We start from the raw sequence: 284,194 nt of genomic DNA, 5'->3' as shown, positions 1-284,194 counted from the left end.
TCTCAGTTACACATAGTTGTCGTTTTCAAAGTGCTCCAAAACCTGCTGAAGCTTTTCATATCTGTCGAAAATCAAGTTTGTTTTATAACATGATCACATTTGTTGTTTTCTATTTTTGAACGTGTAATGTTTAACAGAAATTAACGTATGTACATGTAATAAAATGAGTGGAGTTCTCCGAATTTAACTGACCAGGAAGGCAAGGCGAAGATTAAAAGGTTATTGACATGTAGCCACAAAAATCATGTGTGCATAAATAGTTCTTTAAACAATATATTTCATATCATCTTGATTAAAATTCCGAAATAGGACCGGCAAAATAGCAAAACTCTAAGAGGCAAAATAGCCACTGCCTTTTTTTTTCTCCATAAAGTTTTTGTATACAAATTATTAAATAGTGCGAGAGTATATTAGTGAATGCAATATATCAAAATGAAAGGCCAATACTCCGTATATATTTATTACAGTAGCATAAATAGGTGCAATTAGGAATTACATGTAATTACTAAAAGTTTAAGAATTACATGTAATTACTAATATAATTACCGATGGAAGGAGAAAGACTTTTTGTGTAACCTGCCTTTGTGTTAAATTTTTTATTATTGATCAAGTCGATAATGCTATCTAAAACACATACCACTCATGCAAAAGGAGGTGTCAGACAATTTTTTTTTTTATCATACTGCTTTAATTACATTAAAGATGTCTGTTTCCTTTTTTTCCGTTAAATACCAATTCCTCAGAGCAATTGGTACTTTGCGGAACGGAACGGAACGGAAAAATAAATTAAAAAGTTTACATCAGATTCAACTTGATCACTGTCTCTAATCATCGTCGGAACGGGCTGTTGAAGGCCTCTTTTTTAAAATATAATTACCGATGGAAGGAGAAAGACTTTTTGTGTAACCTGCCTTTGTGTTAAATTTTTTTATTATTGATCAAGTCGAAAATGCTATCTAAAACACATACCACTCATGCAAAAAGAGGTGTCAGACAATTTTTTTTTATCATACTGCTTTAATTACATTAAAGATGTCTGTTTCCGTTTTTTCCGTTAAATACCAATTCCTCAGAGCAATTGGTACTTTGCGGAACGGAACGGAACGGAAAAATAAATTAAAAAGTTTACATCAGATTCAACTGGATCACTGTCTCTAATCATCGTCGGAACGGGCTGTTGAAGGCCCCTTTTTTAAAATATAATTACCGATGGAAGGAGAAAGACTTTTTGTGTAACCTGCCTTTGTGTTAAATTTTTTATTATTGATCAAGTCGATAATGCTATCTAAAACACATACCACTCATGCAAAAAGAGGTGTCAAACAATTTTTTTTTATCATACTGCTTTAATTACATTAAAGATGTCTGTTTCCGTTTTTTCCGTTAAATACCAATTCCTCAGAGCAATTGGTACTTTGCGGAACGGAACGGAACGGAAAAATAAATTAAAAAGTTTACATCAGATTCAACTTGATCACTGTCTCTAATCATCGTCGGAACGGGCTGTTGAAGGCCTCTTTTTTAAAATATAATTACCGATGGAAGGAGAAAGACTTTTTGTGTAACCTGCCTTTGTGTTAAATTTTTTATTATTGATCAAGTCGAAAATGCTATCTAAAACACATACCACTCATGCAAAAAGAGGTGTCAGACAATTTTTTTTTATCATACTGCTTTAATTACATTAAAGATGTCTGTTTCCGTTTTTTCCGTTAAATACCAATTCCTCAGAGCAATTGGTACTTTGCGGAACGGAACGGAACGGAACGGAAAAATAAATTAAAAAGTTTAAATCAGATTCATTTTGATCACTGTCTCTAATCAAGGACGACGTGAGGTCAGTCTAGATATAATAATGCATGACTTGCAAATGCGTTAATTTCATGATAATTTATCAGGACAATCCGACATATTCATCTACAGAATATTTTCCGATGTTATACATTATTACACATTAATTTCACCTGTGAAGATGAGATTAAGTATACATTTGTGTTATTTGTATATGGAAAACCGTAAAACACAGAAATTTTAAAGTTTGTTTTGTTTTAAAGATTTTTCGAAATTTTGATAAATGCCCCCTTTGGATACCTTAAATGAAATTCCTTTCCGTTCCGTTCCGTTCCGTAAAGTACCAATAGCCATTACTAAAAGTTTAAGAATTACATGTAATTACTAAAAGTTTAAGAATTACATGTAATTACTAAAAGTTTAATAATTACATGTAATTACTAAAAGTTTAAGAATTACATGTAATTACTAAAAGTTTAATAATTACATGTAATTACTAAAAGTTTAAGAATTACGTCATGTAATTACTAAAAGTTTAAGAATTACATGTAATTACTTAAAGTTTAAGATTTGATATTCTATTATTGTAATACTTTAAAGTTGCAGCATGGCAATTATTAGTCATAAATATGATGTGAACTTAAAAATCAGTATATCCCAACGAAGGGTTTGAACCAGATTTAGATTTCTCAGTTCACCGAAAATATATATATATATATATTCTTTATTGCCTCCAGGAGGTGAGTGAAAAATAATAAACATGATAAACACAAAAATTAAACAATTGAACAACATAGGCAAATTAAATCAGAAAATGTCATGATCAGTTGAAGTGAGTAATTGTCAGTAACGGATATTACAGTTATATTAATCTTGAAGTAAAGTTCCAAATTTATGGATATATCGAACGCATATAGCTTGGAATGTCTCTAATTGGTCGGTTTCAAGTGGGAAATTGTCCGAATTGCAAGAAAGTAAGTAATAAAATAGTTCTTCATCAGACATGTTTGCTAGGAAGATACTAAAAGTAATTGGGTTGATGTTTATAATTTCACACCAAAAGTTATCACGTGTTTCGTCAAGATAGTCACATGAAGCGATAGCGTGCACTAAAGGATCCAAAAACATTTTACCACATCTGTCACAGAGAATGTTTTGCCCATTGTCATAGTCTTTTACTAAACAGCAAACAGAAGTTAAATATTGTGCTTGTTTCCGTATATTTGGATGCTTCAATGCTATAGTCCATGCAGGGTGAGGTGCATATTCTTTTTTGATCATTTTAAAAGCAACAAAATCATCATCAATGTTAATACGTCTTTTCCAATTAACAATCTCGAAAGCAGCCACTGTTGTTTTCACAGTACGCTTCCATATTAGAGGTGTTGGAAAAAGTCCTGTTTCACAGAAATCGTTAAAATAGGTTGATAACTCATACTTCCTCAAAATGTTTATAATGTCAACAGTGAATCCCAAATTTGAATGGCTTCCGTCGTTGTATTTAAAATCGTTAACTCTACGAATTAATATACGTCAAGATACACTTTCGCACGGAAGATTACATATCCGTCCTAGGAATAGAAGTTTCTTCTCGTCCACATAACTTTCAATGCTAAACCAACCGATCATCGGAAGGCACATATCACTTCGTGTGCGCCGTGGTAATCCTTGAATATTTTTGCAAATGTAGTGCTGAGTTCTTTCCAACATTAACCATTCAGTTGAAGTAAGTTTGCCCCATAGTTTACATCCGTACAACGCTTTCGGATAACAAACTTGTTTTACGAATTTTGAACAAACAATAGGGTTTAAAATAGCTGGATGAACACCTAGACGGATTAAAGATATAACGGTTGCACGCAGTGTTCTACAAACGTCTATTGTACGATCCATCGACTTAAGGCACGTATAAAGATTAATTCCACAATGTTTTGCTATCTTAACTGTCGATATTGGTTCATTATATAGAAGAACATCGGTTCCAGTTGTAGGTTTACCAAAATGTAAGAGCTGACTTTTACCTGCAGAGAACGCAAAGCTCCAATGGATGCTGTACTCTTCGCAAATTTTGACCATAACTTGTGAAGATTGGCGATCAGTTGCGATTATTGAAATATCGTCAGCTTGAACAGGTGTACTAGCGTTGAGGTCATGTATAAAAGCACCTTGTTGGCTGGACTCTAATTTGTCAATGAGGTCGTTGATAAAAATTAAGTACAGTTTTTGCTGAAAGTACACTTCCTTGCCTAACACCACGATGCAACTTGAACCAATTTGACAGCTTTCCACCAGAGAATACCGCACTCGTAAGATCAGAATACATATTATCAAGAAGACACCATAATTTTGCGGGAAGGCCATATTCGTATAATTTGATGCGCAAACCGTCGTGTGGGACAGTGTCAAACGCCTTAGTACTGTCTAATAGAACGATTTTGACGGGTCCACCTTTTTCAATGTGATGAAATTTAACTTCTTGTAGATTGTATGATGCATTCATGCTACTTAATTGTTTTTGGTAAGCAACTTGCTGGTGATTCGGAAAGTCGGGTCTCAATTTTGTAAGTTCGTTCTCAAGCAGTTTTTCAAATATTTTAGCGATACTTGGCACTAGAGATATCCCACGGTATGAGTTAGTATCAGTGCGAGGTTTTTTTCCACCTTTAAAAAGAAGAAAAATAATTCTTTTTCGCCACTCACCCGGTATATATCCGCATTGTATTACCATGTTGAACAAGTGATGTAGATGTCTCAAAAGTAGTTTTCCTCCGTATTTGATGTGCTCATAAGTGATTTGATCATGGCCGCACGCTTTGTTGTTTTTCAAATGCGAACAAATGTTAATGACATCAGAGTAACTAAATTGTAAAACATCCTTCTCGTTGAGAGTTCTATTTACTTCACGAATGGTTGATACGCGGTCTGATATGTAGGTTTCACGGTCTGGTTCACTGTACACAGATTGCGAAAAAACGTTTTGAAAATGGTCATACCATATACTCATTAGATCATTACTATCCGTAAACAAAGTGCCATCTTTCTTTAAAGCTGTACAGGTGTGTGGCTTCTGTTTCCGCTTATTAAGAATGATCCATACGGACTTTTGGTCAACGTCAATGTCATTTTCAATTTTCTGCGCAATAGCACTTTCATATTCGTCAATTGCGGATCTTTGAGCGTCACGAAAAGCCCTTTTCGCCTGCTTGTAATGATTGAACGCATCGCATTTTAAATCATGGCAGTTACAGTTGTTTAACCATTCGATTCTGTTCAGACGCATCATGTCGCGCAAATGAGTGAGACTTTTATTCCAATATGGCTTTTGATAAGGTTTGAATATAGAGTACGGCAATGTCTCTTGTTCGGCTTGCTTAATTGCAGACACTATCTTGTTGTAGTAATCCTCAATAGTTAGTTTATTAATTTCGTGTCTTGGAAATTCGGCCGTCCACAAGTGTTGTGAAAGTGCGAACGAATAATCATTTATGTAACCATACTTGCATGCACGATCCCACGAAACGGAACGAGTTGATTGTTCACTTTCAGTATGAGTGAAAACTGAGTTTTCTAATGTTATTGGACATAATATTGGTCGATGGTCAGATACTGAAAAAGGTTGACTGTCTATAACTTTTGCATTTGACACCTTTTCAATTTCTGATAGTGGCATAAGAATATGATCGATACCAGTAGACGGACCATTATCGTATGATTGAAACGTTGTTACTGGTCCATGGCAAAACATCTGCGTATTTACTGAAAACAATTCGTACTCTTGTATTAAGGAATACATAAGCCTACTTCTTTCATCGGGATTAAATTTATAACGCGGGCCTTGAATCTTTGTATTGAAGTCACCCATTAGTATGACAGATCCCATATCTTTATATATAGAACAAATTTCATGCAAAAGTTCAACATTATACTGGTACAATTGATGTGGTTGAGTTGTAGCTGGTAAATAAATTGATAGAATAATAAAAGTTTGTACGTTAGGTAAGTTAACTTGGATGCCTATGATTCTGTCACTGTCAATGTCTATTTCAGTAACAAATGAAACAATGTCTTTTGACACTAAGAAGGCTACCCCACACCGACTGTTGCATGTCAGACATTGATTCAGGATTATGTATGTCCACACCTTTTGATATGGAGACAAAGTTATTATCTATAGTGTTAAGTACATGAAGCTGGTATGTACGTAACCAATGTTCAGAAATAGCACAAATGTTAACTTTGTATTCAGCTAATAAATCGGAGAGACATGATATACTAGAAAAAAGTCCCCTACAGTTTCAGCACATCAAATTTAGATTGTTATATGCCATTGCGTCTGTAAGATGCTGTCGAATGTTCACTCACAAATTGTTGCCAAGAAAGCCATGGTTTCGTAAAAATTCCACTTGGCCAGAAATGTGGAGCACAAATATACGGTTCGTCATCTGATATGATGTTTAGCTGTGCGGAGGCTGTTCTTTTATTAGGTCTGTCAAAATAGCGAATGAAAGTCACTTTTACTTTTCGATCTTCTAAATACTTCTAATACTTTAAAGTTGCAGCATGGCAATTATTAGTCATAAATATGATGTGAACTTAAAAATCAGTATATCCCAACGAAGGGTTTGAACCAGATTTAGATTTCTCAGTTCACCGAAAATGTAATGTGCTGATGTGACGTGAAATGAACGGAAAAGGGTGTTTATGAACACATGATATTCTAGTTTTCAATTAAAAAAAAATATATTTTCTTTTTGTATGGTACTCCATATTGCTAACCATAATTTCAATTTTAGCTTTGACAGGATTCGCTGGTGATTTTATAGTTACTTCTCATTATAGTTATAAAAGTTTTCTAATTTTGTTGCTATTGATAATCATACTGTATTGAATGATAACCCCTTGATTCATAATATATAAACCATTCGCTTTGGGACGGAAATATTCAACTGATTTACCTTCCGTTTTATCGTAAACTATACTCGCCTGCTACCACTTCATTTTAATTCTGGTGGATAGTTGTTTCATTTGCAATAATACCAAATCTTCTAATTAATATATGAATGAATGGAGTTATCAAACAGACATATATTATCTTTTTTAAATGTAGGTGTAATATATATCTGTATATAAAGATCCAATACTATAAAACGTTTTATGCACATGCAATTTACAATGCAAGAGATCTTTCAATGACCATGTTAGGCATTTAAACAAATAAAAGAGATCTGAAGTTATTCTGAGAGAGAAAAAAATGATCTTAAATTGACAATGTTTACAGCTCGGGAATACGATGAGATTCTTAGTTTAAAGGCAAAACTTTGGAAATCTCCCCAACCCGTAAACACTTTACAAATGATGGACGAATTCAGATTGTTCGATGTCATGTGACAAATATTACATTCTTAGGATGAGAACATGTTAATTTAAAGTGAAATGAATATGAACGATGTACGACACGTTATTATAATGCGTATCGACCAGTTTTAACTATAACCTCTAAATGTTGCCGGATTGGCAGAGAATCAGCAAACACGTACCGACATGTGATATAAGCAAAATCGTTTGTTCAGTTTTACAATGAGTATATTTTTTTATGAAATAAACGGAACCAAATATCTGGCTTATGTTTAACTTTTCGTGTCATAATTGAATTCAAGATTTAATGAAGAACACCGTCACCCTTGCAAACGGTTCATGATGTACCCTTAGATATGACAAAAGTGAGCAACTATAACGTGGTACTTTGTTCGGTGTGCATGTAAAGGGATGTTGCTCAGAAGAAAGTTATTAAACCATGAATTCCAAGTGGTGAAGTTGAAATAATTCCGTCGTAAATTTTACAGACGCCATTTCGAGAATGTTGACCATTATGAAATATCTGTTTCACAGATGACGACTGATATGTTGCGCAATCCAGTCTTCTTTCTCGAGAATGTGAGTGACCTACCGAATAAGACTCATCACCGGGTGACTAACGGGTGCCACATGTGGAGAAGTTTCTGCTTACCCTTTAGGAGCACATGAGATCAACTCCGGTTTTTTTGTGCCGTCACAGTGGGGTTCGTGCTGCTCAGTCTGTAGTTTTCTATGTTGTCTTTTGATTCTTTTCTCTTTTTTTTTGCAATGACGTTGTCAGTTTATTTTTCGACATATATATATGTGTTTGAATGTCCCTTTGGTATCTTTCGCCTCTGGTTTGATTCTTTATCAATATAATTCTGTTTAACTCCGAGACTCCAGTTCAAATTCATACTCAGTCTCGAAATCATGGAATAGTTGTATAGTCTTTCACAGTTCTGGATCTGTAATTTTAGCTTCTTGAAACATTAACTCAAATTAAAATAAACTCGAATTCATACCTAGGCAATGGTATAGTTTTTAAGTTCTGGATCCGCAATTAAAATTTATTAAAATATAAACTGGGTGGGGGAAGGTGTTATGGCTCAAACCGTTAAGGGATTAGAGGCAAAAAAGAGGGAAAAACAAGGGTTTCTTGGTTAATTGCCAATTAAGACAACTTGAAACCAGTGTGAGGAAGGTAATCCAAATATATTAAGGTAATCCAAACATGTTTGATTACCTCCCTTACACTGCTTTAAAATGATGTGTAAAGAATTTTTTTTCTTATATCAGAAATTAAAAAAAAAGAGGGGGATACATTTTTCTTTTCTTTTTCAGGTTGGGGTCAATATGCAACAGCATAGTGTATTGCACAAAATCAACCAAAAAAGGTTTTTTTTTTTTTCATTTTTGGAAGGGGGGAGGGCAGTTCGCAACAGCGTAGTGCAAAAGCAAAAAAATAAGTATAAAATCAAATTATATAACCAATTTTAAGTTCTTTGACTACAGTTATTCTGTGTCAGAAACATATTATGTGTCAAATATTTAATTACAATCCAAATTCAGACATTCAAATATCACGCGTGAATAGTGTCCATTTTTGTCCAAACGGTTCAGGGTTGGACCTCTGCGGTCGTATCCAGCTGCATTGGACGAAGCAATTCATAAAACACTTAAAAGTATGTGAATATGATGAAAGTGATCATCAAAATAAGTTTAAGATGCCCTGGTGTGGAATAAATTTGCAGTTAATTGATCATACTTCTTAATTTCCTTATTTTAATCAGTTTTAAATACTGTATACTGCCTTAATGATAACATGACTTTAATAACTGTTTAAATTTTAATTTTCGCTCAAATAAACGAAGTTTATCGAATCTGAACCACAGGCGCTTGGGTCTATGATACAGTTTTTTTTTGTTTTTTTTTTTTATTAAAATATTCAATTTTCTACATTTATAATACATATCTATCACTTCTGTGCATGTCTCACCTAGTTTCGAGTGATTTAAACGACCCAGAGAAAATACCCAATTTTACTATCCATACTAAGAAACAAATTCTTAGTATGGATAGTAAAATTGGGTATTTTCTCTAATTCTTAGTATGGATAGTAAAATTGGGTATTTTCTCTGGGTCGTTTAAATCACTCGAAACTAGGTGAGACATGCACAGAAGTGATAGATATGTATTATAAATGTAGAAAATTGAATATTTTAATAAAAAAAAAAAAACAAAAAAAAACTGTATCATAGACCCAAGCGCCTGTGATCTGAACCACCACCATCTCATCATACATCAATCTCATTATACATCAATCTCATCATATATCAAACATCATCATCACCATCAAATTGATCATCACCTTCATCAACAAAAACGTATAATGTTGTGACCACTTCATATTATGTTGTGACCACTTCATATAATGTTGTGACCACTACATATAATGTTGTGACCACTGCATATAATGTTTGGACCACTGCGTATAATGTTGTGAGCACTGCATATAATGTTGTGAGCACTGCATATAATGGTGTGAGCAGTGCATATAATGTTGTGAGCACTGCATATAATGCTGATCATTAACATAAGGCAGTCATGGCGTTCCATACATTTGTATTCTTCTTGAGACTGAATAGCAGTAGTGGATCAAGGGGGTATAAACCCCCTTTTGTAAGGATCAATGTTTTAAACTATCCCTTAATCATGGGATTAGTACCCCTATTAAAAATGGATCTGCCTTTGGAAATGTGAGGATGCATGTAGTTGCACCTAAAGCCAAACTGACCTGCCTGCTTATAGGCAGATAGGCGGGTAGCAAAAAGCATATTGCACAGTTCTTTTTAGAATATCTAAAAACTGATATACTTTGTGTCAGTTTGTGACGTCATGTAATGAATTTGATGATATTGTTTAAAGTTTTGAAAAAATACATTTATGATTAATTATTTGAAGAAAAAAATCTTCAAATACATAAGATGTACCAAAAAAAAACAAACATAAAAATAAATGAATAAATTGCTTCGTTGAGCACAGTTGGATACGACCGCAGAGGTCCAACCCTGAACAGTAAGGGCAAAAATGGACAGAATATTCTCGCTTGATCCAGGTCTGAATTTGGATTGTTATTAAATATTTGACACATAATAGGTTTTTATTTTTTTTTAACTCCCCTTTTTTTTTTATTGCTATTGTGCAATAACACTATGCTGTTGCAAAAAAAAATAATATTCAAAGAAATGTTCTTTTAAATTTTTTAAATTGAAATGAGAAAAAAATGCCCCCCCCCCTCCCATTTTTTCACCTCCCCCTTTAAAAAATCTTTCCCTCAAGATATGGTCATAATCTCAATTCAAATTCCGAATGGAGTTTGCAACAATAATAACCCATTAAAATACATCATAAATGTATTTGAATTACCTCCCTTACACTGCTTTTAAATTGTCTTAAATATGTCAATTCACCAGGAAACCCTGGTGTTCCCCCATTTTTTGCTCCTAATTTCTAAATGATTTGAGCCATAACCCCCCAAAGCCAATCCTAACCATCCCTTAGTGGTATGGAAACTTGTATAATTTCATTGATATTCATACACTTAAACACAAGTAATTGCCTGGAAACTAGAAAAATGCTGATATTGGTCCCTTTATGGCCCCTAATTCCTTAACTGTTAGTACCATAACTCCCAAAATCAATCCTTGTTATAAACCTTGTGTTTAAAATTTCATAGATTTCTATATACTTATACTAAAGTAATTATCTGGTAACAAAATCTTTTTCAACTACGATGATTTTTTTTATTGTAAATGTACATTCCTAGTATGATAAGTTCCTCCCTCATTGTACTATAAATAGCTTCCTTAAATGATGAATGTGTCTAAGCAACACATATACCCCTGCATGGAAATATACTGCAAATTCTTCAATCTTTCAATTTACAAGTTTTATCTTGATCAGTTTGGGGGGATAGGACCTTTATGGGGACTCCGGGATCGGGTGTTTTTAAGCTTGGGATTTCCCGATTGACCCTTTCAGGTACCAGGAATTCTATTTTTGAGTTTCGGGATGTCGGGATTTTAATTTATTTAAATTCGGGAACTCTGGATTTTTGTGTTTATAAGCCCAGAATTTCGGGATCAGGACCCCTCCTACCCTCCCTCATCAGTGTTTCGGTATTAATAAGCATTGAGTATGTATGATAACATTTTTTCAGGCAAACTAAGGAAAATTGCAGAAATGGCAAATTTAGCAATTTTTCCATTTCTAAAAGGACATAAATCCAGGTCAATAAAAGTGAAGTCAACCAAATTCCCAACTATGTATTGGCTTCCGAAGCTACACAAAACCCCTTACAAATATAGATTTATTTCGTCTTCAAGCCATTGTTCAACTACTAAATTGTCTATTCTTCTTACCAGCACACTTGGTACAATTAAAAACCTGATAATAAATTGTTCAAATAAGGCCTTGGAAAATAGTGGAATAAATTACTTTTGGAGTGTCAAGAACTCGTTGGAAGTACTTGATAAATTGCATGCTTATATTGGTGATTTTGAATCTGTTCAAAGTTTTGATTTTTCTACCCTGTATACCACATTGCCTCACATTCTCATTAAGAAAAAAATCACACACCTAATTAAATGGACATTCAAAAAATCAGAATGTGAATATATATGTTCAAACTCTTTTAGGTCATTTTTTAGTAGCAATAAACAAAAAAACTATGTTAATTAAACATGCTTTGATACTATATATGCCCTTGAATTTTTACTAGATAACATTTTTGTTCGCTTTGGGGATTCCGTATATCGTCAGATTATCGGAATTCCAATGGGGACTAACTGTGCACCACTTATTGCGGACCTGTTTTTGTATTGTTATGAGTTACAATTTATGACAAAAATAAGCAAAGACCCATCGAAACAACATCTGATAAACAAATTTAATAATACTTTTAGATATTTGGATGATATTTTGGCTCTCAATAATGACGACTTCAGTATGTATATTAATGAAATTTATCCTGTTGAACTTACTTTAAATAAAGCTAATACTAACAATGACCACTGCCCTTTTCTCGATCTTGATATCTATATCACTAATGGAAAACTGAATACTAAAATTTATGATAAAAGGGATGATTTTTCATTTCCTATCGTTAATTATCCGTTTTTAGATCTCACAAACATGTTTAACCCCGCCGCATTTTTGCGCCTGTCCCAAGTCAGGAGCCTCTGGCCTTTGTTAGTCTTGTATTATTTTAATTTTAGTTTCTTGTGTACAATTTGGAAATTAGTATGGCATTCATTATCACTGGGCTAGTATATATTTGTTTAGGGGCCAGCTGAAGGACGCCTCCGGGTGCGGAAATTTCTCGCTACAATGAAGACCTGTTGGTGACCCTCTGCTGTTGTTTTTTTTTTTTTGTTTTTTTTTTTGTTTTTATTTGGTCGGGTTGTTGTCTCTTTGACACATTCCCCATTTCCATTCTCAATTTTATCAATCTAGAACTTGGTAAATTCCAAATTTCAAGGGTATTGATTTCAATATTAGGAATAAACTGAAGATACGTCACTAATGTTTTATGTATAAATCGGCTGATCATTTGTGACCTGTCAGATGTTTTTAGCTATAAAAGTTTAAAAGATAATATTTGCAATTTATACTTATGTTGTACTATAGTATCAGGCCCATAGCCAGGAATTTCCAAAGGGGGGTTATTTGGCCTCAAAAACTTGACTTTAACAGTCACAATTCGAACAGAACGTTGACTTTAACAGTAATTATTTGTTTTTAAGGGGGGGTTCGGACGAACCCCCTGAACCCCCCTGGCTACGGGAATGAGTATTGGTGACATGGGAGAGGAATTTCTCCAGACTATATGCCCTAAAGGATGATTGTAAACAATAACTAGAGGCTCTAAAGAGCCTGTGTCGCTCACCTTGGTCTATGTGCATATTAAACAAAGGACACAAATGGATTCATGACAAAATTGTATTTTGGTGATGGTGATGTGTTTGAAGTTCTTACTTTACTGAACGATTTTGCTTCTTACAATTATATCTATCATGAACTTTGCCCATTAGTAACAGAGAACTATATTTGGTAAAAATTTACATAAATTTACCAAATTAATGAAAATTGTAAAAAATTGACTATAAAGGGCAATAACTCCTTAAGGGGTCAATTGACCATTTAGGTCATGTTGACTTATTTGTAGATCTTACTTTGCTGAACATTATTGCTGTTTACAGTTTATCTCTAACTATAATAATATTCAAGATAATAACCAAAAACAGCAAAATTTCTTCAAAATTACCAATTCAGGGGCAGCAACCCAACAACCGATTGACCGATTCATCTGAAAATTTCAGGGCAGATAGTTCTTGACCTGATAAACATTTCTATCCCCTGTCAGATTTCCTCAAAATGCTTTGGTTTTTGAGTTATAAGCCAAAAACTGCATTTTACCCCTATGTTCTATTTTTAGCGGTGGCGGCCATCTTGGTTGGTTGACCAGGTCACGCCACACATTTTTTAAACTAGATACCCCAAAGATGATTGTGGCCAAGTTTGGATTAATTTGGCCAAGTAGTTTCAGAGGATAAGATTTTTGTAAAAGATTACTTTAATTTACGAAAAATGGTTAAAAATTGACTATAAAGGGCAATAACTCCTAAACGGGTCAACTGACCATTTTGGTCATGTTGACTTATTTGTAGATCTTACTTTGCTGAACATTATTGCTGTTTACAGTTTATCTCTATCTATAATAATATTCAAGATAATAACCAAAAACAGCAAAATTTCCTCAAAATTATCAATTCAGGGGCAGCAACCCAACAACCGATTGACCGATTCATCTGAAAATTTTAGGGCAGATAGATCTTGACCTGATAAACATTTTTATCCCATGTCAGATTTCCTCAAAATGCTTTGGTTTTTGAGTTATAAGCCAAAAACTGCATTTTACCCCTTTGTTCTATTTTTAGCCGTGGCGGCCATCTTGGTTGGTTGACCAGGTCACGCCACACATTTATAAACTAGATACCCCAAAGATGATTGTGGCCAAGTTTGGATTAATTTGGCCAAGTAGTTTCAGAGGAGAAGATTTTTGTAAAAGATTACTTTAATTAACGAAAAATGGTTAAAAATTGACTATAAAGGGCAATAACTCCTAAACGGGTCAACTGACCATTTTGGTCATGTTGACTTATTTGTAGATCTTACTTTGCTGAACATTATTGCTGTTTACAGTTTATCTCTAACTATAATAATATTCAAGATAATAACCAAAAACAGCAAAATTTCTTCAAAATTACCAATTCAGGGGCAGCAACCCAACCACCGATTGACCGATTCATCTGAAAATTTCAGGGCAGATAGATCTTGACCTGATAAACATTTTTACCCCATGTCAGATTTGCTCTAAATGCTTTGGTTTTTGAGTTATAAGCCAAAAACTGCATTTTACCCCTATGTTCTATTTTTAGCCGTGGCGGCCATCTTGGTTGGTTGACCGGGTCACGCCACACATTTTTTAAACTAGATACCCCAAAGATGATTGTGGCCAAGTTTGGTTTGATTTGGCCCAGTAGTTTCAGAGGAGAAGATTTTTGTAAAAGTTAACGACGACGGACGACGACGACGGACGACGGACGCCAAGTGATGAGAAAAGCTCACTTGGCCCTTCGGGCCAGGTGAGCTAAAAATATAGGATATATACCAATACACATAATTAACAGCGCCTGGTGATGTTTCATAGCCTGACCAGTTTCGGTCCCAAAAAAAAAAACATTATTGTAAACAAGTTTTGTCCCATTTTTCCTAGAAGTTTCAGAGGACAAGTTTTTTTTTTAAAGTAAACAGACGACAACAATGTCAAATATAAGTTCAATCTATTTAAAACTAAATCTCTGCACTCCCTCAGTTTTTATGCTTGGTCTGTGAGTTATAATAAGTGTTTCAGACTGTTTCAGCCAATAACAAGTCAAATGAATTCATGCATAATACAAAAAACCACTATAACTAGTGATAAAGATACAATATTTTAATTACTTAGTAAGTTTATTTTATGCTGGCATATCATGTTAATATAAAAAAAAATATGACTTTCCAAAGATTTTTTACATTATTTATTACTACAAAATTCTCAGCAGTTCATAATACCAGTTATGTATATATTTTTAATAATGAAATAAATTGGTAGCCTACAGAAAAACAGACATACATACAGGACATATGTACATATTGAATGTTACAGCTGGCACTGGAACAACTTGATTTCCTTTTTTTTTGCAAATATCAGTCATAACATAAGTATTTGTAATAAAATTGTTTATATTTATAAAATATATCAGAGTTTCTGCGCTCATATAAAAAATTTAGAATGTACTTTGTCATGTTATCATACACACTTCCTGTCTGTTAAAACTCTCATAACTGTTCCTAAACCACCTGAAGCAAAAGCCTGAAAAAGAGGGAAAATTTGTTTATCTTTAGTCTATGCATCCACAATTTTTAGGTTTAATATATGTACAATAAAACTAGAGGCTCTAAAGAGCCTGTCTCTCACCTTGGTCTATGTGCATATTAATCAAAGGACACAGATGGATTCATGACAAAATTGTGTTTTGGTGATGGTGATGTGTTCGTACTAAGGTAGATATTGGCCCACCCTTGTAACGTCATATTACTTTACTGAACACTCTTGCTGTTAACATAATATCTATCTATAATGCACTTTGCCCAGTAATTACAGAGAAAAACATTTTGTAAAAATTTACCGAAATTTTTTTAAATTGTTACATTTTACCCTTATGTTCTACTTTTAGCCATGGCAGCCATCTTGGTTGGCTGGCCAGGTCACCAGACAAAGTTTTTAAACAAGATACCCCAATGATGAAATTTTGAAAAATTTGGTTAAATTTGGCCCAGTAGTTCAGAGGAGAAGATTTTTGTAAAAGATAATAAAAATTGAAGAAAAATGGTAAAATTGACTATAAAGGGCAATAACTCCTTAAGGGGTTAACTGACCATTTTGGTCATGCTGACTTATTTATAGATCTTACTTTGCTGAACATTATCGCTGTTTACATTTTATCTCTATAATAATATTCAAGATAATAACCAAAAACAGCAAAATTTCCTTAAAATTACCAATTCAGGAGCAGTAACCCAACAATGGGTTGTCCGATTCATTTGAAAATTTCAGGGCAAATAGATCTTGATTTAATAAACAATTTTACCCCCTTGTCAGATTTGCTCTTAATGCTTTTGTTTCAGAGTTATAAGCCAAAATCTACATTTTACCCCCTTTGTTCTATTTTTAGCCATGGCAGCCATCTTGGTTGTCTGGCCGGATCACCAAACACATGTTTGAAATAGATACACCAATGATGATTGTAGCCAAGTTTGGTTAAATTTGGCCCAGTAGTTTCAGAGGAGAAGATTTTTGTAAAAGTAAACAGACGGACTATGGACGCCAAGTGATGAGAAAAGCTCACTTGGCCATTGGGGCCAGGTGAGCTACAAAGACTATATATATGAATCACTGGTTTCATCACTGATCCAAACTTAATTATATTCAAATTTAATGGAAAATTTTGAATCGTATTTGCAAACTGCAGCCTAATTGATGACTAGCACACACACATTTACAATAAATGGTATGTGAAGCTTATCAGAGAAAAGAACACAACATTTAAATGTAATATTTGATTAATTGTTGATAATTTGTTTTTAAATTTCTCCGTGTTGAAAGCTGTACTTCTGACAAGTTAAGTTTTGTGATACTGATTTCTGAATATAGCTATACTTTATTAATAATTAAGGCTGATTATGACCCTTTATTCTCTTTCTTTTTCCTTTATAAAATTGTCAATTACATAGGGGGAACATGTTCAACAAATAAAGCATGTGACAAGTTCAAACTTGTTAAAAGACATTTATCTTTTTTTTTTGTAGAACAAAGGTATAGTGTATATATATATCATATCTAAGCTTGAACAACACTAGTACTGTATTTCCAATTAAACTAAAGAAAACTTTACACAGAGAAATTTAGGTAAATAAATTTCCACCTTTGCCATTTTTATTTTTATTGAATATTAAATAGGTGTTTTGGTATTTCATGGCGGCCAGTTTATATTGGTGGAGGAAGCCCAAGTGAACCATTAACCTCAGTAGAAAAAATTGACAGCCATCTAGTCAATTAAGATTGGAGTCGACCGCCTCCTATATTGTGGGATTAGAACTCATAAATTCAGTGTTGACAGGCTAGAGATATAGTAGGTACATGTAGTTTGATAACTCAGACCAAAAAGTCACTAGGGCCTCCCTTGTTTTTTATTTTTAAAATTCTAATGTTAAAATCGTGTTTATCCTTATCCTTTTTTTCTTGGTGAATATATTTTGATTAAGCATTGGATAATCATAATAATCATACAACATCACATTAATTTTATATTTCTATTAACAAACCTTTTCATGCCAAGTTAAAAGTGCACCACTGCTTCCCTCTGATGGGTTTTCAAATCCTTTATATATATATTTCATAAGTAAATCTAATGTCACTGTATCTAAAGATTTCACACACGAGTCAATTTCATTTGACTTAAAAGATGTGAGGACTCTTGTCACTAATTGCACAGCTTTATTCTGAAAAAAAATTATATGTAAATTGATATAACAAAACGTTGCACATGCTTTATGCATTCCCAACAGTTTAACCTTATTTAGTGATTTTCCACTTGTTTTTATGATATCAAAATAAAAATATATATACTTTAAAAAATATTCATTGTTGTTTGATTTACTCCCAGTGGCATATATTGCATGCATATTTAGGACATGTATTGGAAATAAAAATAATTTTATATATATATATTATATAATTACATTAGATGTATGTTTCATTATAATACATTATTCTGATTGGCTAACTGCACATCACATGTTATTCCGTAAGCAATTGCATCACACAATAAAATGTATCATTCATGATGACACAAGGTCCCACAATAAAGTGAACAAGTGAATAAAATAAAAACTTGATAAATTTTTTATGATTCTAGCTAAAAAATGTAATTATAAGTATTGAATGCTTCTTTTTGTAACTTTATAGGGTTGTAAAAGCCTTGACCGTGCGCACATTTTTAGAATGAAGCGCTTTGGCGCTTCATACAAAATGTACTTCGGTCAACCGTTTACACCCCAATAAATTTACAAAAAGAAGCATTCAATTCTTAAATATGTAAGTGTAAATGGCCTTCAATATAAAAAGATAACTTTTAGATTGCCATCTCTGCAAATTTCACTAGTAATCGAAACAGATATCCCAGTGAAAATATTTAACCATAATACAGTACAATTGTGTATACTTCATTTAAAGCAGGGCAACATAAAATTGAATATTTCTTATTATCTTTAATTCAAAATACTTACTTTTAACTTTTGATCTTTACTTCCAACTGGTGCATTTTTCAGTGCACTTTTTAAGGCATCACTGTTCTTTCCTGTTCTACAGTTAAGGCAGATAATAGTTTAAATCAACAGATCTTTAGAATATATGTAAGTCATGTATCAATTAGAATTATCAGTATTGAACAGTAACGTTACAAATTTTTCACTAAAATCACACATCTGCTAAAAATTAAATTCCCTTACAATTTGACATTGTATATACATTGTTTTTACCAATTCCAAGGTTGCTACCAGTAGTTTATTTTATTGATTGTTTTTTTCTTCAATTTTTTACTAGTCCTATAAAATAAGCCTTCAAACATGTAGGTACATATTGTGGTTTTGGCATTGATCGTAAAAAAGAAATCTGTTAAAAGACGTTGAAAGTAAGCAATAAGAACCAACAAAGGCTATGCTTGTGTTACTAATACTTTATAGGACTATTGTTTTACCATTCAAGAGTATATAACAATGTGAGATCAAATACATTATACATGTAAATATATCATGTCATTAGCAGAATAATAAACACTTTAACACAGTCATTAAAAACAAATATACATGTATACATAACAATGAAGACATTGAACAAAATCAATTAAATTTAAAATATTTCCATGTTATTTCATGGATATTAAGATACATAGATTGCGATCTCAAAAAACATGTTTAACCTTGATGCATTTTTGCGCCTGTTCGAAGTCAGGAGCCTCTGGCCTTTGTTAGTCTTGTATGATTTTTAATTTTAGTTTCTTGTGTATAATTCTGAGTTTAGTATCACGTCCATTATCACTGAACTAGTATACATGTACATATTTGTTTAGGGGCCAGCTGAAGGATGCGTCAGGGTGCAGGAGTTTCTCGCTGCATTGAAGACCCATTGTTGTCTTTTTGACACATTCCCCATTTCCATTCTCATTTTATTTTTATATGTGTTGTCTTTCTTATTTTTCAAAATAAATATTAACATTGGTATATCAAACCTAAATACCACTAACATGACTAAACCTTATACATATTTTTTAATTGGGCACACGAACCCAGGCACACTACATTGTATGTAATGAGGGGGTATCTGGATGATTGTTTCAACTCTGATCATTAATACCAAAAAACTCATCCAAAACTGCTTGGTCAATTTGTTTCATCTTTATATAGAAGCTATTTGACCATACAACTATCTGCATCTCACGGCCATGGGTTTGTGTGCTTTTAAAAATGTGTTGTGACCTCAAAATTTCCATTGAAAAAGCATGCATAGTACAAATCAATATAATGTATGAAAAAATAAGATCTGACAATAATCATGATAACAATAAGGTTATTGTCTTTATTTTTAGTGCTGAGCCTATGTAATTTATAAATGCCTTTTTATAATGTAAACAAATATTTAATCAAAATTTAGTTCTATGGTTTATTCTTAAGAAATGATATTTTGACAGACACTAAGTTATGATCATGATGATTATTCATTCACAGTAATATTATGAAATAATTAACAAAATCAGATGGAACAAATTGACCATTAACTTTGATAAAAAATAAATGACTTAATGAGAGGAACAATTTAATAATTTAGGGTATTGAATACTATTGTCACATGTAATCATGGTAATTCACTAATTCAAATTATTCACTAATACAATTTAGTATTTGTATATATATATCATACTAGAAAACACCTGCAAAATTGCGGGCAAATAGAGGGTTGTTGAAAGTATGTAAACTGTTGTAGGATAAATTTTTGTAAAAGATTTAAGACTGGCAAATTTCAGGAAATTAAGGTATAAAAAGTCATAAGTACTTGGTGATAGGACAATTTGTTTTAGCCCACAAAGTCATTTATTTTTTTGTTTTTTTCTGTTTTTAAATTTCTGTACACTTTTAACATATATAATAATTAAAATTGACAACAACACTTCAAAAGATCTGCAATTTTATTATCTATGTCTACATGTCTAACTATGGCCAGGTTGGAAGAGAAGCCTTGCGAAGTGGTAGGAACCATGGGAAGTTCGTCCTATTAGATGCCAAGCCTTTAGAACAATTTCATGTATCATATAATAGTAAAACGAACTCAAGTTACATTGTATACAAACTTTAATTTTCTATATTTATCTTATCTATTTATAACTCTGTATTGCTACTTTCACTTTTCATTGTTTCTCTCACCATGACGACGTCAAATTCAATGCACCACTTTGAGTACTTCAGGGGCTCAATTTCTGTATAAAAATTGTCCTGATGAAGCCTGCCTTGCAGGCGAAACATGTAGACATAGATAATAAAATTGCAGATCTTTTGAAGTGTTGTTGTCAATTTTAATTATTATTTAAGGATTGCATTCATTTGCATGATTTGACAACCCGGCATACCAAGGTATCCACTTCAGGGACTCTACCAAAACGATTTCACAGGCGTTGGTTCACCTCGCGGAATTTAATTTTAACATATATATATATTATATATATATATAAAAGTCTATAAAAAGGACCAACCAGCAAATTTACTACGTACCGGATCGTCTAGAATAGGCGATACTATGCAGATAAGGAAAAAATTATATCAGTCTAAAAATTTGCACAACTGTACTGATATAAGATGTTATTATACGAAAATGTTGTTATTAAATCGTGTTGACAAACACATCCAAGTATCAAATTTACTCATGAGAAGTCTAAATCCAAAATCGCCTTCCACGATACATTTTTTTGTACTTCACAGAGGGCATCATATCTACAGATTTATATTCTAAACCTACTGACACTCATCAATATTTGTCCCCTAAAAGTTGCCATCCTGCTCATCTTACCCAGAGCATCCCATACAGTCACTCAGTCAGGCACTTAGAGTCAAGCGAATATGTTCCATTACAGAAACAACTAAAAGACAACTAAGTCAACTTGAAACTTGCTTGAAGAAAAGGGGCTACAAACACAGAAATATCAAAAAAACCTTTCAGAAAGCGAATTCAATTCCGAGGAGTGAACTATTGGAATACAAAGTTAAAAATAAAAATAAAAGGACTCCATGTGTTCTAACTTACCACCCATCTCTCAAAAACAGCTTTGGTGTCATTCATGAACATTTTTTAAACTACATACCCTAATGATGATTGTGGACCAGTTTGATATACAGGCAGTGTCTGCGCGTACCCGCATGTGGGTACGAATAGTCAAATTGCCGTTCTAGGCTGCGCGTACCCACATCTGGTTTTATAATAAAATGCCGTCGGATCGGGAATGAAACGTGAAATATATACGGAATTTGTTGCAATTAGTGAATAAATTGATTAAAACTACTCAGAATTTTCATAAATATACACATATATATTTCATACAATTGTATATAAGAATTTATAGAAGCCGCAGAGAAAAGAAAGAAGAACCGGGAGCACAAAAATTAAAGAAGATTTAAAGTACAACAGAATAAATTTTTCCTGCATTCATGGTGGGAAGCAATTCCAAACAAATTCGACAAGAAAAAGGCCTAATACAAGGTATTTGTTTTAAATTGTAGTTTTTAATCGAATTTGCCACGCGTTTCATTTAAGTTTTTTTTATATTTATTAAATGTCGATTGCTTATAGTTTTTGTATTGTAAATCGTTCGTGATATTAAGGATATGTCTAATTTCAGTACTTTCCAAATGGAATGTCCTTCAGTTCCACATTAAACTTGGCGTAACTAAAAAAGATGGACAAAACCTTAATTAGTTACATGAATCTTTTACAATTGGTTTAAATTGATATCATTACTTGCTTCTTTAATTCTTATAAACTCAAGCTTAAATTTTAGAATTTTTATATATTTTAAAATTTCAGTTTCTGTTTTACATTTTACTAAAAGATTATTTTAAAATATCATATGGGTATTTTTTTAAATTATTAAAATTTTATTCTTAAAATTTTGATTTAAATTTTATAATAGTATTAATTTCTATCATGTTTTCTTTTACAGGGAATGTACAGTTTCATTTTCCATCATTGTGCATTTAATTTTTGCAATGTTTATTATGTATCATTATTTAATAAATACAATTTGAAAATATTATTTTTCCTACTCTTCACTCGTTCTACACGAAATCCCTATATTATCGATAATTTCCGTATATATTCGATGTTTCATTCCCGATCCGATGGCATTTTAATAGAAAATCGGATGTGGGTACCCGCAGCCAAGACTGGCAATATGACTATTCGTACCCACATGCGGGTACGCGCAGACACTGCCTTGATTTAATTTGTCTTAGTAGTTTCAGAGGAGAAGATTTTTGTAAAAGTTAACAATGATGGACGACGACGGACGCCAAGTGATGAGAAAAGCTCACTTGGCCCTTTGGGCCAGGTGAGCTAAAAACAGTCCTAAATGGAAGTCTTTTCCATAACTTAAATTCTGTCTGATGACAGAACCAATCTTCAGACGCCTTTATTTTTGTTTTTCTCCCAAAATAACACAAACTAAATTATCACAAGTGAGGATGACAAATGCGACTATGCATGGTACCTATATGACATAAAGTGTGATGATTAGTTTATCAGAAAGGAAGAGAAGCAACAAACAAAATGAGGTCTTCTCATTTAATAAATGCTGATAAATATTTAAATAAGTTGGGATGTCCAAGTCAGGATGCATCGTATAAATCTCATGTGATAATGTTATTTTGTATGCCAAGGTGTGTTGGTATCTTCTGCAAAGGGCGCATAAAATATTGTTTTGTTTCCGTCTTTATCAACTACAATGTACATGCTACATTTTTGTATATCAATGTTATAAAAAAGGATATTGAGCCAAGAGAGCGTTAACATCAGACTCATTCGGGCCAGAAATCTGCTCGTTCTCATCATCTTGTTCTTCGTATTTATCTTCGTCAAACTGGTCCACGTCAACTTTACGAAAAGCTCTAGAATTGCCTGACTTGGACATCTTTCAGTCTTTGGTGAAACAAGGAAGTAAACTCACACCCCGGAAATTTACAGTCAATATTTCCGGTTTTATAAAAGACAAATTCGCCCCTTTAAATAGCTGGTAGAAAATTGCTGTCGAAAATTCATTTTGACGCTGTTTGTAATTCGTCTACTATTTTTGTGACAATAAATGTAGTTTAATGATATGTTATTGTTGGGAGTATTAAAGTTATTAAAAATATCGTATTTAATATTACTGGACCGAAATATCATAATTGGGACGAATCTGTATTTGGATAGATTACCAGCTCGTTATTCCACTTCCGCCTTTTCCAATCGCACTCTCATCTAACATGGTAGAAATTTTAATGCAAAATAATCCAACGGAATCTTTTACACTGATATCAGATTAATTGATAAATATATGTCGTTGGGACAAAACATAATCTATTCTAGGCCATTTCACTTATATTTCTTTTATCCTTATTTTAAAAGATGCATGATTCCTTCCTTTTCTGAAGGTTGTGAACTGAAATGGGAATGTCTATATGTATTTCGGCTACATTTAACAATGTTAATACAATCTTGTAGGACCTTTTGATCGAAACTGGTCTTGTCATTGTTATCCCATCGTATCATTATACCTTCCAACCTCATAAAATCTGTTTATTTCAAGGGGTGCATATTACTAGTTCGAATTCTGCATCTCAGCAATCTGTTCTATTTATAAACTACTGATTTATACTAAATGGCATATGCGTGAATAAAGCCTAATATTAGATTAAACATTCGAGATGAATATATAATGGTATATGAAAAAAGAAATGCAGGGTCAACATACATGTACATCTGTTTTAAACAAGTTTTTCAGTGGCACTCAGTTCAGAAAAGCCACATAGAGGGGGGATAGGACCTTTATCGGGACTCCGGGATCGGGTCTTTTTAAGCTCGGGATTTCGGGATTGACCCTTTCGTGATCTGGGAATCCTTTTTTTCCGATTTCGGGACGTCGGGATTAACTTTATTTAAATTCGGGACCTCTGGATTTCGTTTTTTTAAGTCCGGGATTTCGGGATCAGGACCCCTCCTATCCCCCCTCCACATACACAACTATATTTATATTAATCCATACACGTAACACAGGGTTCGACACTAACTCTAGTAAATGTCCTTGGCGCATTAGCCCTAGGGGCTAGTAAATTTATTTGTCATTGAACATCAATCTGTTGTCCAAATGCTGGTCATATCTAACAGCTTCGTCAAATATTGTTTACACTGGTTCCACAATCTATTTGGTACTGGAGGGTATAATTTCTACCGTAAACCAGTCACCATATACAGTCAACTCTGCCTAAGACTACTCGTCCCATAAAGTAAGAATGCACGAAGTTACATGATAACCCGTTTTGAAATAAATATTAATTACAAAAATGTAGACTGCATATACATTTTGGTTTTATTTTATTTAATATTTATCACATCAGAGCTCCAGATAAATCTATGCCTGGTTTACCCTCATCTATTTCATAGTCATCGTGTAAATATTTGAAGTTGGAAATGTCCTTTCGTTCTTAAAATAGCGCATTGAAAGGTTTTCTGTTGAATTTTTCTGTTACTCCAAAGGAACACAGGGTGATGTAAACTTTTCGATCTTCTCTAGATCTGTCTTTATCGAATTACCGTTTGTCATGTCGTCATCATTCTTTTCGTATTGCTCAGGATTTATCATTACAGTATGCAATGGATTGAAACGAAAGTAAATTTCCGGTAAACATATTGAATAAAAGCATGTGTTTAGCTTCTTTTTAAGACTTGAGGGATGATGGGGATAACAAGACTAATCTATTGGTATCAGAAAGCGTCCATTGCGCGTACCAGGGTGGTTGCTTGTCCTAATGCATTAACGAGAACAGGGTTAAAACTTGTCATGAACCAAATCAGTTGGAACATAAAACATCTTGCTGATCAGATCTACATGTAGCCTTTTCATTAAAGCAGGCTTAGACCTTTTTATGGCTGGAAGATCCAATCAACATCACTATTGTAAAATATGCATTCATCTCATTGTATGGCTTGAAATAAGTAATATACTCATTCATTTCTTAAACACATCTATTTAAAACTTGTAGGCCAAAGTTAAAGCAAAGGAATTGAGGGGTAAAAAGAAAGATGAACTTGTGAAGCAGCTTGATGAACTGAAAAATGTAAGTATGAGAAAAGTGATGATGTATTACTTCAAGGCCTTTCCGGCTTAAACTTAAAAAGTACCTGTAATAGTTGAACCAAAAACAGGTTGAATAGTGATTGAAGAACTTAATTAAGTGCATGAAAAACTCAACCTTTCTAGGTTGTTAACAACAAATTATTGGCTTTGACCTAAACTTACATACACCAATGCAATTATGATAGATATATATAAAAAAATAAGATGTGGTATGTTTGCCAATGAGACGACTTTTCACAAGACACCAAATGACACTGAAATTAACAGCTACAGGTCACCATATGGCTTTCAACAATGAGCAAAGCCCATATAGCATAGTCAGCTATAAAATCACAAATATTAAACAATTCAAAAGTGAAAACTAAACCCTAATTAATGTACGAAAACAAATAGTATTTTTTTTTATTTTACTGTGTTTCTTTCACCTGGTTTAAAAGTTGGTAGAAGAAACAATTTTTTATATTCTATTTGACAGGGTTGGATAACAGAATCGTGTGTTTGGCTGTCAATTCATATAATTCTCTTGATCATGATATCTTCTTTCTCAGTATCCTGTGTCAAACCCTGCTTTAGGACAATTTATTTAAAATGAGTAGAAAAATTCTTAATTAAAATCAGGATTGTACGGTTCATCCTAACTTTCAAATTTCTCTATATTTTAGGAGCTTGCTACACTTAGAGTTGCTAAAGTAACAGGTGGAGCAGCATCAAAGTTGTCAAAGATGTAAGTGATATAAGAATAAAAAAATACAAATTATGTATAATGTGTCAAGGTTTTAGTTGTGGGAAGTCTGTAATATTTGAGGATAAATTTATAGACTGAAACTAGCGAGGATCTGTGTCAGACTATCATCAGTAGTACATCACTGTGTGTCAGAACTAGTTCCATGTTTAATAAGTTAACTCAATTAACTTTATTCTGAACTTAATTGCAGAATAAAACCAAATTGAAAATTTTAAGTCTTCATAAAGATTTTAGTTTAAAGTCATAAGAAACGAGTGACCGGTGAAAAATAATGTTCTTCCAATTCTTGAACCAATGCATACAAACATCATAAACTTAGTCTTCTGTGCACGAATTTATCATTTTTTTCCTGTAAATATCGTATAATCGTCAATTTTTTTTTCTCAATCAGTCAGTGTTGTTGTCAAAATATGAAAGGTAATTAAAGTTCATGTTTTGAAGCCGAAGTTTAACGATTGTCACCGGTTTGTCAACAATCGACAAAAATTAACAAAATAGCATGGAAATTGAGCATGTGTTAAACATGTAAATTCAGATAATAGTCTATTTTATGGACATCCATGCGTATTGTGATCACTGTATTTTTACGAGATGGGTCACACTGAGGTCACTTTGCATACGGAAAATATTTCCGGGGAATTCCTGGAAGGAAGCAATCAAAATAAAGTAAACTTCTTCTAAATATGAATAAATTAAAGAATTTTCTTCAGAAAAAAGTATATGTACATAAGTTTTATAATGAAAACTATCCATTGAGTTAAAAAAAAAACATATGCATTATTTTTTTTGATTTGGGGTTTCTTATGACTTTAAGATTGAGAAAATAAACTGTATATGATGAAATGTTTTTATCTGAACAAATATGTTGAATAATAAAACATTGGATCGATAGGCCTGATTCAGTTTATTAAGCTTTTGTATACAGTAATTTCTGAATTTAAGACTACTACTATATGGATGTTGCTTTTCTTTGTAACCCAGGAAATGGTACTTAAGTAGATAGTTCATGTGTAAGCTGTAAACAATACTTTTAATCATACAAGTGATGAAACAGTCAAGAGGTGCCTGTTTCATTTAATGAATGTACAACACCTTAAAGGCTTGATAGGATTGGTATTTTGAAATATCAATTGAAGAAATACATGTATCTTAATGAGACTGAGACAGCAACCCAATCCGACAACAAAATTATTCAAGAGACATCTTAGGTGGTGAAGGTCTAAATAAAAGACGTCACTTGTCTATAAAAAAAATATGCCAACCATTAAGTCACTCCAAATCTGTTATAGTCAGTGTATCCCAAACTCTGTCTCACCAACAAAATGTCAGATAAAAAATCATTCGGACAGACAGAAATTTTAAAATGTTTTTGTTGAATATATAGTAGAAAAGTCCAAATTTCTCTTTCGGTCAGACAAACTCTAAAACAGTTTGGCACAGACTGAATAGTGAGAATAAACTAAACAGAAACTAGCAAATAGCAAATAGCTGACCAATGGTAGAATTCTACCATGATGCTATAATTTTTAACCGGATTTTTGTGACAAAAATGTCGGTTATTGATTTGGGGATGTATGGCTATCGGTCAGGCGGGCGGAAACACAAATGTTGTCCGTGCATTTACTCATGAACCGTTCAACCAAAGCTTGTAAAATTTTGATATGTTGTTACTGACAAAAAATAAAGGTCAAGTTTGATAATGACAATTTTGACTTTTACCGTTCAGGAGTTATGGTTCTTGAAAGATTGAAAAATGGTGTTTCCAGTCGTGTCCATGCATTTACACATGAACTGTTCAACCAAAGCTTTTCAAATTTTAATATGTTGTTACTGATGACAAAATGGAGGTCAAGTTCAATAATGTCGATTTTGACTTTTACTGTTCAGGAGTTATGGTTCTTGAAAGATTGAAAAATGGTGTTTCCAGTCATGTCCGTGCATTTACTCATGAACTGTTCAACCAAAGCTTTTCAAATTTTAATATGTTGTTACTGATGAGGAATTGGAGGTCAAGTTCAATAATGTCAATTTTGACTTTTACCGTTCCAGTCTGTGCCAAAAACTTTTACATCTACTAGTCTAGAATCTAAATATGAAAATTTGTCCCTTAATGACTATATAAAATTTGAAATTTTTCACTCGTCCAAATCAATATTTACTAGTCTGGGGCATTGGACTAGTGGCTAACGGTGCAGACTACCGTTCAGGGTTTTTAGAAGATCAAAAATGGTGTTTCCAGTCATGTCCGTGCATTTACTCATGAACTGTTCAACCAAAGCTTTTCAAATTTTAATATGTTGTTACTGATGACAAAAGGGAGGTGAAGTTTAGTAATGTTGATTTTGACTTTTACCGTTCAGGAGTTATGGTTCTTGAAATATCGAAAAATGGCGTTTCCATTCATGTTGTTGCATTTACTCATGAGCCATTTAACCTAAGCTTTTCAAATTTTGATATGTTGATACTGATGACAAAATGAAGGTCAACTTTGATATTGACGATTTTCACTTTCACTGTTTATCAGTTGTGGTTCTTGTGATATTGCCAGGAATCAAATAAATGTTAATAAATCCGGTTTACTGTCATTGTGACAGCCTCTTGTTTAAGTTGTTGCCATACCAAATATATTGAGAATAGAGAGAAAATAAACTGTATATGATGAAATGTTTCTATCTGAACAAAAATGTTGAATAATAAAACATTGGATCGATAGGCCTGATTCAGTTTATTAAGCTTTTGTCTTAATTTGCAATTTTTAGGGCCTTTACAAATGGATACTGCTTTTCTTTAAATTCGACTGAAGGTACCAAAGATCTGTGGCCAACATCTATCTTTCAGAAACTATTTTACAATTGACTTTTGTCATTTTAATCAATTTTCTTTGTTCTAATCTTTAAAGGATTGAAAAGAAATTCTTACATAAAACTATTCGAGCACCGTTTACAATTATTGATCTTATAGCATCCCACACCAAACATGCTTAACCCTTTCAACGCTATAAACAGCATATGCCGCGATGACAACGGATTTTTCATAAGGACTCTTTAAACCATTCGGTTTTCATTCGGGTCCTCTCTAATTTTTCTTTGTATGAATCGAGGATATGCAAGATCTCATTTGCGCTTGAAATCCCGGCAATTTTTATTGTAAAATCATGTAGTAGAAGGAAAATTGAAGGAAAATAAAAACAAATATTTTGACAAATGCAAATGGCGGAAATCGGAAACGAAGCTGTAAATATGGAAATATTTCAGCATTTCTATGGCGAAACTGACGACGAGGATTAGTTAAAAGGTTTCTTGCTATCTCAATGTGTTTATTACATTCAATTCGTGTGGGAAATATGATTTGATCGATCATTACGAGACGTAGAAAAAGGGGGGAAAACGAAGGTTGACTGAAAATTTTGAGGACGGAGCCAAAGATTTGTGCCATGATTACATAATACGTTGTGTATGGTGCAATACGCTACGGAATCGAGCAATTGGTGTCTTCTTTATTATATGGCAGATAAAAAAACAAAATAGATGAAGACTAAAAGTAGTTTTTATTCAAAATTCAACACAAATGTAATAAATAACACCTTTTACCTGTTAATTACCTGAAAATGCAGGTAACCTGATAAAAATTTTACTGAAATAACTGCCTTACATTACAGTTCATACTCTCCTGAGCATTTTTCATGCAATAACTTTTTCTTTATCTCTTATAATAAAAAAGATACAGCAGTCTGAAAAGGAATATACTGTTCTAATGAATGAACACAAAAAAAATGCAGCAGCAGCAGCCATTTTTCTATTTTTTTGTGTAGCGTTGAAAGGGTTAAGGGCAGATTTTTACCATGATGCTATCATTATTGATTATATTGCCTCATCTGATATCTAGTAAATACAGAGAGATATGAACTGTATATGATGAAATGTTTCTATCTGAACAATAATGTTGAATAATAAAACATTGGATCGATAGGCCTGATTCAGTTTATTTAGCTCTTGTCTGTCTGGACTTCCCGCTTTTAATCCTTTATAAATTGATGTTACTTTTTAAATTAAAACAGAAGCAAACACCCAGTCTGCACTAAAAACATTTCAAACTTCTAGTCCAAATTACCATATGTGCCAAACAAACAAAGTTTTTCAAATACTTTCTACTTCAATTTAAATTATACTAGTCTGCAGAATTGGACTAGTGACTAAAGGTGCAGACTGAATACTTGTCACCATTTATAGTACATTTCTGTTATATTAAAAATTTATATATAAACTGTATATGATGAAATGTTTCTATCTGAACAAACATGTTGAATAATAAAACATTGGATCGATAGGCCTGATTCAGTTTATTTCGCTTTTTGTCTAAACTTCCAATTTTTTAGTTCTTCATAAAAGGGATGCTGCACTGTCAGAAACTCTTTTAATTTGTTCTGATCCTTAAATGGTAGAAATTCCAACTTTGAAGTTTAATTTTTTAAGATGACACAGTTAAGTATTGAACCAGTGACATCCCACAGGCCAGAATTTTACCATGATGCTATCATTATTGAATCGATTGCCTCATCCTATATCTTGTGAATAGAAAGAAAAATAAACTGTACATGATGAAATGTTTCTATCTGAACAAAAAATGTTGAATAATAAAACATTGGATCGATAGGCCTGATTCAGTTTATTTAGCTTTTGTCTAAACTTCCAATTTGAAGATCTATATATAAATGGATGCTGCATTTCTAGAATTCTTACCATGATGCTATCATTATTGATTGCATTATTATATAGTCGAGAAAAGAGAGAAAATAAACTGTAGATGATGAAATGTTTCTATCTGAACAAACATGTTGAATAATCAAACATTGGATCGATAGGCCTGATTCAGTTTATTTAGCTTTTGTCAAAACTTCCAATTTTTAAGTTCTTCATTAATGGATGCTGCATTTCTTTATATTAGAAACTGGCAAAGATTTGTGGCTAATGCCTATCAATTAGTACATATCTGTTATAAACTATTTACAGTTAACTCTCTTCATTTTGAGGAATTTACTTGTTCTGATCTATAAATCTTAATGGTATGTCTTTAGTGTGACTTAGATTAGAATTGAAGCATTAACATGTCCCACTGAAGGCCAGAATTCTTCCTTGAAGCTATCATCATTGATCGTATTGCCCTATCTTATATCTTGAGAAAAGAGAGAAAATAAACTGTACATGATGAAATGTTTCTATCTGAACAAACATGTTGAATAATCAAACATTGGATCGATAGGCCTGATTCAGTTTATTTAGCTTTTGTCAAAACTTCCAATCTTTAAGTTCTTCATTAATGGATGCTGCATTTCTTTATATTAGAAACTGGCAAAGATTTGTGGCTAATGCCTATCAATTAGTACATATCTGTTATAAACTATTTACAGTTAACTCTCTTCATTTTGAGGAATTTACTTGTTCTGATCTATAAATCTTAATGGTATGTCTTTAGTGTGACTTAGATTAGAATTGAAGCATTAACATGTCCCACTGAAGGCCAGAATTCTTCCTTGAAGCTATCATCATTGATCGTATTGCCCTATCTTATATCTTGAGAAAAGAGAGAAAATAAACTGTAGATGATGAAATGTTTCTATCTGAACAAACATGTTGAATAATCAAACATTGGATCGATAGGCCTGATTCAGTTTATTTAGCTTTTGTCAAAACTTCCAATTTTTAAGTTCTTCATTAATGGATGCTGCATTTCTTTATATTAGAAACTGGCAAAGATTTGTGGCTAATGCCTATCAATTAGTACATATCTGTTATAAACTATTTACAGTTAACTCTCTTCATTTTGAGGAATTTACTTGTTCTGATCTATAAATCTTAATGGTATGTCTTTAGTGTGACTTAGATTAGAATTGAAGCATTAACATGTCCCACTGAAGGCCAGAATTCTTCCTTGAAGCTATCATCATTGATCGTATTGCCCTATCTTATATCTTGAGAAAAGAGAGAAAATAAACTGTACATGATGAAATGTTTCTATCTGAACAAACATGTTGAATAATCAAACATTGGATCGATAGGCCTGATTCAGTTTATTTAGCTTTTGTCAAAACTTCCAATCTTTAAGTTCTTCATTAATGGATGCTGCATTTCTTTATATTAGAAACTGGCAAAGATTTGTGGCTAATGCCTATCAATTAGTACATATCTGTTATAAACTATTTACAGTTAACTCTCTTCATTTTGAGGAATTTACTTGTTCTGATCTATAAATCTTAATGGTATGTCTTTAGTGTGACTTAGATTAGAATTGAAGCATTAACATGTCCCACTGAAGGCCAGAATTCTTCCTTGAAGCTATCATCATTGATCGTATTGCCCTATCTTATATCTTGAGAAAAGAGAGAAAATAAACTGTACATGATGAAATGTTTCTATCTGAACAAACATGTTGAATAATCAAACATTGGATCGATAGGCCTGATTCAGTTTATTTAGCTTTTGTCAAAACTTCCAATCTTTAAGTTCTTCATTGATGGATGCTGCATTTCTTTATATTAGAAACTGGCAAAGATTTGTGGCTAATGCCTATCAATTAGTACATATCTGTTATAAACTATTTACAGTTAACTCTCTTCATTTTGAGGAATTTACTTGTTCTGATCTATAAATCTTAATGGTATGTCTTTAGTGTGACTTAGATTAGAATTGAAGCATTAACATGTCCCACTGAAGGCCAGAATTCTTCCTTGAAGCTATCATCATTGATCGTATTGCCCTGTCTTATATCTTGAGAAAAGAGAGATAAATAAACTGTATATGATGAAATGTTTCTATCTGAACAGAAATGTTGAATAATAAAACATTGGATCGATAGGCCTGATTCAGTTTATTAGCCCTTTTTCTAATAACTTACAATTTTGTTAGATTTTTACAAAGGAATGCTGCTTTTATTTGAATTAAGTCAGAAGAAAGAAAAAATCTGTGGCTAACACCTGTCACCATAATAGTACATCTCTGTTATAAACTATTCTGATATGACATGCTATTTTGCTTTGTAAACAACACTGTGTGAAAATTCTCGATATATCTATACTTCGCGCAGACTCGGAGATATACATAAAATGGATGTTACATATACCTCCCACGTAAATCTACATATATTTGAACCTTCTTTGCAAACGCTTTGCCAATTTTATTGTATTCGAAATTGTAACAAAACAAAAGACAAAAGAATTAATTTATTGCAACTACATGTAGTTTTGTCTATTTCCTAAATGTAGTAACACAGCTATATTTTGTGCAATATCAATTTCATCATGGAACACTTTCTCCACAATCAGGGGTTCATTAAGGGATGAAAATAAGCTTGATATTTATGTTACAATTTTAAAAGCTATCAATATACTAATTTTAAGTTGCAGTATAAAAACAATAATAAGTTAAATGTAACAAAAATATAAACTTTTTTGTAACCATCGAAGTTTGTATAATATTGTATTAAAATGGAATTCTGAGGTAGGTTTTGTTTTGTTTTCTATTCTATTGCCTTTGATTTCAGCGAGTCAACATGGCAACTCCTCCGTTACGAAATGTCAATTTTGAATTTTACGGTAGCTTACGAGAAAACATGTAAATTAAAAATCAGAAATATTGGGTTTGAAAATAAAACATATTTTTTCTAGCAGTTATTAACGAAATAATCAATGCAATGGGCCGTGTGTAAATTTCCAACAAATCTATGGCTTCCATGAATTATTTCTTAAATAACAGTTAACTTTCGTCATTTTGAGAAATTAACTGTGTTCTGATCTGACATTGAATTCCAAATTTTAAGTCTTTAGTGTGGCTTAGTTTATGATAGAACTAATAACATCCCACACTGAAGGCCATAATTCTTCAATGATGCTACCATCTGACATTGATGTTATTATTGCCCTATTTTATATCTTGAGAAAAGAGAGATAAATAAACTGTATATGATGAAATGTTTCTATCTGAACAGAAATGTTGAATAATAAAACATTGGATCGATAGGCCTGATTCAGTTTATTAGCTCTTGTTCTAATAACTTACAATTTGTAAGCCCGTTAATTTGACAAATGAATGCTGCTTTTATTTGAAGAAGACAGAAACTAGCAAAGATATGTGGCTAACACCTGTCACCATAATAGTACATTTCTGTTATTAACCATTTACATTAACTCTATTCATTTTGAAGAAGTTACTGTGTTCTGATAATTAAATTCAGAATTTTAAGTCTTTACTTCTAGTTTGACCTAGTTTACGATAGAACCAATATATATAACATCCCACACTGAAGGCCAGAATTCTTCCATGATGCTACCATCTTGACATTGATGTTATTGCCCTATCTTATATCTTTAGACTAGAGAGAAAAATAAACTGTATATGATGAAATGTTTCTATCTGAACAGAAATGTTGAATAATAAAACATTGGATCGATAGGCCTGATTCAGTTTATAAGCTCTTGTTCTAATAACTTACAATTTGTAAGCCCAGAAACTAGCAAAGATTTGTGGCTTACACCGTTCACCATAATAGTACATTTCTGTTATTAACTAAGTACTAACAGTTAACTTTTGTCATTTTGAGGATTTTACTGTGTTCTGATCTTTAAATTCTAAATTTTATGTCTTTAGTATGACTTAGTTTAGGATTGATACATAGACATCTCCCAATGAAGGCCAGAAGTCTTCCTTGATGCTATCATCTGACATCATTGATGTTGTCTCATCTTATATCTTGAGAATAGAGAGAAAAATAAACTGTATATGATGAAATGTTTCTATCTGAACAGAAATGTTGAATAATAAAACATTGGATCGATAGGCCTGATTCAGTTTATAAGCTCTTGTTCTAATAACTTCCAATTTTTAAGTTCTTCATAAATTGATGCTAATTTTAAGTCTTAAGTGTGACCTAATTTAGGATGGAACCAATGCAATATCATTTCCAATTGAAGGTCGGAAATCTTCAATGATGCTATCATCATTGATATTATCGCCTCATCTCATAATAACAGTTTTTCTGAGCTTTTATATTATGATTATAGTATTTATTTTCCTGGTTTGGTTGGTAATAATCTTATGTTGTTGCAAGAAATCGTGCAAATTGACCAAGTTAAGGAATCTTGATTAGTTTTCAGTTGGTTGAGATAAATTAAAGGCTATAGAATGCATAAATACAATGTGAATAATATTAATGAGCTTTAGTTTGATAAAAAGTATAATTTAATATAGAAACTATTTGAAATTCTAACAGTAAAGTAATGAAACCATTTTATTCTGAGTTTATAATAAATATGTGTTGGTTTTTTTTCAGTCGAGTTGTGCGTAAATCAATTGCCCGTGTCTTGACAGTGATGCACCAGACTCAAAAAGAAAATCTGAGAAAGTTCTACAAGACAAAACGCCACAAGCCAAAGGACTTACGTCCAAAAAAGACAAGAGCCATGAGGAGAGCCCTCAACAGTTATGAACTTTCCATAAAAACAGCTAAACAACAGCGCAAGGAACGTCTGTACCCTGTCCGAAAGTATGCTGTCAAGGAATAAATTAATAAACTAAGAGAGTAATTTCTTGTGTTATTAGTGATATTGCCTACAAAAAAATCATTATTATCTTGTGAGGTTTGTAATTTTCCATATTTGCTGGTATTAATTCAAGGGGTACAATCAAAATCACGTGATGGATATACACACACCGGAAGTTACAGTCGAACTCGTCGCTTGAAAGGTTTGTAGTTGCATTTTCTTGTTTATATCAATTAAATTTTGATTAATAAGTTGGCACACCGAATGTCGGATAGTATGTAGTTTTAAAATACACAATTATTTTTGCTAGAAAGCGTGCAGTTATTGCAAACACTTCGACACAGTTATCTGGTGAAATTTTGGAACTGTGTCGAAGTGTTAGCATTAACTGCACGTTTTCCAGCTAGGATAATTGTGTATTTCAAAACAAGATAGTATCCGACATTCGGTGCCCTACCTTATTTATTAAATTTTATTGATATAAACAAGTAAATAATGTAAATACGACTAATTACCTTTCAAGCGGTCTGCTCGACTGTTACTTCTGGTGTGTGTATATCCATCACGTGATTTTGATTGTACCCCTTGTAATTGGCCCAAATATACATAGATTTACCCGATAAATATTCAAAACATGAACATTCTGATTTACAATGAAGAGGATTTGTAATTATGTTATGTTCTTGTCTTCATGTCTGGAAGAGAATTTAAATATCTGTCTGGCAATAAAATAGGTGCATATAAAAATATTAAAGAAGATGTGGTATGACTTCCAAATGACACGAACTAACAACTATAGGTCACTGTACGGCCTTCATTTATAAGTAAAACCAATACATCATAGTCTCCTTTAAAAGGCTGTGAAACAACAAATGTAAAACAATTCAAACCAAATAACAGCCTAATTTACGTGCAAAATAATGGAACAAAAAATAAATATGATATCCAGAAACAACAACCACTGAAATACAGGCACACACAGAATGTGACAGAGTTAAAAATGAAACTTGCACATTATAAATTTCATGTAATCTTTGTGCTTTTCTAGATAAACTTTCAGCAGGAAAGTACCGACCAGTGCTGTTAAAAATGAAAACAATGTTATAAATTTTACGCATCCAGAGTGCTTCTCAGAATTTACCTTTAACACGCACACTCACAGCCAAATACTCAAAAACTAGTTTGGTGCATTGGCACAAACTTAGAAAAACATTATCATACATGAGAACCAACAAAAAATTACCACGGCTCCTGACTTTTGACAGGCACATATAGTGTGTAGTGGGGTTAAACTAGTTTGAAGGTGCAAACCCTACCCTCACCTAGGAGTCTAGGACAATGGTGTAATAGTACATTATATAACATAGAACAATCTTAAAAAATCAGTTGAAAAGGGCTCAACATCAGATGGATACAAAGCAATGATTCATCTTAACAAGCACGAGTGGACCTGGCAGGGTACTTATTCACCCCCACAACAAGAAGACACTCGGAACAGACCTGAGAGTACTAGCAGTTACTGACATCTGATTCAAAATCCAATAACAACAAAGAGTACACATGCTGAAATGTCATGCCTTCTTAACTAATCAATGATATTAATATATGTTGATAGTCCTAAATATGAAGCTTTATTGCAACTCACATAAATTTAACATTAACCAAGAAAACTAAACATTGACCAATGAACATTAAAAATGAGGTCAAGGTCAAATGAACCATACCAGGCAGACATGTACAGCTAACATTTTTTCCATACAACAGTTATAGTTGACCTAAAATATTACAAACACAAAAACAACACTGAGCACTGATCCATGAAATGAGGTCAAGTGAAAACTGTCTGATGGTCACGAGGACCTTGCAAGGTACGCACATACCTTATACTGTATAGTTATCCTATTACTTATAATAAGAGAGAATTTAACATTACAAAAAATATTTTTTTCAAGTAGCCACAGAACCATGCAAAGGAGGTTAAGGACATTGGACATATGACTGACTGAAACTGCATAACATGTGGCATCTATATACAAAGTATGAAGCAACCAGGTTCCGCCTTCTAAAGCTTTTAAGAAGTAAAATAACGCCGCTGTGGGATCACTATCCCTATGTCAAGCTTTCTGCGACAAAAGTCGCAGGCTCAGAAAAAAAAAGGCATCTTGAACTATTAAAATTACCAATCTGTACACATCCTACATCTAATTGATATTAAAAAAGAGAAAAATATTATTTACAGCCAAGAGAAAAACATGACCTTGTGAAATACCATTATACAGATATCGACAGACTGTAGAGCCACGAATAGTCTGAATCGCAATGTATCCTGCAGTACAAAAAAGTATCTCAGAGATTTTATTGAATTTGAATTTGCCAAAGTATTATCTGACACTTTCCCTGCTTTTTACCTAGGTTTTGCAAGACATGGTAAACAGTCTAGGACATGAATGAAATTTATTTCTTGGCTCTCAATGTAACAAGTAAATGCATAGGTGGTATACTTTAAGTAAAAACAAAATACATGGTTCCAGTGACTGTTCGAGATTGAGAAAACCCTATTTATAATGATTTTAACAGATAATCTTTAGAAACCAAATGCAAATGTATCAAGATTAGGTTAGAAAGAAACGAAACCCATATACATTTTTAGGATCAGTAAATATAAATCCTAGTCAATGCTACTACAAGAAAAGTTTCATTCCACTGATCTAAGATGATGACCCAATTTGAGTTTCAGATTCCTCCCCCCTTTTTTCTTGGAAAATTTTTGATATATAGGAATCACTGAAGCATGACCGGAGCGGGCCCCCTTTTAGGCAGTCAGTGAGCCCCTCTTATAAAAATTTCTGGTTCTGCCACTGAGGTGTAAACATCCACCTGAATATGACACCCTAACCAGATACAGAGAATAACAACATTGAACTATGAGTTGATTTGGTACACCTAGCATTTTGCATAAAATCATTAATATGCAACAACAAAATTTACCAATTCTGGCAAACAAACAAAAAATCATTCAAGGGCTGATCATTGAGTCTCCTCATGGGTTTATATTTTAAATACGACTGCTAAAATTGCGGTCTTATATTGGTATCAGGTCGTTGTTGTCCAAAACATTTTTTTCAGACAAAAACTTTATTATAAGTAAATAGAAATATATGAAATTGTAACACAAGGATTATGACCACAAAAGGAAGGTTGGGATTTATTTTGGGGTATATAGTTCCAAGAGTTTAGGAATTAAGGGCCCAGAAGAGGCATTTTTCTTATTTTCAGAAAATAACTTGTAGAATGGTATATGGATCTCTCTGAAATTATACCAACAGTTTCTACCCCACAAAGGGATGGTAAGAATTAGCTTTTGGGGATAATGTCTCAAATTGTCTAGGAATTAGGGGGAAAATAAGGGTGTACTGGTTAATGGACAACAAAACATAATTAAAGGGAGGTAATTCAAAAACATTCTCAATTACCTCCCTTACACTGTTATTAAATTATGTATAAAGAAATGTTGTATTGTCTTGAGGTGATTAGCTGTCAATTTATTTTTAGAAGTTACTATTTTAAAAATTCTGATGAAGGTACCTATAAATTGCTTTGCCGCACACAGCTGGATACAACTACAAAGGTTCAACCCTGAACAGTTAAGGCAAAAATGAACACAATAACCACACTTGATACAGTTCTGAATTTGGATTGTAATTAAATATTTGACACACATTAGGTTTCTGACACAGAATAACTGTAGTACAAATGTACAAGAACTTGAACTGGTTATGTGATTTTAATTCATATTCATTTTTTTGCTTTTTAGCTACACACGATGCTGTTGCAAATTGACCCCCCCCCCCCCAAAAAAAAATATCTAAAATTGTTCCCACTCCACCCCATTTTTTTTGCAACTTGCACCCCACTGCCTCCTATTTTCTATTTGACACATTCCCTATTTCCATTCTCTCCTCTTTATAGGAGGTTACTTAAGAATTGAATGCTGCTTTTTGTAAATTTATTGGGGTATAAAAGCGTTGACCGAAGTACATTTTGTATGAAGCGCGGAAGCGCTTCATACTAAAAATGTGCGCACGGTCAACGCTTTTACAACCCTATAAAGTTACAAAAAGACGCATTCAATACTTATAATTACATTTTTTTTAGCTAGAATCATGAAAACACGATTTTTATCAAGTTTTCATTTAATTTACCTGTGCACTTTATTGTGGGACCTCGTGTCATCATGAATGATAAATGTTATTGTCAAATACAATTGTTTCAGGAATAGCACGAGATGTGCAGTTGGCCAATCAGAATAACGTATTATAATGAAACATACATCTAATGTAATTATTGTAAAATAAAGATAATATATCCTCTTGAAATAAGATCTTTACAAGTACAGCCTGTAATTGAATGCATTTAGTTGAATTTAAACTCATATATTCACATGCTATTCAGTCAAAAATCTGAAGTCACAACATTTTAGTGTGTCTTCTCTTGTAGGTTTTGACCACTGCCAACTAAGGCAGAAAAAATTAATACAATACAGATTTCAATTTAATATTTATTAATAGACACAAATCTGTTCTTATGAATACATTAATTTATGAAAAAAACTTCTGATTTGATCAGACATAACTATAATCTAAACAATACAATGAAGGTAGCATAATAATAAATTGGTCGCAACAGGAAATATACAAATTATTTGAAATAATGTTATACAAAAAGTCATTGATGCAATTATATTTTAAACTGGTATAGTCCAAAGCAAGATGTTAAAGGTGTAAATAAAACATTTATTATTGTCCTAACATTCTTGGTTAAGACTGTTCACATGCTATTTCTTAGAGGCGAAAGAAAAGTTGATCTAAGATATAGACTGTGATAATTTAGTTTTAAAATTTCTTCAACCAAGAAGATTTTGAAATATTTTCAGATGATAATCAAACAGCACTTGTTTTTTAAGTATATGTCTTTCCATCACTTAAGTTTGCCAACATAAAATCTCCTAAAGTTTGCTTAGCACTAGAACAAACTTGGGAGAATTACTTCACAAAGGTTGTACAATTTTCCTCTTTCAATTTAATTTTATTTTGTTGTACTGCAAATGTTTTTCTGTTGTACTGCAAATGGGCAATGTTTAATATGTACAATGTTAAATCTTGTGAACTTTTTTTTTAAGGATCAATTCTCATAGTTTAATTTGTAAAGGATCTTAATTGAAGGAAGAAGAGAGAAAAAAAGCCAGATACAAATATTTACAGAAGACATACTTTAATGATCATAACTTCAAGAAAACATTGAACATATAAATATTTAGCACTCTATGATATATATAATGATTTAAAAGGAATAATTTTTAAGGAAAGTTAATATCACATTTATAGCCTACATACTACATAATAGTAAATTTATAGCTATTAAAAATACAATAGGATCATCATTATAATAACTTAAAATTGCATATTAAGTTTTGATAGTATATACAACTTAAAAAAATATCATTCATATAATAATATAAAACTTAAGGAGATGTGATTCAACTGCCATAAAAGGACAATGATTTGAACAAATTTAGTTTAGTTGCCTAAATAGTTTCAATGAAACCGCATTGCAAAACATGTCAAACCAAATCCACACCAAAACTAAACTGATTTTGTTCGACAATTAAGACCATTGAATCCGTCCAAACTAATTATAGTGTTCAAATCAACTGATTCAACTATTGTTCATCTTTGAATCAGTCAAACAAGCCAATACAAATTTAAGGGCATAAAATACAGTTACAGGGGAGATAATCACATTGCTAATGTAAATTTTAGTTCTCTCACAAATCCTTTTAAACAAAAAAGTTAGGTATGTTTGTCCAAAGAATAGAAATTTCTAAGAAACTGAAAGGTTTAGCAAATGTCTAAAATTTCAACCCCATTTATCTATAAAAGTAGCATACGAAGCTGTATTTTTTATTACTTATTTGAATTGAATAGGTAAATAATAGCTTGTTTACAAATTGCAGTCAAAGATCATCAAGGTTTCAAAACTATATTGTATGCCCTTAACACAAAATAAATTATACATCACAGATTTGCACTAACAAAAGCCTGAATTATATATATCAATTACTGAATTTACCATACTACAAAGAATGCTGATACATGTATTGATAGCAAAGTGGTGACTTTTCTATCATAAAAAAAACAATCCTTATATAAATTATCTGAAGTGTACTAAACTGTTTAATTCATTAAATGAAATAAACTTAAACCCTAAACAGCATATAATAAGGGCTATTCCATAAAATGTATGTGGAAGGGAAGGGTAGGAAGGGACTTTCAAGATATCCCTAAAACCAAAAACCCTTTTTGCAGATAATTTTGCATAACAGTAATAGACGTCTAGCATACTGAAAAAGACCCATGACCCACATTTAATAATTAAACTTCCCTTCCTACCCTCCCCCACACATTTTAATGGAATAGTCCTAAGTTTTACATTTACATTTGTCTCTTATCATTTGTTCATTTAATTTATCAAAAGAAAATTATAGCCTAATAAATTATAAATATCATACATACATATGTTATAATGCCCAATAATGATATAAAACAAATAAGACAACAAAAAAACTATGAGACAGCAACAAGTAACCATAACTTGACACAAATATCCAGTTAAGCTTGTTGAAATATAATCCGTTAAACAATCTTGATACATACTTTTTGAATGAAAAAATTAAATAAATAGCTGTGCCACAAGCACATAATACACCCTTATTGTACTTATCAAAATAGTTGCAAAATAATAATATTTTTTTTTAGAAGGAATCTTAATTTGCTCTGTAGAAAAACAGAAGAAAATTAGTTTTAGTGTTCAGTTGCCCCTAGTTGATCTGAAACTTAAATGTTGAGTGCAGAAGAAATCTCCTAATTAAAATTCTTATTGGATATTGGTAAAAAATATTTCTCTCTATTGTTAGACAGCATATTTCTTTCAAAAGAAAACACTATATTTTGATAAAAATAATTTATTGGCATAGAGTAATGTCCCATCTGTATGTTATTTTGATGTACAATTTACTTGTAAATACAGTATAATGCAAATTGGACACACTGTATGACTACCTGTGTTCATGATGTAGTCTTTTTTGTAGATCTTGTCCAGCTGATCACTTTGCAAGTTTAAAGTTTCTATTTATCTATTATAGTTTTCAAGTCAATAAGTAAACACACACAAAAACATGGTAAAAAAAATATCAATTGACATTTACCGTGTACAATGGATTCTTTTAAACTGACCTAAATGAAAATTGAAACAAAAACAAAACAAACAACTTCATTGGAGCCTGAAAAAAATACTTAACAATTGGTGTATTCATGCAAGTTAGAATGAGGAATATAGGGAAAATAGTATATGCATCATACACTCTGTGACAGGTATTTGAAATTTAATATGCAATATATTTAAATATTTACCTCAAGCATATTAATACATTAAAAAAGATAAAAACAATACTCTCAATCTTAAAGAATGTTAGAACATTAATCCCAAAAAAAACCAATGTATGAAAATTCCTGTTTAATTAACAGGATGCATGTGGTAAAATAACAAAATGCAAAATGTCTAGTAGTATCCTAAGACTTCTTAAAGAATGTCAGTATGGTTAAAATACAAAATCACAAATATTTTAGAATTAATTCAAATAAATGCAATTTAATATAAATGTGGCACCAATAAACTAAATATACAATGAAGGGTTTTTTCTCTATCAGATAAAACTTTCTACTGTGTGATGAAGGTCTGTAAATTTTTTTATGCTTCGCATCACCATAAATGAGATTCATTCTGTGGCATTCTGACCACACCTACACCTCCTCCAAGCCGTCGGTAGTTCATTCCACCACATAATTTCCAGCTGTTTGTTTCAGGATCATAAACTTCAATTGTTTTTAAGTATGTTGTACCATCAAATCCTCCAATAGCCATAAGCTGCCCATTTACTACTGCTAAACCAACCTGTATAACCCATAGATTAGTTATAAATAAAGAACTTAATATCAATTCTCTGTAAATATAAAAATGAGCTGGCCATGACATGATACAGAATTCCACCAAATTTCGCCTCAATACATTTAATGTCTTAATTTTCAAAAAAAAAATATTTGCCACTCCATAATTATAATGTGTCACCCTGTTGTTGCCATGGAAACATGACTTTTCAGGTAAAAATAAAGGTAATTAAAATATTGTTAAATTTTTGTTTGAAGACTGCTTAATGTCATGAAAAATGTTCTCCAAGCTTATTTTAATGTTTTCAAAAGTTTTGATAGGCCAATATGCAGATTTATCAAGGTTTTCTACATTTTAAAGAATTTAGTGGTTCTACAGTGTTCCATAGATCCTTAAAATCTGTAGATGTTTTCATTCCTTTCCACACTGATTTCAAAGTACTATCTGACCTAAATATAATCTATATTATATAAATAACCAAGTAAACTTGTAAATTGAATGGGATATTCAAGCATGTCCTTAAAAAAGTATTAAGAAAATCTTCATTATTCATTATTGATAATATAGAGTTATCTCCCCTGGTAGAACTCTTCTGATCTAAAGCACACATGTACACACAAATGGGAGAAACTTTGCAGACGATATCAGTGATCAACAGTCAGTGTTAAAACAATAGTTATGGTCTGTAAATAACCATGTCCTTCTGTAGCTTTAAAAGCTCACAGATATGTGAATGTGTAGGTGAAAATTCCCCACTGACTTCTTTGTCATCAGAATTGCAGTCCATTGTTCTTACTGAGGCTGGTCTACTGCCAAGTGATATTACACAGAAGTTTCAAGTGTGCAGTGAACATTTTCACAGGTTTTTGAATAAAAACAAAGCAGGTTGCAAATCAAAGATATGTGGAATACCTGATATAATTTCCTCTCACAACAAAGACAACAAAATATATGGAGGATGGTATGGGGTAAAGGCAGACAGAAATGTATCTTTGGAAAAAGTGAAAGAGATTCATGCTAGAACAGGAATCATAGTTCCAGTTGGAACTCGTAAGTAAAATAATTAAAATGATTTCTTTTTTTATAATTTAGTATCATAATTTGTTATTTATATTTATTAACCAGCATGGGGATAACATCAAAAGTTCAATGTAGGATAAAAAACTTAATTCACATAGTGTTTTTTTTTCACTGACCCCCAACCCCCCTCTTAACTTGATTTGGGCAAAATTGATTGAACAATAGGGATATATATGTAAAAATTGATTTTAGATATACTAAATTTGCAGAAGTTTACCCCCCTCCACATAAAAAACCTACAAAGCAGGCGCGGATCCAGAAAAAGGGGGGGGGGGGGTTCCAGGGGTTGGAACCCTTTTTTTTTGACAATCAATGCATTTGAATGGGGACATGTAATTGGAACCCCCCTTTGTCCTGGGTTTGGAACCCCCCCCCCCCTTTTAAAATGGCTGGAACCGACCCTGCAAAGGGTATTTGATTTAAGTTTTTTCTAAATTATATGAAAAGGGTAGGGTAACAGAACCCCAGCGGCACCCCCTATCAATTAAGTATTGAAGTGGACCCCAACCCACCTCCCAGGCAATACTGGACCATTATAAATTAAATCAAAATGTCTTTTATTTCCAAAATAAGAGACCTATTATTAAATTTACAAGGAACAGTCAGGATATTGCATAAATAGCTGAAATCTTTCAGTTTCTAAAGTTATTAAAGAAGGAAAAACACCTTTAAATTGCATGATTTTATCCATTTCTTTCCCCTACCCAAAATATTACCGATGTTTGAAGAAAGTAAACAAGAAACAGAATTTCTCTCCAAAAACATGTAGCTTAACCTGTCAACAACAAAGGTACAGAATAAGTTCAGCAAAAACTGACAGGTTTTATTTCGAAATATTTAAATTTGTCACAATCAGTAGTGTACTATAAACTTAATAAGGAATTTATAAGAATCCATTTCTTCTAAATTCATTTTTTTTCTCTTATGGGACAAACATCTATTTAATTTGCATATACTAAAAATGTATCTTTATTTATAAAAAAAAATAATTTGAACTGTATGTTTCAACAATATGTCCAAGATGCAGAAAGACCCTTTATTGTGGGCAATCCACTTCATGTAGCGTGGCTGAAATTTGTGCAAATACAAATGTAAGTTATAATGCTAGTACATGCTATTATTTTATTCAGAGTCAATGTACATGTATGTATGGTATCTCTATCTGTTAATGGGCTTAATTGTATCAGTCCGACTGTCATACATGTCATATAAAGGGGTATATCAAACATCATGATACATTAAAATAGTTTACCCCTAGCACTGAAAGTCTGAATACCAAAATAATTTATAACGATTCTCCCAATTTATTTTTATTAAAAAGATATTAAAATATTTGTTGAATATTAAATTAAAGTTAAACAGAAATTTGGTTGGGTTAATTTTTCTATCAATTTTGAACTGAGAAAAATGACAGATACAGGCGAATTTTGTTAGAAGATCTGACAGTGAATTTTTATTCAATGCAACATACATGTACATGTAGGTGTTGTGTTTCTATTGACATTCAGTATACTTCAGCATTTTTAATATATATATTGAGAAAAAAAAATATACTTCAAGTTTTATGTGTGTTATTTTAAAGTGCATAGTACATGTAGTATTAATTTCTTCTACAGTTCATAGTTTTATTGAAAACTTGAACTATGTACAAATTACAATCAATATTAGTGCAATAAGCAACGGCAGAATATTAACATTATTATTATTGAATATGTGGGTTCATTCAGTACTTTAAAACCTCTAGTCATATATATATTGCATATATATCATTATGCAAATTGTGTTATCCCATTTTTTCAGTACAAATAAACTCATCAAAATGTTTTGTTGAATTTGCACATGAGGGTTGAACACATACATGACATATGATGGAACAAAAACAAACGTAAAATTAACAGAGTCCTGATAGCCTGTTAATGGATAAGCTTACTGTGGTTTATGTTTTTAAAGACTCAGTTATCATCTGATATAAGTAAACATTTTTTTTATGCAGTGTTTGATGAACAGTGACAACATTGGTGATACATGTAGCTATCAATATGAAGAACAGTATAATCTCAGACCTCATCGACTTAATAGTGGATATAATGTAAGTATCATTGAAAATTTCATTTATATCAAAATTTGCAGTATTAAAGCTAGATACAATAAAGTAGGCCCACTCACAGCCTTACGCTGGTTGGGTCCACGTTAACGGAATGACATCATGTTTTCAATAAATGATGTTTGAATTGATTCTATTGAATAGGAAGTTATATAAAAAATTGTCTATATGTTGAATGTTACTCTGAATTTATTTTGCTACATAACGAGACCACAGACCGTATCTTAGCCCTATACAACAAGATGAAGCATCTCCTTTTCGTCATGACTAAAGACTAAAAGATTTCAAGAACTTTCAATGTACTAACTGCATATTTGATAATTTGGTTCATTTGAGATCACTCTGATCGTAAAGGCTGTTTATTCAATCTGACTTTTGTTCCTGGCACATTTAAGAAATGACTGTAATATTTTGTCTGTCTTTGAAGAAATAACATAAAAAATTTGGTGCACACTGAATAACACGTGTGGCAGGTTATTTAACAGTGTGCACCAAATTTTTCTGTTATTTGAATAGACAGAAAAAATATTACAGTCATTTCTTATAATTCCATTCAGATTCCATTTTAAACATTGAAAACCATGAAAAAACGTTGATGACGTCACGGTCAAATGACTAAATTATGTCTATAGGCTCATAACAAAATTATGCCAGCCAATCAGAAGACACTTTACATCCAAAATTAAATTATTGTGCAATGTAGAGGATATATATGGAAATGTGGGTTCTGTTTGCCTGAATTTGTAAGCACTCAAGAATTTTTATTTCTTAACTGATTGACTTTAAACTTACAAACAAGCGTTTAAGTGAAAATCTCTTGGCCAAGTTCAAATTTGGGAAATTCCTATTTTATAGGGGTTATTGCCCTTTGATTGTTTTTTTTAATGAATTTCATTTGTAAACATTCTAGCTTTTTTATTTGTTAATTAATTGACTTCCAATTTATATACAAGCTTCATAGTAAGAAAAGCATGCATTTGTTATTTCAGCAGTAATTTTTCAAATCCCATTAAGGGAGCTACCATTTGATTTTTATGGGGGGGCTAGGATGAAATTTGAAAAAAATAGGCAGGACAGGAGTTTTGAGTAAAAAAAAAGGCAGGATGTGACACTTGCAAAAAAAAAAAAAGTCAGGACGACAATTTAGGTAAAAAAAGTCCAGATAATCTTTAAAAAAAAAGGCAGGACCGATTAGAGTGAAAAATAAAAAGGCAGGACAGAGATTACAGCTAAAAAAAAATGCAGGACAAAATTTTTCATCCTAGCCCCCCCATAAAAATCAAATGGTAGCTCCCTAAACACATGACATGTTAAATAAATATAGCATTAAAATTATTTTGTCTGTATTAATCAAAGGCACACATTTAATAAAATTTGTGAATTTTTATTTATATTTTTAAAATAACATTTATTTTCAGTTTGCTGTACATGCTTCCACATCATCAAGTCAGGAAACAACCAGTTATGTTGAAACTGAAAGTTACTGCAATACTGATAGTCAGGGTACAGAAGCATCTGTTATCAGAATTGATAGACTTGGAAAATTCAATGAATTCTTGGAAACATGTGACATAAGCCCTGTAAAGTGTCTAACTGAATCTTTAGAGAAGTCAAGTGAGAGAACAAAAAGAAGATATTTATCAAAAGCTAATACTTGTATAACTGCTCTACTGAACACTATTTGTCCTGATGATTCTGAGTTCATCAAAAAATCTCTTTTTGGAGAGCAAGAAAATGACAAAAATAAAACCACAAGCTCTTTGTTGGATGCTATTGTCAGCTCATACATGGTTGCAAACACCCCAACGTTGAGGAGACAGTTATTATCAATAGCAACAAATGATTACAGTTTTGCAGAAGTCAGTGCCAGTATACCAGGATTATCTCACTACAAGTTTTATTCTGCTAAGAAACATGCACAAAATATTGGTTTAGGTGTTCCTGCACAAACATCAAAGATTCCTCGTTCAAAAATAAATGATGGACAGCTTGACCATTTTTTAGACTTCATTACTTCAAACCACTTGATCAAAGATTTACCAATTGGAGAAAAAACATTACAGCTTTCAACTGGAGAACTCATTCAAACACCAAATGTAATCAGAAGTATTGCCCCTGCAACAATCATCAGGCAGTATGCACAGCTCTGTGAGGATGAAAACATTCAGCGTTTAGGTATTTATTTCATTTGGATTACAATTCTGCATTAACAGTTTGAATTTTATGAATTTAGTATGTTTGCTGATGACGTCAGCCATTTTGTTAACAAAATTTAAGGTTTTCTGGCTAATCCCATTTCATTGGATTACCTTAAAATATAATGTCCAAAAACATTTTATTTTTAACCGCCCTTTTTGGTGGTAGCATGCTCGCCTTGGGGTGGCATGTCTTCCTGTAGACTGTTACCTTGTGTGGTAGCATTAAGTTAAAGATCAGGTTCAGCTTGTCCGACTAGTACAAAGCAGGCTTCATTTCATATTTATGTTCATTACATACATACACTTCATGTGAAATAATGTCAAAGATTGGTGTTCTTTTTTTTCTTCTTAAACTATTTTAATTCCATTTGCAGGCACAAGTACTATGTACAAGATTTTGACCGACTGCAGTGCTTCAGTCAGACAGTCTATGGAGGGTCTTGACTACTATATTTCTGAGGGAAGTCGAGCATTTACAGATCTCACAGAAACTGTAGAACAGTTAGATTTAACCTTGGATGAAAAGAAGAAAACACTGGATAATTTGGTGGTAGCAAAGCATTACCTAAAAACAGATTATAAGGTTTTTATTAGTTTTTATATTCCCTTTTTCATACGACTTCAAAATATTTTGTGGTTGTACATTGTTATAAGGTTATGGGTCTGTTATCCATCCATAAAAATTATGGTTTTGTGTCTAATTTGGCTAATTAATAGAGCCTTATGAAATGTTTACACATTTTATTGGCATATTACTTTGGTTATATGCCAAGGTCTGATATAGTACTTTTGTCCCCCTTCCCCTCAATACAAAGTTTTTGGGGTGTATAGGAATATGACTTTCAAAGCAACCATTATCAGGGCCTTTTATAGCTGACTATATGCGGTATGGGCTTTGCTCATTGTTGAAGGCCGTATGGTGACCTATAATTGTTAATGTTTGTGTCATTTTGGTCTTTTGTGGATAGTTGTCTCATTGGCAATCATACCACATCTTCTTTTTTATATTATTCTTTATATTTATATATATAGAGAGAGAAAGGGTATATATATATATATATCTTTAAAGAAACTAATCCAAAGATTGAATCAACTAATTTTTTTTTCAGCTACATGTAAATACATCATCATCCATAGCAGACCATTGTTGTTCGTATGCTTTGAGTGAAGAAAAAGGACCCTTCTGCCAAAAATGTGATAACCATTCACATACTGATGAATGCCAACAGTGTAGTTTTGTTGATGAAACACTATCTTTTATTTCAAAGAGTGCAATTGAAAGACACTGGGATAATCCTGAAGCTGTGCTCTTTAAGGTATTTTTAAATTCTGGTAAAATGTTATGTCCTATAGATATAGGAAGATGTGGTGTGAGTGCCAATGAGACAACTCTCCATCCAAATAACAATTTAAAAAGTAAACCATTATAGGTTAAAGTACGGCCTTCAACACGGAGCCTTGGCTCACACCGAACAACAAGCTATAAAGGGCCCCAAAATTACTAGTGTAAAACCATTCAAACGGGAAAACCAATGGTCTAATCTATATAAACAAAACGAGAAACGAGAAACACGTATATTACATAAACAAACGACAACTACTGTACATCAGATTCCTGACTTAGGACAGGTGCAAACATTTGCAGCGGGATTAAACGTTTTAATGGATCCAAACCTTCTCCCTTTTTCTGAAACAATAGCATAACATCACAACATAGAAAAACATACGATAAAATATCAACTTCTTCATTACTAAGTTACTGTGTGACTAATACAGATGCGAGACAACATCTTATCAAATTTTATTCCTCATGATAGTTTTTATACGCCCGTCGTCTTTTAGACGGGACGTATTATGGTATACCGTTGTCCGTCCGTCCGTCTGTCCGTCCGTCCGTCCGTCCGTCGTCCACACTTCGGACAATAACTCAAAAACGGTTTCACCAATTTCCATGAAACTTTAGTGAATTGTTTATATCTATTGACGTAAGCTCCCTTTCGTTTTTTTTTAATTTCAGAATTTAAGTTTTGGATTTATGGGGCTTTATTCATAAAAAAGGGGGGATTTTCAACACTTCGGACAATAACTCAAAAAGGCTTTCACCAATGTCCATGAAACTTTGGTGAATTGTTTATATCTATTGATGTAAGCTCCCTTTCAATTTTTATAAATTTCAGATTTTAAGTTTTGGATTTATGGGGCTTTATTCATAAAAAAAGGGGGATTTTCAACACTTCGGACAATAACTCAAAAAGGCTTTCACCAATGTCCATGAAACTTTGGTGAATTGTTTATATCTATTGATGTAAGCTCCCTTTCAATTTTTATAAATTTCAGATTTTAAGTTTTGGATTTATGGGGCTTTATTCATAAAAAAAGGGGGATTTTCAACACTTCGGCCAATAACTCAAAAAGGCTTTCACCAATGTCCATGAAACTTTGGTGAATTGTTTATATCTATTGATATAAGCTCCCTTTCAATTTTTATAAATTTCAGATTTTAAGTTTTGGATTTATGGGGCTTTATTCATAAACAAAAGGGGGATTTTCAACACTTCGGACAATAACTCAAAAAGGCTTTCACCAATGTCCATGAAACTTTGGTGAATTGTTTATATCTATTGATGTAAGCTCCCTTTCAATTTTTATAAATTTCAGATTTTACATTTCCGTGTTATGAATTTTTATGCTTAAAAAAGGGGGGATTTTCCAATTTTGGGACAATAACTAACACTTTCACAAAATTTTATGCAACTTTAATAAATTGTTTATATCTATTGACATAAACTCCCTTTCCATTTTTATAAATTTTAGATTTTACGTTCTTAAGTAATGAATTTTTATACTTTAAAAAGGGGGATTTTATGAAACTTTGGTGAATATATTAATGTAACATCCCTTTTGATTTGTATATATATTTCTAGTTGATCATATAAATTCATTTAAAGCATAAAAGACAAGTTAAAAGAGCAACGGGCGTATCATGCGCTAAAGCGCAGCCCTTTATTGGTTTTAGTGTAGATAGATCCAATCTTTTCTCAAGTACTAAATATAGAAAAAAGTTACATGTATGCGACTTGGTATAGGAGATGCAGCACCGCAAGTCTGAGACCATCCTTCCAAAACATGTAAATTTGACCTACATTACACATTTCTCTGGTTTTTAGATCACCTGGCCTAAAGGACGAAGTGAGCTTTTTTCATTATTTGGCGTCCTGTGTCCGTGGTCCGCAAACGTTTACAAAAATCTGTTCCAAAACTACTGAGCCAAATTAAATCACACTTGGTCACAATCATCATTGGGTATCTAGTATAGAAATTGTGTCCAATGACCCAGCCCACCAACCAAGCTGACCAACTTAGCAAAAAAAATTACATAAGGTGTAAAATGCAGTTTTTGGCTAGTATATATATCTGAGACCAAAGCATTTAGAGCAAATTTGATATTAGTAAAATTATTCATTAAGTAAAGATCTAACCGCCCTGAAATTTTTAGACAAATCAGGCAACCAGTTGAATTAGTAATTTTAAGAAAATTTTGCATTTTTTTGTTATTATCATCACCAAAACAAAATTTGATCATGAATTCTACATTTCTATTCTCCTCTATATTATGTGTCCTTTGTTTAATATGCTACTTGCACACAGGCCAAGGATGAGCGACAGGCTCTTTAGAGCCTTTACTGTAAATTCTAGATATAATTGTGAGAATGAGGTGAATATGAACTTGAACATAAGCACAAGTGTTATTGTATTTTGTTCTTATAAATTTACAAAAACAAGTTCAAAATTGTTTTTGTTTTAGGTTGAAAAAGCAATAGCTGATATCTATGAATGGAAGAGTCATATCCTTCGATCAAAAAATCAAGAAAAGGCAAGACAAGCTGTTGTGAACTGTCTTGGGGAAAATGAGGCTTTCATGGTAGCTGACTGGGCTATGAAATTTTTACCGCGAAAGTTTAGAGAGGGCCAGACAGATTGGTTTGGAAAGAGAGGCATTAATTGGCACATCACTGTTACTATGTTAAAATCAGAGGGAAGTGTGAAATTTCTTACACATGTGCATATATTTGAACAACCAATCCCTCAAGATGCAGCTACAACTGGAGCTATTCTTGTCGATGTGGTTCAAAATATTCCATCTGTCAAAAAGGTCAACATATGGTCAGATAATGCCGGTTGCTACAAAAGTACATTGACCATTGCTACTTTACATCAAGAGCTAGACAAGAAAATAAAATCCTACAATTTTTGTGAGGCTCAGGATGGGAAGGGCGCATGTGACAGGAAGGCATCCCATATCAAGTCGGCTATAAAAAGATATGTAAACGAGGGCAATAATGTGACAACTGCACACCAAATGAAACTGGTATGTTAATTATAGTAATGAGTTTAAGAATATTTGATATACAATTAAAGTCAAAGTATAACCCTAGAAAGCTTGAATGAGGTCTGTCAGTCCAGCAAACCAGCTTTCCACACGTTTCATGCTTGAAGATATTGGTTTGATATTTGGTATATAGTATAACCATGACAAGTTACAGTCTGATGATTTTTTTTGCAGAGTTATTGTCCTTGGACTTGTAAAATTCACTCAAAATGTATTTAACCTATCAAGTGCATGTCAAATTCTAATGCAATTATTTTGTATCAATGGATCTGATTGGATGACAGTTAGCGTAAAATTCTCTGTCTCCTTGTCTGTAACTTAGAAAGCCGACATTTTGAATTGCTGAATGTATTGACATGTAATTTCTACTATAATAAGCAAAACAAAACCTCACATGTTGCACCTCAAAATCTTCTGTTTATAAAATTTTATTACATTCTGAAGCTGCACAGAAGCCAGAAAACGCCTGGTGTTTATGTTTGACGTCGGAAGCATACATATGATGTCACCTAGTGTAGGGACCAAAGAAGATAACTTCTTTTCGCGAAATTTTATTTCTTTTATTATTTTTTTTCAGGCAATTGATTCGCAACAAAGAGGCCAGTACATGGTGAAAGTGATAAGTCCTGTTATTAATGCTGATGATGATAAGGTCTCACTTAGAAGTATTCCATTGATTTCTATGCTCCATAATTTTAAGTTTACTGATAATGGATTGCAAGTTTGGAGAGCTTATGATATTGGTCAAGGTAATATAATTTTATGATTTACTTATCAGCTCAACTGTAGCTTGAAGAGCCATTTTATTCACTTTGGATATCAATGTTAACATTTCTCAAGAATATTTCATTACTCCAGAGAATGGAAGAAAGTTTCCTTCTATTATGATTTTCAACTGTATCAATTTCTGCTACCCACATAATTGTTTCTAGATAAATAGTTTAAGTGAACGACAATATGTTGCCTCTCATAATGTTATTTTGTTAATCAATAATGGTACCTCTATCTTGTTACACAATGTGATATCTCTTAACCAAATTGACAAAATCATAACTAAAATGGCTTGCATAGATAATAAAGGGAAGAAATAATGTCTATTTTTGATACTACAGGTGACCAGTTAAAAAAAAAACAAACCTAGGGGTTATGTCATTTGACCTTCAGCATGTATCTGTTATAAATTCACAACTAAAGAAATTTTGCTCTATACATGAATCTTCATGTTTCATACAATATTGCGTTGTAATTGACAGTCCTAAAAATCAACCCAACAATATTAGATCTGTAAATTTGCTTTCAGAATTTTTTTGTTCTTCCCTCACTGGGATTTGAACCCATACTACTGAGATATCGTGACACCAAATCGCCTGCACTGTAGCTGTCCTGCTTGACCACACGACCACCTGAGCTATATGTACTTCAGTATATTGATATTAGCATCCATACAAGATCCCTTTTGATTAATTTATATAAAATAATTTATTTGCTTATATTTTGCATTTTAGGAAAGTTGATATCATGGAACAGCATTATTGATAAGAAAATTCCTGTGATACAGCTTTTTGTTCATCATGATTGGTCGTATACCCAGTTTGCTACCGTGGGTTCAGTAGTTGTTGACAGAGGTAGTTATGTTTTATTGAAAAAACTGTGTATATGTAACAATTTGTGTTTCTTTGTGAAATTATTTCAAAAGATACAATAAAAAAGTTTTAACATATAAATTCATGATACAGAATCCTTGTACATACATGACAAAAAAAAACAAAAAGTGTTTTTATTATTGTTTTTGTAATAAAGTTAGGCCTTCAACATGGAACAAAAGCTCACACCTTCACAACCATTTAATGGCACAACACTTACAAGGTCACGTATAGACAACTTTTATGTTATATTATGATGGATTTTTTTATATATTTTGCATGATGTCTTTCCATGAAAATTATGATTTGTTTAGTATAACAAAACACTTAATTTTCTATTAATGTTTTTGTAGAGGATGATGATGGTGATGATGATGAGGAGGATGATAATGAAGATGAAGATACACAAAATGAGAGTAATGATGAAGATAAAATTACAGAGCCAGTTCCTAAGAAGAGACGGACAATATCAAAAATCTTTACTTGTCCTGAGGAAGGATGTACACGTTCTTTTAAACATTCATCTTCACTATATCAACACATCATGGTGGGGAACTGTAATGTGAAGGAAGAAAAACTTAGCCTGGCAGATAGAACAAAGGTTTTATATGCTCAGAAGTTGGAAGATGGGAATTTAGGAGTGTCATTTACCAAACAATCTGACAACAACAACAATGCTGCTACTGACAAACTAAACAAAGGATGGGCATTAAAAGTGAACAAACCAAAAACCATTTTTACATTAGACCAAAAGGCTTACTTGCATGAAAAATTTATGATTGGGAAAACAACTGGAAGAAAAGAGGACCCATCAAAAGTAGCTGAGGAGATGCGATATGTCTTAAAAAATGGAGAAAACAGGTTCACTAGATCTCAATATCTAACCTCACAACAAATAGCTAGCTATTTCTCAAGACTTGTGCAAAAAGAAAAGAAGATCGATGAAACAGATTTAATAGCTGCAACTGCAGACAGTAAATGTTCTGTTTTGAAAAGGAAGGTTTTGAAAGAATGTTCTCTATAATTTTAGATTAAGATGTTTATCAGTGAAATATCTGTATTTTATAAGTCTTTTTAAAATACTTGTTTGTTTTAATATTTATATTAACTGTAAATTCAAAAAGTAATGAATGTATTTATTATTGCAAATCTCTGACCAGTGACAAACTTTTTTGTATAGGAAAATCGCCACTAAAAATGTCAATGCCAATTTAGGTTATTGCAAACCTGATTCTTACATTTTTCACATTTTTCGCATTAATAAAAACATTACAATATTTTTTTAATTTTCAGTATACCTTTTATAAGGCCACGGTTTTTTAATTTGTTGGTTTACGGATTTTCCCCATGAAAAAGTCGGGTCGGTCGGTCGGGAAAAAAAAAAGAAAAAAAATCATCTTTGAAGACAAAAAAATATGCAAAATCAATATATATTTCACCTTTCTAGCAATATGTTAACAGTTTGTTATGCTATTTTATCATCATTTCTAAAATTTTAGTTCGATGAAATATTATTGCTCAGCTGTTAGTAATTTACAGTAAAAAAAAAGGGGATGCACGGACAAAGACGAAATTAAATCATCATTTCAGAAACAAGAAAAATAGATTCGCGTAGCTCTTAATCAATTCCAGAAAACTTGGTAAATAATGATCTTCAAGCACGAAAACTGATAAAGAAAAAATGCATAAACGTCGTACGAAAATAAGTTTCAACATACGTGTCAAAAACCTAATAGAATCGTCCACTGGAAAAACGATATCGGGTTAATCTGTTGTCTTGCATTCCCGTTTTTTTATCCAAATGAACCACATTTTTTTTATTACCTATAAAAACAAGAAAATTCCTAATGATTTGTTAATATTCAGTGCTTTAATTTGATGCCTTCACCCTGTCCACATTTGGACAAGTCTATTTCTATGAGATGATGCATCTTACGGACTGATGACAAATAAGGTAAACGAACTTATTGTGTAATTGGTTTTAAACACAAGTTTCGTTCCGCAAAATTATTTGCGCAAACGACATTTCAAGGTCAGTTATAATTGATTTGTCTATATTTAGAAATGTAAACTGGAAGGTTTTTTTTTCACACCAGAAAGTGTTGTCAATTTTGTTAGTGATTAATGCATTTCATTTCAGGAAAAAAAATATTTTAATTATTTTTCAGGGATAATGCATTTGTTAAGGTCGGCGGGAATAAAAGCGTGAAAAGTGAATTTTATTTTTATTCTGGAAATCAGCAAAATCGGGTCGGCGGATCCGTAAACCAATAAATTAAAAAATCCTGGCCTAACACCTATGCATAAAAACACAACCCTGATCATGACATTTTCCCTGATTTTTGGCAGGGAAAGGGCACTGAAAGATAAAAAAAACTATTAACCCGAAAATTTATATATTTTTTCTCCCCACTACCACAAATTTAATGGAGAGACATATTGTTTTGGCTTATTTGTCTGTCCGTCTCACAGTTTATCAGTGCAACTCCTGTTGAACTAAAGAACTGAATTTTATGATGAAACTTGGTATGTAGTTGTGCATGTTAACAGGAAATTTTGATCAGCTAAATTTGTTGAAGTTATGCCCTTTTGAACTTACTTTACCTCTGAAACTACTAAACGGAAGGAGACATGTTTTTAGACGAAGACAAACTTTAATTGAAGTTATGTTTGTCAGTCCCTGATGAATCCAGATGATAACTTGAGAACCAATCAAAAAATGTGTAACAATCTTAACACAGTGTTTTAATCCTATAAACAACAGATCAAGTTCAGTTTTCATCTAAATCCAACAAAAAGTTTTATGATTTATGCTATTTTTAAGTTTTGCATCTGACCCCCCCCCCCCTCCCCCTTTTTTGGAAGGGTCCAGATGACAAATTGAAAACAGATAAACCTTTAATTTAAAACTTTACACAGTGTTTCAGTACTAAAAAACAAAAGTCTCCTTCAATTTTCATTTAAATTGAACAAAAAATGTGAGAATTATGCTATTTTCAAGTTTTCAAGTTTTGCACCCCCTTCTCCCCCACCCCCACCCTTTTAAAAGTTTCTTAATGAAAACCTAAAAAAAATAATTAACCTTTATAAAATGTGGCTGAGTATCATTATTTTTGTTGATTGTTTAGTGAAATATTTTGCCAAGAGACAATATATTGCAATTTGAAATGAACTACCATTTCCATGGAAATATGCATATTTTGCAATTTTTTGTCATTTTTTAGGATTTATGTACAGAAAGGTCTTGAAATTTCCCACAATTTTTTTGGGGGGTTTAAATCCAACTATATATCATCTACGTATATTACCATTAGTTTAATTTCAAATCAGTGTGCAAAGGTAAAAAAAATCTATTCAAAATAGGCTCCCAAAGGGAATTTTCTTGATTTGGTAAAATGCCAAAATTTGTATATATAAAGTGCCGTTTTGAATTATGCAAAATTATTTTTAGGAATATTTTTTTATATGATAAGAAACTTGAAATACAGTAGTTTAAGATAAATAAAGCATATTCCACTGTATTGTAAATATTATACTATATTATGTCAATTAAATTGGTCAGAATTGCAGTTTTTGTGTTTTTTCACAGGAGGCCATTGTATGAAAAATAGGTAACACCGTTTCCATAGCAACCCATCATTTTGGTAATTTTTTTTTATTGAAAACATTAATGGTAATGTAGTGTGACTACACACAATAAGTTTAAAGAAATTTGAAAAGGTAGTGTGGCCAGCCAGTATTGACATTGTTTGATAATTACAGAGAATTGATATTAAAGCGCAGAATCACATCTGGGAAAATATTCTAATTTATATAACTGTGCATATTTTAAAGGTATTGATGATCCTTTAATAAAACCAATTAATCTAAATAACAAATCATATAAAATTGGCTCTGTTCTTCTAAGATTTATATGAGCCAAAAATTTCATTCAGGTTCTAGAGTGAATTTAGATCTTCTTTTCAATGGGTAAAGGAAATAAAATGGTTGATCTTCACATGACCAAAATTGTCTCCCATTTATATTATGCATCAAACATTTCTCACAAGACCTTTCACTGACTATACAAATATATTTCACTATTTTTTTACATAAAAATGCCAAAATTAGTTTGACTTTTTTTAACACGAGTTTGTGAATTTAATGTGTTTGGATTTTCAAATTTTCAGATGAAGACCATTGAATCCGTCCAAACTAATTATAGTGTTCAAATCAACTGATTCAACTATTGTTCATCTTTGAATCAGTCAAACAAGCCAATACAAATTTAAGGGCATAAAATACAGTTACAGGGGAGATAATCACATTGCTAATGTAAATTTTAGTTCTCTCACAAATCCTTTTAAACAAAAAAGTTAGGTATGTTTGTCCAAAGAATAGAAATTTCTAAGAAACTGAAAGGTTTAGCAAATGTCTAAAATTTCAACCCCATTTATCTATAAAAGTAGCATACGAAGCTGTATTTTTTATTACTTATTTGAATTGAATAGGTAAATAATAGCTTGTTTACAAATTGCAGTCAAAGATCATCAAGGTTTCAAAACTATATTGTATGCCCTTAACACAAAATAAATTATACATCACAGATTTGCACTAACAAAAGCCTGAATTATATATATCAATTACTGAATTTACCATACTACAAAGAATGCTGATACATGTATTGATAGCAAAGTGGTGACTTTTCTATCATAAAAAAAACAATCCTTATATAAATTATCTGAAGTGTACTAAACTGTTTAATTCATTAAATGAAATAAACTTAAACCCTAAACAGCATATAATAAGGGCTATTCCATAAAATGTATGTGGAAGGGAAGGGTAGGAAGGGACTTTCAAGATATCCCTAAAACCAAAAACCCTTTTTGCAGATAATTTTGCATAACAGTAATAGACGTCTAGCATACTGAAAAAGACCCATGACCCACATTTAATAATTAAACTTCCCTTCCTACCCTCCCCCACACATTTTAATGGAATAGTCCTAAGTTTTACATTTACATTTGTCTCTTATCATTTGTTCATTTAATTTATCAAAAGAAAATTATAGCCTAATAAATTATAAATATCATACATACATATGTTATAATGCCCAATAATGATATAAAACAAATAAGACAACAAAAAAACTATGAGACAGCAACAAGTAACCATAACTTGACACAAATATCCAGTTAAGCTTGTTGAAATATAATCCGTTAAACAATCTTGATACATACTTTTTGAATGAAAAAATTAAATAAATAGCTGTGCCACAAGCACATAATACACCCTTATTGTACTTATCAAAATAGTTGCAAAATAATAATATTTTTTTTTAGAAGGAATCTTAATTTGCTCTGTAGAAAAACAGAAGAAAATTAGTTTTAGTGTTCAGTTGCCCCTAGTTGATCTGAAACTTAAATGTTGAGTGCAGAAGAAATCTCCTAATTAAAATTCTTATTGGATATTGGTAAAAAATATTTCTCTCTATTGTTAGACAGCATATTTCTTTCAAAAGAAAACACTATATTTTGATAAAAATAATTTATTGGCATAGAGTAATGTCCCATCTGTATGTTATTTTGATGTACAATTTACTTGTAAATACAGTATAATGCAAATTGGACACACTGTATGACTACCTGTGTTCATGATGTAGTCTTTTTTGTAGATCTTGTCCAGCTGATCACTTTGCAAGTTTAAAGTTTCTATTTATCTATTATAGTTTTCATGTCAATAAGTAAACACACACAAAAACATGGTAAAAAAAATATCAATTGACATTTACCGTGTACAATGGATTCTTTTAAACTGACCTAAATGAAAATTGAAACAAAAACAAAACAAACAACTTCATTGGAGCCTGAAAAAAATACTTAACAATTGGTGTATTCATGCAAGTTAGAATGAGGAATATAGGGAAAATAGTATATGCATCATACACTCTGTGACAGGTATTTGAAATTTAATATGCAATATATTTAAATATTTACCTCAAGCATATTAATACATTAAAAAAGATAAAAACAATACTCTCAATCTTAAAGAATGTTAGAACATTAATCCCAAAAAAAACCAATGTATGAAAATTCCTGTTTAATTAACAGGATGCATGTGGTAAAATAACAAAATGCAAAATGTCTAGTAGTATCCTAAGACTTCTTAAAGAATGTCAGTATGGTTAAAATACAAAATCACAAATATTTTAGAATTAATTCAAATAAATGCAATTTAATATAAATGTGGCACCAATAAACTAAATATACAATGAAGGGTTTTTTCTCTATCAGATAAAACTTTCTACTGTGTGATGAAGGTCTGTAAATTTTTTTATGCTTCGCATCACCATAAATGAGATTCATTCTGTGGCATTCTGACCACACCTACACCTCCTCCAAGCCGTCGGTAGTTCATTCCACCACATAATTTCCAGCTGTTTGTTTCAGGATCATAAACTTCAATTGTTTTTAAGTATGTTGTACCATCAAATCCTCCAATAGCCATAAGCTGCCCATTTACTACTGCTAAACCAACCTGTATAACCCATAGATTAGTTATAAATAAAGAACTTAAAGCGCAGAATCACATCTGGGAAAATATTCTAATTTATATAACTGTGCATATTTTAAAGGTATTGATGATCCTTTAATAAAACCAATTAATCTAAATAACAAATCATATAAAATTGGCTCTGTTCTTCTAAGATTTATATGAGCCAAAAATTTCATTCAGGTTCTAGAGTGAATTTAGATCTTCTTTTCAATGGGTAAAGGAAATAAAATGGTTGATCTTCACATGACCAAAATTGTCTCCCATTTATATTATGCATCAAACATTTCTCACAAGACCTTTCACTGACTATACAAATATATTTCACTATTTTTTTACATAAAAATGCCAAAATTAGTTTGACTTTTTTTAACACGAGTTTGTGAATTTAATGTGTTTGGATTTTCAAATTTTCAGATGAAGCCGAAAGTCATAATAAAATAATAGCATATTTTCATAACACAGTGCTTGTAAAATGCGCTGAAATTTTAAAATAAGTTGATCAGTTCAAATAATTCATTTCAAGCTGCATCTTGAAAAAGTGTTAAGCACTTTAGTATTAAGAAAGGCAAAGTCTCTAGCATAAAGATTGTTTTTATGAAATGAGAATGATAGCTTGTCCTTGTCCTTTATAACATATGGAAACATCTATTTTCCTTAATTTTCTTAACACTGTAACTTGTGTGTTACTGTCTTGAAGTTATATTTTATAATAAAATTTATCCTAAATATCTTTTATTCCTTTTTAAATATTAACCTACCCCACTTCTTCTAGAGGTCATAGCAACAACAGGTTGCCATGTATTAGAATGTGGATTATATCTTTCAGCACTGCTCAATTCTGTGGTATCATCCCTGCCTCCAACAGCATATATCATGTTATTATACACTGCTACACCTAGGTGTTTACGTCTTGTTCCCATGGGAGCAACAGGTGTCCAACGATTGGTTCTTGGATCATAACGTTCAACTGTAAAATATCGATAAACTTTTGTTATATATTTTAAATGATGTTAACTTTTTTACTACAGCATTGCTTTTAAAAACAAAAAACAAAGTCTTTATAACTGGTACCAAGATATAAGTAGTTTAAATTTATTGGTTTCATTAAATCTCAGATTCTATTGTTTTTATCATAAATAATTTATGACGGGTTCCATTGAACCCTGTGTCTCTGAAATCATTTTTGGAAGTCCAGGGTGCTTAATTATATACAAGAATAAATGCTATCTAAACTTAATGGCAACCAAAGCCACACATGTACTAAAATATATGTATGTATTTGATAACAAACCTGTATTTAGAGGTGATGTACCATCACTTCCTCCTACAGCATAAAGGTAGCCCATCAATACAGCTACACCTACTCCTAATCTTCTCGTACTCATTGAGGCTACCTTAGCCCATTTATTTAATTGAGGGTCATATCTGCAAGAAAAGCCATAAAATTATGTTACACAATGCTTAATTTTTTAGACAAAACGTAAATCAAACTATTCCACATTACCTTCCTACAAGAGGTGCATTACGTTTGCACGCATTACCATTACATTTGCGCTCAAAAATCATTACGTTTGCGTGCAGCTTTTGGTTACATTTGAGCGCATTTATTTGACAGGTAAACTCAGGTAAATACCGGTAATATCACTTATTTATTTATAAATTTGTTCAGTTATTTTATAAAGTACAAGTACCCCTTCCTTCAGTCAAAGTCCTCTGCGCACCAACGAGGAGATGGAACTGGGATTTCGAACAGGATAAGTCCGTTTTATTATGCACAAGCACTTAAAAATGTACAATTGAAAATTTTGAAATGTTAAAACAGCTAATCTAAAAAGTAAAAGTAAAAGCACTGATAGTACATGGCGTTTCATATTGGTAGGTGTAGAAAATTTGAAGCCAATTGCTTTGAGAAATGAAAGTCTATTAATTTCTTAAACCTAATATTTTCTGAATTGCTCCATCAAATATTCTGAAATATTCACAATAAAGTTACATGTATGTCTTAGTCTCAAACCGGATTTATCATGAGCATGTTTTATTTTGATTTAGAATTTAATATGAACAATATGGAAAGTAAAATATTTTCAAAATTAATAATCTATAGTCTTTTGTTATGAAAATTACAAATTAAAGTATAATTTAAATTTTTATATATTTGTTTTTATATTACCTTTTTTACCTGTAAAATAAATGTGTGCAAATGTAATCAAAAGCTGCGCGCAAATGTAAAAACATTTTAATCCCCAAATGAGTGCAAATGTAATGTTCCCCCTACAAGCAGCTCTGTCTTTGGTGCTTTTCATACAATAGTTCTATCAAATGTGTAATTCAATTTGTTTATGGCAGTTTATCATTTGGATTGTATTTACACACAAAATGATTTTTATAAAAGAGCATAATCAGTAAGCACATATTTGATTTGACTTTAGCATTCATTTATTTAACAAGAATTGTAACAATGTTCCATAAATGAAATATATTGACTTATTTTTTTGCGAAAACTTTGTACTTTATTAGAAAATATGTTTCTATATCTTTTTTTTGGATTGAAAAGTATTTAATGCACTGTATATTGTTTTTATGAGTAACAGAACTTAGTTTCACTGTTGAATATGATTTATAATTTATGTATTTGCAGAAAATTGTATTGTATACGTTGTATTAAATGTAATTAAAGAAATTGATCTGATACTCATACTTGACTTTGTTTATTTATTTACTCTGTGGACCAAACAGACACTGACATATATTGCATATTCTAATTGTAAACTTTACTGAATTCATAATGTGTAAATGGTATAGTCAATATACCTTTCAACAAAATTGAGACATGATACCCCATCCTGACCCCCAACAGCATACATATATCCATCTAACACTGCCACACCCACACTTGTTCTACAGGAACTGGTAGGAGCTACCTCACCACTCCACTGATTTGTCTGGGGATCAAATCTGAAAGAAGAATAAACATATACTGCTATTGAAAGTGACTAAATATTATAATCTATTAGTTTATAACCCAACCTACAAATGTATAGACAGATATAACCAATATGATAGAATGCAGTGCTTATTCAACTAAAATTCTTGAAGATAAGATGTAAATTAATATTGATACCCCCCCCTTCCCACCAATGTTAATGGACAATCAATTATTTTGCTGATTCCTGTCCACCCACCACTAGCTCCACACCTGAACTGATCAAACATGTGATCCCCTATAGAATCATTATACATCAGCATCAGGGTGTAGCTCATTTACAAATAAAAGAGAAGTAGACATTTGCATACCAGCTGTTTCTTTGCTTTGATTGACAGTGTGGCAATTACCTTTCAATGCTATTTAAATATGACTGGCCATCATGTCCTCCAACTGCATACAATAGATCATTTAGAACAGTTACTCCCACTCCACATCTCCGTTTACTCATTGGTGCAACCATCCGCCATTCATTTGTTTGAGGATCATAACGTTCAACACTTGAAATTGCATCACCACTGCACCAACCTCCAACTAAAAATGCATCAAGAATTGTTTTAGAAAAAAGTAAGTGACTGTCAAATTATTAAACATAGAATTATCAAAATGTATGAATATACAAAAGGAGAATTTTCTAAAAAATTGCAATAAATCCATACTGTCATGTACCGGGTATTTTACATTTAAGAGTGCTACAACTCTGTACAGTTGTGAATAAATTCAATTAATTATATAATACATTGCCCCTTACATTTTTTAATATGTACTGTAAAGAACAAATACAAATCTTTCAAGAAATGACTGTCAAATTGACAGCAAACAGGATTTTCTGTTTTTTTAAGTCACTTTCAGGCTTGTTCATCCTGCCATGGTCTGAACCAATTTTTCAATCTTCCAAGGACCATAACTCATTAACTGTTAAAGCGAAAATGTTTACCACAAACCAAATTATACCTGCAAAGAGTACTTCTCCACATCTAATTGGTTTTCTTGGTCTTGTTCTTGGTCCTTGCATCAATGGCCTTTCTTGTGGTAATAACAGATAATTTTTGGCTTCATCAACAAGATCTCGACAGGATTCATCACTCTTTATTAAAATGTCTGAACCAACTGTTCCAACTAAAAACTTTGGGCTCATAAGGGGTAATCTAACATGTTGTGTGACCTGTAAGACAAATGTTAGTTTAAATCATGGAATTCTGACATTTCACCTTATTAGTAATTAGTTATCTTATAGTGGGCAATTTTCGCGGGGTATAAATTTTCATGGATAGAAAAAAATCGCCAAAATAAATTCCACCAATTTAAAAGTGCACATGCAAAGGTATTGATAAAAAATTTTGAATTTGCCAAAATGTTAACCGCATAAATATTTTGTATACCTTATTCAATTAATACTCATTATTATACTTTGTAAAAAAAATCACGAAATTTACACTCAACAAAATAACCAGCTATAGGATACTAGTAACAATAAATGTACACATTAATTTATTAATTTACATATACAGTTCTCTTATGATATAGTGTAATTTGCCAAACTGCAAGAACTTACAGTGGGTAGGTGACATCTTCGTTCCTGTGTGTTGTATTTTACCCAGGACATGACAGCATTAAACACTTGTTCCTCTGATCCAACATTTAATTCATCACTAGATATTATATCCACTAACTGGTTCACTGGTAAAAGCATGAATTCTTCACTTTCCATTACCTGTAATCAAGCAGATATACATCACAAAATTATATGTACATATACATTTATCTGAGGTATTTTTAATCAAATAAAAACTTGATATCTAGAGTTAAAACTATTAGTCCATGAAAAAAAAACATACATGTTTTGCTTGTGTCAGCTCTTAACACTAAAAATTTGAGACCAGTCCTTTATCATCTATAACTACATGTATCGTCACAAGTTGCCTTCATATAAGAACAGTGGAGGATTACTTATATATTTAATGCTACATGTAGTTTAATCCTAATGTTTTCAGGATATTTATAAACAATTTTGAATCGAATTGATCACATAGTCCTGTTGGTTAGAAAATTTGTTTTAATACAGAGTAGTACTTTACCTCTTGAAAATTATGTTGGGTAAATTTATCCGCTATCCGTAACAAATCTCTACATGCATGTGTATCAGCAAATGCTCTTATACCAAGACAATTTGATGGATCTAATTGTCTCTTAAGAAATTCACAACAAACATCTTGTATTTCAGCAAGCTGTAATAAACAAGCTGCTGGCAATAGTGTTTGTACATTACTTTCTTCCACTGTTATGTTGGATGTGTAACAAAAGTCAATGAGGAGTTCCATAGCTGCCTCATCAATGTCTCTAATTGTCACTTCAGTTTGTCTACTCTCTGCCAGTTCACCTGTAAACATGGCATGAAAATATGGACTGCATGCAGAAAGTATCACACGATGAGCAAAAATTTTCCTTTGACCAACAATAAGGACAACATCACATAGTTCTCTGTGTTTCCTTAAGACATTGATTGATTCTAATGTATGTCTTGGATGTTTATCTGATGTGTAGGCAAGTCTGGCAGGAGAAGCAGCTCTCTCCATTTTGTTGTTCATCTGATTAATGATGCTAGTCCTACTTTACAGAAAATAATTGTTTGGCATTCCTTTCTGAAATGAAAATGTTGCAAAAGTAAAATACAATATCAGACTTGTAAGTCTAATTTGAAAAAAATGTTCAAACCTATGGTTGTGTTGGCTAAAAACAACTACATAAATTTGGAATATATGAGCCAAATAGCATAGTCTTTCGCTCACATATTTCAAATTGATGTAGGCAATAACCAGGTGCTCCGCAGGGCGCAGCTTTATACAACCGCAGAGGTCGAACCCTGAACAGTTGGGGCAAGTATGGACAAAACATTCAAGCGTGATACAGCTCTGAATTTGGATTGTGATCAAATTTTTGACATTACATGGGTTTTTTTTACACAAAACAAATGTCAAGATTTTACAAATCAATTAAAGATTTCTTCTTCAAACTTTTAAATCTAAAATTAAATAGTTGACACAGCATAGGTTTCTGACACAGAATGAATGTGGTCTAATGAACTTAAAAGGTTTTTTTTGCCTTTGAGCAATTCAATATGCTGTTGAATATTAATCCTCTCAAAAAAATATTTGAAGAAATTTCTTTTTATTTATGAAATCTGAAATGATAAAAAATTTAACCCCCCCCCCCCCCCCCTTTTTTTCACATCCCCGTTTCCCTTTTTCCAAAACTGATATCAATTCAAATTTCTAATGGAGTTTGCAACAATAACTACTCTTTTAAATACATCATAAAATATTAAAATGTAAAATAAAGTGCTTGTTATCACTGAATGGTAAAGATTGGTTGGTAGTAAAAGTGAATATACATTGTTTATTGTATAAAACAATAAAAACCAGGTGCTCCACAGGGTGCAGCTTTATACGACCGCAGAGGTCGAACCCTGAACAGTTGGGGCAAGTATGGACAAAACATTCAAGCGTGATACAGCTCTGAATTTGGATTGTGATCAAATTTTTGACATTACATGTTTTTTTTTTTACACAAAACAAATGTCAAGATTTTACAAATCAATTAAAGATTTCTTCTTCAAACTTTTTAAATCTAAAATTAAATAGTTGACACAGCATAGGTTTCTGACACAGAATGAATGTGGTCTAATGAACTTAAAATATTTTTTTGCCTTTGAGCAATTCACTATGCTGTTGAATATTAATCCTCTCAAAAAAATGTTTGAAGAAATTTTCTTTTTATTTATGAAATCTGAAATGAGAAAAATTTAACCCCCCCCCCTTTTTTTTTCACATCCCCGTTTCCCTTTTTCCAAAACTGATATCAAGTCAAATTTCTAATGGAGTTTGCAACAATAACTACTCTTTTAAATACATCATAAAATATTAAAATGTAAAATAAAGTGCTTGTTATCACTGAATGGTAAAGATTGGTTGGTAGTAAAAGTGAATATACATTGTTTATTGTATAAAACAATAAAAACCAGGTGCTCCGCAGGGCACAGCTTTATACGACCGCAGAGGTCGAACCCTGAACAGTTGGGGCAAGTATGGACAAAACATTCAAGCGTGATACAGCTCTGAATTTGGATTGTGATCAAATTTTTGACATTACATGTTTTTTTTTTACACAAAACAAATGTCAAGATTTTACAAATCAATTAAAGATTTCTTCTTCAAACTTTTTAAATCTAAAATTAAATAGTTGACACAGCATAGGTTTCTGACACAGAATGAATGTGGTCTAATGAACTTAAAATATTTTTTTTGCCTTTGAGCAATTCACTATGCTGTTGAATATTAATCCTCTCAAAAAAATGTTTGAAGAAATTTTCTTTTTATTTATGAAATCTGAAATGAGAAAAATTTAAACCCCCCCCCTTTTTTTTTCACATCCCCGTTTCCCTTTTTCCAAAACTGATATCAATTCAAATTTCTAATGGAGTTTGCAACAATAACTACTCTTTTAAATACATCATAAAATATTAAAATGTAAAATAAAGTGCTTGTTATCACTGAATGGTAAAGATTGGTTGGTAGTAAAAGTGAATATACATTGTTTATTGTATAAAACAATAAAAAAAACTTCATCAGCAACATTTTATATTGGCAAATTTCCAATGAAGTTATTTACATAAAGTTATTGGCAAATAAAAATAGAAAATGACATCATAGTCATGTCTGGCAAATTTCCAACATACATTATCTAAAAACATTTTAGATAAGATAAGGAAAAAAAGCTTCATCAGCAACATTTTATATTGGCAAATTTCCAATGAAGTTATTTACATAAAGTTATTGGCAAATAAAAATAGAAAATGACATCATAGTCATGTCTGGCAAATTTCCAACATATATTATCAACTACTATTCTATACAAAGAAAGATAACTCCAATTGAAAATTAATTGCTATTGCACAATATTGTGCAATTAGATATTTCTTGCTATTGTGCAATACTGTGCAATTGAAAATTTCTTGCTATTGCACAATACTTGATATGGAATCCTGATTTGGACCAACTTGAAAACTGGGCCCATAATCAAAAATCAAAGTACATATTTAGATAAAGCATATCAAATAAGCCCAAGAATTTAATTTTTGTTAAAATCAAACTTAGTTTAATTTGGACCCTTTGGACCTTAATGTAGACCAATTTGAAAACTGGACCAAAAATTAAGAATCTACATACACAGTTAGATTTGGCATATCAAAGAACCCATTTATTCAATTTTTGAAGAAATCAAACAAAGTTTAATTTTGGACCCCCATTTGGACCAACTTGAAAACTAGGCCAATAATTAAAAATCTAAGTACATTTTTAAATTCAGCAGGTCCGAGACCACAATTGTCGTCCCTTGATTTTCGTTGTTCACGAATATAGTCCCTAGTGTTAACAGTGGGTTACTTGCCAATAATTTTTATACCCCTTCCAAATTTATTTCTCCGAGTTTAATGCCTCAAATTGTAAGTAGGGGGTGAAATTACACTGTAAAAAAATTTGGGTCCAGAATTTTACAGGAAAGTAGTGATTTGGTCCAGCTGAAAAAGGTTAAAAATTAGCACTTCGGAAGCTGTCAAAAGATTTCAAGACACCCTAAACACAAAATTGTCCATATTTTGAGTTAGAGGCGATGAAGTTTTCTATAATTTTGATATAATTTGTCCCAAAAGTAGTACAACACACTGTAAAAGTTTCATTGGGAAAGCGCAGGTGGGATTTTTTTTATTTTCATTTATGTTCTAAAAGAAATGCACTACGAATTAATTGTGTTCTCGGACCTAAGAGGTGAAGTCTGTAAATAAAGAATCTGAACTTTGGCAACTTCCCTAAATGATTTGGTGGTGTCACTTTGTCAAATAGCATGAAACTAAAGGATTTAAACTTTTATTTTATAGAATTTCTGCAAAAATGACCAATTTTGGCATTTTATGGTCAAAATAGGCATTTCAAGGCTTTTTCAATATTGATGCATTCATGGCATCCTGACTTTCTATCTGACAGGTTTTCATGTGTGAATACTTGTGTTTATGTGCCTTCATCTAGTACTTTTACTTGTTTATGAACTCAGAATCTACAGAAAAGAAGGTTATTTCAGATAATATGTACAAAATGTGTTGTATAAATGACCCTTGTCTAACACCCTGTTTGGATGAAGTCAAAAGTGGGGTTCTTGGTATATAAAATTTGAAGTCTACAATAAAGACCTCACTAAATTTGTATCAAAAGCACTTTACAATGTCTAATGTACCTGTTCCATTTCACATAATATCTTTCTTTTCTTCTGTAGGATAGCAAGTGGTTTAAATATAAGCCTGTTGAGACTAAAATTGCATTCAAGTTTTTATTAAAAAGGCAAAAATCTTTGTATCAGACCATACTGTCTGTAAGAAAAGTTAATTGCAAGAGCCTTTTTGTGCTCAGATTTGTTGTATCATGTCACATGAGTATAGAAATGATAAAAAGGACACAATTTTTTTATTTCTTATAGCCTCAATATGCATTTTTTAATGTAAATATGTGGCACGGCTTAAATTGACCCTTATTTTTTTCCAGTCTTGCTTGGCTTAAGACCCTTTTAAAGTAATATGATATGCTATTTGTAACTTTTCTTTCTATTTAAAGTACATTCAATACATATGTAAGGATTATTTATAACCAAAAAGCTTCACAAATTTAAAATTGCTGGAATATATTACATCTTCATGTAAGGCCCCCTTTCATTGAAAAACCTCAATTTTTAGGCCCAGGCTGATATAAATTTGACTTTTGAATAATTATGCTAAGTCTGATAAATCAAATGAGTACTCTATTGCTTTTAGTACATAATAAATGATATATTAGGGCATTTGAAAAGTATTTTTTTGCAACATTTTAATTTTCAAAGCCCAAAATGTTGATAGTTGAAATTTTTCAATTTTAACGTCAAAATTTAACACGCAAAGATGAGTATAGAATTTAACATAGTGTCTATAATATATATCCTATTGTTATGAAACTTTGCAAGCAGTGTTATAATTTATTAAGCTTTGGTCATACCAAGTTTTTTTAAGATTTGTCAACTCTTTCTATCCTATTAGGTCTGAGACCACAATTGTCGTCCCTTGATTTTCGTTGTTCACGAATATAGTCCCTAGTGTTAACAGTGGGTTACTTGCCAATAATTTTTATACCCCTTCCAAATTTATTTCTCCGAGTTTAATGCCTCAAATTGTAAGTAGGGGGTGAAATTACACTGTAAAAAAATTTGGGTCCAGAATTTTACAGGAAAGTAGTGATTTGGTCCAGCTGAAAAAGGTTAAAAATTAGCACTTCGGAAGCTGTCAAAAGATTTCAAGACACCCTAAACACAAAATTGTCCATATTTTGAGTTAGAGGCGATGAAGTTTTCTATAATTTTGATATAATTTGTCCCAAAAGTAGTACAACACACTGTAAAAGTTTCATTGGGAAAGCGCAGGTGGGATTTTTTTTATTTTCATTTATGTTCTAAAAGAAATGCACTACGAATTAATTGTGTTCTCGGACCAGCATATCAAAGAACCCCAAGGATTCAATTTTTGTTAAAATCAAACTCAGTTTAATTTTGGACCCTTTGGACCTTAATGTAGACCAATTTGAAAACGGGACCAAAAATTAAAAATCTACATACATAGTTAGATTCGGCATATCAAAGAACCCCAATTATTCAATTTTTGATGAAATCACACAAAGTTCAATTTTGGACCCTTTGGGCCCCTTATTCCTAAACTGTTAGGACCAAAACTCCCAAAATCAAACCCAACCTTCCTTTTATGGTCATAAACCTTGTGTTTAAATTTCATAGATTTCTATTTACTTATACTAAAGTAAGGTGCAAAAACCAAAAATAATGCTTAATAGGGCCCCTTTTTGGCCCCGAATTCATAAACTGTTGTGACCTCAACTCCAAAAATCAATCCCAACCTTCCTTTTGTGGTCATAAACCTTGTGCTAAAATTTCATTGATTTCTATTTACTTATACTAAAGTTATTGTGCGAAAACCAAGAATAATGCTTATTTGGGCCCTTTTTTGGCCCTTAATTCCTAAACTGTTGGAACCAAAACCCCCAAAATCAATCCCAACCTTCCTTTTGTGGTCATAAACCTTGTGTCAAAAATTCATAAATTTCTATTCACTTAAACTAAAGTTATAGTGCGAAAACCAAGAAAATGCTTATTTGGGCCCTTTTTGGCCCCTAATTCCTAAAATGTTGGGACCAAAACTCCCAAAATCAATAACAACCTTCCTTTTGTGGTCATAAACCTTGTGTTAAAATTTCATAGATTTCCATTCACTTTTACTAAAGTTAGAGTGCGAAAACTAAAAGTATTCGGACGCCGGACAACGACGACGACGCCAACGTGATAGCAATATACGACGAAAAATTTTTCAAATTTTGCGGTCGTATAAAAACTTCATCAGCAACATTTTATATTGGCAAATTTCCAATGAAGTTATTTACATAAAGTTATTGGCAAATAAAAATAGAAAATGACATCATAGTCATGTCTGGCAAATGTCCAACATACATTATCTAAAAACATTTTAGATAAGATAAGGAAAAAAAGCTTCATCAGCAACATTTTATATTGGCAAATTTCCAATGAAGTTATTTACATAAAGTTATTGGCAAATAAAAATAGAAAATGACATCATAGTCATGTCTGGCAAATTTCCAACATTTATTATCAACTACTATTCTATACAAAGAAAGATAACTCCAATTGAAAATTAATTGCTATTGCACAATATTGTGCAATTAGATATTTCTTGCTTTTGTGCAATACTGTGCAATTGAAAATTTCTTGCTATTGCACAATACTTGATATGGAATCCTGATTTGGACCAACTTGAAAACTGGGCCCATTATCAAAAATCAAAGTACATATTTAGATAAAGCATATCAAATAAGTCCAAGAATTTAATTTTTGTTAAAATCAAACTTAGTTTAATTTTGGACCCTTTGGACCTTAATATAGACCAATTTGAAAACAGGACCAAAAATTAAGAATCTACATACACAGTTAGATTTGGCATATCAAAGAACCCATTTATTCAATTTTTGATGAAATCAAACAAAGTTTAATTTTGGACCCCCATTTGGACCAACTTGAAAACTAGGGCAATAATTAAAAATCTAAGTACATTTTTAAATTCAGCATATCAAAGAACCCCAAGGATTCAATTTTTGTTAAAATCAAACTAAGTTTAATTTTGGACCCTTTGGACCTTAATGTAGACCAATTTGAAAACGGGACCAAAAATTAAGAATCTACATACATAGTTAGATTCGGCATATCAAAGAACCCCAATTATTCAATTTTTGATGAAATCACACAAAGTTCAATTTTGGACCCTTTGGGCCCCTTATTCCTAAACTGTTAGGACCAAAACTCCCAAAATCAAACCCAACCTTGTTTTTATGGTCATAAATCTTGTGTTTAAATTTCATAGATTTCTATTTACTTATACTAAAGTTATGGTGCAAAAACCAAAAATAATGCTTATTTGGGCCCCTTTTTGGCCCTTAATTCATAAACTGTTGTGACCTCAACTCCAAAAATCAATCCCAACCTTCCTTTTGTGGTCATAAACCTTGTGTTAAAATGTCATATATTTCTATTAACTTATACTAAAGTTATTGTGCGAAAACCAAGAATAATGCTTATTTGGGCCCTTTTTTGGCCCTTAATTCCTAAACTGTTGGAACCAAAACTCCCAAAATCAATCCCAACCTCTCTTTTGTGGTCATAAACCTTGTGTCAAAATTTCATAGATTTCTATTCACTTAAACTAAAGTTATAGTGTGAAAACCAAGAAAATGCTTATTTGGGCCCTTTTTGGTCCCTAATTCCTAAAATGTTGGGACCAAAACTCCCGAAATCAATCCCAACCTTCCTTTTGTGTTCATAAACCTTGTGTTAAAATTTCATTGATTTCTATTCACTGTTACTAAAGTTAGAGTGCGAAAACTAAAAGTATTCGGACGACGACGACGACGACGACGACGACGACGCCAACGTGATAGCAATATACGACCAAAAAATTAAAATTTTTGCGGTCGTATAAAAAATCATACATACATGTATCATTTAAGTTTTTGATTGCAATATTTGATAACATACATTTGTACATTAATAATTAAGATATGCATAGACAGGAAATACAAATAATCTGTTATTTTAAGAGGCATGAAAATTTCACCTTTAAAAAATAGCTTAAATTAAAATTTCTTGCACAAGCAGCATATAGACAAACAAGCAAATTTCTTTCAGTTAAAACAGCACCAACAGTTGTTTCCCGCAAAAAAAATTCCTTAAAAATATAAATCTGTAAGATTTGCTTTTTTCCATGTAGCTGTAAATATACAAATGGTTACAAATGTATCTAGATTAATATATTGCAATCTAATAGACCCCTTTTGAGTTTGTCCATCACTGGAAAAAATTCGTCAATTATGCACGCCTTATGACATCATTAACCATAATGAGGGGATCACCTGTATCCCTGCCAGTGTTTTCCTTAGAAATTTTGGATAGCATCATATTTGACGTACAAAAATAAATTGTATTTTTTCAATGTAATTTATGGCGTCGTTGCAATGCTCTATTTCCTTTATGTTATATACGTTATTGTTTATTACAAAATGTATAATATTGTTTGTATGCTATGGGCCCTTATTTGGTGAATAAAATATTTTATTCCACCCTATTCTTTGTGTCTATATTGTTGAATTCATGACTGAGAATACAATTAAACTATAACCATGATAACAGTATTTTCAGTTTATGTTTTCTATATTCATTTATAGTTCCAGAATTATTTATTTCCTCTTGTGCCAAATAAAAATATATATGTGGTTCCAGTTACCCTACAAAAATGTACCTACTCAGCTAAATGATGAATGGTTTATTATAGTGCAACTTGTATAGGTACAATTGCACTAAAAACGTAGGAAAAAACACTGTTCCTTATAAAAAAAAAAAAAAAAAAGAGAGAAGAGAAAGTATCATTTAGCAATAAAATTTAAATTAAAAAACTTTTTCTTTATCATGTCTATGAAATATATTGGTTCATCGTACTCAATGAATTAGTCCCAGTTGTTTCTTTTTATCAAAATGATATATATTTTAAACAAAGTTATCTAACAAATAGTCTCTTATTGCTTAGTTTTTTTGTTAGGTATCATTGTTTTCTGTCTACTGTGCCAATTGTGCATATGTAGTTATTATCATAAATACGGATTTTTGTCATATCTGGTCAGGTTCCAATCAGTAGTTTACACTAAAATATCTAATGGCCACTGAAAGCAATGAAAAATATGAAAATAAACAATGTTTGACAAGAGATTGGGAATGAATTTGGCTTTTTTAATGCATAAAATGGATGAAACATAAACTAAAGCCAATTATAATCACTTTCTAAAGAAAGTACAAAACTTATTAAGCTCAAAATCAAAATTTTCACTCTCGATTTACAAAAAATAATAGGAAGAGATAGAAAGTAATACTTATCTTTTGAAAGTCATAAAAAGTTTGTCACCTCTTTTTAAAAGAGAACCAGGTGCTCCGCAGGGTGCAGCTTTATACAACCGCAGAAGTCGAACCCAGAACAGTACGGACAAGTATGGACACAACATTCAAGCTTGATACAGCTTTGAATTTGGATTGCGATCAAGTTTTTGACATAATATGAGTTTCTGACACAAAGCAAATGTCAAGATCTTACAAATCTATTGCGCAATATTGTGCAATTAAAGATTTCTTCTTTTAACTTTTCAAAAATTTGAAATTTGAGAAATTTGAAGAAGAAAAAAATTGAGAACAACTACCACCCCCCTTTTTTTTGCAATTAGTCTAAAACCTGACATTTCTTTATACATAATAAATAAATAATGTAAGGGAGGTAAATCCGAACATACATGTACCCAACATTGTATGTTAAATGTTTTAGAATTACCTCCCATACACTGCTTTTAAATTGTCTTAATTGTCCATTGACCAGAAATACTTATTTTTTCCCTTTTTTTGCCCCTAATTCTGAAACATTTTGAGCCATTACCTCCCAAAGTCAATACTAATCATCCCTCTATGGTATGGAAACTTGTGGTTAAATTTCAGAGAGATTCATACACTTAAACATAAGTAATTGTTTGAAAACTACAAAAATGATTATTTTGGGCCCCCTTTTTGGCCCCCAATTCCTAACTATTGGAACCATAACCCCTAAAATCAATCCCAACCTTCAGTCAGTGGTATGGAACCTTCATGTAAAAATTTATAGAGATCCATACACTTAAACACAAGTTATTGTCTGTAAACTAGAAAAATGCTTCTTTTTGGCCACTTAATTCCTACATATTAGGGAAAATAAACCCCAAACTGTATTCCAGCCTTCTTTGTGTTATAGGGAAAATTGTGGCACAATGTCAGAGAGATCCATACAGTTACACACAAGTTATTGTCTTGAAACTAGAAAAATGCTTGTTTTTGGCCCCTTCTTTGCCCTCAATTCCAAGACTGTTTGCCCAATTACCCCTTAAAATAAATCCCAACCTTCTACTTATGGTATTAAACATTGTGATACAATTTCAAAACAATTGAAATACTAATACACAACCATTTGTCCTGAAACTAGATAAATGCTGTTTTTGGCCCCTTTGGGCCCCTAATTCCTAAACCTTTGGGACAATAACCACCAAAATCAATCCCATGCATCCTTTTGTGGTTATAAACATTGTGTTAAAATTTTATCAATTTCTTTTCACTTATTCAAAAGTTATTATCCGGAAACAATCCGTCTTTGGATGACGCTGACAAAGACGACGACGACGTGATACCAATATACGACCAATTTTTTTTTGATTTTTTGCAGTTGTATACAAATTGTTTGTTTCTTTGAATTTTCATTTTGCAAACATAAATTTTTTTTTTTTTTTTTTTATTTTCTGATTACATTTTCTCCTTGTCGAAATTTGTGATTGCAGACCATGTGGTATTAATCATGTCACAAGTGACAGCTTGGGGTATTCGTATCCAAACAGTTATTACCCAAAGGGCAATAAACACCTATTTAATCACTCTGAATTGCCTCTATTGTCCGACTTGAAGGGATTACAATAAAAGGTGATATATTTTTTTATGATCATTTTTAAGCGGTAATTAGATGAAAGTTCAAAATTTAGAGCATGGCTTTGCCCTGTACATTTAGAAACGATAAAATAACATCCTGAAAATAATCATATCATCGCGGAAATTATTATAGGGTCACGGGAAGAAAATATAGCATCGTGGTACTGCCTTGGGAGAACACTGCTTGCACTATTAACGTTCATCAAGCGTCTTAGTAATCGTCATTGAGCAGGACAAACTAGCAATAATATTTGTTCTGACAGTACTTAATCACAATTCCCTAATGACATAAGTGCTAATTATCAATTATTAGAATAAAATTTGCCGAATAATTCCTGCACTACAGCATTATAGTTTTTTCAACCACTTGATCAACATGGGAATGGTAGTGACAACTCGAAGCCCCTAAACACACATGTGATGTTCACTAAAACCAAGTTTGTTTTTTTTTGTTTTTTTTACAGAAATGCATCGACTCGAAAGTGGTCTATTTCATACCCTTTTTTGTATTAATTAAGAATGACAAATTAAAGATATCATACAAATTAGGATTTGTAAGAACAAGTTAGAAAATATTATAACTCTGTCCATATTTACTCTGCAAAATCATCATGTGTCAAATGGGAGAAGTTTATGTTGTGTATATAGACCCCCCCTATATATGTCTCTGATGTACCCATTCTATGCCCCTTGTCAAGTAAGTAAACTGGTCTAATCCTCAATATTCATAATGTTTATGTTTAAAGTTTAAATATTTGTTTATGTTGCTTCCATTCTGCTTTTATTCAGTTTCGGTTTCATCAAGCTGATTAATTAACTAACACAATTTAGCTGATCAACTACAACTTACAAATATAAAATTTATCCTGGAGTTTTTAAGAATCTTCCTGTCTTTTTAAATATTATTTTGATTAATATTTGTTTAAACTTCCTCTGTAAAAATTATCCCGACCCAAATAAATAAGATTTCACGATTCTACTGATGAATTTGAAGAAGACGTGTAGTAATCATCATCTGGGTTCGACAAATATTGAACTTAAACAAACCATTTGACTTTTCAGTTTACAATGGAGTTAAAGTAAATCATTTTGTAGGTAAAATATGTGACCATTTGTTGACATTCTTCTGAGCCAAATTTGGAAATAGGAAGTTACGAAATCGTGATATGACACGAACCGACTTCGGTCTATTCGATAGCATCCGGGTTTCTATCGGGATCGATCAACATTAACCAACCAGTTTATGGTGTATTTCTAATAAAACATGGGCAATACAGTACTACTATGTCCAACAAGGAAGTGCAAATACATTTTCTTAGTTCCATTATAAAACTGAAATTTTAGTGACTATAATGTTTTTTTCATACCCAGGAAAGGGTGGCTAACCATTACTTCCCTATTTAAAAGCATTGATGGCAAAAAAGGGGGTTCCAACCCCCGGATACCCCCCTGACAAATTTTCTTATTCAAAACCTATCTCATTCTCAAAACTCACAAGACCAAGCAATGGCAGTGTAGTTAATGATGGTAACAGTCAGTCGATTTAGATCTGCCTTTGTGTGTTCAGAGGCTGAACAGTCTGGATGTGCAGATTTTGCTTGCAAGTCGGACATCCTTTTCGGGAAAATCTTTATTTAGAGGATAAAACCAGTGAGACTTTATTGCTTTTGAGCATATGAAAGCTAAAAATCTTTCCCGGAATTTGAGCCTCTCATGCAAATAGCGTCCGTCCGTCCGTCTATGCTTGTTAGTTTGTTTTAGTTCGCACTCTCATGTGTATGATTCTTGCCAAATTTTTATGAAATTAATATCATCAGCAATGTCTTTGACACATTCGAAATTAAGTCCTGATCAAATATTTTAACCAGTTATACCCCTTGGAAATATAAATTATAATGGAAATCCCGTTGCATTAGCTCTGAAGATTTTTTTTTCTCTCAAGAAATTAATAAAAAAATGTTAGAGAAAAAGTGCCTTTTTTTAGTAATTGCCCCTGTTGTTCCTTGGATTGATAAATTATGTGCAATGCGGGGGACATTGGAACTAATTTTTTTATTGAAAATGAAATTAATATTTGTACCTAGAAGGATATTTATAAGACCAAGAGCGACCACACTCTTTTACAATGTGAGTGTTTATCACATCGTCTTCCATGTCACAGTACAACCAAATGATATGAGGATATGGTGGTTTAGTTGTTTGTATATAACGTTGATGCGCCAGATGAAGAAGCCATCGCTCCTTAATTCGTTTTCACATGAAACATGTCCGGGGTGTGCGTATCATCATCCACGGCGCTTGCGGTAGCCGTAATGGCATAAGATAGTTATTTCATATGTGAAACAGTTTTATTAAATCATTACTTTTAAGGCAATTTTGTCCAAACACACTGCTTCTGAAATAATTGGACGTCATCCTCATATCCTAACCCTTCTTACATTCGGATACCTCCGAGTTATGATATCTGCTACGAACACATAATTGTTCATTTTAAAAAAAATTGTCAATATGACGTGGATTCTTCAGCATCTGGGCATACATGCAAGCTACGCCACACGATTACTAGAGTTGTTTTTAGTTTTCCTTATAATGTTAAATGCCTGTCTTTCTTTCTACTTATTTTTTTTTATTTTCTCTAATATTTTTTTACGACTGAATCTATTCACGAGAGTATGCTATGCAATCGACTATAGTTTAAGTTGCAGACTACATGTTAGTACATTCAGGGATTGTTATGCGGAGTACATTATTTTCAAATGACATTCATATAAAGCAGGTGTTTTTATGCGGTCTTCTCACGTAAAGAAAATCAATTGAAAACTTTGAGGGTGATAATTTAGCAAATCATTAACACATTTTCTTTTTAAATATTAGCTACAAATTTAAAGAATCATTCTTTATCTTTACGTAGACATGGACAAAAGTGGATCTGTATGTAGAATGAATACAACACGAGGAACAAAAAGTCTACAGGACGAATGTCCGCACAATAGCCAAAATCGAAAAGAATGTCATCTGGTAAAAAACTATCCGCAAACAGGAATGGCATCAAACCGACCATTATATGAACATTTCAAACATGGTTCTCATCTTGAAGACGGTAGAAATAACTCTATCACAACATCCGCACATTCTTTGGACCAGGAAGATCCACTCCCTCGTAACAGTCGGGATGCAGCAGTAGTGCAGTTTTTCCGAGAAACTCTTAAACTTCAAAGGAAATGGATTATTGGAACCATGGAAACTTCAGTAAAAACTGCCACTGAAGATTTCGAGGTTTGTCAATAACATTAAGTGCCATTCGTAATGTTCGCATTAACACTAAGGCTAGCATTCCTTCCACTTAATAAAGAAAGACACACATAGAACAGATACATATTGATGGGCGACTTCAATTTTCCTGAATATTATTAAAACTGGAAAAACGAAACACTAGAATCATCAACCTTAATAATATCGTACAAATATCTATCATAACGAGCGAGCACAACATCAAAAAAGTTGTAACCGAAATCATAAAAGAAAACAACATTCTAGATTTGTACTACCAGCAACTAAAATCTAATATTATGCCATTACAGAAAATAGAAGTGAAACCAGAACTAAATATACGAGGTTCTGGATAGGGGGGTCCTTCATTTCTTTATTCTTTAGTTTGAAAATAAATAAATTCGGAATTATTTCCATTACGTCAGACCAATTCCAAGATTATAAATCATATTATCTTTAGATGTGTTATAAACTATCTGGATGGAAATAACTCCTTCCATCAAACCAGTATTGATCAAGTGATAAACACTCCCGTATACAACTTGTGAACATCACTGAAAACTTAGCAAAAGTAAGAAATCAGATATTGGATTTCAGTTATGAAATTGAGAGCGTGTCTGACCGCTATCTAACATACATGTAACGATATTGAAAAATACAGCTCCAAACAGAAAATAGTCAGTACTACTAGATGAGTGTAAATCTCAATCTGCAACAGTACAATCAGGCAAATGTCAGTTCACCTTGACCTAATTTGTTTTTGTTCATTTGTTTTTATTTTGTTCACTATTTTATCAGACACTTTGTTTTAGGTAGGGTAGTTTTAATTTGCAAAATTGAATGCACACGATGAAGGTATGTCGAGAATTTGATTTAAGTAAAGGAGTAGATTCAGTAAGACCCCTTTTTGGCCCCAAAATGTAGCAGTTTTACAAAACTGTGAAATTCAAAATGTAAACGTTTAGCTATTTATTGGAAAGTAGAATACTTCTGTTACATACATAAGGGCTGATTTTGACACTACAATGCATATTTGACGGGTTCTAGCATCATTAAGTCATGCTAAATTACTGAAATCTTCATAGTTTTAGCATTTGAGCTAAATTTTAGACGGTTTCCGCCTTAAATGGATGTGGCCGCATTTGTGTTCATTCTTTTATACTTAAAAGTAAGTTGTATTTGATGATAATACCTAATATATATAAAGATTGAGGATGAACACGGATGCGGCCACTTTCATTTTTGACAAAAACTATGTGAAAAGTGACATATTATGGCATATTTGATAGATTTATAACATTTAAAAGCTTGAATGTGAGCGTCCTTAATGACTAAATCAGTTCAAATCTTTCACATAAATTAATTGAATCAACTAAAGTAGACACTTAAGTGTTTAAAAAGTGTCAAAAATTTTCATCAGATGAACCTGAAATTTGGGGCCAAAATTGGCCCTTACTGGACCTACTCCTTTTCAACAAATTTATGAATACTGCTGCAAGTCCATTTTTTGCCATATTTATGAATGAATGACTTATTCTCCGAAAAGGATGCGGTCCGTTAGAACATTCGTTTGATCGACCTTTAAATGTACTAATAGTTCTTAATGCCTGGAGGTTTGGCTAGCTATTAATGCCTGCATGGAGGTTTGGCTAGCTATTAATGCCTGCATGGAGGTTTGGCTAGCTATTAATGCCTGCATGGAGGTTTGGCTAGCCATTAAATGCATGAGGTTTGGCTTGCCATTTAACCAGGTTCAACCCACCATTTTTTTTCTTAAAATGTCCTTTATCAAGCCAGGAATATGGCAGTTGTAATCGAATAGTTCGTTTATATGTGTGTTGGCGTTTGTTTTTTTTTTTTGCACTTCTGTGTCTCTGTGTTATAGTTTATGTGTTTCTCTCCGTTTTGGTTTGTAACCCGTTTTTTTTTTAAATGTATTTATGACTTTTGAACTCCAGAATACTACTGTTGCCTTTATCTAATACTAGTGTTTTTAAGACCTGCTATAATTTTCTTCATTCTTATAATGAAGTAATGTGTCCATATTTTCTGATTATCTTCTCTTGTAGAGAATGTTAAAAGTGGTGAACAGAAATGACAATGCTATTAATCACATGCGGTCGTCTTACACACACTTGGAAAAATCGTTAAGCCAAGCAGTCCAATGTATGTCAGCAAAGTTAAGTGATTGCAACGGACGCTACATCCAAGCAACCTATGAGACCAAGCAGACTAAACAAAGAGTAGAACAGCTGATGATACTAAACAGCGAAAAGGCCTTGATCACAGACGACAGACTAACGAGATACAATACAGAGGTGATAATTTTAGGGAAATTTTGCAGTTTTTGTTATTCTCTTGAATATTATCATAGATAGAGATAAACTGTAAACAGCAATAATGTTCAGCAAAGTAAGATCTACAAAAAAGTTAAAATGACCAAAATTGTCAATTGTCCCTTAAGGAGTTATTAAAGACAATTTTACACAAAATGATCATATTTGCCACATTTGAAAATCTTCTCCAATTTAAGCAAACAAATACAGGTTAGTGAATCAAGCTCTTGAGGGCCTCTAGTTATTTTTTTAAATAAAAAGTTACCTTTGTTGAAGATACAATGAGCGACACAGGCCTTTTATAGCCGCTGGCTTATGGGTTAATCTGAATAATGATTGGGGCTAAGAATAAGACGATATAAATGCTTATTTTTTCTAAAAAGTACTGATATTCTTCTATGGATAAGGTTTTTGAACTTTGAACTTGAAAAAATAGGAAAATGGAACTTCATATAGGTACATTATAAGATTATATAAAACTGCATCTCCTCCTTAGACCCTTTAATATCATGATTTAATGAAACTGTTTCAAAATGTTTTCCATATAAAATACAATTTCCTCCTCCGATGATTTTTTTTTGGTCAGAAGTATTTTTTATTTAATGAATGGCTATTATCTATTTGAATTTATCGAACCATAAAACTAATTTTTGACTCTTCACATTGAATATTCCGCGAAGCGGATTATTTAAATGTGAAGAGTCAAAAAATAGTTTTATGGTTCAATAAAATCAAAATAAATTATTGCCATTCATTATAAATAAATTTCTATCAAAAATAAGGCTCAAAGAACTTTTTATATTATTTATATAACAATAACAACGTACACACATGTTGGCGTATGAATACACAACGTCAGAGTGGGCGTGTCGCCATCAAAATTGACAACATTGAAAATAAAACTAATAATTTTAACTAATCAGAAGACAGTAAAAACACCAAATTTTATTTATTTACATTTCCTTTACCCACACATGGATTTTGCAAATTACATTATTTTAATGGTTCACATTTTGTATCCGCAACTCCTCGCAAATAAACTCATCATAGATACCAGGATTAACAAGCCAATTATAACTTTTATTGAATCTTTCTCATAATCTCAAACACACTATGTCTTCATGCGTCCCTATTTAGTTTTTTATGCGAATTATTCAAAATTTGAATTTCCTTACCAAAACATTTTCGTTACATTGCTTTATACCTCTTAAGTCCAAAAGCTAGTTTTCAAAAGCGCTCTAGTTAAGGAGTTTGTGTTACACCCCAGAGTACCGCGATTTTTTTGATAGAATTCAACTTCATTATCTTATTGATAAAATACAAGGTGTTATACTAAAAAAAAAAGTGCACAAAAGAGGTTTGAAAACGTCCCTTTCATTGGTCCTCTCATTAATCAATAACGAGTAAGTAATTTGTATATAAATTTTTTAATATAAAACGATTATAAAAAACAAAAGACTTAAGTATGAGTATAAACATCCCAAAACAGATATTAAACTATCATATTTAATGTACATGTAACACTAGATTTTATTTTTTTTACATTACAAACAATCCGATTTTTTTGGTTTAAAATTAAGGTATATTTTCTCATTTCATAAAGAAATTCGTTATACAATTACCCGTTTTTGTAAATTAAACTTTAGAATTGATCATTATGCAATGTTTAAACCATTTGCAGTATTTAAATATCGTCTAAAATGTGAATTATTTAATAAAACATATGTACGTGCGGAAATCATCACATTACCATCTTCGATTCAGTATACAACATTTACAATGTATTCACACATAAGCATTAACAATTTGCAACTGAAAACAAACATTTAATTGTCTATTAATGTTGTTTTTGTGAGACAATTTTTTTTATAAAGTGAATGTGTAACGAAATATTTATGAAAAAATTACAAATTAATGTTAAATTTTTGCGTTCAAAAAAGGTACACTCTATCGAACTCAATAAAAGTGTGCCTGATAATATTTTGTGTTTTAGATATGTAGTGATTGACTTGAGATTGTTAAGTCATTCAATCGACAAACATCGCTTTGAACGAACGTCAAATAGTCAGTTTTGGGATTTGGCTAGACTTTTTACTTTCTCAGGTTTCTTAGAGATACAAAAAAAATTGGCATTGTTGTTTTCAGTTAAAAAAAAAAGATTCTGTTAAACGTTGGTTGTTAAATGCACATGAAAGAGCTTCAATATCCTTAAAACTCGAATGAATCGAGACGAAGCTGATGTTTTGAAATTGTTTCAGATACTGCAAAAGTGGCCAAATCCATTTGAAACATCTGAGCAGTTATATGGCTTGTTCTCGGGTTCTGTTGCTTCTTCGGAATTAATGTGTGACCTTCTAAACGCTTATGAAAAGGGAAAATTTGCTTCAGATATTTTCTTTACTGAACGGCTTATTCAAAAGTCAACCGATATCTTCAAACCGATCAAAAGAAAATCCTTACTTACATTTTCAAAAAAGGAAATAAAAGTCTCCTGCTTGTCATAGCCCAGACAAGACAGTTGGATATGAGAGAGGTTCTCCAGTTTGAATTAGGTCCCATTCCATGGTCTCTTGCAAATTTTGATGGTACACATGTAAAGAATAATAAATCTGTCCTGTGTGGTCTTTTAGAAAAGGGCCATTCCTTAGGAAAGCATGTGGATATTTGATGGCATGGCAGTTATTCAATCCATTACTAGGATACCAAGCACTTTTTCTAATTCGGCAATTGTTATTTCAAAAACCATCCGTTTAGTTTCGAAAAGAGATCCCGCATTGATTTTGTCACTGATTAGTATCCCACAATATCCATAGAAAATTAGAACGGCAGGTCCTTGGGAGGACAAATCATTACGATAAGTTCTAGACCATCACAATCGTGTTCTTTGCAATGGAAGAAATGTTTGTCAGTTGGGAGAAACAAAGTTGCTCTTTTTTGAATTCTTTGTTTCGGAATAGAGTAAACAATCCTATAGATTTACACTTGCGTGTATTGATTTATTTGTATCACATGGAAGTATGTGCCACAAAATATATGTTGAAAATGAAATAGCGTAGAATGGTATGAGCTTATAATCAAACAGGAAGAAGCCGATACAAAAACTTTTCTTCATGCAAAAATATGCAACTGACAAAGGTTACGATTCCATTGTTATAATAGTTATCAAAGGTACCAGGATAATAATTTAGTACGCCAGACGCGCGTTTCGTCTACATAAGACTCATCAGTGACGCTCATAATAAAATATTTATAAAGCCAAACAAGTACAAAGTTGAAGAGCATTGAGCATCCAAAATTCCAAAAAAGTTGTGCCAAATACGGCTAAGGTAATCTATGCCTGGGATAAGAAAATCCTTAGTTTTTCAAAAATTCAAAGTTTGGTAAACAGGAAATTTATAAAACTGACCACATTATTGATATTCATGTCAACACCGAAGTGTTAACTACTGGGCTGGTGATACCCTCGGGGACGAAACGTCCACCAGCAGTGGCATCGACCCAGTGGTGTAAATAGTTATCAAAGGTACCAGGATTATAATTTACGCCAGACGCGCGTTTCGTCTACATAAGACTCATCAGTGACGCTCATATCAAAATATTTATAAAGCCAAACAAGTACAAAGTTGAAGAGCATTGAGGATCCAAAATTCCAAAAAGTTATAAAATCTTCTGACACTGATTTGGAAGTATTGGCCTGCTATTTTCATAGTTGCATATCAATTCGTAAATCATGTTAACACTACAAAACAAATGTATATACCCATATACCTCTGCTCCGAATTGCTCATCCGTATAATGCCATTGTTCACCTTCTATTTTTTTCCCAAGTATTTAGATATGTGACTATAAAAACGATTGCAGGATTGATATGGTTTTTTTTTATATGCGAAAAGAAATCAAACATAAGTAACACATTTTCATGGAAAATGAGCATATCCAATTTAATTTAGCAGGTGTACGTCAAATACGTTTTTAATCTTAATATATATTCTTTCCTAATTTATCTACAGAATATATTGGAGCTATGTAAACTGAACGATGAGATCGAGTCATTGATTAATTGTATCAAGAAAGAATTATACGCATCGGATGAGAAGAGGAGAATTTACATGGACAGTATAAGAGGTAGAGTTCATACCTCTAACATGTTCACCAGAAATGCCTTACAAGTGTGGAAAAAAGCAGCATTGAAGTCCTTAGCGAGAACAAACCACAGCATCACTACTAAACTGAAGGAAGAGAGAATCACATGGAAGAATGATATGGTAATAAAATACTAAATCAATAGAAATTTCCAATGAAATGACATTACTCTATACATAACCAACGTATCTGAATGTATCGCGGCCGATTTCGTTTAATAGTACGAATAAAGGGGGCAAGGATTGTTCGCTCAATACATATTATGTTGGAATATATGTAATTTCAAAATTAGCTCAATCTGCTACTTTCTATCTTTCCATCTTTTATTATTAAATTCTGTAAGATTTTATTGACAACAACCCTTTCATAAGAGAATAATTAGTTCAGTAAATGAATCAAATGTACCGATCATTACTTTGTTATTTTACTCACATATATTTAGTTTTGAAATGAGGAATATTTCAAACCACTAATGGTATGCAAATGAGACAACTTTCCACCCGAGATCAAATTACGAAGAAGTAAGCTACTATATAGGTCTATGTTTGCATTATTAAAGGAAAGGGTTATTTCAAAAGATAAATATACTTTTTTTAACCATACAACTTAGACCAATAACACCATTTGTTTATAAAATAAAAGCAAACGCATTTGAGGAAAAAGAGAATAAGAAAAACGATATTTTCCTTGTCTTATTCTATTATGATTTTAATCATAGGTCTGTTCAATTTTCCTTTGGTCTTTTAACCAAAGATGAATATATGAACTAGTCCATTACTTCATTCGATACATCAACTACATAAGTTTCCTGAGGTTTCCTTACAAACAACGGTATATTGCCGGGTCTTTCAAGTGCTGCACGAAACCTCTCTAAATTATTAACATTATTTTTTATCAGCAATCTAAGTCGTGAATTAAAGTTATTGTGAAACTAACTATTCTAGAAATGACGTGAATCAGATGTGGATACTAAACAATTCCAAAGATCTTTTTGAGTACATACATTCTAAGACTCTTTCATCTTGCAGTAGTATTACAACAGTTGTCCTTTCTACTCTGTACACTAGTATTCCCCATTCCAAACTAAATGACAAATTAGAAGAGTTAGTCCTTCTTTGTTTCATAAAAAGAATGACTAACGTAGACAAAAGTATCTTGTTTTAGAGATTGAAAAATCCTACTTTGTAAAAAATCACTCTGATATAAAAAAAAAAAAAAAAAAAAAAAAAAAAAAAAAAATCTGAAACAAACATGGTCAAGATGCTTGATTTTTTTATTGACAACATATTAGTAACGTTTGGAGGATGTGTTTGTCTACAAATATTCGACATTCTCATGGGAAAACCAACTGGCCTCTCTTTGTGACGACTTGTTCCTGTATCCACATGGGATTGACTTCATAAAGGAACTACAAAGAAAGTTTAACTTAACTTTTCGCTATCTGCAGATGATGTTCTCTCACTAAATATTTCAAAATGTAATGACTATGTTGAACGCTTCTATCCCATCGAACTTGAGATAAAGGATACAACAGATACAATTAACAATTAAGTCTGCCTCTTATATTGACTTGCATCTAGAAATTAACTATGCAGATTGGTTGAAAAACAAAACTTTACGACAAAAGAAATGAATACAGCTTTCCAATGGTTAACTTTCCAATTTAATAAACAACATGCAAGCAGTGTCTTCATACGGAGTATATATCGCCCAGTTGATACGATATTCCTGGACTTGTATTTCCTAATATGATTTTTCAAATATCGTTACTACAATCCGTCCCCTTTTCGACAAATGAGATCTTCCCAATTAGACTTGTTCCCAGGTTTGTATTAACATGAGCAAAAACGACGGTGTCACATATGGAGCCGGATCTGCTTACCCCGCCGGAGCATCTAAGATTTTTTGTTTGGTTCGTGTCGCTCAGTCTTAAGTTTTCTATGTTGGTCTTTTTCGTCATGGCTTTGTCAGTTTATTTTCGATTTATGAGTTTGAATGTCCCTTTGGTGTTTTTCGCCTCTCTCTTATTCCAATAAGTCAAATAAATGAACACAATATACAATCACAGATTCAATCTGTATTTTACATAGACAATTATGTAACATGTGTAATGCACACTCGTCTATTGGAAATCAATTGATTTGTATAATCTGTACAAACTGATGTTCACCAAGTTTTTCTCCTGTTTCGATTCATATAGCAAGTTCAAATAATCTGTATATTTACTATCAATCTATGTCATGTATGAACTTCTTTTGTATTCTTGTATCTAACTTTGAAACTTTTAACTCTTATATACCGAACAGGTTTCTTAGATATTCTTGTAGAAATCGACATGTTTAAAAAGTGAACACTGGGTGCTCAATATAGAGGTAGGACACCACACAAAGAGCAAATAATAAGTATTATTGTTTGCTGCTTGCAGGATTAAAATAAAAAATCACATACTCATATTATAATACTTTGTTTTTGTTTATTTCGTCAAGGATTTTTTAATTCATAATGATATGTACCAAAAATCTATGATTATATTTCCAAACAATTTCTGATATTACTAGTAATTATTCCTCTGTGCAGTATCAACTGCTAAATGGAGAATAAAATGTATTGATTAAAATTATTATGTAATATGTGATTTTAGTCTTCAAACGGAATCAATTAATGTTTTAGTCACAGTATTAATCAATGAAAATGTCTGGCCTGCCCTTTTACGATTTTTAAAAATCAATTATGAATGTTTTATTGAACTTTAGAAAATTCGCCTGGACAAAATTTAAGTTCACTTGTTTACTAGTTTCCTTTATTTCAGACCAGGAGCAAAACAGCTTATAGGTATATCATAAATATATACATGTATATCATAAATATATACATGTATAGCATAAATATATACATGTATATCATAAATATATACATGTATATCATAAATATATACATGTATATCATAAATATACAACGAAATTTGTTTTACATGCACACGTATAAAAATTGCGGTTTTTATCCAACGCAATCATAGGTTTGAACGTAGTTTTCAAATTAGACTCGTTAATATTTTTTCGTTTGGGCTTGTATCATATTTTCCCTCCGGTTTATATGATCCGTTCATCCTATATTGGCTCTTAAAATTCAAGAGTCTATCTAAAAATGAGGATACTTTTTATATGGCCTTCCAAATACCGTTTCGATCCCTAACATCACTGAAGAGACATTTATTGTCGAAATCCGGATCTGGTGTACTAAAAAAATATTGTCACTTTATGTTTGTGGCATAACATCGTGGCCACAAGTAAAAAAAATTCTGTTTAGTATTAAATTTAAATTAAGATCCATTTTGTTACATCTTGTGATCAATTTTATTTGGCAATCGCCAATGGCAGTCAGCAGGGTTAAAGAACATCAGTTGTTCGACCTGTTAGTCAAATGTGTTTTGTTTAAATATACTTCTTCACTTTTTTGGTCTTTTGGAAAATGTTGTTTGTGCTGTTTTTAGACCCTTCTACAACTAAATTTGTTTTACATGCACACGTATAAAAATTGCGGTTTTTATCCAACGCAATCATAGGTTTGAACGTAGTTTTCAATTTAGACTCGTTTATAAATATATAATGGCGTACTGGGGTACTTCAGGGTGTTAAAATATCCATATCTACGGATATGAACGTAGATAACGAATTTATCCCCGGTCTTAGTCCGAATCGGGCGAGTTTTATGGAAATTCGGATACAAAGTGTAACGTGAAAACAACGTTTTTTTCATTATCTAAAAAAGTTTTATTGAAATTTGGATATTTTACATATTTTTTACGGGGTGTAGGGTACTACCTTTGGTAGAACCCTACAGGTAGTCAAATATAAGACGTTTTTAATACGGAGACAGAGTAACTGGATTGAGTCAAATTTGGCGCTCTATGTTGTGAGAGTTACGTCATAGATGGTGTGACGTCAACGTGGGTCATTTGCAAAGCTAGGTCAGCAGTCCCATTCCTTGAAAATGAGGCAGTTAAGTGATGAGTGTAAATGATCGGCATAATAGGACAAAATCGTTAATGAATTAAATATTTAATAACAAACGTCATGGATAATCTACAGAATTCAATATTTCACAAGGAGCAATCATGGAACTAAGGGAAACTTGCGTGAAGTTCCCCGGGATAATGGTTAGCAACGTCCGGGGATATGGGTTAGCAACACCCAGGGGCTATGGGTTTTGTAACGACGTGCGTTAACCAATCGAAATCCTAGAAATATACTAAGCCGGGGATAAACCCATATCCCCGGACGTTGCTAACCATTATCCCGGGGAACTTCACGCAAGTTTTCCTTAGTTCCATGATTGCTCCTTGTGAAATATTGAATTCTGTAGATTATCCATGATGTTTGTAATTAAATATTTAATTCATTAACGATTTTGTCCTATTATGCCGATCATCTACACTCATTTCATTAAATGCATCACTTGACTGCCACATTTTCAAGGAATGGGACTACTGACCTAGCTATGCAAAGAACCCACGTTGACGTCATACCATCTATGACGTAACTCTCACAACATTGAGCGCCAAATTTGACTCAATCCAGTTTCTCTGTCTCCGTATTAAAAACGTCTTAAATTTGACTACCTGTAGGGTTCTACCAAAGGTAGTACCCTACACCCCGTAAAAAATATGTAAAATTTCCAAATTACAATAAAACTTTTTTAGATAATGAAAAAAACGTTGTTTTCACGATACACTTTGTACCCGAATTTTCATAAAACTCGCCCGATTCGGACTAAGACCGGGGATAAATTCGTTATCTACGTTCATATCCGTAGATATGGATATTTTAACACCCTTCAGTACCCTGTACACCCTTCGGCTACGACTCATGGTGTACTGAGGTACTTCAGGGTGTTAAAATATCCATATCTACGGATATGAACGTAGATAACTTATAATATCATAAAAGCATTTTACACATGTAAACGATGGCTTTCAAAAATATTGGGAAGAAATATTTATTATGTATATACACTCCAGCGTTATTAATTGGATGTGGATTCTTGAAAATTCTAAAGATCTACTCCGAACGCTTCGATCACAATCTATACAATTTTCAGTTCAATATATCAAAACATTTGATTTTTCTATTCTTTCATACTATAATCTATGCTCTATCACATTAAACAGAGTGTGTTCTGCAAAATATGGGAAAGGAAGATGAAATTATTAGCTAGTAAGGTCATGAAAAATGTAACTACTAGTAAATGAAAACCACACTGAAAATTTGCTTTGTAGTTCGGTATTTTTATTAAACTTTTTTTTTTCACAAACACACCGAAGATGATATCATCAAAATGTTAGACATTTTGATCGACAACAATTTTTTTGAGTTTGGTGGATTGATATTTCAGCAAACAGTCAGTATTTTAATGGGTACTTATTTACTCTTCATGCTGACTTGTTTGTACACATTTGAAGCAGAATTCACACAGAATTTTCCCAAAGACAAAAAGAAAACCAATCTTCCAAATATTAACTATACAATCAGATGTAGTGATGTACCTTGGTTTTTTTTCGTCCTAATCGATTGGCAAGATTTGAACACATCTAAACTACTGTTTCTGCCGCTTTTACCTCAGTTGATATTTCTTGCAATACACAGTGGTGGATGCATCAGGTCACTTTGCTTTGGTAGCATTATGAATTTTTTGTAGCAGTTTGTAATATATCGATTCCGCATTCTTGCAATTAGTTTCTGCTATTTTCATTACTTGATTTGCTTTCTGGCTTTTGGTATATCTAGAGAATTTTCGTATTTTGTTTGATATCACCAATAAGTCTATTTAAAGAGCTGTCGTTTTCTTATTTTACCTTATTTATGGTATTCTAAATAATTTTCAATTTTGCAGCTACCTCGTTTTCTAGTTATGATAATTAGCATGGTTTCTTTACAGTTTGATTAGTCGATTTATCTGTTGTTAATCAGGGAAATGACTGGTTTTCTCCTTTTGTTTTGTTTCTTCTTTGCTGTCTTTCTTTATTCTCTCGTCTAGTTTCCCTTTGAATATTGGAAACTATTCTTTACTGTCTCGATTGCCTTGAACAAATACATCTTCCACGGTTGCCGCATGGCTCAAGTAGTGAAACTACTGTATCACTAGCCTGTCAACACTGATATTGTGAGTCCGAATCCATCACATGGCAGGTGCACTCGAGTCCAATCTTTATTGACTAAGATTGTCAGTTGTCTTGTCGAAGGTTGGTGGGTACTTGGCTTCTCTTTAAGTAAAAATTGAAATAGCAGAATAATGATAAAAGTGGCGCTTAACACAAATCGATAAAATCAATTAAATCAATCATTAAATGATCCTTTCATAAATCATAGTAAGTAGATTTATTAGGAGTGTGTCTGTTGTTCAATTTACCTGTGCTTTTTTTTAATTATTATTTTGTAGTATATTCGAACGATTTTGAAAATATGCTTGTGCTCTACAACATTTTGATACTGAACAAACGGTTCAAGTGCGGTCTTGCACAATTGTTTTCTCACTCCAGGACTTGATTAAAGATCAGAACACAAAGGAAATGGACCAACTGGACCGAACGATAAGTCTCTTAGAAGCAGAAGCTAAAAACCTCATTCAAACTGTTGTTAAAAAACTGGAAAGCCTGGAGAAAAATGTTCATATAGATGGGTTCAGTAATGAAGATTTCAGAAAAGTAAAATATTAACTTAACAAATTGAATAAGGGCTATACATATTTATGATAGTTATCTATAACTTTTCGATGTCTGATTAAAAGAACGAACATTGCTAAACATAAAAAAAAACAATAGAAAAAACACATACAAAATATATAATAAGAACTGTCCTTTTTTCTTTTCTTTTCTTACTTGTATTTGCATTTTTGAGAAGTTTCCACTTGGTTTTTTTTCTTAAATTCGTACCGTGTAGAAATCAAAATTATGATATGACGACATTAATAATAATTATTATTATTGATAAAGTTAACATTTTTAACTTATAGCAAAAACAATTTCCATTACATAAAATGTCATTGTATAACGCAGTGTTGGTCATGATTTCTAGAAATATAGCCCCAAGCTTCATGCCAGGTAGTATCGCTACATAAAACTGTTAGAAATCTTCGAAGAAACAATTTATTTCGACATTGAAACGAAATTTGTACCAATGATATTAAGAAAATTCATAACTAATTAACAGTTTTTGTGGATAAACCCAATTAAGGAATGACCAACACAAAGGAGTATAAATAGAACTATACAATTATTTCATTGATGCAGGTTCTCTGAAGTCATCTCACATACTAGTATTAAATCCACATCATTCAGAAATGTACCCAATGTATTCCTCTCTTATTCATGTTAATTTTTAGTTTTTGCTGCTATTTAAGATCAAAGATGTGGTACATATTTTATCAGAATCATTTGTTAATCCATGCAATTAGTGTCTCTACCACACAGACTTGAACTAAAACTAAACATTCAATAAAAGATACTGCTTATATTTTGGTGTTTGGTACAAATGTCATGTTGGCGGTCATTGTGCACAACAGCTTAACATAAAAACCTATGGGAAAAAAAACAGACAACTCTTTTTGACATAACACACTGTCAAACATCCAAAAATACTATCCACACTGATCTATGTCAACCCTTGTTTTTAGAAATAAGATGTTAACCAAGATGCTAGGAATATGTAATTGGTGATAACCATAGAACGCTGTGTAGTTATATCTGAGAGTTATATACAACTAGTCCTTAGCATACTTTGACTCTTTTTTTTTTATAGATGGTGAGAAGCCATATATCTACAAACAAAGGCTCATCAGAGAGGTTTGAAGAGGAAATAACAGAGGTTAAGGAAGGTCTTGTGAAAAATATCAAAGAAACCGAAACAAGATTACAGACATTCAAATCTGACATTGAAACTAATATGGACTCTAAGATTGAAGACATCAAAATTGATAGTGATATCCTCGATAAACAAATCAAATATCTCTCTAGATTAGTCAGAATTCTACTCAATCACGTCTCAAAAAGCACAAAATAATCAAACATCTTTTCAATCTTATAAGGATTGAAAAACTTTGTACTTTGTGCTTTATTTGATTGCGTTTAGCTCGATCAAGTAGATATGTTTGTACTTATTAATAACATATGGTCCAACCACTTCTTTCTTCCAGAAGAATTCACGACATTTTGGAGTCAATATCGTAAATAACAACGGTTGCATTTATTTTCTTTATTAAAAATATTCAGAAGATACCAAGGGTACGTTCAAATATATGGGTTTTTTTTTATTTTGAGAAAGAAGTTTTGAAAGGTGGTTTTGAAAAAGTGTGACACACATTTTATTCAGCCTATATGTATGAAAATAAGCTGTTTAAGGATGTACACCTCTGAGGAGCCAAACAATTCTAGAATTAAACTTTTTTTCTTAACCCGATTTTTGGGTTTATAAGACTGTAACAAAATAATTGGTGAAGAAAAAATTATATGGTGGTGCACTTCTTTTTTTGCTACGGCCCTTTGAAAATGCCCAATTTTGATGATTTTCCAATTTTTCATCGATTTTAACCTATTTTTGGGCTATTATCGTGAAAAAAAATCACAGTTCCACAATTAAACTTTTTTTCATACTCTCTATAAAGATGAAGTGGACAAATCTGAATAAATTTGACTTAAAAAAACTATAGGCAGGTGTTAATATAAGAAAGTTTTATCTTATTTTTAGGCTTTTTTGTGTAAAATTTACTATGCTTTCAATTTTGTATTTTTGTGATTTTTCTCAATTTTAAGAACAAAATGCATATTATTTAGTTTTTTTGTTATAAATGATTGAAAAAATACATATCTAAGAAATTTGAAAAGACAAAAATGATATGGGATGTACATAGTTCTTGTAAAATCAGTTTTTGTACCCCTCACCCATTTTCTCAAAATTTTGGCTAAAAATACAGACTTGATTGCTGGTAAAATTTGAAAACTGGATTACTCAAAAACCATTCATTGTAAATACACAATTTTTTCACAGAATTATGTTTGATTATAATATTTTTAAAATTCATTGATATTTTCAACTTGTATCACATGTTTTGGGAATTGTCAAGAACGAGATTTCAACGAGACTGAACGAGACTGAAAAGTCAGAAGAATACATCCTTAATAGGAAGTTGTAACAATTTATATAGTCTAGTAATACAAACTTGGATGACATTTGTATTGTTATTATTGTTTAAAATCTGTTAATCAATATGGTGCAAATAAATGAGTATATTCTTTTCTTATATCATTTCACATTCATGAATACATACAGTGGCAGACCAGGGAGTGTATTTCAATTCTCTTTAGAAGATAACTGAAACTTTTTCATACATGTTTCGCTAAAACTTTTCAGTTCATTAATTTCGCCCTAAGATAAGAAAATACTCTCTTCATCATTGTAGAAGAATTGTTCTATTAGCAGGAATTTAACAGATATTGGTTATTCGCATGCATGAGAGTATGTTTAAAATATCTCATTGTCACCTTAAAACTGAAATTAGTTAAAGTAGGGTGTTTTAATTCATCTTTTTTGTTATTTTTTATAAGATACCAAAGTGAAATATAAACTTATAGGTCAAAAATATAGTGACAATGACAGGGTTTAAAGAAAAAGAACATCAGAAAAATAACAGTGCATAACACACAACATAAAAAAACTAAAGACTATAAGCAACATTAATCCAACCAAAAACAGGGTTGATCACTGATGCTCCAAAATGGTAAGTGATCATGCTCAATATGCAAAACCCCTTAGCATATGTAGACCATATCAAACTAAAACACACAATAAATTTTGTTTGGTCTTACTACCAACAGGATCACCAAAGTTTTTAGAAATTGTTCATAAAGTCTAGCCCTCCCATTGACTTAATAGACTCATTAATACATGTTATGGTTAAACTGTAATTTTTCAATCATTACATTTCGTATATTTTTTGAAACATATCAATTGGCAAACATATATAGAGAAAAAGGAAAAAGAAAAAATTGTGAACTCCAAGGAAAATTCAAAACGGAAAGTCTTTTATCAAAAGGGAAAATCAAAAGCTCAACCACATCAAACGGGTGGAAAACAACTGTCATATTCCTGACTTGGTATGGCCATTTTTTAAATACAGAAAATAGGTGGAAGAAATACTAAACCGTTTCTTTTGTTTTGGGATTTGCACAAGACTTCGTGAAGTTGATGTATGAATTTTGTTATGAAGTGCTGTAAGTGTATATAACATTTCTTATCATCAAATCTAGGTCGCTTTCGGTAGCTGCTAGTATATTTGATACGATGCAATTTGTCATTTATTTTCTTTTGTTTGTAATCTTTTATATTGTCTTCGGAATTAAAAGATTTTCATGCACTGGTTTTAATAGTATGTTACTTTGTGTGGGTTTTGTCAGTTTATTTACTGATCGGAATTAAAAAAGGGTGAAGATTGTGTTGGGTTTTTTTTTTAAAACTGATTTAGCAAAACCACATTTTCAAGTCAGGATTTTCGTTAAATTTTTCGGATGATTTGGGTCGAGAGGTGAATTTAAATGCAGATCTTTGATTGTTTTTGCTACATTTATTTACGGGGCTATTTAGAGCTTGGCCTATTGCAATGATATTTGTCTATTGTTGTTTGTATTCTATATGTCTTGTGCATGGTTATCATTTTCGTTTGTTGATATCTATGATTAAAGTTTTGGTCCAGATCATACAATACGACTGTTACGTATTTACTGACACGGAAATAACTATCATATTTTTATATGATTAAAAGTTGTTGCGTTGTATACATCTAATACTTCAAGAGACAACAATCATACGGTCAACCGAAGACGTATAAACCAATGATATCTATAGAAGTCAACAAACGATCTTCACTTGAGAGTTCCATATGTCATAATAGAATCCCACGGAATAAACGGTAATTTGTTAGTTTGTTCTTTCAGTATACTGAGAGTGACATATGGAACTCTTGCAAAGCACACAATTCAACTACACAAAACATCATACTCTCAGTTGCTCAGAATCTTAAAAGTTGTGATGAAATATAACACAGACTATCTTCGATTAACCATAAATATTCCAGAAATGACAAAGGCATAAAGATATAACCAGACAATCACTACAGAAACATACTGCGTTGACAGGCATGTGAACATGTCATTGACTAGAGGAAATCTGGGTTTATTTGCTAGCATGTGGTTGCCCATATCCATCATACCCTTACTTCAGTGACAGTCCAGATATCCTGTCGGTCAATCACCGCGTCGATCTACTTTGCAGAGCATGTTGTGTATAAATTGTTAGTTTTTCCTCGTCCTGAAGCTGAATGAAATAGTTGCAACTGGACGTTAAGCAATCGCGCAATTTCAAATCCCTTAATCTCTTGCCTTTACAGCTTTTTATTTCAAATTTTACTTTTCGTTTAAATTATAAGCACGTACTCTAAAAAGTAAGTTTGACATTTTTGCTAGTTGAGGTAGTTGACTGAATGATGCGGTGTTTCTTTTGTGAATTCTGTCAATGGACAACATAATTACACTTGCTAATATTTATATTACGAAAGTAAACAAATTATGAACAAAGAAAGAAGTGCCAAAGTATTCCGTAATTATAGGTTAATAATAGCCGGATAAACTGCATAATATTACCATTATTGAATATGTAGTTATCGTTATCCGGTCGGTTTAAAATATTTGATTCCAACCAGGCTTTAGACGTCCAAAGTAGCAATTATTCACTTTCGTATCGATTTAGTTAAACGTTCTGATGAATTTTACTTTGGTAATAAAACATGCAACTACCTTAAATACGACACTTTTAAAAAGCCCAGACGACAAGCCTGCGTGCAATGTAAGTACTTATACATTTGTATACTTATAGTTTTAATATTTTCTTTTGTGTGACAGGAATGTCTAAAAATAACATCCTTAACAGTAAGATACATGTCACTTGATTTGTGACATAATTTGATTTGGAACCATTTAAATATTCATTTGTTTTTTTTCCTTTTTCCGTCGACTCGTATGTTGTGCATAACTAAGAAAAATATCTTTCCCAAATTGTCTCTGTTTAAAAAAGAATTTTAAAGAATTTCTTGGGTAAGCATTTTTAAAGGGCGCAAATGTCGTCCGAAACATGGAGATAAGGCCAAATTCGATAGTTGAGAGATAATTGGTCGGAAAGTGGGTGTCCCCATGCGTATTTTATCAAATTTGACTTTTTTCCGTGTAACGGACGAAATGTTCGGCCTTTGAGAATACTTACCCCAGAAATTCTCTACCCTCATGTTGTATTACTATTCAATAGACATACGTTAGGGTAGAGTTAATAATCCCTAGCCATAAAAAAACTACAGAGACAGTGGGTCGGAAAGTGGGTGTTCTAAATGCTCACCCCAAAAATTCTTCATCCTCCCGCTGTAGTTCTATTCGTTAGCTTTTATGAAAGCAAAGCCTATAATCCCTAGCCATGCACAACTTCCGGACAATGGGTTAAAGTGGGTGACCCCAATGCGTAATTGATTAAATTTGACTTTTTTCCCGTGTTACGGGCGAAATGTTCGGCCTTTAAGAAAGCCTACTCCAGAAATTCTTGTGGGTGACCCCAATGCGTATTTTATCAAATTTGACATTTTCCCCGTGTATGGAACAATATTTCGGCCTTCAAGAATACTAGCCACAGAAATTATTTGCCCTTTCGTTGTAGTACTACCCAATTGCTATTTATTAGAGCAGAGCCTATAACCCCTAGCCATACAGAACTGCCGAGGCAATGGGTTAAACATGTTGGTAGCCCCAACGCGTATTTTATCAATTTTGACCTTTTTTTTCGTGTTACGGACGAAATGTTCGGCCTTTAAAAATGCTAACCCAAGAAATTCTTTATCCTCTTGTTGAAGGACTATCCAATTGATATACGTAAGTGCAGCCTTTATAATCCATAGCCTTACAGAACTAAAGAGACAATGGTTCGGAAAGTGGGTTGCCCCAATGCGTATATTATCGAATATGGCTTTATTTTTATGTTTCTGACGACATTTTCGGCCGTTAGGAATGATTATCCTAGAAATTATGTACCCTCATGTTGTAGTACCATCCGATAGCTATACATTAGAGCACCAGTTATAATCCCTTATCATAAGGAACTACAGAGACAATGGGTCGGGAAGTGGGTGCCCTCAATGCGTATTTTATCGCATTTGGCTTTACTTTCATGTTTCGGACGAAATTTTCTATTGCTAACTATAGAAATTCTTTGCCTTTTCGTTATATAACTATTAAATTGCTATTCATTAGATCAGAACTGCCGGATAATTGGTTTTAACAAGTAGGTGACCCCAATGCGTATTTTATCAAATTTTAACTTTTGTTACGGACGACATTTTCGGCCTTTAAGAATGTTTACCCCAGAAAGTCTATGCCCTCACGTTGTAATACTATCCAAGAGCTATGCAAAAGGATAGCGTCTATAATCCCTAACCATAAAGAACTAGCGAGACAATGGGTCGGAGGTGGGTGCCCCCAATGCGTATTTTATCGAATTGGCTTTATTTCCATGTTTCGGACTAAATGTTCGGCCGTTAGCAATGCTTACCCCACAAATTATGTGCCCTTTCTTTGTAGTACTACCCAATTGCTATTTATTTTAGCAGAGTCTATAATCTCTAGCCATACAGAACTGCCGAGGTAATGGGTTTCAACTTGTGGATAACCCCAATGCGTATTTTATCAAATTATACTTTTTTTTCCGTAATACGGCCTTTAAGAATGCTCACCCAAGAAATTCTTTACCCTCCCGTTGTAGTGCTATCCAAAAGATATACGTAAGTACAGTCAACGGTTTATAATCCCTAGCCATAAAGAACTAAAGAGAGAATGGTTCGGAAACCTTTTTTCCGGAAGAAATTTTCTGTTGTACTATCCACATGATTACTATTTATTGGAGCAGAGTCTATAGTCCCTAGCGGCTAGTCATAAAGAACAATGTAGGACTGGTTTGAAAGTGGGTGACTTAGTTTCAAAAAGAAGTTGTATTTGTCGGGTACCAGTATACTATGAAAAAAATAATTTACATCAAAATTCATTAATTTTAGTCGTTAATATGTTTTTCGAAAATTGCAAATGTGGCTTAAACATGCATTTAAACTAATCACAACAGATAATACTTAGTTTGTATCGTCATCATGAATTTTTTTTAGTTGTAAATGCTAATTACAAAACAGTAAAAATGAGTTAGAATTTTGTTAATGGGATATTAAAATCTTGAATCCGACATTCTCTACATAAGAAAAAACCTGTGCCAAGTTAGGAATATGTCAATTGCTATCCATTCCGAATTTCGTCTGATGTGTTTCAGCATTTGATTTTGCCTTTTGCCTTCGGATAAGATTAGAGACTTTCCTTTTTGAATTTTCCTCAAAGTTCAGTATTTTTGTGATTTTACCAGTTTGTATCCTTATTAGATTTTTTGTCACAAATCTTATAAAAAAAATATTGATTTGTTGAAATAGTCATTGTATATGTAGTCATAGTGTATTTTCATTATTTTTTTTTTAATTCCTAAGTCAGGAGTCCAAGCACTGGGTGACCGGTAACGGTTTTATACTTTATTATCACTTTTCATAAATATAGAAATCCTCTGAGCGTTTAATTTTGTGTTGTTTACCTTGACGCTATCCCAAAAATATGTAGGGGCGATTGTTAGATTTAACACATATAACGCATAGTATATTTGATATAATCTCACTAATCACATAAACATGTAACATTTGAAATTGTTAACCCTAACACAGTGGTGTGGTGTGGTGTTTGCTTTCATGAGTGCATTGGTTAAAGTCAAACATCTATTGGATAGAGATCCATTTCCATATCAACGTGAAATTGTTTACATTTCTGTAGGGAAAACCGGAAAAAGCAGACAACAAAATCAGCCAAGTGTGGCGGATGTAAAAGTGGCAGAAGAAGAAAAAAGATGACACCTGACGGAGAACAAGAGGAAAAAGAAGTTGAAATTCTGCTTCCAAACACCACAATCGTTACACACTGTATTTTGAAAAATGATTCACAAAGATTTGTGAAGTGTTTTGAAGATGAGGAGGATGCTTACAAAGATACAGTTGCTGAGTTGATAAATCAACGTGGAGAAGATGGAAAATCGCCACTTGATCTAGCAGCTACTTTAGGACGTGGTGATATATCGAAGGAATTGATTCAGCGAGGTGCTGATGTTTTGGCAGTTAACTGTCAAGGTAATACTACATGGCACATGTACATTGTACTACTAAATACAAACAATACTGGATGCTAACCTTGCATTCTAGTTCAATTTATTTTTTAAGCCCCATCAGTAGCAGAGGGGGCATACATGTACACCTTATTGCTATTAAAATTGAAATCTGTGCTGCTTGACCCATGAATCTGTGCTGCTTGACCCATGAATCTGTGCCTCTTGAACTATTGACATCATACAACAATAACTGTTTCATTGCGGTGTCAGATACTATCTATTATGACATCAAAATTATAAAGGAACCTTTGGAATGTCCAGTATTAATTTGGACAAAATGAAATACCAATGAGGTGTATTTTTAAAAGGGTTTACCCTTGTCTGTACGTTCTTACTTTAATTTGTTTCAGTTCTCTAACTGAAGTTTGCCTGAACCAAATATTATGAAACATGTACACAATGCTTATTACCATCATAGATCAAAACTACTAATTAATTCAAAGTACAAATGTATGAAGTTTAAATCTAGAAAATATTGCTTAACTTTCACAAAAGGTTAATAATATGTCGATTATTTTAAATTTTATTTTAGGTTACTGCGCAATGCATCATGCAGCTGCCTGGGGAAAGTTAGGTGTATTGAAAGTTTTGGTAGAAGCACTATCAGATTTACAACAGAAGAACATTCACGGAGAAAGACCAAGAGAAACAGCCCTCCGATATAACAAGACTGAATGTGTTGACTTTTTAGACTGGGCCGGTTTGTGTTTTTAAAAATCTTTCTGATAATGAGATTCTCATAGAAATTGTCCTGTAAAGATAATTGCTTGCTTTATCTTTTAAAAAACATATTTATCTGACATGTATTTATACTAATATTTGCAATGCATAAAACAATTTAATTGTTTAGTCATCTTTATTTTTGAGTGTAATGCTTGTTGGCATAAAAGAGTGATTGTTCTTACACTAGTCTAGAATCTTCTCATGAGCTTTGACGTTGATATTTTTGTAGAAGCTAAAGTTGATCTGCAAAACTTCATTAAAACAACACAAGAAACTCTGGCAGATGGAGAGAAAGTCCAAGGGAGGTTAACCAAAGATGACAAAGTAAGTGGAGACAGCAATTTAATTACGTAACAATCAAATAGCATTGGCAAGTCAAGATATAATCTTCTATAATAAGCTAGACAAGTTTTTGGGCGCCCTTTATGGGTTTAAGCACGTGGTTTAAGGCTCTGTGTTGAAGACCAATAATGGTTTACTTTTACAAATTGTGACTTGGGTGGAGATCGAGTTGTCACATTGGCACTCGTACCATATCTTCTTATATCTATTAAAAATCACAGGGGTTTAGCTTTTGAATCTAATGGGTTTACAACTTTACATGTACATGTACATTTTTTCTTGTAAACATTTTATCTTAATGAAATTAATAAATTAATCAATTAAATTGTATATATCGGAGTTCAGGTCTCATACTAAATAGTCCACAATCATACATTGTATCATCTACATTCAAGATAAGGGTGCATAAATGGCAGGCTTTCATATTCTTAAGCACATTGTAACAAAAAGTTCCTTCTAACAAAACAAAAAAAAGGTTCATCCAATGGCATGCCTGTTGCTAATGTTGTCTGAAGCAAAAAACAGTCAATTGAAGGCAACATAAGCCCCTTATGAATTTACATGTCAGTGCCAATATTGAACCACTTTGAAACCTACATTTGTACTTCTTTGCCTTATTATCTTTCATTATAAATACTAGATAGTAATGTTTTTTAGAAAACAATAAGTTTACTTATTTATGGTGTTGTCAAATATCCCATAAACGTGGTATATACATGTATTATGTTGGTTTTTTTCAGAACATTATTACAAATACATGTAAAGAGAAAGCTGAATGGGTAGAGAGGACAACTGATGCTACAACTAAAGATTTTATCACACAGAAAATGGCACTAGAGGAAGTAATCAATCCTATCATGCAAAAACTTAATGAACCTCGTATGTACACATTTATATTTATTTATTTCTTGTACATGTATTTGTTGGGCAGGTTTGTGTAACTTTTTGGTTTTGGCAATTGGTATAGGTTATTTTGTGAATTTCAGGGTTAAAAAGTTTTTAACAAATTGTGACTTGGGTGGAGATCGAGTTGTCACATTGGCACTCGTACCACATTTTCTTATATCTATTTAAAAGTAGACCATTTTGATTGTACGTGTCTAATGGATGATAGTGTTTGCCAGTTAAAAAGCAAAGCAAGTCTTCAAATATGCACTGGCTATAATTTCTCAGACCAGCAGGTTAACATTTATTCTTCGACATGTATTCATAAACACTTGAACATATTTTGGTAGATCATGGAATTGCATATAAATATAATTTTATTAGACTTATTTCCGTTGTTTATTTTATCCTATACCATTGATTTTCTTAAACTTGAAGTAAATGTATGCATACAGAAAATTTAAATGACCTAAATTAAGCATAGGCGATTTTTTTAACTTACCTTTTTTAAATTAAAATTTGCTGTTGTAAAAAAATGTTGATGAAAATGTACATGCCATACTAGATTTAAAAATTTGTTCACATTGGTAATATTTTAAATTGATAATTTAGTAGAAATAAGTGCTCTGTCATTGGGTAAGTTTATGATTAAAATCCTTGATATTGTTTATGTTGATTTGTTACTTTGTTCCATCTTTTTAGCAATATCTGTAACTCCATTCCATTAAAGGCCTATGAGATGAGATACAGAGTTGTCCCCCTTCAGCTTCCACCATTTTCAATTTTTTTATGTTAACCAATATACTAAGTAACCTTCTCTTTCGCATCAGTGGTCAGCTGTTTGTAATAGTGAAATCCTTCTAAAGTGATCTCTAGTTAAACAGAAACTTGTTCAAACTGAATGTCTGTGTCTTAGGACTCACTGCCTTATATACATCTAACCTAATTATATAGTCTAGTAAAGCCTGAATACGTCATGTATGCACAAAATTATTTGTAATTTCAACCAAATTGAGATAAGAAAAGAATGTACATGAATACTAACTAAAAGCATCAAATGACAGATTATGTAATACATGTATCACAGCTGTATCACAATCAGTTTGTTTTGCCTTAAAATTTAAATCGTACCGTTAAAAGGATTTTTTGTATTTATTTTTATGTTTTTTGCATGTGTTGGCTCTTGAAATGTTATGTTTGTATAATTTCATTTTAATCACAGTTGAATCAGTAAGTACTAGACTAATGTGTGTATGTCAATTTGAATCCTGTGTGTTTGTAAACTTGACTTTACATTGAAATCGTTCTGTGAATTAGAATGAATTTTGAGTGTGCTCATTCTCGTTGCCCAGAGTTTCTGACTATACTGTGCATACTATTAATTATCTTTCCTCAAATCTGAGACAAGACCTTTAGTGTACTACATGGTTCATCTCAAATTATAAAAGTTCATTCAGTTAATTTAGATGTCAGAAAAGTTACTTTTGCAGTATTCTTTATCATTATACTGATTTTTAAATTAGAGTTATTTAAAGACAAATTTATATTTTTTTTCTTAAAACATGTGCTCTGTAATTTTCCTGAAAAGTTCAAAGAACAACACATAAGATGTTTGATTTTGTGTATAAAGTTAAATCTGACAGTATGAAGCTAAAATGTAAGTTAATATTCTGGCTATTGCTTTTCTACATTAAAGTATGAACTTCTAACTAATTGAAAAATATTAATTTGATAAACCTCAGTACAGAATTGCAGACAAACTTAACCAGATGTTCATGATTTAGACCAATATGTGGACATGGAACTCTGGTTTCACGAGAATGTTACGTAGTGTTGATTTCACCATCTGTTTTTGTAACATTCTGTAAGCAGATTTAATCATTGCAGTGCACATTTTTTCTGACAGTAGTTGAACATTTTGATTAAAACAATTTAAAGCTTTTTAATAGACTTGAATTTTCATCTTTAGTGCATTTGAAAATGACAGAATAGAAAATTGAATATAGAAAAAAACAATACACATGCAAATGCATGTGAGAATTGACCACTTTTGAATTAGTCATTCACCGGAAAAAACTCGTCAATTATGCGCACCTTTATAACATTAATTTACCAGATGGAGGGATTGCCTGTATGCCTGCACTATTAACGTTCTTCAAGCGTCTTAGTGATCGTCATTGTGCAGAATAAACTAGAAATTATGTTTGTTCTGTAGGTAGTTAATCACAATTTCCTAATGACAGCAGTGCTGATTGTCAATTATGGGAATTTAATTTGCAGAATAATTCGTGCAATATAGCATCATAGTTTTACAACCACTTACTCAACATGGGAACAGAAGTGAAGAGCAGTGGCGGATCCAGGGGGGGGGTTCCGGGGGTGCGCACCCCCCTTTATTTTTGCCGATCAATGCATTTGTATCGGGACATATGTTTTGTACCCCCCTGCACCCCCCCTTTGCCCTGGGTTAGCACCCCCCCTTTCGAAAATTCCTGCATCCGCCCCTGAAGAGGCCCCTTAACGCACGATTGATATTCACTAAAACCAAATTTTTGACGGAAATGCATCACACTTGAAACTTGTCTATTATTCTATAACTGTTCAGTCATTTTGCTCATGCTGCCCCTATAATGTATGGGATAACAGAAATTAAATTTTTGTAACATTTCAGAGAGATTTTGAAAAAGAAAAATAATCTAAATACTTGATCAATATGATTTTTGTGCTATTGAAGCTATAGCAGACAAACATGGGTCTTTTTTTGGTATTGGAATGCAGCTAGTGAGTTTGACTCTAATTTTCCTTAAAAGGGTCTGGGGTTTCTATTATCTGAGTTCAGTGATTTATTGACACAGATAGAAATAACTAAATGTATTGTAAATATTTTATCTGGTACAAGAAATTTAAATTGTCTTAAAAGTGTGAGTCTAACCAGAAGTAAACCAAACCTGGCATATAAGTTATGCTTCATCGATTTTGGTTAAGTTAACATATCCAAATTCAATTCTTGGCTGCCTAGTGTAAAACAATTTTTGTTACCTGCAACTTAGGTGCAACTTAGGTCTTTTTTCTTAGCTGTCAACTTCAATATACGTATGATGATTATATGTAATATTTGAAACATATCAGAAAATTTTCTCCAGATAAGTAGGGCAGCAATGCTTATAGAAAACTCTGCCAGTGCATGTTTTACTGGACTGAATTCAGGTGGTAAATGTGTGAATTGTTTCTGTTCATGAAGAAAGAACTTTATGCTATAATTTGACAATATTTGATTCATATACTGAGCCAAAAAAGTTTAGCAACACTTTTTTTTTTTAATTTTTTTTTGGTTGTTTCTGGAATTATTTTTTTTAAACATCATTGATATAATTACCTGTAATTTAAAACTGTCGTATTTTTTCCCCTGGTGATTGATTTGGCGCCATTTCAGCTTTGCAAGTGTAATTGATGTTTTACCTTCTGTACCTGTACTTTTAAAACAATATTAAAAATTTCTTTTTCACTAATGTTCAGAAACACACCATTGGTAAGAAAAACACATACACCTTTGAAAAAATTGTGTGTGGCGTCAACCAGGCCACCTCGAAAATGATCTCCAGAAAGCTCTTGGAATGGTTGATGCCAGAATGAGTGTTGCTGACATCTTGGCTCGATTTAATTTGCATAAGGCATCAGTTTAAAGACTAACAAACAGACATCAACAAATTGCAACTGCACAGGATAGGTCGATATCTCATAGACCAAAAAAAAACTATCGTCAGGGGAGGAGCGCTACCTTTGCTTTACGTCAACACGTGACAAGTGTTTTTCCGGCCACAATAGTAATGCATTACTAAGGGCAGCTGCTGGTGTGCCTGCCAATCCTTCATTGGTGCACTTAGGGCATGGCTCGGAAATTGATTTTGAATAACACTATACTCATTTCTGCAATTTGACCTTCCCACGCTCCATACAAAGAAAATCCAAATGAATTTGAATGATAAACATTCATGTTGCTTCTGACATGTCTTAATTCCATTTTGTTATTATTCAAATTATATGTTGTTATGATTTTGTAATAAAATAAAATTTCACATTTTTGTTGCTAAACTTTTTTGGCTCAGTATATTTTAATATTATAACTCTTACAGGATCTTTGTAAATGCATGTATTTGATTTTAATCTTATCTTGTATATTAATCTTTTCCAAACAATATAAAACTGACAAGACTCATCAACCTGAAATCTTTTTATCACTTGGGAATTCTAAGTTTTGTAATTTTTTGTAATGCTTGTAAGACAAATTAAAGAATTTATGAAAAATATATACATTTTTGTACTTTTCTTTCTGAATTTGTGTGCATATAGAGAAAAAGAGAAGAGGTGTCTCCCATATCATTGATAAATGACTTAAAGGCTATAGCTATGTAATTTTGAAATGATTTATACTGCAGTAAAATTTTGATTATGGGCACATTTCATAGTTTAAGCAAATTTCTAACAGCAACTCCATAATTGCATAGTGAAAAACTCCAAAATAATTAAATGCAAATATAGCTACTTTATGATAATCAGGGATTTTAGCCTCTTCAAGTTTACTTTGGTATTTGATTTATTTACATTTGATTTATTTCAAAGTTGATTTTTTGATATTTTTGTTGATTGCATCTGGGCATATTCACCATACATATATAAGAAAAATGCATTATTTTTTTCTACTTTTAGCCACAGAAAGGAGCGAAAAAAGGTAAATAAAAGCCAGAGCAGTACAGACCATTCAGAAGGAGGAGTTTAGTGTGTTAAAAGACTTAAATGATACATCATGTGTATTTCGTTATTATTTTTATTTAAAAAAAATGTTTTGAATAAATTGTTGAAATAACATATTCATTAAATTTACTATTAGTAAAGAAAATAATGGTTAATGACCCCAAACTGCCTTCAAACATGGTTGCCACCAGAAGTGAAAACTTGAAAGTTGCAAGATTGATTGCTTAGTGTTTAACATCTCTTTCAGCACTGTTGGCTGATTTTTGGTGGCCATTTTTATTTTGGTTGAGAAAGCCGCCAGATTGTACCACACTCCTTTGGTACAAAAACTGACAATTCTAGTCAATTAAGATTGGAGTCATAACACAACTGCCATATGGGGGACTTAAACTCACACACATATTGTTGATATGCAGGTGATACAGTGGCTGAACTATTTAGACCACTCTGCCACAGAGCCCCCACCCCCTTCTGTAGCTTAAATGTGATTGAAAGAATGATACTTCCATAATCTTTTATATTGGAAGAATGGTTGATATCCCAAACAACTACTGTATAGTGGGTTATTTTCGCGGAGTGTACATTTATTTTTGTGGATTCAAAAAAAATCTTAACTAGAGGCTCTAAAGAGCTTGTGTCGCTCACCTTGGTCTATGTGAAAATTAAACAATGGACACAGATGGATTCATGACAAAATTGTGTTTTGGTGATGGTGATGTGTTTGTAGATCTTACTTTACTAAACATTCTTGCTGCTTACAATTATCTCTATCTATAACAGTACTTTCTGTGGAAAATGTTATTGAAAATCTTCAAATTTTAAGAAAATTGTTAAAAATTGACTATGAAGGGCAATAACTCCTTAGGGGGTCAATTGACTATTTTGGTCATACTTACTTATTTTAAGTTCTTACTTTGCTGTACATTATTGCTGTTTACAGTTTATCTCTATCTATAATAATATTCAAGATAATAACAAAAAAACAGTAAAATTTCCTCAAAATTACCAATTCAGGGGCATCAACCTAACAACCGATTATCTGATTCATCTGAAAATTCTATGGCAGATAGATCGTGACCTGATCAACAATTTTACTTCCTGTCAGATTTGCTCTTAATGCTTTGGTTTTTGAGTTATAAGCCAAAAACTGCATTTTACCCAATGTTCTAATTTTAGCCAAGGAGGCCATCTTGGTTTGTTGGCCAAGTTACCGGACACATTTTTTTAACTAGATACCCCAATGATGATTATGGCTAAGTTTGGTTAAATTTGGCCCAGTAGTTTCAGAGAAGAAGATTTTTCTAAAAGATTACTAAGATTTACGAAAAATGGTTAAAAATTGACTATAAAGGGCAATAACTCCTAAAGTGGTTAACTGACCATTTTGGTCATGTTGACTTATTTGTAGATTTTACTTTGCTGGAAATTATTGCTGTTTACAGTTTATCTCTATCTATAATAATATTCAAGATAATAACCAAAAACAGCAAAATTTTCTTAAAATTACCATTTCAGGGGTAGCAACCCAACAACGGAATGTCCGATTCATCTGAAAATTTCAGGGCAGATAGATCTTGACCTGATGAACAATTTTACTCCTGTCAGATTTGCTCTAAATGCTTTGGTTTCTGAGTTATAAGCCAAAAACTGCATTTTACCCCTATGTTCTATTTTTAGCCATGGCGGCCATCTTGGTTGGTTGACCGGGTCACCGGACACATTTTTTTAACTAAATACCCCAATGATCATTATGGACAAGTTTGGTTAAATTTGGCCCAGCAGTTTCAATGGAGAAGATTTTTCTAAAAGATTACTAAGATTTACGAAAAATGGTTAAAAATTGACTATAAAGGGCAATAACTCCTAAAGTGGTCAACTGACCATTTTGGTCATGTTGACTGATTTGTAGATCTTACTTTGCTGAACATTATTGCTGTTTACAGTTTATCTCTATCTATAATAATATTCAAGATAATAACCAAAAACAGCAAAATTTTATTAAAATTACCGATTCAGGGGCAGCAACCCAACAACAAGTTGTCCGATTCATCTGAAAATTTCAGGGCAGATAGATCTTGACCTGATAAACATTTTTACCCCATGTCAGATTTGCTCTAAATGCTTTGGTTTTTGAGTTATAAGCCAAAAACTGCATTTTACCCCTATGTTCTATTTTTAGCCATGGCGGTCATCTTGGTTGGTTTGCCGGGTCACCGGATACATTTTTTAAACTAGATACCCCAATGATGATTGTGGCCAAGTTTGGTTAAATTTGGCCCAGTAGTTTCAGAGGAGAAGATTTTTGTAAAAGTTAACGCAGGACGACGACGGACGCCGGACGCCAAGTGATGAGAAAAGCTCACTTGGCCTTTTGGGCCAGGTGAGCTAAAAATAAATTCCGCCAATTTTAAAGTGCATATGCAAAGGAATTAATGAAGGTTTTGAAACCACCATAATAGTAACCGCCAAATATTTTGTATACCTAATTCAATGAAAATCGCGATTAACCCACTAAGCGGTATCAAAAAAGTTGCAACCATTAATGAAAAGGACTAAAATATTTTTTAGGAAGTCTCAGTCCTAGTCTTGGAAAACATGGTTTATTTATAAGATGAATTTCGCTTTAAACTTGCTTTCTGTACTCTAAGATTATACTTTGTGTTTTAGCTTTTAATATTTCTTTTGTTCTTCATGCAATAAGATGATTCAAGCCTTTTCCAACAGATATTTACTTTTCAGCTCACCTGGCCTGAAGGGCCAAGTGAGAAGTGAGCTTTTCTCATCACTTGTCGTCCGTCGTCCGTTGATGTCTGTTAATTTTTACAAAAACCTTCTCCTCGAAAACTACTGGGACAAATTTAACTATACTTGGCCGCAATCATTATTAGAGTATCTAGTTTTAAAAATGTGTCTGATGACCCTGCCCATAAACCAAGATTGCCATCATTGCTAAAAGTAGAACATAGCAGTAAAATGCAGTTTTTGGATTATAACTCTGAAACCAAAACATTTAGAGAAAATCTGACATAGGGTGAATTGGTAATCAGGTCAAAATCTATCTGCCCTAAAATTTTCAAATTTAGTATAGAAAGTCAGTTTCAAGGTAGAAATAAATTCCTCTGATCTTGACCTCATTTATGGATCAGTGATCAAAGTTTCCATATCTCAGATTCATAATGAATATTAATTGTTTCTGGTGTATTAAATTTATAAGTTACAAATGCCCAACTGACCTTGACCTAATTTTCCTGGTTTGTTGGTTATTACGTTTTCCTGGGTTGTTGGTTATTACTTTTTGCTGGTTTGATCTGTTTTTCAAATATTAACAGCAATAGGTCAGCACTATTTGAAATTGAGTATGGAAACGGGGAATGTGCCAAAGAGACAAACAACCTGACCAAAGGGCATGAAAACAGCCCAAGGCCACCAATGAGCCTTCAATGCAGCAAGACAATAATTAATCAGATACGGATTCCATTAGGCCCCTAAACACAAATGTATACTAGCTCAGCTTAATGACACTACATTAAACTCCAAAACATGTGAAAGAACCAAAATTTAAAAAACACACAGTCAAGACAAACAGAGTCTAGTAGTTCCCGACTTGGGACAGACGCAAGCATGCGCCGGAGTTGCAAAATTTTGTGACGGATCCCAACACACCCCATTTACATTACAATTATTCCATTGAAGTGGATTCATCTGATATTGACCTAATTTTTAATTTTTTTTTTGGTCAACTGTAAGTTTTTATGAATAGGAGTATTTTTCCAAAACTGTAAGCAAGTCAGTGTATTTGGTGTATGTAATGCCAAATTGTGAGGTGTTCATGTGTCTGATTGGATTCTTTTGTCAAATTGATCTTGATCTAATTTTCCTGGTTCATTGGTTAACGTAAGATTTTTCGTGATTCTTTTTTTTTCTTTCAGATATTGCATGTAAAAAATAAGTCAACTTTATTTTGTGTATGTAAAGATTGTCATGTGTTCATGCCTGTCTGACGGGACTCACGGCCTTACTTCGACCTCATTTTTCTGCTTCACTGGTCATATTTTTAGTTTTTGTGATAAGATTCGTTTCTCGGATACTATAATCAATATGTCAACTTTACTTAGTTTAAAGATTTATTATAAGATTTACATCTCGATCTGTCAGGTTTCGACCAGATTTTCATGGTTCACTGACAATATGTAGTTTATATATCACCTTTAGGAAATCTCTTGATCTCAACATAAGATTAACCATGACCAGGAGAGCATGCAACAAATATCAGCGTGTGCAGTCTTATTGGTGAAAATTCGAAATGCGAGATAAGGTTGGGAATAGTTTGCATAAAATTAACAAAACATCTTGCTTAATCAGGCGAATATCCAGTTGAAATGGAACCGTCTTAATTATAAAAGATAAAAAATAAAAAAGATGACACATAATGTTTTGGCTGTTTCATATGTGCGTGGGTTCAGTATTTAGGATTTTTTTTTTAAATTGATAAATATTTCTTATTCTATTTTTTTACCACATTTGTTTTGACTGAATTTATCAGTCAACTCTGAGATCATCCAAAGTTTTTGTTGGGGTTCATGTTGCTTAGTTTTGACGTTTTTTAGGTTATATTTTGTTTGCTATAATTGTTTGTTTGTTGTTCGTCTTCTTTTTTTAGACTAAAACGTTTTACGTTTATATATTCGACATACGAATTTGAATGTGAGAGGTATTTGTAAAAGGGAAAATTCAATTCTTTTCAAATCCTAATAAAACTGTCATAATTGTAATGTTTCAAAATAAAATATTGTTTACTCTTTTGCCCCTCTGGTATCTTTCGACCCTCTTTTAAAGCGACGGTGACCAATTTCCATGACTATTTAAAGTTATTGCAGACGCTTAATTAAGGTCATTTTTTTTCTATATTTTACACTTATATATACACATATTATTAGTCGCGGATACATATCTATAATACTAAAATTACGAGGTCCAATTTGTCAGCCGTCATCACGTAAAAACGACGAATCAAAGAATTCAACTTTATATATAACTAATATAGTACAAAGGTGTAGATTAAAAATTACAGTAAGACTTTCTAAGATAACAATACGAATACTAAACATCTGGACTAAATATACAAATACAAATACAAATACAAATATTTTATTGGCACAAACTCAATTACAATAATTGGCAACGGCCCATACAACTAGTATACTAATAGTAATGATGCAGCAATTAAACAATAAATACTACATAGCATATCATTGGGCACATTTCGAACAATGAAATGTGCAGTTATAAATATCAATATATATAGGTTAATTTGTAAGAATAGACTACTGACATAAGTATATTGTATGTTATAGCTTCAAATTGTTCATATTACTCATTTATAAGGAAATTTTTCCTTGATTCAAATGAATGATTAATAAAAGATGATATTAATCTAAGTGTTTTTCTACACTTGTTATTAAGTAATAGTTTAATATATTCATCCTCAGTTTTAAATTGTTTGTAATATATAAGGCGTATAGGTACAGTTTTCAATTTGTTAGCGGGCATGACGTAAAACAGCGAATCAAAGAATTCAACTTTATTTATAACTAAATATATAGGACAATGCTGTTGAAGTTAAAAAATACTCCATTCTAGGACCTTTTGTTTTCCAAATAATTAATATTACCAAGGATTTGTATAGTACAAATCCTTGATATTACCAATAATTGATAAGTTCCAGTTCGACGGGTTCAAACAGAGAAGATTTGAAAACAGAGAAAACTGTGTATCTTATAATCGGCATGACTTTATCAGATGACAATACTAATACTAAAATAAGGCTTGCGCAAAGTTATATACTTTAATTCAGTCACGGACCCGAAATATCACGGGTGTGTTCTAGTATGATGTATACTTCTTTGATTGCAAAGATTCACCTTTTGTTATATAGCAAAATCCAATTAAAGAATATCCGAATTGTTATGCCAGTATCAAAGTACTGGCTTCTGGGATGGTGATGCTCTCGGAAAATAACATTCCACCAGCAGCGGCATCGACCTAGTGACGGGCAATTTTTTCAAAGGGGCACTTGCTGTCAAATTCATGTTCACCGATTTGACTCAAATTCTCATGTTTGATTTATAACCATGTAAAACATTTATCCAAATTATAAAAAAGTCTTAAATAAACAATTTACAGGGCATGGGTTCAATAATATGAAGCTTCGTTTCGTGTGTATTGTAGTCTAGACGCCATCTAATCAACTATCGAGTTGACATCCAAAGGCCTCCGATGGTTAAATAAGCGATATAAACATAACTACAGATGGAAAAAGAAAGAGAAACTCTTGCAATTGGACTTTTCTAGATCTGTTTAATTTCATATTATTGATTAAGAATATATGTTTATCATCATATTTACCTGCATTAGAATGGTTTTTTTTTTTGTGGATCGAAACAGTCAATCAAATGATTAACCTTTGTTTCACGTTCAATGTTGAACACTTTTCCTTTGAATAAACGTACACGCATTCCTCATGCATTATTCATCTCTAGGTAAGGGGTTGAATTGAAGTTCACCTGAATACGGATTGAATAAGATAGAATTATTGACTTGCAATTGAATAATTCATCATCAATGTTTCTTATCTTAATTTGGCAAAATTGAACCATACTGGCTGTTAAAAGCGAATTATTATTTTACCATTTCACTTTCATTAATGATCGAACAAAAAAAAAACATACTTTAGATCTTTTATATATCTCGGAGCTAGTGTCCCTTTAACAACATAAATGTGATCAACTTTACTTCACCAGAGATGCGCGTGGTTACAATGAATGCCTCTTTAGTGATGCTCGAATCAAAAATATTTCTAAAAATGTAATTGAATATGGGAAATTCAGAGTTATATATAAATGCAACAGTAGTATACCTCTGTTCAAAAGTTATAAATCGATTGAGAGAAAACAAATCCGGGTTACAAAATAAAACCGAGGGAAACACATCAACTATAAGTGGAAAAACGAAACAATAGAAACACTGAAGTGCAACAATAAACAAACGACAATGCAACACACACAGAAACGAACTATAAGATAACAATAACTATTTTCCTGACTTGGTACAGGACATTTTAAGAAAAGAAAATGATGGTTGGACCTGGTTTTTTGGCTAGCCAAACCTCGTGTTTTATGGCAATGTTAAATACAATCAATACAATACAAATATGTCTATAGAAAAAATAAACACAAACGAAAAAGCACTAAAATGACTTCATGCTTTTCACATTGGTAACTTGTAATGCAAGAAAACGGAACAGTTGCTTTTTTCTGAATCATGTGTTACATTTATTTGATGAATGTAATTTAAGGATAGGCCTTAGTCAAATTTTGATCTTGTATGTATGTGTGTTTGGTTGTCGTAAGGCTACGGAAAATTCAATAATTATTTTCATAATCTCATTTTACATTCTTTGTTGCTTCTTTTGCTCTTTTTTTTTAAACCATCTGATTCGATCGCTCGCACTTGAGAGGCACACACGATTTATTTCTGATTTAATTAAATTAAAGCATTTCCTTTGGCTACTTCAAAAGTATTTTCTTCTTCTTCTTCAAATCTGACTTCACCAAGAGAAGGGGACCAATGGGGTTGAGATATGACTATATGAATATTTAAGTATAACATTATTAACACTCAAAGGTCAAATTTTATTTTTTGGGTCAACTCTAAACCTGTTTCAGTTTTTAAATGATTTACTCTAAAGGATTGGTGAATGCCAATATTTTGTAATGATTTCACCCCTTCGATAGTTTTGTCAATTAAGCCAATAAACTAACAGGCATGTACATAAAATAGAGCCGACAAAAGTGAATTAAAAAGATAACCATCAAGGAATTTATATATAAGACTCTTAAAAAGTGCAAAAAAGTGAGATAGTGGTCAATAAATGAATCTGGTAAAATCTATTTTCGTTGTTCGCACACACACACTAAATTTCTAACATTCCATAAAAAAAAATTGAAGGTGTATCTAACCTGTATTTATATGAAAATTCTAAATGATTAGCTCAAATTAATTAAAAACATAAGAATATAATATGATATGGTGGCCAGATGCGGCCGTTTCGCCTTTTCGCGTTTTCGTGTTGTTCCTTCACTTTGCAAACGCGAAATCGGGAAATCGGGAAATCGAGAAATCGAGAAATTGAGAAATTGGGAAATAGGGAAATCGAGAAAAAGGGAAATCGGGAAATCGAGAAATCGAGAAAGCAAAAACGCGAAAAAACGAAAGCGAAAACGCGAAATGAATTTCTCGATTTCGCGTTTTTTGCTTTCTCGATTTCCCGATTTCTCAATTTCTCGATTTTTCTTTCTCGATTTCCCGATTCCCGATTTCCCAATTTCTCAATTTCTCGATTTTGCTTTCTCGATTTCTCGATTTCCCGATTTCGCGTTGGAAAAGTGAGAGGAGAAAACGCGAAAACACGAAAAGGGGAAATGGCCGCATCCGGCCACCATAGTATAAGGATCTCTAGTTTGCAAGTTAGAAGTTGTGTGAAAAGAATAATTTATGTTAAACATTGCTTCTAGCTGGTGTATGTTCGTTTTTCAAATGTATGTGTGTTTACTGGAAGCTCAATTCAAGGCAAAAGCAAATTAGAAACAGGCTAGGCATTGTTACTTTTTTTAAAAAGAGGATAACAAAAGAGTACGGTCAAAAACTGAAAACGTGGGACAACATAAGAAGTCGTAGAGAACATGAATTATTTATTAGTTGGTTATTGGCTCGTAACTAGCTCGAGGTAACTAGCTTTCGGTGAGTGTAAGTACTCTTAGGTCGATTATTCATGTCTTTTGTCACTTTGTTTGTGTGTTTTTTTTTCTCTCACTCCGTGGCAATCTGATGAGTCAAGCCATGCGTTTGCAACAGACTTTTTCAGTGTGTTCTTATGGTGTACTGTTACACAACTGTCCAAGGTTTGGAGGAGTTGTTCGCTCACAAACATGTTTAATCTCGCCACATTGTATATATGTGATTGTCCCAAGTCAGGAGCCTGTACTTCAGTGGTAGTCGTCGGTTGTTGTCTGTTTTTACGTGTTTTTGTGTTGTCATTTAATTGGATTGTTTTTATTTCAAATTTTGTCAGGTTGGGGACTTTTCTTGCTGACTACATATGATGGATTTTGCTTATTGTTGAATGTCTTACGGTGAGCTATACCTGCTTAGATCTGCTTTTAAAATCGACGTCGTTTTGGATTCAGCTGGATATTTGTCCCATGGGCAACCACATTACATCTCCTTATTTCAAAAAGACAAAAACAAGTAGGCAATCAACCATACAGATATGAATGCATGCCAACAAAGCGTAGGGTAGGGTAAAATCTTACTACTGACTATACCTAGCATAATTATACTGCTCTGCATATATACCCACAAAAGGATACATACATTGAACCTATTTTACTATAAATTGTTTCCATTGTATGGTGTACGATGAATGAAAAAACGCTCGAAAACACTAAGCTAAATCCGAATTGTTGCAACAGCAGCAAAACATATGTTCCAGTTTTGATATGAATAACTTGTTAATAACGTTTACACAACCCGGGGAGAATAAACATGAAACAAAAGCTTGATTGTCTTATTCATGCAGGTGTCATCGCCTACTAAACCAGATCGATTATGACATTTTCGCCCTTCTGGTGTTTATAAAGCCCCTTATTAAATATGCTTCATCATTCACTGCATGCATGAAGCAAGGTTAGTTCTCTGAAGGTGCACATGTTTAATACTTCGTTTTACTTACTTTTGGTAGGAATTTGAGACGATATATATAGCAGATAATCGATTTTCAAAAAAAGATATTAAGATAAGTTGATACACCGCACTTAGCTTTCCTTTTTTACGATGATGAATTCCTTGTAAAGGGTCATGAACAAATCTTTACCTTGCGAATACCACAACAGATTCCAATAACAAATACTCGAACGATTATATTAAAATGCCGGACTTTTTCATTGACATCATTAAGTTTGGTTGATTGATATTTTAGCGACAGTTGGTTTTCAAATGGGTACTAATATGTGCACCGCTTCTGGTCGACTTGTTTTTGCACGCAAACGAAGCATAATTCATACAGATTCTTAACGACAAAAAGAAAAAATAAGGAACTTGCAAAATTCTTTAGTTTCACTTTCAGATATATTGATGATGATCACTCATTTGATTCACAAATTGCAATGAGTCCTGACATCTAATATATCTTAGAAAACTTGAGATAAAGGATACTACAAAAAATAGATTATCTGTTTCATACCATGAAGCTGGGCTTCTAAAAGGAATTATCAACAACAAAATATCTAACCACCAGGCTTTGAAAGTTTAGCTGAAATGTGTGCTTCCAAAATGTTTAATCTAATTACATGTATAATAATAAAACTCAGTTGTATGTGCATGAACTTGAATAATTTTTTGAATGGCTGTGAAATAAAAACTTGGACAATTTTGGATAACACAAAAACTAATATAATTTTCACAGAAATATAAATCTGTAGAACCTTTTTTTTTTTTTTTTTTTTTATTCCCGAGGCCATTTTACACCAATTTCAAGTTTACATACAACATTTTGGAAGCAAACTTTACAAACAATTGAGATTGACCATTTTGTAACATGTCATATTTCATATATTGATTGGTCTTAATGAATGGTATTTTGGAATATCAACGATTTTCTCTCTCCAAGCCGATTTGTGTTAAAAAGTAGTTTTAGTAAAACAATAGTATACGACTCTCTAAAACCAAAATGCAGTGACGATATGCCACCCAACTCTGAGCCACGGTGACTCAAACGTCACTACTATACCTATATGAAAGAAATTCAAAATGTAATCTGAAAAATTATATTAAAAACTAGAATGATTTAATGTGAAAGAACTTTTTAATTATAGTCCAGTTAATGGCTCGTTCACACGAATATTTAATTCGAATTAAATTCGAATTGATTGCGAATCGAATTCGCTTATCGAGTTCACACACCCTTCTTTTTTCATTCGAATTGATCTTATTCGCATTAGAAATACGCTTTTGTTAATACGAATTTAAAAAAAGTTAACGTCGATTTAGAAATATGTACGCTTTTGTTAATACGAATTAAAAGTGAACGTCGATTGGACAGTAAAGTGAATTTGAAGCGCATTGCAATTCGAATTAGAATTGGCGTTAGGACGAATTCGAATTAGTTAATGCGAATCGAATTCGAATTACGTGTGAACTCAGCATAGTTTTACACTCCTCGTTCAACCAAGGATTTTTATTGTAAAATGTACGCGTCTTTGGTAAGTCGATGCTTGAAGTCCATCAACAAATATTACATACCAGTAGTAATTCAGGATAATCGCAATATATGAATACATAAATATATATACCTTGCGTACACATTGGAAACATTAGTAAGCCTTTTTTTTTATGTAACTCTAAAATTTCGTGAGCCTAGCGCGGATCTAAGCCACGACCTCCCACAGCCGATGCCAGCAGTTAGTATGCTACAAGGAGACACCTCAATTACACGCCTTTGATAAATTGTGCTACGAAGAGACACCCCGAAGACACATCTGATAAATTAAGTGATTGTGTATGACGGTAGTTTCTCATAGGTTAAAACCGTTTAATTTTTAATGACACGTTTGCGATTTTCGAGCCACCGCAACCATATCATATCTTGTGTTTTCTTAGTCATAAGTGCTAAAGTTGTCCTAGAGTGTCAAAATAAAATAAAATTCCTTGATTTTTGCGTTTTTCTTAAATTTAGATTGCACATGACTATAGAATGTATTCACTTTCAAAGACCTTTTTTTGCTAAAACACAATCTCCCATAAAGACAGCACTTCAATAAACTGTCGAAACTTGTGATATAATCCCAAATTATGTTTGTAATTTTCTCGACATACATTTATATACTTTTACTTTACAATGCGCGCAATTATAAGTAATCTGAAGAAATTTATTATGTAGTAGAAACAGGGCAGTAATCGAGATGCTTTACAAGAAAAACGATACTTCACGGTGTCTGCAAATCATACAGAAAGGGTCAAAGTTCGATAAAGATCTCGCAGACTGTAGTGTTTTATCTTTTTTCTCAGCTACCTAATTCCTCGCTTACTCTCTCTGTTACAGAAAACTGTTGCAGTTAGAGAGCTACGTCATCAAAAAATTTTAAACGTGTCAAGTAGTCTGCAATTCAAACCTTCCGCCATTTTGAGGCACTACTGCTAGCTCGCTCCTGCTTTTTTTAAACAGGGGAAGAGAGTCGGTAGTCGCTTAAAAGCGGCAGAAAGCAGGAACGGACACTGGACAAGCCTTTCACAGGCTTTACGCTGAATGGAAAGATCCTGAAATGATTTAAGACGAAGAAAAAGGCAAAAGTTTTATTCCTGAAAATCATATGACAGGGATTGTGTCCAGGACTATGCGAAAACCTTTACATTCATATAGTTTTTCCGCTTCCAATTTCTTAAAGCGGAGTTCATTGATATTATCGCCAAACATGGAACTAGTTTTTATTTCAATTCTTTGTATAATTCCATCGGTTTTAGGAGCTGTTGTACCGTTTCCATCTGGTAAGTTTTCGTGCATACTTTATTTTGCATTTCTTTCTTTTGGTGACAACTTTTTTTAAAAACTTTTACGTTTTCCGTTTGTGTTAATGGCGTCATATAGTATTTCATGAAATTGATTATGCAAATTATGAAAGTTGTATATACTCAAGTTCTTTTTATTAGTTACTGTATTGCCCATTTTTTGCGTCGTTCTAAGTATTGCCTTTAAAACATTCATTTATATAAGACTGGAATGCTACCCAAAGAAAAAACTGTAACAAAGAAAAAAAAAACCAACACCTTTAATATTTAGCGCAATTTATTCCATCACAGCCAACTCAAGCCAAACAGCCTGCCTCATTTTCGTCTTATGTTTTTGCCGTTATAATAAAAAGTTATCTCAGACAAACGTACATTTTGTTCGGTGATAGGTTAAAAAAAACACAAAAAAAAACTATATATCTTAAAGCTATCCCTGAAAACTTAGCATGTGGAGTGCCAATAACCAGCAGTACAATGACCTCGTTACAAAACATTTTTCTTTAAACACTGAATGTGTATTATCTGGTCAATCTCCTAGGTCAATCAATGTAACTGAAGATCGACTCTAAGAGAAAAGCTGAAAAAAAATGTTGTGTGTGCCACGTATGCTTACATCATGAGAGAAATCTTATAAAATGATATATAAAATATAAGTGTGAAGTTTAAAACATATATGTGCACAGCATGCGTGGAAACATGTGAAGCATAGGATGTCTCGCCTAGTTTATTATAACATAAATTGATTTACGAGTGCTTGCGTTTGTTCACACAGTTGAACTGCTTATACAGCACTTTTGGAAATGTAACGTGGTATCAATTAACTTGTGAAACATTTGTTCACTAGTAGATACATCAAATTCAACAGACAGTGGCAAATTGTACATTTTTAGAATTTTGTGGTTTTTGCAGAAGTCACGATAGTTGTGATTAATAACCACAATTACATAACATAATTTTTAGATCAAAGTGGAGTCAGTACCCGGCATGTTTTAAAATGATGTGTACAATTTGATGAGCTTTTACAGAAACAGTTTAGATGAATGACATCAATAAAAGCACAGTTCATTTGTAACTTTAATTTTTTTTTTCATTGGGATTTTGTCTAATGGATATCCACCATAACTTCTGGTCCCATATCAGGAAACTGCTTAAGGGCTTTTAGAATTGGGAATATTTTTTAAAATATAGAAAAACATTTTCCTTTTTTTCAGGACAGTAACTTGTAATAACATATATCATGGGATCTCTATAGAATTGTACCACAAGGTTTCAAACCTGAAAAGGAAGAGTGGGCTTGATTTTTTTGGGGTTGTCATGATTATTACCAAAACAGTTTAGGCAAAACGGGCTAGATATACGTTGTATAAAGTGTTAATTTTTGAACCAGTTTCAATGTGGTCTAATCCAAAGTCTTGTCGACTGAAACAAACTGTGTCATTAGATTTTGGATTTTGGGCGTTGATTTTGAAATGGTCCGTATTAAGGTCCCAAGGGTATAAGATTAAACTTTGTTTAATTTTATAAAAAAAAATGAATTATTGTGATTCTTTCATATGCCGTGTTATTGGATTTTTTTAAAATGAGTGGTCCATTTTCAAATTGATCCACATTTAGGTCCAAATGGTTCAAAATTAAACTTTCCCTGATATTAAAATAACAATATTTTTTTCGGGATGTAATTTTGGGACTGGTTTATGATTCTATAGTAAGGTCCAAAGGGTCCAACACTAAACTAAGTAGGATTTATACGAAATCTGAGTTCAAATGGTTCTTTAATACCAGTAGGATAAATCTTAACTAAAATTTAGATTTCCGATGTTGGGCCTATTTTCATAATGACTCAAATCGGGGTCCAAAATTAAACTTTGTTTGATTTCAACACGAATTAAATATATGGGGTTATTTGATATGCTGACGGGCCAAGTGAGCTTTTCTTATCACTTGGCGTCCGTCGTCTGTCGTCGTTAACTTTTACAAAAAATTTCTCTGAACCTACTGGGCCAAAGTTAACTAAACTTGGCCACAATTATAATTGGGGTATCTAGTTTAAAAAATGTGTCCAATGACCCGGCCAACCAACCAAGATGGCCGCCATGGCTAAAAATAGAACATAGGGGTTAAATGCAGATTTTTGCTTATATCTTTGTAATCAAAGCAAAAAAATTAAAAACACGAAAGGGATCTCACGTCAATAAATATGAACAATTCATCAAAGTTTATGCACATTTTTTTAAAAACGTTTTTAAATTAATGTCCGACATGTTGAAAACGGAAGTCTAGCGGACAGACGGACAGCGGTATACCATAATACGTCCGTCTGTTCGTCCGTCCGTCTGTCCCACTCCAGGTTAAAGTTTTTGGTCAAGGTAGTTTTTGATGAAGTTGAAGTCCAATCGACTTCAAACTTAGTACACATGTTCCCTATGATATGATCTTTATAATTTTAATGCCAAATTAGAGTTTTTACCCCAATTTCACGGTCCACTGAACATGGAAAATGATAGTGCGAGTGGGGCATTCGTGTACTGAGGACACATTCTTGTTCAATTTATGAATGAGGAATGATATAATTTTGGATACTTTTGTATTTCCGTAGCGGAGGGGGCATTACGTTTTACCCTTTGTTTCCCATTCTCTTATTTTTCCTCAACTAAATGTTTTGAAACTTATACACAATTTTTTTGTTGAAAACACTAACCACAGATCAAGTTTGAATTTTGGTAGTGCTAGTTTACTTTTCTATAATTCACCTTTCTAGTGTAATGCCCCTTTAAAAATTAATTTTTCGTTTCCATTCTCTAACTTAAGTTTGCCTCAACCAAATGTTATATACAATGCTTATTACCACGAAATATAGATCAAGTATTAATTTTGGAGTTGTCATTTTTACTGTTCTGGAGTTGTGTCCCTTTACACATTGAAAAATTGCTGACGATTTTTCGTTTCCGTTCTCTAACGTAGGTTTGCCTCAACCAAATTTCATGAAACTTATACACAATACTTATTACCACAAAATACAGATCAAGTACAAATTTGGGTAGCGTCACTTTTACCAATCTTCATTAATGTCTCTTTATAACTTTTTATGCCTTTATAATATGATATGTAAAAGGGGGCCCGGGCCATTGGCGGATTTAGGGGGGGTAGTGGTTGGAACCCGCCTTTTTGGGGGGCTGATCAATGCATTTGAATGGGGACATGTGGTTGGAACCCCCTTTTTAAAATGACTGGATCCGCCCCTGCGGCCACGGCTGTGTCCCATCATGGACACATTCCCCTCCCGATTTCTTTCTTTATAACAATACTGGCATTGTTAGCGGCGGATTGAACATTACATCACGTTATTTTTAAAATTGTGATGAACATTTTTTTTAATATATCCAAATCGCCATATGTACATTGGAAAAAATATTATACCGTGACTGAAGAACTGCCATGCATAGATTTGTGATTTGTTTAACGTTTGTAATGTCATTATTTATCTAAGATGATATCTGGCATCCTTTAAACAAACCTGAATATTATTGAAGAGATCAGTATTTGAGTGTCACGGTGAGTGTTGTCAAACCGGATTTTCACGATTAGCCGTAACCGACTTTCTTGTTAGAAAATAGATTTCCGGTTTTAACCGTGCGTCTCGTACTGAAAATTACGAAAGTGACATGTGTGTGGGAAATGATTGCACTTCTACTTCAAATACATATTAATTAATGCACTAAGCTTTAAAACTATAATCCCTGATGCCCTCGTAAGGGTCGGTATATACATAAAGCTTTTGAAAGGGCCTTCACCATCATTACCCTATAAAATCGGTTTCACAAAAAATTTGAAATATCCGTTCAACATGTTCAAGATGTCCTTTCTATTTAGAACAGCTTGGTAGGATATTTTTTCACCAAGATATTTAGGAAACATCCAAAGACAAAATCAAAACAGAACTGTAAATGATTTTTCTCGTGTATTTCAGTCTGCACCAAAAACTTTTTCAACTACTAGTCCGAAGAATAATATTCTGACATTTTTCTTATTAGTCCAAACAAAGTTTTGAAAAAACTTACTAGTCTGAAAGAAATTTTACCAGTCTGGGGCATCGGACTAGTTGCTAACCGTGCAGACTGGTATTTTCGTTGATCCTGCGACAAAAAATTCAAGACATAGCAATTCCACAATGTGTCTTCGTCGTCACCACCCACAAATATTCACTCTGGGGTTAAAGTTTTTGAAATTTTAATAATCATATCATGGATTTGATTTTCTACCAAAGCAGACCTTCCAACTATCCCGATGTTGGCGACATATTTATGGCAACTTAATGTCATTAACAACACTAAGCTAATCAAGGATAACAACAGTTGTCATAAATTAATGAGTTGTTACATGTAATCGTCCTTTCTGATGAGTCACAACTATCCTCAAATTCAATTAATTTGTAAACAGAATGGGTCGGACTGCATTTCAATTTTAACCAATTTATTATACAATCACAATTTGCAATGTTTTTTCATACATGTAACAATATAGTCATAAACTGAAAGACAAATACTGTAATGACATAAATGAACTCATTAGAAAGTAGGGTTTATTGTGAAATCCATTAAAATTTTTGAAATCAGACGTGTTTCTGTCCAGTTCTGAATTAAGGTTCATGTTGACCCTTTTGCTAAAATTGCTGTTTTATCACCTCAAAATTTACTCTGACTGAGTACAGACAAACCTGTGCATCTGGAAAAGTTTGTAGGCATAGCATCAAATAGACAACAACCTAAACATAGAACAGATAAAAAATGAAGGCCACAAATAGTTCTTCAATGCAGTGAGAATATCTTGCACTGGGAGGGAAGCTGCAACTGACTCCTAATCAATAATGCATACTAGTTCAGGGAAATGGACGTCACACTAAATTTTGAAACATATAAATTTACCAAAATAATAAAACACACAAGACAAACAAAGGCTAGAAGTTCCTGAATTGGGACCAATGCATAAATGCAGCCTGGTTAATCACCTATTGCAGGTAACATGAGAAACAAAGCAATTGACAATGATAAACATAAATTAGTAAAGAACTGCTATCAGTTTAATACTGACATGCCAGCTCCAGAGTCATGCAGACATCAAGTAAACTGATCAAAAGATAATGAAAATCAAGCATAATCCCTCCCGTTAGCTATGAAGTACATGTATCATGTCATCATAAACACAACTCTTATCACACCAACAACTGTTTTTAGAGTAAATGTGTTTATTTCAGTTGCAAAGATCAATATTAATTCCAAAAAATACATCTGTAATGACTTGACAATGGTATGGTAAATATATCTGATTCTCCCTACTTAAGAATAAGTATGTTTTTAAAAGGTTTGGTTAGCTTTTGAGGAGAATGATGACATTTTTGTGCTTTCTAAAGTATACTTTCATGTAAATTGGTACTGGTGACTCCACATGTTTCTTCCCATACTTACACATTAATTATCATATTTACATTCTAATTAGAGTACTTACATGCTAATTATAGTGTACTTATACTTACTTATTAATAAGTATACTTATAAGCTAAGAAGCATACTTACATCATGTACTTGCAAATGAGTCTATTTACAAGTTAATTAGTATACTTGTAATACTACTAACATGCCTTAGATCATTCATTACAGCAGAATGACTTGAGTGTGTAGGTAAAGGTAATATATTTGGCAAGCTTGCATATTACCGGTAGCTGAACCGTGAGATCATTATAGGTTAGGACCATTAGGTATACTTACCTCCTTTCAGAGAAGTCTAGTCCTACAAACTGATAGATTGGCTATCTGTGGGACTAGTCAGTCTGTCTACTCTCAAATGAGGGCAGTACATGTATACCTAACCTAATAATTACTTCATTGTTCAGCTAGCAAGCTAGCTAACCAAAGATGTAACATTTACCTAAACATACAAGTCATTTAGCTGTAAAACTGATTACAATTCAGCTTTTGTGCCTAATTCATGAGTTATGGTTCTTGAAAGATTGAAAAATGGAGTTTCCAGTCATGTCCATGCATTTACGCATGAACTGTTCTACCTAAGCTTCCCAAATTTTAATATGTTGTTACTGATGACAAAATGGAGGTCAAGTTCAATAATGACGATTTTGACTTTTACCGTTCAGGAGTTATGGTTCTTGAAAGATTGAAAAATGGTGTTTCCAGTCAAGTCTGTGCATTTACGCATGAACTGTTTTACCAAAGCTTCCCAAATTTTAATATGTTGTTACTGATGACAAAATAGATGTCAAGTTCAATAATGACGATTTTGAATTTTACCGTTCAGGAGTTATGGTTCTTGAAAGATAGAAAAATGGTGTTTCCAGTCGTGTCCGTGCATTTTCTCATGAACCATTCAACCAAAGCTTTTGAAATTTTTATATGTTGTTACTGATGGCAAACTAGAGGTCAAGTTCAATAATGACGATTTTGACTTTTACCGTTCAGGAGTTATGGTTCTTGAAAGATTGTGAAATGGCGTTTCCATTCACATTGTTGCATTTACTCATTCAATCTAAGCTTTTCAAATTTTAAGATGTTGATACTGATGACAAAATGGAGGTCAAATTTGATATTGACGATTTTCACTTTCACCATTCATCAGTAATGGTTCTTGTGATATTGCCAGGACACAAATAAATATTAATAAATCCGGTTTGCTGTCGTTGTTACAGCCTCTTGTTAACAAATTACTTCCCTTTGTCAATTGTAGACTGGTTCAATGCCAAACACAATTGCTGAATTGGCTTTTAATTTCGCATAGCATGCAAAGTTAAGAGGGATAAATCAGGGTTTTTTACAATTTTTTAGTGAAAAATAACTTCTGTTATCAAAAGTATTCACCTTATCAACAGATTAAAAGATTTGAAACATTAGTACAGACAAATTTGTACTTTCCGCTAGCTCTACATTGGCCAGAGATGGGTCCGATTACTTTCAATGTAATTGATTAAATTACAATTACTTTGTCATTTGTACGATTAAATTAAATTAATGATTACATCATTTCTAAAAGTGTCTGATTAAATTAATGATTACATTTGCAAAGTAATCATGATTACATCTGATTACAATGAATTTAAAAAAAAATACATTTTGTATGATGTGAATGAAGAAACGTTTAATATAACTATAGCATTTTTAGCTCACCTGGCCTAAAAGGCCATGTGAGCTTTTCTCATCACTTGGCGTCCGTCGTCGTCGTCGACGTCGTCGTCGTCGACGTCGTCGTCGTCGTTAACAATTTTTCAAACATCTTCTCCTCTGAAACTACTGAATGGATTTGAATGAAACTTAACATGATTGTTCCTTAGTATATCCTGCACAAAATGTGCGCTTCGATTTTTGATCCGTCAAAAAACATGGCCGCCGTTACTTAAAATAGAACATAGGGGTCAAATGCAGTTTTTGGCTTATATCTCAAAAACGAAAGCATTTAGAGCAAATCTGACATGGGGTAAAAATATTCATTAGGTCAAGATCTATCAGCCCTGAAATTTTCAGATGAATCAAACAAACCATTGTTGGGTTGCTGCCACTTAATTGGTAATTTTAAGGAAATTTTGCAGTTTTTGGTCATTATCTTGAATATTATTATAGATAAAGATAAACTGTAAACAGCAAAAAAGATCAGCAAAGTAAGATCTACAAATAAGTTAATATGACCAAAATTGTCAATTGACCCCTTAAGGGGTTATTGTCCTTTAATGACAATTTTTCACAATTTGTTCATCATATTTGCTAACTTTAAAAAATCTTCTCCTCTGAAACTACTGAATGGATTTGGTTAAAACTTAGCATGGTTGTTTCTTAGATTATCCTGCACAAAGTGTGTGCTTTGATTTTTGATCCGTCAAAAAACATGGCCGCCGTTACTTAAAATAGAACATAGGGGTCAAATGCAGTTTTTGGCTTATATCTCAAAAACGAAAGCATTTAGAGCAAATCTGACATGGAGTAAAAATGTTCATTAGGTCAATATCTATCAGCCCTGAAAATTTCAGATGAATCAAACATCCAATTGTTGGGTTGCTGCCACTTAATTGGTAATTTTAAGGAAATTTTGCAGATTTTGGTCATTATCTTGAATATTATTATAGATAAAGATAAACTGTAAACAGCAAAAAAGATCAGCAAAGTAAGATCTACAAATAAGTTAATATGACCAAAATTGTCAATTGACCCCTTAAGGGGTTATTGTCCTTTAATGACAATTTTTCACAATTTGTTCATCATATTTGCTAACTTTAAAAAATCTTCTCCTCTGAAACTACTGAATGGATTTGGTTAAAACTTAGCATGGTTGTTCCTTAGATTATCCTGCACAAAGTGTGTGCTTTGATTTTTGATCCGTCAAAAAACATGGCCGCCGTTACTTAAAATAGAACATAGGGGTCAAATGCAGTTTTTGGCTTATATCTCAAAAACGAAAGCATTAAGAGCAAATCTGACAAGGAGTAAAAATGTTCATTAGGTCAATATCTATCAGCCCTGAAATTTTCAGATGAATCAAACATCCAATTGTTGGGTTGCTGCCACTTAATTGGTAATTTTAAGGAAATTTTGCAGTTTTTGGTCATTATCTTGAATATTATTATAGATAAAGATAAACTGTAAACAGCAAATATGATCAGCAAAGTAAGATCTACAAATAAGTCAATTTGACCAAAATTGTCAATTGACCTCTTTAGGAGTTATTGCCCTTTAAAGACTTTTTTCACAATTTGTTCATCATGTTGACTTACTTTAAAAAATCTTCTCTTATGAAACTGCTGTATCAATTTCAGCCAAACTTAGGCTAAATGAGTTTCAGAGTTTCAGAGTTTCAGAGTATCTAGTATAAATTTTATATTTCATTTCCTTGTATGTCAAGAAACATAGCTCCTATGGCTAAAATAGAACATAGGAGAAAATGATTTTTTTTTGCTTTTGAAGAAAATAGGACGATTCAAAGAACATTTAAATAAATTGAAAAGCTCAAATAATCATTGATGAGAGATTAAACCAAAAAAATTCAGGTGAGCGATTCAGGCTCTTGAGAGCCTCTTGTTTAGAAAGTATTTTGTTTGCTATATTATAAAATGATAACTTAAAACTTCATCTATTTAATTAACCACAAAAGTTCACTTCACTCATCCATGAACATTGTGTCACTGGTTATGACCCATTGCACTTTATCATCATTGATCTCTGAATTATTTTGACTTCAAATGAATATAGCTTTATAAAAAGAGTTTGCTGTTTGTCTTCTGACCTATTCTAGACTTTAATTTATATTTGTTTCAAGGTGCAGTTTAGGGACGTTAAAACATGGATGAAATAAAGTTACCAGTTTAATCAAATTGTAAACAAAATACAAGTACTAAAAATCATTGCATTTTACATGTCCAGTCCAAATACATACAAATAAAAATTTGCTAATTTTTAACAAGATATTTGTCCCACTTTTAAATTAATTTTGTGCTAATTAGATAAATGATCACATGTCTGATTTATCTTTTACCATATATATTGTCCTACAGCTATACTCAATTGGTAATTGCAACAAAAACAAACCTTAATTGGTTTCCTACCTGTCAATTCAAAGTTGACAAAAATCACAACATTAACAAAAGATTATAATTAAGGGTTAAAGAAAACTATTACTTGAATATAACAGTTATTATCAAATATATATGTAAATTTTTAAATTGTGAATATATGTACAATATCTTTTACTTAGGCCATTGATGACTTTTCAATACTGTAACAGTTATCTTTTACTGAAGTATACAAACCAATTATCATGCTTTATAAAAAAAAAAGTAAACCAAACTATCTTAACATGTTAAATATTATTAGTAATTAAATAAGAATAACAAAAAGGTTCATTATTCGTAAATATAGCTCAACATGCAGACTTTTAATACGTTCAGGTATTTCACATCCAATTTTTTATGGTTATATTCTTTATTAGGCACAAAGGTGTCAGTATTCACCTCAGAAACTTACAAAACCTTTGAATAGACTTATTAAGAAGGGATATAATTACGATACTGTTGTCAAGTCATTAAAGATTGCATATTTTGGCGTTAATATTGAGTCATTGATAAGGTCTTTGCATCGGAACTAAACACATTTATTCTAAAAACAGTTGTTGGCATGACACGGGTTATGTTCTTCTCATATATGTTATGATGGTATGATACTAAACCCCTAACGGGAAGGATTGTGCCTGATGTTCATATGATGAAATCATAATCTTTCAGTCAGTTTAGTTGAAGTCTGGAGCTGGCGTGTCAGTTAACTGCTAGTAGTCTGTTGTTATTTATGTATTATTGTCATTTTGTTTATTTTCTTTGGTTACATCTTCTGACATCAGACTCGGATTTCTCTTGAACTGAATTTTAATGTGCGAATTGTTATGCGTTTACTTTACTACATTGGTTAGAGGTATAGGGGGAGGGTTGAGATCTCACAAACATGTTTAACCCCGCCGCATTTTTGCGCCTGTCCCAAGTCAGGAGCCTCTGGCCTTTGTTAGTCTTGTATTATTTTAATTTTAGTTTCTTGTGTACAATTTTGAAATTAGTATGGCGTTCATTATCACTGGACTAGTATATATTTGTTTAGGGGCCAGCTGAAGGACGCCTCCGGGTGCGGGAATTTCTCGCTACATTGAAGACCTGTTGGTGACCCTCTGCTGTTGTTTTTTATTTGGGCGGGTTGTTGTCTCTTTGACACATTCCCCATTTCCATTCTCAATTTTATTTATTGACCATAAACACAGTTTAAGATTTTTTTCATTGTAATCAGAATGTAATCATAAAGTAATCAGGATTACAGGGTATTTTGAAAAGTAATTAATTAAATTAAATTACATGTAATCAGATTTTTGGCTGATTAATGATTACAATGATTACTTGAAAAATTGTAATCAATTACAGCTGATTAACGATTACAATTACAATTACCCCAAGTCTGACATTGGCAATAGAAAATGTATGTCCTTTCTATGTGAGACAATAAAAAGTGTTCTTTAATTACAGGGTCAATTACTGGAATTGACAAACAGACTATTCAATTGAGAAAACTAATGGCCTACTAATTTATAACATTCTTTTTTAAGAAAACAAATTTACTGACATGAACCAACAACTTCTGAAACACATGCTCCTGACTTTGGACAGGCAGATAAAGTACGTGGTTTCCTTAATAAACATGTCTGTGAGTGCTCAACCTTCCCCTAATGTGGGACAGTGGCATTATAGCACAACATAAGGACAAACTTTGAAATTCTGTTGTAATTGGCTTAACTCATCAGATTGAAACAAAGCAGAAAGTTTAGAACTTGACAGTATCAGCTATTAAATAATTTGAGAAATTTATTATTTTTAAAGTGTATAATATTTTTTTTCCTTTTGTTCCAGGTGCAACAGATTTATTAAAGGTAGCTAATATAGAAACAAAAATATCAGGAACCCAAGATGGCATGTGTCCAGGGAGAGATGTGGCTTACCCCCTTACAGGAAGTGAAGAGCTCAACTTTCAGCTACAAGATGCATTTCCAGGTATAACTCAACATGATTGTTGGTATTAATTAATATTAAAAAGTTTTTTTGTAGATTTTTTTGATTGATTGATTGATTGGTTGATTAATTGATTTATTGACTGTTTGATTGATTGGTTGGTTGGTTAGTTGATTGATTGGTTATACTCTCCTCATCATGAATATAAAAATAATGAAAAAAGTTATTTGCTTTTGCTGCTATCATGTTTCTAAACCCGATTTTGTAATTTGTGTAAAATATTAAAAGGTATAAGAGGTGTCCTTTTGATATTTTTATTTTTAAATAGGGTTTGTCATGAATGTAACAAAAATCTTGAATGAATATATCAATGTTGTTTCGCCTTGACAGAGTCAAAAAGCGAGACATAGGTATGCTGATTCCAGTGTTGGTGGGGTCGGCAGCGGGGTCAACAATTGTATTAGTTCATAATTAGGACTAGTTAATGGTGAACCACTTGTGGTAGTTCAATGATATATGGTATGCAGTTGTATTAGCATTAGCACATCTTATTTCACTTATGGCTAGGAGATGATTTGGCCCTGCCCCATCAGTCAAGGTATATTGACCTTGAAACTTTTGCTTAGTTTACATGTATTAGTTTGTGATTACGTCAGTTCAAGGGGAACCATTAGTGGTAGGCCAATGTTAATTGATATGCAGTTGTATAAGGATTAGCACATCTCATTTCCCTGGAGAATATTTGGCCCTGCCCCCATGGTCTACTGGCTTTAATACTTTGGCTTAGTTTGCATGCATGAATTAGTTTGTGATAAGTTCAGTGTAACTGTAAGGTGAACCCTTAATGATGAGTCAATGATATTTGGTATGCAGTTGTACATGTATAAGCATTGGCACATCTCATTTTCATGGATACTTTTAAGAGAGAATGTACCGTCAGTCATGGTTCATTGACTTTGAATATTTGCATAACTTACATGTTTAAGTTTTACTGTTGCATTATTAAAATTACAAAAAGTCTTGACATTTCTCTGTGTTATAATATTTTATTTCTTGTACAGTTCCCCTTTATATAACCTGTATTTACTAGTTTTATTCAGAACCCTATTTTTTCTAGAAAATATTTTGTTTGAACAATTTTTGTCAAATTGAATTTGAAATGTTATACTTAAAGCTATCCTTTATAAAGATTTAAGAAATCTATTGCATATTTATTTAAATTTCTTTCTATCTTGAGAAAAAATTCCTGAATGAATAATCTGCTGTAAATTGTTCAGGCTTAAGGATTACATTGAACCACAAGTACATTTGATTTGGTTCAAAATTTGGATAGGTTATTATTATGAATAAAAGGTACAACAACAAAATCCAAAGAAAGGCTACCGTACTGTACTGAGGATGGGTAGGACCATAGTATTCATCAGTAAATTGGCATCTTGTGACAGACTTGAACCATTCTAGATTTTCTATGAAAAGTCATTAACCTTTACCAAAAATCTTATCCACACCTGGAATAAATTTTGCAGAAGGTAAATTGGTCTTAAACTGATATATTGAATCTTAAAGAAGAAAACCAGATGCCCTATATTGTACTACATGTAACTAAACATGATTGTTTAATGAAACGTAGAAGTGCAGTGATTCTAAATCTGTTTTTTATCAGGTTTAGATTAATGTAAAGATAATTTTACTTGTATTGGGGATAATTTCATTAAATTATATCCATATTTTAATTACAGAGGGTATTCCAGAAACATTCACAATCATCTCCACATTTAAGCAGGGAAAAATTGACCCTGCTGATGGGAAGAAAAAATTGAAAATTCCCTTGCTGACCATCTATAACCAAGAAGAGGTTAGGGAAATCCTTAGCGTGTATGTTGGTTCACGAACAACGTTTCTCTATAGTGACAACACAATCAAAAATGACAGGCCAGCTAGATTCAACTTTAACACTAATGATGATAGGTGAGAAATTGTTTTTTTGGCCATAGGTATAAATCAACCCATCTCACATTTATTTAAACACCACAATATATCAATGATTAATCATAACTATATGTGACAACGGATTATACACATATTCTTTTGTTGTCATTTGTATAATTTTTCAAAACATGTCAAAATTAACACTAGACTCTAACACTAATGTGTTAAGTTCAAATGATAATATTTTGCAACACAGATGCCAAGGGTGCACTCTTACTGAAGTTTACTTCATTTACATTCTAGAGTTATGCCCCTTTAAAACTTGGAAGTGCAATTTTTACATTTCTGCAATCTTACTTCAGTTTTGCTTATCCAAATATTATTAGACTCACACACAACGCTAAGATCCACAACATGCAGACAAATTTCGAATTTGGACAGCTATTCATTCTTCCTAGTACACCAAGAATTACTGATTTTTAATAATAATTAAAAGTCATCGTGAAGACGAATGAATTAAGTTTCGGTCAGGTCCTTTGCTTGTTCAAAATTCAAAATTTCATTAATTATTTTTTATACAAAAGTCCTAATTGTTTACATCCAAGTGGTTTGACATTAGACATTTTTATTAAGCTAATATATGTGTATGTAAAGTTTATATTAAACAATTCTTTGAAAGTTAATGCATTATTTCATACTTAGTTTGACTAATTGACTCTGCAGTTAAAATATTTTATGACTACGCCCAACAAAGTGATGGAAGTCCACCCTAGAATTATATAATCTTGATCTTCATTATTCATTTTTATACGCCCGTCGTCTTTTAGACGGGACGTATTATGGTATACCGTTGTCCGTCCGTCCGTCTGTCCGTCGTCCACACTTCGGACAATAACTCAAAAACACTTTCTCCAATTTCCATGAAACTTAAGTGAATTGTTTATATCTATTGACGTAAGCTCCCTTTCGTTTTTTTTTAATTTCAGCTTTTAAGTTTTGGATTTATGGGGCTTTATTCATAAAAAAGGCGGGATTTTCAACACTTCGGACAATAACTCAAAAAGGCTTTCACCAATGTCCACGAAACTTTGGTGAATTGTTTATATCTATTGATGTAAGCTCCCTTTTAATTTTTATAAATTTCAGATTTTAAGTTTTGGATTTATGGGACTTTATTCATAAAAAAAGTGGGATTTTCAACACTTCGGACAATAACTCAAAAAGGCTTTCACCAATGTCCATGAAACTTTGGTGAATTGTTTATATCTATTGATGTAAGCTCCCTTTCAATTTTTATAAATTTCAAATTTTAAGTTTTGGATTTATGGGGCTTTATTCATAAAAAAAAAGTGGGATTTTCAACACTTCAGACAATAACTCAAAAAGGCTTTCACCAATGTCCATGAAACTTTGGTGAATTATTTATTTCTATTGATGTAAGCTCCCTTTCAATTTTTATAAATTTCAGATTTTACATTTACGTGTTATGAATTTTTATGCTTAAAAAAGGGGGGATTTTCCAATTTTGGGACAATAACTAACACTTTCACAAAATTTTATGCAACTTTGATAAATTGTTTATATCTATTGACATAAGCTCCCTTTCCATTTTTATAAATTTTAGATTTTACGTTTTCTAAAGTAATGAATTTTTATACTTAAAAAAGGGGGATTTTATGAAACTTTGGTGAATATATTAATGTAACATCCCTTTTGATTTGTATATATATTTCTAGTTGATCATATAAATTCATTTAAAGCATAAAAGACAAGTTAAAAGAGCAACGGGCGTATCATGCGCTAAAGCGCAGCCCTTTATTAAAGGTTGAATTTATGAGACAAGTGCACAGATTATAATGCAAATTTACCATATTTTTCATTTGCATTATTGTTTGAATAGAAATTCACATGGGCCACACTTTCTGTCAAAATTCTGCATCATTTAAAGATTACTGTCAACCTTTAATGGTTATCCAAATTAAGGATTGCTACAACTTTGTTATTGCTATTTTGTGTTCTTATCCCCTATATTTACATGATAAATCTTTTTTTTGTGATAATTTTTCATATCATGCTACTCTCTTGATATTGAAAATTATTATCAGAAACTAAGGAGGCATGCAGAGTTTCCTCTGGGTCAATAATTTTTTTCGCCATCTCTTTCGCCAAATCCATATATTTTTCGCCACTTTATTATTTTTTTCGCCAATTAACATAAATATATTTTTCGTTTTAAATTTACCTTTTTTTCTACCCCCCCCCCCCCTATCCCTTAAATAAGATGATTTTGTCCCATTTTGTAGACATGATTATTCTCTCAAACTTATTTTAGAGTCTACATTGTGAGAAATGAACACTAAACTTTTACTATAAAACAACAGATTTTATTTTAACTTAAAAGGGGGAACAAAATCATTGTATTTAAAAAAACTTTTCTAAATGAGGAGGCCACTACACTTTAGTAATAAAGAAGATATAAGTCCTGGAATATAACAAAATTCATGGACATGTTTTGATCATTTAATACCAGTCTAGTTCGTTGGGAAAGTTACTTTAAAAGAAAAATACTGATGTGCCCTTTGTACTAAGAAGCGGTTTTAAAACAAAACAAAAGCTTAAATCACATGAAATTGATCCCTTTTTCATGTGTAGTCATTACATTGAAGGGTTACTCTCATTCGAAGGGTTGTTCCAAACCTTTTGGATATATTTCTTCATAACGACAGTTTTCTTTTCTTGACTATCGTAAATGAAAAAGTTGAGACATAAAACTATGCTTGAAACACGTGTGTCACTCAAACGACTTTAAAAGTAGTCTCCCTAATCCTAAATCAGAGACTTTCTTGCTTTTGAATATTTTTCGTCACAACTACAGCTTTCTTTTCTAAACTATCTTTAAAAGGAGAGGAGACGTCAAAAGTTTGCTTCCAACACCTGCGTTGCAAAGTAGTGAATAAATCCTTTATGTGACATTTACCGGAAGCCATTTAACCATATCATTTTGTCAAACAATTCAATCAACACCTTTATTAATTAGTCCTTTGATGTAGATAGCTATGAAATGCAATCAGCTGATTATTGATATTCTGTCAAAATCTTAACGAAGTCAAGGTGAATTCCGAGTATTGTCTGATCAGGTAAAGTCCGAGAAAATCGAAAAAAGTAAATAAACAAGATGGAGGAAAATAAATCGTTACATATATTTCTTTCGCCAAACTCTTTCGCAAATGACAAATTTTTATCGCCACAATTATTATTTTTTCGCAAATTGCGAAAATGGCGACCGCCAGCGGAAACCCTGGAGGCATATGACATTGTCAATATTAATATCAATGATATCATAGACAAATTAGCAATAATCAGATCAATGGTCTTTCAAACTCAATATTGTCTCAGATGAGATTGAAGCTGAGAAACACCCTCTTGTTTGAAGCACCACCCATATCTATAAATATTATAATTTTTATCTAGTTAATTATCCATTTATTTTGTATATTTCAGTTGGCACCGAGTTGCTATAGTAGTACAAGGTCAGGAAATTACAGCTTGGTTAGATTGTGATGCTCAATCGCCAAAGAATCTGAAACGAGACATTCCAGCACAAATGAGCAGAGAAGGACTTGTTCTTATTGGCAGGGATTTTCAAGAATCAACCTTATTTAATGTGAGTTACAATGTATTTATATTCTAGACCATGCTAGTCAACGATAGGTTTTGTCCCTCAACCATGACCTACTCCTTTCATATCATTAATTGTTTAATAACTAAAAAATAAGGTTCAGAGTCTCACCCCTGTACCATTTACCTTTTTTAAAAATTGTCATTAATACAAAAGACCTTTACAGTACACCATAGAGGTAGATTTTGTCCTTGGGAATAGTGCCCACCGCTAAATGTAAAACTGTATGAATATATCACAATCTGTTTAGATCCTATTCACTAAACTATTTTGTATTCTGAGACCTTTTAAGTACACCATAGCTTTTGTCATGTGTGGGTACTAGAGGTCATACTGTACTTCTCATATCAACAATTGTGAAATATATTTAAAACAGTTTATATTCAAACTTATTTACCTTCTATATATTATAATGACATAACCGTTACTAAAATGTCTTTACTTTTTGTGTCATTTTCTACCTCAGATAACCTTAGCAAAAGAAAACCTTAGCTGTATATGGCAAAAGTTTTAGGAACTTTTTGTCCTCAATGCTCTTCAGTTTCGTACTTTTTTGGCCTTTTTAACTTTTTCGAATCGAGCGTCATTGATGAGTCTTTTATAGACGAAACTCCCATCTGCCGCAAATACATAATTTCAATCCTGGTATCTATGATGATTTTATTTGCACAAGTATTTTTAAGTCAACAAAGTATTGTCATACACATTTGAAATTCCTAAGTCCACTAAGATATATATATTAAAAAAAGATAACACCAAATGAGAGAATATTTAGTTTCTAAAGGTGATTGTAAAAAGGTTAAAATTAAAAAGGGGATTTACTTTTTTTAAATAAAATTACCAAATACTTAGTTGAATAGCCCATCCCATCAATTTAAAAAATTGCAGAAATTGTTTCATATGCCAGAAAATTGAAACAGGTTTATGTCTAGATCCTAGATATGAATCAAAGGTCCTTAATCCTTATACATTTGATCTTGCTATTGGTTTATAGGGATTAATCCAAGATCTAGCAGTACTACCAGGAGATCATGGTATGAAACATTGTATAGAGTTCTGTCCTGAATGTATGGCGGGTCCAGGTAATGGCGTTAAGTCTGAGCAGCCTCCACTCCCCGTCTATACTGAAGATGGTGGTATGTATGTTATGGGTGGTGACAAACTTGGAGGTGGAATGCCCTTACTTGGTAAAGATGGCGCTGCACTTCAAATGGTAGGTAAAGATGGAGCTGGCATTCAAATGGTTGGAAAAGATGGAGCTGGACTTCAAATGGTTGATAAAAATGGACAAGGACTTGCTTTGACAGAGAATGAAACTTTTGTGCCATATTCTCCATTACCAGGGGGTGATAAAAATGGAGGCATGTATGTTGATGGTGGATTAGGAATGCCAGTTGGAGGTGGTGATAAAAAGACTGGAGGGCAATTTGTTGTTGGAGATAAGGTTTACGATAAAGAAGGATATATAGTTGGAAAAGATGGCAGTCTGGTAAATTTGTTTTCTATATATTGTACATTTAAATTACATTCAAATAAAATTAATTATCCATAAACCAGTGATTGAAGCAAGTCTATTGATTGTGTGTAATGTACACTAAATTAAACCTAAACCAAAACGTATATCAGTTTTATGTGTCTGAATATCACACATCACAGTTATGATTACTAGTCCTTAACTTCTTGTGGAGTTATGACCTAAACTTATTTCAACAAAATATTTTTTTCATACACATTTGCCTTTGTATGTAATGAAATTCTTAGCTGTTATTTAATAGTATATAATTGTAATGTTTAATTTTGTTAAGCTGTTCATGTAATTGCTATACATTGTTTGTACCCTGTATTTTTCAGCTAGTAGAATATGATGCAGCTGCCGGAGTGTCCTATGCTTACAGATATGTAAGTTCACTTTTGATCACATATGTTTTCATCTCCATATGTTTGGGACAATTTGAGAGTTAAGACCTCTTGCCACTATCAAACTTTAACTTAACAATAAAGTGACAATGATCAGAGAAAAATTTTACAGACTTTAGTGGAATCTCATCTCATCCATCTTTTCTTGACACTTGGATTGAACTTAATGAGAATAAGCCAATTAGAATTGTGTTTAAAAATGATACAATAAGGACATTTATTTGAGTGACACTGTTGAGTATTAAATTTTTATTCTTTTAACCAGAAAAATGTTAAGGATTAATGCAATAATGCTAACTGGCATATATTAGTTAATTTCCCTTTTTTCTTTATTTTCTGGTTCATTGATTCAAATTAGTTACCATACATATATAATATTTCAGGGCCCACCTGGACCACCAGGCCCAAGAGGACCAGCTGGACCACAAGGTCCAAAAGGAGATTCAGTAAGTTTAGTACTACACTGTATTACAGAAACAAAATTTAAAAAAATAAGATTTCAATTAAAAATAAAGCATGACTAACTGTTCAACTTTGGGTCATATGTGACTCCTCCTTTCAGTGCAAGCATACAAGACAAAAATTCTCACATAGGCTTTCTTGGGGATGTTTTTTTTCAAAATGGAAATAACTGATCCAGTAATAAAAAATTCAATCTTGTATAGCAATTGAACTGTTATTATGAACAATTTTAAATACTACCAGATTGAAAGTAAAAATATTTTTTTGGGTTAATACAATGTACTATACAATGTACTTTCATTTTGCAGGGATATTCTGGCAGGGATGGAGTACCGGGATCCGCTGGTCTACCAGGAGCCCCAGGCCATGTTTTTGTCATTCCTGTAAGTTAGTTATTGTTGACATTTATTTATTTTATCAGTCAAATTTGTGCTCAAAGTGATGGTATAATCAATCTTGGATTGAAGGTTTCCGTATTTAAATACAAGCTAATCATAAATTATGAATGATTCTAGTTTCATCTAAGGTCTTAGTTTTGCTTATGTTATGGCAACATCTTACCTGGCTAATGTAATGATGGTGCTACTGCTTATTGTTATGGCAACATCTTACCTGGCAAATATAATGATGGTCTGTATTCAAATCCCCTATTAAGATAATATTGATTTGCTCAATTTTATTCTAAATTAAATTAATGAACATGTATAATATAAGCTACATGGGCGTATGACATTTGCGCCGATTTTTAAAATTTTGATTTTTTCATTTGCGCCGATTTCATTTTTTCATTTGCGCCGATTAATATTTGCTCCTAATTAGATTTACAGGTAAGTTAATACTTGTACATATACTATACCCTGCAGGTATATTGGTAAAATCTGTTTATAAACAAAGGTTTTAGTTAATTTTGATTCATATTGTTCTGAACTTTGCTGTAATTGATGGACATATTGCACACTGCAACGATCCTAGGAGTCAATTTTTTTAACCATCGACGGCCATACACATAAGTACGTTAATAGCAAGACAAAGAAAAGATGGATTTCGTTATTGACAATTACAACAAATATAGAAAAGACGAAATCACAAGAAAGGAATATATTAGATATGTTGCCTATAAATACTCAGGAATAACAGATTTATGATTTTAATGTATTCCGTTTTTATGTATTTAAATGCTGTAAATAGATTTTCAATTCGTCATTTTAGTATAAACCAGAGTGCTTTTATTTAAGGTTTTTACTTCTTGATTTTAAAGTATGTGAATATAGTGTACAACTGGATGACGGAAGAGGTCTATAATGATAAATGAAAAATAACATGACTTGGATGGAGAGTTGTCTCATTTGCACTCATACCACATCTTCTTATATCTATTCACCTGTAATTAACCTGTAATTTACCTGTAAAAAATTGGCGCAAATGAAAACAAAAATCGGTGCAAATGAAAGAAAAAATCGGCGCAAATGAAATGCAGATAGGCGCAAATGCAAAACGCCGAAGCTACATATATTAAAGATACTAGAACACACTTGTGAAATCGCTGATCCGTAACTGAATTAAAGTATATAACTATGTGTAAGCCTTATTTCAGCCTGGATTTTGAGTACATGTATTGATATTGTCATCTGATAAAGTCATGCTGATTATAAGATGCACAGTTTTCTCTACTTTCAAAATCTTTCTGTTTGAAACTGTCAACCTGGAACTTATCAATTATTGGTAATATTAATTATTTGAAAAACAATAGGGCTTGGAATGGAGTAATTTTTTATCAACAGCATTGTCCAATATTAGTTATAAATAAAGTTGAATTCTTTGTATCTCTGTTTTGCGTCATGTTGGCTAACAAATTGGAAATTAACTGTACCTATACGCCTTATTTTAAGTCTAGATTTTTAGTGTTCGTATTGTCATACTGATTAAAATACTACAATAGGAAACAGTGTGACAATGATAGAATTCAGTAATGTCATCCCTGTGATAATGACCCATGTATATAGCAAATCCTAAATACACCGTTTGGTCAGATGCGGAACTTACAGATAAGGTATAGGTAACATGTGAATATACTATTGGTATCGATATCGGATTTGACTCGGAACTTGTTAATTATTGGCAATATTAATTATTGGGAAAACAAAATGGTCTGGACTCTGGAGTGGTGCAATTTTTAATCAACACTGTTGTCCTATATTAGCTATATATAAAGATGAATTCTTTGATTTGTTGTTTTTTCCCCATTACGGCTGACAAATTGGACCTCGTTATTTTAGTATTATAGATGTTCAGAAAGAAGTTTTTCAATTCTGACAAAACACATGTCTGGCTACAAAATTTTAATCCTGGTATATATGAGTAGTTTATTAAATGCAGATGTGTTTAAAAAGGAAATATCTATTTTAAATGTTTTACATGAATATATTCTGTAACTTGTTGTGTATATACATTTTTTTTTTCATTACCTAGCTTTTAATTTCTTATTCAATAAAAATAAAATAAGTTTAGTTGGCCATACATACTGTATCATAGAGATAGCATCAGTAACTATTTGTTTGTTTGCTTTGTAGATGAATTGGGACCAAAAGAGGGCTCCACAAGCTGAGGCCTTCCGACAAATGTTATCACAGCATATGGTAAGTGTTAACACATTGGAAGTATACTGACAGAACTTTGTGATCTTATAATTACCTGCTAAAGGAAAATCAAGTTACTGTAATTTACTCAGTTAAACATGGGCTTCTTATCTATAATCAAGTCTTTTGCTTTTTGTTTTTACATCTCAAAATTTTACTTTTAGAATCTTAAGTCAGTGGTTGAACTTTTATTGTTTAGGAATTTATGAATACAATGTGCATTACGATTAGAGAATTTATGTACATGATGCTATGATAACTCATAACCTTTCTATCTGCACATCATGCAGATATCTATCGTAACATATTTTCTGTAACACTTATCAGATACAATTGATCAAACGATAAGGAAAAGATGGAACTCTAATATGAAACTAAATTGATGTAAATGCATCATGTTTTTTGCAGCAATTAAAAATGCATGTTGTACGGTAGTTAAATATAAATATTTACGAAGAATATGGTCTAAAAAACAGACTTCTGAAAATCTTTCATTTATTTTATAACATTTTAAAATATTTTACATATTCTTATTACAGATGTCTATGCATGGAGCAAATGGACCACAGGGTATGACTGGGAATTCAGGACCAGTGGTACGTTATTTTAAGATTGAATTCCTTATGAATTGTCGCCCTTAGATAACTTTTTGAAGTGAAATTAAATTCCTAATTAATTGTCTCCCCTAGATAACTTATTTAAGTGAAATTTGAATTCCTAATGAATTGTCTCCCCTATATAACTTATTTAAGTGAAATTGAATTCCTACTTAATTGTCTTCCCTCGATAACTTATTTAAGTGAAACATGATTTCCTAACTAATTGTTCTCCCCTAAATAAATTATTTAATGGAAATTAGAATATCTAATGAATTGTCTCCCTTAGATAACTTAGTTCAATGAAATAATGGTTACTGGAATAATGGATAAATTGGAAGAAAATGAACTATTTAATTTAACAAAAAATTGATTTTCTACAACTTTTAATTGATTCTTGACAGTATTTTGTTCGATATAATAGATTTTTTATTTTTGTCCTTAAAAAACCTGAGTTAAATACAAAGAATTTTTTGCTTTGGCTCATTTTGGAAATATACTTGAAAGAAAGAAGCACTGTTATTGTTTATATATTACATGTATTATTATTATTACAATTTTTAAAATATAAATTAATTACAGGGACCTCCAGGAGATGGTGGATTAAAGGGAGATATTGGACACCCAGGAGAACAGGTATTATAATCTCAACTGTTAATTATTGTCCCTTGATGGTCTAAATAGGTTTTTTTCACATTAATCTTTAAAATCAACATTGGTTTTAAGTCGGGAACATATCATTGACATAACTATGACATACACACTCAGAGTTCTAATTTTTTGTAATGTTTCTTATTTTGTGCAAGATGTATTTTCTTTTCATATTGATATATAATTTACAATTAACAGGACAAAGTTTATCAGCTCCTTGTCAACTTTACCTTAAAGGGAAAATTCACGATTTTTTACTTATGGTTTAAATATGTTCATTATGACATAATATATATATTCACAAAGTTTTATCGCTATATGTGCAGTAATAAAGGAGAAATTCAATAATTAATGAAAAAATATCAACTACTTCCTGTAGGTCGTGACGTTTTCTCCTGATTTTTGCATGCCGGGATTTAAAATACAATCATTAAAAGTCTTGGTTTTTAATCATATTTTAACGTAATCGTAAGCGCGCCGATGACTTATGCTTTATCTAATAACCATCCGATAATAAGAAGATAAAACGCACAGACGTTCAATTGTACTCATTCGTGAGATAAATTATCTATGTTAAACGTATATATTCGAATTATTTTTGTAGACAACACAAAAAGTTATAAATTTATTTTTAATAAATGCATTTTCGGACTGATAAGGTGAACAAATTAAAGTACAATAATCTGTAAAGACAATATGTTGGTGTACTATTATTGACCTTTTACTATCTCTGCTATGGCTAGGTTTATACGATGTGTGTATTCACGGTTCTGTGGCAATACTCGTAGATGGCTTGTTGAAAGGTAAATTGTTATTTGCACTTCGGTATTTAACCACGCCTCTAGGGCACACCTTGCCAGGTGTGACTGTCTATTCGGATCAGTGGTAGCATTTAATACACACATTAAAAATACATATTCAAGTTGGTGACAAATAAAAATTGGTCGCCGTGGAATTATTTAATTATATTTGGTGCTATTATTTATTTGAATTCAAATAAGTTAATTTACTAAGAAATACACAATTTTCGGTTAAAGACGGGAAACTTAATTCATATGTCAGAATGAAATGATATACAAGTCTTGTCCTTGATTTATGTCTCATAAAAAAGGGGGACTTAGAAATTAGAAATAGCTTTACTAAATCATTTTTATTTGTCTTTATTAGGCGAAAAAATGTACGAGAACACTTACATTTAGACTTTTGAAAGCCATGTATTAATTAATATATGAAACTATCTGAAGATAACTCTACCGAAGCGGAATATAATATGTGCGAATAAAGAAAAAAATATTTTTGTAATGGAATCGAAAAATTACGAATAGATATTCTTTTCAAGTGTGATAAACGTCAACCAAATTTATTCATAATGGGGAACGTCCTTATTAAAATCTGAGACAACTATAATAATCGTCGTCTCCCAACGTATATATATACTTAAATAACTATTTGATCAACGATGTTTAAAATTAAAAGACAACGAATTTAATGTTATCTTTCCCTATTTTTGAATGTTATTATAAGTCTGTTCAACTTGCAAGAATACCCCTAAAGCGGACAAATATCCGACAAGCAGTTTATTCTTTAAATTGCTGTCATTGAATATCAAGAAAGAAAATAAATCCCGAAATTGATACTCAATAGTTTTCCTAGAAAATATTCACATTCCTTGGGGATTATTAGTGTACGTCCAGTTGCATATATTTTACATGAATGTTGGAACAATTGTGATGATGACGAATTTCGTCCTTTATTCGAGAACAATTTAATTGATATATAAATCTGTGAGTTTACTATGTTCTTAACTTCGATGAACCAAAGCAAGTTATAAATTGACCTGTATTTAAATCAAATTGTTTCTTTTTTTTCTTCTTCTTCTTTTGGTATACAATAGTCTATCGAATTCGTTGATTACATACTGTTGGCATACATGGACTAGTCTATTTACAAAACTTTTACCACAATTTACACAAAATGTATGTTTCTTTCTTATGTTCAATGTATACATGTATACATATTTTAAATTGCGCTACTGACTATAGTTCCGTAACTTTCTACCAGGCATGTATACACGAATCGTCGACAAGTGCGCACATTTTTTTAGATCAATAATTCTGGTATGTTCCAATCTGTCCTAAACTATTGACAACGAGTATATATTACATTTTCCCAAATTAACCCTTGGAAAAATATGTAAATAGATTTGTATTTCTTCAATTATTTTTTTTTGTATTATTTTTTTTTTATAAATAATATTCTTTACACCAGAAATGTTATTTATAAACAAGCGTATGAGTTCAGTAATGACTAGTATATTATATCACTTTCGGACACGCAAGACAAAAATGTATATTATACATGCACCTGATAGTTCAAAATGGAAAGTTATAAGTAACGGTCGTGTACACTGATCAATACCTACAGAAGTGAAACGATGCATGAACTTGCAAGCCCGCCGGACAGGAAATCGATTGAATACCTGGACGTGTCACCTTACACCCCTTCCAATACCTTTGGGAGTAATACCTTAAGCCATGCTGGTGATCAGATAAGGGAAGATCCGAATTTATTTAAATAAAGTTTATTACTTGAAAGAATTATGAACGAATTAGATTTTCGAAAACAATTTCCACGGAACACTTATTTATCATTTTATGATTTGAACTTTGACTTTTTAACTAATTACAATATTATCAGTTTAAAAATAACAGACTATATGGTTATTTAAAAATATAAGACCATTTTCCGTATCAAGTTAGTCAGTCAGATAAAACAACCGTACGATTGACAAGATATCGACACGCAATTACGACTACATCGTTTACTGTAGTTTTGTTCCTTTGTGGTTTATTGACATATCGGGATTTTTCATCGGAGAAGGTGACAAGATGGCGGAGAGTAGAGAACTGATACTCAAAATTTAAAATCGATGGTGATCTCTTATTTAGCGGAATAAAACTTTAATATCTATAAATTTGAGCATTTTTATACAGAATGGACATAATATCAATTTTTGATTTTTTTGCGAAGTTTCCCTTTAAGGGCATACAATACAGTTTTTACAGTTTTGATGTCGTATTTAAATTTTGATGAAAACTTGCATGTAGGCTATTTTTTACCTGATTAAATCAAATATGTATAAATAAAATGTGCTACTTTTTGAGTAAATTGAGGTTCAAATTTCAGATATTTCCGCAAAATACGGATTTGTTGACTTATTTTTCCTTTCGATAGAAATACATAACTTTTTTGTTTTAAAAGATAAACACAATCTGTTTTTTGTTAAATTATTTGTAATTTATGTGTTATATAAATATTGCATAAATTTGTACATTTTATTTCTACAAAGAACTCAAATTTATCAAATGTTCATGAATGTAGGAAAAAACTGTCATTTTTTGCTGTATATTAATCAAATTTTAAGAAATTGCACTATTTACGTTTTCATGAAAATTGGTACACATAATCTTCTTACGTAATCAAACCAAATGCCATTTTAAAAAAGAGGGGTCCATGAACTTGTTTTCAAGTTAAATCAGTTTGAATGATAGAAATCAGCCGAAAACTGCATCTTTTCTTGATGAGTCACTGTTTGACGTCGCGAAAATAACAATTTACGTTAGTAACATCATTACCTCCCCTGTAACTGTATCGTATGCCCTAAACACTATTCTTGCGTTAAAATTTTTGAAGAATTTTGAATTACTATCTAAATTTATCAAACCTCAGATTTTGTTTATTTGTATATTTAAATATAAAGAAAATGGGTACTTTTGTACTTTTAATTAAATGTTTTAACTGAAATTCTATGACAATTTTGAACATATTTCATTCCATGAGGATATGACCCATATCTCATCCTGGAACTTTTTATTTTTATTTTAGGGACCTCAAGGAGGCCGTGGTGCTCCAGGACCACAGGGTAATCCAGGAAAACGAGTAAGTTTATGCAGGACAGTAAACAACAATCAATTAGGTTATTGGTATATATTCCTTTAGTCTGACCACTCGGTCCATCAATCCTTCAGGTCAATTCAGCTTTCCTCACTTTTTTTGTTATGCCTGATTCAAGTGATTGGATATTTGTTCACAGTCATATGATGAGAAGTTTTATCTGATTTTGAATTTTATTCTGCTTGTGTGATATCTGCAGAATATGTTCCTTTGAGAGAGAAAATTGCTTAAAGTTATGTGTTGTTTCTTCTTTCCAGTAGAGGAGATTGCATTGCATAGTATGCATACCCATTACCTTTAGAATGTTTTGATTTCTTAAAATATCCAGTAAAAAATACTCATTAAGAGCAAATATAGTTTCTACTTCAATTAACAAGGTTTTGCTTGATGGAAATTAAATGGCAACAATATGCTAAACTCAAAAGGCCAAAAATTCAACAAAATGTCTTCAATTTAACTAATATTTATGATGCTTTTGGGATCTGTTGAAATTAATTATTTTTTAAAAACGAGAAATCATGTTTAATTCTTCAATTACTTTTTTAAAAGTTTATTATAAAGCAAAGTGTTACAACAATTTCATATATATAATTACTCTTATTGCCTTTAAAGTGTCAATATGTTAAAAAAATTAACAATTCCAAAATTTACTGGGTCAAAATTTGTACTATATAACAAAAACAGTTAGTTTTGATTTCATTGATTATTTGATGGTAATAATGATTAAGAAATACAGTAGAATGCTTAGCATAGAAAATTTTCACAATTAGTGAACAAGTTTTGATATTTATTACAGGGAAGAACTGGAAGAGACGGTGAAAGAGGAGCTATGGGAGATCAAGGAGATAAGGTACGATATATAAGACAGATGGCAAAAGGCTCAGAGCTAGTTCTACCTCATGCTACAAAGTAGCTAGGCTGTCATCTAATTTTACAAAAGATAAATCAAATACTTCATACTGAAATACAAATGTACTGTCACATATAATAAGACTTAGATCTCTTTTGATTTTTGAAGTCACTACGTTTAAGGTCTCCATAGTTACTGATCAAAATAAGTGCAGGAATAATTGAGAGGTGTTATTAGTTTCCTGATTATAACTCTAGAAAAAATATGTGGGATAGAAATGTAACTCAATCAGTGGAAGATCTCTATTCCTTTTTATATCAATCTGTACAAGGTCAAAGAAAAAGCTGAAATGAGGCTGGGAAAGTTTTTATGTACTGTGGCAGCATTAACTTTTACCCTTGTTTGTCTGTACATCTGTCCATACAGCCAAAATTTAGAATTCATATCTTTGGTTTCCTTTGATCAGATGTTATGAAACTAATGTTCATGTATTTTGCCATTAAAAATTTCTAGATTTACTGTTTCCACACTATAACTTTAGTTGGCTTCAACCAAATGTTATGAAACTTATACAGAATGCTTATAACCCCCTAACACAATTTCATTTCTAACATGGGTAGCATTATTTCCCCTGTTTTCAAGTTTATGTCCCTCTATAAATGGAAATCTTTGCAAATTTGTTGTTTCCACACTCTTACTTTAGTTTGCCTTAACACATTTTTATGTAACTTATACTTCTCTTTATAGTCTAAAATTGATGAATTTGTCATAAACTTACAAGGGGCAACTGTGTCCCATGAGCAAAATCTGTTTTTTTTTTGTTTTTTTTTGTGAGGGTGCATAGAAAGATCCTACCTGTGCTCTTGTGTGTACAATGCTTGCCTGATGATTATGAAATTCATATCAAGTAAAATTGAGAATGGAAATGGGGAATGTGTCAAAGAGACAACAACCCAACCATAGAAAAATAGACTGGTTAATATCAGCAATGTCTCAACCAAGTTAGAAAATCAATAATTTGTAAATGAGATATGTCCCTAGGAAATATTATATTATATGGAAAATTGCATTGTAAGCACTCTCAATTCTAATGCAATTATTTTGTATCAATGGTTCTGATTGGATGACAGTTAGCATAAAATTCTCTATCTCCTTGTCTGTAACTAAGGAAGTCGACATTTTGAATTGCTGAATGTATTGACATGTTATTTCTACAATAATAAACCAAAACACTGACATGTTGCATCTAAAAATCTTCTTTTTATCAATTTTATTACATTCTGAAGCAGCGCAGTCGCCAGAAAACTGCTATGTTTCTTTAATGAAGATTTGACACTGAAGTAATGATTGAAATTTAATTAGGAACTTGTTTTGCATTAGAATAGAGATAACTGTATTGTATTTGAAGCTTTGTGGATGTCCATCGGTAGTATTACTGTCGCAAATACTCGTTTACCTGTCTCCGCTACGCGTCGCCAGGTAAACTAAAGGAGTAGGTTCAGTAAGACCCCTTTTTGGCCCCAAAATATAGCAGTTTTACAAAATTGTTAAAATGTAAACCTTTAGTTATTTATTGGACAGTAAAATGCTTCTGCTACATAAATATGGGCTGTTTTTGACAATGCAATGCACATATATCCGGTACTAGCACCATTAAGTCATGCTAAATTACTGAAATCCTCATAATTCTAGCATTTTAGTTAAATTTTAGACGGTTTTCGTGTAAAACGAAAGTGGCCGCATTCGTGTTCATCCATAATATTGCAATGTAAGTTGTATTGTATGATAATACATAACATATATAAAGGTTGAGGATGAACACGGATGCGGCCACATTCATTTTTACCAAAAACCATCTGAAAAGTGACATATTTCGGCATATTAGGTAGATTTTTCATATTTGAGCTTGAATCAGATCGTTTTTAATGACTAAATCTGTTAAAATCTTTCTCATAAACTAATTAATTCAAATAAAATAGACACTTAAGTGTTTAAAAAGTGGTCAAAATCTTTCGTCAGATGAACCTGAAATTTGAGGCCAAAATCGGTCCTTACCGGACCTACTCCTTTGCGATAGTAAAACTACCGATGGACATCCTTAAAGCTTCAAATACAGTTATCTCTTAAATGTACAATATTTGCCAATTTTTATTGAATTTGTATCAAAGGTTAATATCAGAAATTTCTTGGACAAGTTCATATATCAGTGCTGATCAAACTATTTTAAAAGAGTTATGCCCCTGGAGGGGTTTTAATTATAAAGAAAATTGCATTGAAGATCTCATGCCTACATTTCTACAAGGATTCTTTGAAATTTATATCCAAGGTTAACACCTGGCCTCATGGTCATAAAACTTTTGAGCATGATTTTTGTACTCAGACTCGAAAATCAACCAATCAAATTGCTGAATTTGATGTTTCGAGCATGATTTTTGTGCTCCGAGCACTGAGCAAAGTTTTATGCCTTCAAGGCCAGGAATGTCTGGTACTATTTAAAAAAAGCAGTGTCGATCAAGTATTTTAAAAAGAGCCCCTTTGAAATATTAATTTTATGTAAGTAAGAGTTCTAACATGTACCAGTCATGTCAGTTATTTATTGTCATGCCTGCAACTTTTGTTGCAGAAAGCTCGACATAGGGATAGTGATCCGACGGCGGCAGCGCATTAGCTAACTTCTTAAAAGCTTTATATTTGAGAAGGTAGAAGACCTAGATGCTTCATACTTTGTATATAGATGCCTCATGTTACTAACTTTCCGTCAGTCACATGTCCAATGTCCTTGACCTCATTTTCATGGTTCAGTGACTACTTGAAAAAAAAGTTAATACTTTTTGTAATGTTAAATTCTCTCTTATTATAAGTAATTGGATAACTATATTTCGTATGTGCGTACCTTGCAAGGTCTTCATGCCCGTCTGACAGTTTTCGCTTGACCTCAATTTCATTTCATGGATCAGTGAACAAGGTTAAGTTTTGGTGGTCAAGTCCATATCTCAGATACTATAAGCAATAGGTCTAGTATATTCGGTGTATGGAAGGACTGTAAGGTGTACATGTCCAACTGGCAGGTGTCATCTGACCTTGACCTCATTTTCATGGTTGAGTGGTTATAGTTAAGTTTTTATGTTTTGGTCTGTTTTTTCTTATACTATATGCAATATGTCTACTATATTTGGTGTATGGAATGATTGTAAGATGTACATGTCTAGCTGACGGGTGTCATCTGACCTTGACCTCATTTTCATGGTTCAGTGGTCAAAGTTAAGTTTTTGAGTTTTGGTCTATTTTTCTAATACGTTATGCATTAGGTCAACTATATTTGGTGTATGGGAATATTTTATGATCTATATGTCTGTTGCACAGGTTTTATTTGACCTTGACCTCATTTTCACGGTCCATTGCTAAGTGTTAAGTGTTTGTGTTTTGGTCTGTTTTTCTTAATTTATAAGCAATAAGTCAACTATATTTGTTGAATTGAAGAATTGTTAGTTGTACATGTCTGTCTGGCATGGTTCATCTGACCTTGACCTCATTTTCATGGTTCATTGATCCATGTTTCGTTTTCTTGGTTAGTGTTGAGTTTATGTGACAGTTGTAATAAAGCTTTATATTTAAGTCTATCAACATAATATCAATGATTAGTAAAGAAGGCGAGACATTTCAGCGTGTGCACTCTTGTGAAATTTATATCATAGGTTTATTTCAGCATTGTCTTGGATTGGCTCGAAAATTATTGCATAAAAAAAAAAATAGTTGTTGAAGAATTTTTTTTTTAGCTATTGCCCTTGGACAAATTAAATATGTGCAACATTGGGGACACTTGAACTTTTATTTATGTGTAGTTATTTCCTGTTTCTTGATACTTTTTTAGCTCACCTGACCTGAAAGGTCAAGTGAGCTTTTCTCATCACTTGGCGTCCGTCGTCCGTCGTCCGTAAACTTTTACAAAAATCTTCTCCTCTGAAACTACTGGGCCAAATTCTACCAAACTTGGCCACTATCATCCTTGGGATATCTAGTTTAAAAAATGTGTGGCGTGACCCGTCAAACCAACCAAGATGGCCGCCATGGCTAAAAATAGAAGATAGGGGTAAAATGCAGTTTTTGGCTTATAACTCAAAAACCAAAGCATTTAGAGCAAATCTGACATGGAGTAAAATTGTTTATCAGGTGAAGATCTATCTGCCCTGAAATGTTCAGACGAATCGGACAACCTGTTGTTGGGTTGCTGCCCCTGAAATGGTTATTTAAGGAAATTTTGCAGTTTTTGGTTATTATCTTGAATACTATTATAGATAGAGATAAACTGTAAACAGCAATAATGTTCAGCAGAGTAAGACCTACAAATAAGTCAACATGACCAAAATTGCCAGTCGACCCCTTAAGGAGTTATTGCCCTTTATAGTCAATTTTTAACAACTTTTCATCATTTTTTGCAACTTTTCTAAAAATCTTCTTCTCTAAAACTACTTTGCCAAATTTAATCAAACTTGGCACCAATTATCATTGTGGTTTATAGTTTAAAAAATGTGTCCGATGACCCAGCCTACCAAACAAAATGGCCGACATGGCTAAAATTAGAGGACATAGTGGTAAAATGCAGTTTTTGCTTTATATCTTTGAAACCAAGACATTTAGGGCAAATCTTTCAAGATTTTAATGTCCATCAGAATAAGATATATCCCCTCACAAATTTTCAGTTGAATCGGACAACCTGTTGTTGGGTTGCTGCCCTTAAATTGGTTATTTTAAGAAAATTTTGCAGTTTTTGGTTATTATCTTGAATACTATTATAGATAGAGATAGACTGTAAACAGCAATAATGTTCAGCAAAGTAAGATCTACAAATAAGTCAGCATGATCAAAATTGTTAGAGGACCCCCTAAGGAGTTATTGCCCTTTAGAGTCAATATTAAACAACTTTTCCTCATTTTTGTAACTTGTATAAAAATCTTTTCTAAAACTACTTGGCCAAATTTAACCAAACTTGGCCACAATCATAATACTAGGGTATCTATTTTTAAAAAGAGTGTCTAATGACCCCGCCTACCAACAAAGATGGCCGACATCAGTAAACACATTAACAGATGAGCGACACAGGCTCTTTAGAGCCTCTAGTTTCAATTGCTTTAATAAACTTTCATCCGGAATTCTTACCAGAATGATTTCATATTTGATCAACGGTCATAAATAACAGAGATTTATGTCAAGCCTTCAACTTTTGTCACAGAAAGTTCAACATAGGGAAAGTAATATGACAGCAGTGTTAGATAACCATAGGGAAAGTAATATGACAGCAGTGTTAGATAACCATAGGGAAAGTAATAGGGCAGCAGTGTAAGATAACTTTAGGGAAAGTAATATGACAGCAGTGTTAGATAACCATAGGGAAAGTAATAGGGCAGTAGTGTTAGATAACTTTAGGGAAAGTAATATGACAGCAGTGTTAGATAACCATAGGGAAAGTAATAGGGCAGTAGTGTTAGATAACCATAGGGAAAGTAATAGGGCAGTAGTGTTAGATAACCATAGGGAAAGTAATAGGACAGCAGTGTTAGATAACTTTAGGGAAAGTAATAGGACAGCAGTGTTAGATAACCATAGGGAAAGTAATAGGACAGCAGTGTTAGATAACATAGGGAAAGTAATAGGGCAGCAGTGTTAGATAACCATAGGGAAAGTAATAGGGCAGCAGTGTTAGATAACCATAGGGAAAGTAATAGGGCAGCAGTGTTAGATAACCATAGGGAAAGTAATAGGGCAGCAGTGTTAGATAACCATAGGGAAAGTAATAGGACAGCAGTGTTAGATAACCATAGGGAAAGTAATAGGGCAGCAGTGTTAGATAACCATAGGGAAAGTAATAGGGCAGTAGTGTTAGATAACCATAGGGAAAGTAATAGGGCAGTAGTGTTAGATAACCATAGGGAAAGTAATAGGGCAGCAGTGTTAGATAACCATTGGGAAAGTAATAGGGCAGCAGTGTTAGATAACCATAGGGAAAGTAATAGGGCAGTAGTGTTAGATAACCATAGGGAAAGTAATAGGGCAGCAGTGTTAGATAACCATAGGGAAAGTAATAGGGCAGCAGTGTTAGATAACCATAGGGAAAGTAATAGGGCAGCAGTGTTAGATAACCATAGGGAAAGTAATAGGACAGCAATAGGACAGCAGTGTTAGATAACCATAGGGAAAGTAATAGGGCAGCAGTGTTAGATAACCATAGGGAAAGTAATAGGGCAGCAGTGTTAGATAACCATAGGGAAAGTAATAGGGCAGCAGTGTTAGATAACCATAGGGAAAGTAATAGTACAGCAGTGTTAGATAACCATAGGGAAAGTAATAGGGCAGCAGTGTTAGATAACCATAGGGAAAGTAATAGGGCAGCAGTGTTAGATAACTTTTTAAAAGCTTTATATTAAGAAGACCTGGATCATTCATATTTTGTATATAGATGCCATATATATGTTATGAAGAATAAGGGCAAAGTTTTATTTTTCTTTTGTTATCTTTGTAGTTTATTTTGAATGAGATATTTTGTCCATTTCAGGGAGTTGCTGGTTACAATGGAATGCCAGGACCTTTTGGAATGAAAGGAGATCGGGTATGTGGAAACAAGTAATTCCTGTGGAAACAAGTTATTCCCATGGAAACAAGTAATTCCTGTGGAAACTAGTAACTCCCATGGAAACAAGTTATTCCCAAGACATGGTTGTTGTTTATTTTCAGATTAATAATGATAAATTAAAATTTGTAAAAGAAATTGTTTAAATTCAAATCAATACAATGAAGTCTAAATGCAATTAGTGTTTAACTAGATAGCAAGGAATCATCTACTCTGTAGTATTCTTTTTTATGTATTTTAAGACCAGATAATTGAAGATTTTGTTGAGTTTTGCTTGAGATGAGATATTACTATTTTGTTTGATTACAATATTTATACTGTGGAAGGTCAGAATTAGATTTCTAGTATGCAGTTATATGTTATCTTTTTCAATATCTTACTTTTAGGGTCATCTTGGAGCTGCTGGAGTACCTGGACCAGTTGGACCAGAAGGTCCACAGGTAAACAGAACAATTTCATAGAGAATTTTTGTAATAACTTAAAAAACAAAAGGTTGAATGAATATTTTTCATGTTTTCTTCAGAAATACTTGTGTTCTACACATTTATGTTTTACAAACATCCTATTTTATTACTCTGTGAATGTTAGAAATAATTTTTCCAGCTTTTGCTGAAACTTTGTTTAGTTACAAGATGTTAATAGTCTTGAGCAAACATAAGTTGTTTAAAGGACGGACTAAGATTGAAACAAATGCAGAGGTTGGGCCTTTATTGGCATACGTTGTTGATAGGTAGACCAAAAGAAATGCAGATTTTGGGCTTTCATAAACCTAAATTGTTTATAAGTAGGAGAACAACTAAAATAAATGCAAAGGTTGGCCTTTTAAAAGCCTAAGTTGTATAGAGGTAGACCAAAACAAAAACATATGTTGGTCTTTAATAAGCCTAAGTTGAATAAAGAGAGACAAAAACAAATGATAGAGTTATGCCCCTTTACAAAGTTAGTTAGCCTCAACCAAATGTTATGAAACTAATACAGGATGCTTATAACCACAAAATACAGATCAAATTTTAATTTTGGTGGTGTCACTTTTACTGTTCTAGAGTTGTGCATCTTTACAAATGGAAAAGTTGCTGAATTTTTCAATTCCATTCTCTAACTTGAGTTTCCCTCAACCAAATTTTATGAAAGAAGGACAAAAGATACCAAAGGGACATCAATTCATTAATCCAAAATAAATGGACAATCATGCCATGGCTAGAAAACTAAAAGACAAACAAAAGTACACAAAAGGCAACATAGAAAAATAAAGACTGATCTACATGAACCCCACCAAAAACTTGGGGTATCTCAGCTGCTCGAGAAGGGTAAGCAGATCCTGCTCCACATGTGGCACTCTTCATGTTACTCATGTTTGTACAAACCAGGTAATCAGTCTTATTAGGTAGGTCACATTCAGGAAAAGAGGAAGGCATTGAAGTTACAACATCAGGAACATATCCGCTATCTTCTGTGAAACAAATATTCTGTAAGGGTCAACCAACTTGTGATGGCCTCTGTAAAATTTTATGGGATGATTTCAACTTCAACTTCACGGCTTGAAACTTATATTCAATACTTATTATGAAACTAATACATAATATGATTTCAATTTAAACCTCACCACTTGAAACTTATACACAATACTTATTCCAACAAAAATCAGATCAAGTTCAAATTTGGGTAGCATCACTTTTACTGTTCTACAGTTATGTCTCTATAAATTCATATGATATGCAACATGGGCATCATCTGTGTCCCACCATTTATTTTATTATACAATGTGAATTGTCATTTCAGGGAGATATTGGAGAGCCAGGACCAGTGGGACCACCAGGAGAATTGGTAAGTCGGATGTTGTTTATTACTTTAGATGGTGCTCTGACATGAAATGTATGATAATCATGCAAACAGAAAATAGCTCCATAAAATAAGCACAATATTCATCTACACAAACAAAAATCAATTTAAATTGCAATGTTCTATATTATGTGTGCATATTTTTTTTAAATAACTATTACCTAAAGCTTTTATGTCATATGATGCAAAAACTTCAAACAATTTTTTTTTTATAAACTTTTGACTTTATCTTACGACGGTTAATTAGAAAGTTGTGTTTATCCTATTGAATTTGGTATCATAGATTTATATTGTATAAATGCCTCCATGTTGGTTTTATGACTATAGGAATGACAGTTATGTGGGTGCCATCTGCCCAGAAACAAATGCTTTTGGTATAATATAAAAAAGAAGATGTGGTATGATTGCCAATGAGACAACTATCCACAAAAGACCAAAATGACACAGACATTAACAACTATAGGTCACCGTACGGCCTTCAACAATGAGCAAAGCCCAAACCGCATAGTCAGCAATAATAGGCCCCGATAAGAAGATGTAAAACAATTCAAACAAGAAAACTAACGGCCTTATTTATGTAAAAAAATGAATAAGTATGATTTGAAAGATAAGAATATCAGCTACAAGTAACAATCAGAACCAATTTACAGTGTTGGTACAACTTATGGAACAAAATGCATCAAATTGTGTTAATTAGCCGTTTTGATTCTAACAGTTCATATTTTACCTTGCTTAGTCTATCATATTATTATGATGTCTTTTATATGAGATAAGTTCTCTTCACACAATATGAAGTTGCTGATATGTTTTGCTTGATTCTTCTCCATCTTCACAAAGCTGTGGTATGAGATAACACAAGGTTCAAATCTAAGAGTAGTTACTGAAGTCTACAGAAGTTCAAAGGCAATTAAAACAAATAGATTATGTTCTCTCAGACTTACGTATCAACCTTATCTAGCAGTCTATCCAAATGGTCATCCAACAAATATTTTCATTACTTTTTTCTCAAGAACCATTATAAAGAAGGATTTAATTTTTGATCAGGAACTTTACAGTGATGAGTTGCAGTGTTTGAATCTTTTTGCCAATTTGTCATGCACCTACTTCTCGTTTTCCAATACTTTGAATTATGGGAAGGGGTACACATTCATTATTTGTTCCTTGTCAATTAAGACTTATGTTTTTTTCCTGCACTACATTGTCAATTTATATATATTCCATGTTAAGTGTATATGATTTTATATTCAGGGTCCAAGAGGTTTTATGGGAACAAGAGGTAGATATGGACCAATGGGAAGTCCTGTAAGTATGATAGCTGTAAAATATCACTCAGTGTCAACTTATTGAAGATTTTATTCATTTAAAGTTTAATGTATAGATAATCTCAAAGGCAATACATAAACATAAAGAAATTAGATGCTTTATTTTAGAAATAAGAAAGTGAAATGAAAGTGAAATATTTTACATTAAAGAAACACAATTTGTGAAGATAGTTGTTTGGTCATAACAATGGTTTTTAATATTTGTTTTAAAATTTACATGTATAAAAAATAAATAGGAGCTACCAGATTATATTTTACATACTGTTTATTTAATTTTAGGGTGTACCAGGAACTGAGGGACCACCTGGGCCAAAAGGAAATGAGGTAAGACTAAAGCATTATGAAAGAAACACAGTAGTTGGCAGTCTTTTAGAATGATTATATACATACTTATGTTGTATGTCATCAATTTATCATGGGTTTTTTTATCATTTTGATTTTTTATATTTAAGTTGTCTCAACTCATAATACAAAATTTGTAATTAAAAAAAATGTTTTCACTGTAGTACAACAGGTTATTTATGCTGAATGAGTCTTTAATATTACTATTGATACCAGTTATGACATAACAAATGTAAACAAAAACTATTTATTACAGGGAACAGTAGGAGCACCAGGTGCCCCTGGTAATGGAGGAGCACCAGGACCAACTGTGAGTATTCCATGTAACATGTCTCAAAATCTTTCTTTTGCCTTGACAATTTCAGTACATGTCTTTTTATCTGTTGTTTAGTCATTCTTTTTCAATCAAAAGTGCTAATTAAGCAGATTAAATGTTATAATCAGATTTCCACTTTAAATGTCAGTATTATTTTTTATAGTTTGACCCTTTCATCCTGTAGCAAATGTATGATCAGTAGACATTATCTGTCTGTTGATTTTCATGCAGACTATTTGTCCAAAATCATTCTTAACTTTATGGTTTAATGAGGGTGGTAATGGGGGTACCTTCTTGCCAAATTACGTTAACGGTTATTTTTTATGCATGACGATAAAATGTACACTTTCTTTTAGACGATAAGAAAATTGACTGATTTTGACGAATCATGTTAAATTTTCCCCAAAAATTAAGGTAACGACAATTATCGGAGACCTCTGACGAATAACGATAAGAATAATTTGACGAATCACGGTAAAAATTTAACCAATATGACTCTAACAGTAGCTGAAAATGACTGTTTGATGCCTGACGGTAAAGGGCATTACTACCCTCTTTAATCACAAGAGTGGTTTCTAGAAAGTGAGCCAGGATATTTTATACCTGCTACAAAGATTATTTAAAAGTTTAAAAGACCTTTCTTTACTAGAATTGTAATTTTTTTTTTTTTTTATCAAATGGAGATTTAATATAGATATAAATGTGTTAGACATAGATTATATTTGTGAAATATGTGGTTTCCACAAAATATCTCTGAAAAATTTGCATATAAACATTTCAAGACAAGGTACAAGTAGATGTGAACAATTTTTGGCAGCAGATATTTAGAATACTAGTTTTGTTTTTTAGGGTCCACCAGGACCACCTGGACCAATGGGACCACCAGGCATTTCTGGACCTGTAGGAAAACCTGGACTACCTGGTTTACCTGGACCACTTGGTCCAGCTGTAAGTATATTACAGTAATAATTTTATTTCTTGTTTTTGTATAATATTTATGAGATTAGCTACATTTGATAACCTTGGCAACAAGATTTTCTGGGTCTTATAGTATACAAGAGCTCACCACACTAGATGATTTTAGGATCTATCATATTTTTTATGCCCCACTTACGATAGTAGAGGGGCAATATGTTTTCTGGTCTGTGCGTCCGTTCGTTCGTCCGTCCGTCCGTTCGTTCGTTCGTCCGTTCGTTCGTCCGTCTGTCCCGCTTCAGGTTAAAGTTTTTGGTCGAGGTAGTTTTTGATGAAGTTGAAGTCCAATCGACTTCAAACTTGGTACACATGTTCCCTATGATATGATCTTTCTAATTTTAATGCCAAATTAGAGATTTTACCCCAATTTCACGGTCCACTGAACAGAGAAAATGATAGTGCGAGTGGGGCATTCGTGTACTGAGGACACATTCTTGTTTTATATTTATTTATGGTAATTTAGAACCAGTATTAACAAATCTTAATATCATTTTGTTTGAATAAGCTTTGGAGTTCTGTAAAACTCTTTCAGACAACAAGGACTTAAAATAAAATTAGAACATTTGTCATGAGAAAGACTCCAAATCTATTGTTTAAAAGCATTATTTTGTTTCCTCACTTCTCTTGGTTTAGCAAGAAGAAGTCAGTTTGCTATCAAATTCTGAAGTATGACCCCTGGTATACATGTATATTGACAAATCAAAATAAAAAACAGTGTCAATATTGATTTTACATGGTTATATGTGGTATCCTCTTGCAAAATAGTATGTCAAAAAATGTTTAGGCGTAAATTTTGTTTGCTTTTGAATGAAATGTGATATTGAATGAACATCATGATAGTTCAGGGTAATTCCCTGACCAATGACAGTTGGTTTTTTTCATTATTAATAGTTGTACATTATTCCCTCTGTAAAGATAATTTTTCCGAGAATATTCATCTATAAATAAGTATAAATATTTGAATGTTTAAGAAGATAGGCCAAAGAAAGAGGAAACATGTTTTGTGTGATTTATCAATATATAATATTAGATTGTACTAAATACTTTAATTATTTCTTGACAGGGATTACCTGGCAGAGAGGGTGATCCTGGAATTAAAGGAGATCAGGTAAGAAAAATATAAAGACGAAAGCAACTACTCCAAAGTTTATGTCAAACAGTATTCAAATTTACCCAGCATTTAACATTTTGTTACAGTATGGGTTTGTTTAAGTTCCTGAACCAGTTTCCAGAAACAGTATTTCAGTGGGTCTGTTTAAGGTCTTGAATCAGTTTCAAGGGATAGGTGTGATTTTCGTCTTTGAAAAGATGCATACATAGAAAATGTTTGTGTAACTCCATTCATTCCAGAGTAAGGAAGTAAACAAAAGGGAAAACAAATACTTTGAAGGGTAGATTTTATTTCTTCTAATTACAAACAAAAAGGGGATAGAAAATATTTTTGGATTAAAAAGAGAGTAAAATCCAAGAGATATAAATAGTTTTAATACCTTTAAGTTTTTGAGTGCCTATATAGTAATCAGCTTGTCCCACACTGTGTTTGTTCATTAAATACATTGTTTGACTCTCTCACTTTAAAACTCAGTACTGAAACTTGGCTTGTTTCTAAAAGATGTAAAAACATATTTTGATCATCATTGTTCATTTAACTTAAATAACCCTGTGCATAAAAAAATAACCCTTATTGCACATTTCACTAACACATTTATTTACAATGATGTCTCCTATATCTAACATGAAGTTTGACCCAAAAAAATCATACTTATTTTTATCAATGCATATATTTCATGAAATTTGTTTTCATTTTTTTTTTTATATTGATGTAAAAATTAGCTACTTTACTCTAAAGGAACTATTGTCTGTTTTGCATTCATGAATTGTTATAATTTATTAAATTTCAGGGCTCACAAGGAATGCAGGGTATTATTGGATATCCAGGACCAAGAGGAATTAAGGTACTTTAATATTTAAGGTACATTTAGATACAGTCACAAATATTGCAAACCAGCAATTTGAGACTTTGACTTATTTTTGTTCAATGTACTGTGTAGTTTGTAAAAAACTGTAAATAATTGAATAATTGGAGAGAAAAAAACTATGTTGATGTGTATATTTTTTTTAACATATATTGAATTGTCTAAAACTGACATATCTGTAAATATATTTTGTGTACTTGTAGGGAGATACAGGTAACACAGGGCCACTTGGGATTAAAGGTGACATGGTAAGTTTTAACAGATAATGTCTTTCTCAATCTTTTTCCTTTCATATTACAATGGATTCTGAAGAAATGACTGTACGGTTAGAGCAAAAACATGTGTACTTGAGGTACTCTCTGACAATCAAAAACTGAAAAAAATATATCAGTTTTAATTTTCATGGTTCCATTATATCATAAATACAAAAGAATAAGAAGGGATGTGCTGAAATTTTTCACGTCTTATTTCCGTGTGAACACGTACAGGAAAGAGAAGCAAAGTAGGTAGTTAAAAAGTTAGTGCAAAAAATGACATATTTTTGTCACCAATTCTTGATAATCTAATTTTTCTATTTGCAATGATGCAATATCTTAGAATATTGCATGCTGAGTTCTTTTAATTATGTTCTTTGGCCAATATTATAATACAATACATAATTATAGTTTACATCGTCATTGTTGTTTTAGGGTGGCCCAGGTATGGATGGTATGAAAGGTGACTATGGATATAAAGGGGATAAAGGACTTAAAGGGACCAATGGACCTCAAGGTTTCGAAGGAATTGAAGGAACAAAGGTAATTAAACGGATGTGAAAATTTCAAAATCCATTTCATATTGTACAAGAATCAGATACTAACATCATTATGTGAAGCAAAATTACTACAATCTTCACAATTTTTACATTTTTGCTAATTTGTAGACACTTTTGTTCTGAAATGGTAGGGCAGCACATGTTTATTCTTAATATTTAAATATGTGTTGTACTTAATGATATTACATAACATATGTAAAGGTTGAGATTAAAAATGAATGCTAGCGCTTTCATTTAAAAAAAGCATCAGGAAAAGGGTGTTAAGGGCATGTATATAATTGATAGATTCTTCATAGATTTAAGCTTGAATTTGAGACACTTTTAAAAAATCTTAAATAATTTTTCATCATATGTACTTCAAATATAAGGCCAAAATAAAACCTAACTGGACCTTCTCCTTTGTCATAAGTAGGGAAATCAAAAGATCTTTACAAAAAAAAAATAAATCTGTAAATGTTATTGAACGGCGCCACCTGAAACACAAGGACATGCATCCACCCAGTAACCAGATGAACTCTTGTTATATACATGTAGTTCTGTCTGTATGAATTAAACCTAATAAAAATATAATTTAAACTTTTGTTTTTTATTTATAGGGAGATCCAGGACAAAGAGGAGAAGTAGGAGAACAAGGTACTCAAGGAGAAAAGGTGAGATTAATTGGAGCGTGATTAATAGTGTAATCATAGTTCCCTTTGAATATAAATAATAAAAGATCAAAACAAGCTACATATTACAGTTGACTACTGTGGGATCATTATTATTCTTTGTATGTCATTTTTCAGTGCTTATGTGGATATTTGTTCAATGAAAAACAAATTTCATAAAGGCTTGTTATAATACAGACTTTTGGCAAAATCAAATATCCACTAACTTACATCTTTTACTCAATTCCTTAAAAAATTGGTATCTATCAAAATAAATGAATCCACAGTATACTGTTTGATTGAAACAGGGGAAACCTTAAAAATATCATTATGAAATAGAATAATAGTTCAGTTAAACTAGAAGGTTAAATATAATAATATACCCTACCTTCTATAGATATTAGAGAATTGAATTGAATGTACAAAGTCACATGCTGACTGTGTACCATTATATGTATTGCACAGTGTGTACAAGAGTGTTGCTCTTAACATTGCCAATTATAAGAAAGCATCTGTAAGATATTAAAAGCTAGTAAAAGATACTCATGGTGTATTGCAAGTATCAGATAGTCAGTAGTAAATAAATATTACACAGTCCATCATTGGCTTAATATGGTATATACAAGGGGTTGAAGTCATAAAACTTTGCTCATTGGTCCGAGCACAAAAATCATGCTTAAAACATGAAATCCAGCATTTTGATTGGTTTATTTTGGAGTATGAGTACAAAAAACTGACTCGAAAGTTTTATGAATTCAGGGCAAGGTCTGTAAACTTTGTAAGGGGACTCTTACCTATGCTTTCAACTCATATGAAATCGAATGTGTATATGTACTATATACCCCATCAGGTCACGAACAATCTGTGTAATACATATTCTGTAAATTATTTTACAATGTCTTATGAATGTTCACTTATTTAGTCCAATATATTTTTAGGGACGACAAGGAATGCCTGGTATAACAGGATACCCAGGACCAAATGGAGCAAAGGTAATTAAACTATTAAAAAACCCAGATTCTTTCCAAATTAGTTTTGGAACTTTTGCTCCATGTAGTGAATTAAAATTACTGAATGAATTAAAATAACTGACTTTAAGTTTGTTGAAGCATGGCTATTTTTTATTTAAATTTTGTTGTCATGAAGTATTTGCCACTAGACACTAAGTAAGCAGCAATAAATGTATCATAATTTGATCATTTTAATTATTGTGTTTGATACTTACAGGGACCAGCTGGTCGTCATGGACGCCGTGGAAGAAGAGGCACAAGAGGAAAATCTGTAAGTTGTTTATATGTCTTAGTTGGATTATATACACCTAATTGTTCTATATTTGAGTTATACACTGTAAGAAATTTCATTTTGCTTAATGCAAGGAAACATATATTACTCAAAGAAACATTCATTTCAATTTGAAGACTTGATAGATTGACCCGAACCAAGCAACTGAAAACATATAGGATGGGTGTGATTGGGGTCTCATCACGATTCACTAGTTGATTTTTTGGTCAATCACGATTTACAGAAAATAAATTTCCATGATCACGGATCACGAAAATATAAAAAAAAAATCTGTAGAAAAACGGGTCACGATAGCGAAAATGTGCTGATCACGAAGAATGAAAATAACCCATCAGGCCCCTCATATAGAAAAGTTAGAATAAAAGGGAATAGGGATAGTTTTTAATATAAGATAGGCTGCAATTTTGCTGAATCAGTATGTCCAGTGAAAAAAATGTCTACAACAAAATGAGTTACATTTATATAAAATATTTATCAGTTCTTTCTAACAATATTTTTTTTTCAGGGAAAACCTGGACAAGTTGGAGACCGTGGAGAGCCTGGACCACAGGTAAGGAGATGACATTTATAAAAATTGATTGAATCATGCTACACAAAAGTTCTGTTTAGTAGTATTTTATAAAGCAATTTAATCATATGAAATAAGGTTGTTGATGATTGAATTGATTGCAACTCTTTGTAGTATAACTCTCTGCTTATAGCTTTGTTGTCAAAATCAAAAGTTCTGAAAGAAATATGCGAAAGCTCAATCAGATTCTTGATATATTGATAGTCATTGCAACTGCTAGAAGTGCTGTTTTAATTAATGTTATGAAAAAAAGTCTAACCAAATGGAAAAAGCTCAAACACATTCAATGAATGTAAAACAACTGTAATACTCCTGACTTGGTACAGACAATATACACTGAAGATGATTCATGCTTGTTTTAGAAAAAAAAAAACTATGCATGAAATTGATGGTCGTTTACGATGAGTTGATTGAATTATAAAAAATAAGTGATGATGTTTGATATATTTTATAGGGACCAAATGGTGAAAGAGGAAAGCAAGGAACACCAGGTCCCTTGGGACCAAAGGGAGATTCAGGTGTACCAGGTCCACCAGGTTTTACGGGAGAACAAGGAATCCAAGGGCCTCCTGGACCACCAGGTTTGATGGGCCCCTTCGGTCCACCGGTAAGCAAAAAATTAATACTTGTTTGTCTTCTAGTACTTATTTTTAGAGCTGATTTCATCTTTTAATTTCTTGATTGGTTTAATCATTTTGAATATTGTTATTTCTTGCAAGATTATTAGATAAAATAGAAGAACACATATTTGATACCATTTTGTACTGGTATAGAACTGGAGCTTAACAGCTATTGATAAGATTGAGATGTATAATTTCATCATTGTAGGGATTACCAGGAAAAGAAGGAATGTTTGGACCCCCTGGAGAAAGAGGTGAATCAGTAAGTATAAATAGTAATGTATACACCACAAAGGTTTGCCACAGGAACTAAATAATGACAACTACCTCATGTCCCCACATTGTTTCAGAGCAAAGGAAAATGCAATTCAAAAATATATTTTTTTCAAGATCAAAATACTGTTATTTAGAAGCAATGTATAGGCAAGTGTAACTCAAGAATATTACTCAAATATTTAAAAAGCCTATCTGGCCTATAAATTATTAACCAAGTGAGCCATCGGTATCTTTTGGCATCTATTTTTGTCCTCCAATGTCAAATTAAAAAAAAAATGATATAAAACCATTAGACAATTTCCACCAAATTGGTCTGATTGATTCTTGGGTACTTATAGTGTCTTTGCTTCAACAGTTTTGGGTTTGCACGTTCCTGATTTTAAAAGATGAATCAAGAAAACCACTTCAGATATTTCAAATTTAGAAAGTGTTATTTTCATTTTGAATTAATATGAATGTAAGGAGATTTAGTATGATTGGAAACTAGACAACCATCCACAAAAAGTAAATACTTACATGTACAGGTCACTGTAAGACCATCAACAATGAGCAAAACTAATATTGTATAGTATCAATATGATATACTGTAATTTCTGGGGATTTGTTGTTGGTGGCTGTCTGCCGTATATGTTTTTCTTTACTGTTTTAGCACAAATCAGGCACTGTTATTGCTAATATAGATAAATTTTTAAAGCTTAATTCTAGATAGGAGGTATAATTTTGGTTTCAGTTGTTTCCATTTTCCTTGCTTATGTTGAAATAAAGCTTGAACAGTTTTTATTGCAGAGTAAATAGGTTACATAAGAAAGGTTGTATGACATGATTATATATCTTTTTTTGACGGGTAGTTTATATATTACATTACTTGACAGGGTTCACCAGGAAGGCCAGGTTTACCAGGACAAGCTGGTGTTATGGGTGCAACAGTAAGTTATTTATTAGATTACTCTATAGGGTCAGAAAACTCTCCTCATTTCATTTTAAAGTCTATCAAATTTAATTTATAAAGTGTAAATTTTGACAAATGTTAAATGTTAAGATATCTTGTTAGAAGTATATTGCAAGTTTTAACTTTTGATTTCTGTTTCATATGAAGATAAAAAAAAATATTGAAAAACACCTAAATTAGATACTTAAGTAGGACAAAAGCTTTGACCAATCTGAAAGTTGTCTTATTTTAATGGTTTTTAATAATTATAGCTTGGTTCATAACAAAAAAAAATAAAGTTTTTTTACAGAAATTTGAAACTATTGAATTTGTTATAAGATTGCAGTACCTTTATCAGAAATCATGTGATTTTTTACAATTTTTAGAAATAAAATGAAAAGACTGTGTTTGTATTAATATATCAATTTAACAAATAAGATGACATGACAAATATAAATATTTAGGGATCTTCCGGAGAACCCGGTGCTGCAGGAGATAGAGGTGCCCCAGGGAACCCCGTAAGTACTGTATTGATTATCTTTTACTTTTAAATTAAGAGGACAAATATATAGGCCAGTTAAATTGTTAACATGCTGATAATTTGTAATTTATTTTATTTTCAATTTCTTGTGATATTTATCCAGACAAAATCTTAATTATTTTTCATGCTGATCCAAATAAAAAAAATGTTGAATAAAATAAATTTCCAAACTACACATGACAAACAGGACAGAATATGAAAATTTGAAGAAATCTTTATGTAAAATCCATTTTTTATTAGTTTAACAAGTTGCTGGCAGGGAAATTTTTATTTCCTCATAATATGCATTGGATATAATGTAGCATACTGTAATATATGGAAGTGTTTTTATAACAGGGTCCACCAGGAGAAACTGGCGTACCAGGAAATACTGGAGAAAGAGGAGAGCAAGTAAGTTTGTTAGTTCCTATGGTAACAACAAAACACTCTTTTCTCACCACTGCTTTCAAATTGGGGATCCTATTAGTTTTGATGTCAATAGTTCAAAGATAAAGGTCACAGCTTCTATTTATAGTTTAAAATTGGAGCCAATTTTGGGTTTTATGATGTTATTTTTTTAGCTTACCTGACCTGAAAGGTCAAGTGAGCTTTTCTCATCACTTGGCGTCCGGCGTCCATAAACTTTTACAAAAATCTTTTCCTCTGAAACTGCTGGGCCAAATTTAACCAAACTTGGCCACAATCATCATTGGGGTATGCAGAGTTCGCGAAAACTTCGTTTGACCCGTCAGTCATGGGACCAACAAAGCAAGATTATTTGTCAATCCTACAAAATTTTAGCCAGTCCTAAAAAATCTGTCAATTTGATCCTAAAATAAAAATAATAAGGCAGCAACCATTTGATTTTCGAGGGGGGGGGGGGGGGGGCTATGGTTTTTTTTTGGAAAAAAAAGTTTGTTTCCAGTTTTTGGAGAAAAAAATAATTTGCTTTTGATTCTGAGAAAAAAAATTGTTTGTTTAACCCTCAGCTGCCACTATATGTAATGCTAAAATTGAAAGAAAAAAATTGTTTTTGACTTGTCGCGAAAAAAATAGATTGTTTTTCGCCACAGGCGAAAAAAAAAATTTGTTCAGAAAAAAACCCCATAGCCCCCCCCAGAAAATCAAATGGTTGCTGCCTAACATATTGTATCCAAAAATATCTTTTATTATTATTAGTTTCATTTTTCACAGCCACGGACAAATTAATAATGAAGACTGAAGTACGAGTTCTGATCTTCTGATTGTTCTTAATTAAAGTCATTTCTCTATCTATTTCATCAACTGAATCATTTTCTCAGTATTTGTTATCTCCATCTAAGATTTCAATTGCCGATTGTTTGCCAAGAACAAATTTAGCAGGCCACATGTAGATCGGCACTTTGGTGTCCATAGGTTTCAGTTTGTTTATAACAGGAAACCAGTACCGGAAATTAGCAGCAGGTACATCTGAAGACCTATGTAAACACATATTGGAATTAGTTGCGGTACAACTAATTACCGATAAAAAAGGAACTACAACGGCCGTTTTTTACATCGGTCATCAGGACCGGCACTAGCTTTCAAAATACTGGTCCGAGCCTCATTTTGACAGATAGGACCGACAGGACCGACCATTTTCGCGAACTCTGGGTATGTAGTTTAAAAAATGTGTGGCGTGACCCGGCCAACCAACCAAGATGGCTGCCGTGGCTAAAAATAGTACATAGGGGTGAAATGTAGATTTTGGCTTATATCTCTGAAACCAAAGCATTTAGAACAAATCTGACGCGGGGTTAAAATTAGGTCTATTAGGTCAAGATCTATCTGCCCTGAAATTTTCAGACAAATCGGACAACCAGTTGTTGGGTTGCTGCCCTCGAATTAGTAATTTTAAGGAAATTTGCAGATTTTGGTTATTATCTTGAATGTTGTTATAGATAGAGTTAAACTGTAAACAGCAATAATGTTCAGCAAAATAAGATCTATAAATAAGTCTACATGACCAAAATTGCCAACTGACCCCTTAAGGAATTGTCAATTTTTAACAATTTTCATAAATTTTGTAAATTTTTAGAAAATATTTTCAACTGTAATTACTGGGCCAAGTTCATTATAGATAGAGATAATTGTAGCAACAATAATGTTCAGTAAAGAAAGATCTACAAACACATCACCATCACCAAAACACAATTTTGTCATGAATTTATCTGTGTCCATTGTTTAATATGCACATAGACCAAGGTGAGCGACACAGGCTCTTGAGAGCCTCTAGTTCTAACTTTCCAGGTTTTTATGTGTAACTTTGTCTAACAAAAGTTATGATATATTTTCTAGGACAGACACAAAAATAACTTAAAAGAATATGTTGATTGTATATGAATAGAAGGCAGAAAATATTGATTTAGTCCTATACTCAATTACAAGGAATAAACAAGTAATGAATAAAGCATAGGGACAGTCAAACAGAATATAGCCAATGAAACATACAAAAATAATCTTGATGTTCTTATAAACCAACTTAGAAGGCTAAATTATTACTCAGCTCTCTAAAAATGAATTTTATTACACAATAACTTTTGAAAAATCCATAGGGGACAAAATGAAAAACCACACTCCGAGCTGTGTATTGCTACCTTATAAGAAGACCTCTATATGTTTGTTTTGTAGGGAAACACTGGACCACAAGGAGAAACTGGAGTGATGGGTCCCCCAGGCCCACCTGGTTTCCAAGGAGACAGAGGATATCCTGGACCACAAGTAAGTATATATAGTAGTCTTTATCATTAAGGAATCTTGTAGCATTACATGCTTACATACCATACCCTTAACAACGAATTAATATGCAAATACAAAGCAGTCCCTTTCCCTGACCTCCCGTTATCAAGGGACACATTGAACTGTTGGAAAATATGAACAATTTCATTAGATCTTTTCTTTATGGTCTGCAAAAGAAAATTGTTCACTAGAACTTAAAAGACAAGTTAACCTGATATTTTGATATTAATATTTCAGAAAAAGTTGTTGATCATTTATGTGACTTTGTTTTTGACAAGAATGTTCCCTGGTTGCAAACCAAGATTATGTTTAAACTTTTAAAAAGGTTTATTTATGATATGATGTAGTTATGGCCATTGCATTCTACATTTTATACAGTTTTCTATCATATGATTATATGTTAATGCTGAATTTTAAAACATTTCTCCATTTTTCAGGGAAAAGATGGACCCATTGGACCAACAGGACAAAGAGGACGAGTAGGGTCACCTGTAAGTTATTTAATGTTAAGATGTGAAAATGATTCATTTTATCTTCTGAAACTACAGATAATGTGTAAAGTCTAATATTTCATACAATATTATAGTATTAATGAATGGGTATTTTTATAATGGCCCTGTTATATGTCCAAGGTCTGTAATAATGGTCGAGGAAGTCTGTTGCCTCAGGCCATTACAGATATCCGAGGCCATTATTACTGACCAAGGACATATAACAGGGCCATTATAAAAACACCCATTTCTTAATACATTTATTAACCAACTGAAAAAAGTGTATGTGTTGCTGCCAACTTGATGTACTCTCTTACTCCTTTAATGACTTTAGTTTGAAAAAAAATAATTTGTACTTCACCATGATCAAGCTTTTAAAAATATACCAAATATCCAAGATATTAAGTTGAAAGAAGTTATGTGTTGAAAAACAGGATGAACAGTGATCCCTTTATATGGTTCTTTAATGTTTGTTCCTGGTTACTAAATTAAATAAAATACAAAAGGGTATTATACTCTTTACAGCTTAATTTTATTAACTTTATTAAAAACCCTAACTGGGCTTGATACAGACAAGCTGGGCATTAATACAGGGCCATTACAGAAACACAGGGCCATTGCAGAAATAACGGTCCAACGATTTACAGAAAAGAGCGACGATTTACAGAAAAGAACCGAAAAGAACCGAAAAGGACCAAAAAGAACCGAAAAGGACCGAAAAGAACCGAAAAGAACATACATATGATTATTGATTATTATTTAAAATTAAAACAATGTATATATCTATACACCAATGTCCCCCTCGTAATAAAGGAATGTATAATTCAAATTTAGATTGTACATTTATATGGACATGTAGTCTTACAAAAAAGTTAGATTTCTCTGTATCAGATTAAGGCATTTAAATATTTTTGAAAAAAAAAATCAAAGTGTCAATTCCGTTGTTTTCGAAAATAGAATTGTAAAAAACATTTGAAGAAATTTTCAATTCCTGCTACATGTAAACCTTGGCAAACTTTACGATGTTCTTGATTCGTTTCAATTTCTTAATTCAATTTACGGTATTAAACGATGGGCTACATGGGAATAAAATGAGATTAATCAATTAAAAAAAATACATCATTATCTATATATATTATAAATTTTGTGCAAAACACAGTCATTTCATTTCGTCTTTCAAGAAATATACATAAATGAAAAGCGTACCCGCTTTCGGTATAATTGATAATTGTTTACTCTTTATATAGCCGCCATAATAGCGTATAGATTAAAGGGTGTGAAAAAGTTAATGGCCTGTTGATTTCTATTAATTTTATCTAATAAACCACTTTTAAAAAACAGATATGTAGATTAGTGGAATGATGTCAGATGGTGATAAATGTTGGCCTGTGGTGCTACATGTATCTATAGAAAAACTTGTGCATGGAGATAACGGGGCTTTTCCTTAACGAATTCAAATCCTTGACAGGTTTAACGTGTCAAAGTAACAATCATGATGTGTTTCCATTTAATATGTAATACACGTACACACACACGAAAAGAACGAAATTTCGTATTTATTCAATAACTCCTGTAAAGTTTTCCGTCATGTTTTAAACGATATTTTGTTTTATTTTGTTTTTGTCCGATTGTCCGAATGTCCGTGTTATAATATATATTCACTGATGAATGAACACATTCCTAAAAAAATATAAGGAACTGTTGTAATGTTCGAAATGAATTAGCGACCAAGATTGAACAAAATAATGGCACTTAGCTTATAAATATACTTCACGTAGAACGATTGTTTGACAGTAATGAATTAATATCTTTTATTTTCTTGTCTGTTCTATGTTTTTTATTCCATAAGATAGGCATCCGACCCTACCTATAATATTTTACATGTACAGTAAGTTATTATATGTAGTCCTGTCGCAGTATAAGGTTTCAAAACCTAAGAATAAACTTTTGTGAAAAATATCTTTTTATTTATAATAGACTTATATAATTTTGCAATTCTTAATTTTCTTCGATTACAAAAAACTTCGATCTCCTTTTCGGTTCTTTTCGGTCCTTTTCGGTTCTTTTTGGTCCTTTTCGGTCCTTTTCGGTTCTTTTCTGTAAATCGTCGCTCTTTTCTGTAAGTCGTCGAACCCTAAACAACAGGGCCATTACAGAAAAACAGGGCCATTACAGAAAAAAACAGGGCCATTACAGAAAAACAGGGCCATTACAGAAAATATGTTATTTTTAATAACCAGTCATTTTTGGCAATAATGTACTTAGTTGGTTAATAATTGGAAATAATGATATTAATTTGATTGTAAACAGAGAAGTACTGTTTTTTTAATGTCGTTCTTCTTTGCATGTTGAATTTTTTGATTTAGAAAGTTGTAAAAATAATTGTAAATATTGACCTCAATGTAGGTAAACATAATAGACTTAATCCATTGAACTGAACTGTATGTCAAAGAAAGCAGGATTTGTTTTGTGTGCACATGATTGATTAATTGCACTTTATCAAATCAGATGAATTATTTTTAATATAGGATTTTGAATGTGAACATTTTATAACTCTATGTACTACCATAATTAATGTAAATAATGATTTTATGTTGTTAATTTTTCAGGGAGAGAAAGGATCAGTAGGCTTCCCAGGATCAGCAGGAACACATGGACCTCCAGTAAGATTTATGATGATCTTTAGTTAGGGCTATTCTAGAAAAAAATGTATGAGGGGGGGGGGGGGGGGGGGGGGGGGGTTGAAAGGCAGTTTTTGTCAGCACCTGCCACCCAGACAATTGTAATTGAGAATTATAGTGCATTATAGTGTGAAAAGTTTCTCTGATGCCAATCACCCATGTATTATTAATACTATGTGCCTTCCAACCCCCTACATTTTTTTCTGGAATAGCCCTTATTTAATTAGTAAATTTGTATCCATACAAGGGAAATAAATAATGCATTACAGATGTAGATCATTACATTAGTAAAACACATGTATCAGATTGATTATAGGAATATTTCTTATTTATCATATCCTTGGGAATAACTTCATGCATATTCAGGATGATTGATTGCATGTACCGGAAAGATAAAGTGAATTTATTTGTATCATACAATAAAGATGATTAAGTTAAGTAGGGCTAGCTTTGATGAAGGTTTATTAAAGAAGAATACAATTAGCTTAAATATTTGATATACACAATATCTGCTCTTGTTTTATCTGCTGTTCTAAATCAATTGATCTCTCGATAAATCTATTCTTTTATTAAATTTGAATTTTGAATTTCAGAAACTGCAAATACAAAAAGAAAATATTTGCCCAAAAGACAATTTATTTAGACACAATGTATATTGTTATTTATATAATTTTAGGGTCAGCCAGGAGCCCCAGGACAAGAGGGAATGATGGGAACTAAAGGAGACATGGTAATTAAATCTAAAACATATTTAAACAAACAATTGTCAGTATTGAACTTAAGTTATATCAAGTATGAATGGTTAAACATGTAGGTAAAAAATGAAATCTGCATAAATGTTGAATAATAATTTGTTCTTTAAGCAAAACCTTGTTATTTTGTATAATATATATTCTTACAATATTATGATAGTTAAACAGTATAAAGAAGTAATCTCATATGTATTTTCATATTTCAATAATATTATTATTCAGGGTGTTGAAGGCCAGTCAGGCTTACCCGGACCAACAGGACCTGATGGACCAAGAGTAAGTACTTATTTTAGGGGCCTTTTTGTATTGCTTGCAGACCCCAAAGGTCAACATGTGTTCTCTTCATCACTGGAATTCATAATCTGCAGTGAAGGTCTATCAATGTTCTTGATTAAAAAAATAATCCTTAACTAAAATCACTGAACTAATTACTATTATTATCTTGGCTACAATCAATCTTTTAATTTGAAGTTTCCATATGATCTGAGCCTTGTATTTTTATACTTACGACAAGGGTGGTTTTTAACGACCTTGACTACCCATGAGGGTCTTGCACAAACAGTACTTTTATACCCTTTGAGGAGGTAAATAGATATACAAGAATGACTCTGTTGTTCCATCATGTCAGCACAACTAAGAATAGAAATTTAACATTGAATACTTTACACAAAACATCGGTCACTGAAAGCACAAGGAAGGCTGACTAGAACTCATCAACCGGTTAGGATCAGAGGAGACATGTTTGATAGAAAAACAAAGTACACAACAATCATGGTCAATGGAAGACAAGTCTCATATATTAATAAAAAAAATTTAAAAATATGCATATACATAGCAATGGGTTGATTTATGCTTTATTTGTTGATAAGGAATATATGGTAAGCTGAATAACTTTTATTGATGTGGAATTTTTTTAAGATATAATGTTGAAAATATGATGTTAGATTTTAGGGATATAGGACATTGATTACTGTAAATATTGCATTACTAAATCATTTGTTTTTATTTTCTAGGGATATGCTGGACCACCAGGACCAATTGGCTCACCTGGACAAGATGGAGATAAGGTGCTTTTATAAAAATATGACAAATTTTTCACTAGAATAGTTTTTTAAATACATATAGAATTTGTTTTATTAGAATGCATTTGAAATATTAATATTTCTTCTACGTTGTTATACACATGACAAGAAGATATAACAGTTTATAATACAGATAAAAATAAACTTGATTGAAACTGTTAAGAACTAAAATTGAGGCCAACTGTTATGAAATGATTTTCCAATTCGTTAAAAGTTTTGATTTGGTTAAAAACTTTTTTAACTGATTGCAATTGATGGACTTATTGATTCCAGCCATATTATGTTTTTCCAAGGTTAGTATAATTGTATATTTGTTCTTTATTTAAATTTATTTAAAGGGAGAAATTGGAGCTCCAGGACAAAGGGGACAAAAAGGAGAACATGGTGATATGGTACGTGTTTATATTCCACTATAAAATGCTAAGAAGTATTTCTATAATGTTGAATTACGAAGTCAGTTTTGTTAATGATTTATGGTCTCTTGTGGAAAGTTGTCTCATTGGCAATCATACAACATCTTCTTTTTTTTTTTTATATAAAGTACGTTATTTTAATTGCATGTCCTGTCTTTATGGAAACAATTTATCATTTCTCCCCTTTATATTTGATTTTTATAGTTTGAAAAGAGATTAATATTTGCCTAAATAATACCAGTATTATCAAATATAACATTGAACCTAAACAGAGATGTTGAAATTTAAAGCAGTTAGATATAAGTCAATCTGAATAAAGCATACATGTGATACATTAGTTAAAGTATGAATCGTGAATATGTAGATATCCATATAATTGATAATTTCAGGGCCCACCTGGACCATCAGGACCCCAGGGTATAGTTGGACCACTTGGACCACCGGTAAGTTGCTTCATCCTAAAATGAAATTGGAGGATTTATCGTCATCAACAAAATAAACAGTGCTTAGTATTAGTGCTATTTGAACTTTCATATGTGAATCAAACCACATATGATTTGCATCAATAATACAGGTTAATAGAATAAATAAAACTAAATAAAAGTAAGATATTGACTAGGATAAATTTGAAATATTTGATAAGAAGGTATTAACAAGATTATCTCCAGTTTCTGTTTGCATCATAAAAGGATGTATGTCCCCATCTGTTACACACAGATTCTTTTTTGCATCTATATTACTTGTTTATATTCTTCAATACTCTAAGTAATATGCATGTGTTGAAGTGACATTCATTCCTATATGAAAAAATAGCATAAACCAATTGAAACCTATGGATGTACTCCACAATTTTTTTAACACACCTTATAATAAGGATGCAAAATACAATGAAAGAGACAGTCATTTATGTAACATGTAAAATGGTACAGAGTAATTATTTACTTTTTGACACAAATTAAATACTACATATTTTAAATGCAATGCAATCTATTGATTAATACATAGTTGTGATGATGGTGACTATTTTAAAGAATGCAACAGACAGATAAAATTGCACCAATATATTTATGATTTAAGATTGATATGCTGCACTTAAAATGTGTATGTATCATTTTATTCTAGTAAATGATGTCTATTTATTTTAGGGACCAATTGGTGAGCCTGGAATTCAAGGAATCCAAGGTCCAGTTGGAATGAAGGTAAATTTTATTATTAGGCGCTTAACAATGTGAAGATAAAGACTTTATAATTGGTTATTAAATTTAATACTTTTTCAAGAATGTTTTCTTACGGAAAGCACAAGGATCCTATGTTTTTTGTCCCATTTGAAAAACTTATATCTCATTGGAATTTGAATACAGTTTAAGTTCATGTAGAGTAAGTACTATGGTATGAAATGAATTAAAGACAAAAAGCCCATGATTGGTTGAGTAGACAATTTAATCTTTTTTCTACTTGTATATTTTATGATTTAATTTAATGGATTTAGGGTGCTGAGGGACCTAGAGGATTAGTTGGATCTCCATGTTTAGTGGGACTACAAGGATTACCTGGAGTAGGAGGGTCTATTTTGTATATTTTATGATTTAATTTAATTGATTATAGGGTACTGAGGGACCAAGAGGATTAGTTGGACCTCCAGGTTTAGTGGGACTACAAGGATTACCTGGAGTAGGAGGGTCTATTTTGTATATTTTATGATTTAATTTAATTGATTATAGGGTACTGAGGGACCAAGAGGATTAGTTGGACCTCCAGGTTTAGAGGGACTACAAGGTTTACCTGGAGCTGAAGGATCTAAGGGAGAGAGTGGAGATCTTGGTAAAGTTGGACCACCTGGCCCACCTGGACCTGTTGGAAAACCAGGAACAGCAGGACCACCAGTAAGTTACACAAATTAGTGTGGATAAATTTATTTTTGTAGATAGCATTTTAAGTTGAATGAGGGAAACTTACATTTTCTTGGATATATTTAATTTCCTGTATTTTCCAAAGTCTGCATACAAGACTATAAATTTTGTTTACTTCGTTGAACTTTAAAATTCATGGACCACCTGTTCCCATGAAATCAACAAAAATTGGTATCCAATGAGTGATGAGGAATCCACAGTAGTACTTAAAATAATAGTTTCCAGAACATCAATATGTTCTTTGGTTGTGTTAGCGATCAGTATATTCCATAAACTTTATAGCTTTCAGACCTTTTCAGAGTATGTTCCTTGATAATTACATCTGTTGTCAAAGCATTGATTCCAGGGCATTATTTGTCAATTGCCTCTCAAGGTTTTTTCAAATAAAAATTTCATATTTTTATTCAATTTAGATTCTCTAGAATTGTTTCTTTGCACATAACCCTTTGTCATAATATCAGATTAGAATAGTAATACATAGAACAACAATGTTAAAACTTGATGTACTATTGTTCAAAATTTGTAAAAGGAATTAATCATATGTATATGTATTTTGTTCTGTAGCATTTAATTTCAGATGAGAAAACTTGTATTCTTTCATTTTTCAATAGGGTGTTCCTGGAAGCGAAGGACAATTAGGACCTGAAGGAAAGCAAGGACAGAAGGGAGAGCAGGGAACTCCAGGTGAACCAGGATACAGGGGACTAGATGGAATGATGGTAAGATAACCAATTGTAAAGGTATTGTCATCAATTTGAATTCTTAATTGCTATTTTTTTTTTTCGTTACCTTAAAATTTGTTCATAGACAGAAACTGTAGACAGTATGAAATAATCAGCAAAAGATAGTGACTGTTGACTGCAAAATCTGATCTACAAAAATACATACATGATGGAAACCATGGTTTGGCTCTCTATGGTACATTTAGTTCTTGTCCTCGAATGACACGTTTTGGCCAATTCAAACATTTTTGCTTTTTGTTTTGAAATATATAATCAACAAACAAAAACTGAAAAGATTTGACTGTGAAAGGTTTTAAAAAATATAAAAATAGGTAAGTAATTCCAGCTCCTTGATGCATAAGTTATTTAGGGGAGACTATTCATTTACAATTTCATGTATTGGTACCTTTTTTCAGTAAGCAAAACCATCCTACAGGCAATTGGCTTTTTTAATGGACTATGGTATTCTCATTGTTCGCAAAACCAAAATGAAAAAAACGTAACGTCATTGGTTGAATTTCCATTGTTTAGAATGGTTTTATACCAATCGTAACGTTTTGGTGTAAGCATTTGAAAACATTACCCAGAATGCATTAGATTTTGAAATGGCGAATTGAAATGGTCTTTTTGGTACTCAATAACAAAAAATATTCACTTGCATAACAACTCAACAGTTTGATCTTACTTGTTGGTTCATAATCAATCAGATTAGGTGTACTTTTAAAGATTTACTAGTTTATATCTGTCTACTTTTAAAGATTTGTTTATTGTTGTGGTAATGTTATTGTTTGTGTGTAGTTTTAACCATTTCAAAAAAATTATGTCTCTTTAAACAATAAAAAAAATGTGTTACAGACAGGCTTCCATAAAGAAATATTATTGATAATATAAGGCACATTTGAATATTAACAAATGAGCTGCGTCGGATAGAAACGGACCTTATGCAATTGAATATCAATGCATCTGTTTTCTTATTTTGGTTTGAAAAACATCTTTAACCCTTTCAACGCTATACACGGCATATGCCACGATGACATACGCCGTCCGCCACTGCTATTCGCGGCATATGCCGCGATGACAACGGATTTTTCATAAGGACTCTTAAACCATTCGGTTTTCATTCGGGTCCTCTCTAATTTTTCCTTGTATGAATCGAGGATATGCAAGGTCTCATTTGCGCTTGAAATCCCGGCAATTTTTATTGTAAAATCATGCAGTAGAAGGAAAATTGAAGGAAAATAAAAACAAATATTTTGACAAATGCAAATGGCGGAAATTGGAAACGAAGCTGTAAATATGGAAATATTTCAGCATTTCTATGGCGAAACTGATGACGAGGATTAGTTAAAAGGTTTCTTGTTATCTCAATGTGTTTATTACATTCAATTCGTGTGGGAAATATGATTTGATCGATCATTACGAGACGTAGAAAAAGGGGGGAAAACGGAGGTTGACTGAAAATTTTGAGGACGGAGCCACTGATTTGTGCCATGATTACATAATACGTTGTGTATGGTGCAATACGCTACGGAATCGAGCAATTGGTGTCTTCTTTATTATATGGCAGATAAAAAAACAAAATAGATGAAGACGAAAAGTAGTTTTTATTCAAAATTCAACACAAATGTAACAAATTACACCTTTTACCTGTTAATTACCTGAAAATGCAGGTAACCTGATAAAAATTTTACTGAAATAACTGCCTAACATTACAGTTCATACTCTCCTGAGCATTTTTCATGCAATAACTTTTTCTGTATCTCTTATAATAAAAAAGATACAGCAGTCTGAAAAGGAATATACTGTTCTAATGAATGAACACAAAAAAAATGCAGCAGCAGCAGCCATTTTTATATTTTTTTGTGTAGCGTTGAAAGGGTTAAGAATTGTCTATAACTGTTTGATAATTGAGTTTTATAAGAACCATACAAAACAAACCAAAATTTATTTGATATTTAAATGTTCTATTATAAATCAATGTCTTATATGTGGTGATGTTATACTATTGTTTCAGAAAAAGGGAGAAGGTTTGGTACCATTAAAACATTTAATCCCGCTGCAAATGTTTGCATCTGTCCTAAGTCAGGAATCTGATGTACAGTAGTTGTCGTTTGTTTATGTAATTTATACGTTTTTCTCAGTTTTTTTACATAGATTAGACCAATAGTAATTTTGGGGCCCTTCATAGCTTGTTGTTAGGTGTGAGCCAAGGCTCCGTGTTGAAGGCCGTACCTTGACCTATAATGGTTTACTTTTATAATTGTGACTTGGATGGAGAGTTGTCTCATTGGCACTCATACCACATCTTCCTATATCTACTTATACATTTACATGTTTATGTACACTTGCATAAGGTTGATATCTATCAGACACAGCTCAAATGTTAAAGTTTCACAGACATAGATGTGTTGGTATTAGGTTGGGAAATATGTTAATGTTTTTATTATGTATCCTTATAGGGACCACAAGGACAACCAGGAGACAAAGGTGACAGTGGAAGACAAGGTAACCAAGGACCAGCTGGTGAAAGGGGTGAAGTTGGACCATTTGGACCTAAAGGCCATGCTGTAAGTTTTTTTATCAGTAACAGACTAATATGGTGTCTACTCTTATTATTTGGTCTTTTTTTTAACCTTTGGCAGTAACTTCATGTCATTTATATTGCAAATTATAAATTTGTCTTGTATGGAGTAACAACAACAAACATTCAAAAGGGTTAAGACTTTTCTAATACGTATTCTGCAATGTAATGTTTTATATGGTAAAATGAAATGTAATTGTAATAAAATAAATAATTTTATATTCTTTTTTACCTGTTTGTGAGCACTAAATTGTTAGAAGTAAATATTACCTTATGAAAAGAGCTAACAGAAATGATAGATTCAATAATTTACATTTTCAGGGTATGCCCGGAAATCCAGGAATGACAGGACCATCTGGGGAACCAGGTCACAAGGTTAGTATTACTTCAGGTTATTGTCCATCTAAATGTTTTAAAGCTTAGTCATGCATACCATTTCTCTGAAGGTCATGGATAGCATTTCTCTTAAGGTCATGGATAGCATTTCTCTTAAGGTCATGAAGTAAAATGAACATTCAAGCATATTGATGACTTAACTTAGGTGTAGCAATTTTCAAAACAGTATCTAGATTTTTCATATAAATTTCTAAAAACAAAAGCAAATATATTTGACAGAAATTACCTCGAAGGAAATTTGTCTTGTATGGAAAATTTATGACAAGGCAGCACATTACACAAAACTTAATGTTAAATGCTGTTGTGAAATACTGAAACCATTTATATATTTTTTATGCATGTTTGATATGTAAATGTGGCAAAGAGAACAAATGTAGACAGTAGTGATGAAAAACTTAGAAAGATCAATGGCAGAGGTTTTGGGTTGTGATAACAGATTCATATTTTTTTTGTGTATGATTTGCCAAAGGACATTTATCATACAAATGCAAGCTTATAATTTGTATTGAGGATTTAGATTGTATTCAAGGTATACTGCATCCCAATTTATACTTTGTAGGGAGAGGCAGGCAGAGATGGACCAGAAGGACCCAAGGGACCGCCAGGCCCAGCAGTAAGTTACAAAATTCGTTTATCAAACTTAGCTAATGTTAAAAAAGAAGATGTGGTATGATTCCCAACAGGACCCTTTATTTACTACATTTTAGATATTGATTGTACAGATTCAAAAATAAATTTATGATTTAATTAATAAATCAGTCAAACTGTTTTCAAATGTTCACTATTGGTTTTCATGTTAATTCAAACTGTCTCTGACTTTTAAAACTAGACCTTTACATACAAGTACACAAATGTTTTGCAATTTTAAATACATTCTCATTAAGTAATTGTTTGATCGTAACATAATTTGTGAATTACAGGGACCAGTTGGCTCACCTGGTGACCCAGGGTTACCTGGAAGAAATGGAAAACAGGTAAGACATTCACATTTGAAAATAAAAATTATGAACACTCATAAATTGAGAAATATGATATGAATTTGGTTTCATTTTTTAAGGAGGAGGTATAGCTAGAACCAATGAATTTGCTTAAGGTGGTACATTACACTAAAGGGAGATAACTCTGTAAAAATCTACTGAACAATTTAATACCGTTCAATTGTTAATGAAAATTAAGCTTCTCAATGATCAAAATTAGTGTTTTTATCAAACTGCAATATAGACTAGGAATTTTGAAATTTTTTTATTTTTGTCAAAGGGTCAAAGTAAATATTCTGTCAAAATTTTAAGAAAATTAAACTAGCCAAATTAATTTCAGTGAAGGTGTTTGGTACCACTTTAAAAAGTTAAATTATTCAATCATTAGAAATTATGATTTTTAAATTTATATAATTTTTAGATTTTTTTATTCAAAATGCTGAAAGAGTTTACTTTTCTTATCTTCTACTTTTGATTTAATTAGTTTAAGATTTACTTATCTTGGGTAACTAACAAACTTGTGTCCTTCATAAGAATTGAATAAAACTTATATATGTTAAAATGTTCAATTGTAAGCTGCCAATGATGAATAATTTAAGAAATGACATTTGTTTTGCATACTGCAAAACTCAAACATTTCATGTTTTCATTTGGTGTCAAATTGAAGTAATAAAAGTTGAGCTCTTTATACATTAGCTACATGCTACCAAACTTCAAATGTTTGAAAGTTATTGCAAATTAGCAGTACCAATAGATATACAGAATTTCATGAGATCCTATCACCAGGATTTGTTATGTAGGGCATACAAACAGACACTCATTTCATACATGGTTTTCATGGATAAATTTTATACTTTACAGTAGCATTTGATCAACTTCTTATATTTTTTAAAATAAAAAAAAAAACAAAAAACATTGTATCATTAACAAAATTTTGTGTGACATTTTTTCAGCCAGTCTGGATAATATAAATACAAGGTGCTATTGTATATCTGATAGTTGATTAAGTTTGAGTTAAACAATGATCAATTAAACAAGAATATCAGAGGCGGATTTAGGGGGGGGCGGGGGGCCAGCCCCCCCTTTTTTTGGAAAAAATTTGGTTGCTGATATAGAGAATCACTGAAGCGTGACTGGAGCAGGCCCCCTCTTAGGCAGTCAGTGGGCCCCCACTTCTGAGAATTTCTTGATCCGCCACTGAATATATCTTAAGTTTCAAACTTTTAGAAAAAGTAATTTTTAATGTTGATTGGTGTAATTTTACACAATATTACATTGCAGGGAGACGCAGGTGCACCTGGTGTACCTGGGGCAATAGGAGAAGTTGGAATTAAAGGAAGTCAAGGAATGAAGGGAAATTCTGGACCAAGAGGACCAGCCGGACCCGCAGTAAGTACTATCTAAAAAAAAGTTAATTCAAAAAGTAGTTGGACAGCACATATTTTAAAGAATAAAAATTGTGTAAAAACTGTTCAACTTTGATAATTTTAATCTGGGAAATTATATCTAAAGCAAAAAAAAAAGCTCACTATGAAAAAAATTAATGTAGATCTGACTGCAAAGTCATAAGTGCATAACCTTATATGTTTAAAAAGACTTTCTAGTGATTAATTTTAGAAGAGAATCAACAAGATTTATTACAAAGGATTTTTTATTTGAACACAACTTTTGATGGAAAATTAATATTAAAGTAATTACTTTGTTAGGGCCAACCAGGAGTACAAGGAACTTCAGGACCTAGAGGAAATCCAGGCCCTGTGGTATGTATATACAAGTGTTTGTCACATGTAGATTTAATGTATGATAGCAAATGTTGTATGATTTGATTGATAAGTGTTTGCTTTATGCTGCCTTATAGGGCAAAAAGGCCAAACCACAGCTATTACCGGTAATTGTAAAGAAATATTTGATTTTTATACCCCCGCTTTAAAAAAGGGGGGGTATACTGTTTTACCTCTGTCTGTCCGTCAGTCCATCCATCAGTCCGTCAGTCCGTCCGTCAGTCAGTCCGTCCCATGAAACTTTCGTCACATTTTTCTCAGGAACTACACATCCACCCTTTCTGTAATTTGGTATCAACATTTATATATGTCAGCCATACCGTGTGATGCGTTTTCAGATTCATCACTTGACAACTTCCTGTTTACCGAACACTTGTCTGATTTTACACATGATAGCCAAGTTGAAAATTTTCGTCACATTTTTCTCAGGAACTACAATACAAGGATTTCTGAAATTTGGTTTCAGGATTTATATAAGTCAGCTATACCGTGTGATGCGTTTTCAGATTCATCACTCGACAACTTCCTGTTTACCGAACACTTGCATATTTTTACACTATTAATATTATCCACTTGCGGCGGGGGTATCATCAGTGAGCAGTAGCTCGCAGTTTCACTTGTTTTATAAAGTGCAAACATAAAGATTTCTGTCAAAAGGTTTTATGATTACCGGTACATGATATCTAACTTTTCAGTTAATCCATTTAATCTTTTTGAAAATAAAGTTAAGAATTGTGGTATGTATTGCCAATTAGGCAACTATAAATAGTTAAAAGTAAAGTAGGCAACTATTGATAGGCTAAAGAGTTAAGTAGGCAACTATCCATAGGCTACAGAGTAGAGTAGGCAACTATACATAGGATAAATAGTAAAGTAGGCAACTATCCATAGACTAAAAAGAACAGATGTGAACACTTCAACCTTCAACAATGAGCAATAATTCCCATACAAAATAAAAAGCTATATTGAGCCCCAATCAGAAGAGAAAACCAATGGCCTGATTTTAATAGTCCAATGACAGAAAAACGAATATGGACGACAGCAACTAACAATTTTTGTCGAGCCTGCAACTTTTGTTGCAGAAAGCTCGATATAGGGATAGTGATCCAGTGGCGGCGGCTACGGCGGTGGGGCGGTGGGGCGGCGGTGTTAGCTAACTTCTTAAAAGCTTTATATTTTAGAAGGTGGAAGACCTGGATGCTTCATACTTTGTATATAGATGCCTCATGTTACGAAGTTTCCGTCAGTCACATCTCCAATGTCCTTGACCTCATTTTCATGGTTCAGTGACCACTTGAAAAAAAAGTTCAAATTTTTTGTAATGTTGAATTCTCTCTTATTATAAGTAATAGGATAACTATATTTGATATGTGCGTACCTTGAAAGGTCCTCATGTCTGTCAGACAGTTTTCACTTGACCTCGACCTCATTTCATGGATCAGTGAACAAGGTTAAGTTTTGGTGGTCAAGTCCATATCTCAGATACTACAAGCAATAGGGCTAGTATATTCGGTGTATGGAAGGACTGTATGGTGTACATGTCCAACTGGCAGGTGTCATCTGACCTTGACCTCATTTTCATGGTTCACTGGTTATAGTTAAATTTTTGTGTTTTGGTCTGTTTTTCTCATACTATATGCAATAGGTCTACTATATTTGTTGTATGGAATGATTGTAAGGTGTACCTATCTAGCGGGCAGATGTCATGTGACCTTGACCTCATTTTCATGGTTCAGTGGTCAAAGTTAAGTTTTTGAGTTTTGGTCTTTTTATTTAATACTATATGCCATAGGTCAACTATATTTGGTGTATGGAAATATTTTATGATCTTTATGTCAGTCGCGCAGGTTTTATTTGACCATGACCTCATTTTCACGGTTCATTGCACAGTGTTAAGTTTTTGTGTTTTGGTCTATTTTTCTTAAACTATAAGTAATAGGTCAACTATATATGTTGTATAGAAGCATTGTTAGCTGTACATGTCTGCCTGGCATGGTTCATCTGACCTTGACCTCATTTTCAAGGTTCATTGGTCTTTGTTTAGTTATCTTGGTTAATGTTAAGTTAATGTGACAGTTGTATTAAAGCTTATCTTTATACTTAGGACTATCAACATAATATCAATGATTAGTATAGAAGGCGAGACATTTCAGCGTGTGCACTCTTGTGTTTACATGATGTTAGAATATGTGTCATTGAGAGTTGCTCTTATCATGAATTCATGCTGCTATTATATACTACCTATAACTTATCTGTAAGAAAAATAGACAACTCAATTTACCTTACTTTTGTACAATATGTAGGCTTATGTCAATTTTTAATGTATGATGTATGTTGTATGTGTGTTTTCTCTTCTGTGAGAACAGAAATATGGACAACAAATTCATATATGGTAGCAATTTATGCCAAAGGAATTTGAGAATTTTGTATCTTTAATGGGTAAAAAAAATGTTTAAAAGTAATGAATGGTAAAAGTATGATAATTATAAATACAATATTACAGGGAGAAGCTGGTTCCACAGGACCACCTGGTTTATCTGGAGAACAGGGACTTCTTGTAAGTATACATAACACTACAACTTTTGTTCAATTTCTAGTATCATGAAAGAATATGTGGTGTCACAAGTTGTATGAAGAGGGAAAGGTCTTCTGCTATAAAAAAAAAATTGACAAAATTTGACTTCATGTTGTAAAGATTTTACCTTAAAGAGGGGAAGGAGACCACTGAACAGATTTTACATCAACCACAAATAATGGATAGCTGTAAGAAAAAAGAACAGCTAAAAATGCAATCTTACATGTTCTGACAATGGTTTACATGTAATGGACAAACAATTACTTAAGTTGGAATCAAACAGATAAAACTGAGAGATATTTTTTATCAGAATGTTTGAGATTTTCAAAAAGAGTTTAACTTCATGAAGAGCTGATAAGATATTAAACTAGATAAGGTTAATTAAGTCTTTATGTTAATGGTATCTGGGTGAGAAATGATGACTTTTAATTTTTTTTACAACAGATAATACAAGGTGGTAGGATAACCATTATTTGGCCTTGTTACCTTTTTAAATTGTGGTAATTTTGTATGTTGTAGGGACCACTAGGACCATCTGGCTCAAAGGGAGAAAGAGGAGAGAAGGGGATAAAGGTAAGATTATTCTATTACAAATCCAATTGTCAAGTGAGTAAAATAGATCTCAGTGTTCTAACATTTAATAGAATATAGGAAAATATATGCTCTTACAACTTAATATCAGCACCTGATGATAATTAATTACACTTGTCAGAAAATTTGTTGACACTTCCTATCTCAGATTGTTTTTTATATTATTATCATAATTTTAGTACTTCTAAGAGGTTTAGCTATGTGGCATTTAATTTTCTCAACTGTGATATTCTTTGCAATTATTTTGCTTCTTTGGTATTTTCCAAAGTTGGAGTTGTATAAATTATAAAAAAAGCAACTATCTGTATTTTATCAAAAATATATTTATTTTGTTGGGTGGTTGTTTTACATTTAAAAGAGAAAAGGAAACCATTCAGATAAGTAAATCAGATTCATAGAATGGATATTAAGTTCATCCGTCGTGCTTTCGTTGAGTTTCTTGTCTGCCACCCACTCTCTTACTCTGTCTATGTCTTCCATTGTGATGATTTACGCAGAAAATCGTTAACAATAATGTCACTGCAGAACTTGCGGTTCAGTTAACATCCATACACTAATCTTGAAGAACTTGGTACTAAATCGAGTAGACAATCTCTTAATCAGCGCGAGGCTGTTTACATGTCACACATATCGGCAATATAGCATTTATGTTGCAAAAAATGCATCCCAAGCGCCACAGTCTAGTTTTAATGACCACAAAGCCCGAGAAAGATCATTCTCTGTTTCGGTCAGGTAGTAATCAAATGATGAAATTTCTTCCTTGGACAGAAGGAACCACTCTGGAATTCCCAATAAAAGTTTAAATTGTTCCAAAACAGCGGCCATAGCATGAAAATGTTCTAGACTTGCATATCATTTACGAATGCTTAATATTCCTGTATGTAAAATTAAATCAAAAATAGTTTCTGCTGAAAACTTTGTTGCTTACAGCCACGCCAAATTGAAAATGAAGTTAGCACACTTTGTTTCAAACAATTTTTATACGACCGCAAAATTTGAAAAATTTTTCGTCGTATATTGCTATCACGTTGGCGTCGGCGTCGTCGTCGTCGTCCGAATACTTTTAGTTTTCGCACTCTAACTTTAGTAAAAGTGAATAGAAATCAATGAAATTTTAACACAAGGTTTATGACCACAAAAGTAAGGTTGGGATTGATTTTGGGAGTTTTGGTCCCAACATTTTAGGAATTAGGGGCCAAAAAGGGCCCAAATATGCATTTTCTTGGTTTTCGCACTATAACTTTAGTTTAAGTGAATAGAAATCTATGAAATTTTGACACAAGGTTTATGACCACAAAAGGAAGGTTGGGATTGATTTTGGGAGTTTTGGTTCCAACAGTTTAGGAATTAAGGGCCAAAAAAGGGCCCAAATAAGCATTATTCTTGGTTTTCGCACAATAACTTTAGTATAAGAATTTTAAGAATAAGAATAAGAATTTTATTAATCTAATCAAGAACCCATAAAGGGCATCATTTTACAACACAATATGATTGGAAAAAGCAAAACAGAAAACTAATACATATTTTAACGTTATGAACAGGATCAGAGCCTAACACAACATGTGTTTTATACAACTATTATATTAAATCTTATAACAATAAAATACTAAATTACTTCATATATTTTGTTTACATCTGGATCTTATTTCTAACCCTTTAATAATGTAATTTCCTAGGCACATGAGAGTTGGTAAATGCTCATTTGTGAACAGCCAGAAATATTTCTTATCATTAGGTAGTTCTTTAAAATTAGTACAAAAAGTTATAACTTTATCATATAGTAATTTCCTCTGTTCATCATATAATGGACAATTTACTGTAAAATGGGTCTCATCTTCAATAGAATTTGATCCATGTGATAAGCAATGATGACATAGACGTTGAGTTCTCTCTATGTATTTTTTATTATATCTATCTTTCTCAATTTTAAGATCATGAGCACTTATTCTCATTTTACATATAGCTCTTCTTATACTAAAATCTTTAATTGATAAATAGGCCTCCTTTACAAAGTCAGTCTTGAGGTTGAAATAATTCTCTAATTTACTATTACCTTGTGATAAGGTTTCAGATCTTTTGACCAACCAAAATGTTTTGAAACTATTACAAAGTTTACATTTTACAAATTTAATTAATTTATTGAGCTTTGTATCTAAATTTTGTATATCAAGTGATTGAAGTACATATTTCATAGATGAATACCAACAATTAATGTTTTCTGCATCTAAAATTTTATTACAAACATAAGCATCATAAAGTAACCCTGTGTCCAACTTGTTAAGCCTGTGTACATATTTTACCATAGATATAATGACAGAAAAATAAAGAGGAAATCTTGCAACCTCTGATAACACTGCTAAATTTGAGGCTTTCTTATTTACACCAAGAATATACTTTAAATATCTGAAATGTGATTTTTCCAAATAATCATTTATGTAGATTAATTCAAATAGATAATCACTTTTTTTCTTGCAAGCAGCAGAGTTAATTTTAAATGAACCCCAAATTTCACTACAATATAATAAAATTGGTTTTATTGTGTGATCATATAAATGAATTGCAGTATCAATACTTGGATTACAAGCTGACATGGATTTTTGTAATTTAAATTTTGCCTTTAAGGATTTTTTGAATAGCTCTTCTTTCCCCTGTTGAAAAAGACCACTAGAAGTAAAGACTATCCCTAAATATTTACATTTATTAACACATTCTATAGCCTCTTTATCTAAATAAAATGATTCCTTTAAAAATTTTCCAGGCTTGTTAAAAATTAAAACTTTTGTTTTGGACAAGTTTACATCTAGACACCAGTCAATACAATAAGTATGCAATATATCAAGTCGGTTTTGAAGACCTTTTTTAGTGTTTGATAATACAATAATGTCATTAGCGTACATAAGACAATCAATTCTACGCCCATTGATATCAACAGCATCTGGACTTGGCTCAAATTTTGGAGGCAGATTGTTAATGAAAAGCTTAAATAAGTTTGGACTTAGAACATCCCCTTGTCTTACCCCAACTAGTGAACTGAAAGATGGTGTTAATACATTGCCCACTTTCACAGACATTTCATTCTTGCTGTACATATCTTTTAAAATAGTATAAAATTTTCCAGATATGTTATTTTCCAATAATTTATATTTAATACCACAGTGTATGACCCTGTCGAAAGCTTTTTTAAAGTCCACAAAGCAAGCATAGATTTTCCCCCCTTTTTTGTTAGTATATTTATCTAATATGGTTTTTAAAACAAACATATGATCAGATGTTCTACTCTTTTTTGAAAAACCAATCTGACATGGATGAATTATATTATTTTTATCAAGATGAATGTCAAGTCTTTTATTAAGAATACTGTTAAATAATTTTCCAATGCATGAATTTATTGCTATGCCTCTGTAATTTTCAGGTTTACTAGGACTCCCTGCTTTAAAAATTGGACATAAATAAGATAATGCCCATTTGTGAGGGTATTTTCCAGAGCAGAATACTAAATTAAAAAGTTTCTGCAAAACAGGTGCAAATATACTTCCCCCAGCTTTTAATATCTCATTTGGAATACCATCCAATCCTGCAGCTTTATTATTCTTAAGTTTATTTATAGCATCTAAAATTTCTTTTAGGGTTATTTTGTAATCTAGTTCACAGAAAGTTGAATTTTTTTCTAAATTTTTTACTTTTTTACTAATTTCCTCTAATCTGTCTTTAAATTTGTCAGAGTTAAAATTTAAAGATTGAAAATATGAAAACCAGACATTACTTTGAATAGAATTTTCTGGACCATCCGAATTGTCTTCTTTTAATTCTTTAATGAGATTCCAATAACTCTTTGGATTATTATCCCTTAGATTATCCAGACTGTCAAGAATGTTTTGTTTAAATTTCCTTTCTTTATATTTACGTAGCTTATTATACTCTCTATAACATTTATAGTAAGACCCTTTTATAATTGGGTCCCACGGGAATTTTGATAATAGCTTACCTTTAGAAATAAGACTTTTACGTTTTTGTACTAGGTCTATGTCAAACCATTTTTTATTTTTATGTTTACGTACACCTTTTAATTTTGTTTTACGAAATATTAAACATTTACTAGCAGCGTTATCTATTATATTAAAACATTCATTAGCCGCTTGTTCAATATAGTCCTCTGAAAGATTAATTTTTGAGTCTAAAAATTTTTTAATACTGTTTTTAATATTTGGCTGGCATAAAGTATCTTGAAGTTTTTGTGTAGAAGTTTCTGACCATATATATTTTCCTGGAAATAAACTAGTAATGTCTTGCTCATTATTTTTATGTGAATAACTAGCTAACATGCCAAATGTTAGTTTACAGTGACAGTCTGACAGAGTTGATAAAAAATCAGCGACATGAAAAAATAAAGTGTCTGCAATCAAGTCTTCTGACACGATAACATAGTCAACCACACTACTACCCACTGCTTTCATACAAGTGTATTTACCATAAGAATCGCCCCACATTCTCCCATTTAAAATACGTAATTTGGACGCAATACACAAGTCCAGAAGTTGTTTACCTCTTGAATCTACTTTCATATCATAACTACATCTTTTTTCTTGAATAACATCACAACTATAATTATCATACATTGGTATATGTGTATCATTAACATCATTAATTATAAAATCTGGCTCTGACCCTGTCCTTGCATTTAAGTCCCCACACACTATAATACTACCTTGTTGACTAAATTTAATAATATCTTTTTCTATGTTTTCAAGTGTGTCGTCTTCTGATTGGTCAACATAAAATGAGGTTGCAGGTATAATATATGCCAAACATAGAAATATATCTGTTTTTCACTCACGTCTCAGTCCTTACAGCTGAACGGACGTGCTGGGTCAGCTCTCCTTTACCCGCTATCTTCGATGAGGGTTTATTGCTAGATGGTCAACGACATACTACTAAGATGACAGAAACCAATCCATGCCGTACAGAGAGACGTAGTAGTAGGCGTACCCGCGTTAACATGCCTCCAAAACCATTGTCTATTATGGGGAGTGTCATGCCGATTAACGTCCGAGGGCTGTATCCTAGGCTGTTGGGTGATACGACCTACATTTCACTGCCTCAGGGCTTTGGTCCTGATAACGCTTCCTGTCATCTTAGAACTACGTCCACGATTCATCTGCCAGTACTCCATCATCGAGGCTAGCGGGCTGCCAAGCTGACCAAACTGGCCCTGAAAGCAGCCGTTGTGAAGTAAAGAAAACAACAAAAATAGTCAAAAAGTAAAATCAACTCACCAAAACCAAGATGGCGGCCTCCATTCGGCGTCCTTTGCTACCCGTTCCTGACCCACGGCACAAAATATTTAAATGCTCACCAATCGTCTTCGGGCACCGAGCCGACCGTGCGAGGGCTGAAAAGCCAGTCAAGGTCGTTAAACACTTCCATATATATAATATATCTGTATTTAGATTAAAATAATGTTTATCGAATTGCAACCATTGATAATCTTTACATGTATTTGTTAAAATCTTAATGCCCTTGCGAACTTCATATTTTACCAAAATACCTAGGCCCCCATAGTATCTAGAATTAGTTGATTGTGGTCTACAAATAGGGTAATAGTTAAAACCCTCAATATTGACTATAGTGTTATAACCTACATGGGTCTCAGTTAATAGTACAACATCATAATTTCTTATCTCTTGAAGAAAAAGGGGGTCTGTTATTTTATCAAAATGTTATGTTGTGGAAAAAATTATTTTTCTTTTGACTGGTCATAATTGCTCTTTAATCAAATTTTTTTTTTTTTTTTTTTTTTAATTTCCCTCTGATGACCACTTTTAAGTTGTACAATATTTTTTTTTTTAGATAGATAGTTAGCTTTTGGGCAGGTACAATGTAATATGAATATGAAATCCTTGTAAAGTAATAAAACTCTTTTCCCTCTTATGAAATAACTAAATCCTCTAACTGAGGAAAGGTAAAAATGGGTTAACCTTTTCTTGTCCTATATAATTATAAATGACAATTTAAGTTTATACAAGACAGAAAGCAAAACAAAATCTAACTACAATTGCTTACAATATGTATTAAACAAAACTTAATTATGACTAGCAACTTTATCTTCTTTAAGTAAATAGAAATCAATGAAATTTTAACACAAGGTTTATGACCACAAAAGGAAGGTTGGGATTGATTTTTGGAGTTGAGGTCACAACAGTTTATGAATTAGGGGCCAAAAAGGGGCCCAAATAAGCATTATTTTTGGTTTTTGCACCATAACTTTAGTATAAGTAAATAGAAATCTATGAAATTTAAATACAAGGTTTATGACCATAAAAGGAAGGTTGGGTTTGATTTTGGGAGTTTTGGTCCTAACAGTTTAGGAATAAGGGGCCCAAAGGGTCCAAAATTGAACTTTGTGTGATTTCATCAAAAATTGAATAATTGGGGTTCTTTGATATGCCGAATCTAACTATGTATGTAGATTCTTAATTTTTGGTCCCGTTTTCAAATTGGTCTACATTAAGGTCCAAAGGGTCCAAAATTAAACTTAGTTTGATTTTAACAAAAATTGAATCCTTGGGGTTCTTTGATATGCTGAATTTAAAAATATACTTAGATTTTTAATTATTGGCCTAGTTTTCAAGTTGGTCCAAATGGGGGTCCAAAATTAAACTTTGTTTGATTTCATCAAAAATTGAATAAATGGGTTCTTTGATATGCCAAATCTAACTGTGTATGTAGATTCTTAATTTTTGGTCCAGTTTTCAAATTGGTCTACATTAAGGTCCAAAGGGTCCAAAATTAAACTAAGTTTGATTTTAACAAAAATTAAATTCTTGGGCTTATTTGATATGCTTTATCTAAATATGTACTTTGATTTTTGATTATGGGCCCAGTTTTCAAGTTGGTCCAAATCAGGATTCCATATCAAGTATTGTGCAATAGCAAGAAATTTTCAATTGCACAGTATTGCACAATAGCAAGAAATATCTAATTGCACAATATTGTGCAATAGCAATTAATTTTCAATTGGAGTTATCTTTCTTTGTATAGAATAGTAGTTGATAATATATGTTGGAAATTTGCCAGACATGACTATGATGTCATTTTTTATTTTTATTTGCCAATAACTTTATGTAAATAACTTCATTGGAAATTTGCCAATATAAAATGTTGCTGATGAAGCTTTTTTTCCTTATCTTATCTAAAATGTTTTTAGATAATGTATGTTGGACATTTGCCAGACATGACTATGATGTCATTTTCTATTTTTATTTGCCAATAACTTTATGTAAATAACTTCATTGGAAATTTGCCAATATAAAATGTTGCTGATGAAGTTTTTTTTATTGTTTTATACAATAAACAATGTATATTCACTTTTACTACCAACCAATCTTTACCATTCAGTGATAACAAGCACTTTATTTTACATTTTAATATTTTATGATGTATTTAAAAGAGTAGTTATTGTTGCAAACTCCATTAGAAATTTGAATTGATATCAGTTTTGGAGAAAGGGAAACGGGGATGTGAAAAAAAGGGGGGGGGTTTAAATTTTTCTCATTTCAGATTTCATAAATAAAAAGAAAATTTCTTCAAACATTTTTTTGAGAGGATTAATATTCAACAGCATAGTGAATTGCTCAAAGGCAAAAAAAAACTTTTAAGTTCATTAGACCACATTCATTCTGTGTCAGAAACCTATGCTGTGTCAACTATTTAATTTTAGATTTAAAAAGTTTGAAGAAGAAATCTTTAATTGATTTGTAAAATCTTGACATTTGTTTTGTGTAAAAAAAACCCATGTAATGTCAAAAATTTGATCACAATCCAAATTCAGAGCTGTATCACGCTTGAATGTTTTGTCCATACTTGCCCCAACTGTTCAGGGTTCGACCTCTGCGGTCGTATAAAGCTGCGCCCTGCGGAGCACCTGGTTTAATTAGTCATGTGACTGGTCAACATGAGAGCCACCTTCCTATTGGTTTCAGTCAGTCTCTTGACCAAATATGGACTGACGTCCGAGAGGCAGACATGCCCCAGCTGTAATCCTACACCACCTTTGTATGTTGTGGAGTTTCCCTTATCAGTGCCCCACAGGATGCATATGTCTGATAGTGATTTTATTTTGATTAATAATATATTTAACTAAATACCCCAAAAACTTGATTGCACATACCTGTTATAGTCAAATTAAAGTAATAACTTTGTCCTTTAGGGAAATACTGGTAGAGTTGGACCACCTGGTGTAATTGGTGATCCTGGACCAAAAGGACATCCTGGACCTCAAGGCCCACCTGGAGAGAAAGGAGATCGTGGACCTTTAGTAAGTTAATTTAAAACTGATGTTAAAAGTATGTTTAAATTTAAAATAAGATACTTAGCAAGCACTGTACTCAAGTACTCGTTATTGATTTTCAGGGGAAATGAAAATAGGGGTTTAAAACTTCTAATTGTCCACTTAATGATTTATTTACAAATTAAGATATACATTTGTGATCTCTGTCTGATAGAAAATAGTACATTGATATTAAGAATTTTATCTGTTTTACTTATTTTGTACTGATCATGTTTCATAGAATACATTATAGCCTAATATTAGTACAGCAAAATCCTGAATGCCTCAATAATTTGTACATAGAAGATGCCATTTTTTAGGAGATCTATTTTCCCTTTTAGAGCTCCTAAATTCTTAGGTTTTGTTTTGATTTCTATTGTTCAATGTAGTTTTCAGTGTAGTGTTTTATGGATGATGATTGTCTATTAATTTTTTTTATCCCCCCCCCCCCCTTTAGGCAATGGGGACATTAAGTTTTACATAAGTCCTTCCTTCTTTCTGTCGTTTTGTCTGTCCCACATTTAGTTTCAGCACTCTAACTCAAGTTTTTCTCATCCAAATTTTATGAAACTCATACACAGAATTCAAATCTGTGCAGTGAGTCAATTGCCATTCTATTTTAACTGGGGAAATTGCAAAGCATGAATGCACTCATCTCCTCAGATACTTTCACCTTTATAGCCCACCTTATTGCTCCCTATTAGAGTTATTGCCCTTTGATGACAATTTATACCATTTTTTTGTGGTTTTGCCTTATATCTTAAAAATTATGATAGATAGATAGATAGAAACTTATATAAGATAAGCAAAGATTATAAGCAAGTCAAGATTTACTAACAAGTCAAATTTTGACAATATAGCTAGTAGATTGTCACTCTTTATAGGAGTGATTGCCCTTAAATGAGGATTTATTCTTTTGTGTTTTGAGCAAAATTAAAGACAATAAAGATAAACTAAACAAGCTAAATGATCAGCTATACAAGATCAACAAAACAGATTTTTTTTTATGTTTAAAAGCTATATTTCATGTGACACTTTGTTTGAAATAGTGCTAAGTAAATATCCACAACTCAATCATTTATTTTCCTTTCAAATTCAATGTGGAACTTTGCTATTCTTGATGAACTAGTATACATTCAAGAACTTAGACATGAATACTTATTATATGTGTGTTTTAAAGTCATATATTTTTACAGGGTCAAAATGGACCACCAGGATTAATGGGAGTTGAAGGCATGCCAGGCTCACCAGTAAGTAATTTATTCAACATATATGTAGCTTATAAATATAAGATACAAAGGCAATATGTACTAAGAAATATTGATCTGTTTGTTATGTGTTTTGGCATAACCTACTTTTTATAAGCCATTTGTAATAAAAGATATTATTTGGCTCCAAAAGTTAACCTTAAAAAATGAAGAAACAATGAAAATTTGTTTGCATGGAAAATTATAAAATACTGTTAAAAGTAATGAAGATGTAAATAGGACATTGTATCGAGTTTTATTTGCCAATAGTAGATTAGCTAGAATGGATGTTGTATTTGAATACATGTACACACATAACTTTTTTTATGAAGCAGATTGAATATAAGTTTATTTCCATCATGTTTTTCTATTGTTTCTGTAAATTATGATTACCATAAAGTGTTTATTATATTTCAGGGCCAAGAAGGACCTCCAGGACCTAAAGGAGAACAAGTGAGTATGACTGGCCTTCTATAGCTGACTATGTGGTATGGACTGTTCTCATTGTTGAAGGCTGTATGGTGACCTATAGTTGTTAATTTCTGTGTCATTTGGTCTCTTGTGGAGAGTTGTGTAATTGGCAATCACACCACATCTTTTTTTTTTATATAGGGTTGTATATTGTGTGTTGTGTTTCCAATCATCACAATTCTGATGATGTGTTCCTGACTTAATTTGCTGCACTAGAAACCAGAAAGGAAGATGTTTTTTTTATATTTTAAGATGAACAATTTGAACAGGCAATTTTGAAACCATTTTGTACTTGAATAACTATACACAATTCTTTTAAATATACACTTCACTGGTTTAAACATGGTCATCACATCAGCATATTTGAAAGCAAAGAGTAACAGTCTATCATTCTTCCATCCAGGAAGTTGGTGGACCCTCATCATATTGCTTGGTTCTCATAGCTGGATCATCTTGCCAGATCATCTTAGTTGCCGTTTGTTTTCTTGTCTGTTCATACTTTGTTTACAGATAATGACTTTTGCTTTAATTATTTTATAATTGATATTTTTGATGTGAGATGATAAGAAAAAAAAAATATTCAGGGAAAACAGTTTTTCTTGCTGTGAATATGTATTTTACTGACAGATATTCACTTTTAATTTCAACTTCTGGTGAATTTGCCAATATTTATATACTTGGATTTCCTTTAATGATAGAACTAATGATCAATTCAACAAATACACTCATTAGCATAATACACGTGACATTTATAGTTGTCCTCCATGCTGGAGTTGCAACAATTAGTTGTTTAAAGTTATTATTTTATTTTAGGGACTTGATGGTCCAAAGGGAAATATTGGTCCACCGGTAAGTTACTTTTCATTAACATTTTAATCATTAAGAGTAGATTTAATTTTGTATGATTTAATCCATATTGGAAATTGGCTAGATTGATCAAACATTGAAGTGATAAATGTCTGATACATTTTTGTATTTTTGCATGGAAACCAATAGATGTTATATAGTAAACTTGTCTTAGGTCTCCTTGCTTGACAAGTTATTTATGTCAGTGGCACCTTATTTTGTTAATAATAATACATAAAGATACATGTCCATTGTTTTTAGCTCACCTGGCCCGAAAACAAAGATTTCCCCAATAGGAAAGGTGATTTCCTATTTGATATGAAGGTCACAGACATCAAAGATCAAGCTGATATAATAAGTGAGATGGGGAGATGCTGTTGATCCTACTGGCTAAAATTATTTTAAGAACATGGACAGGATATGATGCAGGAAAATATTTGGCAATGCTGTCATATTGCACTACAGCACTGTCAAACATGATGCCCTTGTAATCAATTTTTAAATGAAATTCAAGTGGCTTCATTCATATAATCGAACAACTATTACAAGATTTTAGATTAAAAAAAAATAGTTTTATTTACTATTTATTGTTATTTTATATTAAAAAAAGGAGAAAGAAAGAAATTGCTGACAAAAAGAAGTTTTGATCAATGACATATGAAATTTGATGGCTATATTTAAACAATAATTTTCTTTTCTTTAGGGTCCAGCTGGGCCAATGGGGCCACCAGGTGAACAACAGGCCTTCCCAGCTGAACTTCTTGGTAGATACATAAATCAAGGTGACAAAGCTGGTTCAAATGGTCGTAGACGAAGGTCTGTACCAGACTTCCAGAGTGATATGGCTGTTATGGTAGAAGACATGGGTTCAAAACAGGTTGAACTGAAAGAAGGAGTAACTCTAGTAGTTAGTAGACTGTTTAGTCAGATAGATCAGCTTAGAGCCGAGGTAAAGAAGATAAGATACCCTACTGGACAAGAAGACAGTCCAGCACCAACCTGCCGTGACATTCAAATGGTCCATGAAGACGCTAAAGATGGTATGTTAGATTTCCTAAACACTCCTGGCTATTTCCATGGATGTTTTGTTGTTGATATTTTCAATGAATATTTTTTAAGTTGGACAAATTATAGAACATTGAACTAAATAATAGAATCAAAAGTATTGTAGGTAGGTAGAAGGGATTTTTCACTGTTGTTCAGTCCCGAGTTGAATATTCTTTTCATTGCATAAGCTATTGATGTAAATAAAGAAGAAAATGCAAACAACTATATATGTTCCTGTACGGTCTCACTTGGTTGTGATTTTAACTTAAACAATGTCTTGACAAAACATATTGCTGTATGACGACAGAGTAGTGCAATTACAGGATGTCTTTGACTTTTTAAAATATTATATTTTATTTGTCTTAAAAAACAAGGTATTTCATTGGAACGATTAAAATGATTTTAAATTATCTTTTATTTGCTGTGATATAAAATGTTATTTACCATATGAAAATGCTCACATGTCCCTTTACATTTTTGAATTAAAAATTCCATTTTGTCTGAAAATTGTTAGATTTCCAGTCAACTCTAACAAGCTTTAAATCTTATTTTCAGTTTTCTAAGACATTTCACAGATGTAAGTTATTAATGATATTTGTATTTTAGGTTGGTATTGGGTTGATCCTAATCTTGGTTCTCCAAGTGATGCGATGAAAGTCTGGTGTAACATGGAGGCTGGAGGCCAGACTTGTGTTCATCCTCTGAAAAAATCAGGAGGGGTAAGTTTTCTAAGGATAACTTGTCTAATCTCTGACTGATTGGTTAATATGTCTTGTGAATATTTTGCTGACTTGTCAAAAATTTGTGTATCTATTCTTTTCAAACAAAAATTTTGTTAGTAAATGGTACATTTTAATTTGATGATGCGCTATTGAACAAGGGAGCTATATATATTATTATTACATTACATTGATGGCAAAAATAATTTGATTTCTTAATGATGATAACTTAATTTGTTTATTATCACACTCAACTCTTAATGGTAACTTTATTGATTGTAAATAAAAAATTAGTCTTATTTAAAAAAAAATCTGTTTCAGGTACCTCTTAAAGCTTGGCCAAGAAAGAAGGATGGCAATCCATTCTTTAGTGAAATGAAAGGAGGTTCAACGGTAAGATTTACTAATTTATCTTTAATATATGTTATTGATTTATTTCTCGCTATATGAAAGGTTCATATATGACCATACTTCGAATATATGTTAATTGATTCATTACAATTTATGTTTGAGCTCTTTATTTCTTATTTGAGTACTGTAACAAAGGAGATCATTTGATTTATTAGATTTTTTTTTTTTGCAGTTGGTGTGAAAATACACTTTGTATGCCCCAGTGTAGGGGCATTAAGTTTTACCCTTGTCCGTCTGAATGTACATCAGTATGTACATCCGTCTGTATGTCCCAAAGTTGGTTTCTGTTCTCTGACTTCAGTTTGCTTCAAGCAAATGTTGTGGAACTTATACACAATGCTTATTACCAAAAAAAACCAAACATATCAAGTTTGAATTTTGGTGGCTTCACTTTAACCTTGCTAGAGTTATGCCACTCTACAAATGGAAAATTGCTGAATTTTTCGTTTCTGTACTCTAAAATAAGTTTGCATCAACCAAATTTTAAGAAACTTATACTTATAACCACAAAACTGAGATTAAGTACAAATTTGGGTAGAGTCCCTTTTACTTTTCTTCAGTTATGTTCCTTTATAACTTTATATGATATGCCAGCATGGACACATTCCCCATTTATTAAAAGTTCAAAATACCGAAAGGAGATTAGCCAAATCTTTTTAGGAAAAATAATAAGAAGACATTTGGTTCAAAACATAAAAATGAATGTACATTTATTATTTCTTGATTGGTATTTTTAGTTTATGATTGCTTTGTTAACATGAGTCACATTTTTTCCATTTACAGATTGAATATCCTGATGAAGTCCAATTGGCTTTCCTCCGTTTAAGTAGTCTGGAAGCATCACAGAAGTTTACTTACTATTGTAAGAAATCAATAGCATGGTTTGACTCAGAAATGTCCAATTATGACCAAGCCATCACACTTGAAGGTTACAATAAAGAAAAGATAGACACAACTGATGTCAGCAATGTCAGCGATGGATGTGCTGTGAGTTAAATACTATGATTACAACAAACAAACCAGAAAATAAAAACATTGCTTTTAAAAGTCATTAATGAGGTCAAATCATCTTCCTTCAGGAAACAAACATGAATGTCTTATTTTAAATGTTATTACACACCTTCATAATAAAATATTTTCTCTATTTACATTTTGTAATAGAATAATATAAAACAAAATTAGTAAAACAAAGTGCTTTCGATGGTGTTTGATATGAGTTAGGGATGATAAAAAGCTGTTGCAGTTTTAACATGCAATAAGTTTAAAAGCACATGGTATCTCATTCTAAAAATGACATTCTTCTTTTGTAAACAAAGCTTTGTTCTTAATTAAATAAAACATAGGTTACATGTACTTGATGTTACATTTGAATTTGCAAGTCAGTTGGGTTTTTATCAACCCTGGAGGTCAAAATGGACATTACTGCAGGAGTTGCATTGCACAAATGTTTAAGGTCTGATTAAAAAAGACTTTAATTTTCTTTAATTATTTCAATTTTTTCATTACACGCTTTATTTTAACAAGGATTTCCTTTGTGAATACCTATGTTTTTTGTTTGTCAATATCCCTTCATTATGTGAGGATTTAATCAGATTTGTCAGCAATCAACATATATTTCCTATTTTCATGCCTCAGATTTCTTATATTTGCAGGATCGTTCTGGAGAGGGCAAGACTATATTTGATGTCTATGCCTCTGATGTTTCAATTCTACCAATCATGGACTTTGCACCTAAAGATTATGGAGCAGATGGCCAAGAGTTTGGATTTGAAGCAGGACCTGTTTGTTTCTTCTAGAACCTACATGTCTGTGTCATGCAGTTCAAATAGAAACTTGGACAACCACAGTATGCACTGCTTAATGTTCTACACAGCAAAACACTTTATGTTGCTTTATTTTTCAGTAGTTTTAAAAATGAATATACAAAACATGTCTTAGGAAATTTGCATTGCTCAATAAATTTGCTTAATTGGTGCTTCCAAAAAAAATAAAAAAATACTGCACATATTATTTATTTTTTAAATATTACATGCCATGTATGTGAGATAATTGTATATGTTAGAAAGAAATGTAAGCTTTTGTAATTGAATAATCCATCACAAACAATGTATATGTTAGAAAGAAAATGTTAGGAAATTTGATAATCAAGCACAGACCAATTTTATTGTCTCACTTTTGTTCTTTCTATTCATTTATTTCTTATTACACATTTTTCATTTTAAGCTACCAATCAAAAAGTTATACTTCATTTTATAAAAAAAATAAAAATGTTTTTATATACTGCTCAACATAAAGTAGAACATTACACACCATATATTTTTGTCAATTTCTAGGAAGTATTGTTTTGTAATTTTACAGCTGCTTATTTTGAATTGTAAATATTATTAGAATTCAAGCCTGTCAGAAATTTCTATGTGTATTTTTTTGTTCTTTTAACTGTTTTCTAACTTTCCTCCTTTCTATAGCTATAGCTGTTTTGATGTTTTTTTTCTGTATTGGAATCTGTATTGCCCCTGGGGAAATGTTTTACTTTAGATGACTTTTTCCATTACCTCTGAACAAGTTGGGTTTTTTTTAATTTACAAAAAATACAAAATGACTACTTGCAAGAATATTGGTTAGTACTTATGATTCGTAATGGAAAACAAATTACACCTATTAGCAGGTGAGAGGCTTTAAATTATTCTGGCAATAACAAAAGTAGATTTGTGACAGGCTTGACAATTGTTTGTTTATATACAGCAGGCAGGGGCCAAGTGGAAATAAAACATATATCTAATCTATATAGTCTGTAAGGAGAAGCTGGTTCTGTGATTTAACATTGTATTATGTAATTTTGTATCATTGTTTTTACTTTTTTATGATTTTTTTATTTGCAAATGTTTAAATATTTGTTATTTTCTCAGAAAACATTTGTAATAATTTTTTTAAAAGGAATGCATTTTCATACAGTTTCTCTTTTATTGGAACTTACTTTTAATCGCTTGTTATGTTTTTGTGTAAAATAAGGAGAATTTAAACATTTGTATTTTACTTATTATCCGTCCAATCACAGAACAGCATGACAACTAGCTCAATCACTGCCATAGAACACATTTTTGCAAAATAAAAGTATTTACCTTTTCATTTTTAGTTTGTTTTTTATGAGATGTTGTTAGTATGTGATTTAATAGAAATGATCACAAAGAATTGGCATTTGTATTGTACAATTTATTTAACAGAATTTACTACTTTTTTCTGTTTTTATACGACTGCAAAAATTGAAAATTTTTTGGTCGTATATTGGTATCACGTTGGCGTCGTCGTCTGCATCATCGTTGTCGTCGTCGTCTGAATACTTTTAGTTTTCGCACTCTAACTTTAGTTTAAGTAAATAGAAATCAATGAAATTTAAACACAAGGTTTATGTCCACAAAATGAAGGTTGGGATTGATTTTGGGAGTTGAGGTCCCAACAGTTTAGGAATTAGGGGCCAAAAAGGGCCCAAATAAGCATTATTCTTGGTTTTCGCACCATAACTTTAGTATAAGTAAATAGAAATCTATGAAATTTAAACACAAGGTTTATGACCATAAAAGGAAGGTTGGGGTTGATTTTGGGAGTTTTGGTCCCAACAGTTTAGGAATGAGGGGCCCAAAGGGTCCAAAATTGAACTTTGTTTGATTTCATCAAAAATTGAATAATTGGGGTTCTTTGATATGCTGAATCTAACTGTGTATGTAGATTCTTAATTTTTGGTCCTGTTTTCAAATTGGTCTAAATTAAGGTCCAAAGGGTCCAAAATTAAAAACTTTGTTTGATTTCATCAAAAATTGAATAATTGGGGTTCTTTGATATGTCAAATCTAACTGTGTATGTAGATTCTTAATTTTTGGTCCCGTTTTCAAATTGGTCTACATTAAAGTCCAAAGGGTCCAAAATTAAACTAAGTTTGATTTTAACAAAAATTGAATTCTTGGGCTTTTTAGCTCACATGGCCCAAAGGGCCAAGTGAGCTTATGCCATCACTTGGCGTCCGTCTTCGTCCGTCGTCTGTCGTCGTCTGTCGTCGTCCGTCATCATCTGTCGTCGTCGTAAACTATTTCAAGAATCTTCTCCTCTGAAACTACTAGGCCAAATACTTCCAAACTTTAACTGAATGTTCCTTAGGGTATCTAGTTTATAAATTTTATTTGAAGTTTTGATCTATCAACAAACATGGTCGCCATTGCTAAAAATAGAACATAGGGGTCAAATGCAGTTTTTGGCTTATAACTCAAAAACCGAAGCATTTAGAGCAAATCTGACATGGTGTAAAATTGATTATCAGGTCAAGATCTATCTGCCCTGAAATTTTCAGATGAATCGGACAACCCGTTGTTGGGTTGCTGCCCCTGAATTAGAAATTTTAAGGAAATTTTGCTGTTTTTGGTTATCATGAATATTATTATAGGTATAGATAAACTGTAAACAGCAAAAATGTTCAGCAAAGTAAGACCTAAAAATAAGTCAACATGACTGAAATGGTCAGTTGACCCCTTTAGGAGTTATTGCCCTTTATAGTCAATTTTTAACCATTTTTCATAAATCTTAGTTATCTTTTACAAAAATCTTCTCCTCTGAAACTACTGGGCCAAATTGAACAAAACTTGGCCACAACCATCATTGGGGTATCTTGTTTGAAAATTGTGTCCGGTGACCAGGCCAACCAACCAAAATGGCCACCATGGCTAAAAATAGAACATAGGGGTAAAATGCAGTTTTTGGCTTATAACTCAAAAACCAAAGCATTTAGAGCAAATCTGACATGGGGTACAATTTTTTATCAGGTCAAGATCTATCTGCCCTGAAATTTTCAGATGAATCGGACAACCTGTTATTGGGTTGCTGCTCCTGAATCGGTAATTTTAAGGAAATTTTGCTGTTTTTGGTTATTACATGTATCTTGAATATTATTATAGATAGAGATAAACTGTAAACAGCAATAATGTTCAGCAAAGTAAGATTTACAAATAAGTCAACATGACAGAAATGGTCAATTGACCCCCTAAGGAGAAATTGTCCTTTAAAGTCAATTTTTAACAATTTTCATAAAATTTGTAAATTTTTATTAACATTTTCCACTGAAACTACTGGGCCAAGTTCATTATAGATAGAGATAATTTTAAGCAGCAAGACTGTTTAGTAAAGTAAGATGTACTAACACATCACCATCACCAAAACACAATTTTGTCATGAATCCATCTGTTTCCTTTGTTTAATATTCACATAGACCAAGGTGAGCGACACAGGCTCTTTAGAGCCTCTAGTTTAAGTTATGATTATTCACTCATGTCCCAAAAACCAGCTCACCTTTTGGAGACATAATGCTATGTCCAGTCAAGTAAAATTTCCATGAATTCAGAATGAAACACAGACTTTAAAATATGTCATCATTATGCACTAATGTACCCAAATTCCAACAAATATTTGCAAAAAAATATTAGAGCAGCTGTTTGGTTTCAGAATGATGAACAAAGGTATCACTATATTCAGAGTGCCATGGGATTTTGAATAAATACAATATCTTTGGAGTTGCATTTGATGGAAAGTTTAAATTTATCCTGAAAAAAAAAACAATCATTCATCGATAAATTTGACTGTTTCAGAAATTAAAGGTGATGATAAAAAATAAATGTGCCAATATAGAAAATATTGTAGAACTGGACATGATCAAAGAAACATTGAAATCACAAAGTTCTGAGTTTTTCAAATCTCTGAAATGACTGAACAGATTTGAATCAAACTGTGTGCTAATGTTATTGAGTACAATCCAGTCAATGAAAGAATTATAACAGCAAAACTGAACACAAAACCTATATAAAGACCATTATCCAAGTCTATTCTCCGTCAAATGAAGATGATAAAGAAATAAAGATGGAATTCTATGAAATGGCCCAAGCTGAGTTAGAGAAAATCCCCCAAAAATATGTAACGTTACCATCATGGGAGATTTTAATGCTTAAGTAGGTATAGGGCATGATAACAGTGGTTTTGGGATAATAATGGGAGAAATATGGATGTAGAATGATGATCGAAATCGGACAACATCTAGTAGACTTCTGTGGAATGAACAATCTTGTATTAGGTGGAACATTATTCCCACACAAGGGGGCCATATGCTGACTTGGGTTTCACCTGGCATTAGAGATAAAAAAATCCGAATGAACACATAGCAATTAATGGTAAATGTAGGAGATCCTTACAAGATGTGACTGGGTAAGGCGTGGAGCTTATGTAGGAAGTGACAATTATCTTGTCACATCAAACTCAAACTTGCAATGTATAGAGTTTTGACACAGGGAAACTTCAAATTAGAACTGAAGAACCGCTTTCCACTTTCCGAAAATCGTAAATGTAACAACATAGAAGAAAGTGAAACAGTAGATGAATTAACAATGACAAGAAGTGGAAGAACTGTTTACAAAGACCAGAAAAAATATCTTCAAAATGGCAAAAACACAAAGAATGGATCAAACCAGAGACCTGGAATCTGATTGACAACCGGAAAGAACTAAAAAGAAAGATCTAACATAGACAATCTGATAGACTTTAAGATAGATTAGTGAGTAAATACTATAGCTTTAATAAGGAAGACAAGAAAGCCACTATAGAAAAGATAAAAAAAAAAGAAGATTTCATTGAAATAGGGACTGAAAAAGCTGCTTCGGAGCAAAGAATGACCTATTGATGTATACCAAATTACAGCAGAACTATGTGGCCACAAAAGAAACACCTGCATGCTATAGGAAAAGAAAAACAGGATCATAAAATAACATATGAAAGAGAACGACAAGAGAAGATGGAGTGTACATTTCAAAGACGTATTACATAGGACAGAACCAGAAACAACAGCAAACATACCCATCACAGAAAACGAAGTAAACATAGAAATTCCATCAAAATCAGAAATTATAAGAGCAGTTAAGAGCCTTAAAAACAATAAAGCCCACAGGAACATTAGGCTATCAACAGAAATATTTTAATCAGATCCAGCCTTAACAGCGAACATAATACTAGTACACCAAACATTCAAAAAGATTTTGCAAAATATAAAAAATCTGTAAAAATTTGGTCAGAAAGACACATCACAAGACTGGCTAAGAGAGATGATCTCACAAACAGCAATAACTGGAGATGAATCACCTTATCACCAATCCCAAATAAAATTTTCAGCAAAATACTAATAGATAGAATTAAAACAGCAATTGACAACAAACTCAGAAAAGAACAGGCGGGTTTTAGAAAACAAAAGAGTTGTTGCGACCACATATTTGTGCTACGAAACATTATCGAACAGTACACAGAATGGCAGAGACAACTGATAATAAACTTAATAGAAATTAAAAAAAGCCTTTGACAGTATACACAAAGAAAGTTTATGGAAGATCTTACGAAGCAATGGAATACGGGGTATCTTAAGGATATTCTAGCCGCATCAGACTCGGACTTCTCTTGAACTGAATTTTAATGTGCGTATTGTTATGGGTTTACTTTTCTGCATTGGCTAGAGGTATAGGGGGAGGTTTGAGATATCACAAACATGTTTAACCCCGCCGCATTTTGCGCCTGTCCCAAGTCAGGAGCATCTGGCCTTTGTTAGTCTTGTATTATTTTAACTTTTAGCTTCTTGTGAACAATTTGGAGTTTAGTATGGTGTTCATTATCACTGAACTAGTATATATTTGTTTAGGGGCCAGCTGAAGGACGCCTCCGGTGCGAGAATTTCTCGTTGCATTGAAGACCTGTTGGTTCCCTTCTGTTCTATGGTCGGGTTGTTGTCTCTTTGACACATTCCCCATTTCCATTCTCAATTTTATCAGCAAAAAATAGTACAACTTATCCAAATGTTTTGCACAGAATTCAGATGCATTGTAGGTACTTCATCATACATCAGTTTTTTTTTTATAGTTGTCGATTGGGTGATGAAATCCACCATCAACAGTGACAACACAGGTATCAGATGGTGTCTCTTTAACTACCTAGTTAAGATCTTCACTATGCAGATGATCTGGACTTACTGTCACATCTAGAAAGTACAAACACACATGTAAGACAAAACCACTAAGTTGCAAAAGAATGCAAGTATGATTGGATTGAATATCACCATCACGAAATCAGAAGTTATTGACTCTAGATCTTTAAAACATCTCAAGGCCTCCTTTAATAGATTGAAATGGGACACACCTGAACTGCAATTCGTCGTTCACTTACCTGGGCAGCATAGTAACATCTGAAGGAATAGCAGACAAAAACACCAGAGCCAGAATAGGTAAAGGCAAGAACTGCATTTTTAAAGCTACGTTACATCAGAGGCTAAGCAACATCAGTAAGAATACTAAAATTCGACTACGGTTGTTTACTAGCAGAGCTGCAAAAAAATGACAGAAAAGGATACCAATAAGCTCTCCGCTCCAGTTTTCCCAACGGTTGTCTCAGAAAGATATTAAGGATATTCTAGCCACGCAAGATCACTAACAAGATCTCCTTGAAACTAGTATAGGACTCAATAACATGGAGACTATACTTAAGCACAAAAAGATGGAAATGGAATAACAATGTTCTTGAAGTCCAGATGAGGACTTGACTAGAGTCGCCCTAAGATGGACACCTGAGGAGAAAAGAAAGAAGTCACAAAACAACTTGAAGAAGAACAGTTGAAGCTGTAATGAAAGAACACGGAATGAGCTTGGGTGAAATAGAAAAGAAAGCACACAACAAAGATGAGTAGAAAGATCTAGTCTTTGCCTTATGTTACTCCGGGCATAAAAATGACTACATAGGTAGGTAGGTAGGTAGGTTTGATAATGTTCCCCATGATATCTTGTCATCAAGCAACAAATTAAAAATAAATGGTTGGTGTTTTGCCTTAAACAAATGCATATGGGTCAAAGTTTAATGGTGATGAGACAACTGATTTCTTGGGGGAATGAATGAAATTTGGTTTATAGATCCAGACAATAAATTTCAGTTCGTTATTGTCCAGTAGCTGAAATAATTCCCTGATCATTAATATATTGAAAGCGTGAGGTGGGAAGAGCCGGTGTCGGTTAAACAAAAGATTAGCTTCACAAAATTAAATAGCGCTCTTCTTTCCAAACAGAATTAACAAAACTGACTTCTGCCACGTGTATCTAGGATCGAACAACCAACAAGAGTCGCACCCAATTTACACTCCGGAATAAACCACACCTAAATTATATGTAAGCTTACATGAATTGTTGATAATAAAATAAAAATGTTGCTAACCACGGGGAAGTGGAAGTTTGATTTTGAGCACTTTAAGTTAATTTAAAAGATAAAAGCACTCTGTATACATCTACTAAAATCACGGAGTGAAAATCTACTTTCAGCATTCAAAAGCACAACGTTAAAATCTACCAAAACGGAATACATGTACAATGAATTATAAATGTGTTCTTGCCGAGTATTTATAAGCTACACATCTGATGAATTCCTTCCTTGTAATTTCGTCTCTTCTATGAGGGTGGTAAAAAGGGGGGGGGGGGTGCCTGCACGAAAAAAACGTGAAATAAGACATAATTTCACGTTGAACGTGAAATAATTTCTGTAATGAACGTTGCACGAAAAATAAATACTTTTATTTGAACCTTTTGTGACTGAGTCACTGTCTTCTTGTATATATTAACTCTTTGTTTTATTTGATATTCCTGATTTAGTATACACATTTATGATATAAATGGTTTACGGCTTTTAAAAAAGTATTTCTTGACGATCCCTGTCAAGTGTTTGAATTTTATTTGAAAAATACCGAGCACGCAAAATAAGACTTTGAAAATCACGATGCACGTAAAATTAAATAAGCAGAACACATTGAACGAGGCACCTGTCTTGCACGACTGAACGTCAAATAAAAAAGTAAAAACACGTTGAACGTGAAATAAAAAACGGCGATCACGTTGCACGAAAATAACCCTTTACCACCCTCTTCTATACTTGTTGTACTTGCCAACACGTGGTCCATTCCATTGTGGCAAATCATGGCAAGCCAAGATTTTTACAAAAATTCCAGACTTTTATACAGAGGCTTTTGTAATAAAATATTGTTTCAAAGTTATGCTAGAGTTTTATATAAAAAAAGAAATACTCGTTCTCAGTCACGCAAGCTAAATCGAGCGCACCCTAGAACGTGTATCGTATTTGTCCATATTTCTGTAACTGTTAAAGAAGTATACCATGGGGCGCATAAATTTTTAATGCAAAACCGGTAGACAATTAAATTTTGACTCAAAATGGCCTGAATAGAATAGAATAGAATATTTTTATTTTCCAAATTACAGGGCCCATAAAGGGCATAAAATCAGATACAATATATTTCTCACTGATATCTCTCTTGGGGAGCTACCATTTGATTTTTATGGGGGGGGGGGGGGGGGCTAGGATGAAATTTGAAAAAAAAAGGCAGGACAGGAGTTTTGAGTAAAAAAAAAGGCAGGATGAGACACTTTGCAGAAAAAAGGCAGGATGACAATTTAGGTAAATAAAGTCAGGATAAACTAATAAAAAAAAGGCAGGACCGAATAGAGTGAAAAATAAAAAGGCAGGAGAGAGATTACAACTAAAAAAAAATGCAGGACAACATTTTTCATCCTAGCCCCCCCATAAAAATCAAATGGTAGCTCCCTTGCAACAAAAGTTTCATTTCTGGATTTTGTTTGTTCTAGTAAACAATAACATCAAATGTTCTATTTTTGTCAAAGTAGGTCCAGAGACATATATATAATGAGTATCTATGTCTCTGGTAGGTCTATCTTATTTAACTGACAAAATTAGAGTGGGAGTTGGGGTGACCGAGATCTCGTAAAATCCGGAAACAAAAGCCGAAAATTGAGTACACATTTATAATTTTCTAATTACCTCCCTTCCCTTCCTAAACAGAAGGAAAGAAAGACATGTTTCATTGATTGCAACAAAGCCCTTGTAAGAATATAGAGCTCGAATTTTTAACGAAATATATCCCAACTGTTTTAATGAATGTATGCTTTATATAAATCCAAACGAGCGATTGACAAACAAAAACGTAATGGCAAAATATCAAACTCGAAGCAACTGTGGAAATCAAAACAAACATGTAAAATGTATATTTGATAGTTCATTATACATATCTTTGTAATAATAAGGCATATACTATAATTGTTATAGGATGCAGCAGGCCTCTACATTATCATTTTTCGGACAAGTTGCAAGAAAATCAACTTGTCCGAACTCTTAACTCACTTGTCCGAATTTATAATTGAAAATCCTACATATTGATTATACATGTTATATGCAATAATATCACTTGTGCTTTGATTGTACCCTAATAAAGGGAGCATTTTGTTATGTTATATGAATACCACATCAAAATTCATTTTATTATTTCAGACTGAAGGATTATTTGCAAGACTGAGCTCTCTGACTCATTGTCACTATCATGTGTCGATCATTAAATCATATCTCTTCCCATACCACTACATTGTAGGTTCTCCTATTCATGGACCTATATTCATTCTGAAGTAGCTAGTGGTATGGTTTAAACCAAATACACCTTGCACCTTATTTATAAATAAACCTTTTTAATTTATTGATGGTCTCAAAACTAGATTTTACCATTTATTTTGATTTTTACATACATTGATATATGATCATGAAGTACATAAAACATTTTAGGAAAAAATCTGCCTTTTTAGATTTTATTTAATTTTTACATCTTAACTTATTATTTTAACATATAGATCTTATTAAATAAAACCTTTTTTAATGTATTGATATGCCTAAAAGCAAAATCAAATGATACAAACTTTAATTTAAAATTTTAAAGTTAAGGTAAAACTCCATGCCATGCATATGGAGGTGCTCCTAATTAAAGGAGGCTTATACTAAGAAGAAACATTACCATTGGTTTCCATCCCCTTACTTATTTTCCCCTGGTCAATGGGCCACAGACCACAATTAATTCCTCTATCAGTTCTTTATAACCTTTTGCATCATTAAAAAAATTTCACCATGCACTTTTGTCCAATTTTTAGCTCATGTGGCCCGAAGGGCCAAAATGAGCTTATGCCATCACTTGGCGTCCGTCGTCGTCTGTCGTCGTCCGTCGTCGTCTGTCGTCGTAAACTACTTCAAGAATCTTCTCCTCTGAAACTACTAGGCCAAATACTTCCAAACTTTAACTGAATGTTCCTTAGGGTATCAGTGTTCTCCCCAGGATTTTTGGATAGCGCTGTGGTAATCACGTAATTTTCGACAATGCTCAATAACTTTATCGCGGCGCGCGGTTTGTTTGTAATTGTTTTGTTATGTGTTTTTATTATATTATGCTGTTGATGTTTCCTCTTGTTATGATGTCCTCATCATGCTCATGGAAGTTACAGTGAGTGTACCCCTTAATGAGGCTTTGTTTGTTAATGTTATTGTCTGGAGAAGAAGAGTATTTTTTTCTCCATTGTAAATTCATATATTAAATCCTCATACTATCTATGTATAAAACTGGAGGAGAAGTCTTTTTCCATGATGGGTCTACACCAGACATGCCTGTGTGAAGATTTCTTAGCACTATCAGGTAATGTTGCAGAACATGTAAGGACCAACAATAAAGTCATTGTCAGCTTCTGTTTCAGTGTTTGGTTTTGTAATCAACTGTAGCAGTGTACTGTTAACCTTACGACGTTTGACAGGAATTAACATTTTTTTGCATAAAGATTTCTCATTTTTATGACCTTAATGTTTTATAATATTTAAATGGCCTTATCCAAGCTGGACATCGAGACAGTAAAATTTCTCAAGTCGTATCAGGCTATCAGCTTGGGTTTGTTTTTCTAATCATATGCTATCAAATTGCTATCAAATGGTAGAATTTCTGACTAAACAATTATAAGTTTCGAATAGGGGATAATGAATACTTAAAAGACTTGCTCATTTTCGGGGTTCGTATGGATAGTAAACCCGGCAAATAATTTGTAACAGACCACAGGCACTTGTTTTCTATCCATGGGAAGATCTACTATCCCTATACAGAGACATATATACACATATATATGTCTCTGCCCTATATATACGCGAAAGATAAATATATAATGAAGTGAACAGCGCAAGGTAGGACACAAATACGACGAGTAACTATGTAGAAATAGAGTTTTGAAGTGGAAGTAGCTATTACAATGTTAGCCACCTTCTCGTAATATATAGGGATAGTAGATCTTCCCATGGATAGAAAACAAGTGCCTGTGTAACAGACCCCTGTGTTTGATCGTTTTTAAAATCCTCGTTTGTTCAAAGTTCGTAAAACAAGTTTGTGAGTGACGTCGGGAAATGCGGTCAATTCATTTCATCTCATTTCATTCATATATGCCTCTATATATTCTTTAAATTAAAAAAATAGATGTCAATGTTGAAATCTTTGTTTATTTTGATCTTTCAAAAAACGCCATTTTGTAAAATTTATTTGACTGGTCAAAAATCGTAAACCAGTCGATCACGTGATCCGAAGTGAAAAATAAGCGGGAAATTTGAAAAAAATTTGAAAAATACGAAAAAAAATATAGCGACGCGTTTGCGTGGGATAGCGCTGCGGTAAGTGCAATAGGACAGCGGGGAATTGCAATAGCGCTGAAAAGCGCTGTGCTAAAACGGCCTGGGGAGAACACTGGGTATCTAGTTTATAAATTGTATCCGAAGTTTTGATCTATCGACAAACATGGTCGCCATTGCTAAAAATAGAACATAGGGGTCAAATGCAGTTTTTGGCTTATATCTCAAAAACGAAAGCATTTAGAGCAAATCTGACATAGGTAAAAATGTTCATTAGGTCAAGATCTATCAGCCATGAAATTTTCAGATGAATCAAACAACCCATTGTTGGGTTGCTGCCACTTAATTGGTAATTTTAAGAAAATTTTGCAGTTTTTGGTCATTACCTTGAATATTATTATAGATAAAGATAAACTGTAAACAGCAAAAATGATCAGCAAAGTAAGATCTACAAATAAGTTAATATGACCAAAATTGTCCATTGACTTCTTAAGGGGTTATTGTCCTTTAATGACAATTTTTCACAATTTGTTCATCATATTTCAAGCTAACTTTAAAAAATCTTCTCCTCTAAAACTACTCAACCAAATTCAACCAAACTTCAACTGAATGATCAGTAGGGTGTATAAAATAAAGTTTGTGTTTTATTTTCTATTTCGTCAAAAAACATGGCCGTCATGGCTAAAAATAGAACACAGGGTAAAATGCAGTTTTTGGCTTATATCTCAAAAACTCCAGCATTTAGAGCAAATAAGACAAGAAGTTAAAGTATTTATTAGGTCAAGGTCTACCTGTCCTGAAATTTTCAGCCGAATTGGGTAACTGGTTTTTCAGGTATAATGCCCCTGAATTGATGATTTTAAAGAAATTTTGCAGTGTTTGGTTATTATCTTGAATATTATTATAGATACAGATAAACTGTTAATAGCAATTGTATTGTGAATCATCAGATTGACCTAGACTGTATCTTAATCAAGTGTAGGGCGAACTCATGCCCATTTCTTTCCAGAGGTTCCTAAGAGGCTTTGAAAGGTACTTCCAGGATAGTACATGGCCTTTGTTACTCTGTTTAATTTACAACAAACATTAATTTATTTATTTAGTTAATAAGGCATTGTTTACCAGGTGAGCGATTCAGGCTCTTGAGAGCCTCTTGTTTGTGTGTGTAATGTATAGTCCTAGTCCAAATATATATCCAAAATTCAGAAAGATTGTAGCAATCACTTTTACAAATTTAGCCAATACACATCCATACCCCTATTGACAAGTCAAGAGATGTTCCGAAAACTGTAAATATTACCTTTTTGCACTTGGCCTAATCACTCATTCCAAATCAAAATAAGTTAAAATACAACTTCCAAAAATTTATTTCACCTCTCTTCTTTCATTTCCACCAAAAAAAATCTAAGAAATGAGTGAGGAACGGAAAGAAAAAAAATTAAGGAAAAATACACTCTAATTAAAAGGAACTATATTCGTGGACAACGAAAAGCGGGGTCATTAATTGTGGTCTTGGGCCTATTAGGGGCCTAAAACTTGACCAATTCTAATAAAACTTGGCATGATTCAAGCTTAGTATATTATAAAACAGTTTACAAAGTTTCAAAGCCATATGATACCAAATAAAAAAAATGTGGCATTTTTTATATCTGAACTTTGGGTGCTGAATTGTGGCGTTGAATTAGAACAATTTCAACTACCAAATTTGAGCTTCTAAAAACCAAAAGATACCAAAACTAACACTTTTTAATGTCTCTATGTATAAGTTAACATCTATTTAAAGCAACAGAAAGCATACTTCATGTATCAGACTTATGAAAAATGGCCAGAAGTTAATTTTATATTAGCCTGTGCCAAAAAATAGAGGTTTTCAAATAAAGTGAGGTCTTATATAAAATGTAATATTTTTCACTTACCACAATTTTCTGAAGTTGTTAAGTTATCAAAAAAACTTTAACATGTTATAAATGTACTTTTAATGGAAATATAAGTTTCAAATAGCATAACACATGTGGATAAAATGGTCTTTAGCATTGTCATGCTTAAAAAAACAGGTTGTCAATTTAGGCCGTTCCCCACATTTGCATATTAAAAAGCATATAAATGATATGGGAGATGGAGATATGCTTCTTTTTGCTTAAATCTGTGCTTAGATATGATAAAACATGGAGCCTGGATGTAACAAGACTGTCACTTTCAACTATATATGTAGACAGTATGGTCTGATGCAAAGTTTATTAACTTTACTGTTTAAAACCTGAATGAAATTTCAGCCTCAAAAGGTCAATATTTTAACCACTAGCTATCCAAAAGAAGAAAGTAAAGGTAATCTGTGAAACAGAAATGGTTAAGCAACCAGTAATAAGTGTTTTTTATATAGATTCAGTGCAATCTGTTTAGGAATACAACTTTTAAGTGCATAGAACTTCACATTTCACCTGCTGCGTATACTGACCATTAGACTTAGACTATTAAAACAGCCCATTTTGCACTCTTTTTATGTTTTTATCTACTTTTTTTTGTGTTCAGAGTTCACAAATAAGTTAAACAACTGAAATAAATACCACAAACACAAATAGATATCAGAAAAAACCTGTCAGAGACAAATTAAGCATGCTGTTTTTGAAAAAATATTGAAAAAAGTGAAAAAGCTACATTTTGGGCATTTAACCTGAAAAGTGACTTTTTCAAAAAATTTCTATCAAATGAAAGTGAAAATCATTTCTTCTCATGTAGTTTGACAAATTAATACCAATAGATCATTCAGAGAAGATGCCAAAGTAAAAATTCAAAATTTGCTGAAATGCACCTCTTTGGCCACAGACCACAATTAATTCCTCTATCAGTTCTTTATAACCTTTTGCATCATTAAAAAAAATTGCACCATGCACTTTTGTCCAAGTTTTTGTGTGTGTAATGTATAGTCCTAGTCCAAATATATATCCAAAATTCAGAAAGATTGTAGCAATCACTTTTACAAATTTAGCCAATACACATCCATACCCCTATTGACAAGTCAAGAGATGTTCTGAAAACTGTAAATATTACCTTTTTGCACTTGGCCTAATCACTCATTCCAAATCAAAATAAGTTAAAATACAACATCCAAAAATTTATTTCACCTCTCTTCTTTCATTTCCACCAAAAAAAATCTAAGAAATGAGTGAGGAAGGGAAAGAAAAAAAATTAAGGAAAAATACACTCTAATTAAAAGGAACTATATTCGTGGACAACGAAAAGCGGGGTCATTAATTGTGGTCTTGGGCCAATGGCTGCCAGCATGTACAAATAGTTCAATCAGAGACATATAGTATAAGTATTATATGTCTCTGGTTCAAGCAATGAAAATTTATTTCATTTTGTATGATCAATAAAACAATCATTCATATTTTTGGGAATGTATAAGTCTTGAATTTGATCTATGAAAACATCTGACATCGATTTTTTCACTTGTCCCATCGGACAAGTAGTATGATGAATCTACTTGCCCGACACCTATTTCCACTTGTCCTGGACAATCGGACAAACGGTAATGTCGCGCCCTGTGCAGTTGGTATTGTAGCCATTTTGCATATTGCAATACTATACAATTATACATGTAGCCTTTGTATGAGGTCGACGGTACCTCGAATGACCGAATAACACCGTTAATATCAGAATAACACTTGTAAAGTGTATATTATTAATTTCCAACCCTATTTGTGTCAAAATCGTCATTGGATTTTATTGGAATTTTATTGATATCATATTGTCTCTTAGACAATAACTACATATTAGTTGTTATTTTATTCAAACTTTATGTTTTCTTTTTCTACATCTTTTGTATCTATTTTCATTCTCTAAATAATCGATCATAGATTTTTTCTTTATAAAACTTTTAACAATATCATGAAATTCATTCCAATGTCCCATGACGTCACAAAGTATTTCAGTTTTTATATATTCTAAAAATAACTATGCAATATGCTTTTTGCTATCCACCGTTTTCTATCTACCTTTGAAAATATAGTTTAACATGTGACTATCCCTGAACAAATCAAATTAGTTAAAAGATATGAATTAATGATATTTGTTATTATAGCTCTAGATGACATTTGTTCTTCAATTATCTTTGTCACTGGAGAGCTTGAATTTCATTACAAAATTGCTTGTCTCCACCAGGACTCAGTCTGTGTTATAAAGCAGTGGGTTTACCAGCTAAGCTAAAGAGGTACTTCCTTAGCTCAACCACTTACAGCTGACTAAGTATCTAAGTATCTACCACATTTACTTCAGGGAACCAATCCCGTCACACTTCCCCCACCTCAAGAGTCATCATACAAATGTACCATCAGAATCTCACACACATACCCTAGCTAGAATATCTCTCTAGCCACCGTGGGCCTTTTAGTTTGGTGCCATCTAACTGGAGAGCATGAATTTCATTACAAAATTACTAAAGGAACTCAAACCATTAGCAAACTTGGGACCTCTGTACATGAGTTACAAGGAGCAAGTATACAAAATTACTTGTCTCAACTGGTACCTCTGTTAAAAAGCAGTGTGTATATCGACTGAGCTAAAGATGTACTTCCTTGGCTCAACTGTATGTAGCTACCACATTTACTACAGGAAGCAATCCCATCACATCTTGATAACAGGATGATCTTTCATGTAAATTAACTTTTCTTGTAAAATGATAATCACAATTGTAGTTTTTCCTTTGTATTTCTACTTGAATTTCATAATACAGATTGATCTTTTATCTTATTTTGACTTTGAAAGTTTTTAGCAGATAACTCTTGATTGTTTTATGTTACAACAGGTACAATGTATCTGAATAATTCTGCTGTCAGAAAATAAATGAGTTTAACTTTTACAAATAATCATATTTATTGGAAGATGATAAAATTGAGAGGAAGTCTTGAGTTCATTGACTTCATTGTAAGAAGATTGAGAGGAAGTCCTGAGTTCATTGACTTCATTGTAAGAAGATTGAGAGGAAGTCCTGAGTTCATTGACTTCATTGTAAGAAGATTGAGAGGAAGTCCTGAGTTCATTGACTTCATTGTAAGAAGATTGAGAGGAAGTCCTGAGTTCATTGACTTCATTGTAAGAAGATTGAGAGGAAGTCCTGAGTTCATTGACTTCATTGTAAGAAGATTGAGAGGAAGTCCTGAGTTCATTGACTTCATTGTAAGACAATGTGTTGCTCAATCTTCAGTTTTCTATGTAATGAATAATGACCTCTCTGCATAGTGAGTAATCATTGTCTAGTATCTTTAAAAAAAGGAAGATGTGATTGGGTAAAAGAAACCCAGATAAGTGAAAAAAAGAAGACTGTGCCCCTCTGCTCTCAGTTATTAGGTAGAGCACTGTTATAACTTAATATACATGATATAATACTGTACATGTAAGCTAACCAGTTGTGGTGTGCAAATTAGCAGTTTGAAAATTCTTCAAGGTAAAAAATATTATGATTTACACCCAGATGTGAATTTGAATACCCTCCATTCATCATTCTTTTTCTAAACATATGGTCAAATTGTTAAAAGACCCTGAAAAAACATGAAATAAGACACCATTTCACGTTGAACATGTAATTTCTGTCATGAACGTTGCACGAAAAATAAAGACTTTGATGTGAACCTTTTGTGACTGAGTCACTGTCCTCTTGTATATATAAACTCTCTGTTTTACTTAATATTCCCTATTTAGTATACACATTTATGTTATAAATAATTTACGTTTTTTTAAAAAAGTATAACAATATTCTGAACTTTTAAAAAGCAATTTGCAAAATAAAGGAACAACATCATAGGCCTCTCAGCCTTATCAGATCTTATCAAGGAATACAAAGTTCAATCAATTTTTTTCTTGACTATCCATGCCTAGTATTTGACATTTTTTTTAAATACAGAGCACGCAAAATAAGCCTTTGAAAATCATGATGCACGTAAAATAAGATAAGCAGAACACGCTGAACGAGGCATCTGTCTTACACAACTGAACGTCAAATAAAAAAGTAAAAACGTGTTGAACATGTAAAAAAAAATGGCGATCACATTGCAAGAAAATAACCCTTTACCACCCTCATAATAGACAAGTTGAGTTTTAGAATCGTTAATATTATACAGTGTTAAATGACAAAATATTGTTAGTATACATATACTGTGTACTTGTTGGAGTATAATGACAATCACAAAAGGATATTTTCCACATTTTATAAAGTTTATATATTATTAAAATTGTTCAGTATTTATGCATTGCCAAGAAGAATCTACTTACATGACTTATATATCTTTTCTTTCTTTTTAGATAAATAGATATGAAGTTTGTTGAAGAATGATAAATTAGAAATGGCAGAAGCTAACAGAGAAGATGATGAATTGTCTATACCCAGGGCTGCATTAAATAAAATGATAAAAGAACTCATTCCCAACATTAGAGTGGCTAATGATGCAAGGGAACTAATACTAAACTGTTGTACAGAATTCATTCATCTGGTCTCATCAGAAGCTAATGAAATATGTAACAAGCAACAGAAAAAGACAATATCACCAGAACATGTGCTACTAGGTGAACTATTATGTTGGATTTAAGCTTCGGCACTCAAACTTAAGTTCTCCTCATCCAATTTTTATGAAAGTCAAACATAATGCTGAGAAACCAAATCTTGTATCTGAATTAGTTAGATTTGGGCAGTTAGTCACTTTCTGTTCCGGAGTTATGCCCCTTTATAACTTAAAAAATTACATTTATTTTCATTCTGCACTCTGACTTAAGTTTGCCTCATGCAAATTTTCTGAAACTCATATACAATGCTAAAACCCAAACTCCCATACTGGAGTCAAATTGGGAGTGAATCACTCATTAGAGTTATGTCCCTTTATAACTTTACAAATTTGTTGGTTTCCTCACTCCTACATGTACTGTAAAACTTTGCCTCTTGAATTTTTTTGGAAACTCATTATCAAATGTTCTATTATTGACTTTATTGTTTATTTAAAATTGACCTGAATATACAAATACAAATATTTTATTGGCATATATGTATGTAGGAAATAATTTTAATTAGACACGAAAAATCCCATCAATCCTTGATAAAATATTTTTGAATACAGGAATCCTTAAAGTTCATGATTAGCAGACATGATCTTCATTAACAATTTTACACAATCTGAAACTATAATTGGACAAATATTTAAAATTTGAAAATGTTTTGGATGTCAGAAATAATTTTGAAGGTAAATAAGAATATTGTTCCAGTTTAAAAATATTTTCTTTAGCCGCTGAAGTTTACTTACTTATTCATGTACAAATGTACATGTATATGAGCCAATCCTGAAAAATACTTGAATCTTAATTACATATTTCTTTTTATAACTCTAGCCTTAGATAGTCTTGGCTTTGGTAATTACAAAGAAGATGCAATGAGTGTGATGCAAGAAGCAAAAGCTGTAGCTGCAAAGAAAAGAAGAGGAAGCTCAAGATTAGAAAATTTAGGAATTCCAGAAGAAGAATTATTACGACAACAACAAGAATTGTTTGCTAAGGTATTTTACTATATTAAAAGTTATACTTTATTGAAATAATTAGCGTCTTTGAATAAATCTTACAAAAAGTAAGCTAAATGTTTGCTTTCATTATTTATTGTCTTGTCTGCTGGAATGTTGTGAGACATATAAAGGTTGCTTTTCTGATTTGTCATTGTCAACAATTGATCTGATTGATCTGATCATAAAACTAAAACTCAGTTTTATGATCAGATCAATTTCATTTAAATGTTTGGTGTGCTCTTGCATTAAAATTCATAAGTCAAATTAAATTAAAAACCAGTCTTTCCACTAGTAAAGATGTATTTTGATATTGAAATATGAAAAATCAGTTTAAAATGTTAGTTCCCATGGCTTTATGATGTATTATAAATATCAATTTAAAGCAAAGGTCAAAATCTAGAACGTCCTATTAACTTATGACCTTGACCTCAATTTCAAGGTCACAAACCAAGGACCTTAAATCAAAAGACCCTAGGTCTTTAATATGTTTGGTTAAAGAGTAATATCACTTTACACGTAATTCTAAATGTAAGATGGGCAAAAACTCCAATTTATTTTCTGTACACCCTTTCAACCAAAATATACAAGTTAGGACATGTCGCAACTAACAATTTATGAAAAATTATTTGTCGATATGTCTTACGGTATTTGAAAATCAGTGAAAATAAGCAAAAATCAAAATTAAGAACATGACATTGACCTTTGACCTTGACCTCATTTTCATTTTTTGGGACCAAGGACCTTAAATCTGAAAACCCCAGGTCTCTATCACTGATGGTTTACCAGTTAGAAATGCATATTACTTATATCATTTGCATAAGGGGAAATAACTCTCATATGGAGTCTCTGGAAAGCTTCGGTCCAAATGAATTGCCTAATCCTGAAGATGTAACGAGCAATTTGGTAAAATAAATTTGTCGTAATCTTTTACGGTTGCGAAGGAGTAGTGGCCACAAGAAAAACAGTGTTTGGGGAGATAACTCTTACAATGTAAAGTATTTTGTTACGCAGTTGTAAATTTTTAAAGCGTATAAACTATACGATATCATATTCCAAATATCTAAGCGACATCTTATGAAACAACAATACTACGCAAGAAAAAAAATTAGGCGGAAGAAAAAAAAAAATTAAAAACCAATTGTTCAAAGAACAATTGAAGGTCTTTCCACAAGTAAAGATCTATTTTATTATCAAAATATTAAAAATCAATCTCAAATGTCAGTTCCTATGACTTTATAATGTATAAATCTGAATTTAAAGCAAAGGTCAAAATCTAGAACGTCCTATTAACCTTTGACCTTGACCTCAATGTCAAGGTCACCAACCAAGGACCTGAAATAAAAAGACCCTAGGTCTGTAATATGTAGTATGGTTATGAGTTGTATCACTTAAGCCATGATTTTGAATATAAGATGGGCGAAAATTCTCATTTATTGTTTACGCACCCTTCCAACCAAAATTTATAAGTTACAACATGTCGCAACTCACAATTTAGTAAAAATAATTTGTCAATATCTTTCACGGTTGTTGAAAAGAAGAGAAAATAAGCCAAAATCAAAATTTAGAATATGACCTTGACCTTTGACCTTGACCTTATTTTCATTTTTTTGGACCAAGGACCTCAAATCCAAAGACCCTAGGCCTATATCACTGATGGTTTACCAGTTAGAAATGCATATCACTTAATTCAAAGGAAAAGGGGGAATAACTCTCATATGGAGTCTCCCTAAAGCTTCGGTCTAAATGAATATCCTAATCCTGAAGATGTAACGAGCAATTTGGTAAAATAAATTTGTCGTAATCTTTAACGGTTGCGAAGGAGTAGTGGCCACAAGAAAAACAGTGTTTGGGGAGATAACTCTTACAACGTAAAGTATTTTGTTACGCCGTTGTAAATTTTTAAAGCGAATAAACTATACGACATCATATTCCAAATATCTAAGCAACATCTTTTGAAACATCAATACTACGCAAGAACAAAATTTAGGCGGAAGAAAAAAAAAAAAAAAAAAATAATAATCAGAACAAATTCAATAGGTCTTTCCACGGAAAGGTGGAAAGACCTAATAATAATCAGAACAAAACCAATAGGTCTTTCCACGGAAAGGTGGAAAGACCTAATAAATAATGAAATATAAATACTGTAATACAGTAAGATGGAAAATCATGCTCTTCTCTTAAAACAAAAAGGTCTACTTTCATGACTTTTCAGTTTATGATTAGTGAATGCAATGTGCACACATAGCCCATTAATTTGTTGTAAATGTTTAACCACAGTTTGAGGTTATTTTGAGAAGTACTCAATGAACATTTTAACAGAGTTTAGATTATATTAAATAAGTTCCACTTAATATTTGACTAATCTCTGCTTATTATGGCACTTCATTCATTGAAATCCAAATTAATTTGAATGCACTTTGCTTCAACAATTTTCCTATCATTTAGGTAAGTTTTAAGATTGTTAAAAGCAAGAATACTCATAACATACTATTTTGTTAAGGTTGACAGAATGTTGGCAGACTTACAGCGCATGGACTTTTATGAAGATTGTTATTGTCTGGATATTTTTAGGCAGTTAAGCTGCCTTATGCGAGCACCCTGGATTTGTGTTTTATCCAATAAATGCTGAAATATGTGCCATTGTTATTATCTAGCTGGATATTATGTTATTTATAACTAATTGGACAGTTTTTTCATGCTTTTAATTCTGGATTACAAAACATATGACCAGAAAAACCTTAAATGATCATCGAATCACCCAAAAGTTTTGAAGTTGCACATAGGAAGTAGAGCACATTAGGAATCCTTATGTAGTTTATTATCCCCGGAGCTTTTGGCTAAGATGTCAAAGAATAAATGTATGAAATATTTAATAACCGAATAACCCAACATCTCTAAAGACAAGTAGTTCAGATTTCCAAAATGGCAAAAGTCATAGGAATATTGTTTGTCATCAATACGTAGTCAATTACGTCAGTAGAGTTCAACTATTCATGCTATTGGCGGCAATTTTAAATCATTATAGAAAATTTACGTATCTTTTCAAATTAGCGGTGGTCCGAGGTCTGCGACGGTCTTTTTTTGCAGTCCGACTTTAAACTTGGTAACAAGCTACGCCCGACATGCCCGACGGACCTACCACTAGAAATAAAATAAAAAAATAACTTTGCAAACCTTTTTACTAAAGTCTCCAAATAAACGATCTCAAAACTTATTTTTATCATTTTTATTCATCACAGGGATGTTCATTTTGTTCAACCGCTATCTTAATACAGAAAATTGCAGACAAATAATGTGTTAATTCAAGTAAAATCGTGTCTGATAAAAACAACATTGAAAACAAAATAGCTGTCGTGAGAAGACAATTATAATATCAGAACTGATTCCGGAAGCGGATAAGGGTAATTCTGGGTTTTGGCGTACTAAAACAAATCCAGACAGGTGACAAAATACATCTATGCATGATAAATAAATATAAACACTAGAATTCAAAAACCAAAAGATATACAATATATTACTTTACTTCCATGGTATTTCTAACAATATATATGTTCCTGGTGACAGTATAAATTTTCTTTATCAATGATAAATATTGGTAATGCATGTTAGGCTTTGAAAGTGTAAACATATTACTGCAATTTCAATGGGTATTTTTTTCTCAATTTTGATGGGTCAGTTAAAATAACTGGAAGTTTCTTACTTTATTTTCACAAATAGTGCATCTAGATTATATGATACCTGAATGTAAGCAAATCATATGATGTATAGGTGGAGTCCTTTGGGTCACTCTACCGCCTCCTGTTTGATAACTTTGAAATGGATGAGATCCCCCAGCTTCCTCTTTGGGAACTTTGAAACAGTCGAGATCCCCACCCCTAATCCATAAATATTCATGTATGGGACAATATAATAAATCAAATGAAATAAAGGGGGAGTCCCTGGGGGTCACCCCACCCCTCCTGTTTGAGAACTTGGAAACGGTTGAGATCCCCACCCCTCAATAATATATATTCATGTATGAGACAATATAACAAATCATATGAAATATAGGTGTTCATGGGGCCACACTACCTCTTCCTGTTTTGAGAATTTGAAAATGGTCGAGATCCCCACCCTTAAACCATATATAGTCATATATGAGACAATATAACAAATCAAATGAATTATAGGGGGAGCCCCTATGGTCACTGTACACATTCCTGTTTGAGAACTTGGAAAGCGTCGAGATCCTCACCCCTTAACCATATATGCTCATGAATGGGAGTATATAACAAATAAAATGAAATATAGGGGGAGTCCCTGTGGTCACCTCACCCCTCCTGTTTGACAACTTGGAAACAGTTTAGATCCTCACCTCTAAATTAAATGAAATATAGGGCTGTCCCTGAGGTCACCCCACCCCTCCTATTTGAGAACTAGGAAACAGGTGGGGATCCCCACCTTTTAATTAAACCATATATATTCATGTATGGGACAAAAGAACTAATCAAATGAAATATAGGGAGAGTCCTTAGGGTCACCCTATCCCCTCCTGTTTGATAACCTGGAAACAGATCAGATCCCCACCCCTCAACCATACATGTTCATGTATTTGACAATATAACAAATCAAACAAAATATAGAGGAAGTCACTGGGGTTACCCACCCCCTCCTGTTTAAAAACTTGATAACAGTCGAGATCCCCACCCCTAAACCATATATATTCATGTATGGGAAATATAAAAAATCAAATAAAATATTAGGGTCGTCCCTAGGGTCACCCAACCCCCTCTTGTTTGTGTTTTGAGAACTTGTAAAAAATTGAGATACCAACTCCTAAACCATATTCATTCCTGTTTGTCATTTCAATAAGATTGAATGACATACAAGGTCAATCTCATAGGCGTCACATATGCATATTACTTTGCTAGACCTAACATATGTGTACTAGACTTTGCCCAATGTCAGGCAACCATGGGAATAAATAATTATGGGTGCTTTGTTTGGGAGACTTGGTAACATAATGTTATAATTATTTCTTGTTTATTATAAAATTTTATTGATTGAAATAAATGAATAGGTTAAAAGAATTTACCTTAATTATATTTTGAATTATTTCTGGTCCTATAAAAATTTTCATTTTAATATGGCTCATTTTAAAGAAAACATATCTTTCAAGCCCAAGAATGTTTGACCAACTGTTTTATAATTACCTGTCATTTTATTTCAAACTAAGACATCATCACTGATCATGGACTTTGGGTGAAGGTGGGGGTCATTTTCATTTACTACGTGCAGGTCAGTCAGACCACACCTTTTATCCCTGTAGTAGTAAACATTTGTCTGATTTGTGTCTCATAACTTTTGTACTGTAGAACACAAACTCAGTTTTCTTTCCAGGGAAGGAAGTCCATTAATACTTTTACAAGCTCGTATTAAAGTCAACTTGAACTACTAACAGTCAACTAATACCAACATTAACTATCAACTAGAACATTTGCAATCATTGCGAACTTGTACCACTGCAGACTCATGTCCATGAAAAAAATATACTTGATATATGCGTTGCTTTTGAAAACCATGATAAAATATGAATTATTTGCCGTAATTATATATAATGATTAATTCATCAAATAAACATAAATGTACAATATATGAATGTTTAATGTTAGTTCTTTTAAATCTTAAAAAAAAAATTGAAGCAGCATTACCACAGTTTTCTTAATAGACCACTTTAGAGTTTGTTTGTCATTGAAAAAAACTTGTCAATTATGCACGCTTTTATGATGTCAATTACCAGATAGAGAGGATCGCCTGTATCCCTGCACTTTAAACGTTCATCAAGCGTCTTAGTGATCTCGGGGATAAACTAGAAATGATGTTTGTTCTGTAGGTACTTAATCACATTTCCCTAATGACAGAAGTGATGACAGACAGATATGAAAATTCAATTTGCCGACAAAATCATGCAATATAGCTTAATAGTTTTCCAACCACTCGCTCAATATTGAAACTGAAACAACGACACCCACGAATGATGTTCACTAAAACCAAAGTTTTTGACGGAAATGCATCAAACTCGAAAGTTGTCAACTATGTTTGCCTTAGTTTTTGGTTAACTGCCTACAGCACTTACAGTGTTTTAATTTTATCATGCCCTAACTCCAGTGCCGATTCCTGGTACATAAGTGCACTAGGCATAGAGATTAGAAACAAGTATCCTGACTCAAACTGATCTTCATGATCTTGTTATTCAGGACAAAGGATTCATGACACCAAAGTATAACGTTGATGACCTTGTACTCATCAAATGCTATTGTATGCATAATCATTATAAACATTAGACATATATGCCTCAGTACTTGTTTATATTTTCAGGCTCGACAAGAACAAGCTGTGCTTGAACAGCAACAATGGATACAAATGCAGCAAGCTCTACAACAACAACAGCAACAAATGTCACAAAACACAGACGATGATGACTATTCATAGCAAATACTTTTGTGTAGTTATTGTTCATATTTTGATTGTACTAGATCATATTTTATTCAAATGTCTAATAAAAAGTGTTCATATATGAAGATTTAGGAGTTTTGTTTCACTTCAACAAACATTGCTTAATATGAGACATGTATTTGTCCTGCACATGTCAGTTATTTAACCTCATTCTATTGTTTAGTGGCATATAATAATCACTGATATGATTATGTTTTAATGAGGTTTCTAACAATTTTGACTTCTTTTAAAACTGCGATTTACTGTGCATGCTGCTGTGTGATTGTTAGTCCCCAACTGACGAAGTCGAATTGGACCTAAGGTTTGCACTCTGTCTGTTTTTCTATATGTATGTCTCTCTAATGAAATCAAAGGGGACTTTAGGTTTGCACTCCGTCTGTTTGTCTGTCTGTCCTTCTGTCCATCTGTCTGTCAGGCCGGCCGGCCTGGCAAATCAGTTTTCAATACTTTTTTCTTCATTCTTAAAGATATTGATTTGATATTTGGTATATAGTTTTAACATGACAATTTATAGATCAAGTTAGGTGTTTGTTCCGATCTGATGATTCAGTCTAGAGTTATGGTCCCATATCTAATGTTAGAGAACTTTGTTAAACCATATTTTTAAACAAAGGGAGATATGGTATTTTTTTTTAAATTTATAAGACAATCAGTGGTAAATTGTAAGAATTTTGTGTCAGGTTTGTTTTTTATTTTGTATTAAATAATTTCCTGAATGGTAAATATATATTTTGTTTTATTAAGTAAAATCCTTTAATTAGATATTAATCTATTTTTATTAAGGTATATATTTCATTACATTACATTGTGTAGATAAAAGTTGTTGACATTTTATAAATAAGTTAAACATCTTTATTAGTTTGTGACAAATGAAAGAAAAATTATTTGTACTGTTAATTATATTTGATTATAATTTAAAAATAGATATACATCGTATTACATCATATCTAATTTTAGAGAACTATTAATCATATCAAATGTTTAATAGAGTGTTTTCCACACTTCTTTTTCTCATGCTCATGATCAAGTTCAAATTTTTGTATTCAGTCTGATAATTCTGTGCAGAGTTATGATCCTTGGACTTGAAGAATTCACTCATATAATCCGTTTTCCACATTGTTTTTAGTCATGCTTGAAGATATTGACTTAATATTTTCTTTTTGTTTACACCATGACAAGTTATAGAACAAGTTGTTTTATTCCAGTATAATGAATTTTTACCCAGTAGAGGACTATGTATTGTCATGCAATACTCTCAGAATGCTTGTTTATTAAAGATGGCTAGAGGTGTAGTGGGAAGGTTAAAATCTCACAAAATATGTTTAAAACTGCTGCATTTTTGTGCCTGTCCCGAGTCAGGAACCTGTTGCCTTTGTTTATATGTTTTGGGGTAAAGATTGCACAAAATGCTATCAAAACCCTATAGCACTGACTAGATATCTAAATTTTCCAAGGTTTATCACTACCTTTGAGGTACACAAAATACAGTGCATTGATCATAAATTCTCAACATCCTATCCATGAACATTTGCAGAAATTTATCAATGAAATAAACACTCAGATATTCAAGTTACAAAATGATGTTATCCATGCAAGAAAGTTGCACAAATTGTGGAAGGTGCAGGAATCTAATATCTGTTCTAAAACTAGTGTAATCTTTAAAATTGGAGTTATCTCCCTTTGTCCATAATTGTTCAACCAATGCTTTATAATATTACTATCCACTGATAAATTAAAGCAGTGTTTACTCTTCAGTGCTTACAAGCAGGTTGATTTTAGTTTTGGCTCATATACATGTTTTTGAGTTAAGTGTGTCATTTTTTTAGCTGAATTAGAATACATTATTATTCAGGAGCTAGCTGAATCCCGCCTCTTGGTTGGAGATTTTTTTAATGTGTTTAATACCCATTGGTGGCCTTTTGTTGTTTGATGCTCTTTGCCTTTGGTCAGGTTGTTGTCTCTGTGATAAATTCCAGTTTTCCTTCTTTATTTTTTATTTTATACTCTGTCTGCATATACAGGTTATCAGTTTATTTTCGACTATCCCTCTGGTATCTTTTATCCCTCTTTTATCACTGCATTAGGTATCAGGTCAACTATATTATGTCAAAAGAGTTATTGCAAGGTGAACAGGGCTGTCTGAATGAGATCTCTTGTCTGACTTAATTTTAAATCTTTTAATATTGAAGGTTTTTTGTTATACAATGAATGGTGATATTTTTAAGTTGTTTCATGTAATGGATCAAACTATATTTTATCATACCATACATGTAAATAGAATCATTTAAGAGTGTACTTCTTCAAGGGTTGATAATAATGTAGTTAAAAGGTCAATAACCAGATTGCAATGCCCCAACCAACTGAATGTTGTAGTAACTTTGACCTTGATGTATAAGAGGTAGTGATGTTAGGTACATGCTCAGAAAGGCTGTTCTACAAGGACATTGCAGTATAAGCAAAAAAAAATATATCAGGTAAAAAGTCTAATCTTGAATTAGAATTGGATACATAAGAGAATTTATCTATAAACACCTAAGGGTACATGTACACCTATGCTCTCAGTTGATAATCTGTAAATAGAATGCAATTGGACAAATTTCTCAAGTTGTGCACTGCATATAGCACCTTTATTTTTTGAAACTGCTGAGTTTTCTTTAAACTTTCTGATCTTGGTACATCAGCTAAAGAAAGATGTATTTAAGAAAGATTTGTAACTCAATGGGTCATCTTTCTAAATTAACCTTGGTATAAAAATTAAAGTTTTTTCTACTTTAACTATAATTTCTTTGATATCTCTGCTACAGATTTGTGTGCATACTTCAGTCTGTCTTTAAGGTTGTTGGTGTCATTCTGTTTCTTTGCCTCCTTCATTTTGCCAAACACACTGGTGTCTATACTGGTAGTCATGGATTTCTCCTAAACATAAAAAAATGTATGGTACTAGTAAGTAGCCTGTTGAATTATGTCTGGTGATGTGATTATGATTTACCAATAGTCGTACGAAAGCCTGCCAGTTTCTTTCTGTTTGAGAGTGAGCATATACTAAGCAATTTGTAGTTTCGACTTTCTAATTGTCCATTCTCTTTTTGGTGATAACTTGTGGTGTTTGATTTTAACAATTCCTGTAGCACATCTCTTTCGTTGGAATGGATTAAAAGCTCCTTGGTCTCGAGTGGTGTCTTTCAGGATGTCGATAGTGCACGATGTAGTGGTTGTACAGTGATTCACCTGTTGTTCTAGTAGTCATAGTTCTTTTTGGTAGGGTTTGTGCAAATCTGGTGAAATCGATATATGAGCAGTTAGAGAGTCATAGTCGGTATTTGTATCATTTTCTTGGTGTCTAATACATGTATCGTTGTGGTAAGCCTGTCATATGGTGGTGACTAGTTGTGACAATACAAGTTGGTTGTTCACACTCATCATCTTCACTGTTGGATACTCTGTATAATGATCTGTAGATGGTTGAAATGTCTCTTTCATATCTGGTTTCTGTTATTAGTTTTTCTATTTTTTCTCTATCATATCTATATAACATTTAATGTAATAAATTTGTCCTATTATATAGCTCCTTAACAATCTATAACGTCAGTGGTTGATGATCGATGGCTAGACATTCAATAAAAGGTGTCAAAACAGCTTCATTACAGATGGCAGATGCTGAATAAATGTTGATGTCTGTTCTTTTATTTTCTACTGACAATTGACTAAGTCCATTTGAATCAGCGTTGGTTTTTCCCGGACGGTTCTTTATGTTGAAGTGGTAGCTACATTTGCAACTAGGTTTGTTACTAATGGTAACATCATGATTTGCAGTTGTCATGACATATCATTTAAGTGGGATGATGTCGGTTAACATTGAGAACTGCTGTCCAAACAGTCTGCAGGTAATTTTTGTATAGTCTGTAATGGCACTTTTTAATTTCAAAAACTGGGCTGGGTTATTTTTCTCTACTTCGGTTAGACCCATATGCATGTGCTTTCATAGCTGATCATACGTATCTCACACTGCTGTTTCATGTTTATGAGTCTGGACTGCTCCTAGTTCAATTCCTGCAGGATCATCAGCGTAAATCCGAAATGGTAGTGTTGCATCGACATATATATCTTAGTATAGGTTCTAATGAAAGAAGTCGCTTTAAGGTAGCAAAAACTGTCTTCTGTTTTCTCTACTGAGGTCAATCTCAGCGTACACTGTGTACATAGGCAGATTCCTCTCCATCACTAATATGTGGTAGTCTACATATTCGGCATCGTTTTCGTGCCGTAAAGACTATCATTAATTTATCTTTGATAGAAGATTGATGGCTGTGATGTTATTAAGACTTTACGACAACCTGTCTGATAGCATGCCGTAATCAAAACTTAAAAAGATACAAAGGGATCAATAAAAAAAACATACGCTGATGAACAGACAGTATATTGGTTAAAAAAAAAAAACAACAAAAAAAAAAAAAAACACTATGAAATGAATACTGAAAACTGAAGACTGAAGATTATGCAAAAAAAATACACTGGGGATGAATACAGTTGCAATTAGTTTATACAGAGGCATGCAGTTAGTATTGTATTATTTGTCGCTGGTTCATGATCAGTCTTTCACATCACTTTTATGATTTCTGATAATTTTTTAAGGGCGCATTATTTTTAATTTCAACAGAAGAAATTTATTATTTTTTGTTGATCAAATACCATGCGCGTAGCTACGTTTACATCAAAACGCCCGGGCGTACACTTGAATTGTTAAAATAAAACAAATATTCGACATAGAATAAGAAAAACTGGTCAAAAGCACATCAGCCTTGTGCTTCTTTTTTCAATGGATTGTAATTTTGAATAAAAAGGGACCAAATTTAATCAAATAGATCATTTAATATTACTCAAATAGATCATTTAATATATTTGTTCGAATCTTTGGTAAAAGTCTGAATCTACTATGAATACTACGTACTTTTCTTATATTTAAAGCAATTCACTATCTGCTCAGATTCGATATGCTGTTTGTAGTTTTGTCGAGCCAGTGATTTATGTCCCAAAAGCGAGACAAAGCGGCGTCAACATTTAGGTTCCGAATGTGGATAAAGTCTTTTGAATGACTTTCCGTGAAATTTTACGAAAGTTGGACAGGAACTGTTTATGAACAAAAGAGTATTCAGAGCAATATAATAATGCAATTATATCTTTAATTTTCCCGCATTTTAAGGACAAAATGTATTTCTTTCTGCAATTAATAAGTGGTCGCAGTTTGGGCTTACATTTTGTTATTTCTCAATTACATTAACTACTTGTCGAACCTTCATCGAATTTTATGAAAATGCCGAACAAGCTTTTTTTCTATTACTTATTTCTAAAGCTAAAATTTTGAAAGCATTTTTTTCGTTAATATTTCTGTTCTTTTCTGATAGACAGCAGGATAGCCAGACTCTTTTTTACGCACTTAATTGTTTTACATGCTCAATTTATAAACCTTCATAGATTGTCGTGAAATATTCCAGATCAAGAAAAAATATCAAAAGAAAATTTTAGATTTTTTTTAAATCCCTTTAAAGGAACGATAAATTGATTCACTTTTTGTGGGAAGAAATCCTAGGTGTTTCAGAATTTTTTTATATTACACCTCTTAGAAATAATTTTTTTCGTGTTCATTAAAAGGTGCTTTTGTGGATTGTATGATCACTCACGGCACCATTTAAACTTATTTAAAAGTAATATTGGTTTGGACGTTTTCTGTAAAATCAATGACCATTAGGCTAGCTTCCAGTTTAACACGATGAATAAGTTAACATATTACAAGATTTAACCAAAACAAACAAACCATTTAGATTCAAAAGTATGTTGCTATCAATGATTTTTTACTGACAGGAATCATTACGGTATCTCATTCTCGATAGCTTTCGGGGGCTTCGTCCCTTTCGAACCCACTACCAGCAGGTGCTTTAACATTGAGCGGTTGACACCCCTCATATCCTTCGCCAAGGTTCGGGCGTACACGTAAAAATGACCATATATATATATATATATATATATATATATAGCAACGTCAGATATTGCTACCATTTAATGTAACTGAAAAATGGCGTTAAATTGGAAACGCGCTTTATCTTATTCTTCCTGCTTTCCTTTTTTGGGTAAATGCAAAGTATAACACACAAGTATAAATGCCGTGAGAATCCAATCCAATATGATTTTATAATTTTAAAACATAGGATATTCAATTTTACTGCTGGTAATTATGTGTTTTTGGAGGAATATTGAGCACTGCATTATGTATTCAACCCGAGTATGATTTTATTCAATCAGTGACATCCAATAGCTTATACTTATGATACTGAAGTTTTCTTACTTTTTGATCGTCTTATAGCTATGTATTTTTGTAATGTGTGCATCATTTCGTTTTGTTGAAAGCAGCACATTTATATTTAGTAGAGGAAGGAACACGCGAATGCAGTTCATGCCGTCCCTAGTATATTACGATTGTGGCGACGTCAAATTATGATAACGGACAAACTTGCAAGACATTTTCATTAATCCGTATTTTTTATAGATAACCCTGTAATCTTAATACAATTTGATGTACCAACTTCAACTTTAAAAGTACTTTTTATTGGTATGTTACCAAAGCCGAAAAATAATCTCCACGAAATCAAATCTCTGATTTTTTGGCCGTAAAAGTTTTGTGAAGGCATGAAAGTTTAACTCGGACATTTCCGCAAGACATTGCAAATCTATTGTTTTGAATTGAATATGTAGCTCAATATATTTTTCAATTCGAATTTTGGGAGCTTACACTAAGTACAAAACGATCTTGCTTTCAATTTAATGAATAATCTGTCAAAATTTTATTTTTGAACTGAAATGTTTCAAGTTTCCAAATTAAATTTCCGATGGGACATTTCCGTACATCATATTCTTTTGAAAATATGTATGCAAATTTTAAAGGGAGACAGCCATGTTAATTAACCAATACTGGAATATATCACGTCATAGAATGTTCATGCAAAATTTCGAAGAGTTGCGTGAACATTTCGCGAATTGTTCGTGTTTTATGTTTCGAGTTTGTTACATGGGACAACGCTAAGTAAACGTTTTTTGAATAATCTGTGTCTTCCTAAGCCTATGAATATCATATTTTTATTCTTTCTCTATCATAATGTGAAAATTTAAGAATAAATCTTTATTTTCATGTATAATTTGAAATATTTATTTCAGCATTTCTATAAAAATTTCCCGTCAAATATTTACTTAACGCTATTTTTCGTGGTAGTAGCAATATCTAACGTTGCGTTGGCTCCAGCTACGCCACTGAATACGCTAAGATATGCAGACCAATGTTTAAAGTAATAAAAGGGAAATAAACAGAACTGCATGATAAATAGTTGAATTAACGGGAAGTTAAGTCTGACTCGATTATACTGAACCAGAGTATAATATATAGACTTGCTGAAAAAAAAGATAACCTATTCGACGAACTCATCTTTATTAGAGCGAATCAATCATTAACCTTTTAACACAGAATCAATTATTAACCGTATTTAAGAAAATAAAGTCAGAAATATTTAAAAAGTAAAATCGATCACGTGACTCAACACTATAGTGTTTGTATATACATGAACACAAGCGTGGCGGATTTTTATTTGTGGTAAAATAAGCTCGAGAAAATAAGCAGTGGTTTAACAGTTCGAACTTTATTCTCATAATTTCTGGTCTCAATATGGCATCCGACACAGTTGCTGGTACAAAACTTCATGTTGGCGATTTTATCGTTATAGTTGGATATTTTGCATTTGTTCTGTTTATTGGGTTATGGGTAAGTTGTTATATCATGTTTATAGCACACACTTTTCTATTAGATAGGTGTGGAAAATTCCAGAAGACTTTTAAAAATTGTAAAGGTTAATAATTTTCGCGCATTAAAAATTGCATTACATCTGGGAACAGTATAGCTAACATAGATTGATCGTGGTGAAGGTTGTAATTTCATCTAAATGATTCTATTTATAGAATTTAGGGAATTTCCACTCCAGGCTACATTCAAGGATTCGTTTAGTACTACAACCTTGATACTTCTTAGTATTATATATTTTATACGATTTGTCCAATGTTTTAAATCAATTTGCCATTGATTAAATATATAATAATGCACAACAAGGCCATGTGGCCAATATGAATCAATATGCATGACCAAGTTTTCTAATACTGATTTGTTCATCTTTAATAAATTTTTGTATCACCTCAATTACTCCTTAGTGCAAATAATTGTCATTCTTCAAATGCTATTTTATTTGTTTAGCTGTGACTTCTTCCTAATAATTTGGACTACTTTCTCCTCATTTAAAATACTTGCAGATGATGAGTATACATGTATATAGTTGGTTGTATTTCATATGTGAGTTTTGACCTAGCTACTTAAAAACTTTTTAACTTAATCAAGTAATTTTGTAATGAGAAGTTTAAAATGGGAGCTGCAGTTGTTAAACGTATTTATTTCATATCGGTTGAGAATAAGATTCTCTTATTGGATAAAAAGGGGTCCCATGGCATTCATTATTCTTCCGTAATAAATTCCATCGGTCATTAACAGAAAAAACGGACCAGAAAACCGGTCGTTAACGAACTTTTACATGATAATGACCGGTGGGGCGTGGTTTCCGTCTGATAATGACCGTTGGGGCGTGGTTTCCGTCTGATAATGACCGCTGGGGCGTGATTTCTCTGTTAATGACCGCTGGGGCATGGCTTCTCTGTTTAGAGAGATTTACCTTTTATGAAACATGTTCCTGATTTTAATATTGTTGAATTGTTTATTATATGTTTTCGTTAAATATAAAATTAAAGATAACTTGATTAAGTATTTATATACTGAAAAATTGCACTAAAATGAATGGCAGTATTACTACGACTGGTTTTCAATCTTTGTCATAGAAATCGTACAACTACCCGAGTTCGCTTTAGGCATTTTGAATTTACGAGAATTTTCCAAAACATGGTTTCTCAATGAAATAAACATAATAGTTCTTGAAAAACTGGTCATTATCGTGATACGTGGACTGCCCGTAGGACAGTGGTATTGACTGCGACAGCAATAATGATCTCGCCTTTGGCTCAGTCATTATCACTATCTTAGTCGATACCACTGTCCTGTGGGCAGTCCATATATCACGATAATGACCAGTTTTTCAAGAACTATTATATAAATATTCAATATATAAACACCAAGTTTCAAAATTAATTACATGACATATCAACAGTGACATGAGATGACAACACCAGTGGTACAAAATGTATGACATGAGATATCAACAGTGGCATGGCATGACAACAACAGTGGTACAAATTAACAAAATGTATGACGTGACATATCAACAGTGGCATGACATGACAAGAACTGTAGTACATTAATGACATGGCAACAACAGTGGTACAAATTGTATGACATGACATGACAACAACAGTAGTACAAACATGACATTACAATGATAGAAGTATGAATTGTATGACATGACATTTCAACAGTGGCATGACATGACAACAACAGTAGTACAAAATGTATGATGTCATGACATACCAACAGTGACATGACATGACAGCAACAGTAGTACTAAATGTATGCCATGACATATCAACAGTGACATGACAACATCAGTATTACTAAATGTATGAAATGACATATCAACAGTGACATGACAACATCAGTGGTACAAATTAACAAAATGTATGACATGACATATCAACAGTGGCATGACATGACAACAACAGTAGAACGAACATGACATGACAACAACAGTGGTACAAAATGTATGACATGATATATCAACCGTGGCATGACATGACAACAACAGTAGAACAAACATGACATGACAACAACAGTGGTACAAAATTGACATGACATATCAACAGTGGCATGACATGACAACAACAGTAGAACATGTAATAAAAATAATAATAATAAATTCTTTATTTAAAGAGGGTAACTCAATTAGAACTAGTCTAATTTTCATTGAGGCCCTCACACAAAATACATGCATACAGTTAACATTCATACATTTATACATTAAAATACAATATATATTACTAATACACAATTCAATCATTCAAATATACAAATGGTAATAAATGGCAATATTTGATATAGTCTTGTTAAAGGAAAACAAATTATTTGACTTGCATATAATTTTCAAGAAAATGATTATAACTGTGTTTCTTGAATAATTCCACATTACAACATTTTTTATTTCGAGTGGTAAATTATTCCATACTTTGGTTGCAGAATAGTGAAAAGATTTTTTTATAAAAATGTGTATTTGGTCTTGGAACAAAAAGATCATTATTAGAGACAGAATGTAAGTTATGGCGTTGCACATCATCAATATTTAGCATTGCTAAGTAATCAGGTGTTAGTCCATTTACAATTTTATACATTAGAATTGATTGTTGGTATTTTATTCTTTTGATAAAAGATAGCCATTTTAAAGATGAAAACTTGAAATAAGATGGAATAGAAATATCGCATTCCAGTATAATTCTTGCTACTCTTTTTTGAAGTTTTACGATTCTATCTGAATCTTTTTGTAATAAATTTCCCAAAACTGAACTACAATAGTCTATATATGGTAGAATATATGCATTATAAAATTCTACATTTTACGAAAAAACGAACATGACATGAACAAAATAGTGGTACAAATTGTATGACATGACATATCAACAGTGGCATGTCATGACAACAACATTGGTACATCATATATGGTGACCAATATTAACAGTGGCATGACATATTATTAATGACCGCAAAAACATTTTTTGTCGTATATTGGTATGACGTTGGCATCATCGTCGTCAGCGTCTTCTTCGTCCGAAGACATTTGGTTTTCGCACTATAACTTTAGTATAAGTGAATAGAAATCAATGAAATTTAAACACAAGGTTTATGACCACAAAAGGAAGGTTGGTATTGATTTTGGGAGTTTTGGTCCCAACATTTTAGGAATTAAGAGCCAAAAAGGGCCCAAATAAGCATTTTCTTGGTTTTCGCACTATAACTTTAGTTTAAGTAAATAGAAATCAATGAAATTTCAACACAAGGTTTATTCAAAAATTGAATTCTTGGGCTTCTTTGATATGCTGAATCTAATCATGTATTTAGATTTTGGATATTGGACCATAATAGGTAAATGTCCAATTTAAATTTGTTAAGTTTTTAAGTTTAAGTTCTTAGACCACATTCATTATGTGTCAATTTCTATTTAATCACGATCCAATTTTAGAGCTGTATCAAGCTTGAATGTTGTGTCCATACTTGCCCCAATGTTCAGGGTTCGACCTCTGCGGTCGTATAAAGCTGCGCCCTGTGGAGCATTTGGTATACAATGGTATGCCATTTAATGATAACAACAATGTCATGCCATAAACATGTAACAACAATGATGTGACATATAATTAGTTTTTATGAATAAAAGAACAAATGAAGTTTGATTCAGGGAAACCTCAATCAAAGACACTAAAAACATTAAGCCATCTGGAGGTCTATAATAATAGCCAAATTGCTCAGTTCATCTATATAGTATGTCAAGCTCTAAATCACAATAAGATTAAAAAAAATGTTTTGAATAATTTAACAAAATTTTCTGTTATGTCAACAATACTACATGTACTAGAAATAATAATTCCTTAAGATTTCGGTCAATTAAATTTAACATTTTCTTTTAAAGGAGCAATATATATATGCTATCAAGTTTATAGATTTTTTGTCTACGGCTGTCAGCTGATTATGTTCCAATCAATGTGGCTGTCAGCTGATTTGATGTTCCAACCAATGTTGCTAGCATTAGAAAGAAACGAAGTAGTTGGAAGGTTCATGATCACCGTTAATTCATAATTTTAGCCCTGAAATTTTTTAATTGTGACAATATTGTGAAAATTTCTTGAAATTATATGTTAATATGCCCAATTTTTTCAGTTGAAAAAGATTTTCAACAATTGATTCATTAGTGATGTATTTGTGATGTCATATATATATGAGAATTGTGTTTAAACAATTGAATTTTTACAAAATTTGGCCATATTTGTGACAGTCTTTTAAAAGATTAACTGTGGTGTCATCCCTTGCTGCAGTATTCTTAGGTTACCATATTCAATACTTTTCAACCAAAATTAATACTTAAAAGTTAATGCATAATAAGCCATTTAGAAATATATACAGGTAAGATTTAAATTTTTTTCTAGTTTCAAATGAGTTTATTTTACAATTTCAGTCCTCCAGGAAGAACAGAGGCAGTGCAGGTGGCTACTTTTTAGCTGGAAGAAATATGAATTTCATATTGGTAATTTGGTAACTATAGTTAAAAAAAAAGATATACCTTGAACAACAGGACCAACTTCGGAAACATTTCTGTATTTCGTTTTTTTTGTAAATACTAGATTCTGTAGTTAAAATGCTTGAATTTCAAAAATAATTCACACAGACTTCATCCCCTTTCATAGGTAACACCTGCCTAGGTTAAAAATGTACTAAACTCCAAAAATGGTCAGCACAACAAGTTCTATCATACCTGAATACTTAGAATGGTCAGCACAACAAGTTCTATCATACCTGAATACTTAGAATGGTCAGCACAACAAGTTCTATCATACCTGAATACTTAGAATGGTCAGCACAACAAGTTCTATCATACCTGAATACTTAGAAATATATGTCTATCAGTTTGGTAGATGTTGCCCTTGAAATGTCATTTGAATATTTTAAGGGTTTTGTTTCATTTATTTTTCAATGTACATTTTTAGTACATGTATAATGTTATTATAACTGTATGTCAGTACAGACATTTTGAATCTTAAAGTGTGACATTTGGTCAAATGAGTTCTTAAAATTGAAATGTAGCTTTACATGCATGAAGGGACAAGCATGAAAAGTTTTGTTATTTCTTAAAGTTGAAATGAAGTTCACTAATAATCTGATTAATATACTGATGCTTATAAACAGGATCTGTATTTTAATTAGATTGCAAATTTACTAATGGCTTAAAGTATCCTATACAAGAATTTGTTGCTATATAAAAAGGTAGTAATACATAAATAGTGTAGGATTTAGTTATTTGAGTGGGATACTGTACATAACAGTAATAGTAACTACCTGTATAAATAAGAAAATTTGTGTCAATCAAATGAGTGTTACACTTTTTTTAAAGATGTTTTTTTTTAGTAATAAGTTTTATGTTTGACCTTCTGTCTTCACCTCATTAAGCATTTCTTTCATAGTTGTTGAGACAGAATCTCCTGCACTTTTGAAAATTATGTCAGTCAGTCTGTCAGTCTATTAATTTCATTTTCTGGAAGTTGTGGGTCTGAAATTAAAACATAAGGTGTACATGATCCACCCAGATGAGAAAACTTCTTAAACTTGGTAAGATTATTTGCCATCATGTGAAGTTTATTATTTTATAACAGCATTTTGGTTTGACCATTTTTATGGAAATTATGTGAGTTTGACTGGGGTCTGCAGTCTGTTGTCCTTCAGTTGTCCATCATTGTATGATAACTTTACAAATGTCGTCTCCTCTGAAACTACTGACCAAGTTAAACCAAACTTGTCCACAATCATCAATGGGGTATCTAGTTTAAAATTGTGTTCAATGACTTTACCTGCCAACCAAGATGGCCGACATGGCTAAATATGGAACATTAGAATAAAATGCAAGTTTTGTCGTATTATTTTGGAAACCATTATACAAACAGAAAATCTGACACTGATAGAAATATTCAGTTTGTTGATCTCTACAAAATGTTCATGTATGTCAAAACTATCATTTGACTTTTTATAGGAGTTATTGCCCCTGAATGACAAATTTGACTGTTTTTCATTCTTTGTTTTTACCTATTATCTTTAAAAAATCTAAAATAGATAGACAGAAACTTTAATCAAAGATGATCAGCAAGACAATCCATTCAAATAGAAAGTCTTCATTGTTTAAAGTGTTAGTCAATTCCTTATAGAGTTATTGCACTTTTATGAAGATTTTTACAAATTTTTTTCCATTGCTTTATATCTTAAATATTATAATAAATATATATAAACTTAGATAAACAAAATGATCAGCAAGATATATCTACAATAAAAACAATATGGAGAAAATTTTCCTACAACTTGGTTATTGAGTTATTGTCCTTTAAAGATGATTTTCACCATTTTGTTTTCTCATTGCCTTGTAAGATAAAAAATTTAATAGCTAACTGGACACTTTAAATCACAAAAATGATCAGCAAGGCTAAGATCTACTAAGAAGTAAAATTTTGCCTATATATTTAGTAAACTGTCACACTTTATAGAAGTGATTATCCTTAACCAAGGATTATTTTACTGTGTTTAATATTTTGAGCAGAGCAAAAATTAAAGAAGATGGAGAGAAAATTAACAGACTAAATAAATGATCAGGAAGATAAGGTTAATAAAACAGATATTTGTCATGAATTCATCTACAATATTGGGTCCTTTGTTAAATATGCAAATAGACCAAGGTGAGCAAAACTGGCTCTTTAGAGCTTCTAGATTGATCTTGCCTGACCCAAGGGCCAAGTAAGCTTTAGCTTTAGCACTTAGCAATTTAGCATGTGTTGTTGTCAGGTAACTTCTCCCAAACTACTGAGACAACTTTAACCAACCAAGGGCCAATCATTTGGGCATGTAGTTTTTTAAAAACAAATTGTCTGATGACCAAGCCTGTCAACTAGCATCAGACTCGGACTTTTCTTGAACTGAATTTTAATGTGCTTATTGTTAGTGTTTACTTTTCTACATTGGCTAGAAGTATAGGGGGAGGGTTGAGATCTCATAAACATGTTTAACCCTGCCGCATTTTTGCACCTGTCCCAAGTCAGGAGCCTCTGGCCTTTGTTAGTCTTGTATTATTTTTAATTTTAGTTTCTTGTGTACAATTTGGAGTTGAGTATGGTGTTCATTATCACTGAACTAGTATATATATTTGTTTAGGGGCCAGCTGAAGGACTTCTCCGCCTGCGGGAATTTCTCGCTGCATTGAAGACCTGTTGGTGACCTTCTGCTGTTGTCTGTTCTATGGTCGGGTTGTTGTCTCTTTGACACATTCCCCATTTCCATTCTCAATTTTAGCATGACCAATATGGTAAAAACCAGTACATATGGGTAATATGCCAGAGAAAATCTGACGAGGAAGAATTGTTTATAATATTGAGATAATATTCTATAATCTTGAAAATAAATTAGATAAAGAAAAAGTTTGAAATAGTAAAAATGATCAGTAAGACAAGATGTACAAATAACTCAACATTGTTGAAATAGTCAGACTACTCGTTATTTGGAGATATTGAACTTAAAACGACGAATTTTACCATTTTTATGCCCCTGCTATTTCTATTATTAGCTCACCTGGCCTAAAAGGCCAAGTGAGCTTTTCTCATCACTAGGCGTTAGTCGTCCATTGTCGTCGTCGTCCATCGTCGTTAACTTACAAAAATCTTCTCCTCTGAAACTACTTGGCCAAATTTAATCAAACTTAGCCACAATCATCATTGGGGTATCTAGTTTAAAAAATGTGTGGCGTGACCGGGGCAACCAACCAAGATGGCCACCATGGCTAAAAATAGAACATAGGGGTAAAATGTATAAAGCTGCGCCCTGCGGAGCATCTGGTTGGTTAATATCTTGAATATTATTATAGATAGAGATAAACTGTAAACAGCAATAATGATCAGCAAAGTAAGATCTACAAATAAGTCATCATGACCAAAATGGTCAGTTGACCTCTTCAGGAGTTATTGCCCTTTATAGTCATTTTTTACCAATTTTTCGTAAATTTTTGTAATCTTTTACAAAAATCTTCTCCTCTGATACTACTGTGCCAAATTTAACCATACTTGGCCACAATCATCATTGGGGTATCTATGTTAAAAAATGTGTGGCGTGACCTGCCCAACCAACCAAGATGGCCGCCATGGCTTAAAAAAAGAACATAGGGAGTAAAATGTAGATTTTGGCTTATAACTCTGAAACCAAAGTATTGAGAGCAAATCTGACATGGGGGTTAATTTGTTTATCAAGTCAAGATCTAGCTGCCCTGAAATTTTCAGACAAATTGAACAATCGGTTGTTGTGTTGCTGTCCCTGAATTGGCAATTTTAAGGAAATTTTGCAGTTTTTGGTTAATATCTTGAATATTATTATAGATAGAGATAAACTGTAAACAGTAATAATGATCAGCAAAGTAAGATCTACAGATAAGGGTGCAATCAACAGTTTTTTACGTGACGTCATTCTGTAACAGGGCATGTAATAGTGGACCCATCATGCAGAAGTCAGATATTCATAGTTATATAGATATCTATACATCAATGGAAAGATAATTCTATGAACTTTCTGATTAAATAAAAAAAAATCCAACATCTCTTGTTTAAACATGCAAATTGGTACAAGTTATCAGCTGGAAATTAGGCATTTTCCCCCTAAAAAAACTTAAAAACAGACCACCTTTGGACACACGGATCAGTAACCTGTGCATATATTTGAGATTTCTTATAATATGTATTTCGAAGAGCTTATCCGGCTGATTTAAGAAAATGTAGTTTCAGCCTACGTTCGCCTGCTCCGAAAGGAGCTATCTTACCTGACAAATCAAAGTGCTTTTTGCAACAGGTGAAAATCAGCTGTTTATGGAGTTGCCTCCCATATAGTAGGAAGTCACAAAAACATTTTTTTTTTTTTAAATCTTGACAAAAGTGGCATTTTAATTGAACTTCAATATATGTTTTTCACATTGAACATAAAAAACAATCAACTTTTTCATTTAGTGGTATATAAATAGCAGGGAATTCCATCAGTATGTAAATCTCACTGGGGAAATACCCCTAGTTTTTAGTACGAAACTGTTTATAGCACCCTTAAGCAAAACCTTGTATGCGATATATAAAAAATTCTCAGCTTTTCTGAATCTGTACACTATACCGATTAAAATGATGTCTTACTTTAAGGATTGTGACCACAAATAGTGAAACTACAGCTCTTTTTTTATGTCGCGCGGTAGAGGCATATTGGCCAGTGGCAAACAGTTTAACTGGCAAATTCCAAACATTTCCTGTATCACATTTTCATCAGTTTTACAAAGAAAATAAATCATAAAATAGGGTTTCTTTTAAATAAATAGAATAAAAACTATGAAATAGGCATGAATAAAGTTACTTTAAATAGATTTTGTTCCTAGTACTATATGAACTAAGTTATAGCTGAGTTGAGAAAATATTGAAATAGTGTTTTTCTTAGGAATGGCATGTGTACCTTTTTGACTATAAAAAGTACCAAATATATATTATAATGAATAAAACTTTATGTAACACTGATCAGGAGTAAAGGTCAAAGTAGAAAAAATCTACACTTTTCATATGCAACTTTTGGTTCCAAATATATGAGGGATTGAATAAAAATATCATGACGTCGCAAAAAATTAAAAAACTTCAATATTCGCACAGAGTCTGGTTTTCTTATATCTGGTTGCTATGTACAAATCTGTAATATTTGCATTAAATATACCAAACTGATGCTTTTAAATTAATGTATACATGCCGTACAATATTTTTCAGAATTATTTTACTCCATTCGCAAACACATGTCTATGCTAAAACATCACTAATATTTTGTATTTGTCCCTTAAGGGTGCAATCAACAGTTTTTTACGTGACGTCATTCTGTAACAGGGCATGTAATAGTGGACCCATCATGCAGAAGTCAGATATTCATAGTTATATAGATATCTATACATCAATGGAAAGATAATTCTATGAACTTTCTGATTAAATAAAAAAAAATCCAACATCTCTTGTTTAAACATGCAAATTGGTACAAGTTATCAGCTGGAAATTAGGCATTTTCCCCCTAAAAAAACTTAAAAACAGACCACCTTTGGACACACGGATCAGTAACCTGTGCATATATTTGAGATTTCTTATAATATGTATTTCGAAGAGCTTATCCGGCTGATTTAAGAAAATGTAGTTTCAGCCTACGTTCGCCTGCTCCGAAAGGAGCTATCTTACCTGACAAATCAAAGTGCTTTTTGCAACAGGTGAAAATCAGCTGTTTATGGAGTTGCCTCCCATATAGTAGGAAGTCACAAAAACATTTTTTTTTTTTTTAAATCTTGACAAAAGTGGCATTTTAATTGAACTTCAATATATGTTTTTCACATTGAACATAAAAAACAATCAACTTTTTCATTTAGTGGTATATAAATAGCAGGGAATTCCATCAGTATGTAAATCTCACTGGGGAAATACCCCTAGTTTTTAGTACGAAACTGTTTATAGCACCCTAAGTCAACACGACCAAAATGGTCAGTTGACCTCTTAAGGAGTTATTGCCCTTTATAGTCATTTTTTACCAATTTTTCGTAAATTTTTGTAATCTTTTACAAAAATCTTCTCCTCTGAAACTACTTGGCCAAATTTAATCAAACTTAGCCACAATCATCATTGGGGTATGTAGTTTAAAATATGTGTGGCGTGACCCGGGCAACCAACCAAGATGGCAGCCATGGCTAAAAATAAAACATGGGGGTAAAATGTAGATTTTGGCTTATAACTCTGAAACCAAAGAATTTAGAGCAAATCTGACATGAGGTTTATTAGTTTATCAAGTCAAGATCTAGCTGCCTTGAAATTTTCAGACAAATTGGACAATCGGTTTTTGAGTTGCTGTCCCTAAATTGGCAATTTTAAGGAAATTTTGCAGTTTTTATACGACCGCAAAAATTGAAAATTGAAAATTTTTTGGTCGTATATTGGTATCATGTTGGCGTCGTCGTCCGAATACTTTTAGTTTTCTCACTCTAACTTTAGTAAACGTGAATAGAAATCTATGAAATTTTAACACAAGGTTTATGACCACAAAAGGAAGGTTGGGATTGATTTTGGGAGTTTTGGTCCCAACATTTTAGGAATTAAGAGCCAAAAAGGGCCCAAATAAGCATTTTTTTTGGTTTTCGCACTATAACTTTAGTTTAAGTAAATAGAAATCTATGAAATTTTGACACAAGGTTTATGACCACAAAAGGAAGGTTGAGATTGATTTTGGAAGTTTTGGTTCCAACAGTTTTGGAATTAGGGGCCAAAAAAGGGCCCAAATAAGCATTATTCTTGGTTTTCACACAATAACTTTAGTATTAGTACATAGAAATATATGAAATTTAAACACAAGGTTTATGACCATAAAAGGAAGGTTGGGTTTGATTTTGGGAGTTTTGGTCCCTACAGTTTAGGAATAAGGGGCCCAAAGGGTCCAAAATTGAACTTTGTTTGATTTCATCAAAATTTGAATAATTGGGGTTCTTTGATATGCCGAATCTAACTGTTTATGTAGATTCTTAATTTTTGGTCCCGTTTTGAAATTGGTCTACATTAAAGTCCAAAGGGTCCAAAATTAAACTAAAAGTTTGATTTTTAACAAAAATTGAATTCTTGGGCTTTTTTTATATGCTGAATCTAAAAATGTACTTAGATTTTTGATTATGGGCTCAGTTTTCAAGTTGGTTCAATTCAGGATCCAAAATTATTATATTAAGTATTGTGCAATAGCAAGAAATTTATAATTGCACAGTATTCAGCAATAGCAAGAAATCTTCATTTGCACAGTATTGTGCAATAGCAAGAAATTTTCAATTGCACAGTATTGTGCAATAGCAAGAAATCTTCAGTTGCACAGTATTGTGCAATAGCAAATATTGAGTATTGCACAATAGCAAGAAATATCTAATTGCACAATATTGTGCAATAGCAAGAAATTTTCAATTGGAGTTATCTTTCTTTGTCCAGAATAGTAGTTGAATCAACTTAAATCATTGTTTTATACAATATACAATATACACTTTTACTACCAACTGATAAATTAAAGCAATCTTTACCATTCAGTGATAACAAGCACTTTATTTTACATTTTAATATTTTATGATGTATTTAAATTAGTAGTTATTGTTGCAAACTCCATTAGAAATTTGAATTGAGATCAGTTTTGGAAAAAAGGAAAGGGGGATGTGAAAAAAATGGGGGGGGGGGGGTTAAATATTTCTCATTTCAGATTTCATAATTAAAAAGAAAATTTCTTCAAACATTTTTTTGAGAGGATTAATATTCAACAGCATAGTGAATTGCTCAAAGGCAAAAAAAAATATTTTAAGTTCATTAGACCACATTCATTCTGTGTCAAAAACCTATGCTGTGTTAACTATTTAATCACAGTCCAAATTTAGAGCTGAATCCAGCTTGAATGTTGTTTCCATACTTGCCCCAACTGTTCAGGGTTCAACCTCTGCGGTCGTATAAAGCTGCGCCCTGCGGAGCATCTGGTTGGTTAATATCTTGAATATTATTATAGATAGAGATAAACTGTAAACAGCAATAATGATCAGCAAAGTAAGATCTACAAATAAGTCATCATGACCAAAATGGTCAGTTGACCTCTTCAGGAGTTATTGCCCTTTATAGTCATTTTTTACCAATTTTTCGTAAATTTTTGTAATCTTTTACAAAAATCTTCTCCTCTGATACTACTGTGCCAAATTTAACCATACTTGGCCACAATCATCATTGGGGTATCTATGTTAAAAAATGTGTGGCGTGACCTGCCCAACCAACCAAGATGGCCGCCATGGCTTAAAAAAAGAACATAGGGAGTAAAATGTAGATTTTGGCTTATAACTCTGAAACCGAAGCATTTAGAGAGGTTTAATTGTTCATCAAGTTAAGATCTATCTGACCTGAAATTTTCAGACGAATCAGACAACTGGTTGTTGGGTTGCTGCCCCTGAATTGGTAATTTTTAACGAAATTTTGCTGTTTTTGGTTATTATCTTGAATATTATTGTAGATAGAGATAAACTGTAAACAGCAATAATGTTCAGCAAAGTAAGATCTACAAATAAATCCACATGACAAAAATGGTCAGTTGACCTCTTAAGGAGTTACAGCCCTCTACAGTCAACTTTAAACAATTTTCATAAATTTTGTAAATTTTTGTAAATTTTTAACAAAATATTTTCTCCTGTAACTAATGGGCCAAGTTCATTAAAGATGAAGATAATTGTAAGTAGCAAGAATGTTCAGTAAAGTAAGATCTACAAACACATCACCATCACCAAAACACAATTTTGTCATTAATCCATCTGTGTCTTTTGTTGAATATGCACATAGACCAAGGTGAGCAACACAGGCTCTTAAGAGCCTCTAGTTATAGTTATTCCTGGTCTAAAAATATTTTTTTTCTTTTAACTTGGAGTAACTTAGTGTTAAGATACTGCTTTTCAGGAATTGTATCATTTCATTATGTTTCATTTAACTTATTTATTTTCAATGGAAACAAGGGTTGGGAATTCAGATGTATCTTTAGTGCATCCTTTTTTAGCTCACCTGGCGCGAAGTGAGCTTTTCTCATCACTTTGCATCCGTCGTCCGTCATCGTCGTCCTGCGTCATCTGTTAGCTTTTACAAAAATCTTCTCCTCTGAAACTACCAGACCAAATTTTACCAAACTTAGCCACAATCATCATTGGAGTATCTAGTTTAAAAGATGTGTCCAGGGACCCGGCCAACCAACCAAAATGACCGCCATGGCTAAAAATAGAACATGGGGTAAAATGTAGATTTTGGCTTATAACTCTGAAACCAAAGCATTTAGAGCAAATCTAACAGAGTTAAATTGTTCATCAGGTCAATTTCTATCTGCCCTGAAATTTTCAGATGAATCGGAAAATGGGTTGTTGGGTTGCTGCCCATGAATTGGTAATTTTAAGGAAATTTTGCCGCTTTTGGTTATTATTTTGAATACTATTATAGATAGAGATAAACTGTAAACAGCAATAATGTTCAGCAAAGTAAGATCTACAAAGAAGTCAACAGGATCAAAATGGTCAGTTGACCCTGTAAGGAGTTATTGCCCTTTATAGTCATTTTTTACCAATTTTTCGTAAATTTGTTAGTCTTTTACAAAAATCTTCTCCTCTAAAACTACTTGTCCAAATTTTACCAAACTTAGCCACAATCATTATTGGAGTATTTATATTAAAAAATGTGTCCGGTGACCCGGGCAACCAAGATGGCCGCCATGGCTAAAAATATAACATTGGGGTAAAATGTAGATTTTGGCTTATAACTCTGAAACCAAAGCATTTAGAGCAAATCTGACATGGGGGTTAATTTGTTTATCTAGTCAATATTCATCTGCCTGAAATTTTCCGAAGAATTGGACAATGGGTTGTTGGGTTGCTGCCCCACAATTGGTAATTTTTATAGAAATTTTGCTGTTTTTGGTTATTATCTTGAATATTAGTATAGATAGAGATAAACTGTCAACAGCAATAATGTTCAGCAAAGTAAAATCTACAAATAAGTCAACATGACCTAAATGGTCAGTTGACCCCCTCAAAGAGTTATTGCCCTTTATAGTCAATTTTTAACAATTTTCATTAATTTTATAAATTTTTGTAAAGGAGTAGGTTCAGTAAGACCCCTTTTTGGCCGCAAAATATAGCAGTAATTCAAAATTGTTTAAATGTATACCTTTAGTTATTTTTTGGAAGGTATAATGCCTCTGCTACAAAAATATGGGCTGTTTTTGGCATTACAATGCACATATATTGGATACTTGCATCATTAAGTCATGCTAAATTACTGAAATATTCACAATTTCAGGATTTTAGTTAAATTTGAGACGGTTTCTGTCTTAAATGAAAGTGGCCTGCATTCGTGTTCATTCTTGATATTGAAATGTAAGTTGTGTTTAATGATAATACATAACATATATAAAGGTCGAGGATGAACACGGATGCGGCCACTTTCATTTTTGACAAAACCCATCTAAAAAGTGCCATGTTTAGGCATGTTTGATAGATTTATCATATTTAAGCTTGAATTGGAGTGTTTTTAATGAGTGAATCAGTCAAAATCTTTCACGAAAAATAATTGAATCTATTGAAATAGACATTTTAGTGTTTGAAAAGTGTCCAAAATCTTTCGTCAGATGAACTTGAAATTTGAGGCCAAAACCGGCCCTTACCTGACCTACTCCTTTTTAGCTCACCTGGCCCAAAGGGCCAAGTGAGCTTTTCCCATCACTTGGCGTCCGTCGTCGTCGTCTGTCGTCGTTAACTTTTAAAAAATCTTCTCCTCTGAAACTACTGTGCCAAATTAAACCAAACTTGGCCACAATCATCATTGGGGTATCTAGTTTAAAAAATGTGTGGCGTGACCCGGCCAACCAACCAAGATGGCCGCCATGGCTAAAAATAGAACATAGGGGTAAAATGCAGTTTTTGGCTTATAACTCAAAACCCAAAGCATTTAGAGCAAATCTGACAGGGTAAAATTGTTTATCAGGTCAAGATCTTTCTGCCCTCAAATTTTCAGATGAATCCGACAACCCGTTGTTGGGTTGCTGCCCCTGAATTGGTAATTTTAGGGATTTTTTGCTGTTTTTGGTTATTATCTTGAATATTATTATAGATAGAGATAAACTGTACACAGCAATAATGTCCAGCAAAGTTAGATTTACAAATAAGTCAACACGACCAAAATGGTCAGTTGACCCCTTTAGGAGTTATTGCCCTTTATAGTCAAATTTTAGCCATTTTTTCGTAAATCTTAGTAATCTTTTACAAAAATCTTCTCCTCTGAAACTACTGGGCCAAATTAAACCCAAACTTGGCCACAATCATCATTGGGGTATCTAGTTTAAAAGATATGTGTCGTGACCAGCCCAACCAACCAAAATGGCCACCATGGCTAAAAATAGAACATAGGGGTAAAATGCAGTTTTTGGCTTATAACTCAAAAACCAAAGCATTTGGAGCAAATCTGACAGGTGTAAAATTGTTTATCAGGTCAAGATCTTTCTGCCCTCAAATTTTCAGATGAATCCGACAACCCTTTGTTGGGTTGCTGCCCCTGAATTGGTAATTTTAGGGAATTTTTGCTGTTTTTGGTTATTATCTTGAATATTATTATAGACAGAGATAAACTGTAAACAGCAATAATGTTCAGCAAAGTTAGATTTACAAATAAGTCAACATGACCAAAGTGGTCAGTTGACCCCTATAGGAGTTATTGACCTTTATAGTCAATTTTTAACCATTTTTCGTAAATCTTAGAAATCTTTTACAAAAATCTTCTCCTCTGAAACTACTGGGCCAAATTAATCCAAACTTGGCCACAATCATCTTTGGGGTATCTAATTGAAAAAAATGTGTCCGGTGACCCGGCCATCCAACCAAATTGGCTGCCACGGCTAAAAATAGAACATAGGGGTAAAATGCAGTTTTTGGCTTATAACTCAAAAGCCGAAGCATTTAGAGAAAATCTGACATGAGTTAAATTGTCTATCAGGTCAAGATCTATTTGCCCTGATATTTGCACATGGATCGGTTACTGCCCTGAGTTGGTAATTGTAAGGAAATTTTGCCGTTTTTTGTTATTATCTTGAATATTATTATAGATAGAGATAAACTGTAAACAGCAATAATGTTCAGCAAAACAAGATCTACAAATAAGTTTGCATGTCCAAAATAGTCAATTGACCCCTTAAGGAGTTATTGCCCTTTATAGTTAATTTTTAGCATTTTTCATAAATTTTTGTAAATTTTTAGAAAATATTTTCCACTGTAATTACTGGGCCAAGTTCATTATAGATTGAGATAATTGTAGCTACAAGAATGTTCAGTAAAGTAAGATCTACAAACACATCACCATCACCAAAACACAATTATGTCATGAATTTATCTGTGTCCATTGTTTAATATGCACATAGACCAAGGTGAGCGACACAGGCTCTTGAAAGCCTCTAGTTACAAAATATTTTCCTTTGTGTAACTAAAGGGCCAAGTTTATTATAGATAGAGAAAATTGTAGGTAGCAAGAATGTTCAGTAAAGTAAAATCTACAAACACATCACCATCACCAAAACACAATTTTGTCATAAATCCATCTGTGTCCTTTGTATAGTACATGTATGCACATTGACCAAGGTGAGTGACCCAGGCTCTTAAGAGCCTCTAGTTTAAAAGTTACCTTGAAATCAAAATAATATCATAAATGTAGGTTAAAGACGTCTGCATTACATGAACATTAGGATTATCAACATGCAGAACACTACAATAAGTGTTATTCATTTTGTTTATGTACCTTTGATAATTATGTAATGTCATGAATTTGTTTTTTTCCTGTCGTATATCATTATTGTCTTTATCCAGTATTTAGATCAAGTTATGTGTAACATCAAGAACACCCTAGATAGTACTGTAAATATGTTGGTTTTTTTTCGGTTATTAAAGTAGAGACATAAGGTTAAGGTGATTATCAAGTGAGATCACTGCCTTAGTCAGAACAAAGTTCTATATTTTGAGCTGAATCAATAAGGTTTACATGTCTGTCTGGCAGGTTTCATCAAACTTTGTCTTAATTATGGTTCATTGGTCATTCTGTCAGCAACACTTGAATTTGACCTCATTTTCATGGATCATTGATTATATTAAATATCTTTTATTCATTCATTTCATACCTTGATATTTACACTTAAGACTTTCAACAAAAGTTTTAACTATTTACATTTAATCCAAACAAGGATTTGGATATTATATATAAGACTATACAAATCCTTGAACCAAAAACAGTTGAGAACATATTCTCTTAATCATAAAGATATATGCATTGTCTCTTTGTGCCAATTGCATTGAATCCAATCCCCCCTTGATTATCTTTGTCTTGGGTTTCTAGGGTTCTTTTATTAATATCCTACACCAGAAGATAAGGAACATCCAGCATTCTTATACGATATTCTTAGTAATAAACTATTACAATGTATAGTCTGGTACTTGAGGCAATAGTCTTATTAGAAAAATTAGGTTAATGTCTGACCAGACTAGGTATATTATAAATTAACACAGAATTATTATAAAGAGAAAACTAGAGGCTCTTAAGAGCCTGTGTCGCTCACCTTGGTCTATGTGTAAATTAAACATAGGACACAGATCGATTCATGACAAAATTGTGCTTTGGTAATGGTGATGTGTTTGAAGTTCTTACTTTACTGAACGTTCTTGCTACTTACAATTATCTCTATCTATAATGAACTTTGCCCATTAGTAACCGTGGAAATTATTTTGTAAAAATTTACAAAAATTAACCATAAATTAATTAAAATTGTTAAAAATTGACTATAAAGGGCAATAACTCCCTTAAAGGGGTCAACTGACCATCTTGATCATGTTGACTTATTTGTATATCTTACTTTGCTGAATATTATTGCTGTTTACAGTTTATCTCTATCTATAATAGTATTCAAGATGATAACCAAAAATGGCAAAATTTCTTTAAAAATTACCAATTGGGGAGGGGGGGCAGCAATCTAACAACCAGATGTCCAATTCATCTGAAAATTTTAGAGCAGATAGATCTTGACCTAATAAACAAATTCACAACCTTTCAGATTTGCTCTAAATGCCGTGGTTTTTGAGTTATAAGCCAAAAACTGCATTTTACCCCTATGTTCTATGTTTAGCCATGGCAGCCATCTTGGGTGGTCGACCGGGTCACCGGACACAATTTTTAAACTAGATACTTTAATAATGATTGTGGCCAAGTTTGGTTTAATTTGGCCCAGTAGTTTCAGAGGAGAAGATTTTTGTAAACGTTAACTAAGATTTTACGAAAAATGGTTAAAAATTGACTATAAAGGGTAATAACTCCTAGAGGGGTCAACAGACCATTTTGGTCCTGTTGACTTATTTGTAGATCTTACTTTGCTCAACATTTTTGCTGTTTACAGTTCATCTCTATCTAAAATAATATTCAAGATAATAACCAAAAACAGCAAAATTTCCTTAAAATTACTAATTCAAGGGCAGCAACCTATCAACGGGTTGTCCGATTCATCTCAAAATTTCAGGGCAGATAAATCTTAACCTGATAAACAATTTTACCCAATGTCAGATTTGCTCTAAATGCTTTGGGTTTTGAGTTATAAGCCAAAAACTGCATTTTACCCCTATGTTCAATTTTTAGCCATGGCGGCCATCTTGGTTGGTTGGGCGGGTCACTGGACACAATTATTAAACTAAATACCCTAATAATGATTTTGGCCATGTTTGGTTAAATTTGGCCCAGCAATTTCAGAGGAGAAGATCTTTGTAAAAGTTAACGACGACGGACGACGATGGACGACGACAACGGACGCCAAGTGATGAGAAAAACAGTCAAACCATTATATAAAGATCACCTTATAGGGATAAAAAACTGAATTGATAATACATTGACCTTTAAATTGAGGACCTCAGGTTGAAAATGCAAAAAGATCTAATGTTATATGAGTGCCAATGATACAACTCTCAATCCAAGTCACAATTTGTATATGTTAATACCATTATAGGTCAAAGTAGGGCTTTCAACATGGAGCATTGGTTCACACCAAACAGCAAGCTATAAAGATCCTCAAAATTGATTAGTGTAAAACCAACAGTCTAATCTATAAGTAGTTTTACAGCAGTACAGGAAGAGGATGACCTGAGAAGATAGGTCTCCCTTAAACATGTTAAAATTGAGAAGAGTGACTATTACAGCAGGTTTGACTGTATATTTTTTTGTGCATTTTAGGTTGGATCATCATTGTTTGCTAGTAATATAGGAAGTATCCACTTTGTTGGCCTGGCAGGTTCCGGTGCTGCATCAGGTATCTCTGTTGGACTGTATGAAATAAATGTAAGTATGTGTTTGGGCATGGACATTAAATAGACTCATATCTTTAAAACACTTTATATTTTACTCTAATGACTGATCTGTGTTACTCCTCTTCTGCTAATATAATCTGTGAAACAGCACAATAAGGCTCCTGTCTTACAATTATTTCACCATTCATTAGTAAAAAATTGGTCTATAGATTTAATGTAAGGTGTTCATGTCAATCTGACAGAGACCAAATGACCTTGACCTCATTTCCATGCTTGATGTGAATAAAAGAGTAGATGTTCGGTATAAAATAATGAAACAGCAACCTAAATACACAAAAAAATGAAATAGAGCAACATGTACTCTTCAAAAATAAGTATTGAACAGACTATTATTTCAACTTGGAATTATTTTAAATTATGGAATTTGCTCAATTTCTTGTGCTAGAAATTTTTAATAAATTCCATGATTATTCTGTATTTTAATGAATTTAAAGTTTTGTGCAGTGCACAACACTTTCTATTACAAAAAAAGATAGCACATTCTCGACAGAAAAAAACCCAAAAAAACAAGTAAAATGTGATAGTTAGTTCTAATTTCAGGAAAAGTATATTGGATGATGTATTTAATTTGATATATGGTAATACATACATTTTTTAGGCCATGTATATTTTGCTGATATTGGGATACCTGTTTCTGCCAGTATATATTTCTTCAGGGGTAAGAATTGTTTTATTGCTTCTATTATATTCCTAAATTGATAATATATTAAGAAAGATTCACAAATATGTATTTCATTGTGTATTTCAATTGTTTTAAATATCTATTGGTAAAAGATCTTGGGATATTTTTTTTTTTTTTTTTTTGCGATTTGTATTACCCTTGTCTGTTCATACTTCTGTACATACCTTGCTAAATTAGTTCAAACAATTGTTAAGAAACTCCTATTCAATGCTTATTATTTGCTTCACTCAAATGTTATGAAACTCATACAAAATGCTCATTTCCACAAAACTTAGATTAAATTTGAATTTGGATGGCCTTACATTTACTGCTCTTCAGCTATATTCTTTTATAATGTTATATGCAAGGGGGCATCATCTGTGTCCCAGGGACACTTTCTCCATTTATTTGTCATTGACACTAAGCAGACCATCTCCAAAAAAAAAAGCAAATGCAAACAATTTATTTCAGATATGTTTCTTTTATGCAAAATATTAGACATTGCACAATTTTCAATGAGAGAATAGTATGTGAATGAAAACAACTATAAGGCACTGTACAGACTTCAACAATGAACAAAAACCATACCATTATGATATTTGAAAATTGTTACTTTGGTTCTCATTGAATAACTTAACATAGACACTCTACTCTCACACGGAACATTTCAATTGAACTTAAAAATGGAAATATGCTGTAATATTATTTCTTGGTTAAGTTCCTTGTAAAGAGTCATACATGTGCTATTTGTTAACACTCACACTAAAACATGAATTACTATGAAATAGCTTTTCAACTATCATGTATTTTAGGTGTTTACAATGCCAGAATACATGAAGATGAGATTTGGTGGAAAGAGAATTCAGATTTATCTGGCTATCTTGTCATTGTTTGTGTACATCTTCACCAAGATTTCAGTAAGTGGTTTTATCATCTTTAAACTCAACCGTTTTAGCTCACATTGACCATTAGAGCAAATCCAAAATGACTGAAACGAAAATATAGTTTCTAAAAAGTTTGTAAATAGCCTCTATAAATTTAAAGGATGTCAGTAAAAAGTGATGACAAATATGCTCTATCAAAATGATTCACACAGGCTTTGGTTCACCAAGTGTAGTTTAATTTAATAATATATACAAGTATAATAGAGAAACTATAGATTGTTAAAATCTATCAACAGGACAAGACCTACAAATAAGCCACCATGGCTGAAACAGTCAACTCCAAAATAGAGTTTTTGTACCACTTGTGAATGAGGATATTTACCCACTTTTGTGTTTATTGTGCACACTGTAGTAGTTAGTGAGAAACTATAAAGAACAAATTTACCAGCAAGGCAAGATGAATTATTAAGGCAACATGATTGAAATATTGTTAGTTTATTTTTTGCATGAGTTATTGCCCTTTAATGACAATTTTTAACCATTTTTTGTTTTTTTTTGCAAAAACTATAGAAGATGGAGAGAAAGTGTAACAAAGAAAATTATCAGCAGAACAAATGCAAGTCAGTCAACATACTTGAAAATGTTAGATGACTTTTTTTATGAGTTATTTCCCTTGAAGTATGATATTAACACATTTGTTTGCATTTTTGGTTGAAACTATTTCAAATATTCTCATTGCTATGTTTCAATATTTAAATAGGTGTGTGATACAGGCACCTTGGAGTCTAATTGTTAGTGGTTTAGATTTATTTGATTTTCTCCATGTATTATTTTATAGACAGACTTGCATGCTTCATCTTTAATTTATGTATAACTATTTTATAGCCAGAAATCTATGCTACATCAAAAATTGCTTCAATCATTTTAAAAAGTTATTTGTTTACTTGGATTCTATTTATTTTAATTAATCTACTGAAAAATGCGCATGCTTTCCTAGTAAATATCATTATATTAGTTTTACAATTATTTCATAGGCAGATCTGTATGCTGGGGCTATATTCATTGAACAGTCTCTAAAGTGGGATATATATGCATCTATAACATTGTTGTTAGCTATTGCAGCCATCTTCACTATTGCAGGTAACAGTTCAAAAATATCTTTTCTATTGATACCTAAAATACAGTATCAATTTTGCTAGGGTAACTAATAATGCAAGAGACAAACCATGAAAGAACTATGGAAAATACCAATAGATAATATTTAAAAAGTAAAATACCTTAGATCATGAGATGTTTGAATGATAATATAAAATAGAAATATGCTTTCATTTTAATGAAGAAAAAGGTGTCAACCAGCACTAAATATTAAATTACTATTGTGGGTACAAAATGTTTGCTTTGAGCCATTGAATTTTATCCTTTAGTGAAAAAAAAGATAATTTCATTTTTGATAAAACAGTAGACAAACAATTAGTCATCTGTTACTTCCTAGGTTGTCTCCCCTTTGCAAAACTAATTGCACATAGAACTAAGATAATTGTGAGAATTCTTCCCTTTGGACAAGCAATTTCTTAAAATTGAAGTAAAAGGCAGTCTGCAAATTTTAATTAATAATTTCTGTATAATAACTCATCACAAATACCAGGATTATTGTATATTGTACTAGTAACTGACAAGTCTTTTTAAATAATAGTAATAGAAAAATACTAATAGATATGCTAGCTAATGACTGAAAATTATAATAATTGGTTTATTTATTACAAAAATGAAAAGTATGTTCCCTTAAGGATAAATGAATTCTACACAAGAAAATGTAAAATTAATATGATATTTCTTGTAACTTTCAGGTGGATTAACAGCAGTTATCTGGACAGATTTTGTTCAGGCAATTCTAATGATTTTAGGAGCTATAGCATTGATGATTTTGGGTAAGTATAGTACAGTTGATTCCTTTCATTTGCATAGCCTGTTTGTCAGATAAAATTATGCAATTAAGTGGAGTAGGCTAATATCCAAAATGCCAAATTACAAAGTCAAATAACATCGATAGTAAAGATCAGTAGGGAAACCCCAGAAGAAAGATGAACGGCCGCAATCATCTTACAACATATTGAATGATAATTTATTCTAATAAATGTTATATGTATGATGCCATACATGTTATTGTCTTCTTATTCTCTAAATAAATTCTAAGCACATTTTGTTTTTCGGACAGTTCCTTTAACTTGGACACAAAAATAGAACCAAATATTCTTAAAATACATTTTTTTTCTAAGAATCATATGTAAAACGTACATTATTACACTTTGGTTAATAAAAACTGTTTAACAATAAATATAATGCTAAAAAGTTTATTTTTTTAAAAATACATCTGTAATAAAGTATCTTTTATTTTGAAATGCAGTATTTACCGCTTGCACAGTGATGTTACACTGTAGTTTCGTATATGCAAAGCAGTAAAGGGAAAAGGGGCCCCTTAATGGGTTAATTGCTTGACAGGAGTGTTGAATGTGAAAAATATAATAGTTAAAATTAAATGCTCTACATCAAAATTACCAAAAAAAATAAATGTTTGACATAAAATTCTTCAATCATATATGAATGCTCTGTAACTTACAACATATATGCAAATCACCCCCAGCCACATTACTAGTGTCACATCAGATGGTCTTTGGAATTAGCAGGAGTCCTTGCTTTTCACCCAAATGTAATCTAATGGACAATGAGATAATAATCTCCACCAGTGACCAATTGACATAGAAGTTAACTACTATAGGTCATTGTACAGCCTTCAACCAAAAGCAAAACCAATACAGCATAGTAAGCTTAGTAAAAGGCCAGAAAATAACTAATGTAAAACAGTTCAAACGAAAAACTAACATCCTGATTAAGTATTTACTGTCATGTACAACACAATAAATAAAAATTGAACTTTATATCTGATTTCTATTTTATATTACAGCCTTTGCCAAAGTTGGTGGATTAAGTGGAATGGTGGAAAAATATCCCAATGCCATTGCTAATCAGACCATACCAAACACAACATGTGGATATCCTAGGAAGGACTATATGAACTTGTGGAGAGACAAAGATGCAGACATACCTTGGGCTGGAGTTATTGGACTGTCAATTAACTCCATATGGTATTGGTGTTCAGATCAGGTATTTACTTTCTATAGATTGGTATATTTTGTATAGTTGCCGTCACGTAAAATTGGCACCATGTTTTTTGTCAACAAAAATTTAAATGTCAGCCGCTTTTACTGAAGATGATGTTTTTCATTTAAAGGAAGTAAAATAATCTTGGATTATGAGAAGGTCACGATTATACAGTGCAAACACAATAAAAGGTAGGACAGTAGTGTATATTTGGACAGGATTTTTCTTCCCCTTATTGAAAAACATGATCTTTAGTAATCACGGTCAATATTTAAGAAAATTTTGACAAAAAACAGGGTGCCAATTTTACGTGACGGCGACTTATACTTATTTATTCTACTAATATAAAAATGAAGATGTGGTGTGATTGTCAATGAGACAACTATTCATAAGAGACCAAAATAACACAGAAATTAACAATTATAGGTGACTGTACGTAAGACAACTGGGGTATTAATCTTGCCCTTAATAAAATATTTGCCAGTGAATATGTAGAAAATATACTGACTGTTGAAATATCTTTTTGGGCGACAGTTAGGATTGAAAGGGTATATTTTAGAGTACATATATTCAACATATGAGATAGTTTGAAACATAGGGGCGTCTTAATTAAAATCCATAGAATTTTTTACTACGGTAATTTTTCAAGATGAAGATTTTATCATGCTTTTTTCAAAAATACAATAAAAATTATGGATTACAGGATTTTTTTCACGCTACATGTTGGGCAAAATTGTCAGATTTTGTATAGATTATGCATTGAAAATCCAATTTTGTGTGATACAAAGAAAACTACACCATAGAATTTTAAGATAAAATGTGAGAAGATAGCTCTCATAACATGCTTTCATATAAGAAAAAGAAAAATGGGGTCACTGGACAATTAAAATAGATAAATTCCAAAGCTTTCTATTGTAAAATCATTTTATCTGATTTATTTCTCCTACTATCTAAGTTATCTGCCCTTATTTGGCGAAGTTGACGGGAAAAATGAATCACACAAAATTTGTGTTGTTTAGAAAATACAGCTTCAAATATGATAAAACACATAATTTTTTCTATGTTAATATTAGAAGTTTTACACATAAATTACATAACTACTCTCAAAATAAAAATCTAGACCGATTGTTATCTTCTTTTTCAAAATCAAAGATGGAAGAAGACACCCGATCCACCTTAAGCTATTGTATATGTGTAGTACTCTAAAGTGCGCTGGGGATGCTAAAGTACAATGGTCACGCTAAAGTGAGATGGTCTACGCTAAAGTGTGATGCTTCCATACGCTAAAGTGCAATGGTCCGCGAAAATATAGACTTTAGAAACGTAGTTCGATAATGACGTTAACAGTTGTTAATACAAACTAAAAATGAACATGCCGGAAGATAGATTAGGAATATTTGATTAACAATTTTTACACCAAATGTCCATGACTTACGAGTAATTTATTTAATTTTTACAGTTCTTTGTTGGCTGAATCACAATCTTTTATGATTTATGGTTTTATGTGTTACAGTTTATTTTTTTCGAGTGCTGGAAGAAGGACTTGTATCCTACAGTCGACCATTTTACGATATAAATACAAAACAGTATGCCCATACTTATCCTGCTTCTATTTGAAGGGAACGGATACATTCGAATCATTGTTTATGTGGCAGTTTATTTTGTGATCCCCGTTAAAATGCCGTCAACTTGAATGAAACGTAACATTGGTAAAATAGAGATACATGTTTTCAAGCGTGAAATAAAATTTGTCTGCTAAGACATTAGTTCGTACTGTACATTGTAGGAAAATAAAACCTGTTTTTGTACTAGCTACGAAAAAGGAGAAAGCTCGGCAAACATTGCATTTCTCTTGTATTTAGATAAAACAGCTTATACAAACAAATGTTGCATATTTGGACAATGAACGAATTTTGTATTTTTAATTTTCAATGATAAATGTAAGGGAGGTTGTAACATTAGTGTGAACGGCAATCTTCACCAATTATCCAAATATTTAATACGCTCTGAATTTTTTAAAATTCATTTTACATGAAATATAATATTTGCAAAACATAAATTACCTTTACAGCAATTATTACTTGGTCTGACTTGTTAATTTAGAAACAAGCACTTCAGCCTACCGGTAAATTGTAAAGCCTATCACATATGCTATACCTTAGCATCATAGCTTTTGCAAAAAGACCTTTTTAACCTCTATGTATTAATACTTCGAATCTTACCCTTTGGACCATCACACTTTAGCTGATACCCCATTGTACTTTAGTGAACAAATAACCATGACACTTAAGTGTGAGACACCATGGTACTTAAGCGTAGACCATTGCACTTTAGCGTGATGAGACACCATCATACTTTAGCGTAGACTATCGCACTTTAGCGTGACCACCGCACTTTAGAGTACCATTGCACTTTAGAGTACTACATTTATATTTTCTTAACAATGTAATGCCAATTATTAACAAACTTTGAATTTAAGGGGTTATTTATGGATGGTGTACCTCACAAATTGTAATAAAGATATTGTAAGCAAATTTTTTTTGCAGATACTTTATTTGGTGTTAAACTTTTCCTATCCCTTTTCACAGCGATTTAATTTAGCAATTTTCAAATTTACTTGAAGTATTTGAATAAGAAACAGTGTAAGTTTTACATATTCACGATGATTTATATTCACTGTAATATTCTACGAAAATAAGTTAGTTTACAGTACATGTTTGTGTTTATTAAAAAAAAATGTACAATAAATACATTATTACAGTTCACAATTTCATGGCAGTATAATTCATGGTGATGAAACATTAAACATAATCACCTTAAATTTGACACAATTACAGGTGATTGTTCAGCGAACATTAGCAGCAAAGAACTTTGATCATGCCAAAGCAGGAACACTATTCTGTGGTTATCTTAAGATCCTACCCCTTTTCCTGCTTATTTTCCCAGGAATGATTGCCAGAATTCTATACCCAGGTGAGTATGATAATAAAGGGAATTTGTTTGTATAATCAGTAATCTATCTTCATCAATTCTGATGAATTGTAGGATTGATAATTGATGTTATCAGTAATAAAAGAAAATTCAAGTCATCATTAATTTCTGTAATTGATAATGAGATTTTTGAAATGGTAGACAATTGAAATTTTTCATAGCTAATCAGATGGCTGTATTTAGTAATTGTACAATCAATGTGCTAAAAATAATGATGAAAATTATGAATTGGTAATTGTGTGGCTCTTTTTATCTCTTTGCTCTGCACTTCTTTAGACCCTCTGCATCTATTGTGTAAATAATTTTTCATCTGCTATTCTTATTTCTAAACAGATATATATATTCTAGACTTCAAAAATATATCTGTCACTGTGTGAAACCCATTTTTATGTATGTTTCACTGCAAAATGCATTTCTTTGTACTATGTTGGAATATATTTTTAGACATTCAGAAGAAACAAAATCCAATGAACAAGGAATATTTTTTCCTGACAATTTTGTTTTTTTTTGGGGTTTAGTGAAGCCAAAGTTAAGGGCATAAGATACAGTTACAGGGGAGGAAATGAAGTTGCAATGGTAAAATTTTATTTTTGTGACATCAAACAGTGACATATCTAGAAAAGATGCATTTTTCGACTGATTTTTAGCTCACCTGACCTGAAAGGTCAAGTGAGCTTTTCTCATCACTTGGTGTCCGTTGTCCGGCGTCTGTCGTCCATAAACTTTTACAAAAATCTTCTCCTCTGAAACTACTAGACCAAATTTAACCAAACTTGGCCACAATCTTCCTTGGGGTATCTAGTTTAAAAAATGTGTCTGATGACCTGGCCATCAAACCAAGATGGCCGCCATGGCTAAAAATAGAACACAGGGGTAAAATGCAGTTTTTGGCTTATAACTCAAAAACCAAAGCAATTAAAGCAAATCTGACATAGGTAAAATTGATTATCAGGTCAAGATCTATCTGCCCTGAAATTTTCAGATGAATCGAACAGCCTGTTGTTGGGTTGCTGCCCCTGAATTGGTAATTTTTAAAGAAATTTTGCTGTTTTTGGTTATCTTGAATATTATTATAGATAGAGATAAACTGTAAACAGCAATAATGTTCAGCAAAGTAAGATTTACAAATAAGTCAACATGACTGAAATGGTCAGTTGACCCCTTTAGGAGTTATTGCCCTTTATAGTCAATTTTTAACCATTTTTCGTAAATCTTAGTAATCTTTTACAAAAATCTTCTCCTCTGAAACTACTGGGCCAAATTTAACCAAACTTGGCAACAATCATCTTTGGGGTATCTTATTTAAAAAATGTGTCCGGTGACCCGGCCATCTAACCAAGATGGCCGCCACGGCTAAAAATAGAATATAAGGGTTGACTTATAACTCAAAAACCAAAGCATTTAGAGCAAATCTGACAGAGTTTAATTGTTTATCAGGTCAAGATCTATCTGCCCTGAAATTTTCAGATGGATCGGACAACTGGTTGTTGGGTTGCTTTCCCTGAATTGATAATTTTAAGGAAATTTTGCTGTTTTTGGTTATTATCTTGAATTTTATTATAGATAGAGATAAACTGTAAACAGCAATAATGTTCAGCAAAGTAAGATCTACAAATAAGTCAACATGACCAAAATTGTCACAGAACTCCTTAAGGAGTTATTGTCCTTTATAGTCAATATTGAACAACTTTTCGTCATTTTTGTGACTTGTACAAAAATCTTCTTTTCTAAAACTATGGGCCAAATTTAACCAAACTTGGCCACAATCATTACAAGTGTATCTATTTTAAAAAAGTGTCTAATGACCCTGCCTGCCAACCAAGATGGTCGACATCAGTAAATACAGTAACAGGTGAGCGACACAGGCTCTTGAGAGCCTCTAGTTTTCATTCAAATTGATATAAATACTTTTGTCACAGTTTTCAAAAAAAAAGAACTAAACAGGATGACTTCATATTCAGAAGAAAGTTTGACATTGTTGATTTGTGAATTGTGTGAGTGCTTTTTTTTTTTGCAGGATAAATCCTCCCTTTTTACCAATACTATGAATAACAAGTAGGGGTATGCATAATATGACAATGTGTGCATTCTTGTTTTTAACAGAGTAAAGAATTTTATAACAAATCTCAATTTGAAGGGCAAGATAATGGCTCTTAAAAATTTGTCTCCTTTATATGTGTAAACCTGAGAACATGTTTGTGTTTGGCTTGATTTTGTGAGTTATCTCCCCTAACAGAGATATTTATTCTGGTTAATATGACATATCCTTATTAAAAAAATTTTAAAAATCAGCTCCAAATAAAAAATTTTCAAGCAAAAATTATTTCTTGTTGGCTAGTAGCAAGACATTGTAGTGAGCTGTTATGTGTGAGCGCTTTTTGATCTGTTGGCCACTTACATCCTGTTTACTATTTGAAAAACAATGTTTGCATTCTTGTTTTCAAATGATTAAAGAATTTTAAACAATTTCAGTTTGAACGGCAAGATAATGGCTCTTACTTTCCCTCCTTTATATGTGTAGACCTGAGAACATATTTATGTTTGTGCTTGATTTTGTGAGTTATCACCCCTATAAGAGATATTTACTATGGTCAATATGATATATCCTTATAAACAAATTTTAAGATAATCAGCTCCAAATAAAAAATGTTCAAGCAAAAATTATTTCTTGGTTCCTGCTGAAATTGAGAAACAGAAATTTGCTAAAAAAAATGTATTTCTTTTATCATATTTAGGTAAAATCACCATAATTGAAATAATGATTTATTATGATTTAACTATTCAATATATGATCAACTTCAGCAGGACACATTTTATACAAAAATAAAATATTACTACAATCTCTTAGAATGAACACAGAGTGTGCCTTTTTGCATGCTTTACTTGTGTATAAATTCTTGATTTTTAGCCGTTTCATGTTACGTACAAATGAATAGCACCAGTATATGATTTAAAATGATGATAATAGTCGTCCATAATAACCAGCCAGACATCAGAGAAAACAAGAAAGCAGTGCAGGAGCAGGATTTGGTAAAATAAATGCAGCAGAAAGGTTTTAAAGAATTTTGAGTAGAATTGCACATTTGCTTTAAGAAAAGCAGTAAAGCTGTTAGTGACACGTGCTTTCAATAGATAGGTGGGGGTTTCAGCTTGTATACATTACAGTTATAAATGTTATTGGAAGTTAAGCAATGAATACAAGTTAAAGCCCCTGCCTATCTTTTGATTGCAGATATCAATCTAAATTACAATGCTTGAGCAAACATTTATACATTATTTACTATATTATGAATAAATTAATACATTGCAGTATCATATCAGAATGCTTTTAAAATCTTTCTTTTGTTTAATCATTTAAGATGTTTATTCTTTAATGGAAAGTGGTCCAGAGAGTTAAAAAAGTTTTTTCAGTTTTATTTCAATTTGTTCAGAGTAGTTTCTTTTCAAGGATTGGTAGAAGATTTGCATGTTTGAATGATAAAAAGCAATAAGCTGTTAAAAAAATTTGTGTAAAAATCTTTTTAGCTCACCTGGCATGAAAGCCAATTTTCTTGTAAACTAAGTAGATACTGTAAAGAACAAAATTGATTAGCAAAACAACAGCTGCAAAAATATCATGACCAAAACCATTGAATGACCATAGGAGTTATTGCCCTTATAAGCAAATTTTTGACATTTTTTGTCGGTTAACTTGAAAACTGTAATAAAATGATGGTGACCTTACCAGACAGTACATTTTATAGGTTAGCTTTCCAGACTTATTGCAAAGGAAATAGAACCCCCCCCCCAAAAAAAAAAAAAAAATCAGTTGGTGATTACCTGTCCATTTAAACTTTTGCAAAGTACTCTGTCCCATTGAATATTTTATATTTATATACAGTAGTTTTTGTTCTCTATGGAGTTAATTCATTGGAAACTGCAAATTTATCATTGAAAAAACTATTCATTCATTGATAAACTTGGCCGTGTACAAAACAGAATATAAAACACAAGCTCATTAAACTGCTGAAAATAAATAAACCTATCAATTACAAAATAAACTATTGTTAAAACACAGCCTCATCTCAATGCTGTAACCTTGTAAGTGTTAATCTTTAATTATTTTTTATTGCATTTTTGTCTCTTAAATAATTTGATTAAATCTTTTGTACAACTCTGGCTCAAACATTTTTACAGCATGCATGTCTGTCCTTTTTGTTTTTTTTTTTTTGTGTTTTTTTGGGGGGGTTACTGTCTCCCCTTTTGTTTTGAACATGAACTCATAATCTATTTGATATGACTAGCTCTTGATAAGATATGAATTAGAATAGTATGAAAAATATGTGTCTAAAAATTCTTTAGTGCCAGATATTGTTACCATTCATCAATTTAAGGGCAAGTCTCAAAAGTGGCACTTAAAAATAGTTGACTGGAACTTATAACTTTGACTGGCTCTTAAAACTTTGACTGAAACTGTTAACTTTGACTGACACTTGAAACTTTGACTGACACTTGAAACTTTGACTGAACTTGAAACTTTGACTGACACTTGAAACTTTGACTGACACTTGAAACTTTGACTGAAACTGTAAACTTTGATTAAAAATGTAAACTTTGACTGAAACTGTAAACTTTGACTGTCACTTAAAACTTTGACTGACACTTAAAACTTTGACTGACACTTAAAACTTTGACTGGCACTCAAACTTTGACTGGCACTGAAAACTTTGACAGACACTTAAAAAACTTTGACTGAAACTGTAAACTTTGACTGTCACTTAAAACTTTAACTGTCACTTAAAAGTTTGACTGTCACTTAAAACTTTGACTGTCACTTAAAAGTTTGACTGTCACTTAAAACTTTGACTGTCACTTAAAACTTTTAGTAAATTTTTGTTGAAATGGGAAACTTTTAATTATCATGAAAAAACAAATAACTTCCAACTGTGGATAGCTTCATATGTTTGGGCCAGTCATTATCAAGCTAACTAAAGAAATATAACTTTTGACATTTTACTAGAAAATAATAGTGAGGTGACCATGGTAGTACCCTCTGCATCAACATTCCAGCCTGTGTTTAACCAGTTATTTTAGAGACGACATCAAAAGATTGATGTAGGATAAAAAACTTAAATCAAATAGTTTGGAGGGGTGGGGGGTCAACATTGCTGCAAGTTTTGTTTATCCAAAATCGATTTTACATATATCCATATAGGTAAATCAATTTTCCCAAATTAAGTTAAGAGGGGGTGGGGTCAGTGAAAAAACTGTGAATTAAGTTTTTAATCCTACATTCTACTTTTGATGTCGTCCCTTACAGGATTAAATTGAAATCTTGCTGAGTCATACCATTCAATACATCAGAATAATAAAAATATCTTATGGCTAGTTTTTTTCTTTAGATATGTTTGAACTAGTTTTAAAATATTGATTGAACTCTTATTTCTCATATACTCGTGTTTACAATTTATTTTGATAAAGTAATGCATCTTTGGGATTATATGAGTGACCTTTATTCATGTCACTTGGATGAATTTGAATTAAGAGACTTTGGGTTATTGCAACTTGGGTTTGCTGACTCTTCCCAAGCAATTGTCTGATTGCTTAATTTAAATCACCAATATAACACACATACATTTTATTGAGGAAGGGGTTGGAGCAAGGCAAACATTGTATTTCTAGATACTGGAGATTCATTAACTTAATATTAGTTGTATACCAATTTTCATGGATTTCCTGGGAACAGGGGAACCACGAATTTGAATGTTCAACGAATTATAAATTTGCAAAAAAAAATGTATGCAGACTTTGCAAAAACAAACGAAGTTAAATATCCATGTAAATGCAAGTTTTCCTCAAAACCACGAAAACTGGTATCCACGAAATAAATGAATCCACAGTACCTTGTTTAGGTATCTCAACTGCTTAAAGAACTGCTACACTGCATGCTTTAATATTATCTTATTCTTGAGCATGAGCATGTTTTCTGTTAATATTTTGTGTGTTCCCATTCATATTTTATGATTTTCATTTTAATTGAAATAAAATACTATATAAATAAACAAATGAATCATGATCATGCTGATTGTTCAAGCTCTTTTCTTGAATGTATATGTAAATGTATATGCATAATTATTCATTATTTGATTGTAGGAAAAGATATTATGTACTATTAATCAAGTAATATCCATGTGTGTTATTTGAATTATGAATTAATGCATATATTTCATTTTTGCTATGTCTGTGCATTAAACTACACAACAATAATAAAGATATAATCATTATTTGAAACTTGAAATGTACTTTCATTTGGTCATACATATTTATTCATGTTTTCTGGATTTTTTGTTGAAAATCATTGAACAACAAGCGGCAACTACTTGAAAGGGGGTAGAAAAATATTAATTATTGTAAGAAAGGCTACAATAAAAAAACAATAGATGGATTTGTCTTTAAACAAATGTACAAAAAATTGTAGAAATAAATTCCAATAAAAGTTTTAGGCTGTGGTATTTTGGAAGCAGACGTAAAAATGGAATTTTTGCTGATGGTAGTTCCAACTTATACAATTAATAATGTGTATATTTTGTAGATACTGTAGGGTGTGCCACACCTGAGACTTGTATGGAAGTTTGTGGTAGTAGGTCAGGATGTAGTAATATTGCCTATCCTTCACTAGTAATTGATTTGATGCCACCAGGTAAGTCATTGTCTTAACTGTAAGGAGGATTGTGGCAGTAGGTCAGAATGTAGTAATATTGCCTAACCTTCATTATTCTTTGATTTAATGCCACCAGGTAAGTCATTATCATAACTGTAAGGAGGATTGTGAGAGTAGGTCAGAATGTAGTAATATTGCCTATTCTTCACCAGTCAATAAGTTAATGCCACATGGCGAGTCATTGCTAAAACTATATGGAGGTTTGTTATATAGAAGGTAAGAATGTAGTTATATTGCCTATCCTCTAGTAATTAATTTGATGCCATCACGGGTAAGTCATTGCCATCACTCTAACAATAGATGAGAATTGTCTAGCCTTCATTATTTATAAAATTTATGTTGCAAGGCAATTCATTTTCATTAGTGTTTGGAGATTTGTGGTATTGTTTATAGTGTCCACTTAGATTTGTTATGATTTTGGTTTTTGTCGAGCCTTCCACTTTAGTAGAAAAAGCGATCCTAAGCGATCCTACATTCCGTCGTCGTTGTCGTCGGCGGTGTCCACAAATAATTCACTCTGTGGTTTTAGTTTTTGAAATTTTAAAAACTTTCTTAAACTATACTGGATTTCTACCAAACAGACAGAAGCTTGTATATGATCATAAGAAAGTATCCAGAAGTAAATTTTGTAAAAATAAAGTTCCATTTTTTTCGTATTTTACTTATAAATGGACTTAGTTTTTCTGCGAGGAAACATTACATTCACTCTGTGGTCAAAGTTTTTAAAATTTTAATAACTTTCATAAACTATCCATGATTTATACCAAACTTGGACAGAAACTTGTTTATGATGATAAGATAGTATCAAGAAGAAAATTTTGTAAAAATGAATTTCCACTTTTCCGTATTTTACTTAGAAATGGACTTAGTTTTTTTGCCAGAAATAAAACATTCACTCTGTGGTTTAAGTTTTTAAAATTTTTATAATGTTCTTAAACTATCCTGGATTTCTACCAAACTTGGACAAAAGCTTGTTTCTGATCATAAGATATTATTGAGAAGTAAATTTTGTGAAAAAAAAATCCACTTTTTCCGTATTTTACTTATAAATGGACTTAGTTTTTCTTCCAGTTAACATTACATACAGTCTGCAGTTAAAGTTTATAAACATCTATTAGATTCATAAACTATCCTGGATTTTTACCAAACTTGGAAGCTTCTTTCAATCAAAAGACAGTATTGAGAGGGAAATTTTTATTGATGTTTTTCCTCATTTTTGTTGAGTCGGCGATTAACAGCAAAAGTAGGCGAGACACTGGGTTCTGTGGAACCCTTACGAATTTTTGTATTTTGTTAACTAATGCAGATATTTATTATTAAGATACCTGATATTTTCTGCTTGTAGATGTACTTCATATATAACCTTTTTATTAAAGGAGCAAGAGGCTTGATGCTTGCTGTAATGTTGGCTGCCTTGATGTCCTCTCTTACTTCCATATTTAACAGCAGTTGTACTATCTTTGCTATGGATATCTGGTTGCACATAAGGAAGAAGGCTTCTGAGTTGGAGATCATGATTATTGGCAGGTAGATTGTAAAAATAATGGCACAAAGATGTATTGTAGTTTTTAAATCTATGACATTAAAGAACAAACAGACCCAGAAAAATGGTCTTTATAGAATTGCATGTGCTTGTCATTTTATGTTTTAAATTATGTTTATGTTGGTAATTTGACCCTAATCAGTCTTCAGAAGTCATCTTGAAGGTTTATTTGACAGGGTTTAGTCTAAAACACCTTTTAACAAATGCTGACACTTAATATGTTGCTTTTTAATTGCACATTTTAAACTAACTATTTATTATATTTTTTATTTTGAAAGAGTGTTGTAACTTTGAAAACATGCTCTAATTTAGTTACCCTCTTATACTATACTATGAATAAATTTGGTGTATTCACTGTATTCTGATTGGTTAAAAGTATTACTTTTATTAGCTCACCTGGGCCAAGTGAGCTTTTCTCATCACTTTGCGTCTGGCGTCATCCGGCGTCCTTAACTTTTACAAAAAACTTCTCCCCTAAAACTACTGTGCCAAATTAAACCAAACTTGGCCACAATCATCATTAGGGTATTTAGTTTAAAACATGTGTCCGATGACCCAGCCAACCAACCAAGATGGCCGCCATGGCTAAAAATAGAACATAGGGGTAAAATGTAGATTTTGGCTTATATTCAGAGCAAATCTGACAGGGTAAAATTGTTTATCAGGTCAAGATCTATCTGCTCTGAAATTTTCAGATGAATCAGAGAACCTGTTGTTGGGTTGCTGCTCCTAAATTGGTAATTTTAAGGAAATTTTGCCATTTTTTGGTTATTATCTTGAATATTATTATAGATAGAAGTAAACTGTGAACAGCAATAATGTTCAGCAAAGTAAGATCTATAAATAAGTCAACATGATCAAAATGGTCAATTGACCCATTAAGGAGTTACTGCCCTTTTTAGCCATTTTTAATAATTTTTCGTAAATTTTTGTAAACTTTTACAAAAATCTTCTTCTGTGATACTACTAAGGCAAATTTAACCAAACTTGTCCACAATCATCATTAGGGTATGTAGTTTTAAAATGTGTCTGTTGACCAAGCCAGCCAAGCAAGATGGCTGCCATGGCTAAAAATAGAACATAGGGGTAAAATATAGGTTTTGACTTATAACTCTGAAACCAAAGCATTTAGAGCAAATCTGACAGGGTTAAAATTGTTTATCAAGTCAAGATCTATCTGCCCTGAAATTTTTAGATGAATCAGACAACCTGTTGTTGGGATGCTACCCCTTAATTGGTAATTTTAAGGAAATTTTGCCATTTTTGAATATTATCTTGAATATTATTATAGAAAGAGATAAACTGTAAACAGCAATAATGTTCAGCAAAGTAAGATCTACAAATAAGTCTGCATGACCAAAATGGTCAGATGACCCCTTAAGGAGTTATTGCCCTTAATAGTAATTTTTTACCAATTTTTCGTAAATTTTTGTTATCTTTTACAAAAATCTTCTCCCCTTTGTAACAACTGGACCAAATTTAACAAAACTTAGCCACAATCATTATTAGGGTATCTAGTTTAAAAAATGTGTGCGGTGACCCAACCAACCAACCAAGATGGCTGTCATGGCTTAGAATATGACATAGTGGTAAAATGTAGATTTTGGCTTATAACTCTGAAACCAAAGCATTTATAGCAAATCTGACATGCTGTTAAATCGTTTATCAAGTCAATATCTATCTGCCCTATTATTTTCAGATGAATTGGACAACTGGTTGTTGGGTTGCTGCCCCCCAATTGGTAATTTTTAAGGAAATTTTGCGGTTTTCCCATCACTTGGCGTCCGGCGTCCGTCGTCCATTGTCGTTAACTTTTACAAAAATCTTCTCCTCTGAAACTACTGGGCCAAATTAAACCAAACTTGGCCACAATCATCATTGGGGTATCTAGTTTAAAAAATGTGTCCAGTAACCCAGCCATCCAACCAAGATGGCCGCCATGGCTAAAAATAGAACATAGGGGTAAAATGCAGTTTTTGGCTTATAACTCAAAAACCAAAGCATTTAGAGCAAATCTGACGGAGTAAAATTGTTTATCAGGTCAAAATCTATCTGCCCTTAAATTTTCAGATGAATTGGACAACCCGTTGTTGGGTTGCTGCCCTAAATTGGTAAGTTTAAGGAAATTTTGCTGTTTTTGGTTATTATCTTGAATACTTTTATAGATAGAGATAACCTGTAAACAGCAATAATGTTTAGAAAAGTAAAATTTACAAATAAGTCAACATGACTGAAATGGTCAATTGACCCCCTAAGGAGTTATTGTCCTTTATAGTCAATTTTTAACAATTTTCACAAAATTTGTAAATTTTTACTAACATTTTCCACTGAAACTACTGGGCCAAGTTCATTATAGATAGAGATAATTGTAAGCAGCAAGAATGTTCAGTAAAGTAAGATTTACAAACACATCACCATCACCAAAACACAATTTTGTCATGAATCTATCTGCTTCTTTTGTTTAATATTCACATATACCAAGGTGAGCGACACAGGCTCTTTAGAGCCTCTAGTTGGTTATTATCTTGAATATTATTATAGATAGAGATAAACTGTAAACAGCAATAATGTTCAGCAAAGGAAGATCTACAAATAAATTACATGACCAAAATGGTCGGTTGACCCCTTAAGGAGTTATTGCCCTTTGTAGTAAATTTTTAACAATTTTCATTCATTTGGTAAATTTTTGTAAATTTTTACAAAATATTTTCCTCTGTTTCTAAAAGGCCAAGTTTATTATGAATAGAGCAAAATTGTAAGTAGCAAGAATGTTCAGTAAAGTAAAATCTATTTTATCTATTTTAATTTATTTTGAATTTAATGAACCATAAAATTCATTTTTGACTCTTCACATTTTACATAATCTTTGCGGATTATTCAATGTGAAGAGTCAAAAATTGATTGTATGGTTCAATAAATACAAAATAAATAATAGCCATTCATTAAATAAAATATAAATTCTTTTGTATTTCACTTGTGAAATACTGAGATTGCAGTTAGTTAAAGGTGTCAGTCACAACGCATGCTGGCAAAGTAGAGAAAATAGTATACATTTGTTATTTTAAAAACAGTTATTATGGAATGATTATTATCTGCTGATATTCTAAGCAAAGATGATTTGTTTTTCAGGGTATTTGTTGTGGTTTTAGTTGTAATCAGTATAGTCTGGATCCCTGTTTTAAGAGCCTCAGAAGGAAGTGAACTGTTTGTGTACATACAAGAAGTATCCAGTTTTATGCAGCCTCCAATATGCTGTGTATATCTCCTGTCCATTTTATGGGATAGATTGAATGAATTGGTAATCACTGTAGTAGAATTTTGTATATATTTTAAAGATTAAGATGCAATGTTTATTTCTACAGTCTCATAAAAAATGTGTCACCTGACAGATATGGAGTGATCATTATATGTGAAGATATCTGAAGTACCATTGGCAAACCACCAAGTAACTAAATAGTCATATCATTTACTGAACAATTTGTATATTATCATTTTTAGCTCACCTAGCCCGAAGGGCCAAGTAAGCTTTTCCCATCACTTGGCGTCCGTCCGTCGTCCGTTGTCCGTCGTCGTCATCGTCGTGGTCCGTCGTCGTTAACTTTTACAAAAATCTTCTCCTCTGAAACTACTGGACCAAATTAATCCAAACTTGGCCACAATCATCATTGGGGTATCTAGTTTAAAAAATGTGTGACGTGACCCGGCCAACCAACCAAGATGGCCGCCATGGCTAAAAATAGAACATAGGGGTAAAATGCAGTTTTTAGCTTATAACTCAAAAACCAAAGCATTTAGAGCAAATCTGACATTTGAAAAATTGTTTATCAGGTCAAGATCTTTCTGCCCTCAAATTTTCAGATGAATCCGACAACCCGTTGTTGGGTTGCTGCCCCTGATTGGTAATTTTAGGGAATTTTTGCTGTTTTTATACGACCGCAAAATTTGAAAAAATTTTCGTCGTATATTGCTATCACGTTGGCGTCGTCGTCTGCGTCGTCGTCTGCGTCGTCGTCGTCGTCCGAATACTTTTAGTTTTCGCACTCTAACTTTAGTAAAAGTGAATAGAAATCTATGAAATTTTAACACAAGCTTTATGACCACAAAAGGAAGGTTGGGATTGATTTTGGGAGTTTTGGTCCCAACATTTAGGAATTAGGGGCCAAAAAGGGCCCAAATAAGCATTTTCTTGGTTTTCGCACTATAACTTTAGTTTAAGTTAATAGAAATCTATGAAATTTTGACACAAGGTTTATGACCACAAAATAAAGGTTGGGATTGATTTTGGGAGTTTTGGTTCCAACAGTTTAGGAATTAGGGGCCAAAAAAGGGCCCAAATAAGCAATATTCTTGGTTTTCGCACAATAACTTTAGTTTAAGTAAATAGAAATCAATGAAATTTGAACACAATGTTTATGACCACAAAAGGAAGGTTGGTATTGATTTTGGGAGTTTTGGTCACAACAGTTTAGGAATTAGGGGCCAAAAAGGGACCCAAATAAGCATTTTTCTTGGTTTTCGCACCATAACTTTAGTATAAGTGAATAGAAATCTATGAAATTTAAACACAAGGTTTATGACCATAAAAGGAAGATTGGTATTGATTTTGGGAGTTTTGGTCCCAACAGTTTAGGAATAAAGGGCCCAAAGGGTCCAAAATTAAACTTTGTTTGATTTCATCAAAAATTGAATAATTGGGGTTCTTTGATATGCCGAATCTAACTGTGTATATAGATTCTTAATATTTGGTCCCGTTTTCAAATTGGTCTACATTAAAGTCCAAAGGGTCCAAAATTAAACTTAGTTTGATTTTAACAAAAATTCAATCCTTGGGGTTCTTTGATATGCTGAATCTAAAAATGTACTTAGATTTTTTATTATTGGCCCAGTTTTCAAGTTGGTCCAAATCGGGGTCAAAAATTAAACTTTGTTTGATTTCATCAAAAATTGAATAATTGGGGTTCTTTGATATGCCAAATCTAACTGTGTATGTAGATTCTTAATTTTTGGTCCTGTTTTAAAATTGGTCTACATTAAAGTCCAAAGGGTCCAAAATTAAACTAAGTTAGATTTTAACAAAAATTGAATTCTTGGGTCTCTTTGATATGCTGAATCTAAACATGTACTTAGATTTTTGATTATGGGCCCAGTTTTCAAGTTGGTCCAAATCAGGATCCAAAATTATTATATTAAGTATTGTGCAATAGCAAGAAATTTTCAATTGCACAGTATTCAGCAATAGCAAGAAATCTTCAATTGCACAGTATTGTGCAATAGCAAGAAATCTTCAATTGCACAGTATTGTGCAATAGCAAATATTTTCAATTGCACAGTATTGCACAATAGCAAGAAATATCTAATTGCACAATATTGTGCAATAGCAAGAAAATCCAATTGGATTTCAATTGGAGTTATCTTTCTTTGTCCAGAATAGTAGTTGAATCAACTTAAATCATTGTTTTATACAATATACAATGTATATTCACTTTTACTACCAACTGATAGATTAAAACAATCTTTACCATTCAGTAATAACAAACACTTTTTTACATTTTAATATTTTATGATGTATTTAAATGAGTAGTTATTGTTGCAAACTTCATTAGAAATTTGAATTGAGATCAGTTTTGAAATAAGGGAAAGGGGGATGTGAAAAAAAAATTGGGGGGTCAATTTTTTTCATTTCAGATTTCATAAATAAAAAGAAAATTTCTTCAAACATTTTTTTGAGAGGATTAATATTCAACAGCATAGTGAATTGCTCAAAGGCAAAAAATTTTTTTAAGTTCATTAGACCACATTCGTTCTGTGTCAGAAACCTATGCTGTGTCAACTATTTAATCACAATCCAGATTTAGAGCTGAATCCAGCTTGAATGTTGTGTCCATACTTGCCCCAACCGTTCAGGGTTCAACCTCTGTGGTCGTATAAAGCTGCGCCCTGCGGAGCATCTGGTTGGTTATTATCTTGAATATTATTATAGATAGAGATAAACTGTAAACAGCAATAATGTTCAGCAAAGTAAGATTTACAAATAAGTCAACATGACCGAAATGGTCAGTTGACCACTTTAGGAGTTATTGCCCTTTATAGTCAATTTTTAACCATTTTTCGTAAATCTTAGTTATCTTTTACAAAAATCTTCTCCTCTGAAACTACAGGGCCAACTTAAACCAAACTTGGCCACAATTGTCATTGGGGTATCTAGTTTAAAAAATGTGTGGCGTGACCCGGCCAACCAACCAAGATGGCCGCCATGGCTAAAAATAGAACATAGGGGTAAAATGCAGTTTTTGGCTTAAAACTCAAAAACCAAAGCATTTAGAGCAAATCTGACAGAGGTTTAAAGTGTTTATCAGGTCAAGATCTATCTGTCCTTAAATTTTCAGATGAATCGGACAACCTGTTGTTGGATTGCTGCCCCTGAATTGGTATTTTTAAGGAAATTTTGCTGTTTTTGGTTATTATCTTGAATATTATTATAGATAGAGATAAACTGTAAACAGCAATAATGTTCAGCAAAGTAAGATTTACAAAAAAGTCAACATGACCAAAATGGTCAGTTGACCCATTAAGGAGTTATTGCCCTTTATAGTAAATATTTAACAATTTTCGTAAATTTTTGTAAATTTTTAGAATATATTTTCCACTGTAATTACTGGGCCAAGTTTATTATAGATAGAGATAATTGTAGCAAGAAGAATGTCCAGTTAAGTAAGATCTACAAACATATCATGATCCCCAAAACACAATTTTGTCATGAATTTATCTGTGTCCATTGTTTAATATGCACATAGACCAAGGTGAGCGACACAGGCTCTTGAAAGCCTCTAGTTTTGTTTTTTTAGGGAGCATTCTCTGGTTTGGTGATAGGTATGGTAGTTGGATTGATCCGGTTTATTGTGGAATATTCCTACACTGTACCAGATTGTGGTGATCCAGCACCAGATCCACGACCAGCGATTGTATCCAAGTTTCATTACTTGTATTTCTCCATCTTTGTTTTTTGCCTGACCGGCATAACAGCTATTGTTATCAGTTTGTTGACCAAACCTATTGACAAACGATGTGTAAGTAACACTAATGAAGAAACAAACAATCATCTTATAGTATTTTATAACTATAAAGCATGCTTTCATTTACTCTAAACTTTAAAACGGACAATTGCTATTGTAAATCTATAGAAATATCAATACATAGATATACGAAGATGAGGTATGGGTGCCAATGAAACACCTCTCCATCCAAGTCACAACTTCTAAAAATAAACCATTATAGGTCAAAGTACGGTCTTCAACACGGAGCCTTGGCTCACACCTCTCATACCAAACAGCGAGCTATATTAAACATGTATATTTAATTTTTTCTTTGATATGTTGCAACTTTTATTTTATTGTTTTCATAGATTGCGATGAAAAAACAAAATTTGGAGAAAGGAGTTGACTTCTCATGGCTTAAAGGAGAAGGTTCACGAAGGGTTAAAATTGGCCCTTATTTTTTCATGTTTTTTAAATTGGGGCAAAAAATTACAAATTTCACATAGAAATACTTGTGATAATACTACTAAGACAAAAATATTTTTTTCTGGCACTTTCCTTTACTATTTATGGAGCAATGACCCCTTAAATGAGCATAATTTGTATTAAAAGGTCAATTTTGGTACTTTTTGTCCATAATTTTAATTGTTTTTGGCATAATTAACCTTGGCCTACATCTACGATCCAAAAAGTTTTTATATTGATGAAATCTATATCAAAATCAGAATCTTTTGGTTACAACACATTCTGGATCTTAGGTGGCGGCCAAGGTGTTTCAAAAGCTTTTAGGTCTGAAAAATGCACAAAATCATATTTTGACAAAATGACCAAAATGGGCTTACTTTGGCGAATATCTTGTAGTCTTATAAAAAGAACTGACATTTTTAGCATTTATACTTTGGAAATAGACCCATTTACGAACCAAATTGAGACCTTTTTGGTGTTTTATGATAAAGTTGATACTTTAGGCCATTTTGTGCCATTAGTGAACCTTGTCCTTTAATAATTTAATCAAAGTGTGTTTAGTCGTTTGTCAGTGTTTTTTTTCTCTTTTTCTCTCATATCCTATATTTTTAGCTAGAACGTTTGACCTGGAAGACTCGACACAGTAAACGTCCTAGACTGGACATTGATAAGGTAATGAATGATGCATCAATACCAGAACTAGTATCCTATGTTGAAAATGATAATAATGGTTCTCCTGAAAAAGACAAGACTGAAATGGATGTCTTCAGAGAGAAAGAAATTACAGGAAAGGAGGAAGCAAAAGAGGAGATAATTGATAACAGTAGTATTAGTATGAAAGAAAAAGAGGCATTGAATGAACAACACAATCCAGTGGAAGTGGTGTTAGAGGATAAACATAATGAAGTCACATACAATGGTAAATATAGAGATATTGCTGATTACAATACTGTAACCTATCTAATCCGACACCAGAGTATTCCAACATCCTGCTTTAACCTACACGTTTTTCTGGTTTCAAAATATGCCTATCCTTGCAGAAAAACCGTGAGTATTCTAACACCCTTCTTAATCTGACATATTTTTCTGGTCCCCCAGTGTGTTGTATTATATATAATTAGACAGTTTACACTGTATTGATAAAATTAATTACCATTTGAATCAGAATACTTTCACATAAGGAGCTATTTCACAAGGACCTCTTGAATCCATTTGGGTAATTTAAATATTGAAACAAGATTTTGTTTACTTGGATGAAGGCAATGTCAGCTTTTGCCAACAATTGGCATATGTCCTCCCAGGTATCTGTATATCAGCTTTGGAATCAAGTTTTGATTTTTCTTGTGAATAAACTGAAATTAATATGGACGAGATATTCCATACAAGGTCCTTACTAAGTGTTCCTATTTTGTTACTAATTTGTTCAATAACATTGCTGCCATGACCTTTTCTAATTTCTGATTGGCTTAATTTAAGGAAACTTCTTCTCAAAAGTAGGTGAACATATGGATACCAAGCAAGGCAGAATTGATCCTGTGAAGGTTATTAGCTTGCAATATGTTTCTTGAGTGCTGATGAAAAGTTCAAAATGGCTGCCAACGGAAGTGACTCAGTAGCCTAAAGGGTAGCAGATCATGTTGCTGAAATAGTACCAATCAATCTACTCATGCCACTGAGTACTCTCTTGCAGAATTTAAATGTACTACATGTACATTTTGTATACATATTGATTTTGTATTTTTAAATGTTTTTTCCAGAACCTATAAGCATATTCAAGAGAATAGCACATTGGTTATGTGGGATGGATGAAAGCAGCAGAAGATCTTTAGCTAGTCATGGTGTTGTGCGAGAAGATATGGTGTCAATTAAAGAAAACAGGAAGTGGAAGATTACATCTAATGTATTAGCTGTGTTTCTAATGGGTGTGGTTGTCTTTCATTTTATATACTTTGCTTGAATGTGCCATAAGTATTACTAATATTTTAGTCTTGATTCCATATTATAATGATTAAATCTTGGTAGTCTTGATTCCATATTATAATGATTAAATCTATAGTAGACTTGATTCTATATTATAATGTTTAAATCTATGGTAGTCTTGATTCCATATTATAATGATTAAATCTTGGTAGTCTTGATTCCATATTATAATGATTAAATCTATGGTAGTCTTGATTCCATATTATAATGATTAAATCTATGGTAGTCTTGATTCATATTATAATGATTAAACCTATAGTAGTCTTGATCCCATATTATAATGATTAAATCTATAGTATTCTTGATCCCATATTATTATGATTAAATCTATAGTATTAAGGTACAATGAACCATGCTGTCGTTACTCTTTATACATACTTATAACAAATCCTATTTTTCATAAACATTTGATGCAAACTTATCCACAAATTTTAATCTTGGTTGTTTATCTGACTACTGAATAAACTAGAGGCTCTAAAGAGCCTGTGTCGCTCACCTTGGTCTTGTGCATATTAAACAATGGACACGGATAAATTCATGACATAATTGTGTTTTGGTGATAGTGATGTGTTTGTAGATCTTACTTTACTGAACATTCTTGTTGCTACAATTATCTCTATCTATAATGAACTTGGCCCAGTAATTACAGTGGAAAATATTTTCTAAAAATTTACAAAAATTTATGAAAAATGTTAAAAATTAACTATAAAGGGCAATAACTCCTTAAGGGGTCAATTGACTATTTTGGTCATGTAAACTTATTTGTAGATCTTATTTTGCTGAACGTTATTGCTGTATACAGTTTATCTGTATCTATAATAATATTCAAGATAATAACAAAAAA

At 32.2% G+C, this 284,194-nt stretch overlaps 9 protein-coding genes and 1 long non-coding RNA gene across 13 annotated transcripts; 8 read left to right on the top strand and 2 right to left on the bottom strand.

Moving 5' to 3' along the window:
• Positions 1-15,169: 15,169 nt before the first annotated feature.
• On the bottom strand, positions 15,170-23,574 carry LOC143064216 (actin-related protein 2/3 complex subunit 5-like). The gene is made up of 4 exons (XM_076236870.1): positions 23,383-23,574; positions 18,580-18,652; positions 17,617-17,793; positions 15,170-15,604 (listed from the first exon to the last, which is right to left on the bottom strand). The coding sequence occupies exons 1-4, from the start codon at positions 23,520-23,522 to the stop codon at positions 15,542-15,544; spliced, it is 453 nt and encodes a 150-aa protein (XP_076092985.1). The 5' UTR covers positions 23,523-23,574; the 3' UTR covers positions 15,170-15,541.
• Positions 23,575-23,784: 210 nt separating this feature from the next.
• LOC143064215 (large ribosomal subunit protein uL29-like) lies at positions 23,785-36,046 on the top strand. Its single transcript, XM_076236868.1, has 4 exons — positions 23,785-23,859; positions 25,633-25,707; positions 26,390-26,451; positions 35,794-36,046. The coding sequence occupies exons 1-4, from the start codon at positions 23,857-23,859 to the stop codon at positions 36,023-36,025; spliced, it is 372 nt and encodes a 123-aa protein (XP_076092983.1). The 5' UTR covers positions 23,785-23,856; the 3' UTR covers positions 36,026-36,046.
• A 10,056-nt stretch (positions 36,047-46,102) lies between these two features.
• On the top strand, positions 46,103-56,447 carry LOC143062528 (uncharacterized). Its single transcript, XM_076234194.1, has 9 exons — positions 46,103-46,179; positions 47,082-47,177; positions 48,611-49,367; positions 49,765-49,973; positions 50,500-50,706; positions 53,196-53,759; positions 54,358-54,529; positions 55,286-55,405; positions 55,777-56,447. Exons 2-9 carry the CDS (start codon positions 47,088-47,090, stop codon positions 56,445-56,447), a joined length of 2,790 nt encoding a protein of 929 aa, XP_076090309.1. The 5' UTR covers positions 46,103-46,179; positions 47,082-47,087.
• A 4,706-nt stretch (positions 56,448-61,153) lies between these two features.
• LOC143064214 (kelch-like protein 20) lies at positions 61,154-79,251 on the bottom strand. The gene is made up of 9 exons (XM_076236867.1): positions 78,979-79,251; positions 67,019-67,582; positions 66,496-66,654; positions 65,895-66,105; positions 65,291-65,474; positions 64,769-64,912; positions 63,249-63,382; positions 62,716-62,924; positions 61,154-61,939 (listed from the first exon to the last, which is right to left on the bottom strand). Exons 2-9 carry the CDS (start codon positions 67,526-67,528, stop codon positions 61,748-61,750), a joined length of 1,743 nt encoding a protein of 580 aa, XP_076092982.1. The 5' UTR covers positions 67,529-67,582; positions 78,979-79,251; the 3' UTR covers positions 61,154-61,747.
• On the top strand, positions 69,563-73,100 carry LOC143064213 (uncharacterized). The gene is made up of 2 exons (XR_012975204.1): positions 69,563-70,307; positions 72,516-73,100. It is a non-coding gene; the product is annotated as an uncharacterized LOC143064213 (long non-coding RNA).
• Positions 79,252-81,040: 1,789 nt separating the features above from the next.
• LOC143064212 (uncharacterized) lies at positions 81,041-97,168 on the top strand. The gene is made up of 5 exons (XM_076236866.1): positions 81,041-81,404; positions 83,468-83,716; positions 87,745-87,999; positions 94,413-94,577; positions 95,671-97,168. The coding sequence occupies exons 1-5, from the start codon at positions 81,042-81,044 to the stop codon at positions 95,929-95,931; spliced, it is 1,293 nt and encodes a 430-aa protein (XP_076092981.1). The 5' UTR covers position 81,041; the 3' UTR covers positions 95,932-97,168.
• Positions 97,169-99,620: 2,452 nt separating this feature from the next.
• Positions 99,621-110,016, top strand: LOC143064210 (ankyrin repeat domain-containing protein 45-like). 4 transcript variants are annotated; one of them, XM_076236864.1, is made up of 7 exons: positions 99,621-99,765; positions 102,813-103,162; positions 103,733-103,900; positions 104,153-104,247; positions 105,006-105,144; positions 105,766-105,786; positions 109,858-110,016. In XM_076236864.1, coding segments are annotated over exons 1-7 (801 nt in total). In that variant the 5' UTR covers positions 99,621-99,763; the 3' UTR covers positions 109,884-110,016. The 4 variants fall into 4 exon arrangements, with proteins under 4 accessions (XP_076092979.1, XP_076092977.1, XP_076092980.1 ...); XM_076236862.1 differs by having other exon boundaries at positions 105,763-105,786; XM_076236863.1 differs by lacking the exon at positions 99,621-99,765 and adding an exon at positions 102,585-102,601 and having other exon boundaries at positions 105,763-105,786.
• A 12,052-nt stretch (positions 110,017-122,068) lies between these two features.
• Positions 122,069-204,557, top strand: LOC143064209 (uncharacterized). The gene is made up of 61 exons (XM_076236861.1): positions 122,069-122,502; positions 133,952-134,092; positions 135,790-136,018; positions 139,481-139,643; positions 140,653-141,147; positions 141,510-141,557; positions 141,959-142,021; positions 142,346-142,420; positions 144,608-144,673; positions 145,213-145,269; positions 145,852-145,905; positions 149,806-149,859; positions 150,671-150,724; positions 157,275-157,328; positions 157,736-157,789; positions 159,129-159,173; positions 160,437-160,490; positions 160,790-160,834; positions 161,109-161,162; positions 162,018-162,116; positions 163,207-163,251; positions 164,045-164,098; positions 164,323-164,367; positions 164,809-164,916; positions 165,530-165,583; positions 166,519-166,572; positions 166,808-166,861; positions 167,388-167,432; positions 167,905-168,057; positions 168,279-168,332; positions 169,219-169,272; positions 169,739-169,792; positions 170,152-170,205; positions 172,444-172,533; positions 172,989-173,042; positions 175,652-175,705; positions 176,400-176,453; positions 176,698-176,751; positions 177,489-177,542; positions 177,896-177,949; positions 178,360-178,413; positions 179,116-179,169; positions 179,692-179,853; positions 180,492-180,599; positions 183,062-183,169; positions 183,505-183,558; positions 184,139-184,192; positions 184,500-184,553; positions 185,838-185,945; positions 186,263-186,316; positions 188,841-188,894; positions 189,432-189,485; positions 197,710-197,817; positions 199,026-199,079; positions 199,494-199,529; positions 200,361-200,396; positions 201,097-201,433; positions 202,047-202,159; positions 202,481-202,552; positions 203,354-203,557; positions 204,223-204,557. Exons 1-61 carry the CDS (start codon positions 122,328-122,330, stop codon positions 204,364-204,366), a joined length of 5,343 nt encoding a protein of 1,780 aa, XP_076092976.1. The 5' UTR covers positions 122,069-122,327; the 3' UTR covers positions 204,367-204,557.
• Positions 204,558-213,441: 8,884 nt separating this feature from the next.
• LOC143064208 (protein Dr1-like) lies at positions 213,442-230,221 on the top strand. The gene is made up of 4 exons (XM_076236860.1): positions 213,442-213,529; positions 222,419-222,679; positions 223,493-223,656; positions 230,017-230,221. Exons 2-4 carry the CDS (start codon positions 222,460-222,462, stop codon positions 230,128-230,130), a joined length of 498 nt encoding a protein of 165 aa, XP_076092975.1. The 5' UTR covers positions 213,442-213,529; positions 222,419-222,459; the 3' UTR covers positions 230,131-230,221.
• A 7,511-nt stretch (positions 230,222-237,732) lies between these two features.
• Positions 237,733-283,846, top strand: LOC143064207 (sodium/glucose cotransporter 4-like). The gene is made up of 15 exons (XM_076236859.1): positions 237,733-237,958; positions 242,403-242,471; positions 257,800-257,904; positions 258,532-258,591; positions 259,407-259,511; positions 260,513-260,618; positions 261,326-261,406; positions 262,441-262,640; positions 265,475-265,610; positions 272,200-272,307; positions 273,705-273,855; positions 277,001-277,169; positions 280,717-280,938; positions 281,983-282,289; positions 283,128-283,846. The coding sequence occupies exons 1-15, from the start codon at positions 237,863-237,865 to the stop codon at positions 283,325-283,327; spliced, it is 2,115 nt and encodes a 704-aa protein (XP_076092974.1). The 5' UTR covers positions 237,733-237,862; the 3' UTR covers positions 283,328-283,846.
• Positions 283,847-284,194: the final 348 nt, after the last annotated feature.

Source organism: Mytilus galloprovincialis, chromosome 2 (assembly GCF_965363235.1).
Source record: "Mytilus galloprovincialis chromosome 2, xbMytGall1.hap1.1, whole genome shotgun sequence".
NCBI lineage: Eukaryota > Metazoa > Mollusca > Bivalvia > Mytilida > Mytilidae > Mytilus > Mytilus galloprovincialis.
This window is presented reverse-complemented; position numbering and strand designations above follow the sequence as displayed.

Bases quoted from the DNA above. Each gene is read 5' to 3' on its own strand.
- LOC143064214 (XM_076236867.1), bottom strand. From the start codon at position 67,528: ATGAACAACAAAATGGAGAGAGCTGCTTCTCCTGCCAGACTTGCCTAC. The intron at 64,913-65,290 runs GTAATTGCCACA...TTCTTCTTTCAG, and splicing joins TATTTAAATAGCATTGAAAG to ATTTGATCCCCAGACAAATC. The intron at 61,940-62,715 runs GTAGGTTAATAT...TGGGTTATACAG, and splicing joins TGACCTCTAGAAGAAGTGGG to GTTGGTTTAGCAGTAGTAAA.
- LOC143064207 (XM_076236859.1), top strand. From the start codon at position 237,863: ATGGCATCCGACACAGTTGCTGGTACAAAACTTCATGTTGGCGATTTT. The intron at 242,472-257,799 runs GTAATTTGGTAA...TGTGCATTTTAG, and splicing joins GAAATATGAATTTCATATTG to GTTGGATCATCATTGTTTGC. The intron at 273,856-277,000 runs GTAGATTGTAAA...TTTGTTTTTCAG, and splicing joins GAGATCATGATTATTGGCAG to GGTATTTGTTGTGGTTTTAG.
- LOC143064212 (XM_076236866.1), top strand. From the start codon at position 81,042: ATGGACAAAAGTGGATCTGTATGTAGAATGAATACAACACGAGGAACA. The intron at 83,717-87,744 runs GTGATAATTTTA...ATTTATCTACAG, and splicing joins TAACGAGATACAATACAGAG to AATATATTGGAGCTATGTAA. The intron at 94,578-95,670 runs GTAAAATATTAA...TTTTTTTTATAG, and splicing joins GTAATGAAGATTTCAGAAAA to ATGGTGAGAAGCCATATATC.
- LOC143062528 (XM_076234194.1), top strand. From the start codon at position 47,088: ATGAACAGTGACAACATTGGTGATACATGTAGCTATCAATATGAAGAA. The intron at 50,707-53,195 runs GTATTTTTAAAT...TTTTTGTTTTAG, and splicing joins CTGAAGCTGTGCTCTTTAAG to GTTGAAAAAGCAATAGCTGA. The intron at 53,760-54,357 runs GTATGTTAATTA...ATTTTTTTTCAG, and splicing joins CTGCACACCAAATGAAACTG to GCAATTGATTCGCAACAAAG.
- LOC143064216 (XM_076236870.1), bottom strand. From the start codon at position 23,522: ATGTCCAAGTCAGGCAATTCTAGAGCTTTTCGTAAAGTTGACGTGGAC. The intron at 18,653-23,382 runs ATATCCTTTTTT...TAACTGTAGAAC, and splicing joins GTTAACGCTCTCTTGGCTCA to AGGAAAGAACAGTGATGCCT. The intron at 15,605-17,616 runs GTTTGTTAATAG...CCTCTTTTTCAG, and splicing joins TTTTAACTTGGCATGAAAAG to GCTTTTGCTTCAGGTGGTTT.
- LOC143064209 (XM_076236861.1), top strand. From the start codon at position 122,328: ATGACAGGGATTGTGTCCAGGACTATGCGAAAACCTTTACATTCATAT. The intron at 172,534-172,988 runs GTAAGTATATAT...TCCATTTTTCAG, and splicing joins GAGGATATCCTGGACCACAA to GGAAAAGATGGACCCATTGG. The intron at 202,160-202,480 runs GTAAGTTTTCTA...AATCTGTTTCAG, and splicing joins CTCTGAAAAAATCAGGAGGG to GTACCTCTTAAAGCTTGGCC.
- LOC143064210 (XM_076236862.1), top strand. The intron at 103,901-104,152 runs GTTTGTGTTTTT...ATATTTTTGTAG, and splicing joins TGACTTTTTAGACTGGGCCG to AAGCTAAAGTTGATCTGCAA. The intron at 104,248-105,005 runs GTAAGTGGAGAC...GGTTTTTTTCAG, and splicing joins GGTTAACCAAAGATGACAAA to AACATTATTACAAATACATG.
- LOC143064208 (XM_076236860.1), top strand. From the start codon at position 222,460: ATGGCAGAAGCTAACAGAGAAGATGATGAATTGTCTATACCCAGGGCT. The intron at 222,680-223,492 runs GTGAACTATTAT...TTATAACTCTAG, and splicing joins ACCAGAACATGTGCTACTAG to CCTTAGATAGTCTTGGCTTT. The intron at 223,657-230,016 runs GTATTTTACTAT...TTATATTTTCAG, and splicing joins AACAAGAATTGTTTGCTAAG to GCTCGACAAGAACAAGCTGT.
- LOC143064215 (XM_076236868.1), top strand. The intron at 25,708-26,389 runs GTAAGTATGAGA...TCTATATTTTAG, and splicing joins AGCTTGATGAACTGAAAAAT to GAGCTTGCTACACTTAGAGT. The intron at 26,452-35,793 runs GTAAGTGATATA...GTTTTTTTTCAG, and splicing joins GCATCAAAGTTGTCAAAGAT to TCGAGTTGTGCGTAAATCAA.